General features: G+C 37.7%; 2 protein-coding genes, 1 non-coding gene and 2 pseudogenes across 21 annotated transcripts; 3 read left to right on the top strand and 2 right to left on the bottom strand.

Annotated features, from left to right (window-relative positions):
- The first annotated feature begins 25,209 nt into the window (after window positions 1–25,209).
- Window positions 25,210–91,353, top strand: LOC107517899 (phosphatidylinositol 3-kinase regulatory subunit gamma). 6 transcript variants are annotated; one of them, XM_016159057.2, is made up of 11 exons: window positions 25,210–25,365; window positions 27,038–27,147; window positions 67,322–67,430; window positions 69,582–69,680; window positions 72,804–72,984; window positions 73,420–73,545; window positions 77,177–77,319; window positions 79,691–79,867; window positions 86,145–86,219; window positions 86,656–86,826; window positions 89,871–91,353. In XM_016159057.2, the coding sequence occupies exons 2-11, from the start codon at window positions 27,042–27,044 to the stop codon at window positions 90,067–90,069; spliced, it is 1,386 nt and encodes a 461-aa protein (XP_016014543.1). In that variant the 5' UTR covers window positions 25,210–25,365; window positions 27,038–27,041; the 3' UTR covers window positions 90,070–91,353. The 6 variants fall into 6 exon arrangements, with proteins under 6 accessions (XP_016014543.1, XP_036089303.1, XP_016014542.1 ...); XM_016159056.2 differs by lacking the exon at window positions 25,210–25,365 and adding an exon at window positions 26,067–26,198; XM_036233381.1 differs by lacking the exon at window positions 25,210–25,365 and adding an exon at window positions 26,366–26,819.
- LOC118606489 lies at window positions 54,334–54,459 on the bottom strand. Its single transcript, XR_004952452.1, has one exon. It is a non-coding gene; the product is annotated as a small nucleolar RNA SNORA25 (small nucleolar RNA).
- LOC118605132 lies at window positions 74,905–75,023 on the top strand (annotated as a pseudogene).
- Window positions 91,354–97,916: 6,563 nt separating the features above from the next.
- Window positions 97,917–266,084, bottom strand: MAST2 (microtubule associated serine/threonine kinase 2). Of its 14 annotated transcripts, XM_036233331.1 has the most exons (31): window positions 265,567–266,083; window positions 243,623–243,770; window positions 238,061–238,203; window positions 192,199–192,230; window positions 165,345–165,539; window positions 137,335–137,426; window positions 127,833–127,908; window positions 125,284–125,304; window positions 123,396–123,474; window positions 121,246–121,400; window positions 119,281–119,356; window positions 116,760–116,969; window positions 112,475–112,576; window positions 110,192–110,324; window positions 109,300–109,361; window positions 108,974–109,059; window positions 108,343–108,551; window positions 107,239–107,377; window positions 105,261–105,393; window positions 104,333–104,498; window positions 103,739–103,840; window positions 103,348–103,470; window positions 103,058–103,167; window positions 102,562–102,716; window positions 102,050–102,333; window positions 101,747–101,941; window positions 100,845–101,071; window positions 100,584–100,706; window positions 100,065–100,201; window positions 99,769–99,935; window positions 97,917–99,465 (listed from the first exon to the last, which is right to left on the bottom strand). In XM_036233331.1, the coding sequence occupies exons 1-31, from the start codon at window positions 265,750–265,752 to the stop codon at window positions 97,973–97,975; spliced, it is 5,559 nt and encodes a 1,852-aa protein (XP_036089224.1). In that variant the 5' UTR covers window positions 265,753–266,083; the 3' UTR covers window positions 97,917–97,972. The 14 variants fall into 14 exon arrangements, with proteins under 14 accessions (XP_036089224.1, XP_036089221.1, XP_036089222.1 ...); XM_036233328.1 differs by having other exon boundaries at window positions 101,747–102,333; window positions 265,567–266,084; XM_036233329.1 differs by having other exon boundaries at window positions 99,769–99,932; window positions 101,747–102,333; window positions 265,567–266,084.
- On the top strand, window positions 217,604–217,722 carry LOC118606612 (annotated as a pseudogene).
- Window positions 266,085–285,029: the final 18,945 nt, after the last annotated feature.

Here is a 285,029-nt window from a genome sequence, read left to right as displayed (position 1 = left end):
TAAACTTTTTTCCCCTGAATCCCAGGGCAGGCCAGGGAGGAAAGGAAGTTGGGTAGAAGAAAAGAAGCCTGCTTTTCCCACTACCCTCAGATACTGGAGCCCGAATGAGGAGCTTGGGGGAAGATGGGTGAACTGAGTGCTGGGCTGCCCTGGGCATATCCCACCCTCTGGAGCTCCAGGGAAGGTGAGAGTGCTGTCCTTCACCTATCTAGCCATCTCCTTCCAAAGCCCTCAGGGAATTCAGAGAATAGAGCCTGGAAAACAATCACAAAAAAACCCTGCAATTGTCATTATGTCAATGACAAACTCATGAAACACAGACACACACATACACACACAAAACAAAATTCTAGATATATAGAATCCATAGTCATGGAATCTTAGCATCACAGAATTCTAGTACAGTGAAATCTGAGTTGCAGAGTCTTAGAAATACAGAATTTTGGCATCACTGAGTCCCAGATCACAAGTTTGGAGTATCCTTGAATTGGAAGTTTTGAAAAGTCAATTAGTGAAGCCCTAATTTTGGGTGGATTCCCCACTGGGGATAGGCAAAGGAGTTCATACATGAATACTAAGGAGGAGGCAGAGAGCCCAGGACACCTAAGCTTAGGGCGAGGTAACAAACCAGCAATTAATCAGACAGAAGACAGACCTCTTCTATGAGGACACAGTCCTGGTTCCTGAGGATGAGGGGAGAGGGGAGGCAGGTAGGGTAGAGAGTGGGGCACTATATAAACAAATGCAATATAATCTAGAGAAAAAAATGAAACATAATCTAGAGAAAAAAATCATCAAGTAGTATGATATACTTGGCCCCAGTGCCTTTGGCTTTCCTGTAATTGGGGTTAACATCAGCCTAGGATATTTTTCAAGGGTTAGTAAGACTCCTTATCACATTAGAATGGCAATCTATGTCTGGTTTTTTGGGGAAGAAAATTACCAAACAGAAAATAGTCCATATACTACATTTTTCTTGGGCTGCTGGGAGGAGCTGAGCTTTGAGCAACATGGTATATATACACCAAAGCCACTCTATGGGGTGGGGTTCAAAGCCACCCAGCAAGGCCTTGGGAGCGGACCTCGTGAGGGTATCGGTCTGGGGTGGTGTCTGGAGAGAGTCATTTCTACGGAAGGAGTCACTCTGGGAGCAGCACTTTGTATGGGGACCCTTGTTTGATTATGGGGTTGGTTATTAGCAAACAGCCGGATATTTACCTAGTATTTCTGCGAAACTCCTGCAAACTCAGGAACCTAGAAGGAGCAGCTCCAGAGAGAGGCAAATGCCAAGTCCTGCTAGACATGGGAAATGGGGCAATGTCAGCTGGATATCCTCTTACTCAGCTCTTTGTCTTTGGATTCAGCTCAATATCTCAGTCCCTACTTCTCCCCACACTCTCATTTGCTTACCTCTCCCTGCTCGCCTGCTATTGTTCAAACTGCTTACAGCTGCTGTGTGACCTTTGGCAAATACTGTCTGTCTCTAGGCCTCAAACCTCCTTTGCTGTCTTTAAGAGTCTATAATTGGGTCCTAGTGCAGCTTTTAGCATTTTATAGTCCTGGTTTTGTCCAGATCAGTTCTAATTTCGGCTTCCAGAGGAAGTGTCAGCTAGCTTTGGGGGGAATGCAGGGACTAGGGAATAGAAATAATGCTTATATTTGGCGCACTATATGTGTCAGTGCCTATGACAGGTGTTTTCATAAATTTTACATAATATTCAACAACCACACTGTTTATACAAATCATCGCTCCCATTTTATAAATGAAGGAACTGGGGTGCGGGGAGGGGGGAGGGTAAATAACATGCATAAGATCGTTTGGCTTAATGTGCCTAAGGTCATTTTAGCTAGAGAGTAACAGAACTGGAATGTCCACCAGGTCTGTCTTAACCTGAGAGCAGTGGTTTCAGATAAGCAATATTCCATGTGGCTTCAATAGGTACAATGAAAACCCAAGGATGGAAGTTCCAGGGAGAAGTGGTCCATGTGGCTGGACCTGAGAGATGAATTCCATTTAGGGACGTGTGCAATAGGAGCTGACAGCTTGTGCTGTGAAAAAAGCTGAATGGAGTCTCCTGCTGGGAACACCAGGTATTCGCAGCTTAGATTGGAAATAGCTGGGCTGGGTTGTGTGTGAGGAAGATGGAGTGAAGAGTAGGATGGTTCTGGTTTGGCCGAGAGAGAGAGAGAGACAGAGAGAGAGAGAGAGAGAGAGAGAAAGAGAGAGAGAGAGAGAGAGAGAGAGAGAGAGAGAGAGAGAGAGAGAGAGACAGAGAGAGAGAGAGAGTGTGTGTGGTGTGTGTTGGGGAGGATCTGTGAATAGGTGCTTCTTCACTTCACTTTCTGGAGTGGGCACCCCCTACGCCCCCACTACACACACACACACCCACCCCGCTATCCCAGTTGGAACTGGTTGTCAGGAGTCTGGAGCCTGGAACGTGGAACTTTCCAGCTGGGATAGCATCATGGTGTGTTGGTACTAGACTCACTGGCTTAAAGTTCCCAGCACTTTTCAGGTCCCCAAGCTTCAGCACCCCTGCACAATTGCCTCAGCTGACTGACTCAAAGGAGGCAGAAGGATTTCAGATGGACCCCTAACCCCTGCCCTGCATTGAGGTTGGATCGTCATTGGAGACAGGAGCCAGGAAGTCACTGGCTCACAAGGCCAGGACTAGAGGCAACCACGGGGGTCATCTCATCCAGATCCTTCGCTGTAAGGGTAAAGGAAGAGTTTAAAATCCAGAAAAGGAATAAGTCTTGCCAAAGATCCTGCAGCAGCTACTGCTGTCACTATCGAGTACCAGGCACTCCCTTGGCATTGAGGACACAGAGTTGAATCAGTCCTGGTTCTTGTTCTTGAGAGCTTACAGCCTAACAGAGAAAACAGGCTTAGTAGATGTACCAAGAGATGTGTCAGGGCTAAAAGAGAGGTCCAGGCTTTGTATACTGGGCGCTTAGAAAGGCAGGGGCACAGACCCCTACAGGCTTCATGGAAGATGCACAGGTAGGCTTAAACTGGGCTTAAAGAAGGGACAACATTTTAGCTGGTGCAAAGAGGTAATTGCTGGCTGAGAAACAGCATGAGCAGCCACACAGAGGGGCCAGTAACTGACTGTATGGGATCAATGAATTGCACTGCAAGGCTGGCCCTGGTGGCTGGAATGCAAGTCTGATGCGCAGGGCTAGGACTTGAGGCCAAGACTGTCTGTGCTCTGTGAGCACATAGTAGTCACAAAGATGCAGGCCCACTGGGACACCAGGGCCCCAGAGGAGGCTGGTAGGGGGAGCTGAAGAGTTTATGGCTAGAGGCTTCTTAGCAGTAGGTGTGGGGACTGCTGGACTCTCACCATCCCGCTCAAGCTGTTTCCTTCCATCCAAAATACAGCATGCAAGCAAAGCCTCTGCACCTCTCTAGACAGGACCCAGGCCCAGCCAAGGGGAGGAGATTACTCCTGGCGAGCTGGCTTTCAGTCCCAAGTTTCACGGACAGTGCTCAAACCTCTTCCCGTAAGCAGCTTCCTTCCCACTTCCCCATTGCCCCTAAACCCGCCACTGGGCTGGGACAAGATGGGCACTTTCTCGGCTTTGGAACTTTGGCGGTTGCGAACCCTTCCTGCGCGGCCGTGATGCAAATCCGCTCCGGATTTATACTCCGGCGTTCTTTCTGTAAAGCGCTACGCCCCCGGCGCCAGCGCTTGTCTGGAAGTGCCTCCTCTAGCCGTGACCCAAGGGCGCCACGGAGGAGGGGCTGCTTTCCCCCGCTAGCGGGTCCCGCAGCTCCGGCGCGGGGGCGGGGGCGGGGACGAAGGTGGGAGTCCCAGGACCTGACAGGGGCTGGGCTATAATTAACCACCGCGCGGGGTGGGGAGCAGAAAGCTGTGATCTGTAAGACCCTCCCAAGGGCGAGAGTGGGAGCCACCGAGAGTCTAACTAAAAGTGTGCAGAGTGGAGGGCACCCTGGGCAGGCGGGTACCCTGGTCTCCACTGCGTGACGTGGAGGACTAGGGGAATCCCGGGGCCTAAGAGGGGCCGCCCCAAGCCTGAGCACCGCCGAGTGCCTCGCCTGGGCTCTGTGCAGAGGTCATTTGGGCACTAAGAACAAATTCGACTGATCCCTGCCCTCCTCCCACACAGAGTCTAAGCTAGAGTTAAGGTCTCAGAGGCCTGAAAGCCTGGGGTAGATGGAGGGGGATAAGACATGCTGCAGTGAAGGGATCCAGCTTCAGGACACAGAACTGCAGGAATGGTGTGAGCAGTTTGTATAAAATGCTATCCAAATCAGCATGCATGTATCAGAATAGAGAAATGGCATTTATGGAGTGCCTACTGCGTGCCAGACCAAGGGTATTCACCAAATTGACAAAAAGAGGAGTGCTGTTTGCCTTTATTCATTGGTTCTTATAATAATAATAATCAATAATAATAATAATAATAATAATAATAATACAATACAGCTATTTTTATTTTAAGCAAATAGATCTGGGTTTTAGCACTCTTGGAAATTTTGCTTTACTTTCTACAAGCCTCAGTTTTCTTATCTCTGAGATAAGAATAATAAGGGAACCTAGTAAAATAATAACAGGTGAACCTAGGCACAGGGTTTGTAGTGAGGATTAAATCAGTTAAGACATCAAAGGTGACTGGAACAACGCTCAGTAAATGGCAGCAGTGAGAACACTTAGTTTGGGTGTGTGTGGGGGACATGGAACGAAAGTCTTCTGGAAGAATGGAAATCTGAACTCAGTCTTAAAATATGAGTTGAAACTAGTGGAAAAGGGAGGAAGAGAAGAATGTTAATGACGGAGGGAATAACGTGAGCAATGACAGGTGAGAAATCGGCCATTGAATTTGGGGAAACCAGAAGCATGAGGCAGGGAGTGGAGAGAGATGAGGTTAGAAAGTGAAGCAGGGAATAGACTGGGGCAAGAAGGGGGCTTAAAGTTATTGAGGCCAGTTTTCTTTTTGAGAGCTGTTGAGGGTTTTCAGCAGTGGCAGGAGGGGATAGGCTCCCTGTGGGGCCACGTAGATGTAAGGAGACCTGTGAGGAGCAGAATAGTGGCATGAACTATAGCAGCAGCCCTGGGACGGAAAATGGATGGATTTGAGAGGCAGAAATGACAGGACTTGGTGATAGATTAAATGGGATACATAGGTGAAAGGGGAGCGTTAGAACTGTATCCTGATTTCCAGCGTGGGTCCCCAGGGTGTTGCTATTTTCTGAGCACATTTGAGGGGAAGCTGAGTTCAGTTTTGGACATGTCTGAGACCACACCCATGGATAGACCCTCAATAATTGGGGTCCTGTCATCCTACCTGGCAATTACTTTGTCCAGAAGATGGGAGGGGTATCATTAGGTACTGCTGGCTGTCTGTTCCCAGGCTGCGGCTGGCTGGAGGTATGGGTGGGGAGGTGGAGGTGGGGGCTGCCACCACTGAGCTGGGCCTACTGAATGTTCTTTTGTGATTCTGGGTTTCCAGGTGGTTTCTTTGGGTACAATCATGTTACAGGAGCATGAAGACTGGATTGTCAGATTGTTCCCAAAGACAGTCTCAGGATAGGGTCAATGCTTTGTGCTGCTTGAGAATACTGTCTCCATCTTACAGTTGAAAAAACTGAGGCTCAGAAATTGAGGGGCAGATCCGGGAAGTGAAGGAAGGTCTATGTGATGTCTTCTCACAGTACCAGCTGCCAAATCATCACTAGTAACATTTGCTCTAAGATGGGCAGGGAAAGCACCAGGGCCATGGCTCCTTGGGGGAGAAATGCAATCTGGAGAGGTAGTGGGATCAGGGTAGGAGGCAGGGAAAGCTTCCTGGGGGTGGTGACATTTGTGTTGTCCTAGAAGCATAATCTGGTTTTCTGTTTGCCCAGCCAGCAATCATTGGCAATCAGCCATTGCCTGCAGTGAGGGAGACTTGAGGTGTCTCTAGGCAGAATGTGTCTATAGAACCCCCAAAATGGCAAGCTGGAGTCCTTGCAGGCATTTCAGGCCTGAAATGGGGGCATTCTACCTCAGTCTCTGGCATTTTGTTTAGCCCGAGCATCCATCCCTTCAGCACTGGCTCTTCGCTGGCCACTGTAAATGCAATGCCTATTCATCTTCATACCAGAGTTCAACACGAGTTTGTGTTCTCTTCCCAGGTTTTGTTTCACTTAAAAAAAAAAAAAAAGTATCATGTGATGAAGTAATGGATTCTTTATAAGGGAGGACTGGCAATTTCAAGAAAAACTGATCTTTCTGTGGATGATAGGAAAAAAGTTTGAAGTCACAAGGCTTTTAAGAACCGGAGTGTCTAATACTAAATTTAGGAGGTTTCTGTGGTTACGTTAAGTCCCCTCTGTCCTGTGAATATTCAGTAAAGTTTGGTAACAAAGCCTTCCAGTAAGTGATTATTTGGGGGAGGGGGGACTTGTTGTAGAAAAGGTTGAGGACTGGGTGCAAGATGAGGATAACATACATGAGATGTGAGGAAGTTCATAAACTAAATTTAGGTAACAGAAGCAGGGATTCAGAAACAGAGGTGATTAGGACAATGTAATTGTTCTAAACATTTTCAATAATCTTTGAGAATATTTTTGGGAATCTTTGGAATAAGGATTTGACCAATCTTATCAGAGAGAACCCAGCTAATAATGGGATTATATTCACATTAAGATAAAATCAGCCTCCCTAAAGCTTCTCCATGATGGAATGTATTTGCCTTTGGGGGCTGTGGAGACTGATTTCATTCCCTTTGTCCCACGTGGCTATAACTTCGTCATCTGGTTTTGGAGTTAGAACTAGGTTTGAATCTGGGATTTCCCCCTGACCAGCTGTTCCTGACCATGGAACTTGTAATCTACTGGGAGGAGATTGAAAATATACACATAAAATATGTAGTATGACAGGTAAGTGCTATGGCAATAAAACAGATAAGACGGAGATTTTATGTAGGGTGGACAGAGGAAGCCTCATTGGTAATGTGCTATGTGAAGAGAGACCTATAAGAAGGGAGGAAGCAAGCCCTGCCTATTCTTGGGAGAAGAATGTTTTAGGCAGAAAGTAGAGCAAGTATAAAGGCTCTGAGGTAGGAATATGTGAGATGTATTCAAAGACCAACAAGGAGGCCTGTGGCTGTAACAATGAATTTGCATTCTCTGAGCCTCAGTTTCTCATCTAAAAAAGTGTCGATGTTAATAGTACCTGCATAATAGAGTGGATGAGATGAGTAAATGTGATAATGCTTAGCATTATGCCCAGGCCTTGTAAGCTGTTATTGTTAAGATGATAGCTAAGTCTTCAACCTTATCAACCATTCTCCTCCTCTAATTTGTGCTCTCGTTAGCCTATAATCTGCAGTTTGTTCATCAGTCACTAATGGTTACCCTCACCTACTATAGGCTAACACTAGGTTATAGGATTTAAGATGCCTATTATCCCATGGGAGAGAGTATAAATAGTCACCATACAAAACAAAGCACAACCAAGAGAATAATTAGCAAAGTGCTCTGAGAGCTCCTCTAGAGCTTCCTAGAGGAGATGAAATTTGAGTTGATCTTTGTGGAAAGGCTTTTTATGCTTGGACATGAAGCAGAGAGGGCATGAGCATGGTATGAGCATGGAAACAGAAGCTGGCATGCCCATGTCACAGGTAGGAAGGGGTAATTGCCTGGTATGGTATAAGCATAGTGTGTTGGAAGGTGAGAAGCGGGGACAAGATTTTGGAGGGATTTAATCGTCAGGCTAGGGAGTTTGGACTTACTCTGTAGATGACAGAGAGCCATCAAACATTTTTAGGAAGAAAGTTCTATGGTCACAATTGTGTTTTCAAATGATTTGTCTGGCTGTAGAGGAGGAGAGCATACAGTCTGGAGGGACATAAGAGTTGAGAGGGACCCAGTAAGGAGGCTATAATAGTTGCTTTAGTGAGTACTGATGAGGTCTTAGGAATGAAGATGGAGAGGAAAGATGATAGAGATGCAGGGAGAAATAGGATGTTCTAAGTGCTCTCTAAGGATTACTAAGTAACGTACAGGAATTGCCCAAATACGGTTACAATGAAATTGTGCTGTTAACTCTACTGAAATTGGACTATTGAGGTCAGCTATTTTCAGTCCCACACCACAGGAATACCTTTCAGAAAGGGGAGATGGACAGGAGTAACATGTGTCTGCCCTGGGCATCGTCCCGTTTTGGCATTTGATAACTGCACAAAATGTCAGCAGCTTTGGGCCCTGTAGCCATTGCTCTTGCTCTTTCAGGGATCAACTTTCTGAACAGGGATTTCTCATGGCTCCCAGAGCAGCTTGAATTGAGAGATGGAGAACTGAGTTTTGGTCCTGGGAATGTTAAGTTTAAAGTTATATAAACGAAACAAATACTGCTAGTATTCCCACATAATCTTTTCAAAAGCCTTTTTTTTTTTTTTTTTACTTTCCAAATAGTCTATCTAGCTGAAGAAAGAAATCAAAAAGATCATCTAAAATTTGATAATTTGTGGTAACCCTACCTCTTCCAAACTGCCAGTTCCCTTAAAAAAGGAAATTCATTCCAGACCTCAGGCTTCAGGATTTTTGAGACTAGTTGGCTGAATCCATAGCATCAACATCAGGAGGCTGGGTGGTGGAGCATCTGGCCTTTGACATGGGTGACCACTCAGTTACCTCCTGTGGAGCTTTCCATTGACAGACAGCAAAGAGTTCTGTGGACTAACTTTGGGGTGGAGGGACTTGGAGGGTTGGGGCTCAGCAGATGATTATCATAATAGGCCAGCTGAGCATTTTTCAGCTTCAAGCATTTTTGTCCACATTAGCTAATTAACTGACAGTTTGTCCAAGTGGAGATGAGGGATGGTAAGAGACAGGGAGCTCATGCCTGATCATGCTTCCAGGGTCTGGAGGGGACTGATAACGTGACTGTGGTACTAGGGCCAGAACATTTGAGTGTTTGGATAGAGGCTAATGGACAGGAGCTAATTGACAGGCTCTTGTGCTTGTGTGCATGACAGTCAGCTGATTTGTCCAAGACAGTGTGATAAATGCTCCGTTCAGTCCAGGGGCAGTCACGGTCAGAGAGACCCAGTCAGACCCTGTTACTGATCTAATGACAAGTGCACGGGGTATTAACTGCTTTGCCACAGATGTCTTCTCTGGAGAAATGTCTCTGTGTCCTGGAGACTGAATGAAATTTTTCATGGTCAGCGATGTCACATTTGATTTCTTTTTAAACAGGAAATTTTCAAATCAGAACCCAGCTAGCAAAAAATTCCTATTATTCACTATGTATTTACTTTCTATAAGAGAAACCAGAAAGAACGTGAACATTTATGAAAACGAGTGTCTTAGCACAGCTCAGAGTAATTCAGTGTAGGCAGCTATAATTTCACATTTTAAAATTCACTTTTAAAAATTTACATAAGTAAATTTATTATTTTTTGTGTATATTTCCATGAGTTTAGACCAAGGGTCAGTAAATTTAACTGTAAAGAGCTAGAAAGTAAGTATTTTAGGCTTTGTGGATATACAGTCTGTCATAGATACTCCATTTTGCCTCTGGAGCACCAGAACATCCACAGATGATACATCAATGAGTGAGCATGACTTATTTATGAACAGTGAAATTCAAATTTATATAATTTTCATGAAATGGTATTCTTCTTTGGATTTTTTCCCTCCAATTATTTAAAAACTTAAAAATCATTTTTAGCTTGTAGGCTGTTCAAACACAGGTGATGGGCTGAATTTGGCCCTTGGGCTGTAGTTTTTTTTGGGGGGTGGTGGGCTTGAGGGGATGTTTATTAAGTGATGCTTTAGTCTCAATTTCTGCCAGGACTGGGAGTGGGGGTGTCCCCCTGGGCTGTATTTTTCTGACCTGCGGTTTAGATCAGGGTTTCTCAACCTTGGCACTATTGACATTTGGGGCCAGATAATTCTTTGCTCTGGGGGCTGTCCTGTTGCATTGCAGAATGTTTAGCAGCAACCCTGACCTCTACCCAATAGATGCCAATAGCATTGCATCTTCCTTTGAATTGTGGCAAGTGAAAATGTCTTTAGACATTGCCAAATGTCCCCAAGGGAGCAGAATCGCCATCAGTTGACATTAATTTAGACAACTGCATACAGTCATTTAATCACCACCACAATCAGTATATAGAACAGTTCCATTATCCAAAAAAGTCCATCATACTACCCCTTTGTAGTCGATTTCCTCCATCCCAATCCCTAGCGTCACGATTTTCTGTTTCTATAATTTTGTCTTTTCTAGAATCACATAAATGGAATAATACAGCATGTGGCCTTTTGAGTTCAGCTTCTTCCTCTTAGCATAATGCACTTGAGATTTATTCATGTTGTTGAGCATATCAGTATTTCATTCCTTTTTATTGCTGAGTAGTATTTGATTATATGGATATACCACAGTTTATCCATTCACCAGTTAAAAGATATCTGTGTTGTTTCCAGTTTTTTTGTGATAGATGAAGCTGCTTTGAACATTTGTGTGCAGGTTTTTGTGTGAACATAAATCTTCATTTTTCTTATGTAGTAAATACCTAGGAGTGGAATTTATGGATCATATGGTAATTGTATGTATAATTAACTGCCAGACTGTTTTCCGAAGTGGCTGTACCATTTTAAATTCCCACCAGCCATGCACGAGAGTTCCATTTGCTCCACATTTTCACCAGCGCTTGGTATTGTCAGCATTTATTTTTTAGCTGTTCTAATAGTCATGTAGTGGTGTCTCACTGGTTTTAATTTGCATTTTCTCTGATGATTAATGGTGTTGACCATCTTTTTATGTGCTATCAGTACATCTTCCTTGGTGAAGTGTTTATATCTTTAATGAGTTAGTTTGTTTTCTTATTACTACATTCTTTATGTATTCTGGGTACAAGTTCTTTGTTGGACATGTGATTTTCAAATATTTTCTCAGTCCATAGCTTTTCTTTTATTCTCTTAACAGCATATTTTATAAGCAGAAGTTCTTAATTTTGAGGAAATCCAGTTTATAAATTTTTTTCTTTTATGAATTGTGCTTTTTAGCATATCTAAGAAATCTTTGCCTAACTCATGGTCACAAAGATTTTCTCCTAAGTTTTCTTCTAGATGTTTTATAATTTTAGATTTTATATTTAGGTCTTGATCTATTTAGAGTTAATTTTTGTACATGGTGTTAAGTATGTGTTGAGGTTCTTCTTTCTTTTTTTTTTTGCGTATGGATATCTATTTTAGCACCATTTGTTGAAAAGATTACCCTTTCTTCATTGAATTACCTTTACACTTTTGTCAAGAATCAATTGAGCATATATGTGGGACTATCTCTAGGCTCTCTAATCTGTTCCATTAATCTATTTGTCTACCTTCTGATAATACTACACTATCTAATGTCACATTTTAAATAAAATTTCTGAAGTTGAATTATTTTGGAACAATTATGTATCTAATCGGTGTTCTGGAATGTTGAACACATTCAAGATTGTGAAACATTTAAAACCCAAAACTTATGTTTTGGTTAATATCTTGGATTAAAGTTCAAGGGTGACAGAGTTCATGACTCAGACAGTGTGAGGGTACTGAAAGAACACTGAAACACCTGTGGCCTTGGGCAAATCCCAAAGTTTCTTGAAGTCAAAATTAAAAAGAACAAAGGAATTAAAATAAATGCATTCAATAAACATTTGTGGAGCAGTGTTCTAGATATTGGTTATACAGAAATATAAATCACATATCAGACTTTATAGAATTTACTTTCTAGCTGGATATACAATCAATAAATGAAATGAGTAAAATCATTTCAGATAAGTGCTAAGTGCTAGTTATAACTTAAAATAAGGTATTGGATTAAAAGTTGATGTGTAGGGGCTACTTTGTGAGTTTTTTTGGAGGGAGCTACTTTGACTAGCATTGTCATTGAAGGCCACTTTGAGGAGGTGACCTTTGTGCTGAGACCTGAATGAAGAGAAGGGAGGCAGTTATAATGCAGATGCGGGATAATGAACATTCTAGATAGAAAGAGAGCAAGCACAAAGCACCTGAGGCCTATCTGAACCTGGCAGATGAAAGGCCAAAGCCAATGTGAATGAATGTGTGTGTGGGTTAGGGTTAAGAGGATGAGTTGACAGATATATAAGGGACCTTTACAATCCAGCCTCCACCATACCTCCCCCTCATTCTCAAATGTTCTGTCCCTTGCATTCTACTTTCTAGGCATTCTGAACTTTTCTGGTCTCCAAATAAGCTATTCTTTTTTTTATTTTTTATTTTTTTGAGTTCTACATTGTTTGTTCCTTCAAGCCAGAATGTGTGGCTGTAACCATTTTTGCTTTCTTTTGAGTAATAGGATTTTTCTGAGTTTTAACAAGGCATATGAATAGAGCCACCTACCCAACATGGGCTATCTGCCTACCTCTGAACTGTTACATGACAAAATAACATATCTTTTTTGATATACTGTATGTTGGGATATAGATGCTTTTTCCCACTTTTTCTCATTTGCCTGGTAAACTTTTACTCATCCTTCAAGACCAAGTGTTAAGTACTGCTTTTCCCATCTTCTCCAGGGAAAGATAATTGTTTCTTCCTCCATGGCCTCATACTACTTTGCATGTACAGCCATCATGGTATTTCACTCAGTCATGGAGCATTGACTAGGAGCCTAATATAAGTCGTGCTCTGTGGTAAATTAAGAGTTTGCGGTCTAGAGAGAAAAAACAGACACGTGATGAAATAATTGTGAAGTAGTGATAGTATACTCTCTGTGAGAAGTTATCTGCAGGGAGCATAAATATCCCCATTCTTCCTTCCTCCTCAACTCTCACATTTAATTCTAACAACATATCCAGGAATGAACAAAGCTGTATAACCCAGACATTGGGAACTAACACAATGAAAAGGAGAGAGGAGGAAGGCAGGTAGCTTCAGGACAGCAGTTATAAGTCATGCCAGCCTCAAATGGGCAGATTTCAGCCCCACCAACAGAGGTGGGAACAGCCAGCACAAAACGCATTGTCTCTCCTGGAGGCTGGAATGGGTTGCTGCCTGCGGTCACTATGGGATAGGCAGTAAGCTTCTGCCACAGAAACTAGAAAAGTAATACGGTGGCAAGAGGAGCAGCCTTTGAAGAACTTATTCTCAAAGACTCAAGAGGCCCTGGAGAGACTCTCAGAATTGGCTTATAATTCCTACAAGTAGGAAAATGGGTAGTGATGATAAAATAACTTGAGTATAAAAAAGTTATTAAATAATATAATCTCATTTGGTACAGGCAAATGAGGCTGAGGACATGTGGGTTATATTTTGGAGTTCCATCAGGGAATTTTATGAATCTTATTGAAGTTTATATCTGTATTATGGATTCATCACTACCACTAGAAAGAAAGCTAATCAAAATGTTTAGGACACGACCAAGATAACATTAGAAAATTTGCTCATGGAGGTAGATGGAGACTTTTAGAAGCCTTTACGAATTGCGAGATTTAAAAGAACTGTGAAAAACTGAAATTGAAGAGGCTTTGCAAATTTCTATTAAGTCCATGAGCATATAAAAGAAAGCCCACCAAAGTCTTCAGAGGTGGAGAGAATATAGCCTTACTCGAGTTTTCTAAAAATATTATTAACTAGTCTGCAGTCCCAGTGAGATACCAGGAAATAGAGTTTCAGTGTTGGATATGGTTAGAAGTTCTCCTATATAAAGATAGCCCCAACTTCCACTGGACTCATTGGCCTAGTTAATGGGGATAGGTGAAAGGAAAGGCCATTCAGTTTCTCATAATCTAAGATTTATAAGGAACCAAAAGTTGAGGGTATTTTGGGGGAAGGCTACCCTTGGCATACAGAAAGTGTGCTCCTGGTTGGGTATTCTACTTGAGATGTGTGATTGGTGAGTAGCAGATGTGGAGAAGTGTTAGCAGAATCTCCGACTCTGACAAAGAGAATTTTCAAGGTTACTAAGGCCTCAGTGTCAGTTGGTTGCATGTTGAATGCTCTAGCAGTTAGGATGGTTTTTAACTCCAGAGTCGTTCTGATTTTTTTCTCTGCTATATTAGAGGTGTAAGAAAAGATGCTTACTTTTGAATTGGGGCTGGGGACATTCTTATAGAAGACAGAGGAAACAGGAGCCAAAGATCCAGATAGTGTGAATCAGGTCTCTCATGTAACAGGCCAGGACTAGGGCTGTCTTAGGGTAAGATTTTTGGGGAAAAGTCCAGTTTCTAGACTGAGAGTGGTCTTTTAGATTCTTCCAGTTATTGACATTAACATGGGAAAAGGAGGAGGGTGCAGCTCAAGTTGTGGAGTAGAGGAACTTCGGTCAACTGAGGTAGTTGTAGATTGCTCGAACTCCACATGAGGACTTCATGGGACAGATGTAAGCCCTAAAGATTTGGGCAGAGGAGTATGAGGGTGGATACTTCTGAGACCTGTAAAGGCAGAACACTGGAGGAAGCTGAGGGTGAGGAGGCTCCTGGCCAAGAAATCTCAGCTATAGCATTCCTAAGGTTGAAGAGCATCAGGGAAAGAGGGAGTGAAGGTAGGCCTGGAATTTGAGCTGTCTTTAACCATCACAAGTGGAGGCCCTGGCCAAGCAAAGATCTTTGTCTTAATGGTAGGAGAATTCTAGGAAGAGAGCAGCCAAGAAAAGCACCAACTTCAAAGTACTGCTTGATGGCAAATTCACAAGTAGCAGACACCCGAACTACACCCTGCCCTGTGACAAAAAAGTAGAATGGGTCAGATATAGTTTTAGGACTGATCGTGAAGCTTGAGTTTCCTACAGGACTTGTGGAGATTGGGGGAAAGGTGAAAAATCTGTGGTCATATGTTGCATGCTGGCTGTGTTCAGGAGAAGTAGGCATGTTGGCAGGGACAAAGTCTAGGTTCTTTAAAGTGTTTACAGGAAGTGTACATGGACAGAGTACCTGGATTTTCTAGCCTCATCCAGGTATGAAAGCCACAGCAGAATCAAGGTGAGGAAGAGCCAAAAATACCCACCCTGTCTGCTTCCACTCTGGGTCGTCTACCTTAAAGTGCAAAAGGTAGAAAGAAAAGGTGTCATGGAAGGACCAAATCAGGAATAATATTTTTCTCTCAAGAATGGAGCGTGATGGGGCTTTGGGTAAAGAGCATAAGCTTGAAGTTAGAGACCCAGACCCTTTAAAAAATTGTGCAGGAAGTTTATATTATTTGAGATGGATGATTTTTTTTTTTTTATATCACCTTAAAGACCTATCGATTAACTGCTCATCTCTGGGCTCCATATCTCATAGATACCCTTTTGTGATAGCGAGGGAAAAAAAATCAGGTAGGATCTGAGTTTGTGTGAATTTCCTGCTTCTGAATAGACAGTCCAAAATAGTCCAGAACACTGTGTTCCTTATACAGGATGGCTTAGCTACTTCCTATGGAGTCAATTGTTTCCAGCCTTAGATGTCAGAGCAGGTATTATAAAATCCCCACAGAGGACATAAACAGGGTGGATTTTATCTGCCTTGTATATAGAATACCGATATGAAAAGATGGCGGTTTCAGGGCCCCCTGTTACTGTTCAGAGGTTACTGGAGAAAATAATTGGTCACTTGAATTTATCTGGAAGTGTTTATTTATTCATTTATATATACATACATATATACACACATATATATACATACATATATATACATATATATACATACATATATATACACATATATACATACATATATACATATATAATATACATACATATATATATGTATATATAAATTCTCAAAAAATCTTGGAAAAGTATGAACAATAGGTTTTCAAGAGTGGCAAACGTGCTTTTTGTCCAGATTTTCTTTGAGAAACTGCCTCTCCCCAGTTCTCAACCTTTATTGCTTGGGTACAACTGACCCCATATTCTGCTTCCAAGGGTGCCACATGAGTTAGGCATGTCTAATTAGAACATTTCATCTAACTGAACTCAGTGATTGCGTCAGGGATGAGCATGCGACCCAAGATAGGCCAGTGAGACTCAACTTCTAGAACTTTTCTGCAGCTCTATAGATAAACTTGCATTCTGGTTGGTGGAATTGCTAAGTGAGTGGACTATAGGCCTGGAGCTCCGGAAGGCTATCCTTGTCATCATCTGGGAAAACATCAGAGGGAAGGAGAATTGAGAATGAATCTGATTCCTGATAACACTGAGTGCCTCTCTTCTTAGCGGAATGTCAAATGAGACTACCCCTTTATTTGATTTAAGCTAGTTTTCTGTCACTTACAACTAAAAAAGTGATGCTAATGCAATAGTAATACTAGACTATATGGGAGACTTTACAACTTAAGTAACTTTGCTTGCTCTCGGTAAAAGGTGATGACATATCATATCACACGGGGTAAGCATGGGCCATGAGAAGATCTCTATTATTTAAACAAGTAGTCCCACCCCATCAATTATGGAAAACTGGAAACGTTCATAATGTTTATGTTTCTGAAAAATTCTTCCCAGATTGCAAGTCTTTTGTGTTCTAACTTGGTATTATCAGGACAAACCAAGAGCCCTAATTCAGAAGTCAGCTTAAAATTCAGGAAGAATTTTCTCACTCCTTGACCTCTTTTGGGCCTTGAGCCCACCTCTCCTCATAAGATGAGAAATAAGTGGAGCCAAGGGAATTTATCTACCCAGAGCTCTCACTTCCTTCTTCTAGACCATACTCTTGGAATTCTTTGCCCAAATGGCCCCAAGCTTATTTCCAAGACCTGCATTAGGCCTTTCCCGGATCTGTTCTTCGAAGGACAGATAGCGTTGTCAATATCTGTACCTTTAGCCCAAAGGAGTGGTCAAGGGACAACTGTTTGTAGGGGGATAGATAGAAGAGGCTTGAACATGTACACAAGGACCACAATGCATGACGAAGCCAGGATTGGGAAGAGATGGGGGACAGCTCTCTCTCTCCGCCACCATGTTCTGTCAGAACTCTAAAGATCCATGAATTCTAAATTTGAACCCAGTCTTCCAAGGTTTACATAAAGGTATATTTGTCAAGATACAAGGATTAAATATATTTAATTTAATGGTTTGTTAGTTTGATTTATAACTTTGAAGTATTTTGACAGATGGTATGTGAGCCTCCATTTTTCTTCTTACCTTGAGCCTTGCAAATATTAGGGGTGGGGCTGACCTTAGAAGAGGGACAAAGTTGGTGTTAGGTGGCTATAGAGTTGAGAAATTGATTACTCTTGTGTCCTTTCCATTTCTCATCCCTGCTCCTTTCAGGACATTTCCTTCACCCTTCTTTGGCTTTCTGAACACTGGCTTCATTTACGACTCAGCTCTCATGGCGGACAGCAGTCACGGCCAGCTCTGAAAATTCCATGCTGCAGATCCAACCCCTGGAGAGACCAGTTCTTGTTTGGAGTAGTGTTTCTAAACATTTGTGAAAGACATTTTGACTCAGCCTGTGCCTCATTAACTATGGCCAGGGTCAAAGTCATGTATAAATTGAGAAGAGGTATGTCATGGTGAATTGGGCAGAGGTGTTAAATGGTGTCTACTACTATGAGGGCAATTGATCAACCAGCCTAGGTCATTAATCCACTCATATTCTCAGGCCTTAACCCATACTTAGTGCTCTTGGGGCTGGTTGATTCACCCAGTGATGTCCTGGAAGTGAGTGAATCACCTGGAGAAGCAGAGGAAGAAAATACTACCAGTCAAGGGAAAGACACTCAACCAAGGGAAAGACTCTCAACCAAATGACTCATTTTACAGTGAGTCATTGTTTGTGGGGAGGAGTGTGCTGGTTACGAAATCACTCATCAAATATGGCCTTCTCTACCTCCTAAACATCTCTCAGATCTACGCAGGGCTTTCTATCTTTTGCCTGCGTTGTTTAAACATTGGTTTTTTTTGGTCTTCAAATGTCTTCAGAGTTTGCTCCTTCAATTCATTCTGCAATCTGTGACAATTCTCAAAAGCAAATTCGATTATGACACGACTTTTCTTAAAACTCTTTAATCCTCTCCCTACAATTGCTTTGAGCATACCGTACACATTTCTTATCTTGGCTTACAAGGCTCTTCACGCTTACTCTGTAGCTTTTGTCCTTCACCGTCCTCTACCTCCTTCAAGCTTAGATCAGCCCACACAATTTTTAGTGCCTCCAACAGCATGAGCCTTTGCACATGCTGTTCTCCTTGCGGGCACATATTTCCATCAGGCCTTGTCACCTAAGTAGAAAAAGAACTAGCTTAGATATAGTGATGTTGAGGCATTTTGGGGGCATCCAGTAGGCATTTGGATAAACAGGAGGTGGGCTAGGACTGGTGCTTTAGGAGGCTGAAGAGGGTGCCATCAGAATGAGAGATTTAACTTTCAGTTGGAGAAAAGACTTGCTTCCTCAGAGAGGAAGGCAAGGAAGTGAGGATGGGTACAAGTTGGTAGGCTCTGTGAGAGATGCGAGGGAGGCGATCATTATGGTCGCTGGTCTCTGTGAAGTAAAAGATGAAGTCACATTTACTAATCTAAGGATGGAATATAGTCATTTGAAATGAGCAGTGAGGTTTGGAATGTCAAAGGAGGCAGATTTAGGGTAAGCAAAAGGAATCCTGATTATGACCAGAAACCAACCCAGAGTGAAGTTGGTAAATGTGCTTTTTCTTTACCTAAGCCCAGATTCCTAAGTATAAGAGCAGAGGGAGGACTCTTGTTTTTGTTTTTGATTTGGCTTTGGCAGGGTGACACCTTTGGAAGAACAAGAGGGAGACACAATTGAAGGTATTGGGAGAAAATGGTTAAAAAAAATCCATCTTGGGTTTAGGCTTGTGGTTCCTAGTATTGGAGCTAGTTTATGACAAAATTTTATCAGTTTGAGCACTAAATTTAGTTTAAAGTCCCTTACAGTCATTTCTTGGGAAGGATGGTCCTTTATTTTGAAATTGTATTCTCTCTGCACTTGATATTAAAATGTCTTTTAAAAATTAAATTATGGTGGGTATATTAGTTTCCTGGGGCTGCCATAATGAATTACCATAAACTGGGTGGCTGAAAGCAACAGAAATCTGTTCTCTCACAGTTTTGGAAGCTAGAAGTCTGAAATCAAGATGTTGGCAGGATTAGTTCTTTCTAGAGGCTCTGAGGGAGAATCTATTCCATGCTTCTCTCTAGCTTTTGGTGGTTGTAGGCAATTCATGGTGTTCCTGGGCTTGGTGATGTATCACTTCAATCTCTCTGCCTCTGTCTTCACATTGCTTCCCCTCTGTATCTGTCTCTCAAATGTTCCCCTGCTTTTTTCTATAAAGACATCTGTCATTGTATCTAGGGCCCATGCCAAGTTCAGGATACCTCATCTCAAAATCTTTCATTTATATCTGCAAGACCTTTTTTTCAAATAAGTTCACATTCAGAGATTTTAGGGGTTAGAACTTGGACATATATTTTTGAGGGGCCACTATTCAACTCAATGCAGTGGTAGTAGATGGTAATCTTTTTTCCAATGTCTATGGTTAGGAAAAAAAAATAGAGTCATCTATTAGCATTGAGATTTCAAAGAGGGAGCAATTCAGGGGTATAGTACTGTCTGATTCTTGTTTGCAGGGTCCTGGGAGAACTCAGGAGAAACACAATCGACAAGGCTCATTGTCAGGGTAAGGTACTAGGCCATATTCCTCCATTATCCTGAAGAAGAATACGAGGGACAAATTTGGGTTGTGTTGAGGGAACACAGCCAGAAGTTGGCACTGCAAGAACAGAATCAGGGAGGAGTGTGAGGTTAAGATTCCTCAGTTAAGGAGGTCAGGAACAGGCTAAGAAACAGTAACACTGTTGGAGGGAAAGACGGAGAGGGTAAGTAAAGGGTGCTATCTCGCCCTGATCTTATGGCCTCAGAGAGAATTAGCCAGATTAAAAGTACAGGGGTCAGTGAAACTGTCATTGCTTGTTCACATGAGTCTCCCTTACTAGATGATGGGACGGTAATAGCATCTTACTGAACATTCGGCACAAGATCAGTTCGGAACTTTGAATTGAACTGAAAGAGCTTGTCATTGGACTGCTCTTCCCTTCTACCTTTAACATTTAATAAAACTACTTTAAGTGCAACAATCATATAACATATTTTATATGTGATGACCAATTGCATTTTTTGTTTATTATATGAAAACATACTGCTTTTGAACATATATACTCCCAGTACCTTACCTGCCTTTATTTAGCCCTAACATTACATAATTTAGAATTCCACATATTGGTACTGAGAGGGGAGAAATAGAATTCTGAATAAGTTTGGGGAATAAAAGTGATCTTCACTGAGTCCTTCCTTTACTAGATGCATAAGATGAGTAGAACATAAGGTAGTCTCTACCCTTGAATTAAAAGAATGTTACTGTGGGTGTATCATTTCTCAGTCAAATTCTCAGAATTAGAGACATAAATGACCAGACTTTTTACATCTCATGCTTGTACTTTTCTTGCTCAAATGGTGATGTTCGAGCCCTCGAAGTTGCAACATTTCCCCAGATTTCAAGGATGACACCCCCGCAGAGGTGTCTGGGGAAGACGCAACAGGAGGGTTTTTGTTTTAATACATAGATTTTAGAAAATATTTCTAAAGAATGCTTATGATTTTATTGTTCATAGAAGCAAAGAAAAAATGCTATTAGTGTTTTTTTTTTTTTACTTTTATTTTTTAAACCAAAATTTTCCAGTACAGAAACTGGACTGATTTAGCCCTCTAACAATGAAACATGTAAGACAGTTTTTAGATTTGAGACCTGTGGAATTACAAGGAGATTATTGTACATTCCAGAAAGGAAGGCATGAACTACAAATTGTTCTAAACTATTGAAATAATGACCACAGGAAATAAGCGTATTTTAAAGCCCTATCTGGTGTGTTACGTTTCAGAAGTGAGCTGGGCTGGAAAATGAAACCAGTTTCTCTTCTTGCTGCTGAGTTTTCCTGAATTTTCTACAAGCTGCTTGGAATTTTGCAAACAATTCACAGCTGATAAAATAAAAGGGCAGCGGAACTGAGTGTCTGTGGTAAAGACCCGAGAGGCAGCTGGCAGAAGAGAAGGATCACTGTCTGCCCCTCGCAGTTCTGTAACCAAAAACTGTATAATTTAAAAATTTTCTTTTTGTCCTTTTAAATAAATGGGCATCAACTAAGGACCTACAGAAAATATTATCAGGGTAACCTGAACTTAGACTGCCCTGGAACCTTCCCAGAGAGTTTAGTTTCTTCTTACGACTTTTGTTTATTCACTCTAAGAACACTCGCTGGCTACTCACCCTGGTCAGGCCTGATTCTGGGCAGTGATAATTTGAGGACAACCTATCCACTCATGAGGAACGCCAAGAGCAGTAGGGGAGAGATAGACCCTGAAACAGACACTGAACATAGTGTGCCAAGGGCTGTGCAGAAGCCAGCACAGGGGGCTATGTGAGCACAGTCGGTAAGATCAGATGCATTGAAGTGAGAGTTTGTCACTTTATAGTGCAGTATGTTGTGTGGAGGAGAAATTTTCTACTGTTCTGAGAATTGTAGTACTTCAGTATCTAGTCTTACAAGTGAGAGGAAGAATCGTGTAAGAAGAGACTGGAGAGATAGGCAGGGGGCTAGATCAGCAAAGCTTTGAATGCCGGGCTGACTTAAAACTTTTCCTAAAGGCCAAAGTAATTACGGTGTGCTTTGTGCAAAGGAGTGGTACGTTCAGATTTTTTATTTAGAGCCATTACTCTAATTGGACCGGAGGAGGCAACGCAGGGAGATGATGAGGAGACTGTTGCAGTCTGATTAAAGATAATAAGGAACTCTTTGGTGACCTGATCTTTGGGTCAGCTTTCAATGAAACATTTTCAGGCTTGTAGCTAATCATATGAATTGGGGGAAACTGAGAAGAGACCACATATTTAAAGCAGGTGTATACAAGTTTGGGGTAGCTAAAATGTCACCTCCTGCAGGAAGCTTTTACTCACCAGCATGTGGGCAGAGATCAACACTGTCCTTGGGGCTTACACAGCATTTTGTCAGTTTTTTTTACTACAACACTTACCACACGTCTGGAATTATTTATTCCTTTGCCCGCGCCCCCCCCGCCCTGGGCTCTAGACTCAATGTTAGGCATTTCTTATTAGTTTTTGTATTTCCAGTGTTTAGAAGTATCAGTGAACATTTGTTAAGTAAGAATGAAGAGGAGAGGGACGCTGTGTGGTATAGTGGGAAAAGTACTGAACTGGCTGTTGGGATTTGGGGCTCTAATCCTGACTCTGCTACTAGGTAGTTATGTGACTTTAAACAAGTCCCCTCACTGCTCTGGGTCTCAGTTTCTTCATCTGTAAAATGAGAATAAAAATACAACCCTCCTCTTCAGGGTGATGGAGATTAAATGAGGTAACAGAGCTCACCAGCTGCCTGCCCTGTTTGTGCCCTGCCTTGGTGAAACAGCTTGGGCTATTGTTCCTGTCACTTGGATCTCATTTGCTCTCTCCTGGTGAGAGCCAAGCTGAAAGCTGTGGCCTTGATGGAGAGGAAGTTTGCAGCAGCGGCAATATATACCATCCAGGTGTGGCCTCCATGTTGCTGGAAGGGCGGACACCAAAAAGAAGGGCTGTATTAGGCCAGAGAAAGAGACTTGCTTTTTTTTGTGACCCCTTGAAGCAAAAGTGGGGAGAGTGAGGCAGAGAAGATCTGCATCATCTGTTGGTGAGTCTGAGGAAGCCCTCAAACATTGCCTCTAAGCCCAGGAATTTAGCAGCATCTGGAGGAATGCCACTTCTATAAATCACTCATTCATCTAATGTCATAATTTCTCAGTGCCTTGGGCTGATATGATTAACCCTATCATGGTTTTTCAAGTTCTAAAGAAAATGTAGAGGAGAGGTAAAACATTGCAAATGCCAAGTAAAAGAAATACCATTCTTAAAAAAATGGAAAAAATCATGATTTTAGACACTGCTATCTCAAGTGATGACAAGTCCCAAGTGAGATATCGTTCTAGGAGATCGATTAGCGTTGCTCTTTTTATATGCTACAGGCAAACTTTTCCATCAAAACTTGATATAGCCCCATGTTACAAGGCATGTGGCTGGGGAGGTCCTGAAATCTGCAACTGTTTTTTTGTAGAGTTTTCTTGGAATCCCATTTATTGAGTTTATTTAGCTGCATGGACTTGGCCTTATGACAAGATAAGTGGTCAAGGAAAGATAATGAGAGAGGGGAAAAAAGGGAGATTGAGGCCAGTGATCCTTCCTCAGAGGCTAAAGTCAGTCCTGAGGTTAGTGACCTTAAAAAAAAAAAAAAATAGAAGTTTCCATTTTGCAAGGCTTTTTAAAAAATATTATGTGCTCAGATGGCACCTTTAATCACGAAGAACTTTTGGCTGAGTTCCAGGCTGATTCTGCTGGCACAGAGAGCTCTGAGATCATACCCTATATTCAGTGCACAGAAGAAATATTTCATCCATCTCTGAAATAAAGAGGGAGAAATGAAACATATTTGAACAGTTTCGGAGCAAGACCATACCAGGGTGAAAAGTGAAGGACACCCTATCATTTTTGAGTTATAAAAAGGTACTAATAATTTAAATATTAAGTGACATTTCTTTAATTCTCAGTGTTTCACAATAAACTAAGAAACTTGCCTAAATCCGAAGGCAGACAAATTTTATAATATACTAAAGACTACTTTAAATTAAAAGAAAGGAAGGAGGCAAAGGGAATAAAACAACTCCCTAAAGTAGCAGGTTGTGCCCCAGGCGTTTGAGTGCTTAGAGCTGAATTTAATCCACACTCAGGCCAAATATAATTCTCTAGGATGGAAATGGTCCAGGACACCAGAGCTAACATTCTTTACCTCTGCCAAAGAGCCTGAGGCGGTTTGGTGACAAGCAGTCAGAACCTCACTTCTATTTCTCAGCTCAAAGAAGTAAGGCCAGCATCTTATGACAGGCACTTCCCACCATGGCAGGGCACTGGTTCAAAGCCCATCGGAAGTGTGCTTCCCCTTGATTCATTGTTGTCTCTTGCATCACTATTATTCTTTGGAGGTCTCCTATTCAACTATTTGTTGGAAAGTTGGGTCAGTGCAATTTTAGGTGGCAAGGCTGAATCACAGTTTTATTCCATGTGACAGTCTTGAGCACTAGATTATATACACTGTGCTGTTTCTTCACTACATCTCCCAAAACCTTAGCTGTGGGAAAGGACTGGGCGATTGCTGTGTATTAGAAATGGAAACTCCACCATTAAATGATGAAAAGTGGACCAGGCAAAGCTGCTGTGGAAATCTGAAAGCCATAATCTTTTCCTCACTTTCTCTCTTCACCTTCCTTTTGTTTGGGAATGCATAGGGACACCCCTGAATAAAAATAAACCAACTTGCCCTTGACTGATTGTTCTGCCTTTTGAATTATCAAATGTGAGCACTTTTGGCTCCCAGATATGAAGTAGAGACTGCTGGGAAGCCAGCCACAAATTAGAGTTGATTTTCCAGCATCTTCTACCTAGAGGAATAGTTCAGGACATTTAAATTAACAACATGCCCTGCCCAAAAGTTGATCACATTCGGATTTCAGAGATGTAAGAGGGTAAGCATATAGGAATCTTGATGTTTTCTCAGCTCAACTTTGTCCATTCATTCCTAGCTCTTTTTAATCCACGACTCTATACCCAGTCTATATACATTTGAGCATCTGCTCCCAGGAACTATCTTGATTCATATCACCTTTAAGGAAGGCAGAACCACTTTAGAAGGCAGAGGTTGAAACATGGCAACTCTTCCACAGGCAGAATCAATATAGCAGAGCTACTCGGGGTAGGAGGTTTTGCTAGGGTTTAAATCAGGTTGTCAACCCAAACACAATGGGCTTTGTTGCTTCTGCGTAAAGAGGAAATAGCAGTTTTTGGCCTCCCCAGACTGTATTGTAGGGTCTGCAGAATGGCAATTCCAGGCACAACCTCCACACAGGCACAAATCTGCGTTTGGCTATTCGGTGTTCCCCAACAAGTTAATTAGCTGTTTCTGAAATGCATGAAAATATTCAGCATTTTCCTTCTGAAGCCTATCACAGTTTTAAGCTTGGCGGGGAAGGTCTGGGTGTATGTGGAAGAGGGTCTGTCAGGGAAACGGAATAGAGCCCTTTTGGCTAGGGATTCCAACACTTGTGACTTATCTCAGGAATTACACACACACTGTAATTGCAAGCCATTTTTTTTCTGGCTTGAGCACTCCAGCTGAGGGGCCTGCGGTGCCCTCCCACTTTTAATTTCAGGTTTGGGCAGTTACCTCTGGGTTCAAAAGTCCTTGGGTGGGAAGCTCAGAAGAACTGCGAAAGGCCTCAAGAATTGCCTAACTGATCGTGGAGAAGCCGGGACTGGGCACAAATAGTAGCCGGGGAACGTTGCAAGGGGCCATGGACACATCTCACTGATTGGTAACGATTTTGCGAGTGGGTGTGGGGACTCTGCTCTGACAACTTCTCCTCGGGGGTAGGGAGGGCTGTCCCAGCACCGTGAGGCGACCTGTGGGGAAGGGATCTGCTCTGGGACCTCCCAAGGACCAGAAGAAAGTGTGTCCCGCCAAGTGACAGCATGCGCCCCTCTCTGTCCGCTCCCCTCGCCTCCCCTCCCCCGCGGCTAGTCTCCGGGCAGAGGTGTCTCGCTCCAGCTCGTCCTCCCCCTCCTCACTCGTTCGGACGGACGGAACCTCAGTGGGAGCCCCGCCTGTCTCCGGGCAGCCTGAGCCCCGGAGCGCTCGCCCAGCCTGTCAGTAACCGCCGTTTGCGCTTCCTTTCTTTCTTTCTTTTTTTTTTTCCTCCCTCTTTTCTTTCCCCCTTCTGCCTTTGTCCCGCTTAGTAACTGGGTTCCGACCAATCGCCGTCTCACCGGCCGGCGCCGGCTGCCTCCTGATTGGCCTGCTTGGGGCGCGCAGCCGTCTCCCGCTCCTTCGCTGAAGTAAGGCAGACAAAGGACGCAGGCTCCGGCTCGGGCAACCGGGATCAGCCAATCACCACCCACTTTATCCTCTCTTTCCCCCTCCCTCCCCTCTTCTCTTTCTCCCCGCCCCGCTCGCGTGCTCCCGGCACAGACTCCTGGCGTGCGGCCAGCGCCCGGACCGTACCATTGTGATTGAGGGTTGGGGGAGAGAGGATGGATGATTAGAGAGCTGAAGCCTAGAGAGAGGTGGGGAGAGTTGACAGCCGAGATGGAGGACAGTTTTCTGAACACTTTCTCAGGCACCTGACAGAGTCCCCAGTACATCAAGGAGGTATAGAGTGGAAGGGCAGTGGTGATACTGGCTGTATCCCCTGCCCGGCGAGGTTGGGTAGCGCCTCAGCGGGGAAGCGAGGGGGAGCAGGGGAGCGTGGGGACGGAGGAGGGTGTACCCTTCCGCGCCGTTAAAATGAAACTCTAGTGGCTGGAGTCTAGGTAGAGCGTGAGGGCAGCCGGCACTGTCAAGCCTTCTTGGACCCCGGCGGGAGCGCCCAGCTGAGCAGGGTTAACTGGACTCTCCAACGGGCTGTAATCCCGGGGCTGCAGCAGCTTGGGTTCCGAGCCCGGCCGGAACGGAGCCCGAGTCCCGGTCCCTAAAGGGATCACTCTCTGCAGACCAGTGGGACCCCGAAACTTGAACGCAATACCCAACCCCCTTTTTGTGCTTTTCTTTGTCACTTTCCCACCTGCTCCCAGCGCTTTCTCTCCCCCCCCCGCCCCCCGCCCATTATTTCGAAGGACACAAAAGTAGATTGCTCGGAAGGATTTGGAGGTGCCGGGAGCTGTTCTCTGTGGAGAGCGACTGTGTAGAACGGATTTTTAGGAAGCCGCTTTTTAACACCTTGGGGTTCGGCCCCCTGCAGCCTTCTCTGTATCTCTCTGAGGAGCAAAACTCGTAGGTTGAAAGTTCGGGGGGCATTTTGCTGGGCGCTGTAGAAGAGAGGGGGAGAACCCCGTCCTCGTCCTGGTAGTTGCCTGGACTTGTACCGGCCGTTGGAAACCCCGAAGTACATTCCGTGTAGGACTTTTACAGATATATATTTTTTGATTTTTAAATATCAGATTAAAAAATATATGCTTTCTATATATTTCCTAACGACCTGCTCCTGACAGCGCGATGTACAATACGGTGTGGAGTATGGACCGCGATGACGCAGACTGGAGGGAGGTGATGATGCCCTATTCGACAGAACTGATATTTTATATTGAAATGGATCCTCCAGGTACTTGGGAGAAAAAAAGAATCTTGTGATGGGCCCGATTTGTGTTTAATAAGACCTTAGTTACGTTTTCAGGGCAGAATTATTCCTGGGTGCGCTAGATTTGGGATGAGGGGCAGATGTGCAGTTAGAGCTGCATAAAACTGCTTTTGGTTTTAACATTTAAAGTTTGCAGTTAGAACCCTGATCCTATTGTCCTGCGAGGGTGAGGGTGGGGGTGGGGACCGGAGTGGGGGTGGGAGGAGAAACCCATTTCTTTTACTACTTCTTTTCCTTTGCGCGTCGTTCAGGTTTTTGTCGTCCCACTTCCCTTTTTTTCCCTTTTCAGTGAAATATTCTTCTACCTGCAAAGGATGTTTTATATCCCAGTCTTGAAGTCAGTCTTTCCCTTTGCGGAAATTCTTTAAAGCTTGTCATTTTATACGTTCGTCTCATCTGGTTCGTTGTGTTTTACCTTCTTTAACTTCTGAAACTGGCTTACCAATGTGATTATTCATTTCAAGACCACCTTTTTTCTCTTACGGAAACCAAATGCTGGGTAGTGATTTTCAGGGATTGGGCATTTTTATTCAGTTATGGCCTTAGTCTGAGGCTTTTTTCTCAGAATATAGTCGCTTGGAGAGATATACGTGCAATATTTTATTATTTAATTTGTGTGATTTCATTTGAGATAGGGTTTAGTTTTAATGTAACTTCAAATCTTACAGTAGAAAAAGAATCCTTTTTGTGTGAATATAAGTGATGTGTACATATATGTGATAGGTTCAAATACACATAATGTAAAGCGTACATAGATTGTTTATACTATTTAGAGCTTTGTGTGAGACCTTTACAGACATTTTGTGTATCTAGCAGGAAAGAAAAAGGAAGGGAAAATGGAAAAGTTGGGTAATTTATTTTCGTTAAAGTCTACCCCATTTTATAATTATTAGCTGTCAGATTTTCAAACTCTATTTGCAATTATGGACAGTGCTTTATATAATGATTTTGAATAAGTAGAGGGCCTTTATGACTCCTTATTTTTGTTGAGCATGAATTCATTATGTCTTTTAAAAATGTGCTGTACGTAAGCCTACAGAATAAATTGTATGTCATTGGGGAACCTCAGTTATTATAAACCTATGTATTTTTGGAAATGCTTGAAAGGATTGGAGCCCATGCAAATGTAATGAAGTATAACTGTCTTCTAGAATGTAGGTAGAAATTATTTCCTGTGTCCTCATGAACAGTGAATTATCCTCTTTGTGTTTTTCAATTAGTCATAGTGTTAAATGATGCTATTTTAAAAACTAATACTAATATTGGATCAACCTTTTTCTCTCTTAATGATCACTTAGAATTTTTTTCTTTTCCCTTCATTTTGCAGCCTTTGTTATGTGCTTTTATCGTTGTGACTGCAATCCAGATGCAGCTTTTCAGTGTTTCGCAAAGTTTGTAAGATTTGCCACCCATCTATTGTGTCTTTTTCCCCCTTTGTTTCCTCCTAATGGTAAAGCATCATTTCTATTAGATGCATTTGTCATTCATGTGAATGGAAATTTAGTACTTCATTGGTTCTTCTCTTAGAAAAAGTGAAGGTAATAATTCTAGATTTCTGTTATTGTAAGAATTATATATTCAAACTACCTTAGAGTTATACTGTATATCATATAGTATCTTGCCTTGCAGACATACAAAGGGAATTTGTTGGGCGGAGAGGTGAACGGGGAGGAGGGGTGAAGATGAAGAAAAGGCCCTAATGTTTGAAAAATATAGGCCCAGCAGAAGAATATTAGTCAAGCTGAGTTGAGTTGTCCAAAAATAATTTTAAGAAAAGTTGACTATTTTAATTATGTAGTGAGGTGGGCCTTACAGGGTCATTTAGAAAATTCTGATCTAAACTTTGCGTATTCCATGGAAATAAACTTTCAAGTTTAAAATATTTATCTTTGAATGAAATTTTGCATACTGAGATTCTGTTCAGACTGTTGAGAATATGCATGTGTTATTACCCATTTTGTAGTCTTAATGTAGAATGCTGTTATTTCTGATAATTTTTTTCTTAAAGGAAGCACACTTAAGTATGCTGAAATATTGCCTAGGAAGTGAATGGTTTTTAATGTGAAAAATGTGAATGCCAACCTTGTTTTGTGTAATAAAGTTTTTGAAATGTTTAAACCAGGTAAATTATCGGTGAAGAGGTTGCAGCATGTCGTGTATCTGTCTTTTTTCTAGCTCCTAACCCAGATCAAGCTCTTATTATTTTCTTCCTGGCCTGGTATGGCCTGGTATGATACCTCACTAACTGTTCTCCCTGTTTTTACTCTGTCCAATCCACAGTATTGTTAAAGTATCATTTGATTTAACTTCCAATGATAAATCTTCCAATGACTTTAAAGACCTTCCAGTGGCTTTCCTTTGCCTATTGAAGAAAGTCCCAGAATGCATACCCTGCCATAGTTAAGTCCCTCTATTTTTGCTTCCAACCTAATTTTCCAGTCTGTTCTCTGTTCAAGTCCATCACAAGTACTATGGAAGCTATTTTGTACAGGCTCTTCTTTGAATGTATACTTCTTCCTCTTCCTGGGATGCCTTTCACTCCCAGCGGTTACTTGTTGAAATGTTATGTATTTAGGGCTCAACTTAGAGACTTTCTTTACTGGGTTGTATCTTCTCTGATCCCTTTTCTTGGAAGACATCCTTCTTTCCTTTTCCCTCCCTTTTCTAATACTTCTCAGATAGAACTTCTTTCATTCTGTCTAGAGTAGCTTCTGAAATTATATATTGCATTTATTTATGTATACTTCCTCCTATGGAATTGTCTTCCCACCAGATTATGAGCTTTATAGCTTGCTCAGGATCTTGCAAGTAGTAGACAATATAAATGTGTTAGATTAATAAATACCGAGGGAAAATCATTTCTTTCTATCTTCTAAGTACTTTCCTACTAAGACCCTTGGTCACCTCATAATTTGACTATTGAAGTAGCCTAGGGCTAAATAAATTTTGAATTAGGCAGTTGTTGACTTAGGGTCTTTAACTGTAGTATTAATATTACAGTTTTTAATTTTATACTGAACCAAGTGCAAAATTATTATTATTGCTTCTAGCAGCCTCAAAAGCTATTTTTCAAAGGTATTTCCCTCCAGCCTTCCCTAAAACTATTGCCATGCATCTGGAAGGTTTCTAATAACTGCACAGATTGCTACACCTGCTGTAATTTACTGACAATGTAAGGATCGGATCCAAATGAGAGATTGATGGCTTAATCAGAAATACTGAACTGTTGAGATGAAACAAAACTTTTTTATTTTGGAAATGTTAAGATTGTGCTACACAGAACTGCTTATAAGCATCTTGGTTAGTTCTGTTGTGATTTTGGAGTTGGGATTATTCTATAGAAAATAGTTGCTGATAGGCTTTTCAAAGAGCCCGGCCTTTGGTATAGTAGCTATTGGAGGATTACCAGTGCACACCTGATCACAAACTCATGCCCAAAGCTCATAGTTATCTATTAGCCCGTACTTTAATTTTGACGATATTGTTTTTTTATTTTAGGAAGATGTAATAAATGATTTTTTTAATTAGTGTATACTTTTTTTTTTAGATTGTAGACTTTGTTCTTCTCGAGACAAGTTTCTGAAATTATCTGTAGGGAAACAACATCTTTTCAATAGTAATTAGAAAATTAAATGTCTAAATTGGCGAAACATAAATATAGGATGGTCTAGAAAGTGGTTCTTAATTTTTTTGGTCTCAGTACCCCTTTTATACTCTAAAAATTATCGAGGATCTGAAAGACCTTCGTTTAAGTTATATGTATAGAAATATACTGCATTAGAATAAAATTGAGGAATTTAAAAAATATTTAATTCATTTGAAAATAAAATGGTACGTTAACATAACTTTTTTTTTTAATGGAAAAAAAAACTATTTTCCAAAGACCAAAAAATTGAGTAGAGTAACATTGTTTCATGTTTTTACAAATAACTAATGTTCGGCTTTTTAATCTTTAATGTCTAACTTCATAGAAGACATCGAAATTTCCATGTCCGCTCTTGCATTCAGTCTGTTAAGATATCATAGGTCATAAGCCTCTAGAAAACTCCACTATACAGTTGTAAAAGAATGAGAGTGCAAAAGGCAGGTAATGTCTTAATAATACTATGAGCATTTTTACCTCTTGGACCCTCAGAAAGGGTCTTGGGGATCCACAGAGGTCTCTGGACTGTACTTCGAGAATTAGTAGTCTAGAGGTTACCTGGCTATAGAGGTTGATGGCCAACCTAATAGAGTATCTTTTGACTTTTTTGAAGTCAGATGAAAACATTGTTTCAGGAAATATACTTGTTTTCTCTGGCATACTTGGTGTTTTCATCTTGGTAAAATTTAGATTAAGTAGCATTCTGGTGGAGAATTGGCACACTAGTCCTATAGATGAGAAAATATCTGCTGAGAAACAAGTGAAGAAATAGGTCACCTGCCACTGTGTGGTCCTTACTGGTAGCAGATTAGGCATTCTGCTTCTGTGGTTGACTTATGCTTTATACCATTATAATTTGATCGGTTCATCTTATATAAATGCTTTTCCTGTCTGTGGTAAGATATTTTATAAGCTAAGTGGCAGTTTTTAATGATACCATAATATAGGACAGTGTTAATATAATCAAATGATGTAAAAACCATACAAATTTCTTTTTGCATCTTATTGAAAAAGATTAGTCATTGCTTTCATTTAATACATTATATTCAGCCATTTCATTAGAAGTATGGTTATTCTCCATTGGATAATGTTTTTTAAATTTACTCTCATTGTTTTCATGCTGAATACCTTTATATTTTTCTTAGAATGTAGAAAAGATTGAACATGTTCATGGTCACCATATTTAACAAGGTAGGTAGAAAAATACGAATGACTAATATATAATTTTTATTGATATTAAAGGGAGATACAGACCGAGAATAACAGAAAAAATACAGGCTTTGAAAACAAATATGAATTTCAAACCTGGCTTCGCTTCTTACCTTGCCCAAGGTTATGTGGCTAGTACTTAACCTCTGTGAGCATCTATTTTTCTCTTTTGTAAATTTGAACTAATACCTAACTTTCGGAGTCGTTTTGGGGATTAGATGTACTATACACAGTGTTTGGCACATAGTATGTACCCAATTCATTGTAGTTTATAACGTAAAGCATATTGATAACATAATTATTCCAAATCTACCTCTTTTGATACTCTCGTAGTCAAAACCTTTGAGCTATTTTTTCCTTCATCTTTGACATTTATACCGGGACCATTTTGCTTTTGGAAGAGTTCTCTGGGGTCTTTCTTAGTTACAACATCTTGTGAATATATGGAAATGTCACTCCAACTCATCCTATCTTTTTTGTTTTTGTTGCCCTGTCCAATTCCTCAGCATCTCATATTTGAAATGATTTGTAATGAAAGTAATAGTTGCTAACATTTGTTAAATAATTATTATAGACCAAGCACTATCTTAAATGCTTTTATATGTACTATTACTTTTAGCAACACAACAACCTTAAAAAATGGGCTCTATCATTATCCCACTTTACAGACAGGAAACTGAGATTTAAATCCATTTAGTAACTTTTTTAATGCTTCACAGCTAGCAAGTAGCAGAACAGGCCTTTCTGACTGCTAACACCCAGATTCTTAACTGGTACCTCCTAACAGGTTGCTTTGTTTCTAATTTCTTTTTCCCCTCCCCCATAAGTTTATCCTGAATTCTTCAATCAGGTTAATTCTAACTGAAGTGTTATTTTCATAGTCTTACCACTATAGTTAGGAATAATCAGCAGCTCTCCCTTTCTGTTAAGCAGAGGTCATATTCTTAAATTTGGCAATCTTTAGTAATATAGAATCAACTTACACCTCCAACTTAATTACTAATCCTCTATTTTTTTTCTAGCCCAATTCCTTGCTGTCCCCTGAATATACTTTGCTTTTTCTCATCTCCACCGTTTTCTTATGCTGCTTGTGTTAGATTATGCCCATCCCACGGCCATCTTCAAATTGAGATCCTTCTCAAGTCCCCCTTCTTTTTTTCCTCCAAAAATTTTAGCATTGAACTTTTTAATTAGGGCTATGGTTTATTATTTTGATATAAAATATGGTATTTATTATGGTATTTAATTATTTTGTGAATATGGTTTATCTCCCCAATAAGAAAACTTCTTGAGGTCAAGCTATTATATTTCTTTTGTATCTTTTTTTTAATATAAACATTCAGTGCCCAAATATTTTGTTAAATCTTAGGCCTATGGATCCAAACAGCTTCATTTTGTGACTTAAGTTTTAAAATGTCGATATTATTTATTATCAACATATGACCTTTAAACTTATAAAGATATTTTAACAAAGGGAATAATGAAAAAAATGCAATACTTAATGTTATTAGCAAATATTTATGGTTTTGATTAAAAGTCATTTTTAAAATTTTGAAGAATTAGAAGTGAGTGGTAAGTTAGTCATTCAGAGTTGGTTAGTCTGGTTTTACATAGCACTGGGCCCAATGTAGATCTCAGTTACTCAAGGTGTTGTTATACTAATTAAATTTAGAATGTATAGGACTTGACTTGGGATTACAGGATAAGGTCAGCCATTGAGCTTTATAAGATCAATTTACAAATTTTTTCCCCACATATAGTCTGTTTGTTCCTTGTGCCTATTTGTAAGTTCACATGAAGTAAGAAGTTTGTCTTATTTTTTATAAAAGAGGCAGTAGGCTAGATCTAGCCTGCCAAATCACACCATTTTGTCTCATGTCAATATAAAAACTGCCATGTGGCCTATGAGTATGAACCAATATAAAGCTAGAGGCTATTCTGTGATGTATACTATCCATTATTATCCAGCCTTGGACTTCCGGTGTGATGTTCTGTTTGTGGGACAGATTAATTGTCTACCCTTGTCTAAGGGTATAGGACAGCAAATCTAGAGCATGTGGTTATGCAATCTTAAATATTTATTATAGTTTTTATTTTTAAACCTAAGAAAAAATTCAGTCATAAATCAAAATTTAAAATTTGTTTATAAATTGTTTAGGAGAAGGCCTTATTAAAATGAATTGCTTGTGCTAGGAAAATATTGCTGTAGAATCTTTTTTTTTATATGTGTTATTCTTTATAACTTTCTAACTCTACAACAGAGCCATTCAGTATGGTATAATTCATGTTGAATTTCTAATATACATTTGTAGAATTAACCACAAACTTTTTTTCTAAGGTTAGTTCTGGGATATGTTTCATAAAAAAGTATTTAGTTGGTATGTTTTCAGCTGCAAGCAGCAGAACCTAATTCAAAGTGGCTTAAGACGTAAGAAATTTTATCTTCTCATATAATAGGCTTCAGAGTTGGTTGAGTATAACAGTTCGACAGTGTCAGTAAAAACCCATATTCTTTCCTGTGCTCATTTTTGCTCTCCTTGGAATTGGCTAATCCTCAGGCTAGTAGTAAAATAGTTGTAGTGATTCCAGGTATCATATCCATATACAGCAATTTCTAAAAAAGAAAGATGTCTTTTCCTGTGCTTCTGTTTTCGGAAAGAGGAAACTTTCTTCAAAAACCTCTAGCAGACTACTTTCATGTCTTTTTGGCCAGAATTGGGTCATATTCTCTTTCCTGAATCAGTCACTAGTGATTAGATTACCCTTGAACTAACCAGTCGGTGCCTGAACCTGGAGTGGTGTAGACTTCCCTGAGGCATTATACTGGGGAGGGATTCTATTAGGAGGGATGAATGCTAGGTAGGCAATCATCGGTGGCCACACTGGAAGGTAATTTGGAGAACCATAGCTCTTTTCAAAGTTCTTGTCTTTGTGTTGGTAAATAAAAAGAATTGAAAAGTTTATTTTCTTTTTCAAAATTAAAATCTAGTTGTGGGAAACTCATTTTCATTTTCTGAATTGGAATTCACAGAGTTACATAGTAGTGTAGAGAGTTAAATATAAGACAGGCCTTTTCCTGTCTTTGTCAGTTGCTTAGTGGAAGAGGAAGCTGGCTTCTCTGGTTGACAGTTTCCTTATTTGAAGCATGTAGGTATTGGATTAGAGTATATTCATATATCAAGTAAGTGTGAGAGAGCATTTTGCAAAACTATAAATTCCAAATCTTAGTAGATTAATAAGCTGGTGACCCATGGAATGATTTATGATTTGAATGACTAGCCTTAAAAATTAGGACACTACTTTAAAGTAGCCCATAGATCATGTCTTTCAATTAAAATGTGCTATGTAACTAAGTATTAACTCTTCCAGTAGTAAGTTGGAAATCTAGTTAAAGAAGAGCCTCTGGAATCAGACTGCCTGAGTTCAGATTGCATGTCTGCCACTTCCTAGCACGTATCCTTAGGTGACTTATTTAATTTTTCTGTTTTAGTTTCCTCACCTAAAATATGGGGATGATAATGGTTCCTACTTCAATAGGTTTGTTGTGAGGATTTAGTAAATAACTGGAAAGCGCAACATGGTGCCTAGAACTTATTAAGCATCCATGATGTTTTTGTTCATGTATGTATTCATGTTTTCAACAAATACTTGATTTCTAGGCATTGTTCTAGGTGTAGAGGTAAACAGAACAAAACTACCTGTATTCATGGAGCATACATTCTTAAGGGAGGGGAGAAAGCAGAGAATAAACAAACTTATAAGTAAAATATGTAATGATGGTGATAAATGACATGAAGAACAAGCAGAGAACAAAATAGAGATTCTGGCTGGGTCGGAGAACTGCTATTTTAAAGTAGTACAGGGAGGGACTGACCTAAAGGAAGCGAGGGAGCAAATCATATAGATATAAGGGAGGTGTAAAGGTGGAGTGGACCCTGTGGAGGGAATACCAGATGAATTACTCTGAGGCAAGAACATCTCTGTCAGGTGTTCAGGGATCATCTAGGGGGTCAGGGTGATGGGAGTGGAATGAGGGGAAAGTAGTAAGAAATGAAGACAAGTAATGGGGTGGGTAGTGAGGAAGACTGGAAGTGGGGGTAGTGTAAGAACTTTGGCTTTGAAAACTTGACTGAGATGAGAAGCCATGCAAATGTGTTGAACAGTGATGTGTTATGGTTCCTGGTTTAAAATATCATTCAGGCTGCTGGAGGAGAGTAGAAAAAGGTGGAAGTGGAGAAAATGGTTAGGAGGCTGTTGCAATAAATGAGCTGAGGGAATATGGTGGCTTGGACGAGGGCAGAAGTTACAGAGGTGGTGAAAAGTGGTTGGATTCTGAATAGTATTACCATTTTTGTAGCATGTCATTTCTAAACTGACGTAAGTCACTTTATTTTCTAATTTCTCAGCCTATTATTTATATACTTTAATGATTAAAAGATTTAACCTTTAAAATAATGCCCAAACTATATATTTTCGAAGTATTTTTCTCTTTTTTGAAGCGTTATGATTTTCGATCTCAGAAATTTGGTGCAAAGCAGCATAATATGTGGTCTTAGTTGGTTGATGAAGCCTTACTCATCAGTTACTTCTACAAACATTACTGTATAAATTTATACTGCACTATAATTTTCAAAATAACTTTGAAAAGGAAATTATCTTAACGTTCTTAGTTTCTATAGTGAGCTATGAAGGAAAGAAGAAATTAAAGAGAAGGAAGCCAAGCCATATATGTTTCATTTTACTTTACATGCTGAAGTCGTTGGTGTTTTAGAATAATTAAATTATATTTATGTATTTTGCTCATTAGTGTAAGTGCTTGAGTATAGACTTTGGTGTAAAATAGGGAAGTGTTGTTGACAATTTAAGAGGGCTAGACTTAGGTTGTTTAGATTTCCATTTCTGTGTACATCAAGCTTGTGACCTTGGACTGCTATATAGAGTTTCCTCATCTGTACAGCAGGGAGAAGAACATTAACCCCATTGTAGGGTATTGTGAGAATTACATTAGTACATGTAAGACATTTAGAGCAGGTATCTGTTGTTATTGTTATTATATTCATTATTATTAAGCTGAGATTCTTATGACATAACTCCTGTCTTCTATTTAGAGCAAGCACCAGCCTAACATTTAAATTAAATTGAAAGGCAATTTAAATCTTTAGTCTAGCTTCTCGAAAATATCAAGAGGTATTACGTTCATACCATACTGCAGTACTACTTAAAAATCTGATTTCTCCTTTTTTGACCAGTATCTTTGCATGATATCCTTCTCTCCCATACTTTCTCATAGCAACCTATACAACCTCATTCTTGTTGTTTTTCCTTTCCTTCTCAAACTTACTAGTTTCTTTTTCAGGAGTACTAGTTTTCCTTTAAACACTCTCTTTTGCCTGTTTCATTACTCTAATGTGTATTATAAGAGCCAGGGACCAAGGGAGTAAAGACAGCTGTGAATACTCACATAGCAACATTTTTTATTTTGTCACACTTAGCTGCCATAGAAGGTATACCATGTTTTGACTTTTAGAAAGAAGTCTGCTTAGTTTTAAAAGGACAATCAGGTGGTGTGTAGGCCTATTGTAAGACATTAGTTTAGGACTTGGTTTTAGTCTTTCTCCTAGTAGTCATGAACTATAAGAGCAACTATCACATCTGAGACTGACCTGAGCCTCTCCTTTGATTCCTAGTTATCAACCATGGGCATTGGAGTTGCCAGATAAAAAACATGTCCCATGAAATATTCGGGACATATTTATACAAAAAAATTATTTGTTTATCTGATATCCAAATTTAACTGTGTCCTGAATTTTTATATGCTAAGTATGCTAACCTAATTTAGAGAGAGGCTAGACAGTTCACTAGATAGTATTTTGTAGTATTCCCTGTGGCATTTGGGATGGATGTGTAACTTGATGTAGTGGATATCAGGATACTTTCAGTAATAAGTCCAACTCAAATTGGTTAGACAAAGATAATTTATACGTTCATGTAATTTAAAAGTCCAAAGGGAATGAGGATCCTTGGCATGTTTTGGTTAAGACTATTTAGGCATTTGCCCTATTTTTCTGCATTTCTCTTGGTTCTCCTCTATATCAGCTTTTTTTGTCAGGCTGGCTTCCATGGTAGTGCAAAAGGACTGCTTTTGGCTCCTGGGCACAGACTGTATTTAAGGAATACTCACATGTAAACAAATCCATACAGTACCCCTCTTTATAACTTTCACCCTTTTTCTTGGCTATCATCTAATTTATATTTCCATTATATACTGTATTACCCCCTTTATAATTCTTAACTATACTTATTAATAGTTATTCAGTGTCTTTAGTCTCCTCATTAGATTATAAATTCCATCAGGATAATGATGGAGTCCATAATTAACTACTGAATCGCCAATATCTAGCACTGTCTCTGGCACGTGGTGGTGCTCAGTAAATATTGCTTGAATAAATGTTTTAAGTATGGTAATAGATAAATGTATAAACAGAGGAGGGAATGATTGGTTTACTGGTGGGGTAGTGGAAAGATAACTGCCTGGGTAAATGCACGGAGTTGTTAAAGCATCTTGGTGTATTTTGGGAACTATAAGTAATTCAGTTTTGTTGAAACGTGTGTGGTGAGAAGTGGTAGCAGATGAGTCTGGAGAGGTAGGTGAGGACCAAGTCGTGAAAGGCTTTGAATACTACACATCAAGTTAGATTTTATCGTGTGGGCAGTTGGGAAGCCACTGATTGGTTGGTTTCAAGTAGAGAAAAAATTTGTTGGCCGCAAAGTGAAAAATAGGTTGGAGGAGATCAAGATTAAAGAAGGGAACTGGTTAGGAAGCTATTTCAGTAGAGACGAAAGATGTTATGAAAGCCAAAGGTCGAAAGAAAATATGGTATGTGGATCTTGTGCACAGAATTCAGGTGGACTCATAGCGATTTCCACTATAAATTTAATTTTGTTTCAGCAGCAGAGACATTGTGTTAGGCAGTCTTTAACTACTGACCCATGGTTCTGCATCCATACCTACTTAAAATTTGTAACCAGAGATTGTTTTTGTTTCATTTTCTAATCATTTTTTAAAAAACAAATGGAAATATACCAGTTCCCCTGCCACAAAATTGCCTAAGGTAAGATAGTAGCTGTGAGAATGAATATGAGAGTTGTTTAAAAAAGTAGGATTGATGGAACTTAGAGACTATTCAGAGAAAAATGAAACAATCTAGAATCAGGTTTTTGGCTTGGTAGGTGGTGGTGCTATAAGCCAAGAGGTGTAATTTAAGGAGAAAGGACAGATTTGGATCATACTGTCTCTTAAATCAAAATGAGGCAGAAGCAAAATGGCCTAGGTTTTCTCCTTTTGGAGTTTTTTTTTCTTTTAGGCTTTACTTGGCAGAAAAGGGGAGTGGCTTCTCCTGCTTCCAAGTTTAGAACCTAGAGCGTATGGTAGTAAATCAGATACTACTGAAGACCTAAAGGTGTGGGAGAGATTGCAGTGGGACCTTGACTGCTCCCAGAGTATTAGTTGCTAAGGTCATACTAAATTTCCAGATGTTTAAGCCACCTTATCCTTTTTGAAAGCAAGTAGGCAGAAATTATAAGAAAACTCTTAAGATTCATGAGTTAGGTTTTGAATGGTGGGAATGTATGTGAATCACTGCATCATTTTGGAAAGTTTCACAATATCTAGTAAAATTCCTCTTTCGAAATCTAGTCTGTAGAAATAAAAATATCAATGTATAAAAGTATATGCAATATTGCTTTTACTGGCAAAAATTAGAAACAGGCTGAATGTCCATTAATAATAGATATAGTTGTATAACTCGTAAGGCACTTTAATGTGTTGTGGAATATTATACAACTCAAAGAGAATGAGTTAAATCTGTATGTCTTGACCTGGAGGAATATCTGATAGCTTATAGATTGAGACAACCAACCAAGTTATTAATAACATCCCATTTTTATAAAATAAAAAAACTATATTTCATCATCGTTTAGGATTATATAAAAATAGAGAAAGGTGTAGAAGTGTATTTTATCTAGGTATTCTTCTAATGGCTAGATATATAATAGTGAACAAGACTAGTTATTTTGGGTAGTCAGAAACAGTCTGATTGATATGTTGATTTAACTTTATTGTGAAATAAAATACATACTAATAACTGTTAAATATACAGTTTACTAAGTTCATAGGAAGTGAACAACCATGTAACTACCACCTAGATGAAGTTGTTGAAGATAGCTTCCCAGGAGCCAAAAGCATGCCCCTTTTTAATTATATCCCCTTTATTCCCACCAGTACTAACCAGTGACTTGACTTTTTATATTAATTCCTTGTTTTTCTTGATAGTTTTATTCCTATGTTAGTTTTGCCTATGTTTGAATTTTGTATACAAGGAATTATACCATATGTATTCTCTTGTGTTTTATTCAGCATTATGGTGAGTCATACTATTTTCATGTAGCTGTAGTTTCTTCTTTTTTTGTTACTGTTTGTTATTTCATTATATATTGCAATTTATTTCTACTGTTAATGGATATTTGAGTTGTTTCTCTTTTGGCTATTATGAACAGTGCTGCTGTCAATTTTTTTACATTTGCCTTGTTTTTATGCCAGTGCATTTTCATAGGGTGTATCTAGGATTCAGAATTCTGGTTTATAGAATATGTGTATCTCAGCCCTTCTAGAGTATGCCAAACTGTTTCCCTCTATACCAGTATATGAGAGTTACTTTATATCTGCAATAACCCTAGGTATTGATAGACATTTACATTTTTGCAAATTTCAGTAAGTGTGTAATGGTGTCTCAGTGTGGTTTCAGTTCATTTGAATTTTCTTATTCCTATGAAGTGAATCATCTTATTTTGGCCATTTGGTTGCCCTCTTATGAAATGCCTTTCCATATCTTTTGCTCATTTTCTCCTAGATTATTGTTTTCTTCTTATTGATTTGTAGGAGTTATGGATTCTGGATATCAGTCCTTATTTATTACATGTATTGCAAATCTCTTAAGGTGACATTTTGAGCAGAGACCTGAAGGAAGTGAAGGAGTGAGTCTGAGGGATAGCCGAATGAAGGTATTACAGGTAGAATGAAGAGCAATTACAGAGATAGCTACCTGAGGTTGGGCAGAGAATCTCAGAGAAAATTGAAGCAAAATGAAAAATAACTCATGGAGTGTTACTAGTAAAAATGTAGATTATAAAATCCATTCCTTGATATTACTACAAATATGTAAAAATATCTAGAATATGGTGAAGGAAAAGAACTGGAATATGATCAAATGAAAACATTGATTTGCTGATGGTATTATGGACAAGTTTTGCCCTAGATTTGTTATTAAATAGCAAGAACAATGTTAAAAGTACACTTAAAAGAGAAAAGATTTAAGAGTAGATGCTAAAGTTAACTTTGAAACAAATTAATCTTCAGAAAGATAAACTTGGAGCTGCCTCTTACTCTCAGACATTGATATGTAGAAACTCTGTATTAGTTTCCTTTTGCTGCCATGACCAGTTACCATAATCTTAGTGGCTTAAAACAACAGGGGTTTATTATCTTTTAGTTTTGGACCTCAGAAGTCCTAAAATCAAGGTGTCAACTGGCTGTATTCCTTTTGGAAGCTCTAGGGAAGAAGCTGTTTTCTTGCCCTTTTCTCCTAGAAGCAGCCTGTATTCCTTGGCTCGTCTATTCTTTACTCCATTTCAAAGCCAGTAGTATTGTATTCTCAAATCCCTTTTCCTCTCTCTTACCTGGCCCGCCACCGCCTTTCCTCTGCTTCTATTGTCGTATCTCCTTTCCTGACTCTGATATTTTTCCCTCTCTCTTATAGGGACCTTTGTGATTCCTTTTAGCTGACTTGGAGAGTTCAAGATAATTTTTCCATTTCAGTACTCTAATTACATTTGTAGAGGTTTTTTCTTTTTTTTCTTTTTCTTTCTTTTTTTTTTTTTGCTATGTAATGTAACATTCATAGGTTCCAGAAATTGTGACATAGACATCTTTGGAGGATAATTACTCAGTCTGTCTTAGACTCTAAATTTGAGAATAAAATTTTCACTAACTCTTCCTTAAAGTGTGATGAATGAAGAATTGGGAAGTATAGATAAAAGAGAGAGGGCCTTAACTAGTAGAGAATGAGCTTAGTGAAGGTCTTATTTTAATTTCAAATATTTTACAACATCTGCCATAAAGGAGTTACCTTATGTGAGGAGTGCCTGAAAGACCACTGGAAACTTTTAAGTCATACCTTCATATAGTTGCTGCCTTGAGGAAAGAGAGGAAAGAGGATTGTACTTTGTTAGAAGACTGATTTAAATTTGGCTTGCTTAACAATTGTGTAACATTGAACAGTCCTTATCTATAAAATAAGAATAGTAATACTTAACAAAGGTTTTTATAAGCATTATAAAAAGTAATATATACACACATATACAAGTATACATATTATATAATGAAATAATACTTAGTATCTGGCTTATAGCAGGTACTCACTTTCACTTGAAGGTCAGTGTCTTTGTGATATAGTGATAGGATAATGTTAGAGAATGAAAGGTAGGGGGCTTAGGCTAGAGGTTTTGCTGGAGGTAGCTGTATATTTCACTTGCTAGAAGCTACCTGACTAGTGTGTGTTTGGCTCTAAAATCAGGATGGGTAAAATTTGGTGGTAAGAGTAGCAGCGAGTTAATATTTGTAGCTAGTGCGGTTGATCATTCTTTTTCTATGACTCATTTTACCTTTTTCTGTGGGAAATTTAAAAAATTTGTTTCTGTCTCTGGGCTGACCTTTTTTTCCCTTTTTCTGCCTTCAGTAAAATTCCACTGCTATTCTTTCAGCATAATTATTCTTGGATCTTCACTTTCTCTCTATGGTAATCCTAACTGCCTGATCATCTCATGCATTAATTCAACAAATATTTATCAAGTGCCTTATATCTGTGAGACACTCAGCGCAGAAGCTGCAAAAATAAGAAAATGTGTGTCCTTGAGGAGCTCAGTTTTAGTACAAAGACAGGTCAACGGCTAAACTACAATAGATAAGCTTTACATTAGAAGATTAAGTAAAGAAAGCTCTGTAGAATCAAGGAGGAGGTAGTGCTTAACTAGCACTCATAAACATGAATTTTAATAGCAGGAAAATAATTTTTATATGAATTTTTGATATGAATTACTTAATTATTCCCTCCACGTTGGACATCAAACACTCTCTCTTGTCAATATCTCCACCCAGCTCCTTGTTCTTTTGCCACACCAGCCTGTACATTTCTCAGCCATGGGGAGTCAATCCAACCACCAGCTTCCTCTGTTCCCATACCACAACTGCTGAGTTCTGCTGAAGAAATCACCACAAGCTGGGAGTTTGTGCCACTACAAATTTATAAGTCTCTCATCTTAATTGAGATTAACTATCTTATTAGAAATTCATCTATATGCCTCTGATCAGTGACCTTTTCCATCCCACACAGTGCCCAGTGGCAAAAATAAGGAGTCCCCCCGCCTTACCTACGGTTTCTGTTACCCACGGTCAACTGTGGTCTGAAATATTAAATGGGGAATTCCACAAATAATTTGTAAGTTTTAAATTTCACACTGTTCTGAGTAGTGTGATAAAATCTCACTCTTTCTCACTTTATCCCACCCAGGACAGGAATCATTCCTTTGTCTAGAGTACCCATGACTTTAGTCCTTTAGAAGAGATCTTCATTTTCAGATTGACTGTCCTGGTATCACAGTCACTTATATCGCTTGTGTTCAAGTAACCCTTATAGCAGTAGCCCAACACTAGGTCACGATGCCTATGTCATTCACCTCATGTCATCTCATTTAGGTATTGTATCATCTCACATCACAAGAATGGTGAATATAGTACAGTAAGGTATTTTCAGAGAGACTGCATTCACATAACTTATTACAGGACATTGTTAATAAATGACTTATTCTTAGTTATTCTCTATGCCAAATTTATAAATGAAACTTTATCATAGGTATGTATGTAGGGGAAAAAACATAGTATATATAGAGTTTGGTACTATCCGTGGTTCTAGAGATTCACTGGGGATCTTAGAACAAATGCCCGGTAGATAAGGGGAGACTACTGTAGTTTTAAATTTCTACTTGACTTTGTCTCTAGTCTTGAAATTTTCATTCTGCGGTTTTAGTGGAGCAAATATTTGAATATAAAACATTTTAAATTAAGGAATCTTTAGGAGTATATCAGAATTTCTTAAGAATGATCTCAGTTTATTCAAGGGATTGCCATGTGTAGATTTATTAGTTATTAGTTTTATATTTGGAGATGCATATAATTGCCATTTGGAAATTTCTATAAGAAGTAGTCACCAATGTAATTGTTTCATGTAGATCAAGAACATATCTAATAGATTATAGCATCAAATGAGTACTTGATACTTTCTAATAGAGCTCATCTGGTAACTACAAAGAAATAAGTATAAAACAGTTTAATGATCTATGAAAAGGTAGCATTAATAGAGAAAAGCACATTTTAAAAACAACTAAGAATAACTTAACGAAAACTGACGTGATGAAATTGAAATTATAGTCTTTTAACCATAAAAGAAATTGAATTAGTAATAAAAAAAATTTGTCTACCAAAACAATTGCTGGCCCATATAGTTTTTCTTATTGTGATTAAAAAAAAAACCCATAAAATTTACAGCTTAACTTTTTAAGTGTATAGTGTAGTAGTGTTAAGCATATTTGCATTGTCGTGGCACGTATCTCCAGAACTTTTTCATCTTGCAAATCTGAAATGCTATACCCATTAAACAACAACTCCCTTTTCTTCCTGCCCTCAGCCCCTGATAACTTTCTGTGAATTTGACTGCTTTAATAGAATAATACAGTGTTTGTCTTTTTTGGTGACTGGCTTATTTCATTTAATATGTCCTCAGGGTTCATCAATGTTATAGTGTGTGACAGGATTTCTTTCCTTTCTAAGGCTAATATTTCATTGCATGTATATGACATATTTTGGTCATTCATTCATCAGTGGACGTTTGGGTCCCTTCCACTTGTGGCTATTGTGAATAGTGCTGCTATGCTTTCAATTCTTTTGGATATATACCCAAATTGAGATTACTGGATCATATGGTATTTCTATTTTTCATTTTTTGAAGCACCTCTGAACTCTTTCTATATTGGTTGCACCATTTTACAATTCTGCCAATAGTGCAGCAGGGTTCCAATTTCTCCAGATCCTCACCAACACTTATTTATTTTTATAGTTTCTACCCTAATCAGGCCCATGTAGCTTTATAAGTGAGTTCTATCAAGCATTTATAGATGATAATGACTTTAGGTAAACTCTTCCTTTATCTAGAAAAATAATTATAAATTTCCTTCTTCTAGGTATTTTGTGTAAGTGGAATCATACATTTTTGTTCTTTTACATCTGGCTTATTTCGCTTAGCATAACGTTTCCAAGGCTTATCCATATTGTGGCATGTATCAGAGCTTTATTTCTTTTATGGCTGAATAATATTCATTATATGTATATATCACATTTTGTATATCTGTTGATATGTTGATGGACACTGGGATGTTTTCACAACAAATGTAATTTTTAAAAGATATAATTTATTATAGCAGCAGCAACACAGTACCTAGGAACAAAATCATCAAAAGATATATATATATATATATATATATATATATATATATATATACACACACACATACACACACATGTCCTTTTATGGGGAAAATAATGAAATTTTATTAAAAGGCATTAGAGGAGATCTAAGTAAGTTGGGATGCCATATTAATGGACAGGAAGACTCAATATCATAAGCACATTCTTTCCAAATTGTAAGTTCCATACAATTGTATTTAATATAATGATAGGATATTTCATGTTACTTGACATGCTCTGTCCAAAATTTATATAGGAGAGCAAATTGTCAAGAAAACTTAGGAGAATTTACTGTTTCAGATAACATGACTTATAAAGCCATACTAATTAATAGTGCAGTGTTGGCACAGGATAGACCAACCAATGGAGCAGAATAAAGGGGACAGAAACTGAACCCCTTTATGTAAGAAAACAATATATAACAGTGAGAGCTTTGCAGATGAGTGAGGAAATGATAGACTGACTAAACAATAAATGGTAATGGAATAGTTGGATATCTATGTGGGAAATCACAGTATGGAATTTCTGTTCATATCATGTATATAAGTTCTTAACAAAGATTGAAATATGAAAATCAAAATTTTTAGGAAAAATGGAAAAATATTTTTATAATATCAGGGTAGAGAATGTAAGAAAAAATTTCTTTAATAAAATTTGAAATGTAAAAAGATTGCTATAGCTAGATCAAAATAAAAAATGTACAGTTATCAAAAGAAATGAAATGAAATACCCTACCATCTGGGAGAAAATGTTTGCAGAACATATAACTAAAAAGGATGCTATCCAGACATATATAGAATATTTTGTAAATCAATAATAATAAAAAGAGAGTGGACTGGAAGAAGAGGAAATACAAATGACCTGTAGATATGAAAAAGTGTTTAACCTCCTTAGTCATCATGGAAATGCAAATTAAAACCGTAGTTAAATAATATTTTACACTTACTATTTTGGTAAAGTTGTGGAATAATGCTGCTGTGGAGAGTGGAGTTATCATTTGAAATCCTACTTTAGAGGATAATTTAGCAGTGTATGGTAAAGTCTATGCTCTAGGGTAAACTCTAGAAGGTGGTAGGAAAGAGTTTATTCTTGTGGCAAGCACAAGAAAGTTCATAGCAACATTATTTGTTAAAGCAAAAAGACTAGAAACAACTCAAAAGCCATCAATAATAGAATGAAGAAATTGTAGAATATTCACGTAATGGTAGCAGTGAAAATAACCACAGCTGCGTTTATCAATATAAGTGAACCTTAAAAATATAATGCAGAGTGAAATACAATGGAATGATTTTTACTGTATAAAAATCATAAAGAGACAAAATGTTAGGGAGGTGGAGGCCTCTGAGGAAAAATAATAAACAAATTTGGGAGGAGTGAAAAGTGATGGCTAAGGAAAAGTATGGCAAAGAGCCTAAAAAGGAGCCATGAAAGCATATAACTAAATGTGTAACTAAAATGATCAGAACCAGGTAGTTTTTCTGTAATATAAAATTATGGGACTGAGTTGAAAGTAAGCTCTGAATTGAAACACATTGTTCTTTCTCTGTGATTGGTCTTTATGTGTATGTATTTTTATGTTTTCTTTATTATAACTTAAAAAGGTCTGCTAAAAGTGTTTTAAATTAGGTGGCATTTAAAAAGTACCTTTGTCGGGCTACTTTTTTTTTGGTGATATAGCTCATATGCCATAATATTTATCCTTTTTTAAGTATGCAGTTCAATGGTATTTAGTATACTTATATAGGTGTGCAACTATCACCACCATCTAATTTCAGAACATTTTTATCACCCTAAAAGGAAATCCTGTAGCCATTAGCACCCTTCTCCTAGTCTGTGGCACCCACAATCTACTTTCTGCCTCTATGGATTTGCCTATTCTAGGCATTTCATATAAATGGAATGATGTAGTATATGGCCTTTTGTGTTCTTTTACATAGCATAATGTTTTTAGTGTTTATCCAGTTGTATCAGTATAGTAAGTCCTCACTTAATGTTGTGGATACGTTCTTGGAAACTGCTATTTGAAGTGAAGCAAATGAAACCAATTTTATCATAAGCTGATTGATATAAACAACTGTTAAGTTCCTATGTCGTATTTCTGGTCACAAAAATATCACCAAACTTCTAATAAAGGCCCAAAACACTTCTAATATTAAACATTGAAATAAATGTGAGCTATTCATATTTTGGCGGAAGATTAACAAAAACAAATGAGATAATTATTTTCCTACCTGATTATTCCAGTTCAGGATTGTGTATAGCTGGAGCCTGTCAGGTCAGCCCAGGGCACAAGGCAGGACCCAACTCTAGACAGGATGCCACTTCCTTACAGGGCTACTCACACACACAGTCACTCTCACTCAGACTGAGACAATTGGACACGCCAGTTCACCTCACGTGCATGATTTTGGGATGTGGAAGGAAACCCATGCAGACAAGGAGAATGTGTAAACTACACAGACAGTGACCTTGGCTGGGAATCGATTTTTTTCTTTTCAACGTTATAACAAAATGATGTTATTTGAGGATGTGCTGTGCTTCATTTCTCTATATGGCTGAATGATATTCTACTTTCTGGATGTCCCTCATTTGTTAATCCATTCATCAGTTGGTAGATATTTGGGTTGTTTCCACTTTTTAGCTATTATAAATGCTGCTATGAACATACATGTACAGGTTTTTGCTGGACATAAATTTTCATTTCTCTTGGATATATACCTAGAAGTGGAATTGTTGGGTCATGTGGTAACTAAGTTTTTGAGGAACTGACAGACTGTCTTCCATAGTGGCTTCATGATTTTATATTCTTGCCAGCAGTGTATGAGGGTTCTACTTTTTCTGCATCCTTGTCAACTTATTATGTCTTTTTTTGTTATAGTCATTCTGTTGGGTGTGAAGTGGTATCTCATTGTGGTTTTGATTTGTAGTTCCCTAACGACTAAAGATCTTGAGCATTTTTTCCATGTGCTTATTGGACATTCGAATATCTTTGCTGATAAGTCTGTTCAATATTTTATTCTCTAGGGGGATTATTTTAAATAGAATTGGTTTCTTGATTTCATTTTTGGATTGTTCATTGCTAATGAATAGAACTTCAACTGATTTTTGAATATTGATCTTATATCTTGCAATCTTGGTGAGCCTTGTTTATTAGCTCTAAATAGTTTTTTTTGCATGTGTAGTACTTATAGTTTTACTTATGTAAATAGAGATGATAGTTTTATTTCTTTTTTTAAATTAATTTTAATTAGTTTCAAATATACAGTACATTGGTTAGACATCTATATAGTTTATAAATTGATCCCAATTGCTCCCTCCCTCCCCTGACCTTCCACCTAGCCAATATATTAATGCTAACTGCACGCCCTATGCCGTGCTCCCCATCCCCATGACCAGCCATCATCTACTAATTTGTATTTCTTTAACCCTTCACCCATTCTCCCAGCCACCCAACCCCGCCCCCCCCGCCAGTCTGTCACCAAATTGTCTACTATATTTGAGTCTGTTTTTAATTAGTTTGTTCTTTTTATTCTTTAGATTCCACATAAATGGAATCATATAGTTTTTATCTTTCTCTCCTTCTAGGTGCATCAAGGCAATATCTTTTTCCATCCCCTTCCTTCTTTTCATCCATCCATCCATCCATCCATCCATCCATCCATATATCTATTTATCTATCTATATATCGATCTATCTATTTCTTCATTCATTCATTCATTCATTCATTTTATAGCTTTATTGTTTCAATTTGGTCCAAGGCATGGGAGAAGGCTCCAGGATGGTTGGAAGGCTGCCTATTAGTTGCAGGGAGAGGCTCAGGCACAAGGCCAACACCAGGAGGATACAGAGGGGCCCCTCAAAAGCTTCTGGGCTCCAAAGGCTCTTAGTCATGCTTGAGGGTGAGTCTTTTGAAGAGAAATTCACCCAGCCCAGCCTGGGGGCCGGCCAGCCTGCAGAGGTTAGTCAGGTGGTCGCCCATCTTCTTGATGAGTTTCACCTCCTCATCTAGGTGGTAGCTCTCCAGGAAGTCACAAAGTTGAGGGTTCCTTCCTTTTAGTCTTGTGTGTTTTTTAATCTGAAGTGAGTCTCTTGTAGGCAGTATGTAGGGGTCTTGTTTTCTTATCCTTTCATCCACTCTTTCTTTTAGTTGGAGCACTTAATTTTTTTCCATTTGAGGTATTTATTGATAGGAATGTAGTTTTACTATTCTTTATTCCTGTTTTAGCTATGTTTTCCTTCTTAAAGAAGTCCCTCCAACATTTCCTTTTAATACTGGCTTGGTGGTGATAAATTCCTGTAGCTTATTTTTGTCTGGGAAGCTCTATATCTGTCCTTCGACTCTAAATGATAGCTTCACTAGATAAAATATTCTTGATTGTAGATCCTGGATCTTCATCATGTTGAATATTTTTTGCCAAGCCCTCTGTCCTGCATAGTTTCTTCTGAGAAATCAGCTGCCAGTCTTATGGGTGCTCCCTTGTTGGTAACTATCTGCTTTTCTCTTTCTGCTTTTAAGATTCTCTCTTTCTATATAATCTTTGGCATTTTAATTATGATGTATCTTGGTGTGTGCCTCTTTGGATTCCTGGTTTTTCGGATTCTCCGAGCTTCCTGGGGTTGTATGTCTATTTCTTTCACCAGATTAGGGAAGTTTTCCATCATTATTTCTTCAAATAGCTGTTCAACATCTTGTTTTCCTTCAGGTATGCTGACGAGATGGTTATTTTGATCTTTAATAGTGTCCCATAGGCTTCTTAAATTATTTTTATAGTCTTGGCTTCTTTTTTCTTGCCATCGTGATTGAATGTCCTTGGCTTTCCTGTCCTCTATATAGGTCATTGATCCTCTTCTTTATCCACGTTGCTTATTTCTTCGTTTATTCCGTTTAATATATTCTTCATCTCAGATAATGTGTTCTTCATTTCAGACTGGTTCTCTTTTATAATTTCTGTTTCCATTTTTATGTTTTCTATCTCTTTGTTAAAGTTCTCACTGAATTTATCTACATTTCTCAAAAGTTCATTGAGCATCTTTATAACCAGTGTTTTGAACTCTGTATCTGTTAGATTGCTTGACTCCAGTATTTCTCGATCTCTGTTCTGTTCTCTCATATGGTTTCTGCTTCTTTGTCTTCCCATTTTGGCTGCCTTTCTGTGTCTATTTCTATGTACTAAGCAAAGCGCCTAAGTCTTCTGGTCTTATTAGTGTGGATTTGTGTAGTAGGTATTCAGTGACACAGTCCTGAAAGGGGTTTAGCTACGGGCCCCACATTTATCCCCAGCCTGTGCCCCTCCAGGGCCACCTGTTAGATTCAGCAAGCAATCCCCAGATGCTGTGCATATAGCTGCCTCAAAAGGCCACAGCAGCTGCCTCCAGTGTGAGTCTAGGCACTGCTCAGCAAGGAGCACCTGACTTGCCAAAGATAAACCTGGATGTGGCTTGGGTGAGGCTGCAAGTTGGAGGAGGCGAGGTTTCAGGGAATCTACTGGGCAGAGCGACCTCTGTTATCCAGTTTGATGACTTCTCAGCTATGATGGCACAGTGTCAGCATACTGGGAGAGGGGAGGACTCAACAGAGGAACGGATGCTGCTGGATGCTTCTGTACAACGCGAGTCTCACCTCAGCCCTCACTCAGATAACTCAGTGTTTCCCTGTAAGTTCCTGGTGCCTCCAGCACACAACCGAAATTGGCACTGCTGTTCAGAGTGAGCAGGTCCGTCACCATTAAAGTCCGCTTGTGGCCACAGCCCCTTTAAGAGGAATCTGCAGTTATGGGTTGCCACTGCTGCAGCCTCAGTCCCACTCAGCCACTCGGGACCGGGCAGCCTCCCGTCCTACCTTCTACCGTTGCAGGGTGATTTCTGAGATTTCTCCCTAGTTGTATGGCTTGTCCTCTAGACCCTGGGTGATTTTTCCTTGCTATTTGCTCCTTGTTTCCATCACAACTTTGATTTGGTCACCAAAGGGATGAACAGAGCCGCTATCATCTGCGCCATTATTTTTCCCTCCTGCTTGTTTCTAACCTGGATGCCTTTTCTTTATATTCCCTAATTGCTCTGGCTGGAACCTCCAATATAGTGTCGAGTAGAAGTGGCAATAGAAAACATCCTTGTAATATTCCTTAAGGCAACACATTTAGTCTTTCACCATTAAGTATGATGATAGCTATGGATATTGTAGTTGCCTTTTATCAGGTTGATGAAATTCCCTTTAATTTCTAGTTTGTTGAGTGTTTCTTTCATGAAAGAGTGTTTAATTTTGTCAGATGTTTTTTTTTTCCTGCATCTATCGTGATCATCAATTGATTTTTATTTGTTGAACCAACCTTGCATTCCTGGAATAAATCTCATTTGTATATAATCCTTTTTATGTGTTGCTGGAGTTGGTTTGCTAGTATTTTCTTGAAGATTTTTGTGTCTGTGTTCCTAAGGGATATTGGTTTGTAATTTTCTTCTCTTGTGTTGCCTTTTTCCGGTATTGGTATCAGGCTAATACTGGCTTCATACAGTGAATTGAGAAGTGTCCCCTCTTCTATGTTGCTACTCTTCCCACCACAAACATCTACTTTTGATTTTCTTCAGTTTTGTTATTCATTTTTTTAAAAAACATTAATGCTGATTTTTTTTTTTGGTTCTAGTTAGTTTTTATGAACACCTAGAAATACATGGTGGTCTTCATAATTGCATTTAGCTTACCAGATGGGAACATGACTCGTGGTACCAGTAATGTTTTAATGACATTTCTGTGAAATGTCATTAAAATTTTAATGACATTCCAGTGAAATCTGCCTGGGAAACTATCTTGGGTGGCCAGCTATAAAGGCCAATAAAAATTAGAGGTAGGAAGGACTATTTAGATAAATCAAATATAGGTAAGCAGACAAGAGAATTTAAGAGGATTGTCCAAAGTTACATGGATAGGTTATATGTGAGCCAGATTTTATTTTAGATCAGTAGCTATCATTCACTAATTATTAGTAATCTGTGAGAATGATAGGTTTAAAAAATTGTTTGAATTCCATCTGTGAGTTTGTGAGCAATGCTAAGAAACAATATTCTTTTTATTTGAATGGAATATGTCTGAAACTTATCATGCTTTAATCATCCTAATATCCAACTGGAGAAGTCCTTGAAAAATAATGAATTCATTACTATCAGGAGGAAATTATTATTCTTAGCATTTTTTTGAATCTTTAAAGCAGTTAACTTTAATGGAAGAAACTGCTTTTACCTAAATTATATCATGTGAGTGGGCAAAAAAAAGACACTCAAGGTAAATTGAAATCTGTAGGAACTCTGTTTCTAGCTTGGGGAAAGGCACAGAAGGAGGGAAAAATCACATTATTTCAACCTGAATGTTTTAGTGTTTAATTAATTTAATGTTATTTCTCCTAATTGTTGAAATTATTGTTTGTTTTGGTTGGGATAGTCTTTTAGAAAAAACATTTTCAAAGAAAAAATTAGCAATATAAAGAAAATACCATATATGTTTCCAAAGATAAGATCATACTTCAATTTTGCTGAGCCAAGAAGCTCAACTAAAACTACCTGCTGGAAACCACAGTTTTCTCTCTCATCGTCAGTGTAACATACGATCCAAGTTCGGTGTTGTGATTGGCTTTTGTACTGTTTTCATTCAGAGATTAGTTTTGCCAGCAACTGATTTGGGATTGGGATTTAGCTCACAAAGCAGATTGGTTGTTGGGACACAGGAAAGGGTTAGTGCTACTAATAAGCACGCTACAGATAAATCATTTCAGTGAGGAAAAATGGTATTTGTCCATGCATGAGCAAAATTGTTCTGTGATTCAGTACTGCATGCCAGGTAGTTGAAGTCTGAATTTGAATGTGGCAGCTCACTGATGCTGGGGCGAAATTTTATTTAATCATTGTCTTTTAAAAAGAAGTTGGTTAAAGCTGTCAGTTTCCCTTAAAAAAAAAAAAAGTGAAATGTTGTATTTGTTTCTCTCCTCCTGTTTTCGTAATTTTATTTTTAGGGTTTCTAAAAGCTGAAGATTTAATTTAAATTCCCTTGAAGATGGTTGTTTTTTCCCTCTGGATAGCCTGATCAACAAGTCACTTTTTTTCTAAGTATTTTTCTATAACTAAGATTATATTAAAATGTCTAGGGCAGTTCTAATTCTTTTTATTTTCATTCCTCTAAAGTAAAATGGATTTGTGAGTTTAGGAAATGTATTTTAATAACATTATTTAGTATTATTATTTTTGTATTTAAAAATCTCATGTAATTTCTGGTTATTCACAAATAAATGAACTGGGAATTTTTTCTTGTTCCCTGATTCCTTAGCAGTGGTTAGTAAAACCTTGCTTAATGTTTCCAGAAATTCAGAATATCTTTCAACTAATGTGGTCAGAGTACTATGGTTAAAACTTCCTATTCATGTAGTCAGAATTTATCATTCAGTGAAATATTTCAAATTTGTCATGTGTCTCTGATAAATCATTTGCCCTTGACAACATTTAACAGGATAATCTCTTTATGTACTTAGTATTTAAATATAATACTGTCATTTCATATAGCAAAAGTTTATATGAATGGAACGCTTTTCTTAAATTGAGAATTTTTATGACAAGGATTTTTTTAAAACTTGGGAGACATTTATTTACTCTCCCATATCACCATTCACGGATATTCATAGCTAAGTCTCGTATCTTCTCAGGAAAATATAGCACTATTGAGTAACTATTACATCTTTTGGAGAACTTCAGTCTTTGGTCACAGTATTAAGAGCTCCTGACTTTGGTCCCACAGCTCTCTTTGAAAAGACCTGTATATCAAGGGTATTTGTAGAAGATAAGATTTACTATTTGGAATGTAAATATTAATACATTTTTAAACATATAAGAAGTTGAGAAAGAAAGGGAGATGTTAAGAGAGCACTACAAATTCCTTTATATCTTTTCAGTTGCTTGATCAGAACCAGGAAGTAAATGTAGCTTAATAGTTAACTGCAAAAAGGAAACAGGAATTAGTAATAGTTTTTTCTTCCTTTTCTTTTTGAAATTAAAGACAATTTCTGGTCTACTAATTTACGATCTCTGCTTATACTAAACTGCCCATAATGAAGCCAAAAGAGTGAGGGAGTTTTTTCCTAATAAAGGGATGACTACATTTATATTTGTCATTTTGGTTCTGCATGTGTTACTTAGGTCTGGTTTAGTGATAACAAGTATCCTGTGAATGGCTAATAAATGTTTTTGGTGGCTACTGTGTCACCTTTGCTGAGTGTTAGGGAGAAAAAACTTTTCCTCTGTCTGCATAGGTTCAGTTACTGAGGCCTGTAAATTAAACCGACAAATGTCAGATTAACAGGAGAAAAGGTTTATTACTCATATACACAGGAGCTTCACAGAAAAAAAGTGAAAACCCAAAGTTAGATAGGATAAGGAGGCAATCAAAGATGGATCCCTGATGATACTCCAACTGGCCTGGGAAAAAGAGCCTATGACATATTTACAAAGAACGTCCAGAGAAGTAGAAAAAGTATAGAAGAGTGTAGGGTTTCAGATACTGAGCAAAGAGGGAATTTTGAAAAGGAGGGAATTATTAGCAGTATCAAATGCTGCAGATGAGAACTGAAAAGTGTCTACTGAATTTGGCAACAGAGTCACAGACCTTGGCACGAATGGTTTTAGTGGAGTTGTGAGTTTGGGAGGCAGGATTACTTACAATAGATTGAGGAGGGAATTTGGAGAGAGGCAGTGTACAAGCTTTTTGAAAAGCTTGGGTATAAAGGAGAAAAGAGAATGGAAATTATAGGATATGGGTTCTTAAGCTGGGATTTATGAACCCCCAATATTAGGTGCAATATGTGTGGGTATGTACATTTTGTTGGGAGAGAAGCTTTGATTCTCTCATTAGTTCTTTAAAAGTTTATAACCCAAAAGAACCACTTCTATTAGGGACCTGTAGTTGAGTGAATTGGACACATTTACAGGCTTGTATGAAAGGACCCAGTGAAGCAGGAGGGGCTAGACAGTAGGAATAGGGTCCAGGAAGACTGTAGTCCCTTCAGTGGTAAAAGGAAATGAGATCCAGAGCATTTGGTAGAGGGATTAATTTAAATAAAAAAGGAGAAATGGGTGTAGATGCGCATAAATATATAGGTGAATGGCAGGAAACAAGTAGCTCTCTGCTCACAATCTTTATTTTCTCTTATATAGGAGGTGAAATGCGATCTATCAAAAATGAGTGAAGAGAGGTGGACTATGATGTTTGAGGAAGGCGGAGAAGGTTTGAAATAGCAATGGTGAGGAGTGGGAGAAAGGGAAATCTACGGAAAGATTTTTGTATGATGTTGAGGCACTTGTGATTTGAGATCATTACAAGTGAAGCCAAGTTGACGATGAGGTAGTCAGCCCCCTGCCCCCCCCCCCCCAACAACTTAAGGAGAGAGCAGGAAAAGCATGAAAATGGCTTAAGCTATGGTTGGGGTCTTGCCAGGCAGCTTCAGTTGGGAGAATAAGAGAGACAAAAGAGATGAGGGTATTAGTTGAGATAGAGAGGGAGTGAAGATCAGCATCAAATGAAAAGTAATGAGTTTAAGGAATTGGAGCTCTCATAGAGGTGAAAGAACAGGGAGAGTATTGACGTAAGTGGGAAAGCTGTAGAGATAAAGTCGGAGCACACTGGTGAGATTAGAAACAGGGTTTTCATCCTAATTTTTTTTTTTTAATTAAAATTACCAGTTGTGTTTATAAAATCCACAGATAACCTAGTCTCATTCTGGATCAACTGAATCAGAATCTCTAGGGAGTTGGACCCAGGCATCTTTATTGTAAAAGTTCCACATATGATTTAAATAAAATTTTTAAAACTTACGCGAAGTACAATTTACTCTCTTTGGTATACAGGTCTATGAGGTTTGACAAATGCATAGTGGTGCCCTTTAATAGGGTAAACCATATTGGAGCAGATAGGAGGAACAGGTCTGGTGAGGAAGATATATTTGTTTTTGAACACCATCTAATTTCTTGTTATATTAAAGCTGCAGCCTTGGAGTTGAGATTATCACATTGAATTAACATTTTTCTCCATCACTTTCTTTGTCTAAATCAGGGATGGGCACACTTTTTCTGTAGAAACAGTAAATACTTCAGGATTTGTAGCTACATGTGTTCTCTGTTGCTTATTTTTTTGTGTGTGTTTCCAACCATTTAAAAATATAAAAACCATTCTTTGTACTGTACAAAAACAGGCAGAGGGCCAGTTTGCTGACCCCTGTAGGTAATCAATCCAATAATAAATCAAGCTCTTGATTTGTAGTCTGCTGATTTCTAAAGTGTAAATAATCCCACTGTGGCTAACTTCAAGCTACCAATGTGATAAACTGAATGCAGAGTTTGAAAAAGATGTGCAGTAGCACAAAGTATTTCTATTATATAAATACAGTAGATATAAATTACTTTAAAGGCATAGATAACAAAATTTGTAAAATTAATACAATTTCTTTAATTGTGTTTATATGATTTAATTTTTAATATTGACTGTGTATAACAGTGGCTTGCAGAATTCCTGAAAACGTAACAACTCTTGCTAGCCTACACAAGTTAGTTTTAACGTTATCGTTGATCATAAGGCTTAGAGAGAGAAGATAACTTACCAAATCTATTTTAAGTGGCAGAACCAGAATAAACTTTTATTTGATTTAGTTTTTAGTTTCATCAAAGCAATAAAAGCTCATAGTTTAAAAAGTGAAAAGGTACTTCAGGGTTTATAGTGGAAAAAAAAGCAGATCCCTGCTCAATCCTCTCCAACTTCCAATTTGTAATCACAGAGGCAACACTTAACTCTTTCAGCTCCTTTTTTCTGGTTTTTACCTTTGTATTTTTCATAATATGCTTATACTACTATTTTAAATATTTTCACTTTTTGATATTATTTATTCCTTCTAAGGAAAATGGGGATTTAGTTCTCTTCTGTCATATACACTTTCCCTTTAACCATTTTCCCAATATATCTATATAATTATAATTGTTTTTTAAATTCTTTTAGTATTTACACTACTTTGACTATATATAGTGTTCACAGACAAGCTGTTAGCATATGGTTGCATTTCCTTTATTATATAATTTTTTGGAATTATTGCCTTAGTTTTTAAAAATTTGCCTAATTTTTTTATGTACTTATGACAGTATTGTTCCCATACTCGTTTACAGAACTATGATACTCAGTATGATTAAACATTAAATAATCTATCACTTCCATTTTTTGTTCTTTCAAAATACCCCCTAAATCGCCCTTCATTCTCTTGCTAGAACCCCAACTATTATTTTTAACTGTCATCCTGGTACTTCTGGTCACGGTTATCCTGGAGATTGTTTTTGTGTCTCTCCTGTGTTGGCCTCCATTTTCCTGAATCCTATACCATCTCCTTTTCTAAGTTTATTTCTTCATTTTGGTAGAGCACATCGTTCAGGAGCCTTTTTAAGAAAGTGTGTCAAGAGATAAGTTGTTTCAGACTTTGTATAAATGAATATGTTAGTTCTACTCTCATATGTACATAATTCATCATTCGGCAGGTGTAGAATTCTAGGTTGAAAATCATTTCCCCTCAGAATTTGAAGGTTTTTTTCTAGTGTCCTTAGTTTCCAGTGTTGTTGTTGAGGAATCAAAGACATTTCAAAGACATTTCAGGCCTTAGTTCTTTGTGACCTGTTTCCTCCCAACCCCCTTATGATAAATTTTAGGACCTCCTCTTTGTCCTGGTGTGAAATTCCACAGGGACTTGCCTTGATGTGGGTCTTTTTCATTCATTGTGTGGCATACTCTGTGGGCACTTGCATTCAGGAAATGTATGTCCTTCATTTCTGAAAATTTTTTCTTTTTTATTGTAAATGTCCTTTTTTTTCCTGCTTTCAGAAACTTCTGGTTAGTTCAATGTTGGATCTTTTGGGTTTATCCTCTAATTCTCTTTACTCCTATTTTTAAATTACTTATCCACTTCATGGGAGATTTCCTTAACTTTATGTCAGCTTGTTAATTGAGGTTTTTTTATAAAAAACATAATTTTAATATTCTAAGGGCTCTTGTTCTTTAATGTTACTTTATTATAGATTTTGTTTCTGTTTCATAGATGCATATATTTCATTTTTCTGAGGATATTAATTTTTTTTAATGTGACTGTGAAGTTTTCCTTGAATTCTTTTATTTACTCCTAAGTTCCTTTGTTTTGTTTGTTTTGGTCTTCTTTAACATTGATGGCTTTCTTTAAATGTTTTGTGGTTTGTTCTTTTATTTTTTTAATTGCGATAAACATACACAACAAAATTTGTCATTTTAACCATTTTTAAGTGTACAGTTCTCAGGTATTAAGTACTCATTAAACACTTAACCCCTCGTTTCCTTTCCCCCCAGCCCCTTGGTGGCCACCATTCTACCTTGTCTTTGTGAATTTTGACTACTTTAGGAACCTCATATAAGAGAAACCATACAATGTTTGACCTTTTGAGCCTGGCATATTTTTTCAAGGTTCTTAAGTCTTCATGAAGATATGTCTTTTATGGTTCGTCCATATTGTAGCATATGTCAGAATTTACTTCCTTTTTAAAGAGTTTGTTCTTAAGAATGAGATTCAAAAAGCTATTTTAAAGCTTCATATAAGTGGACAGGGTGTGTTAACCGGATGCCTTGGCTGAAAGGTAATAAAATAGTGAATATCTTTTTCATTGGTAAGTGCAAAATATTCATATTTTTAGGGTCTTATCAGTTTTTTGAGAGAAAAATCTCCTTAACTCCTGCCTGGGGTATGAGCTCAGTGGCTCAGTATTCAGAGAACTGAGGTGGGGAAGGGGGTTGGGACCATCTACCTGTTTAGTAGACTTTTCCTTAATTCTGTTTTCAATAAGGGACTTAACCCCTAGTCACAGCTGTGCTTAATGTTCCCTGAATCCAAAGCCTCTTTAATTGTTTCTGTGGACTGATGAGTTGACAGACAGCCTTTGTCTAGGGTGGGGGAGGGGTAGTTGCCTGTTGGGGCTTGCTGAGAAAAAACAGGGTGGGGGGGGGGGTTGGGGAGGTGGGGGATGGATGTAACTGCGCTTTCTATAGACTTTTGGCCAATCCTCCTGTTTTCAGCCCCATCCTTTTAGAGATGCGTTGTGTCTCCAGTTCCTGTTCTTTCCAGAGAACAGTGTTGTGAATCAGATTGCTTTGCTTTTTTATTGGACTTTTCTCTCTTCAGGCTTAAGTTTTAGTTTTTGCACTCTATCAAGTCAGAATCATCTGGTCGCTTTTCCTGTATTAAAGTTGTGTTGCTATTGGTTGCTGTTTCCTCCCCTGATTGTGTGTTTATACTTTTAAAAATATATTTTGTTGCCAGTTTGCAGTGATTTATAGAGGGACTGAAGAATCACATGTATTTAGTTGACTGTATTTTAGCTACTATACTCAACTTTTTTTTTTTTAACTCCATAAAAGCCTTTCAAAGAGGGATATCTGTAAGCTCCTTGCTACTCAGTTTGGACCTGCAGCATTGGCATCACCTGGGAGCTTGTTAGAAATGCAGAATTCCAGGCCCCAAGCTGTACCCGACAGACCATATTCTACATTTTCCAAGATCCTGAGTGATTTTTAACCACATTAACGTGTGAGACTCACTGGTCTAATTCACTGTACCTGCTATAGTGCTTGACACACATTAGGTGTCTTCAGTTAGACAATCAGAAATTTAGAAAAGACCCTGTAGTTAAAAGTACTATTTTGGTATTAGAGAATAGGTATTATTTGAAGCTATGGGAGTAGATGAGAGGATAGAATAAAAAGAGGGCCAGGGAAATGCCAGTTTTAAAGTGTGAAGGAAGCAGACAGCCTTCTAGGAAAACAGAGCTAAGGGAAAACAGAGGCCCAGAGTCCATGAGGTGTGGGAAAATGAGTAACCTTCCAAGAGCGAGGGCTGCAGGGTTGTAGTGTCCTTCATGATGAGCTGATTTTCAGAGAACGCTAGGAAGTTGGGGGGGTGGGTTGGGGGGGGACACATTCTGGGAAGATTTTGAAGCTATAAAATAGTTTAATTAGAGTGTGAAGAGAATGGTTAGGGAAGAAGGTCTAGAGAACATGAAGGAATGATTAGCAATGAGACGATGGTTTGGTGGGGAGGCTGCTCAGAGCAATAGTGGGGTGACAACACAGTAGATAACAGGTAGCTAAAATTAACTTCCACTTTTTCCCACCTTATATTCCTCATTTGCCAGGTAATTCTTTTTTGGACTTTTTTTTTTTTTTTAATACATGCTGTTCTATTAATCTGGGCCACTATATATTTTGTCTACCTTGACTCTTTCTAGATTCAATGCCCTTATTTTCTGCTCTATGGCGCCCTGTTCTTTCTGTCTCTTTTTATATTGAGATATAAGTAATTTACCATGATATTCACCTTTTAAATATACTTTAAAAATACTTTTCTTTTACTGTGTTTAACCACAGTATAGTAATTGTATGTTTTACTTATTCAAATTGCCCACTGGACTGTCTTGTTACTATCTTTGGCATCTAAGCTAAGCTATCTTTAGCACTTATAGCTAACAGTTAATATTTATTGATAGCTGTGTGTCATATGCTATTTTAAGTTTACACAGAAAAGAGAAAGAATAGGATGCCATGGAGCACCAAAAAGTTCACACATATTAACTCATCTAATCTTTATAGGATGTAGGTACTACTTTAGAACCATTTTATGGATGAAAGAAACAAAGGTCTCGAATAAGCAGGTCCTCAATTAGTATTTGTTGAATGAACACATTTATTGAATATGTACCAGGCATTATGCTGCATGTTTGGGTTTTAGAGTTAAAGTGTTTGGTCAGGGTTTAGACAGAATGTTGGTTAAAACTTGACCCTGTAATGGGGGAAAGACAGCTGGCTCCTGGTTTTGTGATACTTGGAATCAAAAGGCTTGAGGCCTTCCGACTTCACTTATATAACTAGATGTGCTTCATCACTCGCCCCCTCCATCGCAAACACACACACACTGCCCACCCCCAAGCACAGACTGGAAACATGCGTTCAAATATTGTTTTAGCTTTTCTTCCATTTCTGATTTAAAGCCATCCTTCATAGAGTCAAATCCCAGCACAGACTGTGAGGCCTGAGATCTGCCATTCTTCCCTGGTTTTAATAAGTACCTAACCTTGATTCTTAATTTAAAAAATTAAACATTTTTATTTGGAAGTAATTTCAAACTTATAGAAAAGATGCAAAAAAAAAAGAACACAAAGAACACCCATACATCCTTTACTCAGGTTCATCTGTTAACATTTTGCTCCATTTGCCTTATTCATGCTTTCTCTTTATGTAAAATAATAATGCTTTTCTTCTGGACTGTTTGACAATAACTTAACATCCATTCTGGCCCTTAACCCTTAAATACCTCAATATGTATTTCCTAAGAATAGGAATATTTCTTTATGTATTGCAGTACACTATAGTTATCAACTTCGGTACATTTAACTTTAATACAATACTTTAGTGTACTCTTTGTAGGTTATTTGCAGTTTATGATCAAAGAAATAGTTTTTTTACAGTGCTTCAGCCCCTGAATACTTTCTTTAGTTAAAAAATACCAAAGTGAATCTTTGAAAGTTTTTACAAAAGAAAACAGTAAATTAACATGAAAAATTACTCATAACCCATAATTATTATTGTTGTTAACATATAAAAGAAAACATACATAGGTAAAGAAAGTGTTCTCCTGTGATACTATACACTATTAACAGTTTGTGTGTTTTTATTGATGTCTTTATACATATATGTAAATATGTACACATACAAATGCATGTACATATATGTGTATATGTTCGTATAGGTATGCATTAAAATTGAATTTAAAATATCTATATTACTAATTTAAAAACTCATAATTTCTCAAAATGGAAAGAAAAATAATTTTCGTCTATTAAATAGAAATAAAAGTGCTAGGTATTTTATGGATACTGATTTAGGAAGGTATTTGCTCAGGTGCATTTAACTTACCACTCAGTGTTGTGGTGCTTAGTACAAGAACTACTTTGTCAAAGAGTTGAAGAATAATTAATGTACCCTAATGGGCTTTTCCTTCAATATGTTCCATTGACCTACTTAAAATGTATGTGATTTGGAATTTTTTACCTTTGTTTATTCATACTCTGGGAGTGACATATATGTATAAATATGCTTATCTGCGTGAAGTTAGAAGGTTATTTAAGGTAAATTTTTATTTACTTTCGTCTAGTAAATTCTATAATATACATGGGGATGGGATCAACTACTGGAGAAAACAAAACACTTTGAAGATTCAGGATAGTTTAGTTGAGCTAAATTTGAACACACTCATGATTTTAGAAATGAGTATCTTGAAATTTACCCTTTTGTATTATAAAGTCCGTAAGTATAGAGAATGTATCTCTCTAGTTCATCTTTATATTCCCAGCTTTTAGAACAGAGGTATTTAATAAATTTTTGTTTAATATATATATGGCGTGATGATAGATAAGAATATAGAGGTAAGGCCATTGCATTAATTTCAGATCTTATAGTTCATTAGGATTGTATTTTTTAAGCAACTGTATATAGGAACTGCTTTGTAATCATTTAATATCTCTTCAGATGAGAAAAAGCAAGATACAAGGAGGCTTAGGGAAGCCCTATGTAATGGATGTGAATGGTCATTATATGTTTGTTGGTGCTAGAGCTATCAGGGAACTATCAATATCCATAAATAGCAGCTTCCCCATGCAGCCTGGGCAACTCAATTCAGTATAGAGCTCTTCCAGAGAAGAGTTATAGATAATAGCAAGTCTCTGACTCCTTTTGGTGTTTAAAGGTGTAACCCATCTGCTGATTCATGAAGGTAGATTAGTTCTTGTTGGGCCCTGTTGGTCATGGCACTCGGTTCAGTAAGGACTAGGTTTAAGAAGCTTAGTGTTTGAACTTAGTTTCTCCAGGACAAGGATCAGTTGCTTCTTTTGCTGGGTTTCCAGTATACTTTACTTTTACCTTTATTACAGTATTTACCTCATTCTGCTGAGTACTACGGTTAGGTGTTTTTGTGTATCATTCTTTCTAGGTTTGTTCTTCCCAGTGCCAGGAATGCCTTGTTTTTGTATCTTTCATAGCTATAGCATGGTACTTTGTATAGCACAGGTTTAAACTGTTAATCCTTACAAGTGAATAGGTGGAATAATTTTAAATTTTGTAGAATTAAAGTTCCAACTATAGCTCCTTTTATAAGCCACATCAAATCCTTTTCAAACAAGATCGGTATAAATAAGTAGCCATTTAGAAAAAAATTCTGGATTATGGCAAGCCGCATAAAAGGTAGAAGTCTGATATTTGTGTTTTTAAATAACAGCTTTATTGAGATATAATTCACATACTGTATAATTCACCTACTTAAAGTGCATGTATAGTTCAATAGTTCTTAGTATATTCACAGAGTTGTCGATCTTTACCACAAACAATTTTGGAACATTTTCATTACCCCCAAAAGAAACCCTGCACACGTTAGCTGTCATTCCCTGTTTCCTTTTAACCTACTCCAGCCCTAAGCAACCATTCATCTACTTTCTGTCTTTATAGATTTGCCTGTTCTGGACAGTGGAATCATAAAACCTGTGGTCTTTCATGACTGGCTTCCTTTACTTAGCGTAATGTTTTCATGGTTCATGCATATTATAGCATTTCATTCCTTTTTATTGCCGAATAATATTCTGTTGTATAGATACATGTTGAATTCTTTTTTTCCATTCATCTGTTGATGGACATTTGGGTTTCTACTTTTTGTCTATTATAATGCTGCTAGATAAATATTCACATACAAGTTTTTGCTAGGTCTCATGGTGACTCTACATTTAACCTTTTGAGGAACTGTCAGACTTTTCCAAGTCTGTGGTATTGTTTTCCAGTGGTATCGTTTTACAGTTTGATCAGCAGTGTGCGAGAGTTCCAATTTTTCTTCATCCTCAACAACACTGATTACCTATCTTTTTGATTACAGTCATCTTAGTGGGTATGAAGTGGTATCTCATTATGGTTTTGATTTTCATTTCCCCAATGGCTAATGAGATTGAGTATCTTTTCATATGCTTGTTGGCTATTTGTATATCTTCTTTGCAGAAATGTCTATTCAGATCCTTTGCCCATTTTTAATTGGATAATTTATCTTTTTATTATTAAGTTGCAAGAGTTCCTTATGTATTCTAAGTCCAAGTTTTTCTTTATCAGATATATGATTTACAAAGATTTTCTCCCATTCTGTGGGTTATTTTTTCTACTTGATAGTATCCTATGAAGCATAAAGGTTTTTTAATTTGATGAAATCTGTTTTATCTATTTTTTCTTTAGTCGTTTGTGCATTTGGTGTCACACTTAAGAAACCATTGCCTAATCTAAGATCATTAAGGTTTAAGCCTGTTTTGTTTTAAAAGTTTTATAATTTTAGCTCTCACATTTAGGACTTCAGTGCATTTTGAGTTAATTTTTGCATATGGTATGAGAGAGGGGTCCAGATGCATTTTTTTTTTTTGGTAGGGGTCCAGCTGCATTTTTGTTTTGTTTTGTTTTGCATGTAGACATTTAGTTGTTCCAGTACCATTTGTTAAAAAGACTTTTCTTTCACAATTGAATTGTCTTCACACTCTTGTTGAAAATCATTTAACAGTAAAGAGTTACTGTTTTGAAGAATATCTTGTTCCCATTTTCCTTTAGTATTGACTCTAATTTTTTTGTTAATTAAAATTTTTTTTGAAACAGTCTCAAACTTATAGAAATAAGTACAGTACCTATAACTTGATTTTCTTGGACCATTGAGAGTAAGTTGCCAACATGATACTGTAATGACCATGTTTGTTTGCATTTTCCACAAGCAAGTATATTCACCTGTGTAACCACCATACAACCATCAAAATCAGAAAATTAACATTAATGAATTACTGTCATCTCATTTTCAGATTAAAATTTTGTCCATTTTACAAATAATTTCCTTTATAGCAAAAGGATCCAGTCTAGACTCACACTTGTCACGATTCTCTACTCTTTCAATCTGGAACAGTTCCTCAGTCTTTCTTGACTGTCATGACCTTGACATTTTGGAAGATTACAGGCCAGCTATTTTGTAGAATGTCTCTCAGTTGTGGCTGTCAGATGTTTCCTCCTGAGTAGATGCAGTTTATGCATGTTTAGAGGAATATCACAGGAGTGATGTGTCCTCCTCAGTGTGTCTTATTGGGGGCCCATGATTCCGCCATTCCCACCAGTATGGTATTAACCTTGAATACTTGATTAAGGTGGTGCTTGCCAGTTTTCATTGCTGTTATATTAGTCTTTAATTTTGTTATTAACAAGCATTTTGTAAGAAGGCCCTCCGGGATTATATAAATCCTCCTTTTCATTAATCTTTTAGTTTTTTCATTTATTTATATCTGCACGGACACTTAACATTCCTATTTTTTTAATGACATATTTCCTTATTATCAGTATTTGTATTGATGTTTCAGTTGTTTTAGATTTGATAATGGGAGTCCCTTCAAGCTGGCTTCTTTATTTCATCATGGCTCCTCATTCTTTGAGCACTTGTTTAATTACTTTTTGGCATGATGTTCCAGGTTCTCTTGGTACTATACTGCTGGACCCTAGCCCTGGAATCAGCCACTTCTTCAAAGAGCTCTGGTTCTTTTTAGTAAAGAATGGCATTAGAAACCAAGATCGAGGTGGTAGGTGTGCATATTGGGGTGTTGCTGATCCCAGACCTCTCAAGGAACAGACCTAGTGAATAATATAGACTTTTATAGACATGACATAATAATATGTCTATATTATTCACATCTATAGCTGCAATTCCGGTCCATTCAATTTTTTACCTTTCTGTATTTGTAACTTACTTTTTAGATGTGAAAAACCTAGTTCGTATTATCTTTAATGGTTTTACTTATTTGATCCATCTCTTGGTATGTACCCAGTCTCTTATAGTTATTGCTATATTCCCCTGCCACCTCCCATCCCCCATCTAAGTAGAAACTCTTTTCACGTTTATATGGCTTTGCCCCACTGCTTTCGGATGTCCACCTCTGAGGACTGTGTCCTCGTTGGCTTGGTCTCTAACACTCTGTGCCACCTGGACCCCATGTCACTGCCTTTCTTACTTCACTCAGCTTCGGTGCCCCATGCTAGGCTTCACCTGTGAGCATACCCCGCTGGTGGAGCGCTGAGGTCTTGTGCTATGCTTTCCTCCTGTATTGATATAGTCCTCCCTCAGCTGCTTTGGGCTCTGACCGCAACTCTTGGCCATCATGACCAGGCTATCATGACCAGCCCCACTTAATGGCTTTTGGACTGAATTGTTTGTTTGTGAAGGGTTGTCATACTGCCTTTTGAAAGATAGTGAACCTTTTTTTGGACACCTGTTCAGAATGAAAAGTTAGTGCTTTATAAGAATGGTGGGAGAAAAACAAATAGCTTGAAAATCTCACTTTTCAGACAATTATTGGTATAGTGCTAAAAGGCTCCCTCTTTTGGCTGATGTTTAACATTTAACATAAAGTAACACAATTTGATTTATAATTATTTGAATCTTAATGTATACTGGTTAATGAGCAGTTCCTGATAAAATTAGAAAACAAGTGATGTTACATATACAAAGTAATATTCCTTTCTCTTCTAGCTCTTCCACCGAAGCCACCTAAGCCAGTTACTTCAGCCGTTACAAATGGAATGAAGGACAGTTCTGTTTCTCTTCAGGATGCAGAATGGTACTGGGGGGATATTTCAAGGTAACTAGAATGCCACTATGAATGCAGTTTTTTAAAGAAATCATTTTTGAGAATTATTAGTTAAAATAAAACATTTTTATGTCCCATTAGTTGCCATTTAAAGATTACCATTTAATAAATTGTATGAGAACATTTCAAAAGTTTCTAAATGCTTTTCTTTCCACAAAAAAAGTGACATTAAAATCTTTAGATTATGGGTGTGATTTTACTGTTAATTCTGTATTGAGGATAGATTTCTGAATAAATGGAACATACATATGAGAGTTACATATGCCTTAGGATAAAAGGTACTTATAGGTACTTAATTTTCTTTACTTTTCTGTTCCTAAGGCAGTGTTTCCACAGTCTTTACATACCCAAGAATGAATTGGGGTGGGGCCCAGGAATCTGCATTTAATAACCTCCCCACTGTTGTGGCGCGGTTAAATTTGAGACCCACGGAGCCAATTAGATTAATTATGAGCCTTTATTAGCTGGCCAGCGACTGATTCTCCCCACTAGAGAATCAGCCCCGAGCCTCTAGAAGGAATAGCTTAAAAAACCCCAAAACTTCCTCTAGCAAGCAAGCAGGTTTACAGAAGCAGAGGCTGGCCATTAACATATCTTAACACAGGATAATGACACCCTCACCCTTAACATTAGCATATCTTTGCACAGAATGTCTCCTAGAACTACACCCTGTTTAACATTAAACAATGGAAGCAGAAGTTGGTCATTTGAAAATTTTCTACCCTTAACACCACGTGATTTTGATGGCACTCTTCACTCACCTCCTTTTGAGAAACAAGACTCTTGGATATATTTACTTTTTGGGTAAAATGTGGTTTTGGAAAATTTTGGAACTAGAGGAGGAAAAGATATACATATGTATTTTAAAATTTGAATATTGTATTTTCTTGTTTTTAAAAACTGTAATCCATTTCTGCCAAGTCAGGTTTCAGGTTGATGCTCTATTCAGGTTTATGCCTGTCCTTCTCTTTCTCATGTCTGTTCTCTCCCGTTACTAGAGTGGTACTCGTGTTTTTTTCCTTCCCATGTTAACCATCTTCAAATGTACAGTGTAGTGGCATAAAGTACACTTTTTTAAATTGTTGTTGAAGCATCACCACTGTCTACCTCTGGAACTATTTCATCTTCCCAAAGTGAAACTCTACCCATTAAACAATAATTCCCCTCTCCTCCTATTCTCACCAGCCACCTCCCTGGTAACCACCATCCTACTTTTGTTTCTATGAATTTGACTATTCAAATTTCACTTCACATAATGTCTTCAAGATTCATACATGTTGTAGCATATATCAGAATTCCCTTTTTTAAAGCTGAATGATATTCCATATATATGTATGTATATCACATTTTATTCATCTGTACATTTGGCTTTGATGAATATTTGAATTGTTTCCAGCTTTTGGCTATTGTGAATAATGCTGCTGTGAACATTGTATAAATGTTTGTTCAAGTCCTTTCAGTTCTTTCGGGTATATATCCCAAAAGTGGAATTTTGGGGTTATATTATAATTCTATATTTATTTTTTTGAGGATGACATACATTAAAATTAGAAAAATTTTATTTTAGCATTGTACAATAAAAGGGCCTATTATATTGAAATACCATTTAAATTTATATTTTAAGACCAGGTTCTGTAATTCAAGGGTCTTTCATACCCTGAAATTTTCTTTGAGAGTTGTAGTGTTAAACCCGCTCTGCAGAGGAATTTATCAGTATAAATTCATGTTGGAGAGTATTATTTTGAAAGACTATGAACTTAGCGAATTTCACCCCCCTCTGATCTGACAGCTGCCACCATTCTTAAATATAACCTCCTTTCTAAACAGCTGCTATTTTTTTCCTGAAACTCTGCAAGTTCAGACCTGCCTAAGGAAGCCCTAAGGGCTTAATGGAAAAGCTATCCCCTACAGACTGTTGAAATCTGGAAGAGTTTTAAGAAGCAAATAACCCTTCCTTAGGTTGCATAACACTGAAAATCAAAACACAATGAACATACCTAGGGGGAAGAACTAAATGACCTCTGAAGGCCCCCATGATTCCCTATCCTTAGATATACTTACCTCCTAACTAGCCTTAGTAATAATATGTGAAGAGAGAATAAACAATGCTTACGTTTTTTCATTTTTCCTATAATTCTTCAGGGAGGAGGTAAATGACAAATTACGGGATATGCCAGATGGTACCTTCTTGGTCAGAGATGCCTCAACAAAAATGCAGGGAGATTACACTTTGACTTTGCGGTGAGTATTTTTCAGCATTTTGATTAGTGTTCTACTAGCATTATTTATTTCTGGGTACATGAAGGTTTTTGTATTTTATTTAAATCTATATTCATGTTTTTCATATTTTTATTTAATCTAAATACATAATTTTTAGTTATTTGACTATATACACTGAATATTTAAGTATCATATAAAAATGGGAACAAGTTTTATTTTGATGTAGCAATAAAATGAAAAGTCTAAAATCTCTAAATTTAAGGAAGAAGTATACTGTTGACCTTATGAGTGAAGTAGAATCATGTGCACAGCCTAAGGTTATTTATGATATTTTTGGGAATTCACTCCTCTAATAACTGTATTATTTTCCTTAATGCAGACTTCAGAGAGTAAAACTCAACCTTATTTAGGCTGATAAGGATATGTAGAAAATAACCAATTCTCAGCTTATATCATGCCACCCATGCGGGCATATTAGAATCTCATAAGTGGTGGATATATCACTTTATATTTACAAAAATGGGACATATTTTAAGATTAGGAAAACTACATTAATATTTCCACATTTAATTTCAACAATTAAAATAGCCTAATTACGATAAAGTATTGTAATTTTTTAACAAGGAACTATCTAAAAAAAAATGATTTCAACAGCGACAATAACAACTCCCTGTAGTAAGCATTTTACATGCAGCGTCTTATTTATTCCTCACAACAGCCTTATGAGGTAGGTATTAATACTTCCATTTGATAGATGAGGCAACTGAAGTTTAACCTGGTTAAGAAACTTGCCTAAAGATGTGTAGCTAGTAAGTGTTAAAGGATAAGTTCAAATCCAGGTTTAACGCTTAGGAGAGAGTATAGGGCCAGAAATAGATTCAGGTACCACCTACATCAGTAGAGAGATGACTCTTTATTTTCTGGTTCTAGCCCAGACCTTTCTCCTGAACTTTAGATTCTTCCAGTAGACTGCTGGATCACCTGGTCTTGGATGTTCTCTAGGCATCTTAAACCTAACATACCTGAAAGCAAAATGTTTTTTTCCCTTTAAACATGTTCTTTTTGTGTAGCTTTTTTTATTTCAGTAAATGACAATTTCATTCTTCTAATTGCTTAAGATAAAACCCCTGAAATCATCTTAATCTTGTCTCTTTCTCTCATACCCATATTCAGGCCATCCTGTCAGCTCTCTCTTGAAAATATACTCAGAATTTCACCATTTCTCAGCATCTCCACCGCTACTACCCTTGTCTAAGAAACCATTATCTTTGGCCTAGATTATTTTAGTAGCTCTCAACTAATCTTCCTATTTCTACCTCTGCCCACTTTGGATGATTTCAACCTAGCAGCTAGAGTGAATCTTTTAAAACACAAAATAGGTGATATTCTACTCAAACCCTCTTGTGTCTCCTCATCTTACTCAGTCAAAGTAAGTGTCCCTACATGATCTAAGCTCCTTTTACATCTCTTACTTCACCTCCTACTAATCTCTTTTTTGCTAATTCATCCCCAGCATTATTAGCCTCTTTGCTGTTTTTTGAACATATCAAGCTTGCTTTTACCTGAGGGGCTTTGCACTTGCTCTTTTCTCTGCCTGGAAAGCTTTTCGCCTAGGTATCTACTGGGCTAGCTCCCTCTCTTCGTTTAAGACTCTGAACATAGTGGTTTTCCTTGTGCAACATGCATGAAACAGCAGTCCCTCCACCCCCAGAACTCTTTTCCCTTTATTCTGCTTAATTTTTTTCAGTAGGATTATCACCACTTGATATGAATAGCTGTTTATTTTTATGTTCTATCTATTTTATCCTCTTTACAAGCTTAAAGGTGGAGATATGTTCTTTATGCTCCTAAACTGGAAGTTCCATGAGAGCATGGACTGTTTCTGGCTTGTTTATCACTGTTTCCAACTGTGTCATATAGTTCTGGCACATAGTAGGTGTTCAGTAATTTGTTTTGAAATAATAAGTGCTTTTTAACATTTCTCTGCCGAGAGAACAGCTTGTATTTGTCGTGAGTATATGTGCAGGTGTACATACCTATAGGAACTACATATGATTATTGGTCCTACTAATGTACATTTTATAGGAATAGTTCTTCATCTATCTAAATACTGACCTTCTAAGCATTATTTAATTTAAATCAGTCCATAGATTCAAGTCTGCTGTGTTTGACCTTTCACAAATCCCAGTGCCTCATTTATTATGTGTAATAGCATGGCATAAAGAGATATAGAGGCATATTTTTCCCTTATTAAGTCAACATGCTACTATATAAGAAGAGTTGAGTGGAAATGATGCAATATTTTGCTAAAACATAATGAATCAACCTGATGTGGTTTTAGATTATGCTTTATGGGACTTGCAGAACATTGCCATTTTAAGCTTTGGTTATAAATTATCTTTTAAGGGACCATTGGATAGAGCTCAATAAACAAAAAGTGGTCAAAACTATTCGAGCATAAAATTATACTCATCTAATATAAATAGCTCTTCCAAAGCTATATTTCGTAAAACAGTCGAATGACAGTTGAATAATTTACATACTGTGATGACCTAAATAAAGTCATTTCCAAGAATTATAAGCAAATATAAAAGATAAAATAATGTAAGTTGCTAGATAAATTACTCAGTTATAAATCATTCAAGGAGTTTAATTTTGTTTGGTCATTACCTTGAACGTGTTGGCGATTGTGTGACAAATGTTTATCATCTTCCCTCATATAGAGATGGCTTCTGCTTTCCCCACAGACGTACAACCACATAATCTTTAGGTCCTAAAGAGGTTGTTCCTGTTTTTCTTGAAAATATATTGATAGAATATAAATTAGAAAATTCATTCAGAAAATAAAAGATACAGTATACTTCTATTTCTATTATTTTTCTTAAAGTGGTTATTTTTGCCAAATTTATTGATAATGAATGATATGTATGTATGTTGACCTTTAGTAACCAAGATAGAAGAAATAGTTTAAAAATAACATGACATTATTTTACACAATTACATCTTTTCATCTGTTCCAGTCTCATTAGTGGGATAAAACTTGTTTATTATGTAACACCAAGCTTTAATATCTCTATGTGAAAGTAATACTTCTGTAGAATTTTGGGGAAAAAAAATCTACAGTTGTTGTCTTGTTGTTCACAGGAAGGGAGGCAATAATAAATTAATAAAAATCTATCATCGAGATGGTAAATATGGCTTTTCTGATCCTCTGACATTTAATTCTGTGGTGGAGCTCATTAACCACTATCATCATGAATCTCTTGCTCAGTACAATCCCAAACTTGATGTGAAGCTAATGTACCCAGTGTCCAAATACCAACAGGTATGATTACAGAAGTTCTTGATAGCTATTCAGCAAGTCATTATTTAACATCATCATTTTATTCTGATTTACCAAGCTTATCAGTTAAAAAAAAGATATCTAGTCATTTTTAATTTTCTACTGAAGATTTAAGAATTGTATAGACTTATTTTGTGGCAACTATTTCTTAATAACTTGTTACATGTATTAACTTTATGTAAAAATATTTTTGTTTATATTTCCTATTTGTAATTCATTTCTTAGTTTTTAAAGTATTAACTGTTTTTTTTTGCAACCTAAAGGCTGATCTTAGTGTTTACAAAAGGATTTAGTGCTTTTGCATGATTGATATTAATATTAATGGCCTTAAACTTACAGTATAAATACAATTTAAAAATAGGTATAGAAAATTCATGTCAGAATTATTAACATTCTTTCTTTTGTTTACCTGTATAGGATCAGTTGGTAAAAGAAGATAACATTGATGCAGTTGGTAAAAAACTACAAGAGTATCACTCCCAGTATCAGGAAAAGAGTAAAGAGTATGACAGATTATATGAAGAATACACCAGAACATCTCAGGTTTGCATATTTTTGTTGTTTAGGTCAATAAATATGCAGTGTTACAGTTACATCACATTTTTTTAAAAATTTACCTAACAATCTTTAGCTGTCTTAATATCTTAAATAGCCTTTTTTGAGACTGATGATATAAATTTCTCTCCCATTCATAAATCACTTTTTTATTTGTTAAGAATGTATTTTATATCAGTATAACTAGGATAAGGTTTGGCTACAAGTGACAAAAAATAACAAAATAGCAAAGGCTTCAGATAGAAATTTATTTTTCTTTTATGTATAGGCAGTACAGGGTGTTATGGCAACTACACAGTCATTAGGGCCTAGGATTCTTCTGTCTTGATGCTTTACTGTCTGTGAAAGTTGGCTTACTCCAATATCGGCCATAACCATATTCTAGCAAACAGGAAGGAAGAATAGGAAAGAGGAAGGAACATTTCCTTATTTTTAAGGCTAGAAGAAACACATACTGCTTCCATTTTCCTCCCACTGGCTGGACATAGCTACAGATCATAACTAGAGGCAGTGGAGGCTGAGAAAGCTAGTCTTTATTTGATCAGGTATGCCCAATAACATTTGGGAGTTTACTGAGGAAAAAGAAACTAATGGAAATTGTGGGACCATTAGTAGTCACAGCCACACAGTTTTTAGATCATAAACCTTAATAATCAATATTTTATTACATTTATGATATAAAGCAAAATTCTGAAGAATAATCTATTCTTCTTCTAGAACAACTTTGATTTTTTACTTGGATTGGTTTAATTTGCCATGGGTTGTTACACAGTATATAAAAGGTCTGGGAATTTTTATGAAGGTGCAGGTTTTCAGGGAAGCTTATTCGTTGCAATATTTGGGTCAGTAGTAGCCTAAGAAAATATATTTTACTGGGTTTCTCATGTACATTCTTTTGAAACACAGGTTATTACTTTGAACATCAAGTGATTTATAGAAGCATTAGTCTGTGGCATGATTTTGGCTTGTATAGAGCTGCATTTCTGCTTTCTGTCATGACTGGAAAAAGCAGAGAAAGCTCTACATGCTGCCAATATGCTCAGTAATATTGGGAATTTAACAGCAGATTATGAGTTCTGAACAGCTGATATGAGACTGGGTTCTGGACTTGGAACCCCTTGTTGTAGAGCTGTGTAGGGGTTAGATGGAAGCAACTAAAAAGCCACTAGGTTGAAGCTAGAAGAGGGCTAAATTTCTATAAGTGAGAGAATTGAGAGCAAGAATTAAGGTAGGGCTGAGCAGATAAGAGCCATGGAGTCTTAAAGCTTTGGGAGGTGGGGCCGAGAGGCAGGGATCCAGCGATCAGTATAGGAGATGTGTTAAAGGGAGACTAAAAAATTGACCTCAGTCTACGGCCATGCTACCCTGAACAAGCCCCATTCTGTCTGATCTCGGAAGCTAAGCAGGAACGGGCCTGGTTAGTACTTGATTGGGAGACCACCTAGGAAGACCAGGTGCTGTAGGTGTAAAAAATAAAAACATAAAGGCTTGTAAACTGACAAGGTCCTTGCAATCTGTGAAGTCAACCAAGGACTACCTTGCCTTAAAAAAAAAAAAAAATTTGACCTCCTCTGTTTTGTTCCCCCCCCCCGTGCAATCTTAGATAAAATCTAGATTGCTTTGATGTAAATGAATTCTTCCTAGAGAATGAGAAAGAGATGGTATATCCTGAGTCAGAGTTGGCACAGGGTGAGAATAGACTGCATATGGAGATATTTAACATCTGGAATACATATAATTAGGAGAAAAAGTGATAGGACTTAATGATGGATTAAGATATGAGACAGGAATTTGGCAATTAGGTCATTGGTGACTTTGGAAAGAGCAGTCCTCTGTGGAGTGATGAGTACAGAAGCCAGAATAGAATGAGTTGAAGTGTGAATGAGAGATGAAAGAGAGACAGGCCATATAGAAAACTCTTTCAAGAAACTTAACTGTGACTGGAAGAGAATTTAGGGTTAGAAATTTCTTTTCAGAGTAGTATAACTGGAAATTGTATGTTGTTGAGAAGGAATCATTAGACCGGGAGAGTTAATGATATAAGAGGGGCTGGCTGATGTGTTGGAATGAAGTACCTAACTAAGAAAGGAAGAGGAGGCGAGACCCATAACACATGTAGAGAAAGGGAGGAGAAAGAAGGGATATAGATACAGGTGAATTTATAGGTTCGGTGGTAGGCACAGTAGCATTGTTTAAGGGGGAGCTGCTGCTTTGGCTGTGATATCAAACACTTTCCCTTTGTTCCCCTACCTACCAATACATATTATCAGTGTTAGTAAAGTCTAAATTATTGGTGTTTTCTTTGAAAATACTGGGCCAGAGCTTTATAGGTAATTTCTAACCTTGCAAGGGAGACAAGATCCTCCACTGTAATTTGCAAGTTGTAGAATTTGTAATAGATATATGGTCATTTCTGTAAGTTTACAGTACTATTTGAGATATGTATGTTATAACTCAACTATATGGAACATCATAAGGTTCTCGCTTCCCTCATATGCTAATTTCCTTATGTTCCAGCCCTACTGAGCAATTGCTGATTCCTGAACATCCCCTTTTATTTCATGTACACACTGTGTTATGCCATCTATGTGTAATGCAGCATTTTCTTCCCCCACCCCAAATGAAGTCTCTGTAAAGCAATAAGTAACTAATTTGCTCCTCTTGATTTCCTCTACCTTGTCCTGAAACAAAACCTGTTACAGAGTTCACAAATCTGTTTCACATGTGTATTCCGAAGCCTGAAGGGTAGGCTCCAAGTTTTATGAATCTGTCATCAGATGGTATTTTCTATATAGTGGATTTTCAGTAATCATTTGTTGAAATTAATGCTTGATAGTTGAGGAATTATCCTGTAAACATCAAACTTAAAAATTGTAAACATCCAGTAATCTTTCTAGACCTTTATACAGGTTTTTTTTTTGACCTTCTAAAGTAAATGGAACAAAATCTAACCCTCTTTGAAGGTTTTAGGGGAATCATGATTCAGATGCTAAAGTCTACAAATACCCTCAGAGCTCATCAAAATGTATAGAACTATTTACCCTAGTGCTGAGTGCCTTAGCCTACTGGGCTTTTGTTTGATAGAGTTTTTAGTTTTTCATCTTATGCTGTATCTGATTTTAGCAGCTATTTTTCTTTTTCATTTTCTGCTTCTAATCAGATTAATATACAGATGAATCTGTTTGGAAAACTACATGCTTTAGAAATGAAAGAATAGTTTGTAGGTCTCTTCTATGAATAAGGCTTGCACGTTGGTGCATGGTCTCTGCTCTATCCATTCACTCCAGCACCTTTTGGGCGCCAGCTCTATAACAGGTGCAAAGGCAGAACTTTATGTTTAAGGTGTTCAGGGTTAATTCTCTTAGCAGCTCAGAGGCCTTTGTGTGGCTTTCAGCTATATTTCAAGTACTATTTCTTTTTCTTTTTTATTTTTAGGGTTTGGATGATGCATTTTGCATATAAATAATAAGGGTAGGAGTTAAATAAAGGGTCTCGTTTAAGCCCTCCAAATTTAGTCTTACATGAAATTATAACTAGAATTATAAGACTTGTTTGAAGACCAAAGTTACAAAAAAAAAAAAAAAGATAATGAGGTATATGTCTTTTTTCTCTCCCATAGGAAATACAGATGAAGCGGACTGCAATTGAAGCTTTTAATGAAACAATTAAAATATTTGAAGAGCAGTGTCACACACAAGAACAATATAGCAAAGAATATATTGAGCGATTTCGCAGAGAGGGGAATGAAAAGGAAATTGAACGGTAAATCTTCCCAATACACCAAGTACATCAGCAAGACAAGACTTCCTTTCTCCCCCAGTCATCTCTGTTGTGTCTGCTTTTACCCCTCAAGATTTCACAGCCCTGCTATATGGAAATAACTTGCCTTTCCCACTAACAGCACCAAACTGAACCACCTCTCTTCTGCATTCTTTCTCCATCCTTCTAAATGCTAACTCCTCATCCTTTAGGACTCAGCTTAGACATGACTTTTTCTAGACTCTCTACCCTGATTTCCTAGACTGGCTTGAAGGCTTTTTTTCCCTACCCCTATAGTATCTGGTTTCAATCCCTACTATAACATTAACTGAATGTCCCACTCACTAAACTGCAAGCTTGTTAATAGTAAGGACGGTAGCTTATTTTCCCTGATAGTTCCAGTACCTGGTAGGGTGCCTGGGAGTACATAGTGATGCTCACTGAATATTTGTTGAACCGAAAATCAACAGCAGCAGTTTGAGAATAAATTGGAGGTGGTACAAGATTGTGGGCGGGAAGAGCAGCCTGACTTGCAGGCGACTGTGGTCCTTGTGGTCATCAAGTTTAAAGATGGTGAGGGCCTGAATCAGAGCAATGGCAAGAAAAGAGGGGGAGTTAATGGAAATGCTGAGGACTTGAGGCCTGACCAGGAATAATAGATATGGGATAAATCAAGATTATTTCTAGTGAGTGAGGGATATGAGTGACTAAGGGATGGTGTTATCCAAAATAGAGAGTGTGTGAGGATAGTTTGGGGTTGAAACCAATGAGTTTGAGGTTCCTGTGAGAACTCAAATGGAGTTGTCTGAAAGGCTACTGGATTTGGACCTCAGGGTACAGAAAGGATTTGGGAGGCATAAATGTGTAGGTGATCATAGATGCTAAGAATGAGATTACACAGGGAGAATGAGCAGCATGAGGTCTTGGATTTGGCAGCTAGAAGGATAGTGGAAGCCTTTATCAAAGCAAATTTAGTGGAGTGCTGGAAGACTGAGCCGGATAACAGTGGGTTGAGGAGTGAAAAAATGGATAATAAATAATAATGAATCATATGCAAGGGAAAAGCAAAATTATTTCTCATATTTGCACCAAAGTGTTAGCGAACCCTTGTGTTCTAAAGAATAGGGCTGAATGCTGTGAGGCATTATAGCTTAATGGTTATAACCATAGGCTTGAATTCTATATTGACTGTTTACAAGCTGTGTGACCTTAGCTGAGTTACTTAATTCTCTGAGCCTGTTTCTTTTTCCATAAACTGTGAATAATACCTTGTTCAAATGCTGTGAGAGTTAAGTGATATATACATATGGTACATAAAGACATGTTTGTGTGTGTGTGTGTATGCATCTTGGTATATATTACCAATAAATAGCAAGTAATAATGAAGAAGTAGAAAATAACTTGTAGTTTAGTTGCAAGGGGAGGTAAAGTAGCATGATGAAGTTTTAATACTAATTAAAGTCTCATATTGAGTGACAAATGAGTAATGTGGACAATTGTCGTCTTAAGGATTCAGAGCATAGCTAAAGTTTGTGTGCTGGAAAAGCGTATAGCCATCATATACTGAGTGCTTACCAAGATCTACCAGGTCCTTTTATGTGTATTAATTTACACAGTAACCCAGTGAGGGTAGGTATTGTTTAGGTACCCATTTTAAACAGAAGAGGAAATGAAGGCACAGAGAAGTTAAATAACTTGCCCATAGCCATACAGTAAGTGGCAGGCCAGAGATTGAAACTTAGGCGGCCTGACTGCAAAGCCATGGCTCTTAAATGCTATGTTGTGTTATCTCTTGATAGCATACATATAGCTAGCTATACCTGTTCAATCATGGCTTGACCTAGAGCTCAAATAAAGTCATCAGGATTCTCTCTCATACTGTCTTTTGGTTCAGTTTTTTTCTCTTGTGTTGGATTCACCCTCAGGCAGTCTTTCTGTATGAGGTGGCCATATATAGCAGCTGGGAGTCCTACTTGCACGTAGGTATTCATAATTTAGCAATCCTAGTGGACAGAGAGAATCTGTTTACAGTAGTTCTAGCAAAAGTCCTAAAATTGACTCTCATTGAATCAGTTTAGGTATCATTCCATTCCTGAACCAGTCACTGCTGCCTGAAGGTAGAGATAGAACAGAATAGAATAATCTTATTGGCCAGGCTGGGTTGTGTGGATGTTCACCTCTGAACCTAGATGGCTGTAGAGAACCTTACCTATAGGGACCATCAAGGTGCTATTACAAGAAGAGTGAGAATGGATATGGGCCACGTAAAAACAGCAGATGTTGACCCTGCTTAAGATATTAGGACTCTGTTTACACTATAGAATGCTCCTGATTGGTTCCTCTTTTAGCCTTAATATGTCAAATATTTTCACAGAATTATGATGAATTATGATAAATTGAAATCACGTCTGGGTGAGATTCATGATAGCAAAATGCGTCTAGAGCAGGATTTGAAGAAACAAGCTTTGGACAACCGGGAAATAGATAAAAAAATGAACAGTATTAAACCTGACTTGATCCAGCTGCGCAAGATCCGAGATCAGCACCTTGTGTAAGTAGTCTGGGCCTGTGTGGGAGGGAACCACCAGCACCAGATTGCTACAGGCACTTGAAAGTGTTAGAGGTGGAAGAAGAGTTTGTAATTGAGAACTGGCCAATGAGACTGTAGGAAGGCATTCCTGTTAGTAGTAGCGGTACCAGAGTTTACCTAAAGTCGGTGTGTGGGAGGACTCTAATCTGTACGAGTGCCTTGGAAATCTTAGAGGGTGGCTGTGGCATGAGCAAAGTGATATAGCTTAAAAAGTACAGAGTAATGTTTGTCTAAAACACAAAAACCAGAACCTGTGGTTATATAGTAGAACATCAGAAATTATCCCTTATGATCACGGGCAAGGACACTAATAGTGAGGGGCCTATACATAAGTGTACAAAAAGTGTATTAACAGGTTTTTATTTTAAGAAATGAAATTCCGTACTTAATAGAAATGTGTTGATAGCAGGCTGAAAGACAGTTTGACCTAAGGAATGAAACCAGCTCTTTAATATTATGGAAAACTATATCAGTTAGCTAGATATAGGGACAGTATCCAAACATGCATAGGTTGAAAGATATATTACCAGAACAAATTGTGTGAATTGGGTTTTTAAGACAAATGACTGCTTAAAAGAAGGAGAAAATCCACGACAAAGGAGAATACTTTAGGTTTAATTCTAGGTAATGGAAAGACTGTTATGAAATATGTTTATGGGTGACTTTCGTGCATGCAAAACAACTCAATTCAAACTCTTGGCAGAGAAATATGACTGGGTTTCCCATAGCCATGTAAGAGAGAGAAGGGATAAAATAGCAGCTTAGAGGTTGGAACAGTGGCTGTTGAGTTTCAATAGAGGACAGTGTAAGGTGATTGTTCTAGAGGCAAACAGTCACAACTACACTGTGCTGAGTCATTTTTAGTGACACTCCTCTCTAGAGATCATTTCAGTTTGCCGTTGTGGCCCCAAAACCGTCAAGCAAGTACACGTAGCACACAGAAGAGCTTTGAAAACAAGGCAAAGAGATGCCTTTGTCTAAAACTAGGGTGTGTGCCTGCTCTTGGAATGCTTACATGGTTCTGGTCACATAATGAAGCTGAAGAAGGGCCCAAGAAGTCTATGTCAGGGACCAAAGCAATGAATGGAAGTACTTCTTTGCCCTGGAAAGCAATATTAAGAAATATACCATCCCAAGGGTCAAGATTAGGTGTGGCCAACTAGACTTTGAAAGTTCCTTTAATGAATTATGTAAGCTAAATATAAAGGGGAGTTTAGATAGTATCATGACCTGCTTTACTAGCCATGACCTGCTAGTAAAGACAACTAGGATGTTTAGGGAGACACAGACAGCCACTACCTCTTTTGGAAGAGTTGCTTCAGGGAGATAGTCCATGCTTTGATGTTTCTAGCAAAGACGGTACTAGGCTTGGTGGATTGGATTTATTCCAGTGCTGAAATTGTCTAGTCAGTCCTGAAGGAGACTGGTTGTAAAATGTGTGCTGCATGATACTGAGTATGCTCTCTCTCTGGACCAGTTGGAATAGGTTGGAATTCTGCAGGGCCCAACTAGAGATGTCATTAGTTCATCAGGTCCCCTTTGGGTGTGGACATTTCCCTGACTTCCTACTGCATATAGCCCACAAGGATTTTATGAGATTCTCTGCTGAGATCCCAGTGCTCTGTTTCAGAATATTCTTGAAAACTTAAATATAGACTTCCATTTCTTAAATATAGAATAAAAATGTTTTTAAATATAAAATCCTTTAAAATTTCTTTTTATAAAAGGAATTTGGTGGTTCATGTGCAGTTCTTTTTCATCAGTTCATTGCCATGATTGATTATTTACTTTTGTTGGTATTCATAAATTCAAAATAAAGAGTAACGTAACAATACAGGTGCATTAATGAGTTTTGAGTAACATGTACTAGGAAAGTTTGAAGCTAAAGGAGATATGTGGAGAGTGGTGTGTTATTTTTTTAAACAACATTATTGAGATGTGGTTCACATCACATACAAGTTCACCCATTTCAAAGTGTCTAATTCAATGTTTTTATTATATTCATAGATATATGCAACCATCACCATAGGCAATTTTAGAATGTTTTCGTCACCCCAAAGAAACCATATATATTTAACCTAAGAAACCATAAATACTTAACCCATTTACCTGTTCTCTCCAGCTCTAAACAACCATGAATCTTTTTTTTGTCTCTATGGGTTTGCCTATTTTGAATACTTTATGTAAATGAATCATATAATGTGTTGCGTTTTGGAAATAACTTCTTTCACTCAGCATAGTGTTCTTAAGGTTCACCCATGTGTATCATGTATCAGTACTTCGTTCCTTTAATAATAATCCATTGTATGGATGTACCACCTTTTGTTTAATTGTTCATCAGTAGATAGATATTTGGGTTGTTTCTAACTTGGTTATTAGGAATAATGCTGCTCTGATCATTTGTGTACAAGTTTTTGCATGGACATATATTTTCAGTTCTTTTGAGTATATATTGAGGAGTAGAATTGAGGGTCATGGTGTGACTGTTTAACTAAAGAACTGTCAGACTTTTCTAGAGTGGCTATGCTATTTTACATTTCTACTACTCATGGTCTGTTTTTTTGGTTTGTTTTTAAGGAATCACTTCTTAATTTATCTCATGACAAACATTTTAAAAGTAATTTTTCATTTCAAAATGTCTTATATATTATCTCAATTTTTTTGGTATGTTGGTCTGATTCATTTTTTTATCTCAGAGTTGATAGTCAATATTATTTTCTGTTAGCTTCAGTTGTACAGTTTAGTGGTTAGACATTAATATAACTTACAAAGTGATCCCCTGTTAGTACCCACCTGGCTCTATACTTAGTTATTACAGTATTATTGACTATATTCCCTGTGCTGTGCTTCACATCCCTAGGATTGTTTTGTAACTACCAACTTGTATTTCTTTTTAAACATTTTTAAATTTATTTATTTTTTTAAATCAATTGGGGGTAACATTGGTTAATAAAATTATATAGGTTTTAAGTATACAATTCTGTAATACACCATCTGTGTGGTGCATTGTGTGTTCACCACCCCAAGTCACATCTCCTTCTGTCACCATATATTTGACTTCCTTTACCCTTATCTACCTCCTCCTTCTCCCCTTTCCCTCTGGTAACCACTAAATCGTTGTCTGTGTCTGTGAGTTTTTGTTTGTCTTATTCCTTTGTTGCCATATAATTTCACTCATGTGGATTATAAAACTGAAAGCAACAAACAAACAATTTATATTTCTAAATCCCTTCACCCTTTTCACCAGACTCCCTGGCAATCATTAGTTTGTTCTCTGTATCTATGAGTCTGTTTCTATTTTGTTTATTTTGTTCTTTCTATTCCACATATAAGTGAGATCATGTAGTATTGTCTCTGTCTGACTTATTTAACTTAGCATAATACCCTCTAGGTCCATCCATGTTGTCATAAATGGTAAGATGTCATTCTTTTTTATGGCTGAGTAATATCCCATTGTATATACGTACCACCTCTTCTTTATTCAGATGATTAGTGGCATCGAGCATCTTTTTATATGTCCATCGGCCATCTGTTTGTCCTCTCTGGAGAAACGCCTATTCAGGTCTTCTGCCCATTTTTTAATTGGATTGTTTGTTGTTGTTGTTGTTTTTGGTGTTGAGTTGTATGAGTTCTTTATAAACTTCGGATATAAACCCCTTATCATATGTATCATTGGCAAATATCTTTTCCCATATTAGCTCCTTTTTATATAGGGAATGCGAAGTTCTGTTTATGAAACTTGGTGCAAGACAAGTTGCATTCTTCTTTTTCTTTGAATTAAAATTAATTTATTCCAAAGTCTCACTTTCTTAGTTACATGAAAAGTGTTTTATCTCAGTTTTGATTAGGGCTCTTTCCACCTCCTACACATATACACATACACTTGGATCCTTTAAGAATGTCATCAAGAAGTACTGCCAGGAAAATAGTGGAGCAGAAGTCCCTTGTCTCTCATCACTGCCATCATTGATTGGGTGCTTCTTCTATCCCTAGTCGTTGGGTTCTTCCATCTGGTTAAATACTACTGTTCCAGAAAATTCAGAGGTGTTCTTCATAGTAATGTCCTTATTGTCCACCAACAGACACTGCATCTGAAAACCTTCTTGTCCTCCAACCAGGGTACTTTGTACATGAGGCATCCTTTTCTGTTACCTACCTCAGGCTCTAGAAAAGTATAAATTCTCTTCCAGTACTTCTGCTTCAGATTCAGAGTATTTCTTCCTACTCCCCTCTTAAGGGATTGCCTAGTTAATTCTCTTTCTTGGACTGAAACATGAGCTCTTTTTCTGTTAGGGGTGGTAGTTGGATTCTAAGATTAATTACACCTTTAGAAAGGACAAAATGTATACATATATTTTTTACTACTTGCTGCATTGGGGACTGGGTGTGGCTATGCTAACACCTTTATTTTTTCTCTTGTTTTTCTCAAGATAACTTCACTGTAAACTATGGGAATAGAAGTTTCCTGTTTTTTAGAAGAGATGCATGAAGAGAGGCTGGTCACAACCATACAATTAGTAACAGAATGAGAGCTAGATATTAGGTTTTTCTTCTAGAATATACTGCCTTTACATGTGATCTAGTCATTAACTTAGATAACAATATGTTAAATATGAATTAACATACTAAAGTTACTTGAGCTTTTTAGAAATCATTTTTAAAAGCTAAATCAGTTCCTGTCATTTTAAATAGATGTTTAAGGACTCAGAACTATATGGTAGTATTTGAAATGGACTTTTGGGAGATTAGAAAAGTTGCTTATGTGAAAAGGCAGGACCTTTTCCAAATGGAGGGTGGACCAAAAAAGTTCTCTTTTTCTCCTGGGTTTCCCTGGCTGTCCTAACATTCCTTGTGGCAGAGAGGAAGGCTTAGTTTAAAGAGGTTGGTGGTTAAAAGACAATAAGAACTCAACAGAAAGCGCAGTGCCGTTTGTTCATTTCATGCCGTTTACCCAGTGTCCTGGTCTTTTTAATAAAGGAAAGATCAGTTTTTTAAAGATAGAAAAGTTTAGATGATAAGAGTGTTCAGAGTAGGGAATCTGGATATTTTGCTAATAGAAATGGTGATGTAGGAAGGGTTTGTTACTAAATAAATTCTGCCAAGATCATATTAGTTTTCTAGCTTCACTAAACATAAAAAAAAAATGAAATCCAGGTTAATTGAAGGACATGTCTTATTGAAAAGAGCTATGAAATCTGTATAAAAGAACTTTAAAATTGGGTGTGAATACTAAGTTACCTAATGCTCTCGGGGTCAGAGAGATACAAGATGACTTTGGAGTTGACCATGAAGATTTATTAAAAGCAGCCCACCAGCATATAATTATTGACTATTTATTGAATATCTGCTACGTGCTGGCACTATTTTCAGCATTGGGGTTAACTGAACAGGACAGACTCATTTCTTTAAAGCAGCTTACATTTTAGTGGGGAGACAAACATAAACAAGTGAAAATATAAAGAAATGAATTCCAGGCAAGTTCTGTGAAGATGATAAAATAAGGTAAAGTACAGAGAGTGACTGCCTTAGTTGGGACAATGAGGGCAGTCCTCTCTGAGGAGATGATGTTTATGATGAGACCTGAATGATCAATCAGGAGCCTGGTTAGGGGATGTTGATGAATGAAAGAGGTTTTATATTTCACTTAATTTTTAGACCATCAGCCTTCTTAGTGGGAGTGAATGTAATGGTTTATGTCTTTTTCCATCTAAAAAGTTAGTATATTTTGAAATACTATAATTTGCCTGGTGATAAAGTAAATTTATATTAATTGCTCAGATTACTACTCCAGATTTCTTGTGTCTTGCTTAGGTGCAAAAATAGATCTTGAAATCCTCTGGCAGAGTTTTAAACTCAATGTAATAGATCACATAGGAATTGAGTCCTCTGGCTTAATGGAGATCGCAAATGTGAGACACCTAACCAGAGATTTCAGGAATAAATGTTCCACTCTGAGTATAATATGTGTGTGCTTGTGGTAGAATAACCTTATAGAAAAAGAAAAATGAAAAATGAGGCAAGTGCCTAATTTCAAGAGCTCTTTGTGTTTCTGCTTTTTTGCAGAAGGTTGAAGGAAAAATAATAGAGAGACTAGTTTAGGGAAATCTCTGGCCACTCTCAGTGGGACTGGAGAAAATAAGAGGTTCCTGGACTCTGTAAGTTTGGTTGGCTTGGACATGTCTACTTTGTCCAGGCAGAGCTTGCATGGATACTGACTCTGGTGTTTTCCCTCTGGCAGATGGCTTAATCACAAAGGAGTGAGACAGAAGCGCCTGAATGCCTGGCTGGGAATCAAGAATGAAGATGCTGATGAGTAAGTTTTTTCTCTACTCTTCTGTCACTGGGCTTTGTTCCCAACATAAGACATGGACCTTCTTTATACATGCTTAATGTTGGTTCTCATCGTCACTTGAGAACATTGAATCAAGAACTTTGTACCTCTTTCGAATTGAATTACCTGAAGAGTAGTAAGTACTCTTCTATAAGCCTTGAGTTTAGAGATCTGCTGATCCTCGTGAAACAAAAGCATTGCTCATTCAGATATTCATGTCAGCTTATGGTTGAGACATGTGAATTCTGTGCTTTCTGCACTGTAGAAAGTAATGAAGTTGTTAAAAAACATCCAACTAGTTGCAATTTCACGTTGTCATTTTGTGGCCAAAGATTTAGAAGAGAGTTTTATTTGTGAATTTTTTTTTAGATGTAAGTAACCTGATTGTTAAAATAATATTCTGACATTTAATTTTTAGGACCTATTTTATCAATGAGGAAGATGAAAACCTGCCCCATTATGATGAGAAAACCTGGTTTGTTGAGGATATCAATCGAGTACAAGCAGAGGACTTGCTTTATGGGAAACCCGACGGTGCATTCTTAATTCGTGAGAGTAGCAAGAAAGGATGTTACGCTTGCTCTGTGGTGTAAGTCTTCTCTGGGGTATGACCTTTTGAAAACTTCTACATTGATTAGTAGAAAATCAGCCCCCCATAAAATTCAGATCAAATTAGTTGTACAGTAATAAGGGCCCATGGCTTAGACCCAAAGTAATAAAATCAGCATGAAAGAGGGGACATTACTAATAGCCCTTACAGAAATTTTAAAAAGATGATGAGGGAATACTATAAACAATTATATGTAAACAGTTTAAATAACCTACATGAAAAAGACAAATTCCTAACAACATACAAACTACTAAAACTGACAAGAGGAAATAGAAAATCTGAATAGAACTATAACAAGTAAAGAAATTGAAGTATTATAAAAAACTACCCTCCCCTCCCCCACAAAAGCCCAGGCCCAGTTGATTTTAGTGGTAAATTTTACCAAATATTTTAAAAAGAATTAATACAAGTTTCTCAGAAAGTCTTACACAAAATAGAAGAGGAGAGAACATTTCCTAACTCATTTTACAAGGGCAATCAATTCTGATACCCAATCTAGATAAAGATATCACAAGAAAACTGGATATAGTAGATTCATCCCAGGAATGAATGCAAGAGTGGCTCAACATAAAAAAAAAAAAACAGTCAATCAGTGCAATACAACATAGTAAGTAAAGGACGAAAGTCACAGAATTATTTCAGTAGACTCACAAAAAGCATTTAACAAAATTCAACACTCTCAATTTTAAAAAACACTGAATGGACTAGGAATAGGAGGGCACTCGCTCAATCTGATAAAGGGTTATCTATGAAAAACCCACAGCTAATATACTCAATGGTGAAAGACTGAATGCTTTACCCTAAGATAAGGAAGAAGACAAGGATGTCTGCTCTCATCACTTTAATCATCATCGTACAGAAGGTTCTAGCTAGGACAGTTAGGCAAGAAAAAGAAATAAAAGGCATCCATATTGGAAAGGAATAAGTAAATTATTAGAGCTAATAAGTGAGTTTAGCAAGGTTGGAGATTAAAAGATTTGGATACAATATTTAGGTGTATTTCTATATACTAGAAACGAACAATCTGAAAATGATATGAAGAATACATGTTATTTATAATAGCATCAAAAATGATAATAGGATTAAAACAAAAAAGTACCAGAGCTGTACAGTGAAAACTGTAAAACATCATTGAGAGAACTTAAAGAAGACCTAAATAAGAGGAAAGATATTCAGTGTTTATGGATCAAAGACTTAATATTGTTAAGATGCCAATAATTCCCAAATTGGTCTGCATGTTCAATGTAACCCAGCTGGATTTTTGCAGAAATTGACAAGATGATCCTAAGATTTATATGAAAATGCAGGTGGGTCCAGAACAGCTAAAATAATCTCGAAAGAATAGGAAAAAGTTGAAGTATGCCTCCTGATTTAAAAACTTACGGCAAAGCTATAGTAATCAAAATTGTGAGGTACTCACATAATGATAAACATGTAGATCAATTAAGAGAGTTGAGAATCAAATAAATTCTTATATGTACGGTCAGTTGGATTTGAACAAGGGTCTCAAGGCCACTGGGGTAAAAACAGTCATTTCAGCACATGGTGCTGGGACAACTAGTAAGCCTTATGCAAAAGAGTGAAGTCAGACCACTATCTCACATCACATGCAAAAACTGACTCAAAATGGAATATAGACATAAATGTAAGTTACAAGTATAAAACGCTTAGGAGAAAACATAGGCATAAATCTGTGTGACTTCGGATTAGGCAGTAGTTCTTGCACACCAAAAGCACAAACACCAAAAGAAAAAACAGATAGATTGGATTTCATCATGATTAAAAACTTTTTGCATCAAGGGACACTATCAAGAAAGTGAAAATACAACTCACAGAATGGGAGAAAATATCGTAAATCATTAAATCTGTTAAGCGACTAGTGTCTAATACATAAAAACTCTTACTAAAAAGACAAATGTTCCAATTTAAAATTTTGCAAAAGATTTAAATAGACATTTTTCTGGGGAAGATATATAAATGATCAATAAGCATATGAAAAGATGCTCAACATCATTAGTCATTAGGGAACTGCAAATCAGAACCACAGTGAGATACCACTAGGATGACTATAAACTAAAAAAGATGGCCAATAACAAGTATTGGTAAGGATGTGGAGAAACTGGACCCTCTTACACTGCTGGTGGGAATATAAAATGGTGCATCCATTTTGAAAAAAAGTGTGGTAGGTCCTCAAAAAGTTAAACAAGAGTTACCATATGACTTGGGTCCAATCCTAGGTATACATCCAAGATAACTGAAAATGCATGTCCATACAAACACTCATACACAGATGTTCAGAGCAGCAGCATTCATAATAGCCAAAAAGTAAAAACAATCAAATGTCCATCAATTGATGAGTGGATAAACAAAATGTGATATATCCATACAATGTAATATTATTCAGTCATAAGAAAAGAATGAAGTGCTGATATATACTACAACATGAAAGACTTTGAAAATGGTGTATCAAGCGAAAGCCAGGTGTAAGACTTTGTGTGATACTGTGATTCCATTTACATGAAACGTCAAGAATAGGCAGATCCTTGAAGACCAAGCGGGTTAGTGTCCAGAGCCTAGGGGGAGGGAGGAAATACACAGAGTGATTTCTCATGGGTACATGGTTTCTTTTTAGGGTGATAAAACTGTTCTAGGATTAGATAGTGGTGATGGTTGCACAATCTTGTGAGTATTCTAAAAACAACTGATTTATACACAAAAAAATTGTCTTTGTTTTGTTCTTCCCCTTTCCAGTATTCTTGCCTAATGAAGATCCAGAGCTGAGTGATTAAATGCAGCCATCCATTTTAGCTTTACCAGGTCTTGGTGGGAAGTTAAGGGGTATCTCTGTGACGAGTCTATAGGGGGCGTTAGGGGAATACACAATGGTTGTGACATTTTACAGCTTAATTGACAGACTGTTTCTACTTCTTTACAGAACGGTTGGCCTCAGACTTCTGGTCATTTTGGGTCCCTTTATCATTATAGACTTTAATGCCCTGTGGTGTTTGTGTGTCTCGTTGCAGTGCCGATGGGGAAGTGAAGCACTGTGTGATCTACAGCACTGCTCGGGGCTATGGCTTTGCAGAGCCCTACAACCTGTATGGCTCACTGAAGGAGCTGGTGCTGCATTACCAGCAGACATCCCTCGTCCAGCACAACGACTCCCTCAACGTCAGGCTTGCCTACCCTGTCCATGCACAGATGCCCTCGCTCTGCAGATAAAGAGGGAGTGGGAAGAGAGGTGGCTCTCTAGCATTTTTTTCTACAGTTTTTATTAGACTATGAGGGCATTCTTTCTACGTAGACTGCTTGTTTTGCACAAGAAGTGATTCTGTGAATGTGAAGTGGAGAGGCCGAGCAGCAGCCGGCCAGGATGGGGGCATAAGGGGCCTGAGATTCTCTGGGACTCAGCCATGCTGCCGCACTGACATAGGAAGCTGGAAGCAGATGTTGTTTTTTTGGGAATTCTGTTTCATTGGGGTTTTTGTTTTGTTTAGCCAGGTAGCCTCAACAGAACATGTTAGGCTTGATGGGGGTGGGAGGTTGTATCTGGAAGTCTCTGAAGAGTCCATGTCCTCTTTTGGTCTTTGAGTCAGAATTCATCAGGGGCACGGCTCTGTAGGGAGTTCTGTTTTGATCCGGCAGCCTGTCTTCCTCCCAAAGAGCAGGCTGTTTTGGTCCTGTGGTAGAATGGCATTTGGTGAAAAAGGCAACCAAAGGAAAATGGGGAAGCTTGGGATTTCATTTACGGACTCTCAGTCAAGGGAATAAAAAAATCTTCAACTGAATGTACTGTTTCTTAACCAACATAACTTAGGCATCAGCATCTCATAGCTCCTCCCTTTAAAGAAGCATTGTTTAGAAACCAAACTGATCCCAACAAAACAATGTTTGTTGCCGGACTAAGGTCTGATGGAAGAAGGCGGCACTAGTGTCTGAATGCACACTTCTGTACCAAAACTTGAAAATAAAAGGAAAACTAGAATTCGTTAGTTTTAGCAAATACTAAAATTGGTCAGTGTAACTCCTTCTGCCCTGCTCTTGTTTCTCAGAGATAAAGAATAGTGTTCTTTTTTGTGGGCATGTGAGCTTTGAATCATAAAATGAAGTTGGTGCTTGTGTGGTGTTTCCTTAGCCTAAAGAATGATCTGTTGTTTGAAACCTTTGTAACTTGTTTGTATGAGTAAAGAAAAGGTGCAATCCAGTGCTTTTAGATGGCTTGATATACCAAATAATGATACAGAACAAAATTTTTATATGTGCTTCCTGAAGTTTAAAGGCCCAGCAGAAACAGTGAACACGGTTTGATTACTCTTTATCTCCTATTCTTTGCTGGGTAGGGCTTAGGGGAGACATACATAGGTTGCTAAGGCTGTAGCAGGAAGGGAGCCAAACTGTGGTCAGGGACCTCAGTAAATCATAGACTCATGGGCTCTGGTGTCCAGCGCCAGGGCCATACCACTTTACCTGTGTGCTTCCATACAGCGGCATCTGCAACTTCTGCAAGGAAAGGAAAGGATGGTTTGTAGTTTAGACTGTACGTAGAAACCAGCTGGAGGCTTTTCTCTTTGCCCTTTTTGTGATCCTGTCATTAAGATGATGTGCACAGACTGTCCTGATTTTAGGCCAGGAATCTTCTGCTCCATGTGGCTTAAGCCTTCCAGCTGAGTGAAGCTAAGCGAATGGAGTTGGAGGCAGGCATCTCTCCTACCTCCATCATGCCCCACCCCCATCAGTCAACACTGATTTGACAAATAGAGTCCAGCTGCCTCTGAGCCAAACCTGGAACCATAACAGGCTCAGAGTGAGTCAGCTGTTTTGAGTCCAAAGCTGTGCAGTCAGGCGTCCTGGCTGAGCTAGACAAGGAGCCAGTGTCTGGATCTCGTACATGATGCATGCACACAGCTAGGAAAGCTCTAGTTTGGGGGATGAAAGACAAATACTGCTTTTCCCGAGCACTTCTCTGGGTGACAGGGTCCCGAATGGACCACGATGTAGAAAAAACCTCCAGAGTTAACTAACAATGAGGATAGGAAGGAAAGGGTATATCTTTTGGTTTTTCTTTGGTTACGTTGCAGTTTCAGGGTTCGGTGAGACAGACAAATGGACCCCCCTCCAATGTCATTGTTTTGACTTAAGCCCTTAACTAATAATCAGCCAGCTGCACATACATCCGTTTCCCAAATTGCCACATCGAAATCTTGCTGAAAGTTTTACTGAGTAATGGAAGGCTAATTGCTGCTAGCCACACCTGGCCTCGCACCTGGTGTTGAACCTGCGTAAGCAGTTGGGCTCAGGATTGGGTGCAAGGAATCCCTCCTTTCTGGCACTAAAATTTAGTGTTCTGAATGTCTTAAATAAAAATGGGGATAAGGATACACACTTGTAACAGGGGACTGCGTTGCTCCTTGTCAGGCAGACATTCAGGGTGTGCAGGGAGAGAGCTCGCACCATCTGTCATCCACACTTGGGCTGGCCTGTGGAAAGGGGCTGCTCATTTAGTCCTACATTCCTTCACTTTTTCTTTCCTGTTTTTTATTCTTGAATTTGTTGCTTTGTGGGAACTAAGACCTAGGGATAGTTTGGGAAGTTGAAAAGTATCTTTTCTGACTAGTTGCCACATGATTTGCTTGATCTTGAGTCAGTGGAAATGGCCTAGGGGCCAGCCTGCTAGCCACTTGTTAGGGTAAGATGCTGCTCCTTTACTCCATGGTCTTGGCAGCAAGTCTTGGTCTCCATCGGGGTCTAGTTCTATGTTCTGTCCCATCTGGGTCCTGCGAATCTCTCTTGGCATCTTAACTGCAGCCTCACTGAGGCAGAGGGTAACCAGACAGAACACGACCAGAGGGGCCCCCTGTTTTCCTGGCTATAGAAGTCAGCTGTCAACATGGAAGCAACTTGGGGCTGACTGGGCACAGGTCCAAGACCCATCTTTCCCAGGTGGAGCTTTCATCACAGAGCAGTGTCTCTACCTGGCCATAAATGCTAACCCTTAGCCATGACTCAGGCCTGTATAAGGTAGCTCTGTCTGCCCTTACCACTGATTTGGCCAAGGTTAGGACTTCCTAGTAACTCCCCCGCCTCATCTCATCTCCAAGCCCTGATGGGACCTCTAACTAATTTTTGGCCTCATGTGCTCTGAAAAAGCGTTTTTGAGAGCCAGTGTGGTATCTTCCATGGGTCTCCTCTTCTTGCTGCAAGGAACCAGCCTCAAGGGTCCTCTTGGGCCAAGAATTGCACTTGGGCAATTCCTGGTTTTCAAGATGGTCTCTGCTGCCAGTTAAGACTCCAGAATAGTCCTCTGTGAGGCTTTAGTGGCCTCAAAGCAGAGGGTCCAGATGGGGACTTGGCTGAGCTCTCCGCTGCCAACTGCTCAGCCTTGCTCCAGCTCCAGCCACTTGTGACAGCCAACCTTATTTCCTTACAAATTCCAGCATGTGACTTTGGTGCCCTGTTGTTACTTGTGAAAAACCTATTCTTCTGTTGTCTTTGATGTAGTCAAAAAAATTCATGTAGTTTACCTAAAAATATCTGATTCACAAGGAAGCCAACTATATGTCTTGTGTTGGGACAGTTCATAATGTAGTTCCTAGACCACTTTTGCAAATTGTTCTTGTCACCAGATGTGTTCAGACATTGCTGTGCAGTTGTGGGGGAGGGAGGGGGGGGAAGGTGAGGGGAGATACTTTTTGGTCTTTTTGTTTTTTACCTTCCCCAAGAGGGGACAGTCTGGCCAACTTGCTCCAGTAATGCAATAAAGACATTGCAATAAAGTACCTTTGTGTCCTTGTGTTATGGAGGGGTGGGCTGGGGGAAGGGGAAGAGGACTAGGGTGTTCAAAAGCCCTGAAATTTGAAAACCTTCTCTCCCATGAGTACCAAAAGAGGCTCTCTTCTATTCCTGAAGAAGAGGAAGATGACCCTAGCAGGTATTATGCCAGGATCCTATCTACTGGACACACGGAGACTCAGAAGCTAACTCATGAGAAAGTTAAATCTGAGAGCCATTTCCTCCTCACCCCATTCCTGGCTAATTATTAAAAAGCTCAGTTTATTCATTCTCATCACGGCTTTCTGCCTGGAAATAAAAGTGTTTCCACTTTATGTTCTAGAGACAGGGGAGATGGGCTCAAACTTACATTCTGTCCTCTTGTTGCCCCAGGCCCTGTCACCCTCCTGCCCTGACACTTTGCCGATGTTCCTATGTGTTAGGAATATAATCAACCAACAAGTGACAACCTCTCCTTGCAGAACATTGCAGTTCTCACCTGTGTCTCAGGCCCCACCCAGATATGTAATGAATTACAAATCAGATCAGGTAAGGGAATAGTCTATTTGAAGTGACCTTGCCTATGCCCTTCTTTCTTCACTACACTTTAGTTACATAGCATCCTCCAGGCTGCTGTTAAGAACTATGGATGATTTCCCTAATCCCGAGTTGTTTCCCCTCTGCACAGGACTCTCAAATTCCTATCTTCAGCCTAATCCTCTCTTCTGAGCTCCACCTGCTGGCTGGATTTTGCCACTGGGTCTGTGGGTGTCTCACAGGCACTGCAAACTTTATTTATAGAGAAAACGTGTTTCGTTATGAATTCTCTTACCTGAACAAACACCAAACTTACAAACCTATGTCTCTATAAACTCCTCGCCTATTAAATTACAAAAGGTGGCTCTTCCAATTAAAAGCCAATCTCCACATGCATTTTAGATTCTGTTTTCCCCCACCTTCTCTTGAATCTCCCATGATCAGTTATCAATTCTTTCACTATTGTTTCCTCTCAACTTGATCATCCAGAGACATTTGAGCATAGTTGGGTATCTGGCCTCTATTGGCTAACGTAATTGGAGAATCCGATCGTGGGTCTCAAGTAGCCTAAGCACCACGTGTCTCTCCCCATCTCTGCTCTGCTAGCGAGCTCATGCTTGGTTTCATTTCATGTATAGGCACGCCTCCAGGTGGACAAGATGGCCCCCGAGCGCCAGACTCATACCCTCTGATGTTGGTGGCTCTGCGTGGGAGAGACGGTCTTTTCAGGTACTGGAGGCTTGTCTTTCATATATTCATATGAACACAGCATAACAATGTCTGTGAGAAGAGGGTCTTGATGGACTCAGCTTAAACTATGTTCCTGTGGTGAGAAAGGACTTGTGATTGATTGCTCCACAAGTATGGCCCAAAGTGGGAATGGTGCTTTTCGTAGGAAGCAATGGTGACCATTCAATTTTAAGAACAGCGAAAGTAAATTTTTAGTCCAAAACATAAATTATGAATCAGAATGATGAAACAGAACAGTGAACTATTTCATGTGATTTAAAAAATACTGCATATTTTCCATCAATATAATGATAGTGTGTAAAAAAAAAACCCCAAACGTGGTTGGGTAGCTTTCACTCCACTTCCTCAATCCCTACTCAATCCTATATTCTTTCATTATACCTTTTCTTCAAAGCCACTCCTGAAAAAACTGTCTAGATTTGTCTTTGTCGCCTTACCTCCTCCAGCATTTCAGTGCAGTTTCCACCATTTCCTGAAACTGCTCTTTGATGTCTTCAGTAACCACCAATCCCGACTACTTTTCTCCATGAAAAACTGTCTCCATGACAACTCATTCATCTAGTTTTCCTCTTACATCTCTGTTCCTTTTAATTCTCCTGGACTCCTGCTGCCTCTCACTTATAACTTTTTCCCTGGCAGTTTTATCCGTATCTATGAATTCACCTACCATCTCTAGGCTAATTATGTCCATCTTTGTTTCTCCTGCCTAGACATCTGTTGAGAGGTACCTTGGGTTCAGCATACTGAATGCAGGATCACCGCCTCACCCTGGTTCTCTTCCATTATTTCTATCTTAGTGAATGGAAATATATAATTCATCTGGTTATACAAGTCAGAAACGTAGTTATTATTCTTGACACCTTCTACATAAAACCCACCCCAACGCATATCAGTTTTACTAAATATTGAAGACATCATTTTTCTCCATCTCCTCACTATCTCTTAATACTGGAAGGCTTCCTTTCTTCCCCGTCCCCCACCCCCAAATCCATTCTTATTATAGCAACCAGAGTCATCTTTTCAAAATGCAAATCTGAACCTGTGTAAAACCATTAAATAACTTTCAATTGCTCTTAGGATCAATTGCAAAATTCTTAAAATGGTCTGGCTTCTCCCAAGTTCAGGATCTCATTTTCCTCACTTCAACTCCTCTTCAACGGCTTCCTCCTTTCAGCTAATTCCCAGTGTCTTGGGCCTTTACCTTTTGTACTCATTCTCTGTACAGTCTCCATCTACTCCTGTGGCTTTGCCATCTCTTTGCTCACGACTGCCAAAGCAGTGTCCGGCTCCCTACACTTTCCCCCTTTCTGGGGAAACCTCCTCACTGTTGATGGTCATTGTTCGGTACATAATGGGTCACTATTACTGTTTTCTTTCTGGTCCTCTTGATCCTTTCTACACTTCAGCCCATGATCTTCCTAAAACAAATCTAATTATATCACTTCCCTGTAGTTACCTTTCAGAAACTCCTCACCTCAGGCTAATCTGGAAGTTTCTCAAGGGAGCACCATTGGCACTTGGGGACAGTTGCCCTATGCATTACAGGATGCTTAACATCTCTATGCCTAGCCTCCCAACCCTGCTCTCTGCCCTCCCATTTCCAACCCCAAGGGGCAGTTCTGCCTTCCCATGAACTGCAGCAAGATGTGCCTGCTTCAACCCTTTCTCCTGTGATATGGTGCTTCCAACCACATCCTGATGTGCGGGGGAGACTCCCCAAGTTACTTGTGTTCTCAGCATCCAGTACAGGAGGTCCAAGGGTCAGCTGTCAATGAGTGACTGGAGGAAGTGAATTCTAGAGAGGACGGATGTCTCACTTGTGGGCTCTGCCACCATGGGCAGGGTGTGCCCTCTGGTGGCCACGGCCTTCCCCATGCAGGGCGATGAAGCGTTGTCCCGTTTCCAGGTCTCTTGATGCCTTCCCTGCAGACCTCAGCATTGGGTTAGGGGACGATCATTGCAAGACAGCAGTTTCACCAGTCCTGCATCACCATGGAGGTACTCTTCTAGCCCTGGCACTCCCCCTGCTCCCGACTCCTCCGATGTAATAGCTCCACGGATGTCCTCCCTCTCCCTTGCACATCATCCACCCCGTCCACTCACTGGGAGCTGCCCACCTCAGTAATGTCCACCTCCAGTGCTGAGGCCTACCTCACAGTAATAGCCCAGGCAGGGCACATTGGCTACAAACATGAAGGACATTACCATATACGGAAGGCAGTCCTCTAATTTCACCTCACTTGGCCTCTCAGCATTTTACCAAGTAACGACTTCCTCCATTTTAAAAACTCTTTCCTCTCTTGGGTTTTATGATTCTCTTCTGGCTGTTGCTTCTAAGTCTTCTTTCTTTGCCTTAAATGCTAGCGCTCTTCGGCATATCACTATCGATACATTGATGACTCTCAAATTTCTATCTTCAGTCTAGGTTTCCGAGTTCCAGACCCATGCATCCAGTTACCTTCTAGACATCCCACAAGTACCTCTAAATAAATTTCCCGAGTTTAACTCAACTCTCTTCACCTTTTTTCCTCATTTTCTGGCTAAGAGGCATTCCAATGTGGGAGTTTTGTGTGGGTTCTGGAGTCTAGAGAGACCTTGGTTTTAATCCTAGCTCTGCCCAAGCTTTATGATCTTGAGCATGTTACTCTCTGAAAACCTTAGTTCCCTTTATGTATAAAACAGGACTTATTAGTCACTACATGGCTCTGTTGGGTTCCTCATCACCGACAGAAAGTCTAAACTCCCTGAAGACCATTAGCTATGACCCTTGCCTAACTCATTAGACCCATTTCCACTTTTAAATTCCCACTCATCTAACCCAGCAGCCCACTACCTATCACCTTTCCTTCTTCAGGTCTGAGCTCAGATGTCATATCTCTAAGAAGCCAAGCTGGGTTAGATGCCCCTCCCCTGAAAATGGAAACTGTCGTATTTTTCACTCTTGTTTTCAGTGGCAACATTGAATCTTGAGTTTACATTTGTGTTGACCGAAGGAAAGAAGCAAGAGACAAAGGTGGTTTCCAAGAGCGTGTATTACACAGGTCTGAGTGCAAGAAATGGCAGAAAACTGCTACGTTTGCTTTAAAAGCTCATTGGGGGCCGAGTCCTGGTGCTTTTGAGAGCCCCCTGGGTCTTGGCCCCTCTGGAGCAGTCTGAGCCCAGGCTCCTGGGTGAGGGGGCAGCTTCTGCACGGAACGTTCTGCCTCCTGTCACCTGAGGCATCAGGCACTTTGGTGATGCCTAGGGCTGGCTCTTCTTTCTCTACTTGTGCGTATTCAGGCTCCCATATCCAATGTTGGCTGGGAAGCTCACAAGGTGGCTGGGCCAGCCCAGGGGCACTGGGTGGACATGACTTCCCCTCCTGCCTGGGAGACCAGTTCTCAGGGTGAGCTGGAGTCGTGGTTTCCAAACGCTGGGAGCTGACCAGTCCACCTTCCATTGTTGCCTTTCTGCTCGAGGATGCCCCATCTGGGTCCTCGAGAAGGAGATTCCAGGACCATGGGCCTGGCTCTCCAGAGGTGGAGGAAGCAGTGGGGCAGCTGGTGGGGATGCGTCCTGAAGAGCTGGGACAAAGTGCTGCTAGTGCCTGGGTGTGGAGGGGCTGGGCCTTCCAGCAGCCTTCAGAGGGGATGGGGTCTGTGGGGCCAGCCCTACACAGGCTGGAAGCTGGTGACAAGGAGCTGGCAGTCCCCTCAAAGACTCGCGGGGTCCCGAGCCTCCTCTGGGGGATGCCAGGGCCTTCCATTCTGGGAGGTTCCAGTGTGATCCCTGTCAATAGACTTGGGACCACTGGGCCCTGGCTCCTGGGCAAGAAGGTCTCTTCTTCCTCACCCTCTCCTGCTCCTCTGAGTAGTTGATCTTGGCCCACTTCTGAGTTAAGTACCAAGCTTGGCTCCTGTGCACCTTGGCCGTTCTCAGGCCCCTCATCAGTATCATCCTCTGAAGAGTCAACCTCACGGATGGCTTCCTGCTTTTGCAGTGACTCTCGCCGTTCAGCCCGGTCCTGTCGAAGGGTGCCTAGAGCCCGTGAAGGAGCAGGCTGCAGCACCCCCTTCCCAGACAGCACACTTCTGGTCCCAGCCACCTCCAGGGGGCTGACTTCCCTGGGTGGCAGTTCCTTCTTTAGCTCAGGGTGGGGCAGGTCAAGGCTATGCTTTCGTGAAGTGGCTAGCTTCTTCTCTGAAGCAGCAAGTGCAGCTGCCAGTTTCTCGGCTGACTGTACCCTCTTAAGGAGTGGTGAGCGGGGTGGTTCTGCACTCTTGGGCCGTGAGAGTTGCCTACCTAGGGGAGGCGACAAGTGAAGCTTGGTGGGGAGGGCCTGGGTTCCCTGGCCAGACAGGGGCGATGGGGAGCGCTGGGGCGAAGCAGCTGGCGGTGGAGAAGGGGTGTGGGCCAGTGGTGACAGAGGGATGCTGCCTGCTGACTTGCGCCGCGGAGAGCGGTACTGGCGTTGGAGCTTGGGTGCCAGACCGTGCAGGGAGCTGGGCCGCGTGTGCCCAGAGCTGGCTGGAGAGCTGGGCACGCTGGAGTTGGGGGAGCTGCTCTGTGACGAATTCCCTCCCACTTTGCACAAACAGAGAAAGGCAGAGTAATATTAGCTGTGAGAAGTGACTGAGGAACAAGGCAGGGATTAGTCCTGGATTGTCCCAAGATCATCAAGGTTACCCCACCAGTGAACCAGAGCCCAGGCTACAGAAACGAAGTCACCCCCTGCGCTGTTACCTCCTCCCTAGGACTGCGGGGTCTTTCAGGGGGTGGGCTGAATGAGTTTCAGAGTGAGACAGACCAGTGAGAAGCAGAGAGGACCCTGGGCACTTTACTACCTCCCAGGGGCCATCTCTGTGATCTCAGGGGAGCCCTTCCTACCTGAATGCTGAGTGGGCGATCGGGGGGAGAGGCTGTGGCTGTGTGTGGGAGAGCCCGGCCCGCTCTCCCCTGATGACAAGGAGCGGTTAAGGGAAGAGAGGCTGCGGCTGGTGTGGAGCAGGGATGCCTGCTTCGTTATCTTCCGGAACAGGGAGCTCCTTTTTCTGCTGCAGAGATAAGGGTCAAAGGCTGTCTGATTGGTGTCAAGAGCACAGCATACGCTGTGCCCTCTTCCCCTTAACCCGAACAGTACCATATACTGGTTTAGGGCAGACCCGGGGTTAAGCCTGGCTCACCTTTCTTGCCCATCCTTGGCCCGGCTCCGCTTGCTCCTTCGGGCCATCTTGGCCTTGTAGCTGCCCTTCCGAGCTGGCCCTACTTTAATGGATGTGTTCTCCAGGGGAGTAGTTGAAATAGACACCTTGTTTCCACTCTGGGGAAGAGAGCATGAGCCTAGACTCAGGCGGTGGCCGTACTGTCGCCCCTGCCCCTACCCCGGGGCCTGGCTGGATCATGGCGCTAGGTTTTGCTCATGCATCAACATATCTGAACCACAGTTATGAAAAAGGCTCCAACTGGAGCCCAAGTGGTTTGGGGTTGGGAAGGTAGAGAAGAGGCTTACTCCTCCTTTTCTCCCGTCCTACACACAGCTCAGAAGAATCCCTGGGCCATGGTCAGCGAGGGTGCTGCCTTCCAGCAAGAACCCAGGCACGGTCACACCCAGGTCCTAAGCCCTGACCTTCCCATCTCCCTAAGGCCAGCCACACACCCACACAGCTGGGTGGGCCATGGCGGGCAGCATGCCCGGCACTGACCTTCAGGATCAGCTCCACCACCTCCGTGTGCACCAGCCCATGCACAGGCTCCCCATTGACGTGAGTGATGAGGTCACCCTGACGAAGTCCCGCCTCACTGGCTGGGCCTCCCTCCTCCACGTGCTGCCCCAAGGAAAGAAGAGTCCTCAGTCTGGAGCCTGAGCATGACCCCCGAGGGCAGTGCGGGCAGGGATGGGGAAGTAGGGAGAGGTAGCGGAGTGACGAAGCTGGGGGAAAATGGGTCTGGATGGGCAGACATACCCACACCATGTGGTGCACAGTGTAGACGTCTGAGTCACCCATGTAGACACGGATGGCCCTCAAGGTGAAGCCATACTTCTTGCCAGCTCGGTGGATGGTGATGGGGGGCCTCGAGTTGCCGAGGGCTGGCAAGAAGTCCCTGCTTGGAGAAGAGTCCCTGGATGACGGGTTGGATGACTGGGAATGTGGGGACATGGGGCTGGCCAATGGAGAGCAGGTGTGGTGTTCTGGAGAAGGAGAATCCAGGACTTAGTGAGTCAGAGGACTCTGTCATGGCTATGCTCCCAAACTGGCCTCTTGTCTAGGCTGTGTATCCCACACAACTCTAGTCAGAGACCGAGCCTGAGCCCAGGGATGTCTTCCCCACAGCCTTTAAGCAGCAAGGCCGCCTCATATACCCAGACCCTCACAGACCCCAGAAGGTGATAGGGAATGGCAGCTAGTATTTACAGAGTGCTTATATGTATCAGGGACCACAATTAAACATTACAGTTATCCTATGAGCTACCACTATTAATGTCCACTTTCTTTCTTTCTTTCTTTTTTTTTTTTTTTGATGAGGACCTTGAGACTCAGGATTAAGGTTAAGCAACTTCTTCAAGGTCAAGAGCCATTTAGTGATGGAACCAGGATTTAAAAATAAGCTCTGCCTCAGAGCCTGCACTTGTTACATGGTGTTGTCCTGCCTTCGGGGACACACACAATCCCAGACACCAGTGCGCACCTTTAGGGACCTCTAGTCTCATAACTGGGGTAGCAATGACACATGGTGTCTCAGATCCATGCTCCTTAACATACGACACACAGACACACAGACACACCTGCCACTTGCAGCCCCCTGCCACAGACTCAGATTCCAAGGCCCTTCCTATGAGATTTATCCTAATTCCCCAGGGCCTCACCTGTGGGAATAAGGAGGGACAGGGCTGTGGCTGAGGCAGACTTGATCACTTTGTTGATGGGGCGAGCAGTGCGCTTTTCTATTGAGTCTCCAGAGAGCAGACGGTGGCGGGCCCTGCGCACTGCCAGGTCACTGAGGGCCTTGGCTGTGGCTCCCTCAGCTAGCTGTGGCATCCCACGGCCTCGGGTCTCCTTGGCTGTGGGCCCAAGCGAGCCATGAGACCTGCAATACAGCTGAGCCTCCCCTCCCTGCCTCCCTGCGGTATCCTCCGGCTTAGGCCCTTTGGCCACCTGCTGGGCCACACCTGGACTGGAACCACTGCTCTGGCTGATGGGCTCTTCATCCAGCTTCAACTGCCGTTCCACTTGCCGTTCAGGGATAGGCCCAGATACCCCTTCTCCCGATAGGGGTGTCAGAAACCATGTGCCCTCCTGTTGCTGCTTCCTGGGGGTACTGCTAGCCTCCTCAGGACCCTCAGGGAATCGAGGTACATCCAGGAGGCCTGAGCAGCGGCGTCGCACCGTCAGTGGAGGGCTTGAGTCACTCTCGGTGTGGGATGACTCGGACACCGACAGCCGCTTCCGCAATCTGTGAGACACAAGGCCTAGGGTGAGGCGGCTCGGGCGGTCTCCTCCTCCAGCCCAGCCTGCCTTAGGGGCCCACAGAACTCTTCTCAGACATTCCTCTAGGAGCCATTCTTGTGAGTGATCCCTCACTGACACCAGCAGTCCTCCCCACGATCTGACTCTCGCCCATAATCTGTGGCAACTGATGGATGGCTGTGCTGCACCCCCTGGGTGAGCTCTGGGTGCTCACATCTCAGGGGAGCCAATCACCCAGCTCCGGTCTCGGCCTTTGAGCCCTGCCAGGCCATCTGAGCGGTCTTCCTTCTCCTCGCTCAGGCTGCGCTTGGTGGGGGGTGGTGTCCGGCGCTCATCGAGCAGCGAGAGCCTCTCCATGCTACTGTACACCTGTGGGCACAGAAGACATGCTGCGGACAGGTTCCAACAGACACAGGAGGGGAAAGGTATCCTTGGCACCTGAAACCGAGGAATTTGAACCAGTCCTCCCCTCCCTCCTCCATACATACCAAGTAAATATTCAAGGAAGCAGCGGTTCTACTAGTCTGACCTGGCATCTCAGATGTCAGGGCCTGGAGTGGTTCTAGAAGCATCTGTCATGCAGGCCCAGTCCTTTCTTCCTGTTTTCCTAGAGGTAGCCCCATCGCCTCCCCCCCGGCCTGCCCCAGCTATGTCCCTTGACGGGTCCTCTTCGCCCAGTCCTCCAGCCTGTTCTCCCCGGCCTGTAATACCTTGCTGAACCTTGGAGAGCAGGAAGAGAACTGACGGATCTCAAGGCAGCCATCCTCACTCACTTCCTCCTCATCCTCCGAGTCCATGTGGTGGTATCGATCTGAGCGGGCTGGGTCAGACACAGGATAGTTCCCTTCAGAGGCCCCTGGCGGTGGCCTCCTTTTGAGCCTGTCAGACTTCAGGAAGGCCTGGAGAAGTTGCTCCCAATGACAAGGTCAGGGTACACAGGTGTTTCTGGGTAAAACTGTAGGAGTCCCACTCCCCCCACCTGTTCCACTAGTGGCCTTACTGTCAAAGTAGCTGGTGTCATCCTCTGACTCCAGCTGAGGAATAAATTCAGCCTTCTGGCGAAGAAGCCCCGTCCAGTCGAGACCAGTGAAGAATGGGTGCTGCTTCACCTCATAGGCACTGCCTGTGCACAGGAAGGGCATGGGCAAGAGGGCGGGATGAGCTGGGGAGGCCGAGTCAGGAAGTCCAGTGAGAACCCAGACTGTAGGAGGCAAGACCTGGAGGCCTCGGCTCCAGGACCTTCCACACTTTTCTGCTCAGAGAGAGAATAGGGCAGTTGCAGGATCTAGAAGCGCTGCCCACACCTGAAGCCTGACCCACCCAACTGCATGGACTCGGCCTCCCCCTTCCCTCGTCCAAGTGGTAAGAAAGGTTAGCGGGGCCTTTCCTACCTGTACCCAGTCTCTCCAGAGGGTTCTGGTGGAGCAATTTAGAAGTGAGGTCCTGGGCATCGGACGGAAGTGCGTCATCCCCCTCAGGCCACACAATCTCATCTGATGAGTCATTGGGGGTGAGAGGGAAATGAGTGGGCCAGAGAGGGGTAAGGAGGCATAAAGGGTCCAGCCTAGAGCCCCTGAAAGCTTGCCTGGGACCCTGATTCCTTAAGTTCTATAGGTCCTGGTGCCCTAAGGAAGTCTCTCACACCCTAGATCATGGCTTGTTCTTTGATCCAAGGTTCACTCTACCTTTATACTCAAGACACATTCACACTCACACATACACAGAACTCACACTCACAGGATATGCACATATACAACACAGGTACACCCATGCACATATGGGGGAATATGAACACAAAAAGAACCCCAGGTGACACAGAGAATGCCTGTGCACGGACACGCACACGTGCATCAAAGAGGCAAGCCTACCAAACACACACACATGAACGCAGAACAAGAGTTCAGAAGCCTCACAGACGTGTGCATGAATCATATTTGTGGACCCAGACGCTGCCTCCCCAAGTGGGCCAGGGTGACAGTACCTACCACTGATCACTTGCCCAAAGAGCTCCTCTGGAGTGTCTCCAAAGAAAGGGACGCAGCCCACCAGGAACTCATACAGGATTATGCCCATGGCCCACCAGTCCACTGGCTTCCCATAGCCCTGGCGCAGGATCACCTCAGGTGCAATGTACTCCGGGGTCCCGCATACCTGGGCGAAGAGAAGCCAGGCTGGCTCAGCTTCCTGAGGCAGCTCATTGGCATGACAGCAGGAGGGGTAAAAAAAAGTCTCTGAATGAAGACTCGGCTAACTGGTTAATGAGCAGGATCAACAGGAGACCCAGGGTACCAGAGTTGGAACTGCTGCGGGGGTGGTGAGTTTGTGTACTTCCTAATTACCCAAAACATCTAATGCTAGCCTGGAATCACCACTCCCTGATCCCTCAACACCTTTTGGCATCTGGTCCCCACTCCACAACTGGCCTTTTCCCTCCAGCCTTCCAAAGAAGAGACCCTATAATCATATGACAACTAGAGTGACTTGTGAACAGTCACAACCTGAAATGTCAAAGCAGGGAACATCCAGAAGCTACTATCAGGAAGTTGGGTGATAGCCCAGTGGAAATTTGGAGCTGTGTTCCAAGAACAACAGACTCTAGGAGAGCCTTGCCCTCGACTGAGGATAGAAGGTTCAGGACTGATTTCATACCAGTCTCTGAGAGTGTCTGCGGTTATGGGACCTTTCTTCTCCAAATCCTGAGGAGGAAGATGATTTTGGATTTTTTATCTATGATTTTCACAGCCCACCCTATTTTTCAAATGTGCTACCTATCTCAATGCCTCTCTGGAACCACAGGTGAAAAAGATAGGAGCTCCCAGTCTTAATATCTACCTACAAGGTAAACATGTGGCCCCCAGGCCTTATATTGAGGCCTGGAATTCAACCTCCAAAGTCTCAACTATCCTTCCTTACCTGCTTGTCCAAGAACTCCCGGGCATCCTTTTCAATGTGACCCTCATACAAGTTTGTTGTCAAACTCATGAGGCCAATTTTAGAAAGGCCAAAGTCAGTGAGCTTGATGTGCCCCATGGACGTAATCAGGAGGCTAGAAAACCAGAGAAACAAAAGGATGGAGTTATTTCCTAATTTCCTAAGAGTGCTGATTTTAGTATATGCCAAATTTTCCTACTCAGGCTTTTATGGGTTTATTGTGGGACATAAGCAGGGTAGCTTCAGAAAAGAGACAGGCAGCTGTGAAAGAAAAAATAGCTTTGGCTTTGTGAGTACTGCATTCTGCACATCTAACCTGCCTTTTGCCCATTCCCCCAATTCATTTGTTTATTGCCCTCGACTGGAGGCAGGTGTCAGCCAGCTAAGGAACAGGCTTTCTTCTAGAGCGATCAGCCTCATCCTAAGACTATAGCCATTCCCAGTCCCCTCTCCTGACCTGGGGGGCGCACAATACTCCCTTCTCAAGGAGAGAGAAAAGGGGCACATACTCTTGTCCCATGACCGCGGTTGGTCTTACAAAGAGGGTTGGTTGGGAGAAACTAGAAATAAGCTCTCATAGAGATCTCTCTCTTCTCCTTTCACATTTCGTTTTGTGAGAAGGCTGCATCTTGCCACCCCTTTACTCTATAATTCCCAAATCAGTATCTCTGGCCCTGACTTCTAGAGTTCCATATTTACTAACTGCCCAGAAGTCTTACAGGTAACACAAACCCAACATGTCCAAAGTAACACCTCCTAACTGGTCCTTTCCTTAGTGCAAAGCAATGACTTCTATTACCTACTGAACTCAGTGATAAGTACTTTACTAATTATTTATAAAAATATCCTGGCTCCTGAAAGATTATCATATAGAGTAACACAACAAAAGTAGGCATTATTATCCCCATTTTAAAGAGGAATATGAAGCTCGGAGAGGTCTAGTTCAGACTCAAGTTCACAGAGTTAATGAGTAGTCATTTGGACTCAGGTCTAATGTCAAGGCCACTTTCCACTACAGAGGCTCATCACCATGCACCAGCCCCAAGCTGGAAATCTGGAAGATATCCAACTCCTTCTGCTCTCTCACTTCTCTTTGCACCTCTACACCAACCTTATCATTTCCTTTCTACTCCCCCAACACTATCCCTCTCTTCTCCATCCTGACTGTTTTGGTGCAGGCATTGTTGTTTTTGGACTGGTCTACTGCAGTGGTCCGCTGCCAGAGTGATCTTCCTAAACTATAACCAAAATCTGAGTGTGTCACTCTATCATACCTTTAGTTAACAGGCCCTTCAAAAAGACTCTAAGACCCTTTAAAATAAAATCCAAAATTAACAAAAAGGCCCTTGGTGATCTCATCCCTGCCTACCTAGCCTCATCTCTTATTACTCTGAGCAACCAACAATCTCCAGCTTCAGCCACATTGTACTATTGGTAGTTCTTCAGTGGCTCACGTTCTCTCATACCTGTGAGTCTTTGCAGACCCCATTCCCCAGATTTAGGAAGCTCCTCACACCTTTTTCCAACTGCCTAATGCCTCCTGAGAAGTAGCTTATACACGGATATTTGTCTCCCACACTAGACTTAAGTTCTACAGGCCAAGGACTCTTTTATAGCCCATAATACTATGCTTGGCACAGAGTATATGTCAGTATTAGAATGCTTGTTCGGCCATCTATTAGATATCCTGATTCTTTTGTTCTTGTTTGGATCCTTGAGTGATGCTCCTCAGTGATTCTACATGTCACCAGACTTACAATGCCCCTGCCAGACCTTGCTGGCAATGGTTTTTGCACTTGGGATGGTCAGAGGATAGAGCACTAGACCTAGATGGATACCCACATGGGCACTGTTTCCTAGCAGCCATTCTGGTATAGATTCAAACATGCTGTGTCTGCTTCCATTTATCTAGAGACCCAAGAGGGAGAGCTTGGACAAGGGACCCAGATAGTGGGCATACTTGTCAGGCTTGAGGTCACGGTGCACGATGCCATAGTTGTGTAAGTATTCCAGGGCCAGCACAGTTTCCGCAAAGTACAGACGCACCATGTCCACAGGCAGGGCCCCGATGTTCTTCAGCAGAGTGGCACAGTCTCCTCCTGCAACAAGGCCACGCCATGTGAAGGAAGGATCCAGGTCCCTGCTCTAGATGGTCTCAGGCTTACAGTCTCTAAGGCCCAAGAGGAGGCATCCTCATGGAAGACCCTGGTGCTAGAGATAGTGATGGCTGCATGGCTGGGAGACAGTGTGAAGGGAGCGGGTGGTACAGTGAATGACTGTTTAGGCCACTGTTTAAGCCAGAGAAGGAAGGAACCCAGGCCTCTGTGTCTGTGAGTTGTCTTGTAGGGACAGGACTAAGTTATTTTAGAATGGGAATCCTATGGATTGTAAATGCATCTGGCTGAGACTTCAGCATTGTTCAGCTAGCTGTCCTTTAGTTTTTGAGTAACATTGTAAACTCCCAGCATGAACCCACTAATTAAAAGGGGAGGTTTGTTCAGCCTCAATGTCAACACTTAGGCAAATTATCTCTAGAAGCTATACACAAAATTGAGAAGGGGAGAGGGAAGGTCACTGGCCAAGCCGCTCTTCTGTTCCACCCTCACAGCATTTTGTGTGGCCTTATGGGGCGTCCCCGTCACAAGCCATCAGCCAGGGCAATGGCTTTCCCTTCTTCTGAGGGCCCAGAGGCAATCTTCCCAGCATCCAACCCAGGGCTTTTGTAGCTCTGCTACTTCCTTTGTTCCTGCCTGGCACCAGCAACAGAGGTTGTGCAGGCTTTGGGGTACAGGGTTCTATAGCTGCCAGGCTGAAACATCCTGTCCCAGGGTAGCTGGCAGGGCTGTGTCTGCTACTGCTGCAGACGCCTCTCCCTGTGAGGGGCAGGGAGCCTTTTCCCCCCATAGCCAATGGTCTCTGAGATCCTAAGGTAGAAACCAATGTCAAACAGATGGGGAAGCTGAGCCCTGAAACTTTACCCCTATAAAGAGCTATTGGTCCCAGCTCAAGGCCAAGTCTCAGATTGTGCCTTGGCCTCCATGCCAGGCCGCCTTTCCCCCAGTACCTTCAACATACTCCATCACCATGCAGAGGTGGCGCTTGGTCTCAAAGGAGCAGAACATGCTGACCACAAAGGGGTTCTCGGCAAAAGTCAGTATGTCACGCTCCACGAAAGCCTGCTGAATCTGGTTCCGTAGGATTAGGTTCTGCTTGTTGATCTTCTTCATGGCAAAGCGCTGCCGAGTGGACTTGTGCCGCACCAGGAATACAGCCCTGGGAAACACAGCCCATCCCGTCCCCCATGGACCCTCAGCGCCCAGAGCTGGGGTGGCCAAACTGCCTCCTCTCACCCTTATAAATGCACAGACCAAAGGAGCAGGGGTGTGCTTATCAATGAGGAGGATCTGGGCCCTCTGCCCAGAGAGCTCTTCAATCTCCTGATATACCAAGTCCTGAGGACACAGCTCAACCCCTCCTCACAGTTCAGGGAGAGAAGTGCTACGAAGAGGAGTGGGAATCACCTGGGAAAGGAACAATGCTCAGATGTCAGAGGAAACTGAGCTCTTGCCTCTCCAGGAGGCTTTGGGGAGGGAGAGGGTCCAGGAGGGAGAGAACTGGGCATCAAACGATTCTACAAGGAAGAGCCCAGGGGCTGACTTGGCTCAGTGTGGCCACACCCTGACCCCTGCCTTTACCCATAGGCGCCATTGCTGATGAGCTTAGTGGTTTCAAAGTCCTCTTCAGAGGGTGTCTTTTTAGATGTCAGAGATGCCCCACGGCCCTGGAAGACAAGGGAAAAAGAGGAGGAAGGTATGCTTCTCACATGCTCAGGGGGGCTGTGGCCCCAGTATCAGCTCAGCTCTTAGCCCTGCTGCGCCTAGCTAATCTTCTCCAGGAGCTGAATGACTTCTCAGATAGTGTAAGCACTACCCCCCCCCCCGCCCCGCCCCCACCAGAGGTTCTCTTCAAAGAACTCACAGGCCCAGGGGCCAGGACTGGGACAGGAGCTCAGGATCTTTACCTCAACTGAATCATCTGTCTCTGGAGTATCAGGACTGTCATAGCTGCTCAACTGGGCCATTTCTAGAAACAAAACGAGGACACAAGAGAAATATGTGTGGCACTGTCAGGCACTTCTACTCATATCACAGGACAGCTGTGTGTAGGGCAGGCATTATGCTTTCTTCATCAGACTGGGGTGTAAATCTGCTCCTGTGCCTCTATCCTCTGTGTAGTCACAGCTTTTTGACTTTTTTATGCCAAATAATATTGCCGCTCCTATTTCCATAAGTCTAGAGCTGTTTATAAGGCCTGGCAAATTTTATAAAGCTTCTCCCATATTTGAGACAACTCCTGGAAAACAGGGTCCAAAGCTGAGCTCTCAGTCCCCATCCTGTTGGCCAAGACTCGGCTTTGTCAGATGGAGCTGGGAGGCAGGGGAGGTGGCAGCGGGACTGTCATGGACCAGGGAGTAGGAGCCCACAGTCCAGGCAGGGGCTCAGTGTGAAGCCCTGAAGAATGGTGATCATCTTCTGAAACCCTGGGCTGGGACCACCCCAAAGACAAAGAAGGACTTGTAAGTTGGCACCAGGAGAAGGAAGCATGCAGAAGAGGTGACCTTTTTTGAAAATGTGATTGTGGTCCTTTAGTTGTTGAGCTCTTTTGACCTTGGGCTCTAAATCCAATGCAGCGGGGCCCAAGACAATCCAGGGTGGGTTCGTCAGGCAGGTGTGAACAATTCTAAACGAGGGGTGCTGTTTTATGACAAGAGAACTCAGGGTTCCTCTTAAAGCTCTGAGGCCCTTGATGTTTTACCATGTCCATGTCCAATCTAAGCCTCTTCTCCGGGGTTTTCCCTGCTGTAAGAGCTTGTTGGCTGTGGGGCCTCTGCAGACACCAGGCAGCATGCTCACCCTCCAGGGGATCCCGTGTGAGGCCCAGCTGGCTAACGATGTAGCGGGGAATGTCACATTTAATCCCTTGTCCCTCTTTGGCGTGGCCCTCAGCTGCTTCCAACAGGTGGTAGAACTCTTCAGGGTCAAACTCCTGTACCAGGGGAGAGAGGTAGTCAGTGGTGAGAGCTACAAGTGGAGGTTGCTGGCCTCTGTGATTTGATAGCACACACCCAGTGCAGGATGAATGAGACCTTCCCTTGGTGATGGGATGCTCCTTCCCCTGAATACCCCAAAACATCAAGATTCAGGGATCATGAGGATGGGGACAAAGGTATCTTACAGGTCACCTCCAGACTGGACATCCTAAGCAAAAGCTGTCTTCCCAGCAAAAAGAACCAGAGCTTTTGCTTTCAAAAGAGATCAGCCTAGACACCTGGTCCAAAACCTTCTACCAGCCACACGGCACTGTCAGGCGTGTTCGCACACCCAGTCCACGGGAGCAGTCCTGGCACACTCTCGGTTACGGTTCACAGCCCTGGTGGTGCATGCATACCTTCAGCTATTTACTGAAATCTCCTGTGTGCTAGGGGTTGGACAGCCATGTGGATCAGAGCACAGGGTGCCTAATAAAAAGGGTCCCATATACTGAGTGCCTTCTAAGTGCCACAACTCTGGGCTAAACCCTGATAACACCTGTGACCTTGGTGAAATGAAAACTCATCACAGAGATGCACTGACTTGTCCATGGTCACAGAGGTAGGAAGGAACAGAAAATCAGCATTCAAACCCAGGCCTGACTGTAACCCCTACTTAACTGTGGACTTCACGTTCTTGAGGGAGGGGCCCTCTGCTTCACAACAGTCCCAGCCTACACTGCTTTCTTAAGCTCTGGTCTCATTATTTTGGAGAACTATACCACTATGTACCTGGATATAATCTAGCCAGACCCAGAAGTCCTTTTAAGTTTATATTCTTCAGTCCTTGTATCAGAATGTCTACCTCATAAATCCCCCTCTTCTCTGTTCTCCTATGAATCTCCTAGTTCAGGCCAGTCCTGTCTCTCGCATGAATTGCTTTAAGTGACTGCACTGGTCTCCGACTCATCCCACCCTCTCTTCCAATTCACTATCCATGTTGCAGCCAGAATAATATTTTTTAAAAGGTAAATCTGATGAAATATTACTCAGAAGTAGGAACCACTTACTGATACATGCAACCACATGTATGAATCTCAAAAAAATTATGCTAAGTGAAAAAGTCAGAACACACAATATTATTTCGTTTATATGAAACTGTACAAAAGGCAAAGTTCTCCACAGTGAAAGAGAGGTGATAAGTGGCTGTCTGAGAGAAGACAGGGGCTGACTGCAAAGGGCATGAGAGAACTTTCTGAGGTGAAAGAAATGTCCTCTATCTCAACTGTAACAGTGATTATACAGGTTAAAACTCATTGAACTGTATACTCATCAAAAGGGATATGTTTTACTGTATGTAAATTACCCCTTAATAAACTTGGTTTAAAAACATAGATCTGACTGTTACACTCTTATCTAAACTTTCTGATGGCTTCAAGTGGCCTTAGAGATAAATGCAAACTCATGAGCGGAGAACCCGACATTCTCCATGATCTTGTCATGGTCGACCTTCCAGGTTAATCCTCACCAAGTCTTCAAACATACTTTGCTTCATCGACTGCCCTTTCCCATGCCCCTCACCTGGCAAACTCATAACCACTCTTCAAGTTTCTGAATAAGCTTCATGCCCCACAGGGAGTGCTTCCTTCACCATGTTCTTGCTGTACCTTGTGCTTACCTTCGTGGCTATACCATGATTATTATTTACATGTCTCCGGGCCTTCTATCTAAGGCACTGAAAGACTAACTCTAACTCCATTACAGAGGAAGCATCTTAGGACATGGGGACTCTGCTGTATTTATGCCTACATCTCCAGTGTTTAGCATGAAGGCACTCAATAAAGCATCGCTGAATGATTAAATAAAGGACTCAACTTGTGCAAACAAAACCAGCCGTGTTCCTGACCCAGGGCCTGCTCAGTGTGGGGGTGAACCAGATTAATACTTCCCCCTGCCAGATCCCTCAGGCCCATCCAGTTTTCCTCAAAGGAACTAGTTTGGTCCTTCAATTCTTGCATATCATATTTAAATTAAGGACTTCAGCAGTAGAAATGGCAGTGGGTGCCGCCAGTTTTGCTGTTAGCAGAATAACTTCCTCTATAGCCTCCACTTCCACCTCTCCAAGCCCTCCCCTCTCCATCCCTGCAACTTCCCAGAGTCCACTCACCAGGCATTCCAGGAGACGAGCTGGGCGGGCAATGACAATCATCAGCTTTTTCACCAGCTGCATCACGAAAGCCACTTCTGAACTCTCTGAGCGCTCATGAGCCTGTAAAGAAGACAAAGGTTGCTTAAGTAATCCACAGGCCCATCATGGCTGAGCTAAGCAGGACCGGGCTGGGCAGAGCTACTACAATCTGGTTGTACAGAGAGCTACACTGAGAGAACTTAGAAAAGGCCAGTGGTCAGTGAGAGGGAGTAGGCTGCTCATTAAGAACCATGAGAGCTTTAGAACACTACATGACATCACAGAATGTCACACGCCATTTTACCTGCTCCTCCATCCAACAAGCTTTATTTTACTTCCCCTGCAGACCCTAACTTAAGGGGCAGCTCTCCATGGAGCCTTCACCGATGTTCATTTTTTCACCCCAGACAGACTGTTAGGAATAGGAAGACCTTCAAGCAGGAGAGTGATGTGACCAGAGAAGTGTTTTAGAAAGGCCACTCTGGTTGGAGTGTGGACAGTGCACTGAAGAGGGCAAGCTTAAAAGCAGAAAAACCCATCAACAGGCTATTGCAATAAGGCAGACACAAAAAAAGGCATAAATTCAGGCAGTAGGAATGGAGAGAAACAGACAGTCTGGGGCCATTTCAGAGGCAGATGACTGAGTAGGCCTGAGGGTGGAAGAAGCAGGAACAGAAGGTAAATGCAACTACTATTTTAGGAAAATTTCAGTGAACCTATAAATGAAATAGGAAATATAAAAAGATAAGCAGTTTAGGTGAGGATAGGAGAAAACATATTACATTTGTTTGAGAGAAAAAGCAGGCAGGCAGAAAAGATAAGTTCTGTTTTGGACTTGCAGAGTCTGCGGTACCTATCCTAGGTACTTTCTTGGGTATTTGCTCAGCCCAGGAGCCTTTTTCTTTTTCATGGAAACTCTCTGACTTCCAGGAGCCGCGTGTGCATAGTGTGGTTGTGCCTTCCCTCCCACCTCTGGTCAGTGTGGATTACCTGCCTAGGAATTTAAAAATGGATGAAAAGACAACTGTTACTGTCACTGTGGCAGGACAGTATAATCTACTCGGGTGAAAAGGGATGGTCCTTTATCTACCGAATCTATCAAAGAGCTAGAGAAAGAGAAGCACAGAGAAAAACAGCGATGAGAGGAGGCTGAATGCTTCCTGGGCTTTCACAGGTTCTGGTTTCTAGTTCCAGTCTCTCCCTAAGGCCTGGCAGCATTTCTGTCTTCAATTCTTTAAGACTCACTCCTTTTATAATTAGTATCCCTTTCATGATTAAACTACTCTGAGTTACCTTCCTATTACTTGCCATTGAAAAATACCAACCAATCTGGGAAGTCAAAGTGGAGGAGTCCAATAAGCAGCTGGGACACTGGTCTGGAGTACAGAAGAGGGAGGGAAGCAGCCGCAGGTGGGAGTCCAAGGCAAATGGATAACAACTGAAGACGCGGAACGGGAAAGTGCGAAGAAAGGAGAAACGGGAGCACGGACGCTCAGGATGGCGCCCCGCAGAGCACCAGCATCTAAGAGACGGGCAGAGAAGGAACTCGTGAAGGGGCCAGAAGACTGTAAGACCAGAGGGAACAGTGTCTCAACAACCAGGGAAGAAAGGAAGATTGAGGGGAGGTATTCATTATGTCAAGTTGTGTAGAAAGGTGAAGAAAGATGAGGACTAAAAGAGGTCAGAGGATTTGGCCAGCGAGTTTCTTGGTGACTTTTGCCTGAAACCGCTTTAGCGGAGTGGTGGGAAGGCAGAGCAGAAGGCAGAAGATGGAGTGGTAAATAGATTGTAAGGAAAGAAAAATAGCAAGTGAGGACCATTAAAAAAACTTGGTTACGAAATAAAGACAGAAGCTGGGCATCTGGTGAAATCTCATCTATTCTTTTAAGACAGCCTAAAAATCAACTCTGTGAAGCCTCATCTAAGTCTTTCGCCCCTCAAGAACAAGAAGAAGTACCTGCTCTTTTCTATGTTCTCCTAGCTGTTCGCTCATACCACATTTATAGTTAGTTGTCTATCTCTATAGCTACACTGTACAGCCTTGTGAATAGAGAGGCTGTCTTTCTTTTTTTGCTTCACTCACATGCTAAGCATAGCATAGTGCCTCTTATATAGCAAAAGTCAGTCAATGTATGTTGACTAAGTGTTTAAAAGTGTACGATCTTAGGCTCTGGAATAAAACAGATCCGGGTTTGGGGTCTAGCTCTGCTACTTAAGAAACGAGTTACCTTAGGCTAACAACCCCTTTAAGCTTTGGTTTCCTCATCAGTAGATTTAGGGAATAATAACAGCACTTCCCTTACAGCGTTGTGTTCTATAAATAATAGTGATTGTTATTATTTTAAATGTAAACTTACCATGCCACTTACTCTTCAAATTCATCCAACAACTTTCCTCTGCCTGTATCCTTCGCTCTAGTCATGCCAAACTACTTAATCTGCAATTCCTGGAATGTACCAAGTTCTTTTTTTTTACCTCTGAGAGTTGTTTATACCATTTCCTAGGTCTGGTGAACTCCTTACTTATTCATCAAGACTTAACTTTTCCTGAACTCTCCATGCAGCATCACTATATCCTCCTCTATGTTCAGAACTGACCTGTAGGCTGCTCGTCAATCAGACTTACAATAATCAACAAGCGAGACAAGTCACATGGAGCACTCAGTATAGTGGCTGGCACACACAGTATACTTCAATAAATGAAGCTGTTATTTTTACCGTAAGTACGTGTTAATGGGTCTGTAACCCCAGGCGCCAGCAGAGTCCTTGAGCTAGAACCTGCACTGAACTTTTTTTTTTGCATTCCCAGAGCCCAGCAAATTAGGGACCGATGAATGCACTGGCTCCATATTCAGTGCTCTTCCTACTGCACCAAGCTGACCCCCAGGGGCAATGAGTCTGGGAAGACGCCTGAAGGTTTGGGCAGGACTCCGACTTTAGCATTTCAGAACAATCTTAGATGTACAAGTACAAGCAACCTTGGAAGTCACTCTACGCTGATCCTTAACTTGATGCTGCAATCCCTGATTCCTATCCATTGTTGGAAAACTATTTGAAAGTTATTCTTGAACAGAAATAAATAGCTGCCAGTGATTTTCATGAGACTTTATACAATATTTATTCATATTTGTATAATGTTTGAATTTAAGTATCCTTTTGAAATCAGAAATAAAAAAAGATTTTTGTAGAAGGAAGTACTTTTTCATCTATTAAAAGCTTTCTCACTGTAACTCTTGCCCACTGGACTAGTATGCCTTTCAGGGGCCAGAAAACAATCTTCTATCTATTATAGATGACAAATCTTCTAATATTTGACTGCAATAATCATGATCATCTTTAGTTATCCTTTCTCTAGATTCAACGGTTTCCTACTTTTAAAAACATTCCCTGCTCCTAGTTTCTAGAGTAATATACTAAAGTCCTATTTGGTCTTTAGCCCTAGGTTCTCAGCTCAGTTGGTATTACGGCAGAGCAAGGCAAGGTCTGAAAGTAGCAGTGGTCTGGGCTGGGAAATATTCTAGTGACATGAAGAGCCCTGAGGACACAGGCACATCTCTTCTCCCTTCAATTGTACTAATGGTGTCCTATGGGGCAACTGTGATCTGAGCGGGATGACATCCGCCCACGTTATTGGAGAGGTTGGTAGGAAAATGAGCACCAGAGCATGGGGTGGTAGTTAGGAACTCAGTGTCTGCTCTGGCCTTGACCATCTCTGGATTACTTTACTTTTAGCCTCCCATAGACTTTTCACACTGGGGAGGATCAGGTCTCTAAACACACAGGTCCCCAGTAGAGAACTTCCCACTATGCAAATAGAATGTTAGTAAATAAAGCCATAGTGAAAGCCTCGGACCTGCTTTCCCTCGGCTGAGCAGAAACAGTCTGAAAGCTTTGCTTATATCAGTTATTTCTACCAGAAGAGAGGCCACCATAGCCACGGGGGACACTCTTTGGCTTTGGGTTACAAATTTCCTAGTCAAATACTATTGATGTTGGTGCCTTGGGCAGATTACTGGAATTAGAAGACGGAAGGACACAGAGAACTGAGTTCTTCTGATACCAAACCAGCTTCCTTAGTAATGCAAGAGACAGAGGAGGAACCTAAGTCTGTCAGCACCACACCTGGGGGTGGCCCTGCACACTAGCAAGGAGGTGGCGAGAAGGCTGAGAAGACTGGGAACACCACTTAGGCCTTAATCTTAGGTTGGGACTGCTAATCCACTCTTGCGTGGAGGATTCACCAGAGTTCCGGCACAGACACTCACATCTTGTAGCAGTTTCTCTAAATTCTCTTGAAGTTCGTAGAAGTACTGTGATGTAATGAGGCCACTCCGAGATTTATCCAGGCAGTCTCGGGCCATCTCAATCACCTGATGGTGAATAAAGCTCAAGGTTCCATCTGCCAAAGGCAACACACTGTCTGGAGTGTTGGAGGAAATGAACTCTGCTAGGCGCTCTTCCATTTGTGCGGTGGCCTGGGAATAAAAGCAGAAAAGTGAAATTTCCCTTCTAGTTCCAGCTTAGCTGGAGCTAAACCCGAGGGGACTGGCAATGGCCTACGGATGAGCTCTGTGATCCTGGTTTGCTGATGTTGCATTTGGGGAACCTGATGACTGAAAACGTGAAAAGATCACCTATAAGCCAAGTCAAAACATAATCGAGGCTCTCTCTCACCTGGCCTTGTGTATTTCCCTACACTCCTTTAAAGGCATGCTCTTTTGTTCTAAGGACACTGAAGTATTTGTTGTTCTCCTCCTTCATCATGCTGTTTCATGCCTTGGTCTGTTTATGCTGTTTCCTGTGTGTAGCATATTCATCTTGCCAAGCCTCCCTGGCAAACTTCTATTATTCCTTGTAATCTCATTTCAAACATCATCTCTCCTCTGGGAAGTCTTTGATTCCTTTAGGCAAACTAGGGTTTCCTTTCCTCTGTTCTTCCTCTGGACCGCTTAACTGTGTAAACTTTGTGTATGGACATGATGGTTTCTAAACTTTCCTCTGTACTGGGAACTTCAAGTCGGGGAGAGTCTGATTTATCACTTGACCTTAGGACCCAACAAAGCTAAGCAGATGCTCAGAGTGTGTTTATTAAAGTTGAACCTGCCTGGTCACAGACCTGAATCCCCAGCAGAACAGAATAGGGGTCTGGCTCAGAAGCCTCTTGGGGACCTTACTGCACACTCATGTCAAAATGACAAATAGACATCAGTTAACAAGTTCTAAGCTGCCTATCTAGAACTTGGCCTTCTTTCCTTTGCCACTGGGTGGCGATTTCTGATTTCTAGTGTGTGTTTGGGTATGAGTGTGTGTAAACACATGTATATGCACAACACAACAACACAACAGCAAATATATAAGGAGAAAGAGGAAACACGTGAGATGCATTTCTAAACACTGCACATTCCCAAACTTCTTTATAAAGGACCAAGCATAACAAAGTGATTTCTCAGCTGTAGTTCTGCCCCTCTTCCTCGCTCTTATTCTCCACGGTTAAACAACATAGACCGCAGGGCACAGGGCCGCAGAGAAATAATAGCTAACACTTACTGAGGGTTTACTACGTCCTGGGCAGCTTAGAAAAGCTTAATGTTCATTAATCTTCACCAATTCCCTATGAAATATGTTTATTATCCCAAATTACAGGTGCGGGAAATAAAGCTCAGAGAAGTTAAATACCCTGTCCACATAGGGTCACATAGCTAGTAAATGGCAGAAGCAAATTTGAACCCAGTCAGCCTGGTTCCAGAATCTGTGCTCTTCTCTACTGCTGTGCCTCACTGTGCATGTCAAGAGGGAAAGCACAGGGCTTCGCACCATTTCTCTAGGCCACCGATGTGTATCCAGGGGACTGAACCTGACTCTAGAAAAAGGACACTCTCTAGAGGAGCAGGGAACCACACTGCAGACCCTAAATACAGATGAACAGGTAGACTCGGGGAGGTCTAAACAGAGGGTGAAAAAAGAGGCTGTGGACTCCATGCTGCTGTCATGGAAAGGGAGCCTACATCGGTCCCCTGGTTCTCTCTCACACAGAGCTGGCTGTGTTCTGCAGGAACGGGGCCCATCATCAGAAGGCCAGGTCAGAGTGCACAGGCACGTGGTGTTCAAAAAGAAATGCAATGGGAAGCAAGGTCCTAGTTCCACACACACGGTTTAAGGCCAAACTGCAGAGTTGTGAAGACTTCTCAGGATAGTAACCTATCTTCCTCCCTCAGCATTTTCTTGCTTGCAAGCAAAAATTCAAATGTGAGCAAGCAACTCTGAGATCTCTGTCTCCCACCTTACCGTTCCCTCTAGCAACTTCCTGCCAATCCAGCGTCCTGCTGTGACTCTCTGGTGCCTGGTAAGGAGGCACTGCTTAAGAAACCCACATCGAACGAAGGTGTTCTCAGAATCCAAACCCTATTCCGGGGTCCGGGAGACCCTGACTCGTGGATCCCAATGTGTATGGTGAGAAATAAGATCTGCAGTTCTTTCCTTTCCCATTAATATATGGTGAGGTTCCTTTTTGACATTTCCCTCCAGATACCTTTCCCTCCAGGGAGTGGAGAAGTAATAGGCGCTGCAATTACGACACCCAAACTCACAGTCCTCTGCTGCCTTCCTCTTCCCCAGGAGTGGAAGCCCTTGTGCTTGTACCCTCCTCCCCTTCCTGGTGTGTCTCTGCTCTTCCTGATTGCCTCTGGATAAGGCACTCCATCCCCTCGCCCCAGCCTTTCCAGAGGGGCTGGCTGCAGGTAGCCATCCTCAGGGGCATTACCAGTCTCCTGTAAAATGGATCCTTACCTTGGGGAATCTTTCTTTGTATACATGATTCATCATTATTATTTCACTGTCATAGGAAACTGGGGACCGTCCAGGACTAAATAAGGAAGAAACAAAGTGTTACTTTAGTACCATGGAACTATTGAGGAGAAAGATGGCCATCTCAAGGGCACCTGCTCCCCTGCTGTCCAAAGTACCCACACATTCCCACTTTAGAAAGTGCTGAGTTCCTTATTCCTGGGGCTGCCAGCACACCTTGTCCAGCTCAAAATGGTACCACCTAGAGTTGGGCTACCTTCCTATAAGAAGCTTGGCTTTTACAAGACCTCTCTCAGGATCTGAAAAGGATTGAAAAGGAGGAGACCACTCCTGAGCCCACTAGTAGCTTCCTAAGATGATCCTCCCCAGAACAGGACTCCGCCCAGTCGGGTCGGGTATACCCCAGTATGTTCTAGGAATCAAATAGAATCACCACCATCAAAAACAACCAGAAGAAGATAGTGTATACCTATATTTTTTCGCAAACAAGCTGCAGCTAATGGGACTAACTTGGGCTCTGATCTGGGAGACAAGTCTGTAGTGAATTATAGGCCTGGGGAAGAAGAGCCTGTAGTGAGTTATAGGCCTGGGTCATCTAAATCTTCCCCTTTGGCCCATGTGTGGTTATGTTCCCTTAAAGTTTTCAAAGTTTGAGCCACACAACTGAATGGATATTCAGGTCTTGCCCAGCTTGGTGCCCCTGGCACATGATCCCATGATCCTAGCTGACCTAGGTTCAGAACTGTTCCTTTCTGCCTTTCCCCCTGGAGTGGACCATGGTCTGCCCGTTGTACATTACCAAGTATTTTCAGAGTAATATAGCAGGGATTTCCCTGAGGTACTGTAGTCTTCTCAATCTCAGATGGTCTAAAAGGTACACTTTACTCTGTGTGGATTGTGGAGCACCAAGATCCAGGTGTTCCTCTGTGTATGGCAAAGAAAGACATTGGGATCCACACTCCACATTCACTCATTTGTATTTTTGATCATTTGCACTGCAGTCCCAGTCATCTTTATCATTCCCTGAACATGAACCAGTCTGTGGTCTGGCTCAGCTCATCCTCTAACACTCACAGTCAACATTACCTGAGAGGATTTTTCCTGGGAGGCACTGTTCCTTTGGGCCTCCATCCTGAACACGTTAGCCAATTATTTCTCAGAGACTTTGGGAAGCTGAACTGTCGTTAAAGCCATGCTCATTTTAATCTACACTCTCTTCCTTAACCTGGAATTCTGGTACAGATTTACTAGCTAATACCAAAGAGAAGAGCCAACTAATCTAAGGAATTCACAGATAAATCAGCTGTTAAGATTTGTTCGGTTCGATGAGCCCAGGTCTGTCAGGGAAATGAGACAGATTCAGATGGGCATTTAATTCTGAAATGGGCTTCTTCCCCAAGTCAGCCACAAGTGTCTTCAGCAGCAACTTTTTTAGATGGCTTAGTTCATATGCCCTGGGCCTCTGTGATCTGCATCCAGGCAAACTATCAGAAAGAACACTATTACTCTCCTTTTACTGAATGGACTCTAAAGTACATTTCTACTGCTAACTACTTTCAAAGAAAAAGAGAGAGGGACTACTTGACAGCATCATTAGGTATCTCTTGGGGTGGTGAGTGGAGCTGTATCCAAAGTGGAAAAGGGCTTGAGCTTCACTACACTTGACTCTTTTGAGCTGTACCAATATGCTAACCCCGGGGTTGGCAAATATGGTCTGAGACCAAATCTGGCTGCTGCCTGTTTTTGTAAATAATGTTTACATAATGTCTGTGGATGTTTTCCCACAGCAATAGCAGAGTTAAGGAGTTGCTACAGAGACTGTATGGCCTACAAAACCTAAATTATTTATTATCTTGCCCTTTATAGGATAAGTCTGCTGGCTCCTATACTGTGCAAACAAACTGAGCGCCGCAGGTCCAGGGGCTGTGGGCAGAGAGCACCCCACACCTGAGACTGCGAGAACGGGGTCGCATGGCTGGAGATTGCTCTTCCTCCTCATCTGGTACGCTCTCCGTGCTGAAATGCTTTGTCAAAAAGTGCAGCTCATCAGCTGTAGGCTGGAAGGGCAGCTGGTGTAGCTTTTCCTGCGAGGAACATGATGACTAGAGGGAAAAACAAAAAATAGCATTAAAGACATATCTAAGGACAGTCCAGGATCAGAGAAGAACTGAAAAGAGTGAGTTCCCAGTAACTGTACACCCAAAGTCGACCCAGAGCAGACATTCTTTCCATTGCTCCTTTTAGCCTGCACTGTGCACAATCCTATCCACATCTACCCCTTCAGAGTCCTCAGTCCTAAGGAAGCCAAGGCACTAGGGTTCTCCACTAGTTTTTCAGGGAGTTGGACCCAGAGGGTCATGATATGTGAGAGCTCTGTAAGTACCTAGGGAGCCTCTGTAGGTGGCAAAAGCAGATTCTTCTGCATTGAAGTTTAACCCTCAGTGAAGCTTTTGGCTAGCTGGAATGGCAACTAATTAATAAATCACGCTTCCTGTAGGGAAGAAAATTACTTTTAGATCTGGAACTGAAAGATTAGACTTGACCTGAAAACAATTAAGAATTCTAAACATGGCCCAGTGACTGAGATTCCACAAGAGCCCCTTGCCAATCACAACAGACCGTGTGAGGGAGTGAGCTGTGCTACTCTAGGCATCGTACAGACGTAGCCATTGCTGAGGCACCCCCTACAGCTCCAGGATCAGTGAATCTCCCTTTTACCTGGCAAGACTGGCTAAGAGAGAAGGCAAGTCTAACACTATTGGCTCAATTTCTGTTCACCAATGATGATCTGGGGTTTAAATGTTTAAATCCATTTAGAGTCAAAGCTGCAGCACCACACTGAGAGAACTCTGTTGCCAAGTGAGAAATCAGATTTTTTTTTTTTTTTTGCTTACAGTGCACACTTCTCTCCTAGAATGCTATAATATGTGAAGTTATAAACAGCTAATGGGAGGTCTCCACAGGGTTCTGTCTTGGCCACATTTTTATAAATGAATAGGACAGAAATTGCAAAAAGTATCCTCATCCAATTGTGGCTGACATGAAGCAAAATTGGTATTTTAAAGTAACCCAATAAAATAAGCTAGAGCAATGGGTTGAGCCTTTTAAAATTTATATATATATATAAAAATATGACTCTTAGCTTGGGTTTAAAAAAGTCACCTATTTGAATAAAGGATTATGAGGAAAAGTATTTACTAGGGAAAGATCTGAAGCTAAACAGTTGCCAAAAGACCAATGAGATCTTTGGATTATGAGTAATATTGAGGTCAAGGAAGGAAGTGAGACTCCTTTTACCTGCTTGGAATTCATGAATAGAGACTAGCCAAGCTGAGAAAATCTGAAAAATGGTGGAGGACACAGAGAATGGTCATCCAGTCTGTGACCTCATTTTACATGGCCTGCAAAGCCTACAATACTTACTACTTGGCCCCTTACAGAAAAAGTTTGCCAACCCTCTCATCCTAGCTTGAATTAAAACTTGCTCAATGAGGAAGACTCATTTTAGTGTTAATTGTTCATAGCAGCAATGAGAACATCTATTGTTTTAGGCTAAAACCTTTTTAAAAAGGAACAGCTACAAGTTTTAGAGGCAGGGGCAACTTTTTTGCTGATGCACAGCAAATTTAAACATCAAACAAGCACCCTTGCCTTGTTTTTTTGAAAGGAAAAGGTGTAAAAGGAGGAGGAGGGTCTACCAGGCCTTTGGGACACGGGAGGGGTTATCTGCTCTTGGTTGTAGTCCTAGAAATAAAGTGGGGAGAGTAGGGGAACCATGCTTCAGAGCCCTCATGTCTGGCCTCACTGGCAAAGCAAAACTCCACCCTCAAGTCCTCTGACTCGATGAGGAATAACTGATGTCCAGGGAGCATGCTGGCTAATTCTTTCCAAAAGTGTCTGCTGGATCTGGCTATGGCTGTTAGAGGCCACTAGCCCTCTTCCCCACTCAACCTTTTCCCCCAACAATGTCTTCGAGTTTAGCTTTAGACGAAAAGTTGAGAACCACTTTGCAACACTATAGGGACAGAGAGCAATAACTTGTAAGAAGGTTATTTCTTAAGGGTGAAGGAGGTATGGCTACAGATTTGGCTACTTACTGAGACAGTAGAGCTAGGAGTGTTGGTTCCATAGCCTGAAGAAGGTAAAGAAGCCAAAGACCAGCGCCGTCCATCAGTCCTATGTAAGAAAAGACTTTTAGGCAATTTCTAAAGGACACCACCCTGAGCCTAGGACCTGTCTGTCTCTCCATCAGCACTGCTTAGGGCAGTTGGTTCACTTCCTTGTCTCAAGATAGTACTGCTTGATCTAGTACATACTTGCACGACTCTCTCCTACATGGGGCCTACTGTGTGTTTTCCACTGCAAAGACAGACATCTCTGACTATAAAGGGATCCATAGCTTTAAGTAAGAACATGTTATATGATACTGTTATTTGGGAATAAAAATCTTTACAGTCTCAACTTATTCACTTTTAAAGAAGCAATGACAGAGGACACCAGCTAAAGGCATCATGACAAGGAGAAAACTGCAACTGAAATGCAGCTATTTCTTCTTTTGAAGGCTCCATGTGAAGAGCTCTTTGGTCTTCCCCAGGCCACTGGGTTGACAACCAGGAAGAAGTGGACGACCATCTGTGTCTGAGTGTAAATCAATCAACGGCAAACAGTCAAAGGCTACGTAGGATCCAGTAGGACCCATGAAACCAGTCTCTGAGAATGTGTGCCAAAGAGTGATAGTAGCTTTATGAAACATGAGTAAGGGGGCATAGCCTTGGCTGTACATGAGTTCTGGGGGGTGGGCTTCCTGCTGCTCTTGGGAAGATGCGCTCTAAACCTCTCATCATAAAAAAAAAAAACAACACACATTTATTTGCTTTGCTGTAAAGGAAAAAGATCAAGTAGGTATTTGGTTTGACGTTTTCATAACATGGACAAGGGAATCTTTCTTGGACTGTGGATGTGCTGTAATACAAGTGTTCTTTCTCATGGAGCTTGCAGGGTATAGCTTGCTCTGGTTCAAGTTAAAGAAAAACTTACTTGCTGCTACCTACAGAACCTCAGAAAATTAGCAAGGGAGGACCTTAAAAAGTTAAGTTCAATAACCTCAGAGAAAACACTAAGACTCAGAGATTTTGGTGATTTGTTATAGGCTTCGCACTTACGGGGGGTAGAAGGAGGCAGGGAGAAGAAGAAGAAACAAGAGGAATCAGTCTTGCTAGGGCTTCTCCTTTTGACGCACTCCTCCCCACCCCCACCAATACCTAGCAGGTTTTCCTACTGTGTTCTGTAAGGTGGTAGACCAGGGTTCCATGCCACATGCACATCACTCAAACTTCATGCCACCCAGGCAGCTAGCTCTGCTGGAACCTAGTCTCTGAGGCAAAGAAATGACAAGGAGGCTGCTCAATCATGATGATCTCTCTGACCTCTTTGTTGGGTCCTGGGATCTCTACATGAGAAAGCAATTCAATTCCAGGAAAACAGAGCTCAGCAAAGATGGGACTAGTCTAACTCGGGGAGGGGTTTCCCAAACCCTCATCAAATACACATTTTCACAGGTGAGTTTTTCTTTTTTAAGGAGAAATGGAACCAATTACATAGCAATCATTTTTCTGTAAACTGAAGACCAGGGACTACCAGAGTCAGAAAGAAATGCCACTATAGGATGCCTCCATTTCCTCTGCCTGGTCATCTCACTGGGCAACTGAGGAAAGTTGTAGGAATGAGGGTAACTTGTCCCTATGCTCAGAAGCTTGAAACTATTTAGCAATTCCTGCCTCTATGCATATGAGCTCTGAGCCTGGGTTCCAGCAGGTAGAAGGGGCTCCCTTAGGGCCTCTTTGCTAGATATGGAAAGCCAAATGTTCCTACACAGTCAGAAAAGACTCATTACAACCAGTTCCCATCAGCACAAAACCACAAACCATTTTGTCTGGCCATGCATAGCAGTTTCCCAGCCCCTTGCCCCATCACATCCGCTATTACCTGTCTGCTCTGTGGCCATGGCTGTAGTGAAAAGACACACATTATAGTGAGAATCAAAAGGAACCAGAGAGACTGATCTGTTTGACCCGTGGTATTCGGTCTAGCTTGGCAGAGGCAAACTTTCTGTTTGGGAATGTGTGTAGTTTGAAGTGAAATTGTAGGACTAATGGGTCTATCCTTAGCATGTCATCAAATCTGCCTTTGGTATGATGTTCCACACTAATGCCATCTTATAAGATGCCATCTAGGAAGCACAATTCCTAAATACTCTGGCAGGGCCGAAGTCCTCCCTTAACCCCAATACTTAGCTGCTTCTCCTACTATGTCCTATAAAAGGGCAGCTCAGTGTTCCATGTTCCGTGCACATGACTCAAACTTCATGCCACCCAGTAGAGCTGTTTGATCTCAGTGGTAATACCAGACCCCAAAGCCCCCTAGCCAAACCTACCCCTAAAGCCCAGAGAATGAAGCAGATACAGGGGCGTCAATGGAACATGCTAGTCCTTCTGCCTGGGATGGTCTACATACCTGTGTTTTCATTCCCAACAACAGCAGCCTCTTTCTTATCCTTTAGATCTTAGCTTAAAAGTCAAACTTTCAGAGAGGCCTCGCATGACTACCCAAGATAGATCCTCCAGCCCGATTCCCTTCTTACACTTTCACGCAGCATCATGTTCTTTCCCTTCATGGTACTTATTACAGTTTTAAATTATGTATTTGTTTGTTCCTTGTTCATTATTTTCCCCACCACTCATTCAATCAATAAGTAGTGACCGAGTGCTTATTATACATCAGGAGAAACAGCTTTCATAATATTAAGGTATCTCTATTAAAGGTGCTTTCATTCTAGTTGAGGGGAAATAGAGAACAAGCAAATAAGACCATATCGGGTACTAAAAAGTACTAGTTTGAAAATAAAAATGGATGATGTGATGGCGAATGACAAGGAGGCTCCTTTATATTGCAGAGTTAGGAAGCCTCACTGAGGAGTTAACGTTTAAGATGAGAAGTGAAAGAATGAGTTAACTAGGTGACAATCTGAGGGAATAGCATTCCTTACAAAAGGAACAACTACACAGACTCTACTAAGCCTATGACGTTTCAAGAAAGTAAGGGCTGTGTCTATTTTGCTACCACTATATAACTAAGTGCCCAGTATGGTACCTGGACATACTGGGTACTCAGTAAATATTTATTGAATGAATGGGAAATGACTCAATGCCACTTACAGAGATCAGTCACAAGCCTTGCTATCCCAGCTTGGACCTAATCTGAAGCTCTAGTTCACACATAGTTAAGACAGGAAGTTTGAGATCAGTAAGACTTTCTAGTCTTACTGGAAAAACAAATGCATCAATCCAGCATATTCCTATACTATTAAATGTTCCTACCTACATCCTTGGTTAACTAATTAGAAGGTATACAGGGTTGAAGAGATGAGTCCCTGGGACAAACTCAGATAATATTCATTCTGAACAAGGCAACAAGGTCAGAAGGGGCACCCAAGTCAGCCACTGACCTTCTCCCAACCAGTACATGTCTATTCAGTTACAAGAATCCTAATGAGGAAGGGGGTGAGTATCTTATGGGTCATCATTTGAATAACGAATTAATGATATTTCAAGGAATCTGCTCTTTTTCTGTTATCTTTTTTTAAAAAGTAGCCTAAGTACAGAAATTGCTCTTAGCTGTATACATCATTCTCTATCCATTAAAGGTTCTAAACCTGAAACCATGATTTTCTGGAGGTCTTAATATCAGAGACTGACTCTAACTGAGGATATTTTTTAAATAAAAATAAAAACTAAAATCAAAGAACATCAACTTTGCCAAGAATTTTAGAAAATGTCCTGAAAAGTAAATCATTGTATATGGAACCTTGGTATGTGGTTTGGATGGACTCATTTCAGTCAGCCTGATATTTCTGCAGCCCTGGCAATGGGCTGAGCTGTCAGGATTGCTACTATGTGCCAGAGAGTTTATATCACTTCCAGAGATGCGTGGAATGTGAGGAGGCATATAAGCCTGGCTCTGTAATGCACAAAATCTTTCTAGATTCATAGGAGGATAAGTAAAGACCCAGTAGTCTCTTTATCCACAAGGAGAGCAGTCATGTAAGACTGCTTCCACCTCCTTGGAATTGGCTGAGTTAGAGGAATAATATAATTTTGAGTCCTCCTGAAAAGAGAGGGTGTTTTCCCATCAATCACACTAGGATAGCTCTCAATCAAGAGTATAATGTTTTGGAACATATCAGTACCTCAGGAAACTGGGGACTTCTGCTTAGGATTATAAAAATAAATCCATGTCTAATAGCTACTTGACCATTTGAACACTCATATGCAAACACCCAGAGCATCTAGAAAGCAAAACTTGAACAAAATAATTATGACCTGGGCAAGGAAAGCAAGGAAGGAATTTTGGTGGCTGATAGCCCAAGGTAACAACACACTTGGAAGGGCAGTGCCTCAAAGGCGGAAGCTGACGTCAACCGACATTCATGCAAATGCCACATGTGCCAATCACGTAAGGGTTTTCTATCAACTTACCTACGTGCAGGAACAAAGGAAAAGTGAGCAGGTGCATTTGGAGAGAAATTCCGGGGGCTGTCCAAAGGACTGTTACCTGTGGACAGAAAAAAGGAAGAGAAACCCTTTGTGAGGTTTGTTTCTGAGGAGGGTTGAGACAATTTTTAGGAAAGAACTCCCCTAGCATTGTCAATTAACATGTATGGTTATTTTTTCAGGCCCACCGTTAGTTCAATGATTCTCTCTTTTTAAAAGTTTGGCAGTCCAGCAGTTTTTCCCTGTTTCCAAGTTGCCTTTAACCATCTATGTCTTCCAGACATCCATTCTAGAACTAGCAGCAACTTTCCGATTTCATGCTCTCTCCTAGGAACACCTCAGGCTCCAATATGCCTAGTCAAGTTAACCCAACTTTCCAAAAGCTTAAAGAACTCATGCAATATACATGGCATGGCCAAATGCTCACATATTTCTCAAAGGACAACATAATTCCTTGCCCGAAAGTCTTTTGCACATATATCTCTGCATACTGCAAGGAAAACAATGGAGGAGTAGCTCAAATTAAGGAAAGAAAAACCCTAACAACCTATAATTCTATATTCCACTATTGTGTAATAAAGAATATGGTGGCCTTTGTCTCTGGTTCCTGGAGTGAACCTCTAAATCCTTGGAATGTTCTAAGCGACAGGAATGCCTGTGTTATTCATGGTGGTGCCTGATAGTTTATATAAGCCTGGGATGACTCAGGATGAGGACTGGCCATGCCAGAAAACCCAACTCATTGCATGAAGCCAGTATTACCTTAATACCAAACCAGATAAAAATATTACAAAACAAGTATAGACCAGTATCTCTTATGAACATAGATGTAAAAATCCTCAACAAGATATCAGAAACATAAAATCCAACAATGTATAAAAAATTATATACCATGACCAAACAGAATTTACTCTGGGTATGCAAGGCTGATTCAACATTTGAAAATCAATTAATATAATCTACCACATCAACAGACGAAAGATGAAAACCTATATAAATACATCAATTAATACAGAAAAGATATCTGACAAAATCTGATACCCATTCCTGATTAAAAAAAAAAATCCTCAGCCAACTAGAAATAGAGGAAACTTTCAACTTGATAAAAAGCACCTGCAGAAAACATACTGCTAACAACAGATTTAATAGTGAGAAACTAGATGCTTTCCCTCTATGATTAGGAACAAGGTAAAGATGTCCCCTTTCACCACTCTATTCAATTTCATACCAAAGTCCTAGTTAGTGAAATAAGAAAAGGAAATCAAAAGTAAATAGATTAAGAAGGAAAAAATACAATTGTCTTTGTTTGCAGATGACATGATATCTATGTAGAACTCACCAAAAAAAAAACAAGAAAGCAAGCAAGAAAAAAAAATCACCCCTAAAACAATAAGCAATTATAGGAAAGTTGCACGATACAAGGCTAATAAAACAAATCAACTGCTTTCCTTTACACCAGCAATGAACAACTGGTAGTAGAAATTAAAAATATAATTAACATTAACATAAAAATGAAATGTTTATGCACAAATTTAATAAATTTATGTGTAAATCTATATGCTATAAACTATAAAATTCTGATGAAGGAAATCAAAGATCTAAATAAATAAGGTGATACTGTAGGTTCATGGATTGGAAGACTCAGTATTGTTAAGATGTCAATTCTCCCCAATCTGATCTACAGATTCCATGTAATTTCATTCAAAATCCCAGCAAGCTAGTTTGTGAATGTCAACAGATTCTAAAGCTTATATGCAAAGGCAAAATAACCAGAATAGCCAACACAATACTGAAAAAGAACAAAGTTGGAGGACTGACATTACTTAACTTTGAGACTCACTATAAAGCTATAGTGATCAAGACAGTGTAGTATTGGTGAAAGTACAGACACGCAGATCAATGGAACCAAACAGAGTACCAAGAAACAGACAAACAGAACTATAGTCAATTAACATTGACAAAAGAGCATATGCAATTCAATGGAGAAAGCATAGTCTTTTCAACAAATGGTGCTGGAACAACTGGACATCTATATGCAAAAAAAGTGAATCTAGACACAACTTTTCACAAAAAATAACTCAACATGGATCATGTATATGATTGTAATATAACAGTGCCTAAATGTAAAACACAAAACTATAAAACTTCCAGAAGACAACATGGGATAAAAACAAGGTAACCTAGGCTTTGACAATAAATTTTTAGATATGAAACCAAAAGTACAATCCATGGAAGAAAAAACTGATAAGTGGGACTGCATTAAAATTAAAAACTTCTGCTCTGCTAAAGACACTGATAAGAGAATAAAAAAAAGACAGGCCACATACCAGGAAAAATTATTTGCAATACATATATCTCAAACAGACTTGTATCCAAAACGTACAAAGAACTCTTAAAGCTTAACAATAAGAAAACAACCCAATTTAAAAAAGAGGTGGAAGATCTGAATAGATATCTCATCAAAGAAGATATGCAGATGGCAAACAAGCACGTGAAAAGTTGCTTAATATAATTAGTTACAGAGAATCGCAAATTAAAACCACAACAGGATACTCACATATACCAATTAGAATGGCTAAAAAATGGACAATCTCTAATGCTGGTGAGGATGTGGAACAACAGGAACTCATTCATTGTCAGTGGGAATGCAAAATGGTACAGCTACTTTGGAAGACGGTTTGGCAGTTTCTTATAATGCCAAAAATAATCTTATTGTACAATCAAGCAATTACATTCTTAAGTAATTACAGATCTAACTTATGATGGATCAACTTACATTTTTTTTTAAAATTTAGCTTTTGTTACTTAGTTTTATTATGAATGAAAAATAAGCCTCACAAAGAAATGTAGCTCTCAGTGGTAAGAAGTACATTCTTGGCTATACTTATTAGACTATAATACTCATTTTGCAATTTATCCAAAATTTTATCTTCTGTGATGTCAAGCAGTGTTTCTTGGAAACTAATGTAAAGGTTTATAATGCTTTTATATTTTTCACAAATAGGCTATGGCAGAGGTTAAGAGCTAACAATTAAGAGGGCTGTAGGGCAATTGGTGTTCTAACCTCTTCTCTTTCCCCCCAGGATTCTATTAGAACAAGACTGAGCAAATAGGAGATTTTGCTGATAATGGAGTATGAATTTCGGGAGGTACCTTAGATGAGTTTCAAGAGTCGGAGAAGAATGAGAAAAAAGGGACAGAGCAGGGAATATTCAAAGATTTATAGGAATTAAGAGTGTAGAAGATGGGAGGAGCTGGTATCTGGGGGTTCCTGTGGTGACTGTGGGGCAGGGGAAAACAAAATTAGTTCCAGTGGGTTCAAGGCAGATATATGTGAGGAGGCTACAAGAATTGAGAGTAAAGAGGAGTGGATTTCTGGGACTCGCTCTTGACCCAGGATGATAGGAGCTAAAGGCTTAAGGAAGACATAATTTTAGTTTAAAATCAGATGATATGTAACAAACATCATATAAATATGCATGCTCACTGACTTGCTAATCTTATTCCAAAATTTATACAGTATATGCCATGACTCAGCAATTCCATGCCTATATATAAACCCCAGACAGTTTTTGTACATATATACAAAAAGAATATGAGGATGGATATTTGTTGCAGCATTAAGTACAACAGTGAAAAACTGAAAATAATCTAAATGTCTGTGCTAGTTATCAGTTTAATACCTCTCGGCTTCAAATTCATCTGTCAATACCTGCTTTGCGATTAAGAAGGGAATTCCTTTAAGCATTTTTCCTTTATCGTGAGTACAATGTTAAACTTTCTGAGTAGAGGGTGCTGGAGGGACACTGTAGAAAGAAGAGGCTCCTGGTGCAGCTCTAGCAACTGCACCATCAGTTGGTGGTGTGGGAGTGAGGACATGCAGGGGTGCTCAGACCCAGACAAGTACTGGCAACCTTGCATCCCTGGCCCAACTTTCCACAGCTCTCTCTGCAAGGATGCTGTGTGCTCTAGGCATGCACATACTAATGCTCCAACTCCCTCTGCTTGCCTGCTTCATTTCCCGTACCCTGGCGTTTGTCTTCCACCATTCCTGAGGGATATAATGTGCTCCCATTAGCACCTCCACTCTCTGTGCAGGCCTGCGCACTGGCTGTGACTAGCTAGTGCTTCCTGATTGCTCAATGACTGTGGACCAGCTATGGCATGGGCAAATATCTCTGCTATCCAGTGGGCTGCAACTACACCTTCTCCAACGTGGTCTGAATCGAGCCCACAGGAAGCCTGGATCCAGTCTAGAGAGAGCCTTCTACCAGGTTTGCTCTTCCTTGGATACTTTTCCTCAGCTCTATGGTACCCTTATAGAGTTCTGTTATGTCTGAAAGTTACTCTTTTATTGTTGTAATGAATTATTTTATTAAATTTCATCTGTTTAAATCACTGTGTGTGGTTTGTCTCCTGACTAGGCCCAGACTGATACAATGTCCATCAATAAGAAAATAAATATGTAAATTGTGGTACAGTTATACAATGGCATACTCTATAGGCAATAAAAATAAATGAACTAACTTCTGTGTTTCTGGTTTGGCATATGAAGAGTTTAGAAGTCTCTGCTCTGTCCTAACAAGTAAAAAGCTGAATAAGTTGAAAAAATAAACAACTCTTCTTAAATCTGTCAGAAGTGAAGAGCAACTCCTGCTCCCAAAATGAGAGAGACAGACAAACGGATACAGAGAATGACAACTTAACAGAGTAGAAACCCATGACTAGAAACCTCCATAGGAACCAGAGCCAAGATGGGAAAACCTGAACTGTAATTGACGAACTGCTGGAGGCTCAGAGTGAACAAGTCTGAGAGTTAAAAACTCTGGGTGGATATAGTCATAGAGGGGTCCCCATACGATTGTGAGTTTTACCAGGAGTTCTACCAGTTCCTCACAGTGAATATCTGAGAAAAATCCCCAGCCAGGGGTTAGAGTGAAAGAACCATTCTGAGGTACACCAGAGCACTCTGTTCTAAACAAGGCCTGTCTTTAGGATAAACTATTTCACCAGAGCTTTACCTGCTGAGGTTTGATCAAAGCCTAATCTACCGGTGGGAAGGGAAATACCTAACTCTAGCCCCTTCGAGCCATTCTGTTCCACTTAAGAGGAGTTGGGGAGGGGGCCTAGGAAGCACTGGTGAAGTTCGCAGTCCAGAGGCACAGGCTCACCGACGGACCATAGAACACTCCCTCCCCAACACCTTACTACTACATTACTAAAGGCCTACTTACGACAGTTCTTTTTACATAGTACACTATATCTGACTTTTAACCAAATATTACAAGGCAAACTAAATGGGACAACATGCAGTCTGAAGAGACTAAACAAGCATCAGAACCAGAGTCAGGTATGACAGGAACGATGAAATTATCAGAGCAAGAATTTTTTTAAACTATGATAACATACTACTAAAGGCTTTAATGAAAAAAGTAGGTAACATGCAAGAACAGATGGAAAATGTAAGCAGATATGTAAATTCTAAGACAAAATAAAAAAGAAATGTCAGAGGTCAAAAACTGTAACAGTAAGGAGAACGACTTTGAAGGGCTCATTAGTGGGACTGAAACAGCTGAGGAAAGAATCTCTGACCTTGAGAATAAGACACTAGAAACTTCTAAAACCAAAAAGCAAAGAGGGGGGGAAAATAAATAAATAAATAGAACAGACTATCTAAGAACTGTGGGACAACTACAAAAGGTGTAACATACATGTAATGGGAATATCAGAGAACAGAGAAGGAAACAGAAAAAATACATGAAACGATAACTGAGAATTTCCCTCGAGTTAATGTCAGACACCAAATCACAGATGCAGGAAGCTCAGAGAACACTAGGCAGGATTAAATGCCAAAATAAAATTACACCTAGGCATATCACAGAAGAAACCAGAGGGGAAAAAACACCTTATCTAGAGAGGAGCAAGATAAAAATTATATTCAACTTCTCAGAAACCACACAAGCAAGAAGAGAGTGTGGTGAAATATTTATTGGTGAAAGGGGTAAAAAACAACAACAGCAAAAATCCACCAACCTAAATTTCTGTACCCTGAAAAATTATCCTTCAAAGGTGAAGAGAAACAAACACCTTCTTAAACAAAAGTTGGGGGAATTTTTTTGCCAGTGAACCTACCTTACAAGGAATTAAAAGTCTGAGAAAAGGAAAATGATATAGGTCAGAACTCAGATCTACATAAAGAAAGGAAGATATGGGTCGGAAATGCAGATCTACATAAATAAAAGAAATAAGTGAAGGTAAAATTAAAACTCTGATTTTTTCAGTCTTAACTGATCTAACAGATAACAGTTGGTTGAAAATGATAATAGCAACAATATATTTGATTATGTATGCTTACTGTGTGTGTGTATATATATGTATATATATACATATATATAGTTTGTGTGTATGTGTATATACACTTACATATAAGTGAAATGGATGCCTACAATAATACAAAGGACAGGAGGGAAGAATTAGGATTATTTTGTTATTATAAGGTATTTATACTACCTGTGAAGCGGTACAGTGTTATTTGAAAGTGGACTTGTATTAGTTGTAAACGTACACTGCAAACACAAAAAATATTTTTAAAAAGTATAACTGATAAGCTAAAAAAAGGAGAGAAAATGGAATCTCATAAAATGCTCAGTTAAAACTACAAAAGAGAGAAAAATAATACATGACAAAAATAGAAACAACACAAGCAACAAATGGAAAACAGTAACAAATATAGTCAATAACACCTTAAGTGTCAAAGGTCTAAATACTTATACAATTATAAGATAGAGACTGTTACAGTAGATAAAAAAAAAACGAGACCTAATTATATGTTGTTTACAAGAGTCATTTAAATATAAAGATATATGTACATATATAGATTAAAAGGAAATAGATATATATTGTACTAACACTAATCAAAAGGAATTTAAGTGCATATAACTAAGGAAATAAACCAATCTAAAAGGGCTACATACTACATAATGCCAACTACCATATGATATTTTGAAAAAGACAAAACTGTGGAGACATTGAAAAGATTTGGGATGCCAGGGGTTGAGCAAGGGAAGGATAAACAGGCAGAGCATGGACCATTTTTAGGGCAGTGAAACTATTCTGTATGATACTACAATGGTAGATACATGTCATTATACATTTGTCAAAACCCATAGAATGTACACCACCACCAAGAGTGAACCCTAATGTAAACTATTATTATATGGACTTTGGGTGATAATGATGTATCAATGCAGGTTCATCAATTATAACAAATGTGCCACTCAGGTGCAGGATATTGATAATGGGGGAGGTTGTACATGTATGAGGATGGGGTACATGGGAACTCTCTGTTTTTTATGTTCAAAATTAATGTGAACCTAAAACTATTCTAAAAAGCAAAGTTTACTAATCAAAAAACAAACAAACAAACAAACAAACAAAAACCATCAACTAGGAAGCTTCCATTTCCAGAATGGCTGAATAGGTCTTAACTGATCTGCCGTAGTTATAATCTACTTACATATAGTAAATATTTAATATTTACTGAACTGACCTTACTGTGGTTGTAATCTACTTATATATAGTAAATATTTAATATTGAGCTGAACTGTATGAAATAAATGGACCCACTTTCAAACCAACAGGTCTCATATTACTCAACAGACTCCAGACTTTAATGTGAAGTTAAAGAGTCTAAGAACATCCTGGAGACCCAAATAACAGGATCTGTAAGATTTGAGGATATAAGCTGATGTAAAGTTTGACCTGCATGGAACATTCAATGATGACTTTCTCAACATCTGAATATGTTTAGAGTCTACAGCTATAAGCTGGGCTTTTAAGTCAATTCTTCCTCCCTGGAACTGAGGTCCACAGTGATTTGGGGAGAGATGACGATGATGATGATGACAGCTAACATTTATGGAGTTCTAAGCACGTTACACATATTAACTCAAAGCTAGAGTCCACAGACCCAGGCAGGCTGAAAAGGCCAGATGAGGTTCTCAATCAAAGCCACCTGAGTACGGAAGATTTAGTCTTAAACTTTAACTTGCCAAGAATCTAAATAGAGAGATAATCATCTCAGAGAGGAGCAGCCAGTAGTAATGACTGCCCAGTACTCACATTACAGTTGGGAAACTATGTACAAGGTCTAGACATGCTAAGTTTATTTCTATATGATGAAAAGGCTACATCGGATATACGCTGAGTTTTTACAAAGCTCCAGGATAGAATGCGCTATCCGAGCTAATGCATAACTCAGTCAATTTTGTCGGGGAAAGTACCTAACCACAATGAGACCTTTGCTTTAAAGGCCAAGTATGTCCTCAATTCCCTGAGTCCCCCTGTACTCTTGGTAGTGTCTTCTAATGTAAGAATTAGTGTTTAAGAGTTTAATTGATTCAAGAAAAAGGGACATGAGCACAATGAATAACTGGATCTGAGCCCAGTAAAGTAAGACCCTCTTCCCAAGGACAAAGATCAATTTCAGAATCAACAGACTCTCAAAGTGCTCAAACAACTACTCTACATGCACCCTTACTTTCTCCCTCCAAAGACACAATAAACTGTGAGCAAAGAGACAAACCCAAGTGGAACAGATCTGTCTTATTAAGGTTCATGCCAAACTGTTTCACAGCTTTGGTACTCTTTTATTACCCAAAGACAGACAAGGCCCATGGCAAACCCAGAAAGCAAGCTTAGAATAGCTTTCTATGGCTCCAAGCCTGCTCCATTTCCATTACCCCTAGGTTTAGAACTTCCACTGCAAATAGTGTAGCAATGAACAGTGTGGTAGTGCAGCAACCCCTTCAGCAAAGCTGACGCCCCATATCTGGCTCCTCTGGGATACAGGAATATGTACCTAGAGAAAAATACATGGCTAACTCAAATGAGGTCTTCTGCCTCATAATTTTTATATATTCCTCACAGCTAGAGGCAAGTAAATCAGTCCTTATACTCTCTGGAGAAGCCTCTATGCACCAGGGTCTAAATGCATGAGATCATTTGCTTCACTTCTAATACATGAAATCAATGTCAACCTAAAACAAAATTTCTCTCACTTTTGTTGACTCCTGTTATAACAGAGGGAAAGTTATCAGAGGTCCTATGAGGCAGAAAACCACCTCTGTGAGCTCTGATCCTTGGGCATGGTAGGACAAAAGGTTAATGGAGCCTTCATCACATGGCTCCCCATAGCTGGAGCCATAACACTCTCAATTCACTAGAACAGAGGCCATGGACCCAGGACACATACCTGGCTCCAAGATAAGCACAAAACCAAAAGGAATGTTGAAAGGTCAAGGCAAGAAGCAACTAAGAGTCAAAAAGAGACTGAACACATTCTCCCATAGAAAGCATGCCCATGAGCTCTGTACGCTTCAGTCAGCCAAGTGAAGTGACAATGTAATGTGTTGGACTGCACAAAGTGAGAAGTAGGAAAGAAACTGGGCATCTTTCATCCCACATTTCTTAACCTTCAAGTACTCACCAGTGTGGCCATGGAGTGGTGAGTGTGGCCGTGGTAGTGTAGGTGATGTGCTAGAGGTCACAATCAAACTCTTGCGGTTACTTGTCCGACAACTGCAATGAAAACATAAATGTCAATTTTAACAGGGTCAAACCATTGGCCCAGAGACCTTGAATGGATATTGAGGAAAAGAATGACATCATTCCATAAATTGAGCAGTATACTGTTTTAAATTGAACTGGATTAGCAATTACTGTTTGTACCAAACAATTCTCATTATCTCCATTACTACTACTATCCCAGTTCAAGCCGATGAAGAATTTATGAATAATCTTCTTTCCACTTTGGTTCTTCCTGCTCACCACCTGCCCCTACCAGTCTATTATTCACCCATCAGCTAGAGTACTATTTTAAAAACCATAGATGAGATCATGTGAATTATTTCTTAAAAATCCCCAAGCACATTTGGAATACACACCCATCCTTTGATTTACGTGGTATTTTTTTATATGAGTATTTTATACGTGGTAAGTATTGCTTCCATTTATGTAGACTTTTTATATGCAGTTTCCCTTTACGTGGTCTTATTTTATTTGGTTCTTTCTTTTTCATTTCCATTACTGGCGATTATTCTTTCTAAAAAATAATAGCTTAACTCAGCAATGTGCAAAGATAAACTGATGTTATTTAATTTATTAAATAAAGTTCAAGAAGAAGACAATTTGAATGTAGATGATAGCAATGAATTACTGGTTGATCACGAATTAACTGACAACAAATTAATTCACTTAATATCTGAAGCCCATCCTGACAATAAATACAGCAGTGACCTTGAACCAGTTTCATTCACTGCAGAAAATATTTACAAAGCTCTTCAATTGTCCACAAAACTGGAAACCTCAATTCTAGATATTGATCCAAACATCCAATGAGCCTTAAAATTTAGAAATGTTTCAGTGAATATCAAGGAATTTATGAAAACTTAGCAAAAGATGGGGTTGGAAAAAGAGCATTCAAAAACATAAACATAAATAATGAAACCGAAGCAGTGCTTCCAAATATTTCAAGTCATGAAGATATTGACTTTGTGCCAATTAAAAAATCGATTGTTTTAGATTACAGTACAGACACCAACAGGGAATAAAATTTGATTTTTCAGAATTTTCATTAGCATCTTTTTGTGAAAATATGTGAAACAAATATTTTTATGACAACTTTGGCCCATTTCTTTAGATTTTTTTTTTTTTTTTTTTTTGGTACTGGTGGACTCTTTATACAGTTTTCTTCCACGTTTAAAAAAAAAAAAAAAAGGACACATGGAACACACAATCCGCGTAACTTGAGAGACGGGTGTAATCCAAACTGCTTACCATGGCCATTCAAATTAATCCTACTGTAAAAAATCTATGTGTTCTTAGTTAAGGTTTTTGGTAAGGTTTTGTCTTTTGGGTTTACTTTAAGAGAAACAAACAAACTACAGTTATTTAGCCCCTTGTTCTAAAAAATACTAGTTCCAAAAGTAGGTAAAAAAAAGAAAAGAAGAACAAGTACAGTTGGACCAAAAAGAAAACAAATAGCAAGATAACAGATTTAAACCCAATTATATCAATAATCGCATAAAATCTATGTTTTAAATACATATTCGATTAAGCCAGAGCTTGCCAGACTAGATAAAATAGCAGGACCCAACAATATGCTGTTTATTCTTTGTTGGAGCTAAAAACTAGAAACTCCCTCAAATGTTCACTGAGAGGTGAATGATAAATCAATGATAAAAAACCCTACGATGGAATTCTACTCAGCAATAAAAGGAATGAACTATTAATCCGCATAGTGGATGAATCTCAAAATAATTACATTTAAAGTAAGAAGCCAGACATAAAAATAGTACACTTTGACTGATTCCATTTATATAAAATTTAAGAAAATGCTACCCTATCTATAGTGACAGACAGGAGATTAATGGTTGTCTGACCAGAGGCGGGGGAGGGATGATAATGAGGTATGAGGAAACTTTGGAGAGTTATAGATATGTTCATTATCTTAACTGTGCTAATGATTTCACAGATGTAAACTATATCAAAACTCATCAAATTGTACCTTTTAAACATGTACAATCTATTATACTTCAATCAAACCTCAAGAAGGCTATAAAAATATTTTTAGTGTAAGTAATATCAAAATTACTCTTCTGCTTAAAATTCTACCTGTCCCACTGAGAGTAAAAGTCAATATTCTTACAACAGCCTACAAGATTTTACATGGTCTGGGTCTCCATTACCTCTTTCTCTCCTACTTGCTCCACACCAGCCACATGGGCCTCTTCACTTTTAGAACATCAAAGCACGCCACTGACTCAGTGCTTTTACCAATATTTCCTTTGCCTGTGTTTCTCCCAGATGGTCTCATGGCTTGCTCTCTCACCTCCATCAGGTCTTTGCTCAAGTACAATCTTCTCAATGTATTTTTCCCTGATCATTCTATGTAAAATAGTAACGACCTCCTAAACTCTCTATCCCCCTTTTCTCAATAGCACTTACCACTATCTAACACATAACATATTTTGTACAGTCATTCCGTCTGTTGTCTCTCATCCCATGAGAATCTAAGCTCTATGAGGTCAGGGGCTTGTGCGTACTTTGTTTACTGCTATATTCCTCAATGCCTGGTACATAGCCTGGCACATGGTAGGCTCTCAAATATTTGTTAGATGAATAAATAGGTAAGTATAATTAGTTACAAAGATTAAAATAAAAGAGAAGACTTGTACACCTGACACAGGTAAGGTATATCAAACCATTATGTCTAAACCTGTGTATGGAAATGAAGATCTCTTGAAACTGCAGGGAGAGATAACTGATTCTAATTTCATTTGCCGTGATCTTATTTAAAATTTAAAATAAAACTCGAAACACTGAATATCATATGTCCAGGCCACATGCCTTTTTATGAAGGTACACATAATCTCACTTGGCAAATCAGCAACAGCTGCCAGGGGAAAAAAAAGGTCAGACACTCTGGTACAGATGCCATGACTCAGCTGAGATCCAAAACTAGGAACTGGCTAATTTTTCCATTTTCACAGATCCTAGAAAATAAAAGGAAAGTCTTAATTCTTTCTTCCCAGGAAAATGAAAGAACTGGATGTTTACAGTGTCAGGCACACTAGTGCTCAGCTGATGGGAGGTAACCTGGAAGCCCTCGGAGTTGATCCTCTGTTGCCTATTGCAAAGACTAAGTTAAATTAGACTGCTGCCCAATATAGCAGTCTTTCTTATCTGAAGGGGATGTCTTCCAAGACCCCCAGTGGATGCCTGAAACCACAAATAGTACCAAACTCTAGATATACTATATTTTTTCTTATATGTATGTACCTGTGATAAAATTTAATTTGTAAATTAGGCATAATAAGAGATTAACAACATTAACTAATAATAAAATAGAATCATTAAAATAATATACTGTAATAAAAGATATGTAAATGGCTTTGGGGTCATTATTAAGTAAAAAAAGGTTACCTGAACACAAGCACTGTGATACTGGGACAGTCGATCTGATAACTGAGGTGCTTACTAAGTGACTAACAGGTGGATAACGTATATAGTGTGGATATGCTGGACAAAGAGATGATTCATGTCCCGGGCAGGCCCAAGTAGAACAGTGTGAGGTTCCATCACACTACTCAAAAGAGTGCAAAATTTAAAACTTATAAATTGTTTATTTTTGTAATTTTCCATTTAATATTTTTGGATCATGGATGACTCTGGTTAACTGAAATTGCAGAAAGCGAAACCACAGATGAGGGCAGACTACTGTACTATCCCAGTCATTTGGTCACTTGGAGCACGACCTGGCATTTCATCTTACATCTTCAGGAGCAAAGACAAAGGCACAGTGTGCAATTTCTGTGATGCTGTTGAATTTTGGCCATATTTGGAGTTCCCAGCTTTCAAAATCCCTCTCTTCAGTAACTAGTGGATACTCAGAAAACCTGATTTCCTGTAGAAAGTCTGCTTCACAGCTTAAAACAACATAGGGTATGGAGTAGGATGCATGGTCACAGACTCCTTAAACCTCTCCAACCTCCCAATCCCAGAAGTCTGGCTGCTCCTAGGAACTTGAGCACTTGGTAATTGGCTAGCACTTGGCTACTTCCTTTCAGAATTTAGAATGAAGAGAAGACCAGTTCTACTTCATTAAGTGTGATCAATGAAATAGAGAAGCATCTGGGGCCATTTAAGGTCAAGCACTTCCAGATGTTACTTCAGAGTTACAGCCAATTTGATATCCATATAAAGACTAAGAAGCTAGAGAGGGAGAGAATACATATTCTTTTAGTCAACAAAGGGTGGCGCTTCAAGATAAATTCATTATTTTTCTCTTGCCTGGATTATTTCAACAGTCCCCTAACTATTCCTCTGGTTTACGCTTGTCTCCTATTCCCAGTCTGTTCTCCACAAAAGCAGCCACAGTGATCCTTTCAAAGCATAAATCAGATGACTTCATTTATCTGCCCCAAACCTTCCAAAGGTTGCATGTCACCTTCCCAATACTGTGACCTGCTTTTTTTTTTTTTTTTTTTGCTTTTTTTTGTTTTAAGCCTGATAGCTTTCCTTGGATTAATCAAGCACTTTTTAAAAAAAAAAAACTGATAAATTTTAATACATATAGCCATGATAAGAAAAGCAATGGCCTCACAGAGTTGTGAAAATTAAATTAGCTAAAATATCTAGCACCAATAAGCATCTGGCAAATGCAACTCTGAACTCACCCCAACTCCTTCTTCCTCCTTTTTTAGAGAATAGCACTCATATTTTTAAGACAGTGCTGTATTCATATTGGGAAAGAGAAGGTGAGAGGAACCACGGGTGTCAAAGTTTCTGTATTGATGAGAAAAATCAATCCACATTTTTTTTTCAGGTAGGATGAAAATGAATAATTTAATAATAAAAATAGTGATATAAATTTAAATAATACCTGGAATCTATTGAGTGTTTACTCTACACCAGCTAATCAAACACTTTTTAACCCCTGCTCCATTGGTTTTGAAATTATACACTGTTTGCTTTTTTAAAATAGTTATTATCATTAAAATTTTAACAGATACTCCTGTTTAAGATTAATCAGTGTCGCAACCCTCCTTCGGAACAAAATTAAAAATTCTTAACACCAATTTCCCCCATCTCTTTCCAAATTTACATGTTATCGTGGTCCAGTATGTCAGGTCTTGTTTTTGTACAGCCTAATTATTAATTATTATTGTTCTATACAATAATTACTTGCTTAGACTTACTCATATACTTTCCAATTTCTCTGCTCAGCATTCCCTCTTGAATCTCATACCTTTCTTCTTTCTTTCTGAGGAATTTCTATACATATATTCCTCAGCAATTATTTCGGAGACTCTCAAAGTGACAAACCTCGATATTAGTGTTTGTCTGAAATTGTTTTTATTTTGCTGACTTTCAATGATAATTTACAATGTGTAAGTCTTCACTTAAACATGTCAATAGGTTCTCTGAACTGGGACAAAAAGAAGTATAATGAAACCAATTTTCCCACAGGCTAATTGATATAAACAAGAGTTAAGTTCCAAGGGTATTCATCAACATTATAATGAAACAAGGTTGAATAAAACATTATTGGAGGATTTGCTGTATAGAATCCCAAAGCCTCTTATAGAGAGTAGTAATTTCTTTGTTAATTCCTTAATTCTCCTTTTCTCTCTGGTGGCTTTTTTTTTTTTTTACTATTAACTTAAAAATTTTTTTTTAGGTACAATTCACATACCATAGAATTCAACCTCTTAAGTGTACAATTCAGTAGTTTTTAATATGCTCACAAGGCTGTCCAACCATTGCTGCTATCTAATTTCAGAACATTTTCTCCACCCCAAAAGGAATGCCTGTACCCATAAGCAGTCACTTTCTATCCTGTCTCTTCCAACCCCTACTCCTAGGCAACCACTAATGCACTTTATATCTCTACGGATTCACTTATTCTGAATATTGCAAAGAAATCGAATCAAATATCATGTGGCCTTTTGTTTCTGGCTTCTTTCACTTAATGTTTACAAGATTCATCATGTTGTAGTATTTATTAGTATTCCATTTCTTTTTATGGCTAATGCTGCATTGTGTGAACAGATCACATTTTGAGTCATCAACTGATAGGGATCTGGGTTGCTTCTACTTTTCGGCTCTTTTAAATAATGCTGCTATGAATGTTTGTATATTTGTGCGAACATGTTTTCAATTTTCTTGAGTGTAAGTCCTTGCTGAACTCATTTATTAGAACTCTTTTAGCTTTTGTGAATTTTTGAGGGTTCTCTACTTCCTTTTAAGACTTTTGTTTTTATGGTTCTGCAATTTTACTGCAATGTATCTAGATGGAGATTTATTTCTACTTATTGTGCTTCATGATATTATTTTGTTCATTTGTTTCTAATCAGTTCTGGAAAGTTTTAATCATTATCTCTATGAATATTGCCTTATCTCTATGTATATTCTGTTGAACCATATTATTGTCTCTCTCATATTTCTTACCTCGTATTCATATATCTATCTCTGTGCTGTGCTCCAGATAAAATTTTAGTAACTTTGTTCACAGCTTCATGCAATATTTAACATGATTGCTGGGTTTTCAAATTCAATGATGTAATATATTTAATTCCTTGAATTCTAATTGTCATTTTCCTCAAATAAGAAAATTATTAAATATATATCTTTTCTCTTTTTTTCTTTGTTATATTTTAAATCCTTTTATATATACTTCTTTTATAATCTTTATCTACAATGCTACTCTCTAAAGTTCTTAAGAGTCTAATTTTACCGTTTCAATTTTCTATTGATTTTCACTTGTGCTAGATGTTTCCTTGTATGTTCCCTTTTGTACTGTGAACTCACCTTCAGTGCTGCTTTATAAATGGGAATATTGCACTATTTGATTTGAGGCTGTGTCATTTAAAATTTTGAGTTTGTTTTTTGACAGATGTGTCGTGATTATTACCAGACCAGAATGAGCTCCTAGACTACACACACAATAGAAACTCCAGGCCCCAAATTTAATTGAATAAAAGCCTACGGTTAAAAATTCCCAAGGGAGACTTTTTTTCTTTTTGTATGTAAATATCTTTTTTTTTTAATTATAGTGGACATATAATATTGTATTAGTTTCAAGTATACAACATAGTGATTAGACATTTATATAATTTACAAATTACAAAGTGGTCACCCCAATAGGGAGACTGTTTTCTTTATTACTAAGGGCCCTATTTAAAACCCAGATGAGACTAAAAAACCTTTCATTCAGTTGGTAAACTATTTTCCTAGTCTATTCCTTCACTGTAAAGTCATTTGAGGGTCCTAATTATATGTGGGGTTTCAACTCTACCTTACCTTAGGGTATATGGTATCCCTGAAAAAAAGCCCAAGGCCTTAGCTTCTTTCCCTCCTCACGGATACCAAGACTACTACACATTCTCTTTTCTTGGAAGTTCCAAAACTGGTTTCCACTATTCAGGTATTATTCTCGCCCTTAGATTTAGGTCCCTTGGGAATTTCCTCACATTCTACTGAATTTAGCTATGCATTTAAAACAATAATCATAATAGCTAATATTTTATTAAGTGCTAACCGATCACTTTTTAAAGCATTACATGCAGTATCTCAACACCCTATGAAGTAGGTACTATTATTTTCCCCTTTATACAGACAAGGAACGGGAGGCTAAGTAGCTTGCCCTAAGTCGCAGTAGATACTAACAATTTTTTTGAAAGCCTAACTTAACTTTCTCTTTGCCCTAGGACTTTCTTAATATGGAGCTCCATCCTAAAGATGATTCAGAAGGGAAGTATCCAGAAAAACAAGGGCATTTTATATAATCTCACTAACTTCAGTGGGGAGAAAAAGGGTGGGCAGATAAGACATCAAGATAGGCAGGGATAGGACATCAAGACAGCATGGTGACTACTGTTAGCAATACTGTATTTTATACAGTAAGCCCTCACTTCGTGTTGTCAATAGATTCTGTGACTTTAAGCAAAATGACAGATAGTGAAACCAATTTTACCCTAGCTAATTGATATAAACAAAAGTTATGTTCCTATAGCATCTCAACAAAACAACATGATTAGAGGACCTGCTGCACTTGGAAGTTGCTGTGAGAGTAGAGCTTTAATGTTCTCACCATAACAACATGAACAACAACAACAAAATGGTAATTATTTGAAAGATGTGTTAACTAACTACATTGTGGTGAACATCACAATATGTGTATCAAACCACCACACTGTATACCATAAACTTATACAATGTTGAATGTTAATTATATATATCTCAATAAAGCTGGAAAAAAGCAATAAAAGAAAATAATTGGCTCAATGGATTGGAACAAAACTTTGACATAGTCACAAGTACTGGGAAGGAGACTCAGTAAAGACCATGCTGTCACCAAATTCTTTAGACATGACCATCTTTACTACCATCATCTCTGCCAACTCCAAGTCAAGGCACAGCAAAGAAGGACCTTAATCCAGACAAAAATTAAAGAGCTAACAGATTATCTCTACACTGGCCAAATTGGAATCCTTTCACAGTGTTATCAGCAGAAAAGACCACCAACAATACAAGGGAAGCATGATTCAGACTTAGCAGATTGTAACAGCCAAACTTAAAACTCTCAGCTACATGATCCTGCAACAATAACAATTTATGGTGAAAAGAAACAAACATAGGTCTAAAGCTTAAATGTCAATGTCCCAGGTACTATCATGGATTTAATATACCCAGAATGCTTAGAATGAACCAATAGTTTTAAAGTAAAAGACATGAGGGGAGGGGGAAATTGGCCAAACGTAAGCCAGTGCAGTCTCCTCCCCCAGAATCATGTGCCATAGTGGGAAGTTTCTCTAACGTGGCATCAACAACATGTCCCAGGTAATTCTAGCATTGACAACTGTAGTTGATGTTCACATTCCCAGAGTTCTACTTGAACAGACCTGGTAGTAGAGATGGGAGAGAAATTTAAAAGCCCTAGAGTTGGCACTGCTTCAGAATCTGGGTATTCCAATCATATCTGTATTTCCAGTGCCCAGGACAATACCTGATACACGGTTTTTGGATAACTAATAAATAAGAGAGAAAGGTTCTGTAACACAATCTTAAAGCAGTACATCTCTTGGTAATCAAAGGAAAGTGGCCAATGAGACTACACATTTTTTTTTAAATGGAGTACCCTTCCACTACATAGGCCCTCCACAAATATGGGCCTTGGTAAAATGAAGTTGAATAAAGCTATACCTAATTACACAGTGTCTGGGAAGTTGTAGTATATTTGGTATGTCTTTACTAGTTCCCATTGTTTCCTGATTTCTTTTGGATTTCTTCCAAATTATAAGCCCACTCTCAGGTTACAATTCCAGACCAGTTTGAGAGTTCAGCATCAACAACAAAAAACCTTGATTTAAAAATGAACAAAGGACCTGAATAGACATTTCTCCAAAAAGATATACAAATGATACACAAATATACACAGGAAAAGCCGCTCTACATCACTAATCATTGGGGAAATGTAAATCAAAAGTACAATTAGACACCATTCCACACCAATTAGGATGGCTATCATAAAAGAACAGCAGCACCAACAAAACCAGAAAGTAACACGGGATGTGGAGAAATTGGAACCGTTATGCATTGCTGGTGCACATGTACTATGGTACAGCCACTATGAAAAATAGTATGGTGGTTCCTCAAAAAAAAAAAATAATCAAATGAAAACTTGCTGTATGGTCCAGCTATTCTACTTCTGGGTACATGTCCAAGAGAATTGCAAACAGGGACTTGAATAAACATCTGTACACCCATGTTCATGACAGCATTATTCATAATAGTCAAAAGGTAGAAGCTACTCAAGTGTCTACTGACAGATGAATGGATAAATAAAATGTGGTATATACATACAGTAGAATACTTATTCAGTTTAAAAGAGGAAGGAAATTCTGACACATGCTAAAACATGAATAAAGTTTGAAGACATCATGCTAAGTTAAATAAGCCAGTCACAAAAGAACAAATATTTTATGATTCTACTTATATGAGATACCTAGAGTAGTCAATTTCATAGATAAAGAAAGTAGAAATGAAGTCCTCTGTTCATGTGCCAGGGATTTGGGAGGATAGAATGGGGAAGAGTTTAATGGGTACAGAGTTTCAGTTTGGGAAGATGAAAACATTCTGAAAATGGATGGGGTGCTGGCTGCACAACAATGTGAATGCTCTTAATGCCACAGAACTGAATATTTAAAAATAGTTAAAATGGCAAATTTTATGTTTTGTAATTTTAACGATTTCAAATGAATATTAAAAAAAACTATAAAAAGGAGATGAGAAAAATGAAAAGGAAAGAAAAAAACAAAAGGATTAAATACCATGAGATCTACTCCATACAAAGTTGGTTTAAAATCAATTAATATATACCAGATTAACTAGAATACAGGACAAAACGTATATGATCATCCCAAAAGATGGAGAAAACTTTTTAAAAAGTCCAACATATATTTATGATAAAGGTCCTTGTATAAGAACATCCTCAACCTGATAAATCGTATCTATATAAATCCCAAACTAAGTATTTAACAGTTAAAGATTGAATACTTTCCATCCTAAAAGAAAGAACAAGGCAAATATGTCTGCTTCTGTCACTTCTATTCAACATTGCACTGATGGTCCTTGCCAGTGCAATAAGGAAGAAAAAAAATATCATCCAGATTGGAAAAGAAGAAGTAAAATTATTACTTAAGATAAAATGATCCTGTATGTGGAAAATCCCAAGAAATTAGAAAAAATAACTGAAACTAGTAAGTTTGGATGATCATAGTATACATGAATATATAAACACTAATTTTATTTCTATATATTAGCAACAAACAACAGAAAAAAGAAATTAAGAAAACAATCCCACTCGCAATAGCATTAGAAAAAATAAAATACTTAGGAATAAATATAACAAAAGGAAGTGTAAGGCTAGTACACTGAAAACAACAAAATACTGATAAGATAAATTAAAGAAAAGCTATATATAGAGAGGGAAAGGTGGGGAGGAAGAGAGAGATTCCATGTTCATGGATTGTTTAGACTTAATATTGTCCAAATTTGTTTATAAATTCAAAGCAATCCTTATCGAAATTCCACCAGTCTCTTCTGAAGAAACTGACACCTGATGATGGCCTTTTTAACAAATCATGCTGGAACAAATGGGTAGACACATTCGAAAAGAAAAAATCAAACCACCTTTGACCTTTACCTCATACCATATACAAAAATTAACTCAGATGAATCTCAGACTGAAATTTCAGAGCTAAAACATAAAACTTTTAGAAGAAAACAGAGAAGAAAATCTTTATACTCTTGTGTTAGACAAACAGTTCTTATATACAATACCAAAATCATGATCCACACACAAAAAAATTTAAAACTACTTCAAAAGACTCCATCTGAGAAAACAGAAATAGAGTAGAAAGAAATATTTTCCAGTCATACATCTAGAATAAGTAAAAAACTCAAAACTTAATAATAAGACATACTGAATCTATTTTTTAAATGGACAAAATATTTAAACAATCCACCAAAAAAGATATACAAATGGCTGATAATAACATGGTAAGATTCTCAGATCACTGGTTATTAGGAAAATTCAAATTAAAGCCATAATGAGCCACCACTATAAACCCAATAGAATGGTTATGTTTAAGACAGAGTATCTACTGTTGGCGAGGAGGTAGAAAAACAATCCCTCAATATTGCTGGTAGGAATATAAAATGATACAGCCCTGCAGAAAAGTTTTTTTTTTTTTTTTTAATTTGAATTCAACTCCCCTACTTCCACCCCACTGACCTACAGATGTTGCTGTCTACCCTTAAGAACTGGATCTCTGAAGGCAGGGAGCCTCGTCCCACGTGCTTGCAGTGCACACCCAGGACCTGGAGCACCCGCGGTCTGGCACACCCAGGGGGCCTGGCACATCCAGAGGGCCTGGCGCACCCAGGGTATGGGCCATGGCTCCACTGGGGCTCGAACCCAGGACCTTCTGAATGTAAAGCAGATGTGCTGACCACTACTTTATGGAACCACCCCAAAAAGTTTTAAAGTTAAAAAGTTAAGCATAAACTTACCATAAACACAATTCCATTCCTAGGACTCTACACAAGAGAAATACAAACATGTCCGCCCAATAACATGTATGTAAATATTCACAGAAAAATTTACTCATAATAATCCCAAACTGGACACAATCCAAAATGTTCGACAACTAGTGAAGGGACTACCAAAACATGGTCTATCTATACCATGGAACATTATTTAGCAATAAAAAGGAATGAACCATTGATATGTGCTACAACATGGATAACCCTCAAAAACATTATGCTACATGAAAGAAGCCAGAAACAAAAAGCTACAGAGTGTATAATTCCAATTATATAAAATGTTCGGAAATGGAAAATTTATATAGCCAAAAAGCAGATCAGTAGTTGCCTGAGGCTGGGAGAAAAAGTAGGATTAACTGCCAATAGACACAAGTAAACTTTTTGGGTTATGAAATGTTCTAAATTTAGGTTATGGTGATGACTGCACAATTTTATAAATTTAGTAAACTGAATAACTTACAATTGGTGGATTTTAGAGTACATAAAGTTATTATTTAATTATATGAATTTTACAGTATGTAAAGTTGTTTTTAAAAATTCTGTGGGCCCCTGAAATTGCATCTGATGTACTTAGTGGACTTACAAATCTTCCCTCCTGAATAATTTAGTCTAGAAGCCATTATATGATGATGATGGCCAAGTGGCTAAGGAGACTGGGGGAACGATGCCTGACATGGGATGTCAGAGACTGATGGGGGTAAGGAGGTGGTCTGCTTGGAGAAAACAGTGGTATCAGTTTGGCATGGGGTGTTGGAGACCCAGCAAGGTGAAGAGGACATATACACAGGAGGTCAATGATTGCAAAGGTAGACTGACTACACAGAGAAAGAAATGATCACATAAGTAAGAATATCAAGGATAATGGGAATCAGGTTTCTTACTATCAAAGAAAGAATTACAAATGCAGAAATGGAAAAACTAGAATGAAAGTAGAGGTATTATTAGTGTGACCTAATAAGTTTCAATATATAGAGATCAAGAAATTTAAAAAGATACATGTGTGTTATATGTATACATTTTCTGAGAACAGTGAATATTTAGCAATCATGCCTACCATCCATATGGCTTTTAAATACAATTTTCCACTAAAGGGAACCTTGGAGAAATGGCTAATTCCAGGGTTATGGCAGGGAATAAGCCATCCGGGAATATTTTACCAGGCTAGAAAGGAAGTTCTCAAAAAATGATGGAGTCAAAAAGACAGAGAGGCCAGCATGAAGAGATCCCGCTTGACCAAATAAGGTATAAATTGAGGATCAAAACATATAATGATATTAATAGATCACAGCCCATTAGATAAAGAACCCATGCTTATATAAAATAAGTGAAAAAACAAACAGAGGAGAAAACTTTTCCTCACTGCCAACTAATGAGTGTAGAAAGAATGATGGAATTAACAGAATATCATTTAGCAATCAGCAAACATCAGTGCATGCTAAAAATAGCGGGTTAAAATTTGATGATGAATGGAGTAGTTACATAATTTCAAGACAGGATGCAATGAGAACACATCATCCTTTTTAGACATTCCTGCCAAAGATGCTGAAGGGGATCAGAATCTGCTACCCCAAAATATGGTACTTTGGCAAAAGCATTATTTTAAACTGAAGGAAAATGAAAATAAACAGATACAGGAAGAGTTCTCTGCCCTTCCTTTTATTTGCCTAAAACCAGGCAAATTTCTCTTTGAGAAAGGTGTCTCTCTGTACCAAAGAGAAAAAAGCTATGATGCATTTGCATAGCCTTTGCAGACCTTATTACAATACCCCTTATCTTCCATTAGTTCCCACAAATATTTCCTAGTTACTCCCCTACAATTTATCATCCCTTCAAACCCAAATCTTCTTTCCTTTGTTAAAAAGATATATGTTTCCAAGTTTAACCACTTCTTTGAGTTTCATTTTTCTGTGAACTCCCATACATGTAAACATTAATGAAAACTGTATGTCTTTTCTCCTGTTAACCTGTATTTTGTTAATTTGCAGGCTCCCAGACACTGAACTAAGAGAGTAGAGGACAAGTTTTTCCTCCCTAACAACTCATAATCTGAATGTAATCCTGAGGAGATATCAGACAAACACAAATTGCAGGACACTCTAGCAAATAACTGGCCTGTATTTTCAAAAGTGTCAAGGTCACACAAGTCGAGAAAAGACTACAGAATTGTTCCAAATTGGGAACAAAAAGAAATAAAATTGTAACACATGATCCTGCATTGGATCCTTTTGTTACAAAAGCCATTACTCGGACATTTAGTGAAATACGAATTAAGCTTATCGATTAGATGATGCTGCTTATCAATGTTAATTTCCTGATTTTAATGGTTGTATCATAGTTATGAAAATGTCTCTGTAGATGGGATATCATGTTAGGAGCTGATTCTCCAATGGGTTAAGGCAGGGTTTAGCAAACTCTTTCTATAGAGGGCCAGATAATAAATATTTCAGGCTTTGAGGGCCATATGTGGTAGTCTACTGTTGCATAGTTCTTGTGGCGTTTTTTAAGCATTTTTATTTTATTTTATTATTAGTTTTAAGTATATAGTACATGGGTTAGACATTTATATAAATTATGAAATGATCTCCCCAATTACTCTATCTTCCCTCTGATTCTACACATACCAACATTACTGACTGCATTCCCTATGCCGTGCTCCCCATCCTAGTGACCATCTATCAACTACTAATTTGTACTTCTTTAACCCTTCACTCCTTTATCCCAGGCCTCTACCCCATCCCCTCCGGCCATCACCAGAATGTCTTCTATATTTGTGAGTCTGTTGTCAATTAGTTTATCCTTTTTGTTCCTTAGATTCCATATACAAGTGAAATCATATTGTATTTATCCTTCTCTGACTTATTTTACTCAGCATAATAACCTCTAGGCCCATCCATTTCATTGTGAATGGTAGGATTTCATTTTTTTTAATGGCTAAGTAATATTCCATCATATATATAAATCATAATTTCTTTATCAAATCGTCTGTTGATGGACATTTAGGTTGCTTCCCTATCTTGGCTATTGTAAATTGTGCTGCCATGAATATTGGAGTGCATAGATCTTTATGAATTATTGTTATGAATTATTGGTTTTCTTTGGATGAATACCCAGAAGTGCAACTGTTGGGTCAAAAGGTTTATCCATTTTCAATTTTTTGAGAAACCTCCAGACTGTTTTCCACAGTGGCTGTACCAATTTTCAACAATTTTCAATCCCATGAACAGTGTATGAGGGTTCCCTTTTCTCCATATCCTCACCAACACTTGCTTTTTGATCTACTGATGATGGCCATCCTGACAGGTGTGAAGTGATATCTCATTGTGGTTTTAATTTGCACTTCTCTCATGATTAGTGACCTTGAGCATCTTTTCATGTCTACTGGCCATCTGTATTTCCTCTTTGGAGAAATAGCTATGCAAGTTTTTTGCCCATTTTTTAATTAGAGGGTTTTTTTTTTTTTTTTTGGTTGAGCTTATGAGTTCTTTATATATTTTGGATATTAACCTCTTACCAGATGCATCATAAGCAAATATCTTCTCTCATTCAGTAGGTTGTCTTTTCGTTTTGTTGATGATTTCCTTTGCTGTGCAAATCTTTTTAGTTTGATGTAGTCCAATTTGTTTATCTTTTCTTTTGTTTCCTTTGCCCGAGGAGATATATCCAAAAAGAAATTACTAGTAGCAATATCAGAGAGATTACTGCCTATGTTTTCTTCTAGAATTTTTATGGTTTCAGGTCTTACATTTAAGTCTTTAATCTATTTTGAGTCTATTCTTGTATATAGTGTAAGAAGGTGGTCCAGTTTCATTTTTGTATGTTATGTATCCGATTTTCCCAGCACCAATTATTTAAAAGATTATCTTTAACCCATTGTATATTCTTGCCTCTTTTGTTATATACTAAGTGAGCGTATAGGAATGGACTTATTTCTGGGCTCTCTATTCTGTTCCATTGATCAATGTATTTATTTGTATCTGTTTTTATGCCAGTACCATGCTGTTTTGATTATTGTAGCCCTGTTGTATATTTTGATATCAAGTACCATGATACCTCCAACTTTGTTCTTTCTCAAGATTACTGTGGGTATTTGGGATCTTTTGTTTCTACATAAATTTTAGGTTTATTTGTTCTAGTTCTCTGGAAAATGCCACTGGTATTTTGAGAGGAATCGCACTGAATCTATATATTGCTTTGGGTGGTATGGCCATTTCAATGATGTTGATTCTTTCTACTGATGAGCATAATAAATTCTTCCATTTACTTTTTTAATGACTTATAATTTTCTGAGAACAGGTCTTTTACCTCCTTGGTTAATTTGATTTGTAGATATTTTATTGTTTTTGATGTAATTGCAAATGTGATTATTTTCTTAATTTCTCTTTCTGAAACTTCATCATTGGTGTATAAAAATGCAAGCGACTTTTGAATATTAATTTTGTATACTGCTACTTTACTGAATTCATTGATCAGTTTTAACAGTTTCTTTCTTTCTTTTTTTTTTTTTTTTCGAGTGGAATCTTTGGGATTCTCTATATGTAGTACCATGTCATCTTTAAAGAACAGGAGTTTGACTTCTTCCTTTCCAATTCGGATACCTTTTATTTTTCTTTCTTGTCTGACTGCTGTGACTAGGACTTCCAATACAATTTTGAACAGAAGTGGTAAAAGTGGGCATTCTTATCTTGTGTCTGATCTTAAGGAAAATGCTTTTAGCCTTTCCCCACTGAGTATGATGTTAGCTGCAGGTGTGTTATATATGGCCTTTATTATATTAGGTATGTTCTATTGCTGAGAGTTTTTTTTATCACAAATGGATGGTGGATTTTGTTGAACACTTTTTTCTGCATCTATTGATATAATTATATGATTATTATTTTTCAATTTGTTAATGCGGTGGATCACATTAATTGATCTGTGGATATTGTACCAAACTTGTATCCCAGGAATAAATCCAGATTGACCATGGTGTATGATATTCTTAATGTATTGCTGAATTCGGTTTGTTAATATGTTGAGGATTTTTGCATCAAAGTTCATAAGGGATAATGGCCTATAGTTTTCTTTTTTAAAAAAACATCTTTTTTTGGTTTTGGAATCAACGTAATAGTGGCCTCACAAAAATAATTAAGGAGATGTCCCTCTTCTTGAATTTTTTGAAATAGTTTGAGAAGAAAAGGTGTTAATACTTCTTTGAATATTTGGTAAAATTTGACTATGAAGCCATCATCTGGTCCAGGACTTTTGTTTTTTGGATTACTGATTCTATTTCATTGATGGTAATCGGTTGGTTCAGAGTTTCTATTTCTTCTAGATTCAGTCTTGGGAGCTTGTATGTTCTTAGGAATGTATCTATTTCTTCCAGATTGTCCACTTTGTTGGCATATATTGCTTGTAGTACTTTCTTATGATCCTTTGTACTTCTGTGGAATCCGTAGTTACTTCTCCTTTTTTTCGTTTCTAAATTTATTTGAGTCTTCTCTCTTTTTTCCATGATGAGTTTGGTTAGGGGTTTATCAATTTTGTTTATCCTTTCAAAGAACCAGCTCTTGGTTTCATTAATCTTTTGTATTGTTTTTCTAGACTCTATTTCATTTCTGCTCCGATCTTTATTATTTCATTCCTTCTACTCATTTTGGGCTTTGTTTGCTGTTCTTCTTCTAGTTCTTTTAAGCGTAAGGTTAAATTGTTTATTTGAGCTTTTTCTTGTTTCTTGAAATAGGCCTGTATTGCTATGAATTTCCCTCTTAGGATTGCTTTTGCTGTGCCCCATAGATTTTGAGTCATTGTGTTTTCATTTTAATTTGTATGTAGGTATCTTTTGATTTATTCCTTGATTACCCCATTAATTCATTGATTAGTAGCATGTTTTTTAGCCTCCACATGCTTGTGTACTTTCCAGATTTTTTTTTGTAGTTGATTTCTAGTTTCATATCATTGTGATCGAAGAAGACGGTTGACATGATTTCAATCTTCTTCAATTTATTGATACTTGTTTTGTGGCCTAACATGTAGTCTATCCTGGAAAATGTTCCATGTGCACTTGAAAAGAATATGTCTTTTGCTGCATTGGGGTGAATACTCTGAAAATGTTTATTAAATCCATCTCATATAATATGTCATTTAAGCCCACTATTTCCTCGATTTTCTTTCTGGAAGATCTGTCCATTGGTGTCAATGGAGGGGTTAAAGTCCCATACTATGAGTGTATTACTGTTGACCTCTCCTTTTATGTCAGTCAGTAATTGTTTTATATATGTAGGTGCTCCTATATTAGGTACGTATATGTTTACCAAGTTATTTCCTTTTGATGTATGTATCCTTTAATCAATACGTAATGCCCTTCTCTGTCTCTAATAAGAATAAGCCTTTTTTAAAAGTCTATTTTGTCTTTGCTACTCTGGCTTTTTTCATTTCCATTTGTGTGAAATATCTTTTTCCATCCCTTTACTTTGAGCCTGTGTCATGTGATCTGAAGCGGATCTTTGTAGACAGCACATGCATGGGTTTTGTTTTCTTATCCATTTGGCTACCCTATATCTCTTGATTGAAGCATTTAATCTACTTACATTTAAAGTGATTAATAATAGGTACAGTTATTGCCTTTTGATTATTCATATTTATTTTTAATTTTTTTTTTTTACCCATTCTTTTCTCACAGAACTCCCTTCCTTGCTTTTGTTTTTGAACATCCCTTTAAAAATGTAAAATACATTCTTAGTCCATGGGCTGTACAAGAACAGACTACAGGCTGCATTTGGCCCATGGGCTGTAGTTTGCTGACCACTGGTCTGTGGCAGAGGTGGGGCTCTTTGAACTATTCTTGCAATTTTGAAATTAGTTTTTAAAATATTTACGCTAAGTCCAGAGCAATCACCTGAAAAGTTCTGGGAATGGCTGAAAGAGAGGTGAACAAGGTTGAAAGTTTACTGGAGAAAATGCATTTTCTTTCACTCAACCATATGCTGGGAACTTTCCTACTGACAACTGAGCCTATTCTCCTGCTCAAAGGGTCTAGTATGCAACTGAAATAAATGGATGAAGTTCCTAGGACAAGAAAATAATTTCTTCCACATAAGGTTGGGACATAAATTCTTCATCCTTAAGGAACCTTTTAGTATGACTTTCTAGTTAACTACTCTGAGATGCCATTTCTTACTTATTGAATCAGAAAAAATTCAAAAGCTTGATAATACATTCTGTTGGCAAGATTGTGAGCAAACAGACATTCTCTTACACTACTGGCAGAAATGCAAAATGGTACAACCAGTACTGAGGGAAACTGGACAATACCTTATAAAACTATATCTACATTAATTCTTTGACTCAGCAACCTGATTCTAGGAATTTATCCTAAAGGTACACAATAAAAATCACTTCTTCTGTACCAAAGATCTATTGTTAAAAATTATTTGAGTCTCTGACTCTTTGCATGGTGAGCTACTTCCTCAACAGCATGACTCTCTAGCCCCAAACTTATCCTACCTATCAAGATCAGGGAAGGGAATGGCCCTCATTAGAGGTAATGGGGATCAACACTGGCCTCTCTTCCCACAGCATCCAGAGGCATGAAAGAGAAGCTGCTACAAGAGGCCCTGCTACAGGAACTTTAACAAATAAAAACTATCTCTTGGCTACCTGAGTTACTGGGCTCCTGCTGTCTGGCTCCAGGGTACCTATGTAACAAGGAGCCCCCAGGATGATTACTACTCAGTCAAAAGACAAGCCAAGGTTTTCCTAAACTGAGCATTCAGTTAGCAACTACTTAAATGGCAAGCCCCCCAAAACCTTCACATTTGTATCTCCTATTGCATTACTCTGAGCCAACAATCTTAGTACTACAAAGCAGAAATTAGCAGGTATGAAACACTGCCTATGTCACTGATGAGACTCAGGCCTTAGGCTGAAGCCCCGCCCCCCCCGCCCCCCCCCCAAAAGGTCTAGCTGAGCTGACTCAAGAGTAAGGGTAACAGATAAATAACAAGGGGGAAATTCCTTTTGTGTAAGCACTATAGCTAATAAGTAGAAAGGGAATGGAAACAGTACCCTTTTTGTAAATTCCTAATAATATAATGGATCTAGATGATAATTATCAATGGCCACTGCTAGCAAAATATAGGAGAGACCTGACATCATCTGCCTTCTGACAGCTGTATACTGCATCAATCATTAAGTATTCTTCCCCAGCTCCCCAAACCAAACCAGAATCAGATCAAGCCCCCAGTTGACAGAAACTACAGAGGTCATAAAAACATGTTAAATAACTTCTCAGGAAAGCAATCGGTAAAACCCAGAATGTAGGAAAGCCTACAAGGATAAACAACTCAGTTTACGATTCAATTTCCTCAACAAATAAAATGCAAAAAGGAAAACAAGAGGATGAGAAAGCCTACATTAAAAGAAACTTACAAGTAGGGTGACCAGACATCCTAATTTGTCCATGATAATCCAGGTTTATGCCTGTTATCCCAAGTATAATTTTTAATAGAGTCCCCTTTCATTATCAAAAAAGTTTCTTAATTTAGACAATAAATTATATTGTAATCCTGCTTAAGAGACATATGAAATGGCTAAACGATATGGACTGACATAGTTTGAATACTGATTCCAAAAAACTAACTGTGAAAAGGCTTATGGGATATTTAATGAAATTGATAAATTATTATTAATTGTTTTAGAGGTGACAATGGAAACTAAAATATTTACAAGAAGTCTGAAATTTACTTTAAAACAATGAGGGTGAGAGAGAAACAGATGGGGATGTAGATAATAATGACCATGAGTTGATACAACTACTCTCTCTAATTTGGAATGTTTTTGAGATTTTCCAGAATATAATGCTTAAAACAGAGAGTAAGTTTTTCAGTAAAAAAAAAAAAAAAAAAAAAAAAAAATTTCCCTAGTCCTAGAAACTTTTAGCTTCCTGCTTTTCATCCAACAGCAAGCCTTTGGCATTGCCAATTAGAACTGTTTATTCAGTCATCTGAAGCCAGGATCTATGAAAAATTCTCTGCCAGACAAATGTCCTGAGATTAAATCACAGTTAGTATTCTTCACATTTTACCTTTCCATTAAAACAAACAAACAAACAAAAACTTTCCTTTCTCTAAGAGGAGAATCACATCTTTTAAAGATAGATACTCTCAAGTTGTTCCTTCCCTTCCAAAGGAGGAGAGGAAAAATGAAACCCCTTGAAACTATTTCTGTGAACTTTTCTCATTGCCAAGAATAGACCCTTTAAAATAATGTATTTCAGAGTGTTTCTCATTTTAGTCTATGCCCTAATGCACCCCAACAGGCCAGTTTTCAGCAGCAACAATTAGTCACACTGCGTGAGAGGGCGGGAGGGCACCCAGCTGCCACTGACTTATCTTACGCAGTAATGAAGCTTCCACAGGCAGGACATAATGATGAGTGAGACCTAGAGCTATCCACGGAAAAATAAGAATATGAGAAAACTTAGAGAGGCAAAAAGAAAATTAACAAAAGCAAAATAAAGTGTTAGAATCGGCAATATGTGAAATTTGCAACATAGCCAGCAGCAAAATAACTATTATAACAGCCTGGGTAGTAGTCTAAAAAATTTTACACTTAATCCTTATAGCAACCCTTGAAATACTATTACTATCTCTATTTAAATGATTTAGAAAATTGAGGCAGAAAGAAGTGAAATAATTTGCCTACAACAGGGCCAGGATAAGAACAAGTTCTTAAGACGTTCCTCTTTTAGAATTACTCTGAATAGCAGTTGTTTAAAAAAGAAAGACAAGAAAAGCAGGTGTTGGTAAAATGAAAATAACACTTTCTCTCTGGCAGGAAACAATCTTGACACTACCAAAAAGGGATTTCAAAGGCTGCCTGGTTTCAGAAGAGGCCCAAAGGAACACCTGTCCTTTGCCATAAAAGTCTGCAGAAAGCTTTTCATACATGTGACAGAGAAGGGACAGGAGAGCTGAATTAGTACTAGCTGCAAATTTCAATGAACTTCTTGTTGCTGAAGATGTTCAAGCACAGGCTAAGTAGCTTTTTGCTAGATACTGTATTAAAGGAAATCTCCTATGCAGAAGGGAATGGGCCAGAGCTAGGACCCTTCCAATACAGACATCACTCAAAAGGATTTCTTACTGCAAATCCTGCCACTTTAGGTCCTAAGAAGTCTATGGCAATTCAAAACTGATTCAAAACCCGAGCCATTCTACGTTCTAGAGAGTTGCCAGCACCAAATTTATATCCCCAGGAGGCCTAAAGCCAGGCCAGTGAATTGCTAGACATAGCTTCCCCCTCTTTCTTCAGGGACACCAGTTACATCACAGGCCATGCTTAGCACTCCTTCAAGCAGGGTATGCCAACAAGACAACACCCATGTCTGAGTGCTGATCGATAAATAGGAATGACATTCTTAGAAGACATACAAGTTAACTAACAGAGGAAAATAACGCAACCCAAATCACAATCATATTTACTAGGCCTCTTACAGTTGATTATACAGGTGAGATAATAGAGAAACACACACACACACACACCCCCCCAGGGATCCTAAAACCCTTATCAATTCATAAGTGATAAGAGCAGAGTAGTGGCAGCATCTTTTTTTTCACTGAGGGCTCCTAAATGGCTCTTGGATGGGGACTGGTCACTAGAAAGAACATGGTATCATTAGAAGCTTGGAATTTTCAGCACTCCCCTCCCATCCTCCAGAGAAGAGACAGGGGGTAGAAACAGTTAGTACAGAATCATGCCTATATGAAGAAGCCTCTATAAAATCTCAACAGTACAGGGTTAATGAACACACCCATATGTGGAGAATGACGCACTTTAACTCCACGGGACAGAAGCTCCAGACCTCGGGACCCTCCCAGACCTTGGCCTATGTATCTCTTCATCTGGCTATTCATCTGTATCCTTTATCATATCTTTTAATAAACTGGTGAATGTAAGGAAGTGTTTTCCTGAGTTCTGTGAGCTGCTCTAGCAAATTAATCGAACCTGAGAAGGGGGTTGTGGGAACCTCTTATTTGTAGTCAAATCAGGCAGAAGTTGTGGGTAACCTGGGGTGTAGTACTTGTGACTGGGAGCAGTTCTGTGGGACTGAGCCCTTACCCTGTTGGATTTGGTGCTAACTCCAGGTAGACAGTGATAGAATTGAGCTAAATTGTAGGATACCCCGCTGGTGTCATAGAGAATTGCTTGGTCTGAGGTAAAACCTCCACTCATTTGGTGCTCACAGCTGTCAGAAGTGAAGTGTTCTACGTGAATAGTAAAGGAGACACAAAGTAGGGAAGAACTGGCTTTTTCCCTATATAGAAGGAGGAAAACTGAGGTTTTTTTGTTTTCAACACAATACCTATTCAAGACACTAAGAGCTGGCATCGAGGCCAGTCTATGTAATAGCCCCATCACTTCTCATCAAGGAACAAACAGAAATGTAGCACTGAGTTAGACTGGGTATCATTTAAAATTGTCTTGATTGTCCCTCAAATTATTATGGGCAACAATGTGTAAGGTCTTAAGCACATTACTAAGATGCAGTTAAAGGGTTAAGATTTTGAGCAGGGCCAGTTCTAACTACCATGTAAAGGGACACTGTTTTCGGAGAATGCAGCCAGAAGCCTAATAGCTGTATTAATTTCTTAGGGCTGCCATAACAAAGTACCATAGACTGGGTGGCTTAAACAACAAACATTCATTTTCTCACAGTTCTGGAGGCTAGACGGTGTCTACAAGGTTAATTTCTTCTGAGGCTTCACTCCCTGACTTGTAATAGCTGCTTTCTCCCTCTATGTCTATATCCTAATCCTCACTTCTTATAAGGACACCAGTCATATTGGATTATGGTGCACCCCAAAGACCTTGTTTAACTTTAATTACCTCTGCAAAGACCTTATCTCCAAATGCAATCACATTCTTTCTAAGTACTTGGGGTCAGGACTTAAATGTATGAATTTTAGGGGTACACAATTCAGCCATGATAACAGTTATACTCTGTGGGGATAAAAGACATCCAAATAAGGCTACTGAAAGGTGGCAGTGCATGTACCTTAGTTTCCTCTCTTCTGAGTCTATTTTCAAATAAAGGTCAAGTTCACTACTGCCAGTGGCTCTCAATTTTTAGTTCTTCACTTATTCACTGAAATCATTTCTCTCTTCTTTCCACTTGCAATTTGCTCAATTGCTTAATAATGGCAATGTTAAATAGGCACATGTACGTGGTAAGGATTTTGTAGAATTCAGGTTCACTGTTGTGTTCACTAGGCACTGATTCTGTTCTAGACTCTGAATGTAACTGCAGAGAACAAAGTGAAGTTAGTGGATGACAACAATGAGCAGGGGTAAAAGATAAAATGAAATGTCATAAGCCTAAAAGAATAGAGATTTTTGAAAAAAGATATAAAGGTAATGGCCTAGAAGTAACAATGGGCTGTGAAATACCAATTCTTAACCCCAGTATAAGGGGATTTATTACAGAATGTTATGAATATGTCACCTGGGAAAAGAGAAGATGTGGGGCTGCAAAATTATTCAGGTTCAGAAAATACTACACTATATAAAGGAGTATCTTAGATGGAGAAGCAGAATAGTATAGTTGTTAAGAATATATCTGAAGCCAGACTACCTGGGTTTCAATCCCAGTTCTGCCACTCCCAACTGTGTTGTTTTGAGTAATTTATTTAATCTCTGTGCCTTGGCTTCTTCATCTACAAAATGAGCATTATAATACTACCTACCTCACAGAACTGGTGTGAGAACTGAATGATCTACAAATTTTTAAATGCTTAGAATGGTAGCTGGGAGGTATTAAGTCCTCAGAGTTTATTCATTTATTAACTAAATACTCCATAGCACATGTTTCAACAGAAACATTACAGCAGAGTGGTTAAAAGCAAAGACATTGGAGTAGGATTCTGTGGGGCTGAATGCCAGTCTCTACTGCTTATAAATAACTTCCTTAACCTCTCTGTACCACAGTGTCTTCGGCGATAAAACAGATGTACTTGGACTACCTATTTTATCACTTAAATGAACTTGTATTGCCATCTTATCAGAGTTTGTTGAGGATTAATTTCAACACATACAAACTACTTAGAAAAATGCTTAGTATACAGTAAATTCTCAGCAAATATTACCTATTCTTATTCTTATTGTTTCATTTCTCGACTTTTCTTGACTAAGCAAGGTAAAACAGAGTCTGTCTTTCTCCTACTAAGTTTATCTAACATGTGAATCAGTCACCAATATTCCCAGTCTTCACTTCTGATGGTAGAAGCGTGATCTCAAAATATTAGGTAGATTGGATTTCTGTCTCTTGCCATGATGGAGGAACAGAGACCAGATTTACCCTTGTGCCTTAAAAACTGAAGAAAAAAAAAAAAACTGACCCAAAGTAAGTTGTAAGATTCCCCCAGCTTATCACCTAGAGAACAGCTCTAGGATGCAACACGGGAAGTGGGTACCTCATAAGAACTCAGCAGTCTCCCTGAGTTGAAGGGACAGAATTAAGAATTTGGGAAGGCTAAGGTCACTCGAATTTGGAAGGCAGAGTTCCGCAGAGGAGAGAGAACTTGGCAGTGGGTTCCTCTCAAGTTTTCAGCTGAGTACCTATCAGTGCATGTGGGTAGGAAACTATTCAAGAAAATTAGCAGGTGGTACACTCCCCAGAGCTCATCCAACGTCAAGAATAGATCATATTCCCACTAGCCTGAGTGGAAAAAAACACTAATGCATGGGCATTGAGTACTCAGAAAGTATTGCTTCAGTATTAAGGAAAAATTAGCCCCAGAGGCTGCTCTGGGCTCACTAACAAAGTCTAAAAGTAATCCCTGAAAGGATCAAACTATTCCCAAACAATTTAACTGTATCCCAGAACAAAATTTAAGGAGCTTTAAAGAAATACAAACTTATCGAGCAAACAACAAAGTAAAATCGTCTTGCTATATCACTTGCCAGATACAAAAGAATGGAATGAAACACTAATAGAGTGGCCAGGCATGTAACCAAGTCTAGGAGAGAAAAAAATATGAAATTTAACAAACATTCAACCCAAAGCTGCAAGACGCTGCTTCACGTTGCCCTAAGACCACAGGTTTAAGAGATAGTACTTGAATCCGTGTGCCAAGACAGGGCACACCTTAGGCTGTGGTGCTACCCAACTTATAATCTCTCAGCCTCATACCAAGGTCCCGTACCTCTGGAAGGGGTGACCTCAGGAGAAGTCAGCCTCTAACGCTGTCCTATGTCATTATAACACTGCCCTAAATTGACTGTGAAATTTGAGCTCCTATATCAAATAATGTCATAGAAGTCTGTGTAATAAGCTGTGCTTCTACTTTAATTTTTAGTTTTCCAAGTTACTTTTTTCTTCTAATGAAAAGCTTAACAAATACCTATTGATCAATCACACTTTCCTTCTTGAAAAATTTTTTCAGTTGGCTTCTGTACCTCTGTGTTGGTTCTTGTCCGTTCTGAAGGGCTGCTCTTCTTCAGCCTCTCCTTTGCTAGTTCCTCATTTCTCCAACCTTTTAACGTCAGATGTGCCATGGCTCAAAATTGATATTTTTTCATTCTCTATCAATAGTCATTCACTGCAGGATTTCATAAATCTAATGATTTATTTCACTTACACATTGACAACTCCTAATTATGTATATCTCTAGCCCAGACCTCACATATCTATAACTCAATGTCTAATTAGCTACCACTTGCCATTTTCCAGTCTCAGTTCATGGTAATTCCAACTTTCTAATTGTTCAGCCCTAAATCTTCAGTTATCTTTTTCTCAAACTCTGCATCTAATCTCATCGACGAATCCTGTCCATTCTCCCTTCAAAATACATCCCCAAATCTGATCACTTCTTACCACCTGTAACCACCATGGATTCAAACAACTATTGTCCCTTACCTAGATTATATCAGTAGCCTTCTACCTATAGCTAGTAATCCTGTTGATCAAAGTCAGATCATGACTTCTTCTGCTTTAAATTCTTTAAAGGTTTCTCATCTTGCTCAGCATAAAAACAAAAATCCTTATAATGACTTTAAAGTGCTACTCCATCTGGCTCCCCTCTACATCTCAGACTTCATTTCCCACCTATTACCTCCTAACTTATTCCATATCAGCTTCACTGAAGTAAGCTCTTAGATCAGGCCTTTGGCAGTTACCTTTGCCTCTGTGAGAAACACTCTTCTTTCAGATACCTCTGTTCTGGCTCCATGACTTCCTTCAGATCTTTGCTCGTATGTCGACTTATCATTGAGGACCTCCTTTACCATCTTATATAAAATGACAACCTTTCTTCCTTTATTCTACTATATTTTCTCAGTATCACTTATCTCTAGCTGTTACGTATTTACTCATTAACTTGTTGACCCCTCCACTAGAATCTAAGCTCCCTGAGGACAGGGACTTTTATCTCTTTGTGTTCACCATTTTGTCCTACATACCTAAAACAGTGCCCAGCACACAGCATACACTCAAGTACTGTTATTTTCAGCAATCTGAACAAATCATTTAAACTGTTTTGGAATCAAATTTTCCTGGTGTGTAAAATGGGGCGTTTGAACTATTTAACCTTAGAGAGCTCTAGCATTCTGTCATGTTATGCCTCTCCTGTGGAGTGGCTGCAGTCAGGATGGGCACACAACTATCTACTAATAGATGTCCTACTTTCTCCTGATGTAGCAGCAATCTGTAAAATTCCTTTTACACTTCTCTATGACAGGGCCATGACTTTTACTCAGTTTCTCCCCATTATTAAGGAGAAAGGTTTAGATTTTACCTATTAGGCCAGAAGCAAGCACCCAGACCCACGATCACACCACAGCAGGTTTCCTTACCTCCACTGCAGTGGGCGGCTGGAACAGGGGCTGCCAGGACTGCTATGGGCTTGTGGGTTCAGGAAAAAGGCAAGAGGAGAAGCAGCCAGAGCACAATCAGCACTATATGGGACTTTAATGAGGGATAGGGCTGGAGCCGATGTGGGTGAAAAGAAGTGCTGGTTTACTTCAGATCCTCGGCAAAGAGTAGAGATTCTGACAAGGTATCATAGTAGAAAAGGCAAGGTCAGTGATCATTCTTAACCAAAAAGACACATCGTCGAAGTGGGTTAATTTAGGCAACAGGATTAAGAAAAGTAAGTGGTCAAAAATCTTTCTCAAATATCGTATCTCAGTACCAACGCTGGTACATAATGACCATTGAGACCAAAACTTAATCCACAGAGTTTAAATCAAAAAGTTAAGTATTGGGTATTCAAAGTATTTAGAATTGGCTTCTGGGAAAATACTGCACATTTACTACAACTTATCAAAGAGCAAGCAATAAGTAATATTTTGTGTTCAATGACTAAAACTTTCTAGAAAAATGTTTCTGTCCATAAAAACATTCTCAATAGTTTATAAATTGTTAGATTATATCTATAATAACACTAATTTATTTAGTTAACTTTTACCGAATGAGTATACCAAATAATGTTACTTAACTTTGTATAATAAATTTTACTTCTATTTAAACTTTAGTTTTCCAGATTACTTTTTTCCCCCTAAAAACAATCTAACCATCTTAATGTGTTAAGTACTAATGAAGATTATTAATAAGATCATTAGATTGAAGACAGATAGATAGCAAATATAGATTTCTATTTTGTTGATGATTGATATGTCACAGATGATGAAAATAACTGACAAGTCCACAGCATTTAATGTACAACAGTAGTGGCATGGCTTTCTATACAAATATCATATTAAACTACAATATTTTGTTTCCGAGATTTAAAAAAAAATGTGTAAGCACCTGATCTTTTTAAAATCTTAGTTTCCTGTATTGTTGTTACTGACTGTTCAGATATGGCTATGTGACATTCTACTCATGTTTAATTACATATATTTAAAGGAAATCTTCACCACCCTACATATTATCCCTCTAGCTGGCTTCAGCATATTTCTTAGAAGAGCACACAATATGAGAACATAACAGGACAGGAAAGCAGAGGGCAGAGAACTATTTGAAATACAGGTGTGCCCAAATTTCCATAAATTTAACATATTTTTTTTAAATTATAAGAAGTAAAAATAGTAATTTCTGATTAATTTCTCAGAAAATTTTCACTTTTCTAAAGAGCTATTTCAAAAGTAAAAGCTATCATAAAAGTTACTGTATTAGAGCTAATGCAGTAAGACATTAAGTTCTTGTTAACATTGCTTATACAAAATTTTGGAGACTTAAATCTTATCACATAAAATGAGGCTTCAGCCATTTTGATGAATATTTCATTAGGATTATAAAAATCTATAAAAACCAAATCTCATTCTCCTTTTGTTCCCAATTACCACTCTGTAATCTGGTTATACATTGGGACTAGAGTCTAGGAAAGTATTGTTTGAAAAAGTTATAGTAATTTGTAAACTATTTATTAGCTCCTCATAGAAAATTTTCTTAATCTAAATTCAGAGTCACTAAAACAGATACAATGATTACCAACACCAGTACATGTAGAGCATGATTTCTGACTACTTATGTTTTCTTAAAACTACCAATTCAATTTAAAAATTTCCAATTTTGCTAATTAATCATCTTTACTTTAAATTGCACTTTAATTGATGAAGCTTCTTTACATCTTTAACTTATAGTCTTAATATGAGGATAAACCTTTTTAAAAGTATAGTCGACCCTTAAACAATGTGGGGTTAGGGGCATTAACCCCTGCAGTCAAAAATCCATGTATAACTTTGACTCTCCCTAAATTTAACTACTAATAACCTACTGTTGATTGGAAGGAAGCCTTACCAATAACATAAATAGTGGATTAACACATATTTTGTATATGCATTACATATTGTGTTTTTACTATAAAGTAAGTTAGAGAAAAGAAAACGTTATTAAGAAAATTATAAAGAAAATACATTTATAGCATTTTTTAAAAAAATCGCTGTATAAGTGGACTCATGTAGTTCGAGCCCATGTGGTTCAAGCATCAACTGTATGCCAATCCTTCCAATTATATACTTCAAACAAGTCTGATTTTCCAAGGTCTGGTAGAATCGTTAATTCAATCAATGAGTATCCACTAGCAAAGAAGGGTAACAACCCAAAAGAAGCGCACCGAAGGAGCCTGTCTACTTGAGTACGCCACGCTGTCTCTGGATAAGCACTCAAGTTCAGGGGAAGAAAACGGTACTCCCTCTGCCCTGTGAGTTACAGCAAGGCAGCTGAAGACAGATCACTAAGGTAAAATGGATTTTAGGAAACTTCTTCCCCTGCTTCCCTAATTGCCTGATCAAGTCACTCAGCACCTCTTCATTCAATGAGTCTATGGAGTTCTTAGAAAAGTTACCTTTAAGTGGAAGAAGGGTTCTTCCATTTCCCAGCTTTAAAATCCTCACCTAAGTACACTTCTGTATTAGCCAACACAGAAATAAAATTCAGGTCACACCTTAAAGAACTCAGGCTTAGGTAGATCTGAGGTCCTGAGCTGGCAGGCCAGGAGCAGAAATACAATACCCTTTCTAGTCAAAGAAAGAGGTGCTTTCATTTCCATTTTTTTCTCATATTTATGGGGCTTGTATATGCAACTTTGACACTAACTTTAAACATCTGCTTTCAAGGCAGGAAAAAAAAACAATCCCTCTTTGTTGTTAATCCAGTTCCCCAAGTATCTATGAACCCCTAAAATAACATCTAATTCAATTTTCAGAATTAGAAACCCCATCTGTCCCTGCCAGCAACCACTGTTTTGACCTTGAATTTATGAAGCCAGCTCAGCCCTCTTCCTGACAGACATCTCAAAAGTAAAGTCTTTATCCAAGTAAATGAAAGTGTGTTAATTGTCATTAGTTCTTTTCCTGACAACTGCCAGTTTCCACTCAGAGACCCCAGCCTCCTTACTGAATCCGCAGGCATGGTGCTCCCAGTCTCTCTCTCCTCCGTTTCATCATTTTCCTGGCTACTCAAACTTTTGCCCTCTTACACTGGAGTCTTGGCAGGAAGTTCTCTCACACAAGGGTTATGCAGTCTAAAAGCCAAAGGAAACTTACAAAGACTTTGCAAACTTAAGAGAAAAATTAAAGCACTTCTCTTCAAAAACATGATTTTCAGTCCCCACCCATCCCCCTTACGCAAAGACCTAAGAGCCAGGAGGCAGCAGTGAGAGAGTGAGGAGTCCCAGATCCCAAATGAATCAGCTGTCCTCTGATCTGCCTGACATCATTCACACTCAGCCTGTAACAAATCAGAGCGCCAGAGAGCACCTTGTTTCTCCTCAGTGACAAGCACCAAACTCCCTCCCCCCGAGTCAATTGCAACTTCCAAGCCTGACGCCTGACAGCAGTGAACACTCTGGCAGAAAGTGTACATACCAACTTGAAAACTCACCCTGTGACAGAAATACTATTAACTCAGAAGGCGTGGGCCAGAATAGAACAGCTGTTGCAGTGGGCCGGGGATTGGAAGGCAGTATATTAAGGATCCCAAATCGTTAAATTAATGAGCTACAGACATATGGGCATTTCTGAAACATTATACACTCTCAAACCCAGGCTTGTGGAAGATGACAGAGCCTTAATGTTAGGGCTTAAAGCACTGTCATTATGCAAATTCTTAATTCGATTAATCAATTTAAGTAAATTCTATACCCCTTCTTTAGACAAAGTTCAGCACCATTTTTTATTCAATTTCTACTACTCTCTAATCACTTGAATAACCTTGTGGTGAGAAAAGCCATAAGGAAAGGTAAGAAAATAAACCCAGAAACTAGTTTTATTTCATTAACTATTAATGAAATCATTTATATGGCAGATGTTATACAAGACATTGAGGTAAGCTGCAGAGGGACTCTAAGGGTAAGCTACTGAACTTTTGTATGCTTTGGTTTCTCCATCTGTAGAATGAAAATAATTAAGGTACTTAATATATAGGTTTTGGTGAAGATTAAATGTGAAATAAAAAAGTGCCTAAAACAGTGGAAGTGCTATAGAATTGTTAGTTGTTATTATAGGTCTTGTCCTCCAGGACCTAGCTTCCAATCTAAAGGAGGAGATAAGCCCAAACGCATAAGAAACCATCTGACAAAATACAGCCTGACCTGCAGAGAGCCAAGTTACCAAGTAAACTGTGGAGCTAAACACTGACAGCTAAGGGAGCAAGGAGTAAGCAAAACTCTTGGTCCCCTGCTCCAGAACTCTGATGAGACAGCTCCTCACGTTCATCTAGATGACAAAGTATGTTAAATTGTTTCCCTGGGATAACATTCAAAGGATTAATTCATACTCCAACCAGTGCTTTTTAAACTACAGGTCACAATTTTTCAGTAGTCATGAAATCAATTTAGGAGGTCAGGATCAACATTTTCTTAAAAGGGAAATAGAATGAAATTGAATAGAGAAAAGAAAATACCTAAATGATTCACACATAGTAAGGGTAAGAATTGTTTTGTGAAATTTATGTGTTTGTAACATCTATTACTAAAATTTGTACAAATGCAAACACATGTGATGGGTTACAATGTAAAATCTATGTTATCAAGGATAATGGTCTAAAAAATGTGAAAGCCACTGTTCTAATTACCCACGCAAACTCACCCCACCTACTAGCTACACTTACTTCCTCTCTTCATATACTAACCTCTCACAGCCCCTATTTCAAAACCCCATTCTCTACAAGTCTTAAAATGGAAATGCTCTCTTGAAAAAATCTAACACCTCTCAACAAGTACCAAGTCACACTTTGGGAAAGTCTCATGATGATATTAGGGTCTGTCACAAAGGTCCACATTCCCACAACTAAGAGACTATCCCCTACTGAAGTCTATCCCCATCCTGAGCCAAGGCCATACAGCTAAGGCAGGGCCCAAAGTTTCTACTCAATATTCTCCAATTCTCTAACCCCCAAGACTAGACTACCAAACAACAACAACATATCAGCAACTAATATTTATAAGTACTTATTAAGCGCTCTACACATAATATCCAAGTAGTCCACATCACCGCCCTATGATAGACATGCTATTATTATTCCCATTATTTTTTAAAAATCTGTCTTTCAACTGAATTGAATTGAAGTAACCTCTAGAATCAATGTTATAAACCACTGTGCTATAATACCTTTCGGTAAGAGATTCTGACAACAGCAGCAAATGGATTTCTCTATAGCCTGCTCTACAATAATAAACTGGCAGAATAGGGAGAACACAGGCTCCTTAAATAATGCTGAAGTTGGAAAATGTTTGATTTTCAGAGAATGAGAGTCATATCTTATGTCCTTGATGTGATCCAAAGAAGATATCACTCTTACTCCCAGGGTTTAACACATCCCCACAGAGAGTACCTTCTTTAAACTTAGTGACATTAGAATCCACTTGTGCCAATGTTCCTGTGGCTTTGGCAGCACTCAACAATTTGCAGTATGAGAAATGAAACATCTAGCTTTTCTTATTCATTCACACAACAACTATTTCTTGCCTGACCTTTAGGGCTAGGCAAGAAAGGCCTCTGCCATGGGCTTCTCACTTTAGAGGTTCTGCAAAATAACACAAATACAAAAATTAAATTCATTAAAGAAATGGGGTGGCCTCTGAAACTTGTCATCTGGCATTCTGCAACATGAAACCCTAAAAATCCATTCCTGTGACTTACAGGAATGTAAGACCCCAGGAAAACACTTGTCCGCATTTTTCTTTACACGTCTTTTTTTAAAAAAGGGCAACCATGTCAGACTGCTGTTTATGGATTGTGAATCTTCCTGAGATTAGAAAATATTTGAACAGCAGAGGGTCTTCATAGTAAGTGAAATGACAAATTAATGAGCCTGTCAAATCCTTCTTCTCAGATAACACGAATATACTACATTTCTTGGCTAATACAAGTATTGCTTTCAAATAGAGCCGAATATCCATTTATTTTTTTTCTTTCTGTCCCAATTCATGGTTCTAAAGATATTTATAATTCAGCTCAGTATTCATAACAGAGATCATGGTAGCTGAGGAACATTTTGCAGAATTAAGGAATTCACATTACTGGTAAGTGGATTTATGTTCAAGGTTAGCCATAACTTATGTCAAGGCTGGAGACCAATTGTTATACTGATAGCTGAACAATGAATGCTAAAATTACAATTTTGTTTTTATAAAAATTTGTACTCAGATGCATCTAGAAATCACAAAAATTTTAAATTTAGTGTATTTATGTCATTTTGAATATTTAAAAAAATAACGTTTTTAAAGCATGAAAAATTTCAGCTTTTTATACTTACTTTATATTTTTGATAAAAATATACTCAAACCTGGTACTTTCTGAATACAATTAATTATATTTTATTTGTAAATCCTATAGATCGTTATAAATGAATACAAGTTGTGATCATGGCAGAAAAATAGGAAAGTAAAGCTTAGGAGAGAAAAGGAAATAGCAAATCTACAAATGAGTTGGTCTGCTTAAAGCTGAGAAAAAAATCTGCTACTGAAAGTGAATGGACTTCACTTGCACATGGAAAGCACACATAAAATTATTAGCACTGAAGAAAAGATTAAATCAACAATAAATAAGCCACAGTATTCAGAGAAGCCAAGTAAATGTCAATAACGAATGTTGGTATGATTTTTCTTAAAATAATATTGTCTACCCAATATTTAGCCAAATTCAAAGATTTCCCCCCCTAAGGTTTAATAATAAAATAATCATGGAAGACAATGGGAAATTTATAGATTAAATGTAAATGATTTTGAAATTTAATACTAAAATAGACGATGAACATGTTTGATAGATAAAAATGAAACAAATGGTCACTGGCAAGGATAAAAATTTAAATAAAATTATTAATTTGGTTATAAATTAAGAGAAACAATCATACCTAGATTTTTAAAAAGGAAATATTACTCAGTTCTATAGATTATAACAGGGACAAAAGTCATGTTAAACAACTAATTTTGTTATACATATTGTTGAGTTAAGAAAATGATGAGGTAGAAATGAAAGAATTTCATTAGCTTTACACTTGATGCAAAAATTATAGGATTTGACTTATGAGAGAACTAAAGGATAAAACTCAACTTTAGGCATCAAGATTGTCAAACTTTCATCTGCAAGTACGACAAAGTTAATGAAACAAAACCAGCCATTCTGCTACAAACCACCATAAAACTAGACAAAATATATGAAGTAACAGTTTTCAGGCACTAGGGAAAGGCAATGCAAGAATCCAAACCCAGAAAGAAGAAAGTCTCAAATGCTGAGACATTCCAATTGTCCCAGCTCTCTACCTGGGAATAATTTTCTTACAGCGGCACAGAGAGCTAGAGTTCAAGCAGAACGCAGCAGTTCTGCTAAACAGAAGAGCCACAAGCTAGAGTTCAGGGCAGCTAATCAAATACGCAGTGCACATGCATCAAGAAAGACCATATACGAGACCAGAAAAGAAGTATCAAGAAATTTCAAAAGGAAATCCTATAAATTATGCTATGCTGTCTGACAACAGAATTAAATTCAAAATCAATTACATTAAAAAAACCTTCAAATTCCCTCAATATTTGAAAATTAAATCACATTCTTCTAAATAATCTATTAGTCAAAGATGAAACAAAAAAGGAAATTTGAAAATATTTTATATTAAATTATAATAAATATAAAACATATCAAACTTTATAGTATATATCAATTTAATCCTCTACATTGAAAACTTAAAAAGCAAATTAAATTCAAAATACAAGAAAAAATAAAAACAGAAATCAGTGAAAAAAAATAACAAAACCAAAAGTTGGTTCTTTAAAAATATTAATAAAATTAATAAAAATCCTAGTGGCACAATCAAGAAGCAAAAAAAAAACACACACACACAAATTACCATTCTTAGGAATAAAGCTGGGCTGTCATGCCAGATCAACAGATAGTAAAAAATGAGATCAGGAACAACTTATACCAATAACTTATATAACAAAAAAGCTCAAATAGCATAACAAAAAGCTTAAAAATGTCTTACTTAAACTGACTTAAGATACAGACAATATGAAATATGCTAAGTGACATAAAAGGACAAATATTGTGTGATTCCACTAATATGAAATACCTAGAATAGACAAATGGATAGAGACAGAAAGTAGAATAGAGTTTCAGAGACTGAGAGAAATGAAGAACAGAGAGTTATTGCTTAAAGGGTACAGAGTTTCTATTTGGGGTGATGAGAAAGTTTTAGAATTAGTGTTGATGGCTATACAATACCGTAAATAAACTAATGCTACTGAATTGTACTTGAAGATGTGTACAATTCGATGCCAAATTTTAATATATGCGTGTATATATTCTAAATCACAATTTTTTAAACTTAAAAAATTAATTCAAAAGGGATGAAGACCCAAACATAAAAGCTAAAGTTATATAACTTCTACAAGAAAACATTGGAGAAAATCTTCATAATCTTGGGTTAGGCAAAGGTTTCTTAGATAGAACATAAAAACTCACAAATCGAACATCAAAATTAAGACTTTCAACAAGCCATAGACTGAAAAAAAATAGTCATAATATATTTGACAAAAAAAAAATCAATACCTGGAATATATAAACAACTCCTAAAAACTCAATTTTTAAAAAACTCAGTTTTTTAAATGGGCAAAAGATTTGAGGACACATTTCACAAAAGAAGATATACAAATGGCCAATAAGGACATGAAAAACATCATTTTTCATTTGGAAATGCAAGTTAAAACCACAATGAGATACCACTACATACCCAAAAAAATGTCTAAAATTAAAAGTCTGACCGTAGCAAGTGTTACTATGGATGTGGGCCAACTAGAATCCTAATATCATTGGTAGGAGTATAAAATGGTACAACCATTTTGGAGATTATGTGGTGGCTATTTACAAACTTAAACATACACTTATCATTTATTATTTGGAGGTGGGGAGCCCCCCAAAAAACAAAAACAAAAACAAAGAAATCTAAGTTTGGCTATTTAGCTCTTTCACTTTTTAAAAATATTTTAGCCGAAAGAATTTCCATGTAACAGAATCATTGAAAGTGACACACTGCGATAAAACATAAGGAAATTAAAACAAGAAAATGGAAAAAGTATTTTTGCATGATGTATTCATGTTCTATTGCATAACAAATTACCATAGCATAGCCACTTAAAACAATAAAACATTATCTCAGAGTTTCTGTGAGTCAAGAATTCAAACACAGCTTAACTTACTAAGTCTCTGCTTAGGGTCTCACAAGGCTGCAATCACGGTGTCACCTGGGTTCCATTCTCAAATGGAGGCTTAGCTGGGAAAGAATCCACTTCTAAGCTCAATGAGGTAGTTGGCAAAATTCATTTCTCTATGGCTGTGGGACTGAGGGCCCTTGCTACTTGATGGATATCAACTGGAAGCTACCCTCAGCTCCTAGAAGCTACTGCAGTTCCTTGCCATATAGGCTTTTCTAACATGGCTGCCTACTCCATCGAATCAGTACGGTATCTATGGTAAGTAAGTCTGCTAACTAGACAAAGTTGCATATACAGTCACAGGAATGATACCCCATTGCTTTTACTATGTCCTGTTGGTTAGAAAAACAAGTCACAAGTACTGCTCACAGTCAGGGGGAGCAAAACTACACAAAAGTATGAACACCAAGAGGAGTAAACTATGGGGGACCCCTTAGAGTATGTTTATCATACATGACTATGAAGAAGATTCACCAACAAATAATCCCAAACTGATTTCTACAGACTAGACTACATTAGGGCCATTACAGATCAAGGTTTAGTCTGAACATACCACTGTGTTTGGTTTTCTTTAAAATATCCCAGCACTGAAAAGATTAAAGAAGATATGAAGACATGTTTTATAGCCCAATTGCTTTAAAAGATGGTGAAATGGCAATATCAGATAGTAATTTATAAAATAACATTAAAATATTGTATAATATCTTCTGTGACAATAATAATTTATCACAAGACTCTGATGTGTGAAATTCATAGTTCATTTCTAAATCTATGTATTAAGATTTTTTTGACAATTCCCATTTCTACTGCTGCAGCAGAACAAATACCCTCTAAATAGAATTTAACTTTTGTTTAATCTAAGAAACAGAATGACTCAAGAAAGTTTATTAGTTTGGTATTGTTGACAAAATAACAAAAAATTTTATTTAACCTAGTATATTCAAAATACCATTTCAATATATATAATCAATATAAAATAATTAACAAGGTATTTTACATTCTTTGCCTTCATTTGAGATAACATAACAAAACTTTTAAGAAAATCTTAATTACAACATAGCGATTTTACTGAAATAAAGCCAAGAGAAGTATGGACATTTTAATAACTTATGAATTGTCTACCCTTAGAAACTTTATTGTCTTTATAATATGGGCACTTTATTGCTTGAACAGATGAACATTTAGAAGGGTGCAGTATTAATTAAATTGTCATCTTTGGCATTTTGCCAACTTTCAATCATATAAACACACAACAGGGGGAAGATGAAATGGGTAAAGGGGATCAAATATATGGTAGTTAAAGGAAACTGGACTTTGGATGGTAATCACACAATAGAATATACAGATGTCAAATTATAATGTTATCTGAAAATTATATAATTGTATTAACCAATGTTACTCCAATAAACTTAATTTAAAAAATGATAACAGGAAAAACTGATAACTGACAAGTTATAACATCTGTCTGGTTCCCTTATTAACGATGAGGTTTTCATTACTCTTTAAATGTTTCATTTCATATCTAGATGAGAGCCATGATTTTATCTATTTTAGAAAATTACCCATTAAACAGTGTTAGAAGTCCCCCACCAAAATGCCCAATGGATTCACCTCACAGAGTCACATGAGAGAGGTGCACCTCATATGTGGGCTGCCCGGGAATGTCTTGGCTTCCAGAGGTAAATCTTAAGTGGTGATCTAAAGTTGGATCCCAGAGGTGAATCTGGAGTTTACTTACTCTCTAATTTTTCTAATTTTAATTTCCTTCTATATAATTGGGTTTTGTTTTAGGTTTGTTTATGGCTGATAAGTTACTCCTATTGGTGGCAGCAATGACTGAGATACTGTTTTCATGATCTGAACACTCCTAGGTATATGCCCAAGAGAAATGAAAACATATTTCCATAAAAAGACTTGTACATGAATAGTCATTGCGGCTTTATTTACAATATCCGAAAACTGGAAACAACCCAAATATCTATCAGACAAGTCATGGTATATTCACACATGGAAATACTGAGCATTAAAATAAACAGGAGTACTGAAATGTGAAAGAAGCCAAATATAAAAGAGTAAGACTGTATGATTTTTCACTTATATGAAATTCTACCACAGGCAAACATAATCTATAGTGCCATAAAGCAGATGGGTGGTTGCCTGAGGCCAAGAGATGGAAGAAGACTTGACTGCAATACCACACAAGAAATATTTTAGGGTAATAAAATGCTTCTACATATTGTGGTGGTAGTTGAGGACTCAAAAAGCTTATTTTTATGGGTTATAACTATCAATAATAACTACTACAAATGGAAACAAAATTTTTTTATTTGCTAAAACAGAGATTAATTCCTCACAGTTCTGGAGGCTGAGGAGTCTTAGAAGATCTGCCAGCAGATTGGTTCCTTGTGAGGGCTCACTTTCTGGGTTGTAGGCAGCTCCCTTCTCATTGTGCCCTCATGGGAGGGAGAATGGCGGGGTGAGGAGAGACTTCTTCCTTTTCTTATAAGGCACTAATCCCATCATTGACACCCCACCCTTACAACCTCATCTAAATCTAATTACTTCCCAAAGGCTCCACTCAAAACACCATCAAAGTGGGGGTAGAGCGCCAACATAGAAACTTTGGGAAGACACATTCAGTCCAAAATACTACTTAACAAATAATCCCCAATGTCTCAAAAATATATTTAACTTTCTTGGTTCAGTTGGTTGACTGTGATTGACTGGATGGTCTGAGACATTTTTAAATGTTTATTTATTAATTTACTTGATAATTATAAATGCAGTGCATGTTAATATCATCTTAGTATTATTATAAAATCAAACCTGACCTTGACAACCTCCTAAGAACTGTCTTCAAGTGTAAATACATTTCAGAAAATGAAAGAAAATAATGAACAAAACTTGAAAAGGGAATTTCGTTTGCCATGGTTAATACTACCATGCCATAAGTCTGAAAAGCTATGAACTGATTAAAATCTTGGCAAAGTTTGTTCAGTTTTGATGGGCCAGTCTCCTTAGTTTACTGTTTATTGCCTTTGCTTACAATAGTAAAGGTTAATCTTTTGGAAAATGAATTTTGTTTGCCATGTTAATACTACCATGCCATGAGTCTGAAAAGCTATGAACTGATTAAAATCTTGGCAAAGTTTGTTCGGTTTTGATGGGCCAGTCTCCTTGGTTTATTGTTTATTGCCTTTGCTTATAATAGTAAAGGTTAATCTTGTTTCCTGTGTAATATGCCCAGACAGCAAATATTTTGTGTTTTACTAGAATGACTTCCTTTGCTTTATGCTGACTTATTTTGTCCTTAATTATTTAAGAAAGCAAACAAAAGTTCCTCATAAAAAAAAGTTGTGGTTATTTAAAAGTGTGTTACCTTCTATTTACTTTTAAATGTTTTATTGTCACCTTGGTAAAGTAACCAGGTATTGTTTCTCGAGCACCAACATTCCTATATTAAGAGTTTCCACTGACAACTCTTTGAAGTTCTGCCTTCTCAAAATCAGATCCTAAATATAGAAAATAGTAAAATAAAACTTTCAGGATATTTTTACTACCTAAAACTACCTTTAAGATATCCCAGAGCATCCCTGGAAAAATCACAAGAATGGTTCTTTCACAATTGTAGAGAAGTGTTAGAAATAATCAGGGTTGATTATTTTACTATTGGTAGGTTTCATGGAAAAAGCTGTCAAATCAGAAAAGATGTTCTGCCTTCCCTAGTTTAAATTTGTACAAGCAAAATGCTATTAATGTAAACAGTCTAGAATTTACATAATTTATGGAAAATTCCTAAAGATTTGTCAATGCCCTTTGTTGTCTATAATGTGCTTCTGTTTATGAGTCCTGATAATGTTTTGCCAGATTTTAGGAAACAGCAGTTTTGTGTTTTCAGTCTTAAGTTCAGTTATTTAAATGCTTACTTGGTAACAACCTTACTACTAAAATTGGAATCTAGCATTTTCTAAGTTAATGCAGTTTTATAAAATACAGATGTCTAGGACTTACTCCACATTCAATGATTCTTTTTACTTTATATCCTTAATATAATCTTGATATGTTCTTGGTCTTTACATTATATCATTAGATTATTATATGTAATATATCAAGATATTTTCCTATGTAAAAATTACGTCCATCCATGTTTTATAAAAGTTATAATTTTCATTCTCTTTTTTGAAAAGAACTACTCTTAAAGATATTTGCTAAAATTTTTTTGAACTGGCTTTATTATTGCTTTGCATGCAACAGAAACAACTTAATCCCCTTGTTAGTTGCATTATTCTGTTATTAACTCTCATCAGAACGTTCACATTTAAAAGTTATCTGTAATAACCTGACCACAACTATTTTAAGTCTTTATCATTTAAAGAGAGATTTTGTTTTACACTAATACTAGTCTGAAGGCTCTGCCATCAACTAGAAGCCAGAGTCTGTGTTCTCAGCAAAGGATTGTCTCAGAGCCCCATGGAAAAGGACTGTAGCAGGTATTTCAAACTACTGACACTTCAAAGAATAGACTCTCGGGTACAGGCTTCTAATGCCATAGCTTAGACAGCTGAACAACTTCCAGACCATTCCAGGAGACTGAGTCAGAATTTCCAGAACTCTTTTTAGTCAAGAAGCAGACTACTAACCTAAGATCCAGTGAAATGAGAATTAATTACACAGGACTGAACAAACTAATGAGGGATGATTGTAGTTGTTTGCAATATTGTCTTAAAGTCTACTTTCTGGATAAAGAAGCCTGTTCTCTTCTTTCTTAAGCTATCTAAACCGTTAACATTTTAGCAGCCTTTGCTGTCATAAATGAAACATGCCTGAGTCATACCTGTTTCTCACTGACTCTCCAGTGAGATTTAAGAAAGTCTTACTGAATTTCCTTACTGAATCTCCTTAAAATACACTTGTGAAAAATGGCTATGCAACCAAAGCTTTGCCTGAAATGTCATATTTGAGAATGATACTTAATCAAGAATAATAAGCCACTTTTAAGGAACTATGGTTGACTTTATGGAGCCAAAACTTACCAACCCTCCCAGAAAAATTGACCTGGTACCTGACTTTTTATAGGGTCCAGACTTAGAAGTGGTAAGGAAAGTCAGTTCCTGGCAAGCCTAGGACCCTTAGGACATTTTGAGGACCTCAATAAGAATACAATTCACCCAAATTTATAAGTACTGCAGATGAAATATAAAAATTTATTAAACTTGGCTTTCTAACCTCAAAATACAAATAATAGAGGCTTTTAAAGTTTAATCTGATATTCTTTATAGAATTTCCAGCAAACTTAAGAAATCCTATATGGTAAATTAATATTATTGCTACCCCTATGTAAATAACCAGGCCAAACATGAGATCAGCCTTGTTTTGTGATCAAGAATATATCTGAGGTTGCTTTAGAACAAAAGGGTGGGGGAGACTGTAAAGAAACTTGGTATAAGTAAAGAAAAAAGAGATAATCTTCTGATAGAAAACTATGTATTGTTGAGAGAATACATTATTTAATTCTAGTCTTTTATTGCCTTTGAGCTATTTTAAACTCTGTAAGTTATAGATAACTTATAGCAATGCAAAATAGTTCTTGTCTATAGATATGCAAATAAATTCTGCATAGCAGAAGTTCAATTGACTTCTCTTCTGCCCACAGAAAAATCAATTTTTTAACCATTTATGAATTTATTTCAACATTTCTTTACTACACACAAATGTGCTTCTTTTACTTCTCTTAACTAGTAGCAACATTTGCCTGATACCCTCAATTAACTCAATTATTATTAAGTAAAATATTTAACATGTTTATTTTGCAAATCAATGGCTTTACAAATTTTTTTCTAATTTGTTATTTTGAAATTATACTTCTCAAATTGAGAGGATATTTTATTCTACATATACAACATATTTTATTTTACAGTTTGTAAGTTTTATTTAAAATTTTTAAATATTTATAACTCCATTTGTATTCTTGTCCCAGGCCACACAAATGTTAGGAACGAGCCTAAGTTATTGCCTGCTATGTGTTAAACTCTATAGTAGGCCCTAGGGACAAAGCATTGTACCATACAACGTGGTACTGACCTCATGACACTTACCATCTGCTAAGGACTGAACTGTGTCCCTGCAAAATTCCTATGTTGAAACCTTGACTCCCAATATGCCTATATTTGAGAAAAGGGTCTTTAGGAGGTAATTATGGTTAAATGTGGTCACAAGAATGGGGACCTACTCCAATAGCACTGGTAGCCTTATAAGAGGAAGAAGATATCCTCTCTCATTTTCTCCCTCTCTTCTTCCCCAACCCCTACACAACCTAAGGAAACGTCATGTGAGCACACAGTGAGAAGGTGAAGAAGGCCCTCTCTAGAAAATGACCATGCTGGCACTTTGATCTTGGACATTGAGCCTCCAAACTGTGAGAAAATAAATTTCTGTTGTTTAAACCACCCAGCCTGTGGTACCCTGTTATGGAAGCCCAAGCCAGACTAAAAAGACTAAACAGACCATCTAATAAGAGAAGACAGACAAATAACTATTTACGATTGTTGTCAGAGCTATGAAGGAAAAGTACAGAATCTCATGAGGATACAATGTGGGAAAGTCAAGTTAGTATAGTGACAGCAAGATACAGGCGAAGTCAGAAAAGCCTATATCATAAGGTAGTGAGATACAAGCTGAGATTTGACAGATAGGAGGTAGGTGCTAACCAGGTATAGGTGGGAGAAAGAACACTCCAGGTACAGGAAACATACTGTGCAAAATAATGTAGACAAAGACAGGAACCAGATTGTGCAGATGGTTTTTTGGGCCATGTCAAGTTTCAGGTGTGATCCTGTAATAAACAATTTACTAAACAAGTTTAAATAAACATCTAATAATCAAATCTGTAGTTTAAAAAGTACCAGTTAGGAAGTTAGTACAGAGGCAAGAGAGCACAATGTCTTGGACTATGTGGACATAACAGTGGTAATAGAAAGAAGTAGAGAGAATTAAGAGAGGTTTGAGAGGTAAAACAGAAAGGAATTGTGGGTGTGAAGAATAGACAGGTAACAAGAATAACTGCTTTCTATCTTGAGGAAGTGCTACCATTAATAAGATAGAGAATAAGAAAAGGGTAGGTTTTTGAGAAAGACAATCTTTTCAGTTGATACCCAAGCAGATTATAGTGAATTAGTAGTTGTGAGGTCTAGGCATAAAAATGTGTGTGTGGTTAGCATAATAATAGCCATGCTTAACATAATAGTAATAAAATGGCTCTCAAGGATTTTCAATGTTCAGGTCCTGTGTCCACATACTTATGGTTCACTGACAGACCAAATACATTTTTTTTTTTTTAACCAACAAAGTGGTTTCTGCTGGGAAATTAGTGACGACAATTGCTCCATCCTTGCCAACGTCTACCAAATTCCTGTCTTCCCACTGGAGAACCTACGCGAGGTCATTTCCTATATAAGCCCAATTTAAAAAGACTATTAATTATAACGCAAAGCTATCATTCTGCTCTTCATAGTCCTTAAATTTCTTGATTTTCAAAGTCTATGGAGAAACCAAAGCCTTGTGTCAGGCATCACCGATACCACACAAAGGGTTTACTATGTGTAGCAGGTGGTATCTCTTTTTAGCACATTCCCCAGAAGCATTTATCCAAGTAAATACCATCAAATTGCATCAGAGTGGGAAAGCACATGTTACTGTTTCATATGTCAGTTTTAAGGGACCAAGTTTGACACATCACATCCTTGAGCCCTAGGAACTCCTCCCTGCCCACTGCCTATCATTGCAGACATCTGGCATTTATTTTCATCTATTATCTGATGTCCAAGTCCACTTCCCAAATTAGTAAGTCTACAATGCAGAAGGATAACTACCCTAAGGACTCTAAGAATAAAGGCCACCAATAGCAACTGCACAAGAGCACGCGTGCACACACACATCCCATTGACAGTGCTACAGCTCCCTCTTCACTCCTACAGTCCCTTCTTTACCTCCACTGAATGCTCACAACCTTAAAGAAATAAAGCAAAGACATTTCAAGAAATATGAGGACAATTACCTTAAGTTATAATGAGTATTAGAAAAGCTTAGGTTTCTGGGTAACTAGATATAAACACTATTTACATTGAGCTTCTAAGTGTAGGGCCTAGGTACTAGTGCTAAAATTCACACACACAAAAAGCAATCTTATTTGAAAAGAATTTCCAAGAGGAGGTCCCCTGCACAGAGCTGTGCAAGGGAAGCCATTCAGAGCTATTTTAATTGAGAGAAAGCAAATTCGATACTTTTATGCCCTTGGTAAAAAAATACAAATAGATTTAGAACTTCATTTTCTTTAAATTCTTTTTCCACAGATATTATATTATGTACATTTTCAACAAGGTTATCAACCGCCTCTAGGTCTGATATTCTAGACTAGATTTTTTAATGCATTAAAAAATATCCAGATGGGTTTAAATATGAAATAGCTTTCTGAAAATGAAAATGATTTAATTTCAGGAAGCCACATCTAAAATAAATGGTATGAGCCAGGCCAAAAAACTTTCATAACCAACTTGCCCCAACAAAGCCCTTATCATCACAGGCCTGGATGTTCTCATTTGCTATATTAGAATTTAGTTGTTCTCTACCCTAATGTAACCAAAGCCAACCATGAATATTCTGTGGTTTTTCTAAGGCACGCTATTGTTTGTTTAACCTGGTTTAGGATTTTACTAATTTGTTTTCTTAAGAACTTACAGCTTCAAACAAATAATTATGCCTAATAATAAAAGCAATAATTAACAACTACCATTTTCAAAAGTATACTAGTAACAGGCACTGAGCTAAATTCTGTAACAATAACAAATAGCTAGTTTATTGCAGGCACTATGCCTTATACTTTACATGCATAATTTTTTACAGATAAATTGAGGCAACTAAGGCTACTGTTGGATAAACTGTAAGTGCTCCTGTCTAAGGCCAGTACCTCCACTTGTACTGAGATGTCCTCCATTTTTGCCTATTCAAGAACATTCCAGCAATTGTTCCCTCTTCTCCTATATCAGCTTTTCCTTCTCTACTGGATAATATCACTGACGTACAAACATGATGTAATATCTCCCATTTATATTTTAAAGAGGGGAGAAAACTCAACTCTATAACCTTTTCCAGCTCTCATCAGATTTCTATGATTCAGCAAAACTCCTCAAAAGAACAGTCTATACTCATTAACTCCTCCCCCAAAATATCAGAAAAGGCACAAGAATTAAATGAAATGCTACGCTACATGCCCTTCATTTAGATTCAACAACTGTTAACAGTTTGCTACATTTGCTTTTTTCTCTCCCCTCTCTCTCATTCTCTCATCTCACACACACACACACACACACACACACACACACACACACACACATTCACTCACTCATTCACTCACTCTTTTTGTTAATTAGCTGAAAGTCAGTCGTAATCATCACAGCACCTCCCTCAAACACTTCCACAATTAACATCCTTGGCCTAAGAACAAGGGAAAACCACCACACTATAGTCACATTAAGGATGTTTAACACCAACACAATAATATTATCTAATAAAAATTCACATTCCAATTTCCTCAATTGTCCCAATAATGTCCTTCAACTATTTTTTAAAATTCAAGACCCAACCAATAATCAAACACGACATTTATTCATTAGGTTTCTTTTGTCTCCAATAATTTAGGACACATCCTTAGTCTTTTTTTTTTTTTTTTTGATCTTTCACAACTTTGACATTTTTTAGAGTCAAGGCCAGTAGTTCTATAGATTACCCCCTCAACTGGGACTTTTCTGATTATTTCTTCATATATTCAACTAAAGTTAAATATTTTTAATGGAAATTATTACATAGGTAATACTGTCTCCCATTCTCCTGAACTCCTTCAAATCAATCTTTGGCCCCACCTCTCATTAATATGGCTCATCAAAGTCACCAATAAGGACTTCCCTATTACTAAACCCTAAGGTCAATTCTCAGTTGTTCACCTTACAGAATCTGTCAGGAGTATTTGGCATACTTTCTTCTTATGGCTTTGGAAACACCACTCTCTTCTGGTTTTCTTCCAACTTCACTGGCTGCTCCTTGTCAGTCTTTACTGATGAATTCTCCTTATTCCTAAATAGTAAATACTAAAGTGCTCTCAGGGATTAGTCCTTAGATCTTTTCTTTTCTTTCTAGACTCACTCACCCACCAGGTCAGTGCTTCTCAAACTAGCTATGGTGAAGAACCAGGTGAAATTTAAATGCATCACAAACCGTTGCAAAATACAATAAATATGAACTAACAGAAAAATGATCAAATGCTTGAAGGTTACAACAACGTCAAATTGCTTACTCTAGATTTCTATAATTAACTAATGCAAACTGGTAACAGTTTGTTACCTTAACCAGTAAGTTGACCACACTTGAGTCACACTTCAGTAGTTTATCCAGTCTCATAACTTTAAATATCATCTATATACTGTTAATCCCCAAATGCACACCTCCATTAAATCAGATTCCACCCTTGATCCCCAGATTCACATATACGATTGCCTTATCAACACTCCTTTTGGATGTTAAACACCAATATCCTGATTCCTCCAACAAACTCCACTCCTGTCCCAAGAACAAAAATAACAAAAATAACAAACCCTGCTCTACTCTATTCCCCATCTTGCACAGTAAACAGCAACCATATCCATCTAATTACTGAGCTCTAAAACCCTGCAGTCACCCTCAATTTCTCTTGCTCTCATATACCCAAACTATCAAAAAATGTCAGCTTCCTTTCCACAATATCCAACCACCTCTCACTACCTCAGCTGCTACTACCCTGTCTAAATTACCATGGCCTTGACTGAATTTTCTAAGTTTCTTCACTTTTACTCCTACTCTCCCTACAGTCTGAGCAGCCAGCGATCTTGTTGAAAACTAAGACAACTATTTAATAGCAAAAGAACAGTTCTTTCAACAAATGGTGGGGGACAACAGCTATCCACATTCAAAAGAATGAAATCAGAACCTTACCTTATATCACAAATAAAAATTAATTAATAATCAATCAAAGATCTAAAATAAGAGCTAAAACCATGAAACCCTTAAAAGGAAACAGGTAAATCATCACAATTATTACTTGTTCTATGTTTTCTGGGTTGTCTGTTTGGTATCCATTAATCACGGGGTAAAAACTAACAGCCGAAGTCATTTATATCTCCCCTGCAATCCAGCTTTTGCAGGTGTGTAAAAATCTTATTACAAACCTTTCAACTAATCCTGAGTCTACAATCCCAACCGCCTCCTTTATCAAACTCTCACACATCAAACCAATATTTCCCCTGCCTTATATCATTCAAGGTCAAGTACCAGACAACTAAAGATCACTGTATAGCCTAGAGCCCACTGACATTATTGAAAGTAGCAAATCTTACACTGTTTACCCTGCCCTGCCCTGCCTTGTCTTTCCTGCAGAAATTCCAATAAAGGCTTTAGCTTAGGCTTTCCCCCTTTCTGCCTCTTGACCAAATCTCTGAGTACTTTCTCCATGCACGCGCCCTCCTCTTGGGGAAACTGCAAGTAATAAATTCTTCTTTTAATAGCAATGACCTCTCCGTGTCATCACTCAGTTACCTTTAGAAATTAAGGCCCAGGAACAAATCAAACCTTGAAAGAGGCAATGGTTTCTTTGACATGCTCTCAAAAGCACAATCAAAGAAAAAGCAGATAAACTGGACTTCAACAAAATTACAAACTTTTGTTTATAAAAGATCACTATCAAGAAAGTGAAACAACCCACAGAATGAGAAAAAAATATTTGCAAATCATGAATCTGATAAGGGTCTAGTATACAGAATATATAAAGTACCCTTACGATTCAGCAACAAAAAGACAAATAACTCAAATAAAAAATGGGCAAAGGACTTGAATAGCAATCTCTCCAAAAAAGATATGGAAATAGCCAATAAATACATGAAAAAATTCTCAATATCATTAGTCATTAGGGAAATGTAAATAAAAAACACAAGGCGAAACAAATGCATCGAACTTGTAAGATACAAAATCAACACAAAAAAAATCATTTGCTAACAATAAACAATTTAAAAAGAGGAAACAATTCCATTTATAATAGCATAATAAAGAGAAAACTATTTAGAAATAAATTCAACTAAGGAAAAGATCTGCACATTAAAAACTATGAAACATTTCTGAAAGAAATTAAAAATATTTAAATCAATTTTTTAAAAAATCCCATATTCACGGATAGGAAGATTTAATATTGTTAAGATGACATAGTACCTGAATTGATCTACAATCCAATACAACTCCTATCAAAATCCCAATCACGTGTTTTGCAGAAATAAACTCATCCTATCAATCATATGGAATCACAAGGGATCCTGAACAACTAAAACAATCTCAGAAACAAAGCTGATACTTTGATTCCACACTTCCTGATTTCAAAACTTAGTACAATGATACAGTGATCAAAACTGTGGTATAAGGACAAACATACAGACCAATGGAACAGAATGAAGAACTCAAAAATAAATCCTCACATATATGGTTAAATATTTTTTGACAAGAGTGCCAAGAACATTCAATGGGGTATGGACAGTCTTTCCAACAAATGATCCTGAAAAAACTGGATACTCATATGCAAAAGAATGAAGTCAGACACTTACCTTACACCATAAACAAAAATTAACTCAAAATGGATTAAGCACAACTAAATGTAAGAGCTAAAACTATTAAACTCTTAGAAGAAAACATAAAAAGTCTTTATAATGCAGGATTTGGCAATGATTTCTAGGGTATGACACCAAAAGCACATAAAACAACAAAAAATAAATTAGACTTCATCAAAATTAAAAACTTTTGTGCATCAAGGACACTATGAAAAGAGTTAAAACACAACCCAAAAAATGGGAGAGAATATATGCATGTCATATATCTGATAAGAGCCTAACATTTAGAATATATAAAGAATTCCAATGACTAAACAAAAATAAACAAAGGACTTGATTTCTCCAAAGGTTCATAAATGATCAATAAGCACATGATAACATGCTCAACATTACTAGTAATTAGGAAAATACAAATTAAAAACAAAATGAGATACAACTTCACTCCTATTAAGATAGCTATTATTTAAAAAATGGAAACTAGAAAGTGTTGGCTAGGACGTGGAGAAATTAGAACCCTGGTGAGAATGTAAAATTCTGCAGCTGCTATGTAAAACAGTATGGTGGTTCCTCAGAAAGTTAAACATAGAATTCCCATACAATCCAACAATTCCTCTTCTAGGTATCTACCCAAAACAACTGAAAGCAGGGAATCAAACAGACACTTGTACACCCATGTTCATAGAAGTATTCTTCGCAATAGCAAAAAGGTGGAAGCAACGTAAATGTCCATCAACAGAAAATGGATAAACAAAATGTACATATACAAAACAATATTATTTAGACTTGAAAAGGAATGAAGTACTGACTCATGCTAAAAGATGAATCTTGACAAAATTACACTAAGTAAAAGAAGACAGATACAAGTGGCCACATATTTTATAATTCCATTTACATATGATGTCCAAAATAGGCAAATCTATTAAAACAGAGAGTAAATTAGTGGTTATACCAGAGGCTAGAAGAGCGTGGAATGGAGAATGACTGCTAGTGTGAGTAGGGGGGTTCTTTTGGGTGATGAAATGTTCTGAATTAAGACAGTGGTAATGGTTGTAAAACCTTGTAAATACACTAAAAACCACTGAACTGTATACTTTTAAAAGGTGATTATATGGTATGTAAATTTATCTCAATAAAGCCCTTCCTCTCCCCCAAAAAGAAACACTCTGATGTATCACATAATTTTTCAGCTTTATGTCCCAATCAGTGTAAAATACAAAGTCGATCCTGTGGCCCACAAAATCTAGCCCCTGCCTCACATTCTTCTGTGCCCCACCACCACACCACCACTATTCACTCCCCAAGAGCCAATCCGGCCTCCTTGCTGTCCTCCAACATGCCAGGCATGTTCTTTCTTCAGGACCTTGACACATGCTATGTCCTCTACCTGGAGTGCTCTTCCCCAATATATATAAGTAATACACACACACACACACACACACACACACACACACACATAAATACAAATATAAACACATATATAAATGTATATGTAAACATATGTAAATATAAATATAAATATGTATATGTATAATCAATCAACAGCACTCATTCCAGACTCTTGTTCTCTGCTCAAATGTCACCTTAATGAGAAAAATCCTGGACAATATAATTTAATTTTCAATCCTTGCTCCCCAAAAACGCATATCCTCATATCTCTTATCTGGCTTTATTTTTCTTCATATTACTCAATATCATAAAGACAAACATAATGTTTTGTTTGTCTGTCTCTTGAATTGAACGGAAACTCCATGAGAGCAAGAACTTTGCTTAAACACTACATATATCTCCAGTATCTAGGATAGTGCCCGTATATAATTTAAGAGTTGAATACATATAGTATGATGGATGCATGGATAGATGGATTACTTTGAACAAATGAACAAATAAATGGAGGCAAAAAGACAAAGAGAAATACAGTAACTTGTTTACCAAAAAACACCTGGTAAATAGTGGTGCCAAGACCCAAACCCAACTCTATCTGGCTCTTAAGCCCAACCTCCACATTTTTATGCTATACTTCCATTTAACAATTTGAGCCACTGGAGGAATTACTTTTGGGTGAAAGAGTGTGTATTTTGTATAATGCCGAGATACCACATACCTTTAGAAATCTATTACTGAGTTCTGTCTATTTTACTTCCTTTGTTTATTTATTTTATTTTTTTTAGGCGAGGCAACCCTTGGTTGACCTCACGGATTCCAAGAATCTTGTCAGCTTACAATTCCTTCTTTAATTTTTTTATTTATTTTTTAATTTTTACACCTACAGTACCTGGTGGTCTCCTATTTAAGTACTAACCAGGCCCAACCTTGTTTAGCTTCCGAGATCAGACGGGATCGGGCTTGTTCAGGGTGGCCTGGCCATAAATGAGTTCTGTCCATTTTAATGCAATCATCACATTACATGGAAAAGCATAACAACTGAGAACCTCCAAAATTACTGAACTTCATTTATTTTATGTCATTCAGGTATTTTTCAAAATTATGCTAATTAACTGAACCTGACTCTTTCTCAAAAGACAAGGACACCAAGCTAGACGCAAACCCTAAATTTCTGTGCCCGTAAAGTATACTAGAGAGAATGTGCCAGCAGAAATGGGCCTTTATACCTGGAATGGGCATACGGCAGCATCTGTTCCTGCAAGAGCCATCTGGGACAGAAGCAAACAGGGATATTACTAACATCCCTCTCCTTCTGACAAAGATTCACACGACGATTATAAAAACTTTTAAAACTTTTTAGACTAGGCTACAAGGACAAGAAACAACAGGGCAAATGGTAAGTCACTTTCATTAGCATTGGTTTCTCCAAAATATCACAAACTTTTAAGTGTTAATTAAACATATTCCAACGTCTTATGCTTTGTGGTTCTTATCTTCCTGGCTTCTTTACTCCAAATGCTAAGCTTTCCTTTGCCTTCTATCTCACACTCCCTAAAAAGACTTGCCCAGCTCTATGTAGATTAGCACCACTGAACTTTGATTATTTGAGATGACTAAGCATAAAGATCAGATAAGACAACTCCCTCATTTTACAATGATGCAATTCAGGTCCAGAAACAATAGTTCCTGCTGAAACCACACACGGCTTGTTAGTGGCAAAATGGAGATTAGTATCTATGTTTCCTGGCTTCCTTCCAGAATAAAAGTTTTCTATTCCTCCAATATTAAAGATTAAAAGAAGTATTGTTTGCACTGAAGAACTTCTGGCTTACTTAACTACAAGTCCTGAATATACAGAAATGTGTCTAATTAAAATTTATAACTTCAGAGCCCAACACATATAGTTGGTATTAATACATATTTATTTATTTATTAATTGCTTAAATGTGAGTTACTTTATTTAAAAGTATTTATTTATTTCTGAACCTTATTAAATCTTTTAAGGCAGTTAGAGTAGGCCTAACTTTAGATACCACTAAAAAGAAATTCCTCTAGTTTAAAACTAAAATAATCCAATAATTCCTCCAATTTCAAATAAAAGTCAATTTCACAAGATATTCTTCCTTCTCCTCCTCAGCAAACTCCATTCATTGGAGGCGTACATTCCTGGAAGAAGTTACCTACCTCAGGCCTTAATTCATTTCACCTAATTTTAAGCAAACGTAAGTCTCAGAAAACTTCCAAATAGAACAAAAACAAAAACAAAAACAAAAGCCAGAAATAGTAGGAAGTGACCAAGTACAAATATTTGCTGAACATGATGCTGAAAAGCCACTCCCTCTCAGTTATGTATACCTGCTCGGTGTATCACTCCATGAAGAGTCCTGGTAGTGCCCTTGCTCAGTTTTTAGAAGACTCGGGACACCTGAAACCTAGACTTGAGATCCACTATTAGAACTAGATTTAAAGAAAGAAATGTGGCTCTCAAATAATAAAATTTATCCAAATTTAACTCAATATGTTTAGAAGAATTCTAAAACTGACACACCTTAGAATAAAACTCTAAGAAATGAAGCACTATCATGTATATTAAGTGATCCTTCTAATAGCTCTAAGAAAAAGAAAAACATGTTTCATGACATTCGTTTTACAGATAAGGCAACTGAGATTTAAGGAGATGAAGTGATTCATCTATGTTTACAAACCTAATTAAGTGACATAGCCAAGACTGAACCCTAGGAGTTTTCTGACTCATAACTTCTATCTCTCTCTGTCAAATCGCAATGATCTCTCATAAACCAGACAAAGGGCTTTACAAAATTCTGAGAGGACGACTTAATCAAAAGAACATTTGACAGTAATAGAATTATCATATGGTTCGTACATTTAAAAAAATGCATATGATATATAAAGTATACTTAATACATATAAACATGGCTGTGTCCTCAATTACATCTCCTGTGTTTCTATAAAACAAAGTTTCAAAACTTTTTGAACTAAATGAACTGTGTTTTATCACAGCCCTAGCCCATCCCAAACTTAGCTGCTGCCCTTGCCTCAACTTGTCAGAAAAGTTGACCTCTCCCTTACTTAGTCCCATGTTATGGGACAGATATAGAAGTCAATAGTTTCAAATTTAACATTCTCAAAAACTTGAGTTTACTAAAACTCAGTAAATCCCAAAACACAAAATAAGACTGTGATAGGTATTTAAGTGGCAGCTTTTCCCAAACACTAGGCAAAATCGAGACAAAGAAAAGGATTGGGGATGGGGAGGGAGGGAGAGAGAGAAAAATGACCTAGCAAGAGAAGTTGACCAGCCTGCCCACTTCCCTAGCCAAGGTCAGAATTCACAGGAAAAGCACTCATGAATGGGATTCCTGGGAACAGTCCCCAGGAGATCATAATCATAAATCATGTGGTAATTTATCATCTACTTACAAGCTGCCTCTTCTTGGAAGGCTCAACTCCTTCTGCAAAACAAACATAAATACATTTTAGGCAGGAAAAAAGGCCCATCTGAGTCCTACAGGTCTACACTAAATGTCCTAGGAGATTTATACTATTATCTCAATAATGGGAAACACTAAATATTTCTAAATGATAACCCTTTCCTTTGTCTCTCAAATTTTAGTGAAATAAAGGACAGTCCAAGTATCACCTCTATTCTTTCTTCCCAAAAGGAATGTCTTGCAACACTTTATCCACTAGATGGAACCATCTTACCAATGTAGATTCCAGGCACTTCTTGGACCAGATGATGAATTGTAAAGGATTTATATCATTAGCACCAGGGATATAAAAGAAATGCAATGAGATCTTTTTTAAAAATAGAAAATATTTTAGACACATAAATATGTATAGAAAACAAAATAACAAAGAGATGACTAAATGTACCAGTGGTATGAGAAAGGACCCTTATAACAGTTGGGGCCTCTGTGACTTGCTTTTCAAATCTATCAAATCCCACCTCCCACGAATCCCCGCTTAACAATTATTCTTAATTTTCTGTTTAATTTCTCAGATAATGGTAATTCTATTCTTCTGGTTGTTCAGAACAAAATCCTGGACATCTGGACTCCACACCCCATCCATCAGGATTTTTAAGGGCTCTAACTTTAAAATATGTCCAGAATACAACCATTATTGCACTATCTCCACAGACATATGCTTACAATATCTTAAACAAAAGCCTTAGATTTAGCTATGTTTTAAAAACTGGATTTGGTGGGTAGGGGATATTAATGTAATAGCATATACATAGTACATATTATATAACATCCTCAACAAAGACTAGGGCAGCAACAAAATACATTAAGATTTCTGTAGCAAAATGTATGATTGCCACAGTAAATGTGATTAAAAACAAAAACAAAAACTAGAGACTCAGTTCAATTTTGTCACCAAAAGAGTTCAAGTTAGGTAAAGTTTTGCTCCTAAATAAGTTATGAAAACCCCTCTTGGTATTTGATATTGCAATCTAAGCCACCATGGTCCCTCCCTGGACTCTCAACCATCTCCTAACCGGCATCCCATTCCTGCTTCTACCCTTTTCCCTCTACAGTCTATTAACAATATAACAGAGTGATCCTTTTAAAGGTCAGTTAGATCATAATATTCCTGCTGAAAACTCTCAAATGGCTCCTCATTTCACTCAACAGAAAAAGTATAAATCCATATAAAGACCGAGAAGGGTAAACCATCACTTTGATGCAGCCAAACTTGACACTATTGTTTGTCAAACACATAAGGTATTCTTTAGTCTTCAGGTCTTATCCTAATCTGTGTACTCTTCTTATAATGTTCTTCTTCCCCAAATATCTCCTTGGCTAACTCCTTAATAGCCCTCAAAATTCTTGGCTCAATTTTCACTTGAGTACTACCTTGAGAGCCATATGTAATATTCTAACATACTTTTCACCTCGTCACTTTTTTACTCTGCTCATTTTCTTTTTTACTTATTACCAAGACCCTTTTATCACTTCTAATATAATATGTAAATTTATTATTTGTTATGTTTATTATTTTCTGCCTTCCCCCACTAGAATCTTAGCTCCCTGAGGGTAAAAATCTTAGTTTGTTTTACTTACTAATGCATCTCAACTTAAAACAATGATTGGCATATAGTAAATCCTCAGAAAATATTTGTTCAACAAACCGTTTCACATATTCTCCAATACCTGGTATTGTTAGACTTTTTGATATTTCCCAACCTAATGGCTCTGATCATATCACAGTATAGTTTTAATTGGCATATCCTATAATTACTAATGAAGTTAAGCAGTGTTTCATGTTTATTGGCCATGAGGGTTTCCTCAACTGTGAACTGCTTATTTATATCCCTGACCCATTTTTCTCTTAGAGTATCTGTCTTTTTACTTACTGAGTTATAGATAACTATATAACTGGTTAGCAATTATTTGTAGGTTATATTCATTGAAAATGTTCTCTCAGACTTATCTTTTTTCTTTTTTAAATGGAATTACAAAAGGACTTAATTTTTACATAGTCAAATTTATTAATCCTTCCTTTCTATTATGATCTATTTTTACACATAAGAAACACATTCCTGACACATAAAAACATGGATATATTTTCTTACATTTTCTACTAAAAGAATTTTAGGGTTTACTTTTCATACTAAGTTTGTTAATGTACCTGAAATTTATTTTTGAATATATATAGAATTAGGAACCCATTACGTTTTTTTCTCTATGGATGATCAATTATCCTGGGCCATCTGTTAAATGATATGCAAACAGTTCTGTCATATATTAAATTTCCATATACGCAGGAAGGAGTGTCTTTCTTGACTCTCTCTTCTGTTGCACTATACTGTCAATCCCTGTGCCGCTATCACACTGTTTAACTGATAAAGCTCGACAATAAATCTTGGTATTTGTAAGGCAGATTCACCCACATTGTTATTATTCTTAAAAATTATGAGAGCTATTCTTGGGGCTATGCTCTTCCATATAAATTTTAGAATCAACGTAGATAAAAACTTTGACATTGCACACAATCTAGAGTTGATATGAGGATAACTGACATAGTTACTATACAGACGAGGGCTATATAAGGAACATGGTACATCTCTCCATTTATTTAGGTCTTTCTTATATGTTTTAATAAATTTTGTTACTTTTTCATATAAAGATTATACAAATCATTTGTTAGATTTATTCCTAGACGGCTTATATTTTCTTGTTGCTATTACAATGTATTTCTTAAAGTCATATTTACCAAGAATTGTATTTCATTCTACCAGTAACATCATTTTCCTTCTAATATATTATGAAATTTTTCAAAACAGAAAAGTTTAAAGACTTGTACAGCAAACATCCATATACCCACAACCTAGATTGTATAGCAGTGAACATTTTACAATATTTGCTTTACTACATATTTAACCATCTATCCATCCATGTTTTTTAAAAATATTTCTTAAAGTAGACTACAGACATCAGTACACACTTCAATATGTATATCATTAACCAGAAGTCAGTATCTGTTTACAATTATTTCTTTTTTTGGTAAATTTACAAATACAACTATAAATATAGTTAGGTGTGCCAACTGCTAAGTTTGATAAATGTGCCCACTCAGGTAAACCAAATTCCTATTAAAATACAGAATATGTCCATCAATCCAGAAAGTTCTATTTTGTCCTTTCTTGGTAAATCCCCAACAAACCACTATTTCCTCACCCCAAGCAAATACCATTCTCATTTTATCACCATAAATTAGTTGTATCTCAGATCTTTGTATGAATAGAACTTTTTATGTAAGTACGAACCTTTTTTATATAAGCCTTCTTTCACTCAGCATAATGTTTTAGAAAATTTTCCATGTTATTGTATATAATGGTAGCAATATGCAATCATATGAATATACCACAGTTTATTTATCTTTTCCCCTACTAATGAACATTTGGGTTATTTCAAGTTTTTAGGTATTACCATTCCTGTATAAATCCTTTAATAGACTTGTGTTTCTTTTTTCTTAGGTAAATATCTAAGAGTGGAATTGCTTGGTTATGGGATGGGTATATGTTTAGTTTTGTAAGAAACTACCAGATCTTTTTCTAAAGTAATTATACCATGGTACATTCCCATTAACCATGTATAACAGTTTCAATTGCTCCACATTCCAGCTAATAATATGCTACACTCACTAATAATGTAAGGATTGCTCTAAATTCATGCCAAAAATTCTAATTGCTCTAAGTCACACCAATATATGACATCAGTATTTTAAATTTTAGCCATTCCTAGTGAGTGTGTAGTGGTATCTCATTTTGGTTTTAATTTGCAATATTCTGATGACTGATGATGTTCACTATCTTTTCATGTGTTTACTAGTCATGTACATATTCTTTAAAGAAGTATTTAAAAATATTTTGCCCCTTTTATAACTAGGCTATTTATCTTTTCATTATTGAGTGGTGAAAATTTGTCATATATTCTAGATACAAGTCCTTTGACAGATGTTTGATGAATATTTTCTACAAGTCAGTGGCTTGCCAGATAAGTGGTGTCTTCTGATGAGTAAAAGTTTTCAATTTTGATAAAGGTCAACTTGTCAATATGTTTAATGGTGAATACTTTCAGGATTTTTAGCTAAGAAACCTCTGCTCATGCCAAGGACACAAAAACATTTTCCTATATTTTATTTCTAGATGCTTTACCATTTTAGCCTTTATGTTTAGGTCTATAATCCATTAGAAATGATTTTGGGGTCATATGAGAGATGGAGTTATGGTTCATTTCTTTCACATGGATATATCCACTTACTCTAGCATCATTCATTGAAAACAGTATCTTTTCCTCAACAGACTGCTTTATCAAGAATCAAATTATAACAGAATGGGCTCTTTCTGAGCTCTCTACTTCACTATTTGATCTATTTTTCTACCCTAAGGCAGCATCATACTTTCTTAATTCTGTAGCTTAATATTAAATACTGAAGTAAGATCATGTAGCCCTTTAACTTTCTTCTTCTTTTTCAAGACTGTTTTAGATATTCTAAATTCTTTGCATTTCAATAAAATTTTAGAATTAGATTATTATTAACTTCTACCAAAAAAGCCTGTGACGATTACAGACCAATTTAGAAAGAAATGATATCTTAATATTTAGTTTTCCAATCTATGAACATAGTGTTGCTCCATTTACTTAGCTCTACTTTAATTACTCTAAGCAATACTTTACAGATTTCAGAAAAAAGATCGTTCACTTATTTTATTAAGCTTATCTCGAAGTAGATATTTTTGAAGTTATTATAAATAAAAACTTTTATGTCATTTTCCAATTGATTCTCCTTGAAGTTCTGCCTAGGAACTCTCCTCTCCACATACATTTTATAGATAACTCCTAAATTTCTATGCCCATTGCAGATTTCTCTCCTGAGCTCTACAGTTATATATCAACTACTTTGTCCTTAACATGTCTAAAAACTCAATTTATCTTCTACTCATTCATGTTCCTCCTCTGTTTTCCATTTTAGTGATGGTACTGCCAAATCCAGAGTTATTCTTGATTCTTCATTATCACCCTACAGAGCCAATTATTCATCAAGCTCTGCCAATTTTACCTGGAAAATATCTATCTTCGTTCTGTCAGTATCACTTTATTTTCACTGCCATGTCGCCTAAGTCTAAGCCAGCATCATCCTACAATATCCTCCTAATTGGTCCTCCTTTAATTTAGCTTTGTTCTCCTTAATTCATAATGTTGAATTAATGTAAATATCACGTAATCGATATCTGCTTTCTAGGTGACAACATGTGAATTTAATAAAACAAATACTGTGTAGTCTAAAAGATCTTTATCCAATACAGAACTAATTGGGTCCTTCTTCTTCTTAAAACTCAATGAGGAGGATTCTGAAAACATGGTAGAGCAAGAGATGTTCCCAGATCTCTCCCCTTGAAACAACAATAAGCTGAACATCTAAAACTCAACAAAAAACACCCAAACTGCACACCAGCATGTCTGAGCGTGGGATCTGCACATAAGAGCTACCACAAGTCAGAACCCCGGGTGTCAGGCAGTGGATTCGGAGAAATAAAGAAGCTGGCTCTTGCAGCATCCAGAAATCCCTGCATGAGGAGAGGTAAGGGAGAAGGAGCAGCAGTTCCCTGAAAAACTCTGCCTGGGAAAGCTGTGAGCTCCCTGTGGCAGGCAGCAGGGCCCAGTCATCAGGGAAGAAAGCAGAGAAGCCGATGGCAGAGAAACAACAGTTGATTTTTATCAGCCACGGCTATAAAATTGAGACTGACCTGTAGCCCACACACTCCCAACATTCCCCCCATACCTTCTGAGACCAATCACCACAGAGCTGCAGGGGCTCTAAGCAAATACTACCGAAACTGTTGCTAACACTGACAGGGACTGACACTGAGAGCAGCGAGTGTGATTAAATATCTATAAGAAAATAAAAACAGCATTTTTAAGGCTTTATATAAAGCAGGAATCCAAGAGGCTTAGATACCGCCTACTGGTAATCGAAAGAAAAGCACCTTCTTTGCAGCAGGCTAAAGAGAGACTTTCATATAATAAATCTTTCTGGAAAAAAAGCAGAATACATTTCCATTAATGCCAGGCAGAGAAATAGTCCATTAAACACTATGAACAACCAAGGTGACAAGGAAGCTCAGAAAGAAAGAGAAAAATCTCCAGAAAATAAGCTTACAGACATAGAAATAAGCAACTTAAATGACAGAGTATTCAGGATGGTACTTCCGAAAAAATGCAACGAGATCCGAAATGAGTCATATCAACAATTTCGGAAACTGAAAAAACACCTAGATGAGAGAGCAAGGAGATTGAAACCCTCAAAAAGAACCAAATAGAACTTCTGGAGTTGAAGAACACACTGCAAAAGCTGAAAAAATGAAATAGCAAGCTTGAGAAATAGTCGAGCAAATGGAGGAAAGGATCAGTGATATTGAAGACAGAAATCTAGAAATAAATCAGAAGGAAGAAGAGAGAAAATGAAAATGAAAAATAATGAAAGAAATTCAAGAACAAGCTGATACTATCAGGAGAGGAAGCATAAGAATAATGGGTATTATCAAAGGCGAGGAAAAGAAGCAGGGGCTAGGAAACATTTTAAGACAAACAGTTGATGAAAATTTCCCAAATCTAAGGAATGAGCTAGAGCTTGGAACTCAAAAAGTCAACACAACACCCAATTATCTCAACCCAAAAAGGCTTTCGCCAAGACACAAAGTATTAAAATTATCAAACATCAACGACAAAGACAGAATTTTTAGGGCAGTCAGAGAGAAGAAAATGGTAACTTATAAAGGTAAACCCATTAGATTATCCTTGGACTTCTCAGCACAAACCTTACAAGCCAGAAAGGAATGGAATCAAATATTTAAACTATTAAGTGAAAGGAACTACCAGCCTAAAATAATGTACCCAGATAAGCTCTCCTTTAGATATGAAGGAGAAATAAAGACCTTTCCAGACATACAAAAATTGAAGGAATTCTCCACTAGGTCTGTAGTACAGGAAATACTGAAAGAGGTCAGTTCACCTAAAACGAAATGACAAAAACAAACAAACAAACAAAAAATGTCATTAAGAGTAAAGTGACTATCAGGCAAATAGAAGCAGAGGAGTGCAATAGTTACTAAGAACTGGGCATTATAAGCTTAAAAAATAAGAAGATAATTGCTATAACAAGATAGTAATGTGAACATTCAGCATACATAGGAACAAATTGAGATAGCAATGACTGAAAAGGGGGGATTCAAAGATCCAGGTTCGCAAAGGGGAATGGAGATAAGTCACGTGCAGAAGAAAATAGACAATTGTATACACATAACCACACATAGAAAATTCAGAATTGAAGTATATAACATAAAACAAGAAGAATCAGAGAGAAAACAAACAAAAGCCAACCAAAATAAAGAAAAGAGAAACACAAGGAAAAGAAAACAATGGAAACACGGAACTACCAGAAAGCAAAAAATAAAATGGCTATAAGACCTCATATTTCAATAATCGCCCTAAATGTAAATGGACTGAACTCACCAATGAAAAGGCACAGAGTTGCAGATTGGATCAAAAAACAAAACCCAACCATATGCTGCCTCCAGGAGACAAACATAGAAAATGATATTTCAAGCAAATGGCATTCAGAGAAAAGGGGGAGTAGCAATACTAATATCAGATGAAATAGACTTCAAAAGAAAAAGGTAAAGAAAAATACTGAGGGTCACTTCACAATGAGACAGGGAATCACGCACCAAGACATAACACTTATTAATATCTATGCTCTCAATCAGGGAGCCCTGAAATATGTAAAGCAATTACTAACAGAACTAAAGGGAGAAACAAATCAAAACACTATCATAGCAGGGGACCTAAATACTCCACTATCGGTTATAGACAGATCATCCAAACAAAAAATCAATATGGAAATAACATCCTTAAATGACACAGTAGAACAAATGGACAAAACTGACATTTACAAAGCCTTCTATCCCCAAACAGCTGCTTATACATTCTTCCCTAGAGTACATGAAACATTCTCAAGAATCAACCACATACTGGGACACAGAGACAGCCTCAACAAATACAAGACGGTTGAAATCATACCAACCATATTCTCTGATCATAATGCTTTGAAAATAGAGATGAACTGCAAAAGGAAATCAAAAAGAACCATATATACATGGAGATTAAACAACATGCTACTGAAGAATAACTGGGTCAGAGAATAAATAAAAAGAAAGATCAAGATATACATAAAAACAAATGATAATGATAGTTCAACATAACAAAACTTTTGGGACATGGCAAAAGCAGTCCTAAGAGGAAAGTTCATACCATTACAGGCCTATCTCCAAAAACATGAATGAGCCCAAATAACATAACACTTCATCTTTAAAAAAAAACTAGAAAAGGAAGAACAAATGAAGCCTAAAGTCAGCAGAAGGAAAGAAATCATCAAAATTAGAGCAGAAATAAATGAAATTGAAAACAAACAACAACACAGAAACAACAACAAAAAAACGGAAAAAATAAATGCAACCAAGAGCTGGTTCTTTGAGAGGGTTAATAAAATTTACAAACCCCTGGCTAGACTCACTCAAGAAAAAAGAGAAAGGACACAAATAAACAAAATCAGGGATAAAAGAGGGGAAATTACAACTAACATCACAGAAATACAAAGGATCATACAAGAATACTATGAAAAAGTATATAATACCAAATTTAATAACCTAGGAGAAATTGACCAGTACTTAGAAAAATACAACTTTCCTAGACTGAATCAAGAAGAACTGAAAAATCTAAATAAACTGATCAGCAGTCTGGAAATTGAAACAATCATCAAAAACCTACCAAAAAGTAAAAGTCCATGACCAGATGGCTTCACTAGTGAATTCTACCAAACATTTAAAGAAGATTTAATATCAATTTTCTTCAAACTCTTCCAAAAAGTTGAAGAGGCAATACTTCCCAACTCATTTTATGAGGCCAGTATTACTCTGATACCAAAACTTGGTAAAGATAACACACACACACAAAACTACACACCAATATCTCTCATTAACACAGATGCAAAAATCCTAAATAATATTCTAGTGAACCGAATACAGCAACATATTAAAAAAATTATACAACACGATCAAGTGGGCTTCATCTTAGAGGCACAGAGATGGTTCAACAACACAAATCAATTAATGTGATACACCACATAAACGAATTAAAAACTAAGAATCACATGATCATATCAAAAGTTGCAGAAAAACCCTTTGACTAGACACAGCATCCATTTATGATCAAAACACACCTGTTAGAATAGCTAGAATCAACAGGACAAGTAATAAATGTTGGAGAGGATGCGGAGAAAAAGAAACCTTCATATACTTCTGGTGGGACTGCAAATTGGTACAGCCACTATGGAGAACAGTAGAGAGGTTCCTCAAAAAACTAAGAATTGATCTCCCATACGATCCAGCAATTCCTCTATTCAGTATTTACCCCCGAAGACTTGAAAATCTATATCATAAAAAACATCTGCACACTGATGTTCATAGCAGCATTATTCACGGTGGGCAGGACATGGAAGCAACCAAAGTGTCCTATGATAGATGACTGGATAAAGAAGCTGTGGTACACATATAGAATGGTATATTACTCAGCCATAAGAAGAGATGAAATACTGCCATTTGTGACAACATGGATGGACCTCGAGATAATTATGCTAAGCGAAATAAGTCAGACAGAAAAAGTTGAAAACCACATGATATCACTTATATGTGAGATATAAACCTAAAAGCAACAAATGAACAGGACAAACGAACAGAGACTCATGGACATAGACCTTAGACTAGTGGATACCAGAGGGTAGGGGATGGAGGAGGAGGGGTGGGGTAGACCTGGTAAAGGGGATCGAATATAAATGGGGGAGGGTGAAGTGGGTAAAGGGGATCAAATATATGGTAGCTGAAGAAAACTGGACTTTGGGTGGTAAACACACAATAGAATATACAGATGTTAAATTATAACGTACACCTGAAAATTATATAATTGTATTAACCAATGTCACCCCAATAAACTTAATTTAAAAAAAAAGTCTAGATGAATGAAGTCTGAAATCCTTTCTGGAGCCTATATAGGGCACTACCCAAATGCTACTGCCTACCTCTTCAGGATCATTTGCACAATTCTCTAGTCTTGCTGGAGTTTTCATCTCTTAGACATGCCATACTCTCACCTATAGGTCTGCACATTTACTCTTCTCTCTGCCTGAAATACTTTTCCTTATCTCTTTTTATATATTCTTGGGCCTTAGCTTAAGCCTCATTTCTTCTGGGAAGATTTCTCTATACATATTTCCCCAGCCCCCTTCTATATAATTCCAAATCTTTACCCTAATTAATGCTTAATTATCTATTTTCTGGAACTGACTGTTATCTCTGGAGATCAGTCTTGCTCAAATTGACATTCCTGGTACCCATGCACAATATCTGGTCTAGTATGTATCAAATGAATATCTGATGAATCAATCAATGAATCAATCAAGTAACTAAATGGTATTTACTATTTTCATTATTATCACATCATGAACCCTAGGCTCACAGCAGGGTTCTGTTCATTTGGAGTTACCTTGATAAAAACTGTCAACTGCAATTAGGTCAGCAATAGAGGCTTTACTGGCAGAAGGACATATTCTGTTATCACTTATTTACTGACAGTGTTCTGGCTGGTAGCTATGCCAGTGATCCAAAAAAAAAAAAAAAAAAATGCTTTCAGGAGAGAAAAGCATTACTTACCAAGGAAACCTACTTTAATACGATTTACTAACTGGCCTTAAAAGGACCATTATCTCCAAATACAAGTACCTCCTCAGCTCTGGCAGCAAATAAATCTGCTGGAAGGCACAAATACCTCCCTTTGCTGTGTAGCGAATATACCATTGCTATTGCTCTGGGCATTACAGTATTTCAGTTCCACTTATTCACACTTGAGTGGAAGTCTATCTTGAGGTCAGGAGCCAAGGGGGAAATCTGTATATGCAGTTATGGCACTCCTATAAAACTCTAATGTACTTCACTCTTTGTGTTTTATTTGCTTATTCCATTAAATTCACATGTCATCACCCTGAGAACAGGTTCCAATGAAAGAGTATTTACACTATTCAATAAATCTAAGAAACGTGAGAAAGAGCATAAAATTTAAAGTTCAGAAAACTAGGTTCACCTCATGGCTCAATAATATATAATCTGTGTGGCCTGGGATTTTACCTACTTCTGAAGCTTAGATACAGTGCTTGTGAGGGTCAAATGAAATATTGGCCATAAAAGTATTTTTAATCTATAGATTTTGACACAAATCACAAATGTGTTGTTCTCATACAAGTTTGAAGAATAGTAAAGACAGTTTAATGATACCGACAGGATATTTCTACATGGTATAAAGAATTCAAGGCTCAGAGAAAAATATTTAAACTCAGTTCTACTACTTAACTTTGCTCATAAAATTTTGAACAGTCAATAAATCTTTCTAAACCTCATTTTTCTTATCTATACACCTAAAATAAAAATACCTAGTTTGCCTATCTCATAAAAGTTATCCCGAGGCTAGAATAAGAAAACTTAGTTAAAAGCTTAAAGTTTTCATATAAAAAGATGTTCCTCATCATATGTCATAGGGAAATGCAAATTAAAATAATAATGAGATACCCACTATAAACCTGTAAGAATCACCATAATCTAGAATACTGCCAACACCACATGCTGGGAGAGTGTGGAGCAAAAAGAACTATCATACACTGCTGGCGGGAATGCAAAATGGCACAGCCACTTGGAAAGACAGTTTGGCAGTTTCTTACAAAACTAAACATACTTCTACCACAGGACCCGGCAACTGAGCTCCTTGGTATTTACCCAAACAAACTGAAAACTTACGTTCACACAAAAGTCTGCACACAGCTATTTATAGCAACTTTATTCATAATTGCCAAAACTTGGACATAACCAAGATGTCCTTCAGTAGGTGAAATAGGTAAACTGGTACATCCAGATAATGGCACATCACTCAACACTAAAAAGAAAAGAGCTATCAAGCCATGAAAAGGCATGAAAGAAGCCAGTGTGAAAAGGCTACATACTGTATGATTCCAATTTCATGACCTTCTGGGAAAGGTAAAACTATGGACATAGTAAAAAGACCAATGGTTGCCAGGGGTGGAGGCGGGTGATGAACAGGCAGAGCACAGAGGATTTTTAGGGCAGTAAAAATACTCTGTGTGATATTGTTAATGATTGCTATATGTCATTATATATTTGCCCAAACCCACAGAATATGTAACACCAAGAGTAGTACATCCTAAGACTAACTATGGAGTATTTGAGTAAGAGTAATTATGATGTATTGATGTATGGTCCAGCTTTGGTAAAAAATGTACTGTTCTGGTGAGTGATGTTGATAAAAGGGGCTATATATGTGTGGGGGTAGGGGACATATGGGAAATCTCTGTACCTTCCTCTCAATTTTGTTGCAAACTGAGAAGCACTCTATAAAAAATGAAGTCTAAAAAAACCCAACCATGCTCCCTACACACACACAAAAAGCTTCAAGTCTGACAGTTTTGATTATAAGTAGTACTAAGTAGTTGTATTTTTCTAATTGGACCCATCTATGGCAGGGCTATAAAGCTGATGCATGAAGTGCTATTCTCCGAAAACTAACTCTGCCCCCAAAACTCAAAGATAACATTGCTTAGGGTCTCTAAAATGTTATTATTACCATTCTGGATCCCTCAAACTGACAAACTTTGTTATAGCTTGCCAAAGATGATATTCCCAAAGGGCTTAATGCCTGACCACAATGAACAAAAGATCTTGAACTATATTCTAAAGCTTCAAAGATTCTGCATACACTAAATTCTAGAGAAATAACCACTCACTCCTTTTCACTTGTCCACAAAGCAAATTTCTAAAGGTACCACATACAAAACAAGATGGTGCTTTTCACAGGGGGAATCACTTTCTACATGCATTACTTATTATTCACAATGACTAAACCCATAAAATATTTCCCAAGTAAAGACAAAGGCCAAGTGTCCAAAGGCAGTAACCACTACCCCCACAAGTAAATATGCAAGCCAAGAGTCACAAGGCTGGTGTTTGTCCTTTATATCAATAGTCACCAGCATGGAGATGACTGTGGGTCAAAGCTTTCTCTGCCTGAGGCAGCTCCCTCCCTGAACCTCCCTCACACTTTCTACTTGAATTTGCACTCATATTCATTCATTCATTCCTCTTGTACTGCAGTAGTGGCACTCATCCCAAAGAAGGAAAATAACAAGCTCCAAGAAACAGAACTCAACTTTCCACTCCCCTGGAAGTGAATGAAGAACTAGGTTTTGGAGACAGCTTCTCAACATTTAAAATCAAATGTAAGTAAACCCATATAATGTAACCAATGTAAGTAACACTGCTTAGGGTGACAGTAGGAATGGAGACAACATTCTAGGGCCCACTCAGAATCCACTGCTGATGACAATACCATGCTGTACTTCAGTGTCCCACCGAATGAAAGAAGACAACAACAAATATGTTTAACTACTTATTGAAATACAATATAAATACAGAAAAGTACACATAAGCATACAACTCAATTTTTCAAACACTGAATATACCAGTGTAACCAGCAGCCAGAATTGTTTTTGAAAAATTAGTATTACCATCAACCCAGAAGCATCCTTGTGCCCCCTCTTCTAGTCACCACCTATACACCCAGGAAAACCATCATTTGATATCTAACTTTATAGGTAAGTTTTGCTGTTTGGGCTTTTTCTTTAAATAGAATATGCAGTATATACTCTTTCATATCTAGCATGTGTATTCAACATATGTCTAATTTGAATCCCAGAAAGCAAAAATTAAAGAAGTTATAATATTTCAAATGATAAGGACTAAGAAAGTTCCAAAATTGATACCAGAGATGAATACACATATATAGAAAGCACAATGTACCTCAAGAAGGATTAATTATTTGAAAAATCCAGACTAGGTAAATGACAGCAATACCAAAAAACACCAAAGACAAAAAAGTCGTAAGAGCCAGAGAATAAAATAAGATCCATAACCTTAGAAGGAATGACAGTTAGAGTGGCAGTATGTTTCTCAATAACAATGATGGAAACCAAACGATAGCTGAATAATATATACGAAGTGTGAGGAAAAAATGACTAGCAACTAAAACTGCGTACCTATACAAACTATCTTTCAAGGTCAAAGGCAAAATAAAGACATTTACATAAATATAAGCATTTTCTACCAACATATGTATAGTAAAAGAATGTCTAAATGATGTACTTCAGAGAGAAGAAAAATGACCCCAGGAAGAAAGTTTAAGAAACGAAAAGAAATACTGAGCAAGAAAACTGGTAAATTTATGTAAATCTCAATAAGCACTGAATGATAAAATAGCAACAGTAACAGAAATATCTAATTTGTAGATTTTTTTTTAAAGGAAAGAATTAAAATACTGGACAAAAATAGCACATAAGTTTAAAGAGGGTGATTGATGAGAGGGAAGGAATCCTTATGTTGTTCAGAAGGAGGTTAAAATCTGAGTTTGTTCTAACTCACCAGTACAGTTAGAAAAATAGAGTATGAAAACAAATCAAAAAAGCTCTATTGGTATTTCTAAATGGCAAAAAGAAAAAAGAAGAAAAAGAAGCATTAAGGCATAGAAATGCTGAGCATGGAATGCAGAAACAAGTTCAAATACATCACTAATCATAATATGTAAACAATTTACCAGTAGAGACAATAAAAAAACATATTGCATACTATCTGCAACAGATAAACCAATAGCAAAATGACATGGAAAGGTTGAAATAAAGAAACAGTTGGCTTTAGAAAAACTAACAAGATAAACTTCTGCTGATATTGATCATGAAAAAAAGTATAAACATCCATCATCAGAATACAAAGAAGGATATAAGAACAGATTCAGCAAAGGTTTTTTTAAAAGAGCAAACAAATAATACAATTTTTTCTCAATAAACAGACAAAATGGACAAACTCCTATATATATATAATATATATATATATATATTATATATATATATATGCCTTACCAAAACCAACTCAAAATAAAACAGGAAGCTTAGATTAAGCCCACAACCATTTTAAAAAACTGAATCATACATCATGTTTGAGTTGGGTTTATCCCCAAAATTCAAGAGTGGTTATGCAACAGAAAATTCATAAAAAACACACTTCAAATAAATTAAAGGAAGAAAAATATCATAATCTCAAATGATACAAAAAGGAAGCACATCAAATGAGTAACAACTTATTAAAAGAAAAGCAAAGAAACAAGGGAACAGATTAGAAAAAGGAAAGGGGCTAGAAAACTAAAAAAGTTAGAGGTCTTCAAGATTGAGACAAATGTTGCAAACTCAAATTTTACTTACAGGGCTAGTAAGGTAATATGATGTATTTCATGAAATCTGAAAAACAACTGCAAGGGATACCGTTATCTTAGGTATCGGTAAGAATATTTTTTAAAAACCACTGTCAATTAAAGTATAACACACCATCAAAAATAACATCACACAATTTCAGAGTTTTTAAAAAGTAAAAATATGTGAGCCTTAGAAATGATGAAATACAGCAAACGTATGAAACAGCAAACTATAAAATGAGGAAGATTGGTGGGGAATAATGCTGGTCAATTTTTCTTTAAATATCCAAAGATGACCAAATAAAACATCTACAGGAAGTAGGTTCATAGACCTTCAATTTGCAATCCATATTTACACAGAATACAGGAATTTAATTCAGAGATAAGGGGAATGTAATTTTAGATTACTATAAGACTTCTAAGTGCAACAACTCCATGTACAAAATAACATGCTGCTTAGGGAAAATGTGCTGTTAAAGTCCAGAAAGTAGAAGAGCTCTGAAGATCTGAGGCTCCTTGCCTGCAAAGATGCTTAAGTTATCCATGTAACAGTAAGAATTTGAAAATTAGGTGCTCTATGGGATGATGATCAGAAAGTTGATAGGTAAAGAAGGGGGAAAATGACACTCAGGAATGGGAAATGCCAAAGATGAATGAATATGGAAAAAATAAACCAAAACATAAAAAAAAAAATCAAAAGTCTCATGTGGCTCAACAGAGAACAGGAATATATGAAGCAGAGAAAAAAAAAAAAGAAGAGGGACACAGATAAAATAAATCTTCCATGTCCAAAGCTATCTAATTAATTTACTGATTGATGAAAATTTTTAGTGGTACTAAGGACTAAAGACTAATAAGTACAGATTGCAATTTTTCTTTACTTTTATCAAACTTCCCACAGAAAAGAATAACAAAATTTAGAAGGAAATCATTAAGTTACAATTTTATACATATGTCATCATCTTTTAAAAAATGAAATAACTTTCAAGAAGAAACAATGTTTGGAATTTAGGGCTGGTTCTTGAAGACTTTGTTTTTAAGGACTAAAATCTAAACTGAATTATGTTTTATACGACGATCATAATTTATGAGGATAGTCATAATTTTCAAAATAAAAAAAATTCTATAAGATTTTTGTCAACAATAATGCTTCCCAGTATGCACTATGTTGTCATATGTTTTCCAAAATAAGTATCTCTGAACAATGGCACTTTAAGTACTCTCATTTTTGAACATCAAAGGCAGTAAAAGGGAGAAAGAAACATTACTCCTGAGGGCAATAATTTTATCAGCAGAACAAATATTCTCAATTCAGAACCTGGGAAACTGGGCTCTCTACACAATGAAAACTGATTACTGTGTCTGCCTTTTGGGAAAATATTTACTTAATGTGGAAATGATGGCACTAAGAGAGTCGATAATAAAAATTTGTTTATGGTGGCTAGTCAGTTGACCTTTCAAGGTTAAAATAAAACCATCTCCCATAAAGTTAATGGGGAATTAGGGAGATTATAACAGCACCTTCTACCATCCACAAGGCAATTCACCCTCAAACATCTCTCACTGGAGATGCTCCAAGTAGCAACAAGGTCATGATGAGAGCCAATTTTTACCATAAGGAAGACCCAAACCTAAACTGCTCTTCATGCAAAACAATGTCAATTCATACAAAGAATGGAGGCTCCTTCAATTTAAAGGAAAGATGTTCACACATAGTCTCCCAGGTGTCCAAAAGGTCCTAGGGATGCTGTAGTGTGTGGCTGTGCAGGCTGAAATCACTACGGCTTTTTTCCTAATAAGAAGGAAGCCAGCTTGAGAATGAAGCCAACACACAGAACAAAGAAGCTGAGCAGCAAAAGACACTGGATTCCATATTTGTGAGTCAATACACTTCTTTAATATATAAACCACGTGCAGTTGCGTTTTCTGTTACTTTCAGTTCAGAGTATCTTAACCTACACACCTAGCTCAGTCATTTCCAAGTTGTCTGTTCCTGAGGAAGTTACTAAGATTCACATATCTGAAAAAATAACCAATCAGAAAATCCCCCATCAGCTCCACTGCTATCACTGCCCCGCACCCCGATTAGATCTTCTTGCTTTTTTGACTGCAACACTCTCATAATTGGTCTTCCTGCTGCAGCCCTTGCCTCAATAGTCTACTCTCAATCTGACAGTAGTATACAGAAAGGGAGAAATTGAGCATTTTTCAAAATTTGACCATGGTCATATTTCTAGAATGTGGCAGCACTATAATCTGAACCAATCTTCTGTTCCTTCTTTAAAATTATTTGCACTTAAAAATGCAGACAATACTTACTCATCACAATGTCATGAGGTCTGAATGAGATAATCTATATCCTAGCAATGTAGGACACAAAACAGGCACACAATAAATGCATTATCTACTATACTGCCACCTCCCAGGAAATCCGGCAAAGAAAGTTGGGAGGATCAAAGTAGGTTGTACCCTGGCTGATTTTCTGGAAAACTATGAGAACGAAGTCTAACTCGGTCACCAAAAAGCAGTTAGTGAGACCTACACACTCATTTTGATTTTCGTCTTCTAATATGAGGTTACCCAGTAAATAACCTGTACCACTGGGTACACTTTGGCTTTTGTATGTTTCTATACAGAAATATAAAGTACTTTTAAAGTTTTACATTATAAGTTACCCGTTTAAGACAAATAATCTAAACTGCTGCTTTTCAAGTATTACTTCTATTTCAGGATATTCTAACACAGTCTTCTGGAGAATAAATTTTAAAGTGAACTAAAGAAATAAAGAGAAAAAGGGAGGAAGAGGAGGGAGAGAAAGAGAAATGAGGGAAAGAGAGGGAGGAGGGATGGTGGGAAGGAGAGAGGGAGGGAGAGAGGAAAGGAGGTTATAGGAAAACATCTTCCAGTGCTATGTAATCTTGCAGTTTGGAACTCCTGCTAAATAGAAACAAAGACTCAGAGGAAGGGCATCAGTAAACAAGGTAGCAGATACTGGAGACTGAGACTCCGTTACTAAGGAGAAAGCAATTTAACACAATATAGGCATAATAACTGAAAATATTCCCCATTCGGCAAACAGGATTCCCTTTCTGAATCCTGGCATCTAAAGAGAAATAAAGATATAAATAGGTAATGCATTAAATGTACTTACAAAGCCAGCCATTTTTTAACAGCTACTTGAACACACATCACTATTTAAAAGAAATCTTCTGATCACTTTATCAATACTTCTCAAAATACCCCCAAGAAAACAAATGACAAATCTCACCAAACCAACTACTAGGGGAGAAATTAAAATAAGGAAATGACTTATAATACCTGGTCATACTAGACGACAACTGCTGAAAATTCAGTGGATGCTCCCCAGTGGGCTCTGAATGTTTACAAAGCTATTAATAAGAAGTACAAATAATGATAATATCTACAAATATCAAAATTTGTTTAAATTTTACCAATTCTATATATTTTCTTTTCAGGCACTTTAAAGAAACTAAGACAATGTTCATTTATTATATGTTAATTTATGATAATTAAAAAGACTCCAGGTGCCCTGTACAAAAAAAAGTGCTTTATAAATGTCAAACAAAATAAAAACAAAAATAGCTATATTTCATGAGACCTTCACAGGTGTTTTGTACTGAAAGTTCCACTATGTCAATCCTTAAAAATAATCAATGATGGACTAATTCTTTATTCTTTAAAAATAAGACTAATATAGGATGATCTACTTTATAGAATGTGAAAAAATTATCAAATTTAAAAGAACTGTGGTGTGTCTTCTTTTAGTGATAAGGGCATTCATTAAAACTCAGTTTAAGGTTGTCTATCAGTCTCTACTTTCCCTTCATTGTTACACCTTACTTACCTCTTCATGTGCCAAATTACCCAAGACTTAAGGAAGAGAAGGCTTTCGAAGCAGGTGTCAGATATATGGCTACTATATATGGCTATACTGTGCGTACGTATGCAAAGTAATAATTTAGAAAAGTTCTTAAAACTGTGTAAAGTTAAACATATATTACACATATATGCCACTCAAGAGGGAAGAGGTAGAGAGACAGGCACGGTGGTCAGGAACAGAATATATTTACTGTAAACAATCTGTCAGCAGTAATGTCTGATGTCCAATATTAGTCTTGCATTCTAATTTAATTAGTATAATTTAATTGTTCCATTCATGTAATAGAATGTAAGTAATCCCAAAGAGTATTTTTTTCTATCAAAGTAGAAAGGTCTTAGACAATTTACCTAATTATAACTATACATGATGTAATAAAGAAGAATTTAGCAGCATTCTACCCTGCTTCAAATGAATTAAATAAAATTGAAGCAATCTGTTCAGTACATTTTCAAAAGACACTCAGAAGATCAGTAAAAAGGCTCTCTGTTACTCACCTGTAACCCTCTCCTTCGTAGAATACTGGAATCATCCATAATAGGTATCAAACAAAAAAAGCCACTCCCAGACAGTCAACTACTAGTGCCTACTTGCTTAGTGCTGGATAAAGAGGCAAACAACCAATCCCGTTCTGCATTCTGTGCCCACTAACTACCACTCCACTAAACCAGTTCTCTCAGTCCAGTGTGAGTAGACAATCACTGCCTCACATTAGAGCCACGTCTTTCTTCACAGCAGCACATACAGATCTCATCTGAAACACCACCAAAATTGGGGAAAATATTTCATATGTTTTTCTTTCCCATACGTATCCCTTTGGTTGAAAATATTTGAAGTGCAAAGAAAATAACAAAGGTCTCAGAAAAAAAAAAACTGCAATATTTGATATCCTGACTTCACTGCTTATTAAAAAGGTTTGGCAAACAAAACAAGAGTCTCCACCTACAGCTACTAAGCTTATAAAATCCAAGTCACGTTTTCCTTTCCAAAAACAAAACCACTCCACATTTTTTTTTAAAGATAACAATTCTTCAGAAACACAAAGAAAAACACATTATTCTGATGCCTGTATGTTAGGCTTAGGCTCATATAAAACCAGTTATTGTTTTGACTAAGTCGGCAAAATTCCTTTCATCCTTTGTATAGACAAAGCAAATGTCAGATTCTTAGGATACTGTCACAGGCTCTTTGTTTCTTTATCTCTAGATTCGCTTTTCTTCATTTCTTGGACAGTCGAAAGCCTCTTTCTTCAAGAGCTTAAATCATGGCTAAGGTCGGTTCTCCTGCTCTTTTATGTCCTGGAGGGGGCGAGTACGTATGTGGTGAGTTCTGAGCATGGACGAATTCATTCATCTATTCATTGCTGACAGTACTGTCACAAGAAAAGCTCCCCATTCCATCAGACTTCTAAAAGGGCATAGCATGAAAAAGTCTAGTTTTACCCAGGCTTTAATAATCTCAGAATCATTTCTTTGGTCTCTGGCTGCTATTTTCAAAGCAGGACTGTAGTCAAGTTTAACGAATTTCTAGTCTCTTTGTTCATAACTTAAAAAATATATACATATGTTTGTATTTATATTTTGTAGAGCTCAAGAGTGAAGTTAGCTCTTATGATTTTGTTACTTAAATGATCCATAAACAATGTTTTAAACTTATCAATTTTATAGTAATCACCAGAATCCTAGTAAACATAGGAAGAAAGTAAGGTAAGTTGGTGATTTTTCTAATGAGCCACAAAAAAATTGTTAGCAAAGGCAGCACTATATTTTTAAGAAGGTTAAATATATTATCTACCAGTTCACAATCATTGTTCTTCAATCTACAGGACATAATGAATAAATTATTCACTCTCCAAGAGGATTTCAGGAGATGGTAATCCAAATTTCCTAATTTGACAAATAAAGGTATGCATAAAGCACCCTGAATCAGGCTGTTAAACTCTCTAAAAAGTAAATATAGCAATAACTATAGGACGGATTCAGTCTACATCCTGCAAGGAGGAAAAGCTGCCCTTCCTATAATTATGGCAGCTGCACCAACAGTCTAGGGCTTGAAGGAAGGTCTATTTACAAAATCTTTTCTGGTCTTCTTACAGCTGACTTAGTCACAAGAGCTAGCCACATTGCGAAAATAGCACAGAAAAGAAAGCAGGATCCATCTCCCTTTCATTCAGCAAAAAAAAAAAAAAAACTTCTAATCCTTAACTCAACCAGTGTGGCCTTTCATTGTTAGAACTAATAAATCCAAATCTCCATGGACTTCTTCCATCTGCTGCTTTAAACAACTAACAGCTGGATTATGTCTATGGGGGAAACAACCGCAAGACCTGAACAGACAGTTGATTTGCATAGGTTGTGCTATCCACTATATGAGTATCTGCTGTAAACAATCTATCAGGCCTTTAAAGCTATAAAAGCATTCGATCAAAAAAGATTTTATTAACTAACTAAAACACATACAGAGAGACATATATCTATAGATATATACAGATATATGTGTGTGATATATATATATATATATATATATATATATATATATATATATCAACAGAGAGGAAGCAAGAGTGAGCCTCTAATCCGTTCATCCCTGCAGAAACATAAATGGTGCATTCTGATAAAATGTTCAGATCAGGAATTCGTAATCCAGACTCTTCATTTATTTACCATTTATTATGCCAAGCACTAAGATGGGCATAGGGGAAAGAGCACCAAAATTAATATTACCCATAAACTAATCATCCTATTCTAGAAGAGCTCAAATCCAATGGGGAAGCCAAATAGAAACTAGTAATTATGAAACAATGTTAAAAGTATAACAAAGTGCTAAAGGAGCGTCAAAGATAGCTCAATTCATTACATGGGAAAATCAACCCAAAAAAGGCTTCCAACGGAAGTGCCATCTGGTCAAGGAAAATAATATTATACGATTATCAGCCCTTGACCAAGACAATCTTCCCCTCCTAAAGTGTGCACAGCTCAAACATCTTCAACCAGTCCTCACTATCTGAAAAATTAGGGAAAAACAAAAGACAAAAAAAATCCTCTTCTTGGCATTCAAGGCACACCGTAACACAAACGACAGATTTCATCACCACTACCAACTTACTGTAATCTTAGCCTTCCAATGAGAAAGAACAATACGCTATTTCCTGAACACATCCCATCCTTCTCCATCTCATATTTTTTTTTGTGGTTAGACAGGAATACAATCATCTATTTTATAAGATTGTTGAAAGGAATAATTTAAACAATATATAGATGCTTCTTAACCTTTTTGAGCATCTCTAATGACAGAGTAGAATGTGCCCTGTCCGAAATTTTCTGCCACAATCTGGTTTCTGTAAAGTATGGTGTTTTGTTCTTAAAATACATACAGATTAACCAGATGGATTAACAAAAAATGGGACAAAAGATTTATGATACTGACTAGAGTTAAAGAGTTAATGGGCCATGGAATCTAAGCTAAAAAAGGAGGAAAGATTAAAGGACATGAAGAAATTAGAAGGCTCTAATAGAGGCACTGATAAGCCTAAGAACTGGTATACTTTAAGAATAGTTAAATGAAAGAGCTGAAAATCTATAAAGTTGCAGTGAGGAAGTTACCCAGCATTCTAATTTTAGTGGGGGAACATTTCAGACATATGACAAAGCACTAAGAATGCTCCTAAAAGAAGTGCTTAAGTCGACCAGAAATGATGATGATGAGTTCAAGTAACCGTGATGCCAGGATAGTGGGAGGATCCACAGCGGTTGCTGAAGACAAAGATAATAAAGACCATGGCAGGAGTTGGGAGGAGTAGGAAGACTTAATGCCTGATGACAGTACCTAACACAAAAGGGGAGGAGTAATTAGGAGGTTAGTAAGTACAGCAGCCGGAAGGGAATGATTTAAACACATGGACCAATAAGAAAAATTACCTAATGGTTCATATTGAATCTTGCTTCATATGAATTTGACTTATAAATGATGCAGTAATCTAACTGAAAGCCCTATTTTATAATTGGATAAACCAGGACCTCAGAAGGGGACGTAACCGGCTCAGAAATTGTAGAGTAAGAACTTGAACCCATGTTTCTGCTACAAATAGAACAGATGGAACACGGTTTTCTGTCCTAGAAAGGATGAGTAGAACATTTTCATCAGCTTCTTTAGTATACATTAATTTGGTATTATTAAGACTATTTGGCAACGACTAGGTAAAAACTAGAAAATCCTGAAGGCAGATCTCAGAGAGGATATTTTCACCAGGCCTATCACAGTCACTGCATAAGACAATGCACACAGCACAAAGCACAGAACCCCTATAGTTCATGGGAAGTTCTCGACAGATGATTATTTTTTTATTTGTTGCTTAAATGGAAACTCAGCCAATCAAGTAAAACTCCTCTGAAATAGGAAGGCTTTTTTATAAAGGAAAACTATGCTCCTTAGGGTAAAAAGACAATGATTTCCTCGATATACTCTATTTTACAATTTGCATACGTTTATGGTTAAGATTCCTCACTCAAACATCATTTTTGATTTATTGATGATAGCCATTCTGAGGAAATCAGTTTTTCAAAAGTAATTCCCCTTTCATTCATTTATTCTACAAGTATCCTCTATGTACCAGGTGCTATTTTGGGTTCTAAAGATACAAACAACTGTTAATGAAATACATAAAAATCAAAAATAAAAAATCCCTGACTTCTTAGAACTTACATTCAAGTGGATGTAGGCAGACATTAAAGAAAAAAGAAGACTATATAAAATATATAGCATGTTAAAAAATGACAAATGCAATGAAGAAAACAAACAGGTAAAGAGAAAGAAATCCGGTAGATTTTTTTAAATGTATTTATTTAAATTAGTTTCAGATATACAGTACATTGGTTTGACATCTGGATAGTTCATAAAACAATCCCAATTGCTCCCTCCTTCCCCTGGCCCTCCACCTAGCCATCGTATTAATGCTAACTGCATCCCCTATGCCATGCTCCCCATCCCGTGACCAATCATCAACTACTAATTTGTACTTCTTTAGCCCTTCACCCCTTTATCACAGCCTCCCAATCCCCCGCCCTTCTGTTCATCACCAAACTGTCCTCTGTATTTGTGAGTCTGTTTCTGATTAGTTTGTTCTTTTTGTTCCTCAGATTCCACATATAAGTGAAATCATATGGTATTTATCTTTCGCTGTCTGACTTACTTCACTCAGCATAATAACCTCTAGGCCCATCCATTTCATTGTGAATGGTAGGATTTCATTTTTTTTAATGGCTGAGTAATATTCCATTATACATATAAACCATAGTTTCTTTATCAAATCATCTGTTGATGGGCATTTAGGTTGCTTCCCTATCTTGGCTATTGTAAATTGTGCTGCCATAAATTTTGGAGTGCAAAGATCTTCATGAATTATTGTTACGAATCATTGGTTTTCTTTGGATAAATATACAGAAGTGCAATTGCTGGGTCAAAAGGAATATCCATTTTTAATTTTTTGAGAAACTTCCATACTGTTTTCCATAGCGGCTGTACCAATTTGCAATCCCACCAACAGTGTATGAGGGTTCCCTTTTCTCTGCATCCTCACCAACACTTGTTGTTTTTTGATTTATTGATGATAGCCATTCTGAGAGGTGTGGAAACTTGGTAGATTTTTCATGCAAATTTGATATTTAAGATACTGAATGTATTGATGAAAAGGCTATTCTAGTATTAAAGCAAAATACATACTTTAAACAGGCATTAAATTCCCTTGCCAAAGTATTATTTAAAATAAATAACCTAAGTTTACTCCCCACATATGATGCACATCTCCTCCCCAACTCGGCTTATCACCCTACCGCCATAACTGTACAGGTACACACAATCAAACATACTCACATAAAGAAGCAGATTTAGAGGCTAAATTCTCCCCCACTTAAATATAAAACATTGTCCCAGGACTGATTTTGCTCTGTAGCTCCTCAATATAACAGCTCATTTATCTTACAACTCTCCTAACTTAAAAACAATTTGACTTTACAGCCTTGCCACCCTGAATGTGCCTGATCTCATCTGATCTCAAAAGCTAAGCAGGGTCGGGTCTGGTTAGTACTTGGATGGGAGACCACCTAGGAATATCAGGTGCTATAGGTATTTAAAATTAATTAATTAATTAGTTAATTAATTAAAATTTTAAAAAATTAAAAAACAATTAAAATCAATTCGATAATGGTATCTTTTCAAAAGACAGAACATACTTTTTAACACCCAAAAGTAAACTAAACAAAACCACATGTAATTTCCAAAGAATAAAGTATTTTATTAATGAAGCATAAATTTGGAGAAGTCCAAGTAAAAGGAAAGAAGAAAACGAACAAAAATGTTAGACGTTAAAATAATATGTGTAACTGTAAAAGTCCTCACTTTGTCAATTTAACTTGAGTTATGGTATACATTGCCAGAGAAGATTTTCCCAAGACTTCTTACATGAGAAGCCACATATTAGTTCCATTGACTCATTTAGATATTTGCTCAACAAACAATTAGAAGTTTACTATGCACCAAGTCCTATATCCTCAGAACTGGCTCCCTCGAGAAGCTTACACTCAAGGGAGATAAATAAATATTTTATTCCATTGTGTTACATTGTCAGAATACAAACAGATTCTCCTTCCTTCAACAGGGACAAAATATAAGGCTATACTCAAGATCAATCCACGCATAACTTCTAAAGTCCAAGAGAAGCTAAAGATCAGGAACTGTAAGGAATAAAGTGAGTAAAACTAACATTACTAGACCCAAATTGGGTTCATAAAGTCATTACTATCAGAATAAAAATTTAGTGTTTAAAATAACTAAGTCCTACCCAGATCAACAAGGTAAGAAAAAGATATAAAAGGCATACAGAACATAAAATTGTCCTATATGAAGATAATATGAATGCCATGAAGAAAATTTCAAACTACAAACAACTCCTAAATAAGTGATTTTTACAAGCTCCAAGAATCAATGCACAAAAATCAACAGTATTCTAATATACTAGAAACAAACATGCAGAAACTAAAATATAAAATACAATACCATTTACAATCACAAAAACAAATTTGTTTCCATTTGACCTCTCTTAATCTTCAGCCCCACTTGAAAGGAATTACCAAAGCTGAGGAACTAAGACTGCTGCTGCAGGAGCAAGAAAATCAAGGAAATTAAATACTTAGGTATATAAATCTAACAACACAGATACAAAATATGTATGCTGAAAATTACAAAATGCCGATTAAAGAAAACGATAAAGACCTAAATAAATGAAGAGACATACTGTATTAATGGGTTAGAAGACTAGAACCGTAAAAATGCCAGTTATCCCAAAACTTATCTATAGGTTTAATGCAGGTCCTATCAAAATCTCAGCAAAACTTTTTGCAGCTATAAACAAACTTACTCTAAGGATAGTCCTATAGGTCAATGGAACGCAATCAAGAACCCAGAAATAGACCCATACAAATATGTCCAATTTATTTTTGACAAAAGCATAAAAGTAATTCAATGGACGGGAAAGAGACCTTTCAATAACTTGTGATGTACATCCATAAGTAAGATAGATAAGTCAATCAATCAATCAATCAAGAAATCAATCTCAATCTACAACTCACGCCATATGCAAAAATTAATTCAAAATGAATCTTGGATTTAAATGTATAATTAAAAACTATAAAACATTTATGAGAAAACACAGGAGAAAATCTTCAGGACCTAGGAATAGATGTAGAGTTCTTATATATGACCCAATAGCACAATCCATAAAAGAAAACAATTGGTAAGTTGAACTTCACCAAAATTAAAGACTTTGCCCTGCAAAAGACTGTTAAAAAGGATGAAAAAAAAACAAGGTAGGGAGTGGGAGAAGATATTTTAAAACCACATATTCAACAATGAAGTTATATCTAGAATATATAAAGAACCTTTAAAATTTAATAGTTAAAAAAACAATCTATCGACAAACAGGTCAGTGAATAAACAAATAGTGGTATAGTTAACCAATGGAATACGACTCAGCAAAAAAAAAGGGAAAGGAACTATTGGAATATGCAGCAATTTCCAAAGGGTCTCAAAAGCATTAGGCTTAATGAAAAAAGCTCATCTCAAAAGGTTTCAGAGTATATGGTTCCATTTATATAATATTCATGTAGAGAAGAACAGACTAGTGGTTGCAAGGAGATAAGGACAGGAGTGGGACTACAACTATGTAGCACAAGGGAGTTCCTTTGTAATGATGAAACAGTTCTGTATGTTGATTGTGGTAGCAGTCATTACACAAACTTATTCATGGAATCAAACTGTATAGAACTGCACACATACACACATACACAGTACAAACCAAATAAGTACTGTAACCTAGGCAATTATATTGTACTAATGCCAATTTCCTTGTTTCTTTGTTTTGATATTATAGTATAGTTATATGTCACCACAGGGAGAAGCTATTCGTGGGATTCTATGTACTATTTTTACAACTTCCTATGAATCTATAATTATTTCAAAATAAAAAGTTAAATAAACAAGACTAAACTTGTTTAATTTCTACATTTTCATTTTACTCTTTCCTATATATGCACTTTATTTTGTTCCCAAGATGCCCATACATCTGATGAACTTCCTTTCTGTTTGGAGTTTTGTACCCCTTTTGAAAAACAGTCCATTAATTGTGTTTGCCAGAAACAATCTCAGTCCCTCAGCTCAGGTAATTCATTTCAAGTGGGGCTAAAAATTAAGAGAGATCAATGGGCAGGGGGCGGGAGGAGGAAGTAAATAAAACTACAAAAATTACTGTCTTTTCTTTAAATCTAGGCAAATCAATTAATAGCACTTTATGTATTTTATTACAATATAAATGAAAAATCAATTAATAGCACTTTATGTATTTTATTACAATATAAATCAAATAGCACTTTATGTATTTTATTACAATATAAATTTTATACCATCAAAACAGAAAAATTCCCAACAACTTTGAAAACCAGAACATTCTGTATTCCTTTGTAATCTGCTTTTAGAATAAGTTTTGTTTTTCTCTCGCTGTTTTTTAAAGGATAAAACTAAGTTTATTAAAGACACACATACTCGCATTCCAACAGACATGCCACAAAAGAGTCCTTTCAACCCAAACACTGACATAAATAATTCAAAACTTTTAGAAACTAGAAATTCTATCATTAAATTCAAATTCCTAATATATCCCCCATGTCTTTAAAGGGCTCGATAACTTAAAATTAAAATGATTTTCATTGTAATAACTGCCCAAAGTGATTACGTTAGTGCAAAAGGAAAGCTAGGAAATCAATGACTTGAAAAATAAAAACATAAGAGAAAGAGCAGTACATTTACTTCTAGTTCGTCTTGATATTCCAAAACCCTTTTTAACAATTCATAGAGCAAGTAGACAGAAAATCAGTAAAGATTAAAAAAACCTGAACAACTGACCTGACCTAAATGACATTTGTAGAGCACGCACACAACAGCAGAATACACATTTTTTTTTAAAGTGCACATCAAACATTTACCAAAATATACCGTATTCAGTGCCATAAAACAAGAATTAATATATTTAAAAAGATTCTGTGGTGACTGACCACCATGGAATAAACTAAAAATAACAAAAGTTACATGAAAAATCTACTAATATTTGAAAACTAAATAATATAAACAACTCATCAAAGAAATCAAAAGGAAAATAAAAAAGTAGTTTAAACTGAATGAAAATGAAAACATACATGTCAAAACGTGTAGGAAGTAATTAGGTAGTACATACAGAGACATGTTTAACACTAGTTGCCTATTTTAGAAAAAAAGGACTCAATTCAGTGACTTCAGCTTCCACCTAGAAACTAGAAAGAGTAAATAAAATGCAGTTTAAGCAGCAAAAAAGAATTAGTAAAGATGAGAGCAGAAATCAGTGAAATATAAAACACACATATAGACATACAAACATAATAAATGAAATAAGAGAAATCAATCAAACCAGAAGCTAGATCTTGAGAAAATTGATAAACCATTGTTCAAATTAATTAGAGAAAAAAAAGAATAAAAAATTACCAAGATCAGTATGAAAGATAAACAATTCTGTGCCAAGAAGTTCCATAATTTATATAAAATAGATAAATTCCTTGAAAGGCATAACCTACCAAAAAGTCCTCAAGAAACACAGAAAGTCTAAATATCCATATATGTCTTAGATTGAATTTATAGTTTGAAAACTTTCCTACAAATAAAACTACAGGGTCACTAATAAATTCTACCAAGCAAGTCAATTCCAACAATATATTAAAAAGATAATACAGTATGACCATGTGGGGTTTATGCCAGGTATGCAAAGTTGGCTTAACATTTAAAAATTAACCAATGAAAAAAATCAATACAATTTACCATGTGGCAGCCTGACCCTGCCTGGCCATTTCCTGCTCAAACAAGTTCATTCCTGACTGTGCCCCCGTTCCAAGGACTCTCTGGCTGACATCAGTTTTCTCATAGCTTGCCAACCAATCAATGTTCTTCCTTATATCTATAGCTATGTAGAAATGACAAGACTGTATAAAACTGCCCATTATGTTACAATTGGGGCTCAGCCTTTGGATAAGAATTGGCTGAGCCGGTGCTGGCATCAATAAACACTGCTTCCTAATCATAGCTTCAGTGTTCCATCTTTCTGTTCAAGTATCCCACAACAGCTAAATTATCAGACTAAAAGAAGAAAAATGTTTAATATCTCAATACATGCATTAAAACATTTGACAAAATACATCATCCACTCCTGTTAAAACTCTCAGCATACTAGGAAAAGAAACTTCTTTAACTTGATAAAAGGTATCTACAATTCTAGAGTTCACATCACACTTAACTATGAAAGACTGAATGCTTTCCCCCTAAGATAAGGAACTAAGCAAGAATGCCTGCTCTCATCATTTCTATTCAGAACAGCACTGGTGCTTATAGCCATTGCAGTAAAGCAAAGCAAAGAAAGAATAAATGGCATTTGTATCTAAAGGATGCAATGAAAAGGAAAAAATATATATGGTAGAACCTACCTCATAGGACTAATGTGAGGAATAAATTAAACACTAATTATGAAGCCTTTAACACATCGAAAAAAATGAAAGGAAAAAATACAACTGTCATTATTCACAGATGATGTGATTTACATAAAAGAATCTAATATAATCAAAAAGTTATTAGAACAAGTGAGTTTAGCAAGGTTGCAGGATACATGATCAATATCGAGATATCAGTTGTACTTCTTATACACTAGCAACAAGTAATCAGAAATTGAAAATTGTACATTACCTTCAAACATTATTTAATCTAATAAGTATTATGTGAGCAGTCCAAACAGATCAAATAGCTATATTGCTGGATAAAATCTTAATTAAGTTAATTAAACTACCTATTAAAATAGTCATCTTACAGAATGGTTCTAGGTCTTTACAACCCACCCCAAGCTTAACTAAAAGAAATGTCACAGTTAATGTCACAGAATAGTTATAATAAGGAAGATTCAGACATAGTTTATAGTAGACATTACAAAGAACAAAGTCTCCCATTGCTTCTGATCTGTTCCTCTACGAAGCGAGCAGTCAGGATATTTTTCCCCCTCTTTAATTCCTGCCCTACCTTCCACCCCTGACCTACGGATGTCCTTCCCTTTTAAGAACTGGATCTCTGAAGGCGGGACGTCTCCTCCCATGTGCTCGCGCTCGCTGCACACACTGGGGCCTGGCACATCCGGGGGGCCTGGCACCTCCAGCGCACTTGGGGGCCCCTGGTATGGTCCGTGGCTCCACCTGGTGTGCAAACTCCGTGTATGAAGCAGACGTGCTAACCACTACACTATGGAGCCGCCCCCCAAGCAGTCAGAATATTAGTGAACTAAGTAAAATCAGAAATCCTCGAGAAGGCCATGAGAGTTGTGATAGAATATTTTAATAAAATAATTTTAATACATAAAATCCAAAATGTCAAAATTTCCTCCAATTCAGAGCTAAACCCTATACTAGCTTCCAAGTGTAAAGATGCAAATGAGACAAACAAGAGTTTTATTTTCAAATACAAACAGGTAAATAAAGTATAAGTAGAAATAGTGTTAAGTGCTATGAAGAAAACAGAATACGTGATGGGAGAGGAATAACGATGTCTGAGATAAAAATCTGAAAGTTAGTCATGAAAAGATGGGCAAAAGAACATATCAGATGTAGGGAAAATAAAATGCAAAGGCTTTCGATGTTCACGCAACAGAAAGACTAAGACTGATTGAATATGGTAAAAGGGGGCTTGTTGTATAACATGAGTTCAGAGAAGCAGCCAAAGACCAGATCATTATAGTACTTGGTAGGCTACAATAAGGAGCTTAAAGTTTGTGTAGTGAGAAGCCACTGGGTAATTTTAAGCAAGAGAATGACATGACCCAATATATTATTTTAATGTATTACTTTCTAAAAAAAATTGTTTTTAAACATTTTAATGTACTTACTACTTTGTGGGGAATGATTTTAAACAGGTCAAGGGAATGTGGAGAAATCAAATACGAAGCCATTGGAACTGTTCAGACTACAGAAATGGGGGTTTGAGCTAGGGTTCTAGCAGTAAAGCTTGGTGGGGGGAAAGTATATAGATTCAGAATATATTCTATACAGAGAGCCAACTAGACTAGCTCTTGGACTGAATATGAAGTGAAACACAAAAGAATCAGGAATAGCATCTTTTACCAAGATTGTGGCTCCATTTACAAGATGAAGAATGCTAGGGAAGAAATAAGTCTATCATTTTAGGCATGTTAAGATTCCATTCTCCTAACTACTTTGCTTCTAAAGAGTTAAAAACGGTTTCTTTATTCCATACTCACTAGTAGCAACCTTCAAATGGTGGGCCTCAAACACTCTTTATTCTTCAGAAGAGTACTACTTTCTACTCTTCCATATGTAAAACCACAGTCTGGAGAGCTGACTGAACAAAGTCAGTGTTAATGCATCTGACTGAGGAAGGGTGATCCTTCCTCAAGCTTTGTGTGCCTCATAAGCATCACAGTGAAAACTTGAAGAAACTCTCTAGCAGCATAGCTCTGATGATATAAACTGTATAGTCTTTTCTGTTAAAATGAAATCATCTTCCTTTCTGCTTTCAACAATTCAAGTCCACTGACAAGCATACATAACTATAATTTTACACAACATTTAGAATCCATTTGTACTTACTCTATCATTTGGATTTTTTATCCAGTAAAATCTGGTTTTATTGGGGGGAGGGATACGAATACCTAACCTTTTTACTCTTTAGATGATGTCCTGACTCTACATTCATTTCATAACTTCTGAACGCTGCCTCTAAAGGCTGAAAATGTCTTCATTAAGACAGAAGGAGCCTGCCCATACAGAGGTAAATCAATTAGAAAATTCCAATAAATGGCAAAGCCCATATTACCACAGTCACAGAGCCCTGCCCAGCTGATGCCAAGGAATGTTCTGAAAATCTATTGAAATAATAGAATAGGCAAGTATGATGGAACAGAGAAAACACTGAAATCAGAAACAAAAGAATCCCAGTCTACTACTTGTTAGCAATACCATCTTGAGCAAAATATTCATACTGTAATTGAGTAAAAACTCAAACTGCTCGCGCCATACAACAGCCAAAAAGTCAAGTAACAAAGAGTTGGGGCAAGGAAAGCGACTTTATTTGAAAAGTCAGCAAGCTGAGAAGATGGAAGACTGGTGTCCTCAAGAACCAACTTGAAAAAGTACAGAATTCAGTCTTTTATGGCAGGGGAAGGGGGAAACAGGAGAGGTCTGAATTCAGGAGGTGATTGATGACCGCAGACATGTGGACATCAGCAAGGGTTCAAAGGGGATGGCGAAACTTCTTTGCTTCTGGTCAACAACTCCAGATGCAGTGATCTCAGTTATGAAGTTCCTATAAATCTTTTGATAAACATTCATTATTTTTGTACATAACTTCTTTATCTCCTTGGGGAGGTAGTTACAAGCAGGGAGGTTATTTCAGTAATTCCTAGGATATAGGTTAGAGGCCCTTAATGATTAGCCTTATCTATGTACAGGATTAAGCAAAAGTTGCTGATCGACATGTTATGGTAACTGGGTAGGCTCGAACAAGATGGAGTCAGAAAGACTATTATTTTCCTCTATTGCAATCACACGAAATAAGACAACAGACAAATATCCAAATATATCAGTAATTACAATAAAAGTAAACAGACTAAGTACTTTAGTTAAGACAAAGATTGTCAAACTGTATGACAGGATAGATAAATAAATGGTCTGGGAAATAAAGATTTTTAAAAATAATACAGTGTAGCAAAAATTATAAGAATTCTACTTTCTAATAACAGAAAAACTGCTTGAAAACAGACATATTCAGATATGGCTGATGGAAGGTAAACTTAAAAATAATAATACTTATTAAAATAAAATATGCATATAACCTTTGGTACAGGAATCTCATTTCGGAGTATCTCTTAGGAAAAATCAATACATATAGATATGTGAATATAGATATCTATTGCAGCATGTTTGTATAACCACTAAGAGAGGAAAAGGTGAAACCATGGTACAGTAACTTTTAGAATCCCTTAAATCTTGGAGTTTCACATATCTCAGTGATTCCCAAACTTTGCTGCACATTAGAATCGACCTAGGGAGTTTTTAAAAATTCTGATTGCCAGGTCATACCCTATACCAATTAAATTTGAATATCTGTGATTGGGAGCCAGATATCAGTGTTTTTAAAGATTCTCAGATGATTTCAATGTACAGCGAAGCCTGGGAAACAATACTACACCTGTTAAAAAAAAAAAAAAGAGTCTATTGCCCTGTTTAGAGTTGCTAAGTTTAGCAAATAAAAATGCAGGATGCCCCTTGCTCTAACATTGCATTTTCCTATCTGGTTTTATGCTAAAACAGTTATTCAGAAAATTAGAGGTTAAACATTAAATGAATAAGGATATCAGACACTCAAAAACAATTCATTTTGCAAATATTTACAGAGAAACCACTACATGCCATGCACTGTACTATGCTCTATAATCCAAGTGTAAAGAGAAACAAGCGCTCAAAGACTAGAAGATGAGAAAAGAAGGTACATAATAATATCATCACTTACTTATTTACTAGAGTTTACTATGTACAGAGCATTGTTCTAAAAACTTTACATATACAAATTCACTTGATAATTAAAAGATAAACAGAGTAACTACTTTAGATATTTTTATTCCCATCTGACAAAGAAGGAAAAGAGTTATAGAGAGTTAAGTAATCTGCCCAAGGTAATGCACAGTGGCAGCTGGTTTAAGCATTCAATCTTTATTCATGTTCTTGGAATCTACTACCTATATGTAATAATAATTTTTTTCTACCACCTAAATATAGTAATACTAATGGCATACCACCTATATATAGTAATAACTGTGGTACAAATAAGGTTAAGCAACTGTTCAGGATGGGGGAGTCACAGAATTCTTCACAACAGAAGGAATCATTGAGCTGGATCTTAAAAGGTACAGAGAAGTTGACCAGGACAATCTAAGCAAAAGGATAAACATATGTGATTCCATATTAGACTCGAAGAAAGTCACATCAAACACTTTGATTTCCCACTTGAAAACAATTTATTAAATGAAGTTTAGAGAACAACTGCTATTTGCTACTTATTTTTCAAAAGAACTCTAACTTACATTTTACATATGCAAATTTAAAAGTAAGGTATAATAAATGCTATAGTTACATGTATTTTAATGAGTCAGAGAACTGTGAATAATGGAATTTTTGAACTATAAGAGATGGTTTCCAGGAAAATCTCAAAAGTAGGTAAAAAATTAGCAGTGCTTTGATTGAAACTGTAATATGATTCAACATAAAGCAATGCATAGTCAAAACCATGTATAAATAAGCTCAATGATCATCCTCTGTACCCCAAACTGCAGAATCATCATGAACTATGTCAACAGGCTCCCTTGTTCTCTTTTGTCCACATGGGTTCAGCCTATTGGTAGTATCAGCAGGAGGTCAGAGAAAGAAAAGAGGGTAAGGGAGAGAATGGAGGCAACGTATTCTCCTGTGTTGGTCTATGCAGGGTCATGTTAGCCTGGCTGCATCCCATTACCATACATCATGCCAATTGTCAGGTTGCATTCTACACACAGCCCCCTCTGTCTCCCAAGTTCCAAGCATCACATCCTCCTCTCACTCCCCAACCCTAGATAACAGCACCAGGCAACTTATTAAGCATAAAGTAATATGTGTATGTTGCCATTTTTCTACACTCTGCCCATATTCCTTTATTATAATCTCATCGTTTGTTGTTACCTGCCAGGATCCTGACTAATATGTGGAATAAATGTATTTTCATCTTTATCTGTCTGCTCTAAAGAAGAGAATTTTCTTTCAACTCACAGAGAAATTGTGATGTAATCAAAACAAAGTCAAACTCTCTCAATATGTAATCCTGATCAATAAATCCAGCCAGAAGGTGCAACTGAAATAATCCAACCTGCCAGATTTTTCTCTCCACTTACTTACAAGTCTTGAAAAAGACTTCAGAGTCAGATCTGCCTGGTTTTTAATTCCTGCTGTAACATTCACTTACTGTCCTACAACAAAGTGTTTAACTTTGTTTTGTTCACTCTTGTATTCCAGGCACCTAGTACAGTGGTGATACATAGTAGGTGTTTCATAAATATTTATGGGATAATGGACAAACGAACAAATTTCTGCAGGCCTGACTTTCCTCACCTGTAAAATAGGATAATTATATCTACCTCACAAAATTCTAAAAAAAAAAACCAGTGAATTTTAGTTCTCTAACTCAACTCAAATATCTAATAGTCTTATTATTTACAAGAAAGAATGTACCAATATCATACTTTTAATCTCTCCTCAACACTATCATGTATGCATAGCAATACATGACATTAATGGCCCAATTAAAAGACTTTCCACACAAGATTTAAAACAGAGAACAGAACAAAACCTGTAGTTATAATTTTTAACTGGTGATTTAATACCATTTTGCATATATAAAACTTTATATATAACTTGCATAAGCATTCTATCATGTATCCTAAGCTTCAATAAATTCAATATGGAATCTTTCAAGAGTCATAATCAGTCGACTAATTTATCTTAAAACTTTTAATTTTAAATGCCTTTTTAAAATATGAAAACCACCTTTTTAAAGGTTGTACACCTTAAACTCTTTAAAATGTTCAACAATCCAAGATAAAATTCAACTCCAACACTGTTCAAGCAAAACAATTAGTCCGTTCTTTTGCTTCTCTATTAAGGATGTTCTTGAGAAGAAGAAACTAGGCTGCTAACATCCTATTCAATCTCACAAAATTCTCCCAACTTTTATTTTTAAATCTCTTACAAAACATTACTCTCAAACATTTGAAAAGACACTAGGTGGCATTAGAAACATGTTCCTCTTATGAAAACTAAACAGTGAAAAGGATGGCAATTCTCAAGTTAATAGGCAGAGAATGAATGCACTTAATCTAAACTCCTAAAATCTTACTTTGTTGAATACTTCACTATTTATACTTTTTGCCCTTTCACACATTAATTTTCATGCTTCCCTACATTCCTTTTTGTACTTTCATGCATGATTTAATCCACAGCTTCCAAATCCCTATCTAAAGCTCTAAAACTGATCTCCTTTTCTCTAGATGTTTATCTCAAACTCTTAAAAGGATATCTAACAAATGGACAGCCACATGCAAAAGAATAAACTTGGACCTCCCTACTCTACTTGACACCATATACAAAATTAACTCAAAATGGATCCATGAAGGAAATATAGAAGCTAAAACCATAAAACTCATAGTAGAAGGCATAGGTGTAAATTTTCATGACCTAAGACCTAGCAAAGGATTCTTAAATATGAGACCAAAAACAAAAGCAGCAAAAGTAAGAAATAGATAAATTTGATTTCATCAAAAATTGTATGCATCACATAAAAAAAAATACTTAAGAATGATTTTAACCAAGGAGGTAAAAAACTTGTACTTGAAAAATTATGACACTGAAGAAAGAAAGTGAAGAATATACAAATAAATGGAAGCATATACTATACTCACGGATGGGAAGAATTAACATTGTTAAAATATCTAAAGTATCCAAAGCAATCTATAGATTCAATGCAATTCCTATCAAAATATCAATGGAATTTTTCAGAAAACTAGCACAAATAATCCTAAAATTTATATGGAACCAAAAAGACCCCAAATAACCACAGCAATCTTGAGAAAGAACAAATTTGGAAATATGACCCTACCCAAAATTAAACTATACTGCAAGGCTACAGTAATCAAAACAGCATAGTACCAGCAAAAAAACACACAAAGGGCAATGGAACGGAATAGAGAACACAGAAATAAACTCATGTCTACATAATCAATTAATCTCTGACAATGGAGGCAAGAATAAACATTGGATAAAAACAGTCTATTCAATAAATGGTGGTAGGAAAACTGAACAAATACATGCAAAAAAAAATGAAATTAGACCACCTTCTTATACCTTATACAGGAATAAACTCAAAATGCATTAAAGACTCAAATTAAAGACTCGATACCACAAGCCTCTGAGAAGAAAATAGGCAGTAAACTCTTTGACATTGCTCTTAGTAATATTTTTTCTGTTATATATCTTTGAACAAGAAAAACAAAAAAAAAAAAAGATGAACAAATGGAACTACACCAAACTAAAAAGGTTTTGCACAGCAAAGGAAACCATCAATACAAAATAAAAAAACAACCTACCAATTGGGAGAAGATAGTCTCCAACGATACATCAATAAGGGATTAACATCCAAATTTAAAAAGAACTCATAAAACACGTGCGCGCGCGCGCGCACACACACACACACACACACACACACAACCAATCCAATTAAAAAATTGGCAGAGGGCCTGAACAGACATTTTTCCAAAGAGGACATACAGATGGCCAACAGACATGTGAACAGATGCTCGACATCACTAACCATCAGAGATATACAAATTAAAACTAAAATGACACATCACCTCACACCTGTTGGAATGGCTATCGCCAATAAATTAACAAGCAACAAGTGTTGACGAGGACGTGGAGTAAAGGGAATACTTGTGCACTGTTGTGGGACTACAGACTGATACAGCCACTATGGAATGCAGTATGGAGGTTCCTCAAAAAATTAAATATATAACTACCTTTCGACCTCGCAATTCCACTTTTGAGTATTTATCTGAAAAAGTCCAAAACACGAATTGGAAAAGATACATGCACCCCTATGTTCACTGCAGCGCAACTTACAATAGCCAAGATATGGAAGTGACCTAAGTGCCCATCAATAGACGATTAGATAAGGAAGTGGTACATATATACAATGGAATATCACTTGGCCATAAAAAAAAGAAAGAAATCTTGTCATTTGTGACAACACAGACCTAGAGGGTATTATACTAAGTGAAATAAGTTGCAGAGAAAGACAAATACCATATGATCTCAGAGGGAGAATCTAAAGAACAAAAAAATAAACAAACAAACAGAAACAGACTTATAAATACAAAGAACAAGTTGATGGTTGCCAGATGAGATGGGGGGTTACAAGGCTGGGTGAAAAGATGAAGGGATTAAGAAGTACAAATTGGTTGTTACAAAATAGTCACAGCATAGGGAATATAGTCAATAAAATTATAATAATAAAATGCCAGGTGAGTACTAGGCCAATTGGAGGGATCACTTTGTAAATTATATAAATTTCTAACTACTATGCCATACACCTGAAACTAATATAAAATACTTAGACATAGACATTTCTCTAAAGATATATAAATGGCCAAAAAAGCACACAAAAAGATGCTGAATATCATTAGTCATTAGGGAAATGCAAATCAAAACCATGAGATACTACTTCACATTTACCAGGACAGTATAATTTGAAAAACAACAATTTTTTAAAAACAGAAAATATAGTGTCGGCAAGTATGCAGAGAAATTTAGAACATTCATACATTGCTGGTGAGAATGTAAAATGGTGCAGTCACTGTGAAAAAGTTTGCAATTCCTTAAAAAGTTAAAGACAGAATTATCATATGATTCCTCAATGCCATCCCTAGGTATATACCCAAAAGAACTGAAATAGGTACTCAAACGTGTACATGTACACACACGTTCACAGCAGCACTATTCATGGCAGCCAAAAGGTGTAAACAACCCAAATGCTATCGAAAGATGAATGGATAAACAAATTATGTTATGTACATACGACGATATATTATTCAGTCACAAAAAATAATGAAGTATACTGATACATGCTAGAATGTGGTGACCATCCAAACATTATGTTAAATAAAACAAGTCAGACACAAAAGGTCTCATGTTATATGATTCCATTTATATGAACTATCTAGAATAAATCAATAGATACAGAATGCATAATATTATTGTCTCCAGAGGCTCAGTGGAAGGGGAAGGGGGAGAAGGGCTAAATGGGTTTATTTTGAAATGATGGAAATGTTTTACAACCAATTAGAGGTGGTGTTTGAACAATATTGTGAATGTAGTAAAAACTACTGAATTGTTCACTTTAAAATAGTTAATTTTACATTATGTGAATTTCATCTCAATAAATTATTTTTCAAAGGGTATCTATACCAAATAAATGACCTGTCATCAATATGCTAAAAATCAAACTCATTAATTTCCTCTCCCAAACATGTTCCTTTCCCTGTACACCCAATTTCAATTAAAGGTACCATAACCTATCCCAAAGTGAAAAACTGAAATCCATTCTTATTTCTAAATTCTCTTTTACCTAATCCAGCAGTTTTCCAAGAGTGTAAACTGTGTTATAAGTAATTGCTACTATTACTAGTTAAAGTACCTAAAAGCATGAAGAAAAAGATTAACATTTAGTTCATATTTAAAACAAATTTTGGCACTATGTTACTTTACATGGATTGTTTCACTGTCCTAATAACTCTGAGGAAAGTTCTATAATTATCTTGATTATAAAGATGAGAAAACAGATGACTAAAGAGGTTCAGTGACTTCCCTAGGATTATATATAATTACTAAATGGCAGGATGAGGACATTGAACACAGGTCTACAGCCTGAGCTACTATTTATTTCTTTTATAAAGTAGAAGGCATTCACAACCATTTCATTTGCATATATTTTCCTGAGTAGGAATGAAAAAGTAGAAATTAATGGATAAGCCCAAAGGAGTTGACTGCAAATATCACTTATCATGACTTCTAAATTTCTATCTCCAAAGAGTTAGTGATATTCTTTAAAATCCCAAAACAACGAATCTGTTAATATCTCTTTAACAGTTTAGCACTATTGCTTGACAACTCACCATTCCACCCCCTTGCAGACACACTTCAATTTGTCCCAACCCCCCAAATTTTTTTTGATAAATCAAAATTTTTCTTCTTATGGTTTATACTTTGTGTTCTATGAAACCTTTGCTTCACCCGAAATCACAAAGATTTTCTCCTATGTTTTCCTCTACATGTTTTATGATTTTAGCTCTTATATTTGGTCAATTATCCATTTCAAGTTAATTTTTATATATGTCACGGAGTAAAGGTCAAGGTTCATTTTTTCCTCATGTGAATTATTCCAGCACCATTTGTTGGAAAGACTATCTTTTCTCCATTAAATTATCTTGACAGATTTGTGTATTTCTGGTCTTTCTATTCTGTCTGAATGATCCAAGAATCTGTCCTTACACCAATGCCACACCACACACTGTCTTGATTACTGTACCCTTTATAGAAAGTCATAAAATCAAGTGGGGTGATTCCTCCAACTTTGATATTGTTTTTCAATATTGTTTTGGTTATTCTAGGCCCTTTGCACTTCAATATAAATCTGAATAATCTTGTCACTTTGACAAGATTGGGACTGATTGGGACTGCGTCAATTCTATAGATCAACAAAAAGAATTTACATCTTAATATACTAAGTCTTCCAATCCATGAACATATTATATCCCTCCATTCATTTAGGTCTTCTTTAATTTGTCTAAGTAATGTTAGTAGTTTAAGACGTACTAGTTTTACATATGATTTCTGAATTTTTTATCTTTAATTATTTCATATTTTAAGCTATTGTAATAATAATAATAATTTTTAAATTTTGATTTCTAATTGTTCATTGTTAGTATAGAGAAATACGATTGACTTTTACCTATTTTTTCATATATTGATTTTTGTAAAAAACAGATACAAAAATGAAAATAAGAACCACAGAAATGGAGAAAATATTTAGAAAGCATATATCTGATACATAACTTCTATCTAGAATATACAAAGAACATTTAAGACTCAATAACAAGACAACCAAAAATTTTTTAACGGACAAAAGATTTAAACAGACGCTTCATCATAGAATATATATGAAATGGTAAATAACCACACAAAAAGTAATTAAACCTCATTTGTCATCAGGGATATGCAAATTAAAACCACAGTGAGATACCCCTACACGTCTACTAGGATGGCTAAAATTAAAATGATAATATCTAGTTCTGGCAAGGATGTGGAGCAACTGCTGGTAGAAATGCCAAGAATGCTACTTTAGAAAACAGTTTAGCAGTTTCTCATAAAGATAAACACACACTTAACATATATCCCAGCAATCTCATTCCTATGTGTTTACCTAGTAGAAATGAAAGCATAAGTCCAAACAAATACTTGAACACACACTTTCCTAGCAGCTTTATCCATAACAGGTAAAAACTAGAAACAATCCAAATGATCGTCAACTGGTGAATAGATAAACAAAGTCTGATACATCCAGGCCAGTGGAATACTTTCAGCAATAAAAAGACACTACTGATAATGCAAAACGACATGGATGAATCTCAAAACCATTATGCTAAGTGAAAAAGGGAGATATAAAGGATTAATACTGTATAATTTCATTTATATAAAATTCTGGAAAAGACAAAAACTAGAGTGCCAGAAAGCAGCAGATCAGTGATTGACAAGGGCTGCGGCTGGGTGGAGAGAACAAACTGCAAATAATAATAGGGAACATTTTGGGATAACAGAAATTTCTATACCATGATTTTCTGTATCTATATCATGATTGTGGTGGTCATAACACAACTTTAAACATCTGTGAAAATTCATCAACTTGTACGAGTAAACTTTATTCTATGTAAATTACACTTCAATAAAAGTGATTAAGATATATAGATATTTCCAACTCACAGAAAATGCAAAGCTACAGCTACAGAAAGGTAAGAACAAAAGGGGGAAGTTGCTGAATTTGGAATCTCTTTACAACACAGAAATAGGCCAAACAAATATCTATGGGTGTTTCTCCTTGGAGCCATATGTAAAAATTAAAAAATAATCAAAACAGTTAAGAATGATGAATCCAGCATCCATTTATGATAATAATTCTCAGCAAAGGGGGAATAGAGTGAACATAATAAAGGCCATATATGACACACCTACAGCTAACATCACATGCAATGGGGAAAAGCTAAAAGCATTTTCCTTAAGATCAAGAACAAGACAAGGATGCCCACTTTCACCACTTCTGTTAAACCTGTGATGGAAGTCCTAGCCACAGCAATCAGACAAGAAAGAGAAATAAAAGGTATCCGAATTAGAAAAGAAGAAGTTAAACTCCTGTTATTTACAGATGACATGATACTATATAGAGAGAATCCTAAAGATTTCACCAAAAACCTATTAAAACCGATCAATGAATTCAGTAATGTAGCAGGATACAAAGTTAATATTCAGAAGTCGGTTGCATTTTTATACACCAATGATGTGCTGTAGGTTATGGTCACCTTTTAATAATTGGTAAAAGGGAGAATTTGTGACGTGAGACCAAGTTGTGCTGAATGGACTGTTAGGATGACACAAGGTTGGTGCCATCGGCCCAAATTTCTATCGTAAATGCTTTAAAGGGATGACAGTCTTGGTGCCGTGAACCAAGTGCTCCATTCTTCCTCCTCCTAGGAGATGACAGCTTGGTTCTGAAGGGCAAGGTCTTAATTTTTCTTTCTAAAAGTAATTAGATTCAAGTCTAAAAAAGTAATTCTTTTACAAATTCACATGTAAAAAAGATAAATAACCCAATTTTTTAAGTAGGCAAAGAATCTGAATAGACATTTCTTCAAAGAAGATATACGAATGTCCAATAATTACATGAAAAGATGCTCAGTATTATTAGTCACTAAGAAAATGCAAATCAAAACCACAAGACACCACTTCAGACTCAGCAGAATGGCTAAAATCAAAGACAGACAACAGCAAATATTGGTGAGGATGTAAAGAAATCAAAACCTTCGGACACTGCTAATAGGAATACAGATGGTACAGCAGCTTTGGAAAACAGCCTGGCAATTCTTCAAATGATTAAACATAGTGTTACCACATGACTCAGCAATTCCACTCCTAGGTATACACCCAAGAAAAATTAAAACATGCCCACATAAAAATCTGTAAACAAATGTTCATAGTAGCATTATTCATAATAATCAGAAAACAGAAATAACCCAAATGTACATCAAACTGAGAAATAGAAAAAATGTAGTTTATCCAAACAATAGAATACTATTCAGCAATAAAAAGGAATGAAGTACTGATACAGGCTACAACATGGATGGACCTTGAAAACATCCTGCTAAGTGAAAGAAGCCAGACATAATAAGCCACATATTATATGATTCAATTTATATGAAATGTATAGAATAGGCAAATCTATGTTGGCAGAAAGTAGATTAGTGGTTACATAGGGCAGGGTAGGAGGGAATGGGGTGGAAGGATAAGAAGGCAACAGATAAAGGGTACAGGGATTCTTTCTAAAGTGATAAAAATGTTCTAAAATTGACCACCAGGATGGTTGCAGGTATCTGTGAATGTTCTAAAAGTCACTGAATTATACAGTTTAAGTGGTTGAATTGTATGCATCATGTGTGAATTATATCTCAATCAGTTTCTTTTAAAAAATAATTTAGGAATACTCTACTTCAGTTTGCATAGGCTAGGACTCCAGCAAACTCAGTCCAGGTGTTCCCTCTGCAACTTTAAAATGAAACATTCAGCTTTACCTTACTGAAAGTAATTCTAAAAAGTGTGCATGTTAGAATCTCATGTAATGTCTTAAAGAACATAGAGATGCCTGAGATCACCCATCCCAGACCCACTACATCAAAATCTCTATGATAGTATATGTAAGCTATGAATGTATTAATGTATGAATGTATGTGTGTGTGTGTGTATTTTAAGTTCTAGAGGTTAAAGAAGGGAGAGATGGAACCTTAACAGACATGTTGAGAACAAGTGGAGAAATTTGAATACTGTCCCTATGTTAAATGCTATTATTAAACTGAAATTAAACTTTTGGATCTGCATATATTGTGGTTATTGAGGAGACTGCCCTTGATCTTAGGAGAAATACTTAAGGGTGAGGCATCATGATGTGTGTAACTTGCTGTTAAATGTTTTAGGGAAAAAAAAAATATACATATATATAGATTAAACAAATGTGGCAAAAGATAAAGTTACAACTAAATTGGTCAATCTAAGTAAGCTTATATGGGTATTCATTATACCATTCTTTCCATTTTCCTGGAGGTTTGAAATTTTCAAAATAAAAAGTTGAGGAGGGGGGAAATTTCACAAATGATCCTGAGTCACAAACTTCAGGTCTTATGAGGAAATATTTTGGTCCAAAAGTTAACTTCCCATCTGTTCTAAGAAGACTTTTTCCCCTATCCCCACTTCAGAATGGACAAATAAACAAGGCTTTCTACTCTTTATATGCCAACTCAAAAGATTTATAATCCCAAAAAGTAGATAAGATTACATTTTTATAGAAAAAGTTTTTATTCTTGCATCCTGAAAATTACTAGTGTGCCTTGCTCTATGGATAGAAAGAAGAGTGTTAGATTAGCAGAAAGTCATTGGATATCTTAAGTGAAGCGACAGAGCCACTGAGGGTAAAAGGGTACGAGATGCAGTCAAAGGCAGAAAACAACCTGCCCAGACTACACAGCTTGACCTTTGTTAGGTCCTGTCACACAAAGCCTAGATAATGAAAAGGTCCATTTTTTAATCTAACACAAAGTAAAGTGCCCACTATGTGCAAAACAGGTTCTCTATCCTCATGTACTAAATATGTATACCACAGAGCTGTACACAGAAGCAACATGACTTCACAAGATTCTATAAGAAAGCTCTTCTCGGGAAATGTATTCATTAAAGTAACTGAATCTTTTTCATAACTCTCAGTATCAGTAACAGCATAAGTAAGCAATCAGAATATATTCAATTAAATTCCATTCTTTTTCTATACTTTGCTTTGAGAAATAAAACTATCCAAATCCTAAAAAGGAAAATAATAGATGTGACAATGACAAATGACAATCAAGGATTTGCTCATAAAGCAAGGGACCATCTTGACTTACACTTACCAAGCCAGCAGTAAGAGAAGGTGCAGACTGTCCAAGGGACTGGTTCCTCATTCGAACCAGGTTTGATGCTTCTCCTGAAGACTGCCAAGTCACCTGTCCCACACTGCTATGTACACTGCTGGACAAGGGGAGCAGCTGCTTACCTTCAAACATAAAGTTTTGAAAATATTTGTAATTATTTAATAATTAACAAATTAAAAAATACAATGATATCAAGTGGATAAAAGTATATTGATTCAAAACAAATTGAAGTTCTTCCACATTCATTTTAGAATCTGTAGCCCTTTAAAAATTCCAACCTGATACCCAATCAAGCAGCTAGGAGTTTTTCAGTCTCTTCCATCCTACTAGTTTCTCAACAACTCAATGCAACATGACTGGAGCTAACAGACCCTCTTAAACAAGTTTGGCCCTTAGGTTTTCAGAAGACAAACACTGTCTAAATCACTACTGCTCCCACAAGACTTCATGTGTTCTAGCCAGGACTGACTGCCTCAATCCCACTGAAAGACTACAAGAAAGTCACTTATAAAGACTGAGTATCTAGAATTGCAATGGCTTTCAAACTGAAGTGCAATTCTTATTTCAACCACTTCCCTCACACCATTCTTCACATTGCTGCTAGTGATCTAACCAAAACAAATGTGGTAATGTTACTCCCTTCCTTAAAAACTTCTGATGAGTCCCTACTGTTTAAAGAATTAAACCAAACTTCTAAAATACTAAAAGGATTCTCCATAAATCCAGTCTCATCACCTTCTACTCCTGCATACCCATTCACTCACTGAACTTCAATATTATGCCCTGCACTTTCACCTGGCTTTAATCATCCAATTCACTTGAAAAACTATCCTCCTCCTGGCAAAAGTCTACTTGTCATGGAAATACACACATAAAAAAAGGTATGAGCAAAAGGATGTTTTGGTTTAGGTTCTGCTACTACATACACATCCTTTTATTGTAAACAAAAGGTGATGAAACTTATTTGGAGGGCATTTAGCAAAACTTATTAACATTTTAACTTGAATATGTTTAGACCGAATATTCCCCTTATAGGACTGCAGTATTTAAAAAAAAAAAAAAAAAACAGAATGTTTACCTTATCAATGCTCACTATAATAAAACTAGAAATAAATGTTCACTACAACTTAAAGAAATTATAATATCTTCACATAATGAAATACTGAACCCAATGAAAATATTGAAGCAGCTCAACATATAGTCAAGAAAAATGTTCAACATTTCCTATTGAGTGAAAAAAGACAGGAAGTATGTAGCATTTAATCCTATTTTTGATTTTTAAAATAAAAAGTTTGTGTATATTTATATAAATGTTTAATGTATATTTAAATATAATATAGTATACATAAGTGATTCGGAAGGAGGGAAACAAGAAAGTAAAGATTGAGGACTTTTCACTTGCATAATGCATGTTTTTGAACTCAAATTTTTCTAACTAGCACATTTTACTTTTTTAATCAGAAACATGCAATATTTTTTGAAAATCTAGTTATCTTTGTCTGCTCTCAAATGTATGCTTAACTGAGAAGCCTTTCCATACCCTCCACATGCACACGCACAAAATAATGATGCTCTGCTCAAAACTTTCATAAACCCAGAGTAGAGCCCACATGCTTTCTTCTTCTCTTCCTTCTTCAAATGTTGCCAAATTCTCCAGATGATCTGGCTACTCTTCATCCATATACATCAAAGGAAAGCTAGCTTGTTAACTTACCTATCCGCATATACAAAGGCTAATATTATACTCTATCTTTCTTCAAGATAAGGGTCCGCCAGGGGAAAAGGCTTACACAACTTCAGAAGATACCCATTTGAACATATACTAGTTAGGGCTTGCTTGAAGTGTACCAAGGACTGCCAAGAATTTGAGGAAAACAAACAACATAAAAGAGAAATAAAAATATGCACAAATGGAGCAACTAATCCTCTGGTAAACAAATAACTCAGGAAAAAAAAAAAAACTTTAAAGTTCTCATTAATATTCTTACGATGATTCGAGAGACTATTGTATAAAATATTCCCAGTTAGAGACGGCTGGCTGACCATATACTTTTTATCTTTTGTCCCACGGGAAACTCTATTAAAATGAGAATAAAGAAGTAACAAATAAACAAAGGCTATGATGAGAACGAGGGGATGCAAGAGCCAGTGAAGGAATGTGAGAGCCTCTATGTGGATGAACAAATTATTGCTGGGAAAATCTAAAGCAAACAGGTGAATCATAACCTGTGGAACTAGACAAAGAAAGACACAAGGTATCAGTTAAATGGGTTATCAGGCTGGCCTGCAAAATCTCAGGTAAGTTCAGTACTCAGAAATGCAAAATACCTAAGAGAACTTAAAGTAAGACATAAGGCTGAAATCAGATTAACTGAAAAGCTATAGTCAAAACAGTCAAACACAACCATATTCACACACTGTACCACCCAGTAGCCAGGCCACTACTTCATAGGATAGAAGGGATATAGCATCTCAGAGCAAAGCAATGGATTCTCGTTGTTAGGTGCGCTAAAGAAAAAGAGTTGATTCAGAAACAAGAGAAAACTTAAACAAAAAAGTTTTTGATCCAAAAATCAAAACTCTATTTACTCACAGAGGATTAGAAGATAAACACATATTAAAAGAAGAATCCCACTGGTGTCCGAATCAAAGTTGTGACAGAAACAAGGAGTGGCAGCAAAGAAAAATCGCCTGGGATCTAGAGGAACAAGCCATACGACTAGGGAGAAATCCAAGAAAACACCCTGCAACAGCAGTAGGTAAAATGGGTGAGGACGCGGGGCTGCCTGGTCCTAGTGACTGAGTGAGACAGAGGCTGCAGCAATGGCAGATGTCTCTTAAAGAGACCGCATCCATGAGCAGATTGTCACGGTGATGTACCTGCTTGCTCTAAGCACCAGTGCCAATGTGGCTGCACACAGGGGCACCAGGGACTTACAGGGAGACATTGTCGAAGTGAGGCCCTAAGCAAGACTTGCTGCATACAGAAGTGCCAGCGATATCCTTTATTCCCTGTTGAGCCCTCCTCCCTCCTAGTGTGCTGGACGCAGAGCAGCCATCATAGCCCTGACGTCATCAAACTGGATAACAGAGGTGGCTCCACCCCGCCTCCTCCAATTTGTGGCTCTACCCAAGCCACATCCAGGTATATCCTCAGCAAGTCAGGAGCTCCTTGCTGAGACTCACACTGGTGGAGGCAGCTGGCCTCAGTTTCTAGTGTGGCCTTTTGAGGCAACTATAAGCAAAGCATCTATGGATTGCTTGCTGAATCTTAACAGGTGGCCCCAGAGGGGCTCAGGCTGGGCTAAGTTTGGCCTGCAGCTGAACCCCTCCTAGGACTGTGCCCGTCGACACCTATTTCACAAATCCACACTAATAAGACTGGGAGACTTAGGAGCTTTGCTTAGTACATAGAAACAGACACAGAAAGACAGCCAAAATGGGAAGACAAAGAAGCAGAAACCATATGAGAGAAGAGAACAGAGATCCAGATATCATGGAGTCAAGTAATCTAACAGATGCAGAGTTCAAAACACTGGTTATAAAATGCTCAATGAACTTTTGGGAAGTATAGATAAATTCAGTGAGAACTTCGACAAAGAGATAAAAAACAAAAATGGAAGTGAAATTATAAAAGGGAACCAGTCTGAAACGAAGAACACGTTATCTGAGATGAGACGTATATTAAATGGAATAAACAAAGGAATAAAGAAGAGGATCAAATGCCCTATCTAGAAGACAGAAAAGCCAATCAGGACACTCAATCAGAATGGCAAGAAAAAAGATGCCAAGACTATAAAAATAATTTGAGGATATGGGACACTATTAAGGCTCCAAATATTCATCTGATTGACGTAACTGAAGAAAATCAAGATGTTGAATGGCTGTTTGAAGAAATAATGATAGAAAACTTCCCTAACCTGGTGAAGGAAATGGACATAAAACCCCAGGAAGCTCAGAGAATTCCAAAAATCAGGGATTCAAAGAGGCCCACACCAAGACACATTATAATTAAAATGCCAAAGTTTAAATACAAAGAAAGAATATTAAAAACAACAAGAGAAAAATAAATAATTACCTACAAGGGAGCACCTATAAGACTGGCAGCTGATTTCTCAAAAGAAACTATGCAAGACAGAAAGGCTGGCAAAAAATATTCGAAAGGATGAAGACCCAGGATTAACAACCAAGTTAATTTATCCAGCAAAGCTATCATTTAGAGTTAAAGGATAGATAAAGAGCTTCCTAAACAAAAATAAGCTAAAGGAATTTATCACCACCAAGCCAGTATTACAGGAAATGTTGGAGGGACTTCTTTAAGAAGAAAAAACATGTATCAAAAACAGGAGTAAAGAATGGTAACAACTGCATTCCTATCAATAAATACCTTAAATGGAAAAGAATTAAGTGCTCCATCCAAAAGATAGAGTGGCTGAAAAGATAAGAAAACAAGATCCCTACATATGAAAAGACAGGGGATACAAAAAAATATTGCTTTGATAGACCTAGGTGTATAAGTCAGACAGAAAAAGATAAACACTATATGATTTCACTTACATGCTGAATCTAAGGAATAAAAAGAACAAGCTAATCAAAAACAGACTCACAAATATAGTGGACAATTTGGTGACAGACAGAGGGGAGGGGGGATCCTTCCATACTCCTTTGCTACAAATTAGTAGCTGATGGATGGTCACAGGGATGGGGAGCACAGCATAGGGAATGCTGTTAGCATTAATACGTTGGCTAGGTGGAGGGTCAGGGGAGGGAGGGAGCAATTGGGGAGATGGTTTTATAAACTATATAGATTTCTAACCATATACTGTATACTTGAAACTAAATTTAAATTTAAAAAAAAAAAGCAAAATGCTTTGAAAAAATTTTTAAAAAGAAATGGCTCTTCATGATTATATTTCTCACAAAATAAAAATTGCAAAAGAGTGTGAAGATAAAACCAAGGGAAGAGCCCTGAAAAGGAACAAAAGTAAAACAAAAATGAAAACTGTTTACTATTAAGCAAAGGAGTATGGAAGGATCACATTTTCTTCTCTACTGATCTAATATTTTTAGCAGAGGTCAAATGGATTCTTTTTTTCATACTCTATTGATTGCTTAAAATTACAGCACATTTTAATTTCTTCTTATTTGGACCATAACTTTCTTGTGTAATTTTTTCCCCTGAATTTTTTTAGATTTTTCTCTGGAGGAGATAGGGAGACACTATAGGCACTGGAATGGATTTTTGAAATGGGAGGAAAAAAACCCCAGAAAATCAAAAGAAGCAAAGGATGTGAAGTCTACAGAAGTAAGCACAAAGCAAAAGTCAGATTAAAAGGGAATAACCAGTGACAGTGATCGACCAAGAAATATTAGCTGATTCAGGAGGTTAGCGTTGCCACGAAGAAGGAGTAAAGAGTGGAAGACAGCCTTAGCTCTAAGTGTTCTATATGAAACCACCATGGGAGAAGAAGCTGTCAAGATGTCTTTAAATACTGACAACACACTCCCACATTTCTTAAAAAAACAAAATTAGATACTTACCTGACAAAGAACTGGCCAGGCTTCCTCTCCGTAACTTACAGTCATCCTGACTAAGTTGTCGTTGAAGTTTAGTTTTTCCAGTGGATGAAAATATGTCAGGATTACTGAGCTTCCTGAATAGAAGAGGACTAAGTCCACTTATCGCATCCTTTAAAGAGAAAATAATAAAAGTCTTTAATGTCTTTTCTGAAAGTATATAAGAACTTTATACTAACTATCTCTACAACATTCATTACAGTTAAAAAGTGGCAACATTTTCTATTTCCCACTCAATAGCCAGAAACATATTTCTTAGTAAAAGCTGTTTGGGTGTGCTATGAAAGATGAGGGACATTCATTATAAAATGCCAAAGGAAAAACAGGGAAGGAAGCTCACAAGATGACACGATAAGACATTTTGATAAAATGTATTATTCATAATGAGTACACATGTAGTTATGTTTATTTATGTTTCTCCCTTTATTCACACTCTTCCTATATACAGTAAAGGAAAGCATATCTTAAAATTTAAATCATTTCTTCAATTAAGTAAATGAATAAATGAATGTTATAAAAATTTTTTTAAAATAAAGTGCTTTTAAAAATTCATAAATAGGTCTTCCTTTATCTGTTATACGAAGTTAGAAATACATCTAACATTCAATTAATGCTAAATTAAAGCTCAGAGCTTCCTTTATATGTCTGTAAGAGTTAAATATATGTTTTCAATGAAAAAGTATAAAAACACCATGAAAAAAATAGACTATATGACACATTGACAGTGCCTTTCCTTTACCTTTTTATTAGCCCACCATATTCCAACACCTCTCCCTCCCCACTCAGTAAGGATGTCAACATATCAAGATTTAGATATTCTGAAGCAAACCCACCCAATTAACAGCACTAAATGATAAACTATTTTGAAAAAAAAAAAAGGCAAATGAGGCATATGTCTTATATTTCAATGATGGAAGCTACAATAAACAAGATAAGTACCACATCAAACTACTCTGGACAATACATAGACAAATGAGAAGCATAAGGAAAAATAACTGAAAACTAAGTTACCAGCCATTTGAAAAACAAGATTCAAATAACTGGAACCATGGCAATACTAAAAGTCACAGGGGAAAAAAAAGGAAAAATATCTACCTCCTTGAAAAAAGATTTTTTAAAAACCTCTAAGGTCATATACTGTGATTGGTGGGTTCACAAACATGGGAAAGTACTAATATTGCTCGGTGCTGGCTATCTAGAATATAATTTACAAATACTCAGGCATAAAGAGAAGAGTGAAGTTGATGAAGAAAAATAACAAAAGTAAAAAGCTTTTTTTTAATTGGTAGTAAATGGATAAAAGGATAAAGAGGAATATTTAGGCACTGTATCATCAAAGCAATTGATGTGAGCTGGGAAAAAGGAGAATTGGAAGCAATAATTAATGAGCTGGGAAAAAGGAGAATTGGAAGCAATAGTTAATGCAAAAAGAGAAGGCAGCTAGGGAGCAGTCTCTATTATTCCCACTATTTAGTGTGTCAAGGATGAAATAATATCTATGCATTAAGGAAAACACAATGGAAGCAGGGTTTGGGCACAATATACTGTACTAGTAACCTACCAAAAAGGCCTATATGAAGAAATACGGAGAGGAAAGGTCCCATCCCAAAAATAACTTACAAATGAGCTACATGAGAGAGCCCGGCACTTGCCTGGATGCCTACTACACTGTATGAATCATCTTAGCCAGAAAGAAACAACAAACAATAGAAGACTACATCAGCACCACTTAGGAGAAAGTCGTATTCTTTTCAATCTCCCTATTCTCTAACATAACATACCAAAGAAAAGAAGCCCGAAAACAGAGAGAGGAAAAACTAAAGCAGATCATGCTCCTTCTTATTCCGAGCTTTAATCCTGTCAAAACCTTGCAAGAGAAAGAAAATATTAATTAAATGTGAAATTTAATTTTTAAACTAGGATGTCTTCTTTTACTGAAGTTCATTGCTCATTTCAGAAAAGTACACATACCTAAGCATATATAACTCAATAAATTTTCACAAGTTAAACATATCCACAAAATCGGCTTCAAGATTTTTTTAAAAGACATAACCAAGCACCCCAGAAAGCTCCTCTGCTTCCTTCTAGTCACTATCCTCCAAGATAACCACTATCCAAGCTTCTAACAGAATAGATTATATAACATGAAAATCTTTATATGAGTCATTTAGCATGAACTGCTTCAATTTGCTTCTTTTGCTCAACTAGACTGGACTTTTTTAAATAACAGAACATTACTGAATTTACCCAAGAAGTCATTAAGAGACAGAATAGAAGAATAAAGCAAATAAGACAGAATCACAAATAGGCCGAGAGGAAAAGAAAAATGATATGAGAAGTAAAACTTTCTTACTAACTTCTTGCAATTTTCTAGTTCCCATTTCCAGTCACTTATAAGGCCTAGCCAAACTACATTTGCAGGTTTAATGGGATACCACTTGTACCCTTATAAGTTCTTCCTTTCTGCTCAAACTAGATCAAATTGGTTTCTATCATTTCTTTGATTAAATGATTCTTAAATGAAACAGGGAGTTAAACTTAAAAAGTAGAAGGAGCCTAGTATGACTTCCAAGTTTCTAACTTGGGTGGTATGCTTATCAAGCCAAAAATACAGAAAGAAAAACAAGTTTACATTTAAAACATTGCTATAGCAATAGTAAATATTCGTATAACTAAAATTACAGCATTTCTCCAATAACTATTAGGGAACTGTAAATGTTTAATCTGAAAGGAAAGAAGACAAAGGAGACATGGATAACTCTCTTCAACTACATGAGGGCTATTTCCCACGTTTTAAGAGAGTAAACTTTTTACTTCAGAGGCCAGAATTAGAACTACTGGGTGAAAATAACAGAAGTTGGGTTGATTAGAAGGAAGAACTGTCTAATAGTGAATAGGCCACCTTAAAAAAAAAAAATTGACTGTGCCAGCAGAAATATTGAAACAGGTGAAAGTTGGCCTAAGGCAGATTTTCCCCAGACCAGCAGCAGTCTCACCTGTGAACTTGGCAGAAATGCAAATTCTCAAGCCATCTCCCCAGATCTACTAAATTAGAAATTCTTGGGGAAGGAACCAGCAAACAAGCCCTCCAGGTGATCCTGAAGTACACTAACGTTTGAGAACCACCAGACCAGATCAAAAATTTCAATATGATGCCACCAACACACAGGTATGTTAATCAACTGTGAGGATTGTTATAAATTATTTAAAATTGATAATAAAGTACTCAAATTTGCAACATTTACATTCTTAATTAATGAAAGCAGGTTCTTGGTAAACACAATGAAGTCAATTCACTTATATTACAATATTCTTTCTTAAGTGAGATTTTTAAAAGGCAGAATGACAAGAAGCATGCCAGAAATTATGCATAACCTGTATTTATCTATTGTAGCAATACTGTAAAAATAACGTATCTAGCATATGCCATGTACATTTTACCTGTCAAATAAAAATTTAAAAGGTTGAAAATTGCCTTACTACACAATTTCTACGTGTTCCTTCCAACTCTAAGAGAGTACCACTTTCTCTTTTAATTCAGAGTACTGAGTTGTGGCTATTTTGCCTCTGCCCTGGAAGTCTTCAGAGTCCTCCATCGTTTGGCTCAGAACCATCTCCATCCTCCACAACACCAAAGCAAATCTCAGGCTAAGACTAGTGCAGTGCTTACACTACCATGCTATTAAGGATAAGACTCAAAGTAGGCAATGGATTCACAGCTGAAAACAGCAATCTACACACTAAAAACTTGTCTATCAGGCTAAAAACCTGGGTTAACTCTCATTAGGAGTTGTCTTATCCCATATGATTGGTAATCCAACAGGTGACAAGAATAACCTGTGGTAGATTCTTCCTACCTTGCCAAGAGTCAAACCCAGGTGCCACAGTAATCAAAGTCCAATCTCTTAAAACCTATCAAAAAGCTCAACTTCAAATTATACTACAAAGCGACAATAATCAAAACAGCATGGTATTGGCAGCAAAACAGACACATGGACCAGTGGAACAGAAATCAGAGTCCAGAAGTAAACCCATATATATATATATATATATATATATATATATATATATATATATGCAAATAATTTTCGACAAAGAAGCCAAAAGCATACAGTGGAGAAAGGAAAGCCTCTTCAATAAATGGTGCTGGCAAAACTGGAAAGCCACCTGCAAAAGAATGAAATTAGATTGTTGTCTATCACCACACCAAAATCAACTCAAAATGGAATAAGGACCTGAATTTAAGGCCTGAAACAATAAAATGCATAGAAGAAAACATAGGAACTAAACTCAGGGACCGTGGATTTAAAGAGGATTTTATGAATTTGACCTCAAAGGCAAGGGGAGTAAAAAAGCAAAAATAAATGAATGGGACTACATTAAGCTAAAAAGCTTCTGTTCAGTAAAAGAAATCGCCAACAAGGTAAAGAAACAGCCATCTGAATGGCAAAATATATTTGCAAGCAACTCCTCCAATAAAGGCCTAAAATCCAAAATATACAAAAAACTCATACGACTCAATAACAACAAAAAACAAATGATCCAATCAAAAAATGGGCAGAGGACCTGAACAGACACTTCTCCCTACAGGACGTACAAATGGCCAACAAATATTTGAAAAGATGCTCAACATCGCTAGCTATTAGGGAAATGCAAATAAAAACCACAATGAGACACCATCTCACACCTGTTAGAATAGCTATAAGTAATAACAAATGGAGGGAATGCGGAGAAAAAGAAAGCCTCAAACACTGCTGGTGGGACTGCAAATCGCTATAGCCACTATGGAAAACAGTATGGAGGTTCCTCAAAAAACTAAGAATTGATCTACCATATGATCTAGCAATCCCTCTACTAGGTATTTACCCCAAAGACCTGAAAACTCATACCAAAAAGGTATTTGCACGCCGATGTTCATAGCAGCATTATTCACAGTGGCCAGGACATGGAAGCAACCAAAGTGTCCTACGATAGATGACTAGATAAAGAAGCTGTGGTATATATATACAATGAAATATTACTCAGCCATAAGAGATGAAATACTGCCATTTGCGACAACATGTATGGAACTCGAGATAATCATGCTTAGTGAAATAAGCCAGACATAAAAAGTCGAAAATCACATGATATCACTTACATGTGGGATATAAACCTAAAAGCAACAAATGAGCAATACAAACAAACAGAGACTCATGGACATGGACTATAGGCTAATGGTTACTAGTAGGGTGGGGGAGGAGAGTGGAGATAGACAGGGTAAAGGGTTTAGGGGGTGGGTGAAGTGGATAAAGGGGATCAAATATATGGTGGCTGAAGGAATCTAGACTTTGGGTGGTAAACCCACAATGGAATATAGAAATGTCAAATGATGATGTATACCTGAAAATTATATAATTGTATTAACCAATGTTACTCCGATAACCTTAATTAAAATTTTTTAAAAAATCAAAAATTCCGTAGTCTTTTGCGAGCATCGCTGTTAAGTGACAAGGTAGTTTTATTTTCTACATATCTCAACTATCCACTGAAAAGTTGTAGGAACAACAACCAACCTAATAGCATGAGTATCCTTAGGCTCTAGATTGCAGTTGTTCTGAAATATCATTTCCCGTTAAAAGAAACCAGAAGTTCTTGGGAAAACAGCTAATTCCAGGTCTAAGCTTGTGACAGGCTGACATACAAGATAGCAAGAGAAACCTCAAAACTATTAGGATAGGGTCAAAATACTAAAGAATCAAACTGAAGAGGCTCTTCCTAGAAAGACCATTTGAGCTTCAATTAGTACAAGAAAACACATCAAATACAGGCTAAAACCTATCAAAAACATTTAAATGCATAACTACACACTGGTTAAAAAAAAATAACTAGTCACCTACTGAAGATGACAGGGAACCAATTTATTATCTTAAAAACTAGGCAAATAAAAAGAAAGAATCAGGTATTTCATACATGAACTATACCAATGGGAACCAAATAGTAGTTGCAGGAAAGCATCTCCTTAAAATGTTATTCTGCCTAATAAACGAAAATTAAGTGATAGAATTAGATCACTATTTTGCAACCCCAATTAGTGAATCGCAGCACTGAGCATCAACAATTGCTATAATCAAAGATCAAAAAGTAGACATCATGTGTCTCCTGCTGAAAGAATACACTACCACGTGTAATCTTGCCAAAGGAATTGAACCTGAGACTGATTAAGCTTCTGTATCCAGCCACAATTTTCAGGAAATACAAAGGACACAGAAATATTTTGAAATGCACTCTAAGTATGCATAGACTGTGGGAAACTCTACAGGTCAAATGCCCCAGGGTTTTTCGATATTTAAATTTTAAGGAAAAGGAAAAGATGGAAGAGAAACCTATAGATTAAAAGAGACTAGGTATTTTTTAACGGGCAAGATTAAATTGTAAGTCTTAGATGCAAATTTACAAAGAAATGCAAGGAAATGACTTTTTAAGTCAGGATAGTAATTATTTTTTGGAAGAAGGAAGGGGCTACAATTGGGATGGGATTCAAGGAGAAGAGTTTCTAGAATGGCTAGCAAAATTCTTTTTCTTGACCTGGGTAATGGTTATAAGGATGTTCACCTTATAATAATTCATTAAGCTAAACTTTTTTTTAGTACTTTTCTGTACTTGTTACATTGTACAATGAAAAGATTAAAAAGAAAAAAAAAGGAAAGGAAGAAGAAAAATCACAAAACAAGCAGCCTGTTACAAAAGGGAATATTCTGCTACACATACAGTTACAGTAGTGAAAAGGAATGAGCACAATAAAAAACACATAAACAAAACACTTAGTGAGACCCAATACAAACCAGGCATTTTAAATCTTGATTTAACCATAAAAACAGCACTGCAAAATAAACATTCTCATCTTCACTTCACATGTAAACCTACTAAGCTACTAAGAGAATTCAAACCTAGTCCAAAGTATGCTTTTCTCCAGGTTATATTTAAATGACATTAATAAAGAATTCACAACAATCAATAAGGAAGATAAAAAGAAACAGTCTATAAGAAAAACAAGAAAGCACATTAATAAGGAAGTCAAAGAAGACAAAAAATCCAAATAAACAACAAATATATGAAAAGATTCTCAACCTCACTAGTAATCAGAAAATGCATTTAAAGCACCAAGATGCCATCTAAACGCAGCGAAAAATAACAAAACCAAGGGTTGGCAAGGACATAGGGAAACATCACTGGTCAAAGTACAAATTGGTACAATCACTGTGGAAAGCAATTTGGCAATAACATCCACCAAGGGAAACTCTTGTACACGTGCACAAGGTGATAAGCACAAGACTATTTACTGCAGCCCTATAAAAAGGAAAATGGAAATATCCTAAGGATCTGTTAATTCAAAAGAATGCTACATAGTAGTTATAAATTAATGAAACTGATCTAAATGTATTAAGGTAGATCCAGGTTGGCAAACTTCGGCAGCAGGACAAATCTTACCGATAGCATATTTATATTCAGCCAAGAAGCTGAAAATAGTGTTTAGCTTTGTAAATGGTTGAAAGACAAATCAAAGGAACAATATTCCATGAAATAGTCTCAATATGAAGAATATAAAAATTATATAAAATTCCAATTTCAATGTCTATATATAAAGTTTTACTGGAATACAGCCAGGTTCATTCGCTTACATACAGTTTTATGGATGCTATTATGCTACGACATATAGCTGAGTTGTTGTGACACTGTATGACAACTCCTAAAACATTTATCATCCATCTGGCCCATTACAGAAAGAATTTGCTGATCCATGATATATTTAATTCCCAAAAACAACGCTGAGTGAAAAACAGTGAGAGTAAAATAATACATGCAATAATACATAACATATAAAATTTTAAACAAATACTGCTACATTTTGCTTATGGATAAATATATTTCATAATAGATTTTTTTTCCAATAATGCAGTATTTTAATACACATCATCTTCAAGACAATGTGGTTTCCTCCTGGGGTAGTGGCAGAGGGGAAAGGGATGCTAACAATTCCTATAATATTTTACTTCTTTAAAATAAAATCTAAAGCAAAATGGAAACATCTGTGAAATCTAGGTAGATGTCTAATGTATTTTCCTATAAATTTGTAATGTTTCATAATTAAACATTTTTTAAAACATAAAGTGAGAATTAAAATTGTGGGAAATGATTACCAAGTTGAAATTTAATTTTTTTATTGTGGCAACATTAAGACCTTTATATATAAGATCTTTATAAGACCTCTATATTATATAGACATAGACATACGAGGTCAAATACTTTTTTCAAGATACTCAAAGCCTTCCTTTAAAAAATACAACAAAAAAGGGACACAAAATTCCATTTTTTTTTCTTTAATGTGTAGAAAAGAAAATTTAGCAGAGAAAAAACTAAGGCAGAGATTCCACACAAAAATCACAAAGCCAATGATAGTACAGAAATATAAATCTTAATTTCAAATCTATAAATCCTATTTTATCTCCCTAAAATAATTTGATAGTTAAAATGAAAGCATCTTCAACTTTTTAAGAACATAGTGGAGTCAAGGCTCTAGGACTTGGAGATCCTTGAACAAGTTATTTAACCCCTTTGTACAATAACTTTTATCTGTGATAAAAGGGCTGATAAGAGATTTAGAAAAATCAAGTGTTTAGCATGTTAGGGATATAAACTTAAGCAAAATAAAACCCCTATACTGATTTTTTGTTCACATTATGGTGACTAATGCAGTAATTCTCAAAGTGTGTTCTCCAGAGCAACATCAGTTTCATCATCATCTGAGGACTTGTTAAAAAATGTAAACTCCCAGACCTACTGAATAAGAAATTTGGGGCATGGGGCCCCAACCATCCTTGTCTTTAACAAGCCGTCAAGGTAATTCCTTGAACTCTGAAGGCTAAAACTAATTGTCCTGAAGAAGTTCACACCCATCCTCAAAAAGGAGTAAGGTTCTGACTGGAGTAGGCACATGTGACTTGGCCACAGTCTCAAGAGTTAAAAAGTTGAAGCACGTAGGACAACTAGATAGCCAAATTCAAAAGAATAAAGGTAGACAGATCTTCACCTCGTATCATATACAAAAATTAGCTCAAAATGGATCAAACACCTAAAGAGCTAAAACCATAAAACTCTTAGAAGAAAACATAGACCTTGGATTTGGCAACAAAAGAAAAAATAGATAAATTATATTTCATCAAAATTAGTAACTTTTGTACATCAAATGACACTAATAAGAAAGTGACAGACAATCCACCAAATGGGAGAAAATATCTATACAAATCATATGTCTGTTAAGAGTATAGTATCCAAAATAAATACAGAACTCTCAAAACTCAACAACAACCCAACTTAAAAATAGCCAAAGTACTTAGATAGATATTTCTATGACGAAGACATACAAATGGTCAACAAGCACATAAAAAAGATGCTCGACATCACTAGCTTACAAGGAAATGCAAATCAAAAGCACTATGAGATATTATTTATCATTTACACCTATAAGGATAGCTATGATTTTTTAAAAATAGAAAATAACGTGTTAACAAGGTCATAGACAAACTGTAACGCTTATATACTGCTACTGCGATACAATCCCAGTAATATAATCACTGTGGGAAAGTTTGGCGGTTCCTCAAAAACTTAAAGATAGAATTACCATATGATCCAGTAATTCCACTCATATATATACACACATATAATATACATACATTAATATAATATATATTATACATATATTAATATAATATATATTATAATATACATATGTTAATATAATATATATTATATATTATATATTATATTAATATATTATATGTATATTATATGTGTGTGTGTGTGTGTATATATATATATAATAAACTGAAAAACAGATGTTCAAACAAAAATTTGTACACAAATGTTCACAGCAGCACATCCCAATCAGCAAAAGGTAGAAACACCCAAATGCCCATCAATTGATGACTGGATAACCAAAATGTGGTACATCCATACAACAGAATATTACTCAGCCATAAAATGACATGAAGTACTGATATATATGCTACAATGTGGGTAAATCTCAAAAACATTATCCTAAGTGAAAAAAGCCAGACATAAAAAGCCACATAGTCTATGATTCCATTTCTATAAGATGTTCAGAGTCCATTGCAACAGGAAATAGTAGTGGTTGTCAGAAACGGGGGGGAAGGAAGAAATTTCCTTCTGGGGTGATGAAAATGTTCTGAAACTAGATAGTGATGATGGTTGCACAACAATCAAATGTACTAAATGTCACTAATTGTAAACTTTATGTTAAGTGTATTTTACCATAATTTAAAAAGTCAAAGCACATGTAGAGGTAGGCTCTCTAAGGCAAGACTTCCTTCCAGGAGCCTATTCAAGTGAAAACAGCTGAGATAGTCACCATTCCCTCAGGCATCTCTATGGCTTCCTTCTGGCTGTTCTCCTCTTCCACATGACTGGACTGACAAAATAAGAAAGCTTGAGGACAGAGCTCACTAGTCACCAAGACCAGAAGGAATGTGGGGGTTGCCAGAGACTAGCTCTGCCGGAGGCAGAGAAAAACAAGCTTTTCCAGATCTAGCTGTTTTTAAGAAAAGGCTTTTCTTTACTTGCTTTCAAAATGGTTATTACCCAAAACTCTGTGGACCTACAAGGAATAAAAGACTATGGTTCCAGGCTGTCAATACCCCCCAAAAAAGAGGATTTCGACATAGTTCTAGCTGAAGACTATATTGGGGTTTGAGCCCTGTGGCAGGGATTAGCTATATGTTGAGAACATGATTCACCTTCCTCCTGGGCACAATCTAGATAACATTTCCCAGCCTTCTAGAAGTTAGGCATGGCCTTGTGACTGAATTCTGGCAGTAAAATATGAGTGGAAGTGATAAAATTACTTCCAGACCTGGCCATTGAAACCTCCCACAAGATCCATCACTTGCCTCATGTGGCCTTGGAAGCCTTGTGTCGAAAATGGTAGAGCCTCCATTAGTCTGGGTTCTTTTGAATGTATCTGTTACAACTAATGTCCTTTAACATAAAAAGACTACTAGCATTGCTCTTACTGGTCAAAGGCAGGACTCCTGAGTCACCTGAACAAAATCATCTTAGTATCACACCTTCGAAATAACTTAAAGAATTTTTTTTTAATTAATACCAACTATTTCTAAACTCCGCTTTTTAAAACATTCCTGAGGGCCTCAAATAGTAATGAAAATCTGACAACCACAACCTAACATTTCTATGTTACCTCTGCCTCTCTGAAATATAGACAAAGAAACTATGTGGCTTGTTATCTCCAACAAACAAAGGGTGAAAAGATCTGTGCATCTGCTACTCAGGTTCACAGGTAGAAAGAATTAAAGTTGGTACAACTAAAATACTACAGAATTTTTAAATGTGGTCTCCTTGGCTCGAGTTTGTTCTTGATTACATTCTAAAACCTAAGCAGACTTTCATATTCTAAGCCAGTTACTTAATAAATAAATCCATAAAAGTTTCTCTAAAGGGAAAAATGCATAAATTAAAGCCTCCCTTTTAAGCTGAACAACATAAAAGAACAGTTTGATAACACCAACAAACCAAAGGTCAAGACATATCTTTTTCTATCATATGTCTTTCTCAAACCAGATGAGAACACTAAAAATATATGAATTTTATTTTCACACATTCTGTGCATGTACCTTAAAAATATAATAATAATTAACCATATTGAACACTTCTTGGTATCAGGCTTTGTAATAAGTGTTTTATGTGAATTAATTTATTAAATACTCACACGACACTCTGAAATAGCTAATATTATCTCTACTTTCTATATATACATATATAATAATAACGAGGCTTAGAAAATTTCAGTAACTTGCCTCAGGTCATGGAGTTGGAATTTGAAGGCAGAAAATAACTCAGTCTTAATCACAATATAATTCACTTAGAAGAACTTATTTAGAAACTGCTATATACAATTCCAGAAGCTAAAGATATAGCTGTGAGAAAAGCAAACCCAAATTCCTCCCCTCATGAACCATATATTCTAATGCAGACAAATGGGAATAAACAACAAATATATGACAATAAAAGATATGACTAAAAAGTGGGAAAAAGATTATTACTTTTAAAAGGCTGATGATCAAGGAAGGCCTCTTTGAGGAGGTGATAGCTGAGCAGAGACCTGAATAAAATGAGAAAGCCAGCAATACAGATAGATATATCTGAAAAAAGGTAGAGAAAACTATCAAGTGTAGAAGTCCTCAAATAATAATTTTTTTAAATGTCCTCAGGCAAGGGCATACTTAATAAATCTGGAGGCCACCAAGACAGCCAATATGATTAGAGTGGAAGGAAATGAGAATAGAGAAGGTAGACCATGTAGAATCTTAAAGGCCAAACCAAGCACTTTGGATTCTGATCTAAATTGTGATGGTTAGCCACTGTAGGGTTTTGCGCAGGGAGGTGACAATCTCAGATTTAAGCTTTTAGAGGATGATGCCAATTTTGCTATACGCAAAATACTGAGGGGGACAGAGGGGGGACAACTAGAAGAATAGAACCAGTAAGACCAGTTAGGGGAGTTTTACAGTAATCCAGATTAAAGATAACAAAAGGCTAAGATTAGGGTAGTGATGGAGCTAGTGGGGAAGTCTCACTCAATCTGAATGTAACATTAACCAGACCTGATGGGCTGAATGTAGAATAGGAGAAGATCCAAAAAAGAATCAAAGACAACTTCCAAGTTTTGGTCTGAGTAAATGGGAGCATGGTAGTGCCATTTATTGACATGGGAAAGGCTGGCGAAGAAGACTGGGAAGAAAAAATCAAGAGTTCAGTTTTGGCATGTTAAGTCTATTAGCTATCCAAATGGAAATCTAGAGCTCAGAAGAAAGGAATCATCAGCATACAAATGGAATGTAAAGCAATACCATCTGATGAAATCATATCAGGCAGGAGAATAGACTGTATAAACAGATTGAAAACTGAACCCTCTGAAGACTGAGATAGGAAGAAAACCAAGAGAGCATGGTTCCAGAAGTCAAATAATGGAATGATCGACCATGTCAAATACAACAGGTCAAGTGACATGAAGTCTGCAAACTGGTCCCTGGATTTGGCCAATGATGACCTTGACATAAGTGTTTCATAGAACGATGGAGACAAAAACCTGACAAGTGGGTTCAAGAAAGATGAGGGGAGAGGAAATGAAAGCAAAACATATGAACAATTCTTTCAAGTAGTTTTCTTATAAAGAGGAGCATTTTTCTACTCATCGACAATTATTTCGTATCACTTGTTCTTCTACCTGAAGTACTGCCAAGAGCCTACCTAACTGGTCTCTCTGCTTCCACATACCCAGTCTCAATAGAGTAGCCAAATGTATTGGATAAAATGTTAGCTCATATGATTCCTCTGCTCAGAACTCTTCAACGGCTTTCCATCTCATTCAATGTAAAAGCTAAAAACCTTATAACTGCCTAGTAAGACCCTGCACAATCTGAAACTCTCCACAATCCAGCCCTCCTCTCTTAATCTTTCCCCTCCGAGCTCATCTACCACTCTTCCCCTTATTAACTACATCCCAGCCACATTGGCCTCCTTGCTCGTCCTCAAACACAAATTTTGAAGGTGGTGGTGTTTTTAGCCCAGGGTACTTCCTATTCACCCTATCAAGAATGTCCTTTCCCTGGATAACCTAAATGCCTTTCTCTTACATCCTTCCGGCCTTTACTCAAATACCCCATTCCAAAGAAACACCTTTCCTGATAATGCTATTTAAAATCATAATCCTCTATCATTCTATATTCTGCTACCTTGCTTTATTTTCTTCATAGGTATTTATTACCATATAACATACATCATATATTATTTATTTTATTACCCGATTCCCTCTACTAGAATAGAAACTTCACGAAAGCAGGGTTTGTAGTCTGCCTTTTTCACTGCTGTAGACCCAAAAGTACTAAAAAAAAAATGTTAAATATTTAAAGAATGAATGTATAAGGTGGATTATAGGATTAATGGAGTTTATAAGGTGAAAAATATTATACCATGTTTACATGTTGATGAGCATCACCAATAGAAAAGAAAAACTAATGACTCAGGAATATGAAGAAATAATTGCTAGAATAAAACTCTGAAATAGATGTAGAGGTTGGCCTTAGGTAGGAGTTGGGACAGATTATCCATAGCAATACAGGGCAATTAATGTGAGTACAAACACAGGTAAGTTGGGTGATTAGTAATGGGAGCTTATGGAAGTTCTCTTCTAATTATGTTTTTTTCCCCTCAGTAAAACAGGAAGCAAGGACATCAACTGAGTGTTGGAGGTTTGAGGAGAAAGATTAAACAATCATTTAAAAGTAAATGGATGAAAGAAATGTCATATGATTGACTGTCAGTGCTAACAGACTCCTTGAAGTTCCTGATCACAAATTTTTATGTCAACATGGTCATGTTTTTCTCCAGCCACATTCAGCTGCTTAAAAACAGATGCAAATAGGAAGAGTTGGTTTAATCATGGTTGGAATCTTGTCAAGCACGTATGATAGAAGGGGGAAAAGACAAGGGAGCTGAAGGTACATGCACAGAAATGGTTACGATAGGCCATGTTAAGTTGGATAAGGAAAGTAGAGAAGAGGCATGAGGTGATGGACAATGAAAAGATTTAATAAAAAAAAAAATCAATGGGCTGGAGGTTACAAAGAGCTTGAACAATTTTTGGAGAGGAAATTCTAAAAGGAGTGTAAACTGGAGAAAGAGAGATGATGTGAAGGTCGGAGTGTGTGGCAAGCTCAAAACTATGCCTTCAGAGGTGAAACAATTATTGGTAAAGATAAAATACACCCATCCCTCGATTTACACGGATCATCCACTCCATGTGTCTTTTTTTACACAGAAGAAAACCACATAAAGAGTCCACCAGTACAAAAAAATATACTAAGTAGGCCAACATAAGTCATAAAAATATTCCACATATTGCCACAAAAAAATGCTAATGAAAATTCAGAAAAACCAAAAGAAATTTTATTCACTGTCAGTATCTATATTGTAATCTAAAGGAACCAACCATCTCTTTTTAATTGGCACAAAGTCACTATATTGCTCGAAATATTTGAGAATACTACTTAAATTTCATTATTTACATTTATGTTTTTGGATGCTCTTTTTCCAATCCCATCTTTTGCTAAGTTTTCATAAATTCTTTGATATTCACTGAAACATTTTTAAAAATTTTTTCTATATTTTAAGGCTCGTTGGATGTTTGGATCAATATCTAGAATTGCAGTTTCCAGTTTTGTAGCCAACTGAAGAGCTTGTAAATATTTTCTACAGTGAATGAAACTGGTTCAAGGTCACTGCTGTATTCATCACCAGGATGGGCTTCATATATTAAGTGAATTAATTATCAGTTAATTCATGACCAACCAGTAATTCACTAATATCATCTACATTCAAATTGTCAGAGCCTTCTTGAAATTTATTTAATAAATCAATAATGCCAGTTAATATCTCTTCAGTTGTTGGAACCATATTCCCTGGTACAATCACCTCTTGCCATATTGCTTTCTAGCAAGCTTGTAGGGTAGCCAGCTTTATATCACTCAAAACTAAAGCAAAATTCTTGATACAACTTAAAATTGTGTATTTATTCCAGGCTTCTGTAACTGTGATTCATTATCTTCAAGTTTATTAAAAATATCATTAAAACTCCATTTAATAGAATTAATCATAAAGGTGGAAATAATGTCTTGATCTAAAGGTTGGATCGAGGAAGTTGTATTTGGTAGCAAATATACAACTTTTATATTTGAATGTTCTAATTTGTGTGGATGACCAGGTGCTTTATCTAAGACTAAAAGTATTTTAAAAGGAAGACATTTTTCCTTCGTATAATTTTCAGCTTCTACAGCAAAATATTTGTAAAACCAATCCCAAAACGCATTAGTCATCCATACTTTTTTATTTGCCATCCAATGAATGGGAAGATCACTAATAGTGTAAGTATTCTTTGTATGCTGCTGAGTTAAGCCACTGTATTTTAGAAAGAGTAATCACCAACAAGAAAAAATGAAAAAGAAAGAACTGCGTAAAATGAGACCACATAAATGGAAACCGCGTATAAAAAGTCTGTGTAAACAGGGGGTGGGGGAGATACTTACCGCATATAAAAAAACTCACATAAAGAAATACCATGTAAATCGAGAGACAGGTGTATACCTAATGAACATGAAGTTCAATACTAAAACAAAAAAGCTGTCAACTATGTCTCTAAAAATGAGTTACGTGTAAGCCCTGACTCCCAATAAAGTCTAACCTCTGCTCTCCCCTGATGACTTTGTCCTCTTCCTCCAAATCTAGCTGTAGATCCAACAACCTGTTTTCAAACCCCGTTGGAACTCCAAGTATGTATATTATGATGAAAAGCAACTAACACCTACTGATAAAAAGTAATAATTACCAAGGTACCACGGGGATTTCACCAAGAAAGTACAAAGCTAGATGGCAAATTTAGCAGGGAACCATATAGCGGCTGAGACCAGCAATAAAAGAAACATTCTGATTGCAATATTCAGCTGCCTCTGGTAGTCCTGACTATAAGTCACCATCAGTAACTGGTGGAAAAGCTTTTAAATTGATCTTTAGGCTAAGAAGCACCTAGTAGAAGGTGGGAAAACTCTGTAATGAGATGTGTCCTACCCTCCTCTAGGGAACACTATCCAACCTGCTTCAACCATCCCAGGTTCTCTGCTCCCAGTATCCTTAATAAAACCAAATCTTCCAAAGCTAACAGGTTTTCAGGAGCTGGCCCTTATCCATATTACTTCTGGATAAAGAGAGGAAGGAAGACCAATAAATTTTTGTCTCAATCACCATATCCTACACTTTATCCTTCACACAGTTGACAGAATAATCCAGGTAAAAAACAAGTAAGACCTTCCTGCTCGCTCCCCTACTTATCATCCTTTTCTATAGTACTGAAGACTTTCTACAATATAAACTCCCTGAGTCTCTTAACTTACCATTTATGCCTTTAACTTCAAGTTCCAGCAATACCAAACTGATTTTAGTTCCTTACACACAATATGCAGTTTCCCCTGTATGCGCTTTCTCCCTATACTTTTGCCAATGCACTAACATTAGGAGAAGAAGATGGTGCTGATTTCCACAAAAATAATCTTGAAAATTTCTCAATGATACTGAGGGAATCCTAGGAACTAAAATTGAACTACATCTTCCTCCATTCTCAAAAACGTCTCATTTCCTGTACTTGTCTATTTCTATCATACTACCATTATTACTCAAATCATCCAAATTCAAAATATTTGAATCATTTTCTCTTCATTTAATAATTATTTAGTATCTATTATAAGCAAAGTCCTTGACTATGCACTATGGTAGATGAAATGATGATACAGCTCCTACCCTCAATAACTTACAACTTAAAAGCAGAAATGAAATAATATAAAATGTAAACAGAACGACAGAAGTGCTAAAACATTAATTCATTCATTCAGCAAATATTCAGAATCCACTATATACCTAGGAATGAGTAAAATAATGTGTTACAGAAACAAAATGAGATATGAATATCTATTAAACCTATCTACTATGTGCTTTCTAATCATTATTTCATTTAATCTCATAGAACCCAAGATTTCATTTTTTGGATCATGGAATTCTGAGAATTGGAATTTCATAAGACTCACAGATTTACTGAAGCCCAATCAAAGATCCTCTTCAGATCCCACATGAAAAACTCCATAAAACAGTTTCTTTGGCACTTGAATTAGGCCTGGAAGCTTAAGTAGAATTTTAAAGGGCAGAGGCAGTAAAGAAAAAATTTATCAAATAGATGATTAATTAAAATAAGTATATGAAAGTGCCTAGCAATAAGCAAATATTTATTGAATGCCCATTATGTACCAAGTAAAACACTAACCACTGGGGATACAATAATGGATAAGACAGCCTCTGAGGAGTTTTTCTCTGATGAGAGACTGACAACCAATTTAGAACACTGGGTGAGTAAATATCTATTTCAAGCACCAGCACATATCTATGTTTCTAATAAATATTCAGACTGAAAACTATGTTTCAAATACCACACTAGGCCTTAGGTATGCAACATTAAATGAAACAGTCTGGGCCTCAAAGAACTTGCTAAGGAAAGAAAGAGAAGAAAATTTCAGTAATGTATACAATGACAGAGACAAAGCTAAGTCTTGGGAACCAAGAAAAAATATCTGATTTTTTCAAGAAAAAAGTGTTAAGTATCAAGTAGACCTTAAATGCCAAGCTCTTCAGACTTTTTTCCTATGGGTAATAGTAGCTAATGAAGGTCTGAAAATAAAGAAATTAAATGATCATTTAACAAGTATTTATCACTGGAACTCAAGCAATGAATTCTAATCTTTTTTTAATAGACTGCAGAATAAATCAGAAGATAAAGGACTAAAAGCAGAATAAATGCAGTTAAAGTATTATGACAGCCAAGACAAAAGTTTATAAATGCTGAATTAAGATAATGACTAAGAATAAAGATGAGAAAGATGTCTGAAGGGAGAATCAGTAGAACCTGGATAAGGGGTCAAGGGAGAAGTCAAAGACCATGGACACAATTTCAAGTTTGATGAGAAGAGAAAGAAAGGGAGAAAAGGAGGGAGAGAGTCTATGAGAGAAACAGAGAAAGAAAAGGGAGGGAGGAAAGAGGGGGCGGGGCAAAGACACAGGGAGAAGCACATTTCGAAAGAGAAATAATAGATTCTATTTTAATGATACAGTAAGCCACTGACCTTCTAAGGAACTATGTTCTGCATCCTATTCAGAACCTATTCCTAAATAACAGCATAGTATAAAGCAGGGGTCTCCAACTCCTGGTCTACAAACTGGTACCAGTCCACGGCCTGTTAGGAACTGGGCCACAACAGCAGGAGGTGACCAGTGGGCAAGCAAGTAAAGCTTCATCTGTACTTGCAGCCACTCCCCAGCGCAAACATCACCACCTCAGCTCCACCTCAGATCATCAGACACTAGATTCTCATAGGAGCACTGGTCCCTGATGCCAAAAAGGCTGGGGACTGCTGCTATAAAGTATAACAAGCATTACTCCATGTCATGAGAAATGGGAAAACAAAGTCATTTGTGAGAAGTCGGTGCTTGTTAATAAATAGAATCCATTCAGCTTCGAACAGACACAACTGAAATTTTTACCTTTTCAAAATCAAACAATTATAAGTTATGGACTTTCACAGACATTACCAAATTATAAAAATCACAAATGTTAAGATCACAAATGCTGAAAGTCTGTGGTGAAAACATTAAGCACAAAAATGGAAATGCACAGCTAAGAAATAAGGTCTGACCTAGAGACTCAGATCACTCTACAAGAAGGTTCTATGACACAATGTCATGAATAAAGAGAGCCATAAACCCTTATTCCACATCCTAAAAGCTTGCCACAAATAGGGAAGCCCACTAGAAAACAGTACAATAAAGGAAATAGCTAAGAACAGAGGACATATCCTCAAGGAACATTTAGGGGACAGGAAAACAAACAAAAAAAGACACACAGGAAGCAGTCAGAGAAATAGGAGTGGAATGTACATTCTGACAAAAGAGAAGAAAATATTAAGAAGAAACACATGGTCAATAGTGACATATAGTTCACAGAGGTCAGAGAGGATGAGGCCTGGGGGAAGACTCTCAAATTCAATCATCTAAAGGTCCCTGGGACTGCTACATATCTCTCTGTGTAATTCTCTCACAATGAAAACTTTTCACAAGTAGCCATGCATTATTTTTTAATTTGAAAAAGACAGACGTTTGGTTCCCATCATGGCACATTCGCACAATGGAAAACTACAAAGGCAATGAAAAAGAACCAACTATGTCTACAAGCAACAACATAGATGGACCTCACAAACATGATTTGAATGAATGACTAGTCACGAAAGAGTGCCAACTATATGATTCCATTTATATGAAGCTCTTTCAAGAAGAGGCAAAATTAATCCATGGTGATGGAGGCTGGGCAAGTGGGTACCTTTGGAGGAGGGCAGTAACTGGGAGAAAACACTAAGGAGTACTCTAGGGTACTGAAAATGTTCTACATCTCGAACTGAAACGTGGTCACTTGGGTGTATTAGTCCTGTAAAAATTCATGGGTTGAATGAACCTTTGATTTGTATACGGTATTAAGTTACATTGCAATAAAAAAGTAATAAACAAACATGAAAGTTATTGGTGACCCTGAAGACATCAGTTTTGGGAGAGTTTAAGTGTAGAAGCCCATAACATGTGAAATGTAAGTAAACAAGGTAAGTAAACTGAGACAGTAAATATAGACTCATTTTTCAAGAAGGTTACTGGTGAACCAACAAAGAGATAAAGTAGCTTAGGTGGGTATCACAATTCAGGCACATTGTTTTGTTTTGTTTTTAAAACTAAGAGAAAATAATATACATAACAAGAGCAAATGAGATGGATGAAATGAAGAACATAAGTATAAGAATAAGCCTCAGAGAGGAGGATGAATACTTCTTTTTCCGAGACTGAAGCAAAGGATGGAGTGACATATAAATCCTGGTATAAAGAAGAGGAGAAAATCAAGTAACTTTGAACTCTTTAGTGAAGCATGCAAAAAAGTCCATTGGACCAGGTAAATTGAGTCAGGAAAGTTTCTGAGCTTTAAATACATTTTTTAAGTTTCAAATAGGTACTGCAGAAAATATAAAAGGCAAGGATGAGGAGGGAAATTACGGCAATAGGACAATCAATGCTCAGTGGCCTGAAAGCAAGGGCAGAGATGGCCTATGGTACAGTCTCCTCAGAGCTTAGGTGGAGAATAAAAGGTGAAAAAATAAAAGGGGAGAAAAAAATCCAAGCGCTAGCTGGCGTGTGCATCGCTGAAACTATATAATAAGGAAAATATTTAACTGATGAGAAAGAGGCAGGAGACCTAACAGAAGTCCTGAAAGCTTCAAAGACGAAGTCACTAGGGTCTCAAGTGCAAAAGGAAAGCTGTCACTAGAGTTCATTACTACAGAATATTTTTCTGCAAATCTCACAAGATCAAAGACCATAGTTCTTTCACTGAACTTCCTACAGCTATTAATGGCAACTTCTCGATAAAAGTAACCTTTACCATCTACTTCCAAATACGCCTACACTTGTTTAATAAATTATATGAACACAGCCTGTCCATCAGAAATTCCATTAATATTTCTACACTGCTTTCTGTGTTTTCCCATCAAGGTGTTTTCAGTGGAAAACTCCTAGAAGGCTGAGTCTATATCTATGAATCCCTGTTCACAGCGTTAGGCTTTGAGACTGCACACATACATGAAGGTGTTTTAAAAAGTGCTTTCTCGTGAAATAGATGGTTACTGAGGAGAACCGTAAGAAAGATTCTGTACACACTCCTACAAGACTATATATAATGACGGCTAAATCAGAGAATACCGAGTTAGGAATGACATCCGTTTTTATAACTGTCAAGACAACCTCCAGGAAATAGGATAACATTTACTCTATCATATTACTTTCCCTCCCTTACACTGTTTACCCCTCTGGATAACTCCTCAATACCCTTTTAATGAGCCTATTCTTTGCAGTTCATTTACTCTCAGTCCACATTCTAGCGTCCCTTTTTCCCTGAACCCCTGACTACAAACGCCTATGGAACCATTTTTCACCCCACTACCGCCCCATTTCCCATTCGACCCCAGGTCATCACTTCCATTTCTCCACTCCCCATTTTTCCCTCTCTGGACCTCCCATTTCTTCTGGAGAACTATTCAGTCCCCTCCCCTCAAATGCCCTAACCCGTCTTCCCGCCTGAGATCCCCATCCCCCACCGCTTCCATGAAGGCTCCCCCTCCATCCTTTCCCTCCCCGACCCCAGCCTGCCCTACCTGCTCCTTGACCTCGGGCCCCGCAGGCCCGGTCCGCTCCTCCAGTCGCTGCCTCCCGGGCGGCGCTCGCCGGCGCGGGGGCAGAGGCTGGGGCTGGGGTAGCTCAGCCGCCCGCTGTGCCCCATCCTCCCGGCGGGCGGCCGGCGGCGGAGGCTGCGGTCGGTCGCGGCAGCGGCTCCGCTTCATATCCGCGGCTGGGGCCCGCGGGCGTCAGCACCGCGACTGTCCCGGCCCCGCACGGCTCGGGGCCGCAGCGCCGACGCGCCAACCACCGCCCGCAGCCACCATGGCCCGGCGGGCGCAGGAAGCCACCGACCCCAGCTCGCAGCTCCGCCGCGCTTTCTGGGGCCTCAAGCGCCGCGGCCTCCTCCACTCTCCTTACAGAGGCAGGAGCATCGCCACCTTCTCGTCCTCTCCTATCCGGCACACGCTTGGCCGGCCACCCGCCGCCACCGCCGCGGGTTCCACCGCCAGCTGCCTGCCCGCCAGCGTCGGATCGGGCCCCGCCCCTCCCCTCCCCGCCGCTCCCCCCTCTTCCCTCCCCTCCTCTCCCTTCCCCTACCCTCCCCAGGCGCGCGCGCACGGGGAGCGAGCCCGCCTGCCACCTCTGGCCGCGCGCAGCCTCCCGCGCACGCGCCGGCGAACGGTCGCGGGAGACCCGCCTGTGGCCCCTCTGTGTGGCGGGGAGAGCGGAAGGGGGCGGAGCTCCTGGGGCGCAGCTGCGGCTGCGGACGCTCATTGATTCTTTCATTCATCCATTCATGAAATTGTGTGTCTGGCCAAGGTTAGCGGTAAGGATCCAAAAATGAATTAGAATTGATCAATGTCTTCAAGGAACTACGGGGGAAGGGGCCAGGAACAGGAAAGAGTCAAAATATACAACGAATGAATAAAATACTGATGACACGCCTTTTTATTGAGCACCTGCCAACTGTTGCCTAATCTTCACATCGCACTTTGGAGACAGGTCTGCTCATTTTCACGGTATAGATAAGACCAAGGTGAAGTGACATGCACTCAGCAAATAGGGAACAAACTAGACAAGCCTCAAATTCTAGCTCTTCTGTAAACCCCTTTCACTGTTTCCTAATGCTTCCAAAAAGTAAGATGAGGTGTGGAAAGTCCTATAAAAGAGGAAGAATTGATGGATTCCTTCTAGGGGAAGAGGACAAAACGATTTCTGGAACAATCCTCATGATCACCCACTGACAATGAAGTCATTATGTTATAACCCAGTCCAGCCCGGCCACAGTCAGTCCTGCTGCAGCCTGGGCAGCCTAGCCTGTCACTCCCAGTGACTCATCTGCTCAGCAACGTGGCTGTAGCTCAGCACTGTCTAGCGTCCTCCCGGCTTCAGCTAGTCTGCCACAACATTGTATTTTTCCCTCTTTTGACTTACACAGAGTTCTTTCCCTGAAGGCTTCCCCCATTTTTTCTGGGCCTCCCCAGCCATGAATCCTTTCTAAGAAGTAATAATAGCTAACATCACAGAGTGCCTACTGGATACCAGATACTGTGCATTCAATTCACACACATGCAAACAAGAGGTCAGTTAAGTTATTTCCAATTTACAGTTGAGGAAACTGAAGCTTAAGTTACATAACATACTCAATATGATACAGCTAATAAGTTCAGGGACAAGACTCAAATCAAGGTCTGTCAGATACCAGAGCCTATACACACAACCAAAATACTCTATAGTCTATCACCAGCCTTTTCCAGTAACCCCACTTTCAGTTCCTCACCACTATTCATTCAGTTGCCTCAACCAGAAACTTGGAAGTCATCCTAGACTCTTTCCTTACCTTCCTACCCCCACATCCAATTGATGAACAAGTCCTGTTGCTTCTGTAACCTTACTATCTCTCCAATCTGTCTCCTCTTTCCATCCCACCATCACCACCTCAGCTCAAGTCTTATCTTCTCTCACCTACTTGACTAGGTACCCTTTCTAACTAGTTCACTTGCAACCACCCTCTCTTCAAAACCATCCTCCAAAAAGCCTTTACAGGAATCATCATATAACATATTATTCCTTTGTTTAAAATAATTAAATGGATTTCCATGACCCTCAAGATGAGGTCTCTGCCTACCTCATGTTCTATTAATCCCTGCTGTACCAACTATTTACAGTCATACCAGCCATTCATAGCTCCCTGCATATACAGAGTCTGCCACATTCTTGGTTACAAACAATAAAAACAAACTCTGGCCTTCCAAAGCCTAAGGAATTTATTGGAAGTCTACACAAGGGGCTCACAGAACTGAACAGAGATTGGAGGTGCAGGCATACGAAATTGGCAGGAAACAAGAAATAAATCCACACCTATATGATGAATTAATCTATGACAAAGGAGGCAAGACTATACAATGGAGGAAAGACGGTCTATTCAATAAATGGTGTTGAGAAGACTGGACAGATACATGCAAAAAAAAAATGAAACTAAGCTACTTTCTTAAACCCTATACAAAAAAAACCCCAAAATAAATTAAGACTTTAATGTAAGATCAATACCGTAAAACTCCAAAAAGGAGACATAGGCAGTAAACTCCCTGACATTGCTCTTAGTAATATTTTTTTCTGGCATATCTCCTTGGGCAAGGGAAACAAAGGAAAAAATAAATAAATGGGACTACATTAAAATAAAAAGTTTTTGCACAGCAAAGGAAACCATCAATACAAAACAAAAAGACAACCTATCAATTGGGAGAAGATGATCTCCAATGATACACTGATAAAGGGTTAATATCCAAAATTTATTAAAAAAAAAAACTCATACAACTCAACGACAACAACAACAAAAACAATCCAATTAAAAAATAGGCAGGGGAACTGAATAGCCATTACTCTAAAGAGGATATACAGATGGCCAACAGACATATGAAAAGATGCTCAACGTCACTAATCATCAGAGAAATGCAAATTAAAACCACGATATTACCTTACGACTGTCAGAATGGCTATCAAAAAATCAAAAATCCACAAGTGTTGGTGTGGATGTGGAAGAAATGGAACCCTTGTGTTATCGGTGGGTTGTGAAGTGGTGCAGCCTCTATGGAAAACAGTCTGGAGGTTCCTCAAAAAATTAAAAATAGAACTACCTTATGACCCAGCAATTGCACTTCTGGGTATTTATCTGAAGAAATCCAGCACACTAATTTGAAAAGATATGCATCCCTATGTTCACTGCAGCATTATTTACAATAGTCAAGATATGGAAGCAACCTAAGTACCCATCAATAGATGACTGGATAAAGAAGTGGTACATATATACAATGGAATATTACTCATCCATAAAAATATAATGAAATCTTGCCATTTGTGACAACACGGATGGACCCAGAGGGTATTATGCTAAGCGAAATAAGTCAAACAGAGAAAGACAAATATCATATGATTTCATTTACAGGTGGATACTAAAGAACAAAACAAACAAACAAAACAGAAACAGATTCTTAGACACAGAGAGCAAATTGATGGTTGCCAGATGGGAGAGGGTTTGGAGGGCTGGGTGAAAAAGGTAAAAGGATTAAGAAGTACTAATTGGTAGTTACAAAATAGTCAAGGAGACATAAACTACAGCATAGGAAATATAGTCAATAATAATTTAATAACTATATGTGGTGTCAGATGGGGGGTACTAGACTACTCAGAGGGATAGCTTCATAAATTATATAAATGTTTAACCACTATGCTGTACACCTGAAATTAATATGAGATAATATTGAATATCAATTATAAATTTAAAAAATAATTTTAAAAATAAGTCTCTACAGAGTGTCACCACCACTCCCACACCACCACCAACGTGCTATGCTGCTGCCACCCACCTTTGTAAAGGGACTTTTGTCTTCTCTTCATAATTGCATCATCACTCCCGATTCAGTCTCTGGTCCGAGAATCCACTGATTCAACCTGGTAACTTAGGGATCAGAGCTCCATTCTAACTTCTCACCTTTCATCATAGGAACTGGGAAAGTCAGTGTGGCCCACAGACTCTGTGGTAGCACTTATGATCTTCTCTCTCTGCAATGTTTTTGCCTTTGTGCGATCCCCTCTCTTTGAGTGTGTGTGGGGCCTATGACTTGCTTCTAACCAATAAAATGTAGTAAAGGTGACATGCTCTTACTTCCATAATTACATTACATTATATAAGATTCTGTCTTGCTAGCAGATTCACTCTCACTCTACTAATGGCCTTGAAGAAGCAAAGTACCATGTTCCAAACTGCCTGTGGAGAAGACCGTGTGGCAGGAACTTGCAGGCAACCTTTAGGAGCTAGGGGCAGCCTGTGGCCCAAGAGCCAACAACAACAACAACAACAACAACAGCAACAACAACAAACCAAAGTGCTAAGTCCTACAACCATAAGGAAATTAATTCTGTTGACAACCTGAGTGAGTTTGGAAAGAGATTCCTTTCCAGGTGAGAACACAGCCCAGCCATACCTGGACGACTGGTCAACAGAAACTGTGAGATAACTCATTACTATGACTAAGTTTCTCTCTTGATCTCTGCTTTAATGCGTGTGTCTTTTTGCTTTTCCTCCCAGAATTAACCAGCTTACTTACCCTTTGTTCTATCTACATTATTGCTTTATAGCATCACTTCTGCCTACCAATATTTTCTACTTAGCCGAAACTTGGTCTCGATCATGGCCTCTTCTCTACTAATTGGCCTAAGCAACTAAAAAACTTCATTTCTCGTTTCTAGTGTCCGATTCATTCCCTACTTCCTAATTCATTTGCCTAAAGATGAGAAGCTAATTAGCCAAATTTTACCTGTCATGCTATTTTAACAGCTGCTGGATAACCTATACATCAGTCAAGAGTACCTTCTTGATCCAATCAGCAATATCTAGATATTTGAAACATGATATCAAGTGGTACAAAATATGACTGCCTGGAACTGTTCTTAGGACTGTAGGGGAGGGATAATTTTCCATAATGGGGGATGGTATACTTCTCTGGAACTATAAGTAACATGTCTTGGAAAGCTATATTGGAGGGAAATAAAAGTGGAGACCAGAAACTATAGGAGTCTATTATAAAAAAAAAAGGTAAAGTGATCACGTGCTTGTCAGATTTTTACAGTTGTAAGGCTAGAGACAAAGGGACAAATTGAAGAAATATTAAAAATGTAGAATATACAAGACTTGATGATTTGTCAGATAGGGGAAATAAGCAAATGGGATGAGTCAGGGATAATCTTCAGAATTCTAGCTTAAATAACCTGTTGGATGGTGATGTCTTTCACTGTCTTAGAGAATACTGAAGGAATTGCAAGTTTCATAATTTCATTGTTTCATTTATTTACATACTCAACAACTATTTGGTTAACCTAACCTTACATGGAAGAGAAATATTGAATAAATGCATTCACTGGACATTAGAAAGAAGTACAATTTTGGGAAATGCTGATTTTATGGTGCCTAGAGATACAGCAGATGGATATATGGGTCTAAAGTTCAGGGAATTCTCTCAGTTTGATATATATGTAACAGAGTGAAAATTATTAACTAGTAAATGCTCACAATCTTTTCTCCCACCCTTCAGTCTTCCCCTGGCCAAGGGAGTTCTATAAATGCCAGACTGCTTCTTTGGACTTTGAGAATACAGGATGAGGAGAATGAGAAATAGAAGGAATATAGGCATACCTTGGAAATACTGTGGGTTCAGTTCCAGACCACCATAATAAAGCAAAAATTGCAATTGTTACATAAAGTTTCTCAGGGCCAAAAGACCAGGAAAGGGGCTGATAACTCCAGCATTACATCATGAGTTTATAAAGGGAACTCACATTTGAAGCATGTCTTAGATGGCAGCGAGAAGACATGGATATCCTCTGTGCCACATGGCAGACATTAAGGCGTTACATAGGACAGGACAGGATGGATAGGAGTAGTGGGGAGTGATCAGTACATTTCCCCCAGATAAGGGGAAAATGCCTTACATGCTTACCCAGGGGCAGGACGACAGCCTGTTCCAGGAACCAACACAAACCAGCACACTGTGCGGCATAGAGGAGGGGTCAATCAGAGTCTCTGAGGGGATTTTTGGGAAGCAATATCTGTTCTGGCCAGGATCTAGCTGGCAGTTTTGGCAGCTTTCACATAATGAAACAATGTCTCTTCCACAGCAATAAAGCAATCCACACAATTTTTTTTTCCTTCCTCAGTGTATGTAAAAGTTATGTTTACACTATATGCAGCCAATTATTAAGTATGCAAGAACATTATGTCAAAAAAAGTACATACCTTAATTTTATTTATTTTTTGTTATTATTTATTATTTTTATTTATGCCTACAGCATCTGGTCTTTCTAGGTGGTCTCCCATCCAAATACTAACGAGGCTCAACCCTACTTAACTTCCAAGATCAGACATTGGGCTTGTCTAGGGTGGCATGACCATGGACTGTGGTTCCACTGGGGTGTGGACTGAGGACCTTTTGCATGTAAAGCAGATGTGCTAACCACTACACTACGGAATCACATCTCATACCTTAATTTTAAAATATTTTATTCCTAAAATATGCTAGCCATCATCTGAGCCTTCAGTAAGTCATAATCTTTTTATTGGTGGAGGGCTTTGCTTCTATGTTGATGGCTGCTGAATGATCAGGGTGGTGGTTGCTGAAAGTTGGGTGGCTGTGGCAATTTCTTAAAACAATACAAAAATGAAGTCTCCTGCATTGATTGATTCTCCTTTTCAGAGAAATCAATACTGATTTCTCTGTAGCATGCAATGCTGTTTGATAACATTTTACCCATAGTAGATCTTTTTTGAAAATGTTGTGGCTGGTTTGATCTTCTATCCAGACCACTAAAACTTTCTCTATATCAGCAATAAGGCTGTTTTTACTTTCTTATCATTTATGTGTTCACTGGAATAGTGCCTTTAATTTCCTTCAAAAACTTCCTTTGCATTCGCAACTTGGTTGTTTGGTGCAAGAGGCCTAGCTTTCAGCCTTTCTCTGCTTTTGACGTGCCTTCTTCACTAAGCTTTATCATATCTACTTTTTGATTTAAAGTGAGAAATATGCAACTCTTTCTTTTACTTTAACACTTAGAGGCCAGTGTAGGGCTATTAATTAGCCTAATCTCAATATTTTTTTATCTCATTGAATGGGGAGGCCCAAGGAGAGGGAGAGAGCTGGTGAAAAGCTAATCAGCGGAGCAGTCAGAACACACACAAAATTTATTAAATTCTCCATCTAATATGGGCATGGTCTGTGGCACCCCAAAACAATCACAATAGTGACATCAAAGACCACTAATCACAGAACACCATAACAAATACAATAAAAATGACAAAGTTTGAAATACTGGGAGAATTACAAATGTGGTAAGGAAGCTGAGAGAAGAAAAGAAAGGGGTATGAATGGGTGAGTGTAGTTGTTTTGTGGTTTGTGAGGGAAATGGTAGGAGAGGAAGAGAAGCTGTAATGAGTATTGCTACAAATCCTCTTCTCAGTTCCCAAGCAATGCTTGTAAAGGCCTTGTGTCATTTTGAAGCTACTTTTGGCTGCTGGCCTGTGTACTTCTCTAAATATGATTCCATGCAGAGACTGCACCATTAAGAGTTACATATAAATTTGGAAACATATAAATAGAAATTGAAGTTGTACTAATATATATATATATAATACTCAGGGTATGTCACTGAAGTAAAAAAATTAAGAGAGTCTAGCACAGAGCCCAACATTTAAGGTAAAGATAGTGGCTGAAAAGTTTGTTTAAAAAGTGAGGAAGCATACAGCTTCTAAAAGCATCTTAAATTCATAGATGTTCTGTCATTGAATATATAGCAGTTTGTGACTCAAATAACTGTGAGTATTATAATTTCAGAACACAATACAAATATTATAATCTGTAGCAGTGTGAACCAGTAAGATAACAAATAGATGTTGGAATATAGGTAAGGAAAATGTATTGCCTCATCTTTCACTATTGGGAGGAGAAAAGATATTGTTCAAATCTAATTTAAAAAATGGATATAAGTTTATTTAAAAGTTACTTAAAGATATATAGGTATGCTTTAGAAGAATGTTTTTGAGTAATGTTTGTCTAACTAAAATTACACATTAAAGGAGAAGAAAGAGAAGAAATGGAAGAATAGAAATTTTATCATTGCTGAGAGTAGAGAGTTCTTAGATAGTTTCAAGAAACGGAAGAAAATGTTATAGTTATAATGATAACCACTGGAAGAACTAAAAACTACCAACTTCCAAGTTAGCAGAAGGTACATGCACAAAATTAAACAAAGCAAACATAAATCATCTAATAAAGATTAAAAAACAAAGGTCATCATCATAAAACAAAACAAAAAAAATGCTTGACTCTTCAGGGCAAAAAGAAATTTAGGGATCATCTGGAGCAGTGCTACTCTAAATGTGGTCCCCGCACCTGAGCCAGTTAGCAAACTGTTTGTTTCTGGTCTATAAAGTGATAGGTAAAGAAATTGAGAGCAACTTCTTCATATTCATCTCTAGCAATTTGTCAGAGTAATTTTATATCAGTAAATCTAATCCTAAGAAATTCTGTATGCATGTGTTATTTCATTTTTGTCTAGTTTCTTTTTCTTTATTTTTTATTAAGGTATAATTGTCATAGAACATTATAGTTCTAGGTGCATAATGTAATGATTCTATATTTGTGCACATTGCAGAGTGATAAACACCTTAAGTCTAGTTAGCATCTGTCTCCATACACAGTTACAAAATTTTTTCTTGCCATGAAAACTTTTAAGATCTACTCTTAGCAATTTTCAGATATGCAACATAGTATTACTAACTATAGTCACCATGCTGTGCATTATATCTCCATGATTCCATGACTTATTTATTGTACAACTAGAAATTTGTGCCTTTTGACCCCCTCAGCCATTTTGCCTACCCTCGACCTCTGGCAACTACCATTCTATTCTTTGTCTCTATGACCTCACATTTTTTGGGGGAGAGGGAGAGTCGTTTTTTGTTTTTAGATTTCACATATGAGTGAGATCTTATGGTATTTGTCTTTCTCTGCCTGACTTATTTCTCTAATGCCTTCAAGGTATTACTATGTCATCACGAATGGCAAGATTTCATTCTTTTTTACGGCTAAATAATATTCCAGTGTGTGTGTGTGTGTGTGTGTGTGTGTGTGTGTGTGTGAGACATTTTCTTTCATTTTCTTTAACCATTCAACTAGCAATGGACACTTAGGTTGTTTCCATGTCTTAGCCACTGTAACCACATAATGCTTCAATAAACATGGAGATGCATATATCTTTTTAAATCAGTGTTTCCATTTTCTTTGGGTAACTATCCAGAAGTGAAATTGTTGGATCAAATGGTAGTTCTACTTTTAGTTTTTTTGCTCTGAGCACCAGTGCCAGTTCAGCTGCACAGGAGACACCAGAGACTTAAAGGAGGACACTGAGTTGTCAGAGTGAGAGCCGAGATGAGACTCGCTGTATACAGAAGTGCTGACAATATCCATTGTTTCTCTGTTGAGCCCTCCCCACTCCCAGTGTGCGGTTGCAGTGCCACCATAGGGGAGAGGTCATCAAACTGGATATCAGAGGTCACTCCGCCCAGAGGATTCAATGAAACTCCACCTCCCCCAACTCAGGGCCCCACTCAAGCCACATCCAGATGTGTCCTCACTTAGTCAGGTGCCCCTTGTTTAGCAGTGCCTAGACTCACACTGGTGGCAGCTGGTTGTAGCCTCAGAGGGGCACAGGTTGGGGCTAAATTTGACCTGCAACTAAACCCCTTTCAGGACTGTATCACTGGCACCGACTACACAAAGTCTAACTAATAAGACCGGGAGATGTAAGAGCTTTGATTAGTACATAAAAACAGACACAGAAAGGCAGCCAAAATGGGAAGACAAAGAAGCAGAAACCATATAAGAGAACAGAACAGAGATCCAGAAATAATGGAGTCAAGCAATCTAACAGATACAGAGTTCAAGACACTGATTATAAAGATGCTCAACGAACTTATGTTCAGAAGTATAGATGAATTCAGTGAGAACTTTAATAAAGAGATAATAAACATAAAAGTAGAAATGGAAATTATAAAAGGGAACCAGTCAGAAATGAAGAACACATTGTCTGACATGAAGAGTATATTAGATGGAATAAACAGAGTGGAAGAAAAAGAAGAGAATTGAAGAACCAATACAGAAGATGAGGAAGCCAAGGATACTCAATCAGAACAGTAAGAAAAAGGCCAAGACTAAAATTTAAGGAGCCTATGGGACACATTTAAATATAAAAATATCTATGTCACAGGGGTACCTGAAGAGGGAGAACAAGAAGTTGAATATATATTTGAAGAAATAATGATGGAAAACGTCCCTAACCTGGTGAAAGAGACATACAATCCCAGGAAGCTGAGAGAGTCCCAAAAACTAGGAACCCAAAGAGGCCCACATCAAGACACATCATAATTAAATACCAAAGGTTAAATACAAAGAGAGAATCTTAAAAGCAGCAAGAGAAAAGCAGTTACTTACCTACAAGGGAGCACCCATAAGACTAGCAGCTCATTTTTCAAAAGAAACTATGCAGAACAGAAGGGCTTGACAAAAAATATTTGATGTGATGAAAATCCAGGATCCACAACCAAGAATACTTTATCCAGCAAAGCAATCATTTGGAGTTGAAAGACAGATAAAGAGCTTCCCCCCCCCCCAAAAAAAAAAAATAAGCTGAAGGAATTTATTATCACAAAGCCATAGGAAATGTTGGAGGGACTTCTTTAAGAAAAAAAAAAATATGTTTCAAAAATAGGAATAAAGAATGGTAACAACCACATTCCAATCAATAAGTATCTCAAATGGAAAAGCATTAAATGCTCCAACCAAAAGATATAGTGGCGAATGGATATGAAAACAAGACCCCTACATATGCTGCCTACAAGAGACTCACATCAGATTAAAAGACACACACAGACTAAAAGGAAGGGGTTGGAAAAAGCTATTGTCTCAATGGACCTAGTGGGTATTGTGCTGAATGAAGTAAGTCTGATAGAGAAAGACAAATATCCTATGATTTCACATACATGTGGAATCTAAAGAACAAAATCAACAACAACAACACCGAAAGCAGAAATAAACTTAGAGATACGGAGAAAATTTAGAGGGATACTAGATGGGAGGGGGGTTGGAGGGAACAAAAAAAAGGTAAAAAGATTAATTAAGAAGTACAAATGGATAGTTGCAGAATACACATAGAGATGTGGAGTATAGCATGGGGAAGATGGTTAGTAATGTAATAAATATGTAAGGGAGAAGAAGAGCACCAGATTTAATAGGGTGATCGCTTTGCAAGTTATGTGGATCTCTGGTCACTATGCTATACAACTTAAACTGGTATATTATTGCATGCCAACTATAACTGAAAAAAAAATTCATTGAATTGTACAATGTAAATATAAGCAACTAATTGTCTAATATGTCAATAAAGATAAAAATAAATAAATAATTGATTGATTAATTTTTTTAAAAAAGAGTATCACCCTAGAAATGCTGCCCTTTCTATATTATATCATAAATTTCCCTCTCTGTCCTAGATCATGCCATCAATATATTTGAAGTTTCTCTTGTCCTTATTACTAATATTTTTTGCTCCTCTATGTAGCAAAAATTCTAAGAATATTTTCTTATATACACTATCTCCAACTCCTCTTTTCCATCCTACTTTTTAAAATCTCTTTATTATAAAATATACAAACATACACAAATATTGAGAAAAATGTAGTAAATCCCTATATATCCATTCCAAATATTCTATAATTATGAACATTTGCCATATTTGCTTTATCTATCTCTTATTTCTTTTTGTTGCTATAGTATTTTAGAGTAACTTCCTGATAATATGTCATTTCAACTCTAAATATTCATGCACATTTCTACAAGAAAAGTTTCTTACATAAATTATCCCCTCTTACAAAATTAACAATTCCTTAAAAATAACTGATATCCGCTCCGCATCCAATTTGCTCAAATTATGTCCAAAATGTCTTTATATAATTGATTTATCCATTTTATTGTAAATACACTTAAATTAAGTTTCCCCTTATTATCACTCCACCAAAATTTTTCTGGTCAAAATCACTAATGCTACCATGTCATTAAAACCCAATAATCAACTTTCATCTTACTTGGCTTTTCAGTTGCATTTCAGTTGAATATTTGGTCACTCCTACTTCGTTCATTTTTAGAGAAAATTATATAATGAAACACCATGTACTATTATTACCCAGCTTGTATAATTATCAATATTTTTCCATTCTTGTTTTATTTACGCACCACACTTTTTTTCTATAGTATTTAGAGGAATTCTTAGATAGCATATAAATTCACTACATATCTCTACAGATTAGAACTTTTAAAACATAACCATTATTGTATTATCACACCTAACAAAATTAATAATTTCTTAATATCATCAAATACCTAGTTTATGTTCAATTTCCCCCTTTTGTCACAAAAAAAAATTTGAAATTCTTTCCAAACAACATCCATTTGGCTGACATATCTTTCAAGTTTCCTTTAATCTAAAACGGTTTCTTCTCCCCACTTTTATGACATTTATTTGCTGAAGAAATTTAAATTTCCTACATTCCGCATTTAGCTAATCAGATCCTTGTAGTGTCATTCTACATGTTTCCTATCCCTAGCATTTCCCTGTAACTTGGTAGTTATATCTGGAGGCTTGATGAGATTCAGATTCATTTCTCTTAGCAAGACTACTTCATATGTGGTGCTGTATTTAAGTTTTTGTGCTGTACTTCTTATTGCATTATATGAGGAGGCACATAATAACTTGTGGTTCTACTTTCAGTGATGATAATAAGATTGATGAGTAGGTTCATACTGTGTACTTGATCTATCCATTATAGATTTTTCCATCAACCATTCACATAGTGGTTTTAGCAGAGAATGACAATTATTGACTAAATTTGCTATTCACTATTATTTCATTAGTGAATCTAATATCTAATTTTACAGAAAGCCAAAAATGTGCTTGATTCTTTCTTTGTTTACCAATTTTCAGAATAATGAGTACTCAGCCATCTCCAAAGGAGACTAGTGAGTTTTGTTTTTTTTAGGATTAGTTATAGGTTCATGGCTTCAATCTATGTTAGTCATTATTCTTTGTTGTTCAAATTGCCCAATTTTTGGTTCCTATGTCTTTTCGTCCTCTTGACAAACCCTAGTAGTCTTTGGTAGTGTCCTTGCTTTCTGAAAAAGGGGATGTCCAGGATTATCCTGTATATTTCCTGCATCAAAACTAGGATTAATCCATTTTTTCCTTTCTGATCTACTTTTTTACCTAATTAACATTCAATAAATTATACTTCTATCTATCCAGTTGTTTGAGCCAGAAACCTGGAAGTCATTCCTGATGCCACTGACTCCCTTAGCCCCTACATGTAGTCAATCGCCAAATCCTCTTGGGTCTACTTATAGAGAAAAATCTCAATGTGATACTCTCCTAGTTCAAGCCACTATCATCTTTCATTCTTACAAATGAAATAACCTTCTAATTGAATTCTCCATTTCTTTTTTTACTCCTTTTAATCCATTTGTCATCCAGCATTGGCTTTTAAAAATATGTAAGTGAAGAGGCTTTGTTTAATGTTAAAATGAACACATGGCTTTACAACCTCCCCTTCCAAAACTCACATCGAATTTGTACCAAATATAAAATAAATAAATAAATAAAATTTAGTTTATAACAAATTCCTACAAAACCAAAAGCAAACAGGTTCAATGGTCTTGATAATATTATAGTATTTAGTTAGATGTTAAATTTATTTTATTATGCTGGTGTTTATTTTATTAGACTTCAAGCTTACATATATGTTACACATATTATTTTGTATGTCTCTACACATTTATTGCTCATTAAATACACATGTTATCCTCCACGTTTCCCAGCATTCTTTGTAGTCAGGTAGGACCTCTTGACCAGAACTGACCAAAGGGCTATGAAAGGGAGGTTTGTAATTTCCAAACCAAAGTGAGAGCATAGGTTTGCCATGTTTTTCCTCCCCCTGCAGCTGTAACTGTAGAGACTCATTTTGACATGGCAGAGCCATAATGGAAGCAGATGGAAGTGTCGAGTCATCATATGGAGGACAGCTAACTGGTAGAGTCAGACTGGACTTATCAGCATAGACGAGAAATAAACCTTTGATGTTGTAAGTCATTAAGCTTTTAGGGTTGCTTTCCAGCCTAGCTTAGCCTAGCCTAGCCTAAAAAAAAATTCAGTATTTAATATTATATAATTTTCAAAACCACTTTTTTATAAATAAGATCATATTAATAAGTAAACTATAGTTGAAAAAAACACAGCTTAAAACATGCACAGGAAACGCTACAATGAAGGTAGAAATAGATCTTCTGGGAGAGAATTTCTAAATTGGAGTAGAGGGAAGCAGAGCTTAAGATATTAATTGAAACACTGTTTATGGAATAGCTGCACTACTTAGCATCTTTCTCTTTATTCACTGGCAGCCACTAGTTTCCCAGTTACTTCAAAAGACATCCTGAAAATAAATGGAAGAATCTGCCTGGAAGAGTTCATGCCCCATGTTCCTTATTTTGGTATTTGGGTGGGGGAAGTTTTGTTAGCTAATCTCCACCCTATTTTAATTATGTATTTACCTCAGAAAACAAGCTCTAACATCAAACTTCTTATCACTTAAACTTTTATATATGTAAGAATTCAAAACTTTATCTTCCACATACTCTTCTTGAAAAAATACATATACGATTGAGTACAAGTGTATATTCAAGCAAAAATATAAAGGAATCCTCCCAAAAGAGGAGGCTATGAGAAGACACAATTCAACATTTATATTAATAAGGGTACAATAAAAGTAAATATCAAGATTTAGTTATACAGTAGGCCTAAAATACAATTGTTCAAATTAGGATAAAAAAGTCAAGAGTTAAAGTGGAATTAATTCTATTCAAATGATAATCTGTTTATCAAGACGAAAAATCTTGTTGATATGATAAAGAAGAAAACTGTTTCTTAACTTAAAAAGAAAAAAGAAAGACTATTAGAATCTCCAGGAAATAAAAACAACAACAACAATACTTAGAGCTATGGTCCAAAGATGAAGCAAATTAAAAATGTGGACTACTACAGCAATCAATGGCAAATAAGAAAATCCACATGACCCTGACACTTCTATTGTTGTTGTTAAAGTTTTATCATTTTTACATTAGATTTTAAAAAGTCCTAATAGACTTCAGAACATCTTCGTAAACTTCAACCATTATTAATTGTGCTAGTCTCAAATCCATTTCTTGTCCTTCCTCTACTTTGCTCTGTCTTGCAGGGGATTGATTGGCTCATGCAGGTTATATTTCTAAAGCTTCCTAACCTGGTTACTTTGGGTTAATGGGAGGGATACTGAGGGAGCTCTGCTTCAGGCAGCATTGCCAACACTGACTGCGTCTTTTCTATGGTTTCAGGTCTCACAGAGTCTCTCCCTTCCTATCTTAGCTCCCACAGTGCAGTTCTTTCCCCTGTGGTTTCAGTTCCTACTGAGCGATCCCAGCTCATGGTCTCTGTTAATACCACCTCCTCTGATTCTCCAGGATAGGGGTTATAGAAGCTTCCTCCTGTTACTAATTTCTGAGTTGCTTCCTTATCTCCTGTTTCACTTCCAAACCATTTGTAACTAGTTCCCTGTATTAAATTAACTACTGGCATAGGCTCTGTTTCTCTAACTAGACTCTGACAGTGAATATAAACTGTGAAAATTAATTCTACTCGATCATCCATCAAAGAACAAGAAAGGAGAGCACTGAGACTAAAGAGTTCTTGGAGCAGTTAGATAGGAATTTTTCCACACTGTTTTTCTATAGAATTCCAGAGGGTGGGCTATCTCCCCTCATGTGAATCATTCTCCCTCAGTATTCAATCATAAATTCTCCAACTATCTGTTGAATGTCTAGTCATGCTATATCCTAAGGGAGACACAAAAAGGAACTGGACATGATACTTGTTAGGTTCAGGATCCAAGAGTCTAGTTTAAGAAATAAAATGTAGAAGTGCTCAGAAATAGGCAATACTTGCTCTATGAGGATTAAAAAGAAGAAAGAATCAGTTCTAGCTGGAGTTTCAGGAAGCATCTTAAGAAACTGATGCCATTTGTACAGAAACTTAGACTATTTTGGTAATGAGAGATCACAGATGAAACAGCATGCACAAAGGAACAGACTTGGGGAAATGCAAGTGGTTTATAGTAAATGGTAAGTGTTTTAGTTTGACTAATGAAGTATCCGAAGGGAAGTAAGTAGTGAGAATTATAAGTGGAAAGATAGTAAGTAAATCTTGGAAAGTCTTTGAGTACCAAGCTTTAGAATATAGACTTTAGACATTGAGCCATGGGTTGACAAACTACAGACCACAGGCCAAATCTGGCTTGCTGCCTATTTTTCTTAGGCCTGTGTTACAAATCAACATTTGCATTCTGTGTGATAATAGAAAACATTAATTTTGAACCCAAATTAAGCAAAATGTTATTTCTTTTGAAAAAAGAATTACATTCTCCTCATGAGTAGACTCATATTTTTTTAAAAGTATTCAGTTATTATTATATTCTGAATTTTGTCAATAAAGAGTTTATAGAAATTTGTTTTCCCTGTTGTCAAATAAACATCTACATAATGTTCTTAACTTTTCCTCTTGGCCCACAAAATGTAAAATATCTACTATCTGATCCTTTAAAGTTTGCTGACCTCTAACCTAAGCCGGTGGAGTAGCCAGGCTCAGAGATGTGCTTTGGGATATCCAGTTGGATTTGCATAATCAGTTCAAGAAAATGGAAATTAATGACAGAGAAATTAGTGAGGACCACAATATAATAATCCAGGAGAGAGACAATGAGGACTGTATTCATCGAAACTTATCGGGTTGCAAATGATCATTGTCTAACTCAACCAGGTAAGCAAAAGTGAACATGGAACACATGGTTAGTTGCCTAGCCAATATCTATCTTCCATACTAAGAGAATTCTAATTTTGTATAGGCAGCAGCGTACATACTAACTAAAAATTCTTACCTTTCTAGAGTGCAAATTGTAGTAATCTATACTTAGGGGTGGCCATATGAACCAGTTCTGGCCAGTGAGAGAATAAAAGGAAGTTTTAGAGTTAGGGTCCAGAGGTATGTTGCTGATATGCTTTCATCTTCAACCCTTTGTCCTTTGTCCTTTCCTTCTCTTTTTGATAAGAAAGTAGACTCTGCTTGTAAAGTATAGCCATTATCTTGCCTCATGTTAAGGATGGCGGAACAGGAAGACAGGGGAGCCTGGTCTTTTATGATGTTTTGTAACCCGAAACAGTTTCTCTGATCTTGAAATGCCTATCTCCAAGCATCTTTTTATGGTAGGAAAATAAATTCCTGTGTGGGTAAGCCATTTTAATTACTTGCAACTGAACACATACCTAACTGATAAACAGATGTATTAGAAGGGTCCTAAAATCTCACGGATTATACAAACTCAACTAGAATTCAAGAAACTGTTCTTGGAAGTAGCCAAAGAACTGTAGATTATCCCTCTTTATCGCATTACTTAATAAATAGTAAGGATTGGTTTAATATTTTATGATATCCTCTTAAATGCAATATTATGTAACCATTATAATAATAGAAATTAAAAAGTATATAGCAGCATGGAAAATGCTTCTAAAATAACCTTAATTACATTAGCAATGCTCCATGTATAAATTCAAATAAAACAAAAGTGTGTGAAGTAAAAACCGAAAGCTTACCCCAGTGTAACTATTGTTAAAAATTTTGTGTGTTCACAAGCATTTTTCTATACACAGAAAATTGTATATCCTTATACTTTTATTTATCATTGTCCATTGAACATTTTACATGTCATTATATGGTCCTTAAAAACACATTTCATGGCAGTTTGATAATCTACTTTTCAAATAATGTACAATTATCCCCTTATCTGTAAAGCTATGATAAGCTTTTGGATGCAAGTAATTGAAATCCACTCAAGTTAGCTTAAGGGGAAAATATAAACTATTATAAGGATACTGGAGTGTTTCAAAGATGGAAGAGAAAGGAATGCACAAAGTGACTAGATTGTGCAATGGAATGTTCACCGTAATACTTTGTTTCTGTCTCTTAGCTCTGCTTCTCTCTGAATCTCTGCCTCATTCTCTTCATTTTGCTGATTGGCATTCTCTGCTTTTCCGACCACCTGGAAGATAACAGCCTGACACAATTTCTGAATTTTTACACTACTTCTATTCAAGATATCAGCCCAAACTAAACCAAAATTCCAAGCTGAGAAAGACAACATAATTGACCGAGTTTGGTCAGGTGTCTACCCTTGTCCAATCAAGGTTGGCCAATGGATCAAGGTCCCACTTCTGAGGCTGGAGGAAGGAAAGTAATAACATCAATAAACCCTCTGTTCTCAAGAAAAGGTGAATCATTGTAAGTTAAGAAGATACCCCAAAAGAAGTCTACTGTTGCCTCATTATGTCAATTTCCCTTCTTAGAATAGACAAGTAAGTGAAATCATCACATCAAATGATGTGAGCATTTTAAGGCTAATCGTTTTCTAGAAAGAACACTGACCCACACTTTCACCTGTAATGACTAGGAGTTCCTGTATGTCTTTACCTTTCTAACTCTAAGGAAATGGAGGCTCTGGCATTTTCTTAATTTGAAAGGGAAAAAGCAGTATCTCAACATGCTTTAATTTTTTTTTAGCACAAGTAGACTGGGCATTTTCTCAGATGTTCTGAACTCCAATGCTTCTTCTGGACAGGACAGAGTTGCACATGGTTTCTTCCCATCTCCTTGGTGAAGATCATGAAGATTCTTCCCTACAAGGCTGAGGAATGAGATCTTCTGATAGAAACAAATGAATGACTAGAGTCTCTAGAGCTGTTGTATAAATGCCTTCCAGGCTACTTATACCTGCCCTCCAGTTCTCTCCATCTATCCCTCCTCTCTAAGAGCCATAGCCATGTTTAGATAAAAGTTCTGAATTGTTCAGGTCTCTCAGCTCTGTCTTCTAGAAAGTAAGTATTTGTAGAGGAAGTTCAGAAGTTCCCCATTAGCAAGAGTCAACACTGTAGCAGCCTGTATAGCAGCACAGAAGCTAGATATATGTGGAGAATTTAGCTGTACTGACTTTTGGATGAAACATGTCACTGTGAAAACTGAAGTTTTATTCCTCTACTCTGCATCTCTCCGTGAAGTTTCACCCACCCCACCCACAGCCTTCCGTGTAAAATTCTGTCATTGTATTTGGCATATTGTGTTGTCATTGTCTATGCCAGTGTCTTTTTCCTCCCTAACGTATCAACTCCTTGAGGACAGAGACTACATTTGTCTTGTTTGTCACCATGTTCTCAGTTCAATAAAGCTCCTCTACTAGACTTGCTCTGCCAACCTTTCATCAGAGCTCCCT

The sequence above is a fragment of the Rousettus aegyptiacus genome, unplaced genomic scaffold (genome assembly GCF_014176215.1).
Source record: "Rousettus aegyptiacus isolate mRouAeg1 unplaced genomic scaffold, mRouAeg1.p scaffold_m13_p_1, whole genome shotgun sequence".
Taxonomy (NCBI): domain Eukaryota; kingdom Metazoa; phylum Chordata; class Mammalia; order Chiroptera; family Pteropodidae; genus Rousettus; species Rousettus aegyptiacus.
The sequence above is the reverse complement of the archived record's forward strand: the minus strand, read 5'-3'. Positions and strand labels throughout refer to the sequence as shown.

What these genes read in the sequence shown, in the direction of transcription:
- LOC107517899 (XM_016159057.2), top strand. Translation starts at nt 27,042, where the DNA reads ATGTACAATACGGTGTGGAGTATGGACCGCGATGACGCAGACTGGAGG. An exon ending in TATTGAAATGGATCCTCCAG is followed by an intron (nt 27,148 to 67,321) that starts GTACTTGGGAGA and finishes TTTCTCTTCTAG; the next exon opens with CTCTTCCACCGAAGCCACCT. An exon ending in GATTACACTTTGACTTTGCG is followed by an intron (nt 69,681 to 72,803) that starts GTGAGTATTTTT and finishes TGTTGTTCACAG; the next exon opens with GAAGGGAGGCAATAATAAAT.
- MAST2 (XM_036233328.1), bottom strand. Translation starts at nt 265,752, where the DNA reads ATGAAGCGGAGCCGCTGCCGCGACCGACCGCAGCCTCCGCCGCCGGCC. An exon ending in CTTCTCTTACTGCTGGCTTG is followed by an intron (nt 192,231 to 238,060) that starts GTAAGTGTAAGT and finishes TTTGTTTTGCAG; the next exon opens with AAGGAGTTGAGCCTTCCAAG. An exon ending in CTCGTCTCCTGGAATGCCTG is followed by an intron (nt 110,325 to 112,474) that starts GTGAGTGGACTC and finishes CCCCTGGTACAG; the next exon opens with GAGTTTGACCCTGAAGAGTT.